At 38.7% G+C, this 248,654-nt stretch overlaps 17 protein-coding genes and 1 long non-coding RNA gene across 43 annotated transcripts; 3 read left to right on the top strand and 15 right to left on the bottom strand.

Moving 5' to 3' along the window:
- The first annotated feature begins 58,736 nt into the window (after positions 1 to 58,736).
- LOC147334709 (butyrophilin subfamily 1 member A1-like) lies at positions 58,737 to 62,808 on the top strand. The gene is made up of 7 exons (XM_086273974.1): positions 58,737 to 58,804; positions 59,506 to 59,679; positions 59,801 to 59,900; positions 60,231 to 60,569; positions 60,807 to 61,088; positions 61,203 to 61,316; positions 61,668 to 62,808. The coding sequence occupies exons 3-7, from the start codon at positions 59,810 to 59,812 to the stop codon at positions 61,886 to 61,888; spliced, it is 1,047 nt and encodes a 348-aa protein (XP_086130100.1). The 5' UTR covers positions 58,737 to 58,804; positions 59,506 to 59,679; positions 59,801 to 59,809; the 3' UTR covers positions 61,889 to 62,808.
- Positions 62,809 to 65,650: 2,842 nt separating this feature from the next.
- Positions 65,651 to 92,719, bottom strand: LOC147334706 (programmed cell death 1 ligand 1-like). The gene is made up of 7 exons (XM_086274477.1): positions 92,593 to 92,719; positions 68,594 to 68,724; positions 67,580 to 67,939; positions 66,891 to 66,968; positions 66,703 to 66,806; positions 66,357 to 66,626; positions 65,651 to 66,253 (listed from the first exon to the last, which is right to left on the bottom strand). The coding sequence occupies exons 2-6, from the start codon at positions 68,658 to 68,660 to the stop codon at positions 66,579 to 66,581; spliced, it is 657 nt and encodes a 218-aa protein (XP_086130603.1). The 5' UTR covers positions 68,661 to 68,724; positions 92,593 to 92,719; the 3' UTR covers positions 65,651 to 66,253; positions 66,357 to 66,578.
- On the top strand, positions 71,098 to 77,760 carry LOC147334708 (butyrophilin subfamily 1 member A1-like). 2 transcript variants are annotated; one of them, XM_086274246.1, is made up of 5 exons: positions 71,098 to 71,222; positions 73,538 to 73,630; positions 74,917 to 75,198; positions 75,314 to 75,427; positions 76,287 to 77,760. In XM_086274246.1, the coding sequence occupies exons 2-5, from the start codon at positions 73,552 to 73,554 to the stop codon at positions 76,511 to 76,513; spliced, it is 702 nt and encodes a 233-aa protein (XP_086130372.1). In that variant the 5' UTR covers positions 71,098 to 71,222; positions 73,538 to 73,551; the 3' UTR covers positions 76,514 to 77,760. The 2 variants fall into 2 exon arrangements, with proteins under 2 accessions (XP_086130372.1, XP_086130380.1); XM_086274254.1 differs by lacking the exon at positions 71,098 to 71,222 and adding an exon at positions 73,078 to 73,105.
- On the bottom strand, positions 80,087 to 84,320 carry LOC147334707 (myelin-oligodendrocyte glycoprotein-like). 4 transcript variants are annotated; one of them, XR_015126351.1, is made up of 6 exons: positions 84,138 to 84,318; positions 82,385 to 82,762; positions 82,211 to 82,303; positions 82,029 to 82,121; positions 81,709 to 81,946; positions 80,087 to 81,210 (listed from the first exon to the last, which is right to left on the bottom strand). XR_015126351.1 is itself a non-coding variant. In XM_086274274.1 (5 exons), coding segments are annotated over exons 1-5 (663 nt in total). In that variant the 5' UTR covers positions 84,238 to 84,320; the 3' UTR covers positions 80,087 to 81,944. The 4 variants fall into 4 exon arrangements, 3 of the variants coding, with proteins under 3 accessions (XP_086130400.1, XP_086130391.1, XP_086130405.1); XM_086274274.1 differs by having other exon boundaries at positions 80,087 to 81,946; positions 82,029 to 82,118; positions 84,138 to 84,320; XM_086274265.1 differs by having other exon boundaries at positions 80,087 to 81,946.
- On the bottom strand, positions 85,474 to 92,722 carry LOC147334705 (myelin-oligodendrocyte glycoprotein-like). Of its 2 annotated transcripts, none has more exons than XM_086274224.1 (5): positions 92,593 to 92,722; positions 88,413 to 88,790; positions 88,195 to 88,278; positions 87,993 to 88,102; positions 85,474 to 87,914 (listed from the first exon to the last, which is right to left on the bottom strand). In XM_086274224.1, exons 1-5 carry the CDS (start codon positions 92,681 to 92,683, stop codon positions 87,876 to 87,878), a joined length of 702 nt encoding a protein of 233 aa, XP_086130350.1. In that variant the 5' UTR covers positions 92,684 to 92,722; the 3' UTR covers positions 85,474 to 87,875. The 2 variants fall into 2 exon arrangements, with proteins under 2 accessions (XP_086130350.1, XP_086130360.1); XM_086274234.1 differs by having other exon boundaries at positions 87,993 to 88,099.
- Positions 92,723 to 92,956: 234 nt separating this feature from the next.
- On the bottom strand, positions 92,957 to 98,410 carry LOC147334704 (myelin-oligodendrocyte glycoprotein-like). 4 transcript variants are annotated; one of them, XM_086274031.1, is made up of 5 exons: positions 96,369 to 98,410; positions 94,537 to 94,914; positions 94,352 to 94,444; positions 94,151 to 94,251; positions 92,957 to 94,076 (listed from the first exon to the last, which is right to left on the bottom strand). In XM_086274031.1, the coding sequence occupies exons 1-5, from the start codon at positions 96,448 to 96,450 to the stop codon at positions 94,038 to 94,040; spliced, it is 693 nt and encodes a 230-aa protein (XP_086130157.1). In that variant the 5' UTR covers positions 96,451 to 98,410; the 3' UTR covers positions 92,957 to 94,037. The 4 variants fall into 4 exon arrangements, with proteins under 4 accessions (XP_086130157.1, XP_086130161.1, XP_086130140.1 ...); XM_086274035.1 differs by having other exon boundaries at positions 94,151 to 94,248; XM_086274014.1 differs by having other exon boundaries at positions 92,957 to 94,251.
- Positions 98,411 to 100,294: 1,884 nt separating this feature from the next.
- LOC147334703 (uncharacterized) lies at positions 100,295 to 104,014 on the bottom strand. Of its 2 annotated transcripts, none has more exons than XM_086274104.1 (6): positions 103,858 to 104,014; positions 102,444 to 102,512; positions 101,213 to 101,590; positions 101,030 to 101,122; positions 100,839 to 100,940; positions 100,295 to 100,760 (listed from the first exon to the last, which is right to left on the bottom strand). In XM_086274104.1, the coding sequence occupies exons 1-6, from the start codon at positions 103,982 to 103,984 to the stop codon at positions 100,726 to 100,728; spliced, it is 804 nt and encodes a 267-aa protein (XP_086130230.1). In that variant the 5' UTR covers positions 103,985 to 104,014; the 3' UTR covers positions 100,295 to 100,725. The 2 variants fall into 2 exon arrangements, with proteins under 2 accessions (XP_086130230.1, XP_086130239.1); XM_086274113.1 differs by having other exon boundaries at positions 100,839 to 100,937.
- LOC147334702 (myelin-oligodendrocyte glycoprotein-like) lies at positions 103,975 to 108,371 on the bottom strand. 2 transcript variants are annotated; one of them, XM_086274362.1, is made up of 5 exons: positions 108,159 to 108,371; positions 105,801 to 106,178; positions 105,612 to 105,689; positions 105,424 to 105,521; positions 103,975 to 104,076 (listed from the first exon to the last, which is right to left on the bottom strand). In XM_086274362.1, the coding sequence occupies exons 1-4, from the start codon at positions 108,229 to 108,231 to the stop codon at positions 105,433 to 105,435; spliced, it is 618 nt and encodes a 205-aa protein (XP_086130488.1). In that variant the 5' UTR covers positions 108,232 to 108,371; the 3' UTR covers positions 103,975 to 104,076; positions 105,424 to 105,432. The 2 variants fall into 2 exon arrangements, with proteins under 2 accessions (XP_086130488.1, XP_086130478.1); XM_086274352.1 differs by lacking the exon at positions 103,975 to 104,076 and having other exon boundaries at positions 105,417 to 105,521; positions 108,159 to 108,314.
- Positions 108,372 to 110,099: 1,728 nt separating this feature from the next.
- Positions 110,100 to 114,203, bottom strand: LOC147334701 (myelin-oligodendrocyte glycoprotein-like). 3 transcript variants are annotated; one of them, XM_086274134.1, is made up of 5 exons: positions 113,262 to 114,199; positions 111,885 to 112,262; positions 111,696 to 111,773; positions 111,496 to 111,608; positions 110,100 to 111,417 (listed from the first exon to the last, which is right to left on the bottom strand). In XM_086274134.1, the coding sequence occupies exons 1-5, from the start codon at positions 113,356 to 113,358 to the stop codon at positions 111,370 to 111,372; spliced, it is 714 nt and encodes a 237-aa protein (XP_086130260.1). In that variant the 5' UTR covers positions 113,359 to 114,199; the 3' UTR covers positions 110,100 to 111,369. The 3 variants fall into 3 exon arrangements, with proteins under 3 accessions (XP_086130260.1, XP_086130268.1, XP_086130251.1); XM_086274142.1 differs by having other exon boundaries at positions 111,496 to 111,605; XM_086274125.1 differs by having other exon boundaries at positions 111,496 to 111,773; positions 113,262 to 114,203.
- A 9,322-nt stretch (positions 114,204 to 123,525) lies between these two features.
- LOC147334699 (uncharacterized) lies at positions 123,526 to 166,139 on the bottom strand. Of its 3 annotated transcripts, XM_086274305.1 has the most exons (7): positions 140,746 to 140,988; positions 139,368 to 139,495; positions 138,307 to 138,660; positions 125,283 to 125,660; positions 125,091 to 125,168; positions 124,900 to 125,003; positions 123,526 to 124,809 (listed from the first exon to the last, which is right to left on the bottom strand). In XM_086274305.1, exons 2-7 carry the CDS (start codon positions 139,432 to 139,434, stop codon positions 124,762 to 124,764), a joined length of 1,029 nt encoding a protein of 342 aa, XP_086130431.1. In that variant the 5' UTR covers positions 139,435 to 139,495; positions 140,746 to 140,988; the 3' UTR covers positions 123,526 to 124,761. The 3 variants fall into 3 exon arrangements, with proteins under 3 accessions (XP_086130431.1, XP_086130422.1, XP_086130412.1); XM_086274296.1 differs by lacking the exons at positions 123,526 to 124,809; positions 124,900 to 125,003; positions 125,091 to 125,168; positions 125,283 to 125,660; positions 140,746 to 140,988 and adding exons at positions 137,268 to 137,608; positions 137,688 to 137,785; positions 137,877 to 137,969; positions 166,021 to 166,139; XM_086274286.1 differs by lacking the exons at positions 123,526 to 124,809; positions 124,900 to 125,003; positions 125,091 to 125,168; positions 125,283 to 125,660 and adding exons at positions 137,268 to 137,608; positions 137,688 to 137,785; positions 137,877 to 137,969 and having other exon boundaries at positions 140,746 to 140,969.
- LOC147334700 (myelin-oligodendrocyte glycoprotein-like) lies at positions 148,169 to 159,603 on the bottom strand. Of its 4 annotated transcripts, none has more exons than XM_086274190.1 (5): positions 159,486 to 159,585; positions 150,077 to 150,454; positions 149,885 to 149,962; positions 149,694 to 149,794; positions 148,169 to 149,603 (listed from the first exon to the last, which is right to left on the bottom strand). In XM_086274190.1, exons 1-5 carry the CDS (start codon positions 159,583 to 159,585, stop codon positions 149,556 to 149,558), a joined length of 705 nt encoding a protein of 234 aa, XP_086130316.1. In that variant the 3' UTR covers positions 148,169 to 149,555. The 4 variants fall into 4 exon arrangements, with proteins under 4 accessions (XP_086130316.1, XP_086130325.1, XP_086130296.1 ...); XM_086274199.1 differs by lacking the exon at positions 159,486 to 159,585 and adding an exon at positions 152,879 to 153,593 and having other exon boundaries at positions 148,172 to 149,603; XM_086274170.1 differs by having other exon boundaries at positions 148,174 to 149,603; positions 149,694 to 149,797; positions 159,486 to 159,603.
- On the bottom strand, positions 163,049 to 166,146 carry LOC147334698 (myelin-oligodendrocyte glycoprotein-like). Of its 6 annotated transcripts, none has more exons than XM_086274064.1 (5): positions 166,021 to 166,146; positions 164,885 to 165,262; positions 164,639 to 164,728; positions 164,445 to 164,551; positions 163,049 to 164,365 (listed from the first exon to the last, which is right to left on the bottom strand). In XM_086274064.1, the coding sequence occupies exons 1-5, from the start codon at positions 166,103 to 166,105 to the stop codon at positions 164,315 to 164,317; spliced, it is 711 nt and encodes a 236-aa protein (XP_086130190.1). In that variant the 5' UTR covers positions 166,106 to 166,146; the 3' UTR covers positions 163,049 to 164,314. The 6 variants fall into 6 exon arrangements, with proteins under 6 accessions (XP_086130190.1, XP_086130199.1, XP_086130208.1 ...); XM_086274073.1 differs by having other exon boundaries at positions 163,049 to 164,362; XM_086274082.1 differs by having other exon boundaries at positions 164,445 to 164,548.
- Positions 166,147 to 170,009: 3,863 nt separating this feature from the next.
- LOC147334697 (butyrophilin-like protein 9) lies at positions 170,010 to 174,737 on the bottom strand. The gene is made up of 6 exons (XM_086273875.1): positions 174,535 to 174,737; positions 172,782 to 173,159; positions 172,581 to 172,673; positions 172,403 to 172,500; positions 172,122 to 172,320; positions 170,010 to 171,530 (listed from the first exon to the last, which is right to left on the bottom strand). The coding sequence occupies exons 1-5, from the start codon at positions 174,626 to 174,628 to the stop codon at positions 172,288 to 172,290; spliced, it is 696 nt and encodes a 231-aa protein (XP_086130001.1). The 5' UTR covers positions 174,629 to 174,737; the 3' UTR covers positions 170,010 to 171,530; positions 172,122 to 172,287.
- Positions 174,738 to 180,708: 5,971 nt separating this feature from the next.
- Positions 180,709 to 192,681, top strand: LOC147334696 (uncharacterized). Its single transcript, XM_086285980.1, has 6 exons — positions 180,709 to 180,778; positions 183,014 to 183,277; positions 184,047 to 184,301; positions 184,926 to 185,036; positions 188,422 to 188,493; positions 191,819 to 192,681. The coding sequence occupies exons 1-6, from the start codon at positions 180,709 to 180,711 to the stop codon at positions 191,905 to 191,907; spliced, it is 861 nt and encodes a 286-aa protein (XP_086142106.1). The 3' UTR covers positions 191,908 to 192,681.
- A 15,873-nt stretch (positions 192,682 to 208,554) lies between these two features.
- LOC147334695 (type-2 ice-structuring protein-like) lies at positions 208,555 to 227,648 on the bottom strand. 3 transcript variants are annotated; one of them, XM_086273844.1, is made up of 6 exons: positions 227,531 to 227,648; positions 212,416 to 212,492; positions 209,812 to 209,921; positions 209,594 to 209,722; positions 209,027 to 209,135; positions 208,555 to 208,877 (listed from the first exon to the last, which is right to left on the bottom strand). In XM_086273844.1, the coding sequence occupies exons 2-6, from the start codon at positions 212,474 to 212,476 to the stop codon at positions 208,810 to 208,812; spliced, it is 477 nt and encodes a 158-aa protein (XP_086129970.1). In that variant the 5' UTR covers positions 212,477 to 212,492; positions 227,531 to 227,648; the 3' UTR covers positions 208,555 to 208,809. The 3 variants fall into 3 exon arrangements, with proteins under 3 accessions (XP_086129970.1, XP_086129955.1, XP_086129964.1); XM_086273829.1 differs by lacking the exon at positions 227,531 to 227,648 and adding an exon at positions 212,572 to 212,783; XM_086273838.1 differs by lacking the exon at positions 227,531 to 227,648 and adding an exon at positions 212,624 to 212,735.
- Positions 227,649 to 230,391: 2,743 nt separating this feature from the next.
- Positions 230,392 to 237,518, bottom strand: LOC147334694 (type-2 ice-structuring protein-like). Of its 2 annotated transcripts, none has more exons than XM_086273856.1 (8): positions 237,410 to 237,518; positions 237,172 to 237,303; positions 232,670 to 232,745; positions 232,475 to 232,510; positions 231,933 to 232,051; positions 231,707 to 231,826; positions 230,906 to 231,014; positions 230,392 to 230,768 (listed from the first exon to the last, which is right to left on the bottom strand). In XM_086273856.1, exons 2-8 carry the CDS (start codon positions 237,178 to 237,180, stop codon positions 230,686 to 230,688), a joined length of 552 nt encoding a protein of 183 aa, XP_086129982.1. In that variant the 5' UTR covers positions 237,181 to 237,303; positions 237,410 to 237,518; the 3' UTR covers positions 230,392 to 230,685. The 2 variants fall into 2 exon arrangements, with proteins under 2 accessions (XP_086129982.1, XP_086129991.1); XM_086273865.1 differs by having other exon boundaries at positions 237,382 to 237,496.
- Positions 237,519 to 240,888: 3,370 nt separating this feature from the next.
- LOC147334693 (uncharacterized) lies at positions 240,889 to 241,944 on the bottom strand. The gene is made up of 6 exons (XM_086287399.1): positions 241,884 to 241,944; positions 241,741 to 241,791; positions 241,608 to 241,652; positions 241,459 to 241,523; positions 241,274 to 241,382; positions 240,889 to 241,158 (listed from the first exon to the last, which is right to left on the bottom strand). The coding sequence occupies exons 2-6, from the start codon at positions 241,747 to 241,749 to the stop codon at positions 240,889 to 240,891; spliced, it is 498 nt and encodes a 165-aa protein (XP_086143525.1). The 5' UTR covers positions 241,750 to 241,791; positions 241,884 to 241,944.
- Positions 241,945 to 242,730: 786 nt separating this feature from the next.
- On the bottom strand, positions 242,731 to 244,116 carry LOC147334692 (uncharacterized). Its single transcript, XR_015128596.1, has 6 exons — positions 244,063 to 244,116; positions 243,679 to 243,844; positions 243,342 to 243,584; positions 243,171 to 243,254; positions 242,997 to 243,062; positions 242,731 to 242,840 (listed from the first exon to the last, which is right to left on the bottom strand). It is a non-coding gene; the product is annotated as an uncharacterized LOC147334692 (long non-coding RNA).
- Positions 244,117 to 248,654: the final 4,538 nt, after the last annotated feature.

Raw genomic sequence — 248,654 nt, 5'->3', positions numbered from 1 at the left:
GACTCAAAGAATGTGTCCATCACTGTGTGAGCTGCTTAAAATGTGATGAGAATTTAAAAAGCAGAAGCATATTTGTCTAACTTTATCAGAAAGTAAACGCAGGAAACAAACAAACACATGTTGTTGCTTTCTTCCTGTTAGATGTGAGTCATTATTATATATCTGTATATACAGTGGTTATACAGATATATGTGTATACTACTATAATAGGGATATTAAAATGTACTACAGGGTTATTAAACTGTGTCTTTAAATACAATAAGTGAGCTGATGTTACGGTCGTTCCTTTTCGCCCAAAGGTTATGTACTAGACAGTAAAATCAGAAAATAGTCACCATGATGGTCCATATGTTGATTTAGTGGTTAGCTTCGTGCCTCACAGCAAAAAATTTGCTGGTTAAAATCTCAGCTGGAATCTTTCTGTGTGGAGTTTGGTTCAGTTTTTAATAAAATCAGGAGCATCAGGAGATAAAAAATAAAACAAAATCTAGAAATATTCATACTGTATCAAACACTTGCCTGATTGTTGACTTCTGTATTCCCTACAAAGGTGAGCTGTCCTGCTTCTTTCTACTTCACTGGAGCTGCTGTCTGCAATATCCTGCAGCTATGAAGGCATCTCTGAAGTCTCTTTGTTGGCTTTACAGCTGATCGAGAGGAGCAGACACACTCCTGTGTAAAAACTCAACCCTAACCTGACCATCATTCTCTGCATCGTTCACAAGTTAGAACCTGTTGTCTAAGATGCTGCAGATGCTCTACAGAGCCCAGTTATTCTTTTCAACATATTCACTATTTCTCAGCCTCGAACAGTCTGCTGCTGATCTCAGTAAATGAACAGTTCCCTCTGTCCCTGAGCTCAGATTTGCAGGTGTGATTAAAGAGGGATGAAGTTATAAGGCTTTTTGTCAAACTTCCACCAATATGTCATTAAGTTGACCTAATGGTTTCAGATTTGTTGGGTTGTTGACATTACTCCACTCTACACCCATATAAATCATATTCTTCTCTATCAGCAGATCTTAAAATGAAGCTGCACTGTGAGTGCCGAGGATCTTGTGGAAATGGTGTCACTTGCATTCTCAGATTGATTCTTCCAGTTTCAACCACAACAACGTTTACTGCTTCCTCTTTTAAATCACCTCTCTTGGTTTAATATGTTCCTGTTAGAAAAAGCCACTGAACTGAGGAGAGTCAGTGCACATGCCCTTATTTGAGATGCAAACCAGCCTAATTTTGGCATATTATGAAGTGAAACCAAATGCTGAAGTGCGGACTGTAAACAGCAGCAGAAACAGGATGTTGTCATGAACCGGCTGTGTGGAGGCAGATGAGGACCCAAACGCAAAACTCACGGAGGCAGGAACTGAACTCAAAATCACTGCTTTATTGCAGGTTTCACAAAGGAACAGAACTAAACTGGGAATACTAACAGAAGACCGTGGGAACACAGAAAGACACACAGGTTCGGGGAGAAGACATTGACGACGCAACACTGGACTGAGGGAGACATGCACATAAATACACAGAGGGTTAACGAGGGAAGTGGGAACACACGGGGAACACAGCTGACACAGGTAACCATAACGAGACACGGCAGGAGTGAACATAACATGACGTATACAGGCGCGAGAGTCACAAAGTAAAACAGGAAGTACACGGGGGTTCAGACAGGAGGAGAGAGAGAGAGAGCACAGGGAGAACATAGACATAACGGGCTGGGGAAAACATGGAATAAACACAAGGAGAGACAAGGGCTCATAAATACACAGAGGGGCACACAGGGGGTAAGAGTCACAAAGGGAAAACACTTAGGGAATAACATAACAGGGCAACCCAGGAAACATGGCCTAAAGAAGGAACAAAATACAAAAATACAAGAAACTAAGAATACTGGGCCAACATGGCCCAGGATCATGACAGATGTTTGTATTATTTGAGCTTCTGTTGAGCAAATTGATGTTGTCATTGGGAATTCATTCATTTAATTAATGGCACAGACACTCAGAGGTACGAGTCCTGATTTTCTTTTTGATATCTTAAAAATAAGAGTGCACTTTTTACTAATGCCACACTATTAAACATAAATAAGGTTTTAAAATGTGTTAATTCATCATTTATGTAACATTACTCCTCTTTAGTGTGTCATTTATAAATACAAATAGTTATTATTAGCAGTGATGTAAAAACAGTGATAGATGTACATTGTACATACAAATACAAATATCTGCATTTAGTAATGGCCTACAGTACTGTACAGTAATGGCGTACAATGGAGTACAGTGCTACCAAAATAATTGTAATCATCAGAGCGTCCATTGTTCCCTGAAGACTATACTGAAATGTACAAGCCTTTATACTGGGAGGTAGAGGAGATGACTGGTTAAATATCTCACTTTGATTCATATTTTAGGATCTGAATGAGTTCCACTGGTGTCTGTTAACCAGTGAATCCATCATTACAACATTTTAAACAGCACTGAATCTTTCCTGCTGCTTTGTTGCAGACACATTAGAGTCAGAATTAGATGACTTTATTTATCCCAGAGGGGCAATTAACAAACAACCGAGCAGCATAACATTGAAGATGAGGACAATAAGAACAGGCAATAGGAGTGAGATAATAAATACACAGAATATACAGTGTATACAGTTTTAAAATTACACAGTTTTAAAAATTAAAGTGACTGAAAGTCGAATAAATAACTGAAAGTGATTAAAAGTGAATAAAGTGTCGGCAGCGTAAAAAGAGTGTAGAGTAGTTTATGTTTATGGGTGGAGTTAAAAAGCAGATTGTCTTTGGGGACAAAGGTGGCTCTCTTCCTCTCAGTCCTGCAGGAAATGCAGCGGAGGCGTCGCCCAGAGGGGAGCCATTGAAATGCAGGGTGAAGAATGTGAGAGGGGTCGTTGATGATTTTGGCTGCCTGTCTAAGGGCCTGTTAGCTGAAAACCTGTGAGTTCTGACAGGCAGTCCAATGATTTTAGAGCACATTGCAGTGTGCTGCAGTCTGTTCCTGTTAACATGTTTGAGTCTTCAGTACTGAATGGAAAATCCGTTTCTTCCTTTTTTTGTGGTTTTGTTTTTTCAAGTATGAAACGTCCATGACGTCAAAGGGGTGAATAGTACCGCCCCCTCGATGGAGCCCCCCAACCATTGAGCGATAGTCTCCAAGCGCTCAGTTTTTGGCCAATAGAAAAAAGGAATCCAATCGGTTCAAGATCTTGATAAAGGGTCGGGACTAGAAAGAAGGGGAGCTAAAAAAAACAACATTTTGACATTTGTTTGGGTTACATCGAGGTGGCGGTACTATACATGTGGGTGCGGGAACTAAGCCGTTGTGGTTTCCAGTCACAGTTTGCACAGATTTTCATGGTCTGGACGCTTCAAGGTAAACAGGTTTATGTTGAGATACCTTCATGTTGTAGATGATGAAAGCTGTCAGTGACTTTGACACTGAAAAACTTAAACGTGGTGTTTCTCAGAAAAGTTTGGCACTCATTAGAAGCGACTGTTCTTTGTCAACAATTATTGGCTTTATTGAGGTTCATTTGTAATACCTATGAAGTAAAACGGAACTAAAAGTTCAGTCTGATTTAAAAATATGACTCTAATGTCTGAGTGTTGAGATTTAACAGAGTTATTAACTGTTTTCCACCTTCTGCAGCACACCCTCTTGTCCAGTTTGTCTCCTGCTTTACGTCTGCAGACTGACACAGATCCACATTTATACCTGTGTACTGTGGCTGTGGACATTTGCGTGGCGTGTTTTTATTATTTCTTTCTTCTTTAGAGTACCAGAGTGCCTGAATGCCTCCCTGTCAAAGCTGGGTGCTGCTGACACTCCATGGAGGGGGTTTCACTTTGGATTTTAATTCTGTGCTTCAGATTCATTAAAGGTAAATAAAGCTGTTTCTATCAGACTGTACTTTGACTTAATTTTGTATTTAACTGGTAAGTAATGCTGAGAGATATTTTTCCAATATTAATTTTTAATGTTCACATGGCATTTATTAACCATCCACTTTTCAAAACAACCAAGTTGACACTTTCAGGTTAACAGCTAAGATAAGGCGCAGTGAGGCTGCAGCATAACACACAAGAGAAAACGTCACTTTCCAGTTGCACTTCCCAATCGTTTAACAAGAAAAAAGTCCCCCCGCGCGTGCGCACACACACACACGCACGCACAAACACATCCTCCAACCCCACACACCCATATTTTCCTCCATTGTGGTTTTTACGCTACGTTCACACCTACACGGGTATTTTTGAAAACGCAGCTGTTTCGTCCACACGTAAACGGCATTTCGAATCAGCGAAAACTGAGATTTTTTAAAACTCCTTTTTTGCGTTTACGTGTGGACAAGGAATACAGAGTTCATCACGAAACGTCAAAGGTATGTGCCTTTTTTCACGTCACGCTGTGCGTCACGTTATTACTTACATGAGATGAATTGCAGAATGGCAGATAGAGACAAAATACCGTTAATCTGACTATCTGCAGGTTTTACATGCTTACATATAAACACGCAGTTACTGTCCCTCTATTTACAAAGGCAGAGGCGTCACGGTGTAATTATTTTACGTGTTGTTGTTTTTTTCCTGTGTAATAATATTCAACATTGCTATCAAATCATTTTTCAAAAATGACTCTCTGTGCAAAATGGGTTTAAAAACATAAACAACTGTGGGATACTGTTTGTCCGGGATTTGAACAGCCCAGTGGTGTTCCCAAAGAAGGAAAAACCAATTCTGCAGGGGAGACCTACCTCAGCACTTGTGCAGGTGAAACCAAAGAGAAGATATGCTTCACCATATTTTCTTTGGCTTACAATAAAGTTGGTTTGGAAACATATTCAGCTATGCTTCATCTCCTGCTTTGCGTTTGTGTGGGCGCCCCGTGCTAGCAGTGTCCAAGCATTGTTTTTTTGTTTTTTTCCCCTTTTCAACCCGCGCCCCCCCTGCAATGGCTCTGTGCCCCCCCTAGGGGGCGGGCCCCACATTTTGGGAAGGTCTGCACTAAAGAGTTCACAATAAGACCATTAGATGTCAACAAACACCTCATGACTATGTTAAACACAGCAGTAGTTTTTGTTTCTCCTGCAGCACAATCCTGAAACTGTTTCAGAGTCTGTGTTTCCAAACTGAGCTGATAAGTGTTTAAAGTAACATCTGTGTTGTTATTATAACATGGTTTGTTATAATATCATTGGTTATAACATGGCTGGTTATAAAATGGTTATAACATGGTTGGTTATATCATGGTTATAACATGGTTTGTTATAACACGGTTATTAACATGGTTGTTATAACATGGTTGGTTAAAACATGGTTGATTATAACATGGTTATAACATGGTTGGTTATAACATAGTTATAACATGGATAGTTATAACATGGTTATAACATGGTTGGTTATAACATGCTTATAACATGGTTGGTTATAACATGGATGGATAAAACATGGTTGGTTATAACATGGTTGGTTATAACATGGTTATAACATGGTTGGTTTTAACATGGTTATAACATGGTTGGTTATAACATGCTTATAACATGGTTGGTTATAACATGGTACGTTATAACATGGTTGTAACATGGTTGGTTATAACATGGTTATAACATGGTACGTTATAACATGGTTGTAACATGGTTGGTTATAACATGGTACGTTATAATATGGTTGTAACATGGTTAGTTATAACATGGTTATAACATGGTTGGTTATAACATGGTACGTTATAATATGGTTGTAACATGGTTGGTTATAACATGGTTATAACATGGTACGTTATAACATGGTTGTAACATGGTTGATGTAACATGGATGGTTATAACATGGTTGGTTATAACATGGTTGGTTATAACATGGATGGTTATAACATGGTTGGTTATAACATGGTTATAACATGGTACGTTATAACATGGTTGTAACATGGTTGGTTATTACATGGTTGTAACATGGTTGGTTGTAACATGGATGGTTAGAACATGGTTGGTTATAACATGGTTGTAACATGGTTGGTTATAACATGTATGGTTATAACATGGTTTGTTATAGCATGGTTGGTTATAACATTGTTTGTCATAACATAGTTGGTTATAACATGGTTAGTTATAACATGCATGGTTACACCATGGTTATAACATTGTCGGTAATAACATGGTTGGTTATAACATGGTCGGTTATAACATTGTTATAACCTGGTTGGTTATAACATTGTTATAACATGGTCGGTTATATCATGGTTGGTTATAACATGGTAATAACATGGTTGGTTATAACATGGTAATAACATGGTTGGTTATAACATGGTAATAACATGGTTGGTTATAACATGGTAATAACATGGTTGGTTATAACATGGTTATGACATGGTTGGTTATGAGATGGTTGGTTATAACATGGTTGGTTATAACATGGTTGTAACATGGTTGGTTATAAGATGGATGGTTATAACATGGTTGGTTATAACATGGTTATAACATGGTTGGTTATAACATGGTTGGTTATTAACATGGTTGGTTATAACATGGTTGGTTATAACATGGTTTGTTATAACATGGTTGTAACATGGTTGGTTATAACATGGTTGGTTATAACATGGTTTGTTATAACATGGTTGTAACATGGTACGTTATAACATGGTTGTAACATGGTACGTTATAACATGGTTGTAACATGGTTGGTTATAACATGGTTGTAACATGTTTGGTTATAACATGGATGGTTATAACATGGTTGGTTATAACATGGTTGTAACATTGTTGGTTATAAGATGGATGGTTATAACATGGTTGGTTATAACATGGTTGGTTATAACATTGTTTGTCATAACATAGTTGGTTATAACATGGTTGGTTATAACATGGTTGGTTATAACATGGTTTGTTATAATATGGTTATTAACATGGTTTGTTATAACATGCTTGGTTACACCATGGTTATAACATTGTCGGTAATAACACGGTTGGTTATAACATGGTCGGTTATATAATGATTATAACATGGTTGGTTATAACATTGTTATAACCTGGTTAATTATAACATTGTTATAACATTGTCGGTTATATCATGGTTGGTTATAACATGGTAATAACATGGTTGGTTATAACATGGTAATAACATGGTTGGTTATAACATTGTTATTACATGGTTGGTTATAACATGGTTATAACATGGTTATAACATGGTTGGTTATACCATGGTTATAACATGGTTAGTTATATAATGGTTATAACATGGTTGGTTATAACACGGCAATAACATGGTTGGTTATATCATGGCTATAACATGGTTGGTTATAACACGGCAATAACATGGTTGGTTATATCATGGTTATAAAATGGTTATAACACGGTTGGTTATAACATAGTTATAACATGGTTATAACATGGTTGGTTATAACATTGTTTTAACCTGGTTAATTATAACATTGTTATAACATTGTCGGTTATATCATGGTTGGTTATAACATGGTAATAACATGGTTGGTTATAACATGGTAATAACATGGTTGGTTATAACATTGTTATTACATGGTTGGTTATAACATGGTTATAACATGGTTATAACATGGTTGGTTATACCATGGTTATAACATGGTTAGTTATATAATGGTTATAACATGGTTGGTTATAACACGGCAATAACATGGTTGGTTATATCATGGCTATAACATGGTTGGTTATAACATGGCTATAACATGGTTGGTTATAACATGGTTGGTTATAACATGGTTGGTTATAACATGGTTGGTTATAACATTGTTATAACATGGTTGGTTATAACATTGTTATAACATGGTCGGTTATATCATGGTTACAACATTGTTATAACATGGTCGGTTATATCATGCTAATAACATGGTTGGTTATAACATGGTTATAACATGGTTGCTTATAACATGATTATAACATGGTTGGTTATAACATGATTATAACATGGTTGGTTATAACATGGTTGGTTATATCATGGTTGGTTATAACATGGTAATAACATGGTTGGTTATAACATGGTAATAACATGGTTGGTTATAACATTGTTATAACATGGTTGGTTATAACATGGTTATAACATGGTTATAACATGGTTGGTTATACCATGGTTATAACATGGTTGGTTATATAATGGTTATAACATGGTTGGTTATAACACGGCAATAACATGGTTGGTTATATCATGGTTATAAAATGGTTATAACACGGTTGGTTATAACATAGTTATAACATGGTTATAACATGGTTGGTTATAACATTGTTTTAACCTGGTTAATTATAACATTGTTATAACATTGTCGGTTATATCATGGTTGGTTATAACATGGTAATAACATGGTTGGTTATAACATGGTAATAACATGGTTGGTTATACCATTGTTATTACATGGTTGGTTATAACATGGTTATAACATGGTTATAACATGGTTGGTTATACCATGGTTATAACATGGTTAGTTATATAATGGTTATAACATGGTTGGTTATAACACGGCAATAACATGGTTGGTTATATCATGGCTATAACATGGTTGGTTATAACATGGCTATAACATGGTTGGTTATAACATGGTTGGTTATAACATGGTTGGTTATAACATGGCTGGTTATAACATTGTTATAACATGGTTGGTTATAACATTGTTATAACATGGTCGGTTATATCATGGTTATAACATTGTTATAACATGGTCGGTTATATCATGCTAATAACATGGTTGGTTATAACATGGTTATAACATGGTTGCTTATAACATGATTATAACATGGTTGGTTATAACATGATTATAACATGGTTGGTTATAACATGGTTGGTTATACCATGGTTATAACATGGTTGGTTATAACATGGTTATAACTTGGTTGGTTATAACATTGTTATAACATGGTTGGTTATAACATGGTTATAACATGGTAGGTTATATAATGGTTATAACATGGTTGGTTATAACATGGTACGTTATAACATGGTTGTAACATGGATGGTTATAACATGGTTGGTTATAACATGGTTGTAACATGGTTGGTTATAACATGGATGGTTATAACATGGTTGGTTATAACATGGTTATAACATGGTACGTTATAACATGGTTGTAACATGGTTTGTTATAACATGGTTGTAACATGGTTGGTTGTAACATGGATGGTTATAACATGGTTTGTTATAACATGGTTGTAACATGGTTGGTTGTAACATGGATGGTTATAACATGGTTTGTTATAACATGGTTGGTTATAACATTGTTTGTCATAACATAGTTGGTTATAACATGGTTAGTTATAACATGGTTGGTTATAACATGGTTTGTTATAACATGCTTGGTTACACCATGGTTATAACATTGTCGGTAATAACATGGTTGGTTATAACATGGTCGGTTATATAATGGTTATAACATGGTTGGTTATAACATTGTTATAACCTGGTTGGTTATAACATTGTTATAACATGTTCGGTTATATCATGGTTGGTTATAACATGGTTATAACATGGTACGTTATAACATGGTTGTAACATGGTTTGTTATAACATGGTTGTAACATGGTTGGTTGTAACATGGATGGTTATAACATGGTTGGTTATAACATGGTTGTAACATGGTTGGTTATTACATGTATGATTATAACATGGTTTGTTATAACATGGTTGGTTATAACATTGTTTGTCATAACATAGTTGGTTATAACATGGTTAGTTATAACATGGTTGGTTATAACATGGTTTGTTATAACATGCTTGGTTACACCATGGTTATAACATTGTCGGTAATAACATGGTTGGTTATAACATGGTCGGTTATATAATGGTTATAACATGGTTGGTTATAACATTGTTATAACCTGGTTGGTTATAACATTGTTATAACATGTTCGGTTATATCATGGTTGGTTATAACATGGTAATAACATGGTTGGTTATAACATGGTTATAACATGGTTGGTTATAACATGGTTGGTTATAAGATGGTTGGTTATAAGATGGTTGGTTATAACATGGTTGTAACATGGTACGTTATAACATGGTTGTAACATGGTTGGTTATAACATGGTTGGTTATAACATGGTTGGTTATAACATTGTTATAACATGGTTGGTTATAACATTGTTATAACATGGTCGGTTATAACATGGTTATAACATTGTTATAACATGGTTGGTTATATCATGCTAAGAACATGGTTGGTTATAACATGGTTATAACATGGTTGCTTATAACATGATTATAACATGGTTGGTTATAACATGATTATAACATGGTTGGTTATAACATGATTATAACATGGTTGGTTATAACATGGTTATAACATGGTTAGTTATAACATGGTTATAACATGGTTGGTTATAACATTGTTATAACATGGTTGGTTATACCATGGTTATAACATGGTTGGTTATATAATGGTTATAACATGGTTGGTTATAACATGGTACGTTATAATATGGTTGTAACATGGTTAGTTATAACATGGTTATAACATGGTTGGTTATAACATGGTACGTTATAATATGGTTGTAACATGGTTGGTTATAACATGGTTATAACATGGTACGTTATAACATGGATGTAAAATGGTTGGTTGTAACATGGATGGTTATAACATGGTTGGTTATAACATGGTTGGTTATAACATGGATGGTTATAACATGGTTGGTTATAACATGGTTATAACATGGTACGTTATAACATGGTTGTAACATGGTTGGTTATTACATGGTTGGTTGTAACATGGATGGTTATAACATGGTTGGTTATAACATTGTTATAACATGGTTGGTTATAACATGGTTGGTTATATCATGGTTGGTTATAACATGGTAATAACATGGTTGGTTATAACATGGTTATAACATGGTTGGTTATAACATGGTTGGTTATAAGATGGTTGGTTATAAGATGGTTGGTTATAACATGGTTGTAACATGGTACGTTATAACATGGTTGTAACATGGTTGGTTATAACATGGTTGGTTATAACATTGTTATAACATGGTCGGTTATAACATGGTTATAACATTGTTATAACATGGTTGGTTATATCATGCTAAGAACATGGTTGGTTATAACATGGTTATAACATGGTTGCTTATAACATGATTATAACATGGTTGGTTATAACATGATTATAACATGGTTGGTTATAACATGATTATAACATGGTTGGTTATAACATGGTTATAACATGGTTAGTTATAACATGGTTATAACATGGTTGGTTATAACATTGTTATAACATGGTTGGTTATACCATGGTTATAACATGGTTGGTTATATAATGGTTATAACATGGTTGGTTATAACATGGTACGTTATAATATGGTTGTAACATGGTTAGTTATAACATGGTTATAACATGGTTGGTTATAACATGGTACGTTATAATATGGTTGTAACATGGTTGGTTATAACATGGTTATAACATGGTACGTTATAACATGGTTGTAACATGGTTGGTTGTAACATGGATGGTTATAACATGGTTGGTTATAACATGGTTGGTTATAACATGGATGGTTATAACATGGTTGGTTATAACATGGTTATAACATGGTACGTTATAACATGGTTGTAACATGGTTGGTTATTACATGGTTGGTTGTAACATGGATGGTTATAACATGGTTGGTTATAACATTGTTATAACATGGTTGGTTATAACATGGTTGGTTATATCATGGTTGGTTATAACATGGTAATAACATGGTTGGTTATAACATGGTTATAACATGGTTGGTTATAACATGGTTGGTTATAAGATGGTTGGTTATAAGATGGTTGGTTATAACATGGTTGTAACATGGTACGTTATAACATGGTTGTAACATGGTTGGTTATAACATGGTTGGTTATAACATGGTTGGTTATAACATTGTTATAACATGGTTGGTTATAACATTGTTATAACATGGTCGGTTATAACATGGTTATAACATTGTTATAACATGGTTGGTTATATCATGCTAAGAACATGGTTGGTTATAACATGGTTATAACATGGTTGCTTATAACATGATTATAACATGGTTGGTTATAACATGATTATAACATGGTTGGTTATAACATGATTATAACATGGTTGGTTATAACATGGTTATAACATGGTTAGTTATAACATGGTTATAACATGGTTGGTTATAACATTGTTATAACATGGTTGGTTATACCATGGTTATAACATGGTTGGTTAAATAATGGTTATAACATGGTTGGTTATAACATGGTACGTTATAATATGGTTGTAACATGGTTAGTTATAACATGGTTATAACATGGTTGGTTATAACATGGTACGTTATAATATGGTTGTAACATGGTTGGTTATAACATGGTTATAACATGGTACGTTATAACATGGTTGTAAAATGGTTGGTTGTAACATGGTTGGTTATAACATGGATGGTTATAACATGGTTGGTTATAACATGGTTATAACATGGTACGTTATAACATGGTTGTAACATGGTTGGTTATTACATGGTTGGTTGTAACATGGATGGTTATAACATGGTTGGTTATAACATTGTTATAACATGGTTGGTTATAACATTGTTGGTTATAACATGGTTGATTATAACATTGTTATAACATGGTTGGTTATAACATTGTTATAACATGGTCGGTTATATCATGGTTATAACATTGTTATAACATGGTCGGTTATATCATGCTAATAACATGGTTGGTTATAACATGGTTAAAACATGGTACGTTATAACATGGTTGTAACATGGTTGGTTGTAACATGGATGGTTATAACATGGTTGGTTATATCATGGTTGTAACATGGTTGGTTATAACATGGATGGTTATAACATGGTTGGTTATAACATGGTTATAACATGGTACGTTATAACATGGTTGTAACATGGTTTGTTATATAATGGTTATAACATGGTTGGTTATAACATTGTTATAACCTGGTTAATTATAACATTGTTATAACATTGTCGGTTATATCATGGTTGGTTTTAACATGGTTATAACATGGTTGGTTATACCATGGTTATAACATGGTTGGTTATATAATGGTTATAACATGGTTTGTTATAACACGGCAATAACATGGTTGGTTATATCATGGCTATAACATGGTTGGTTATAACATGGCTATAACATGGTTGGTTATAACATGGGTATAACATGGTTGGTTATAACATGGTTGGTTATAACATGGTAATAACATGGTTGGTTATAACATGGTTGGTTATAACATGGTTTGTTATAACATGGTTGGTTATAACATTGTTATAACATGGTTGGTTATAACATTGTTATAACATGGTCGGTTATATCATGGTTATAACATTGTTATAACATGGTCGGTTATATCATGCTATTAACATGGTTGGTTATAACATGGTTATAACATGGTTGCTTATAACATGATTATAACATGGTTGGTTATAACATGATTATAACCTGGTTGGTTATAACATGGTTGTAACATGGTTGGTTATAACATGGATGGTTATAACATGGTTGGTTATAACATGGTTATAACATGGTACGTTATAACATGGTTGTAACATGGTTTGCTATATAATGGTTATAACATGGTTGGTTATAACATTGTTATAACCTGGTTAATTATAACATTGTTATAACATTGTCGGTTATATCATGGTTGGTTATAACATGGTAATAACATGGTTGGTTATAACATGGTAATAACATGGTTGGTTATAACATTGTTGTAACATGGTTGGTTATAACATGGTTATAACATGGTTGGTTATACCATGGTTATAACATGGTTGGTTATAACATGGTTGGTTATAACATGGTTGGTTATAACATTGTTATAACATGGTTGGTTATAACATTGTTATAACATGGTCGGTTATATCATGGTTATAACATTGTTATAACATGGTCGGTTATATCATGCTAATAACATGGTTGGTTATAACATGGTTGGTTATAACATGGTTGGTTATAACATTGTTATAACATGGTTGGTTATAACATTGTTATAACATGGTCGGTTATATCATGGTTATAACATTGTTATAACATGGTCGGTTATATCATGCTAATAACATGGTTGGTTATAACATGGTTATAACATGGTTGCTTATAACATGATTATAACATGGTTGGTTATAACATGATTATAACATGGTTGGTTATAACATGGTTGGTTATATCATGGTTGGTTATAACATGGTAATAACATGGTTGGTTATAACATGGTAATAACATGGTTGGTTATAACATTGTTATAACATGGTTGGTTATAACATGGTTATAACATGGTTATAACATGGTTGGTTATACCATGGTTATAACATGGTTGGTTATATAATGGTTATAACATGGTTGGTTATAACACGGCAATAACATGGTTGGTTATATCATGGTTATAAAATGGTTATAACACGGTTGGTTATAACATAGTTATAACATGGTTATAACATGGTTGGTTATAACATTGTTTTAACCTGGTTAATTATAACATTGTTATAACATTGTCGGTTATATCATGGTTGGTTATAACATGGTAATAACATGGTTGGTTATAACATGGTAATAACATGGTTGGTTATAACATTGTTATTACATGGTTGGTTATAACATGGTTATAACATGGTTATAACATGGTTGGTTATACCATGGTTATAACATGGTTAGTTATATAATGGTTATAACATGGTTGGTTATAACACGGCAATAACATGGTTGGTTATATCATGGCTATAACATGGTTGGTTATAACATGGCTATAACATGGTTGGTTATAACATGGTTGGTTATAACATGGTTGGTTATAACATGGTTGGTTATAACATTGTTATAACATGGTTGGTTATAACATTGTTATAACATGGTCGGTTATATCATGGTTATAACATTGTTATAACATGGTCGGTTATATCATGCTAATAACATGGTTTGTTATAACATGGTTATAACATGGTTGCTTATAACATGATTATAACATGGTTGGTTATAACATGATTATAACATGGTTGGTTATAACATGGTTGGTTATACCATGGTTATAACATGGTTGGTTATAACATGGTTATAACTTGGTTGGTTATAACATTGTTATAACATGGTTGGTTATAACATGGTTATAACATGGTAGGTTATATAATGGTTATAACATGGTTGGTTATAACATGGTACGTTATAACATGGTTGTAACATGGATGGTTATAACATGGTTGGTTATAACATGGTTGTAACATGGTTGGTTATAACATGGATGGTTATAACATGGTTGGTTATAACATGGTTATAACATGGTACGTTATAACATGGTTGTAACATGGTTTGTTATAACATGGTTGTAACATGGTTGGTTATTACATGTATGATTATAACATGGTTTGTTATAACATGGTTGGTTATAACATTGTTTGTCATAACATAGTTGGTTATAACATGGTTAGTTATAACATGGTTGGTTATAACATGGTTTGTTATAACATGCTTGGTTACACCATGGTTATAACATTGTCGGTAATAACATGGTTGGTTATAACATGGTCGGTTATATAATGGTTATAACATGGTTGGTTATAACATTGTTATAACCTGGTTGGTTATAACATTGTTATAACATGTTCGGTTATATCATGGTTGGTTATAACATGGTTATAACATGGTACGTTATAACATGGTTGTAACATGGTTTGTTATAACATGGTTGTAACATGGTTGGTTGTAACATGGATGGTTATAACATGGTTGGTTATAACATGGTTGTAACATGGTTGGTTATTACATGTATGATTATAACATGGTTTGTTATAACATGGTTGGTTATAACATTGTTTGTCATAACATAGTTGGTTATAACATGGTTAGTTATAACATGGTTGGTTATAACATGGTTTGTTATAACATGCTTGGTTACACCATGGTTATAACATTGTCGGTAATAACATGGTTGGTTATAACATGGTCGGTTATATAATGGTTATAACATGGTTGGTTATAACATTGTTATAACCTGGTTGGTTATAACATGGTTGGTTATAACATGGTTGGTTATAAGATGGTTGGTTATAACATGGTTGTAACATGGTACGTTATAACATGGTTGTAACATGGTTGGTTATAACATGGTTGGTTATAACATGGTTGGTTATAACATTGTTATAACATGGTTGGTTATAACATTGTTATAACATGGTCGGTTATAACATGGTTATAACATTGTTATAACATGGTTGGTTATATCATGCTAAGAACATGGTTGGTTATAACATGGTTATAACATGGTTGCTTATAACATGATTATAACATGGTTGGTTATAACATGATTATAACATGGTTGGTTATAACATGGTTATAACATGGTTAGTTATAACATGGTTATAACATGGTTGGTTATAACATTGTTATAACATGGTTGGTTATACCATGGTTATAACATGGTTGGTTATATAATGGTTATAACATGGTTGGTTATAACATGGTACGTTATAATATGGTTGTAACATGGTTGGTTATAACATGGTTATAACATGGTTGGTTATAACATGGTACGTTATAATATGGTTGTAACATGGTTGGTTATAACATGGTTATAACATGGTACGTTATAACATGGTTGTAAAATGGTTGGTTGTAACATGGTTGGTTATAACATGGATGGTTATAACATGGTTGGTTATAACATTGTTATAACATGGTTGGTTATAACATTGTTGGTTATAACATGGTTGATTATAACATTGTTATAACATGGTTGGTTATAACATTGTTATAACATGGTCGGTTATATCATGGTTATAACATTGTTATAACATGGTCGGTTATATCATGCTAATAACATGGTTGGTTGTAACATGGATGGTTATAACATGGTTGGTTATATCATGGTTGTAACATGGTTGGTTATAACATGGATGGTTATAACATGGTTGGTTATAACATGGTTATAACATGGTACGTTATAACATGGTTGTAACATGGTTTGTTATATAATGGTTATAACATGGTTGGTTATAACATTGTTATAACCTGGTTAATTATAACATTGTTATAACATTGTCGGTTATATCATGGTTGGTTTTAACATGGTAATAACATGGTTGGTTATAACATGGTTATAACATGGTTGGTTATACCATGGTTATAACATGGTTGGTTATATAATGGTTATAACATGGTTTGTTATAACACGGCAATAACATGGTTGGTTATATCATGGCTATAACATGGTTGGTTATAACATGGCTATAACATGGTTGGTTATAACATGGGTATAACATGGTTGGTTATAACATGGTTGGTTATAACATGGTAATAACATGGTTGGTTATAACATGGTTGGTTATAACATGGTTTGTTATAACATGGTTGGTTATAACATTGTTATAACATGGTTGGTTATAACATTGTTATAACATGGTCGGTTATATCATGGTTATAACATTGTTATAACATGGTCGGTTATATCATGCTATTAACATGGTTGGTTATAACATGGTTATAACATGGTTGCTTATAACATGATTATAACATGGTTGGTTATAACATGATTATAACATGGTTGGTTATAACATGGTACGTTATAATATGGTTGTAACATGGTTGGTTATAACATGGTTATAACATGGTACGTTATTCCATGGTTGTAACATGGATGGTTATAACATGGTTGGTTATAACATGGTTGTAACATGGTTGGTTATAACATGGATGGTTATAACATGGTTGGTTATAACATGGTTATAACATGGTACGTTATAACATGGTTGTAACATGGTTTGTTATAACATGGTTATAACATGGTACGTTATAACATGGTTGTAACATGGTTTGTTATAACATGCTAATAACATGGTTGGTTATAACATGGTTATAACATGGTTGCTTATAACATGATTATAACATGGTTGGTTATAACATGGTTGTAACATGGTTGGTTGTAACATGGATGGTTATAACATGGTTGGTTATAACATGGTTATAACATGGTACGTTATAACATGGTTGTAACATGGTTTGTTATATAATGGTTCTAACATGGTTGGTTATAACATTGTTATAACCTGGTTAATTATAACATTGTTATAACATTGTCGGTTATATCATGGTTGGTTATAACATGGTAATAACATGGTTGGTTATAAAATTGTTATAACATGGTTGGTTATAACATGGTTATAACATGGTTGGTTATACCATGGTTATAACATGGTTGGTTATAACATGGTTTGTTATAACATGGTAATAACATGGTTGGTTATAACATGGTTGGTTATAACATGGTTATAACATGGTTGGTTATAACATGGTTGGTTATATAATGGTTATAACATGGTTGGTTATAACACGGCAATAACATGGTTGGTTATAACATGGCTATAACATGGTTGGTTATAACATGGTTATGACATGGTTGGTTATAACATGGTTGGTTATAACATGGTAATAACATGGTTGGTTATAACATGGTTGGTTATAACATGGTTGGTTATAACATGGTTGGTTATAACATTGTTATAACATGGTCGGTTAGATCATGGTTATAACATTGTTATAACATGGTCGGTTATATCATGCTAATAACATGGTTGGTTATAACATGGTTATAACATGGTTGCTTATAACATGATTATAACATGGTTGGTTATAACATGGTTGGTTATACCATGGTTATAACATGGTTGGTTATAACATGGTTATAACTTGGTTGGTTATAACATTGTTATAACATGGTTGGTTATAACATGGTTATAACATGGTAGGTTATATAATGGTTATAACATGGTTGGTTATAACAGGGTACGTTATAATATGGTTGTAACATGGATGGTTATAAAATGGTTGGTTATAACATGGTTGTAACATGGTTGGTTATAACATGGATGGTTATAACATAGTTGGTTATAACATGGTTATAACATGGTACGTTATAACATGGTTGTAACATGGTTTGTTATAACATGGTTGTAACATGGTTGGTTGTAACATGGATGGTTATAACATGGTTGGTTATAACATGGTTGTAACATGGTTGGTTATTACATGCATGATTATAACATGGTTTGTTATAACATGGTTGGTTATAATATTGTTTGTCATAACATAATTGGTTATAACATGGTTAGTTATAACATGGTGGGTTATAACATGGTTTGTTATAACATGCTTGGTTACACCATGGTTATAACATTGTCGGTAATAACATGGTTGGTTATAACATGGTCGGTTATATAATGGTTATAACATGGTTGGTTATAACATTGTTATAACCTGGTTGGTTATAACATTGTTATAACATGTTCGGTTTTATCATGGTTGGTTATAACATGGTATTAACATGGTTGGTTATAACATGGTAATAACATGGTTGGTTATAACATGGTTATAACATGGTTGGTTATAACATGGTTGGTTATAAGATGGTTGGTTATAAGATGGTTGGTTATAACATGGTTGTAACATGGTACGTTATAACATGGTTGTAACATGGTTTGTTATATAATGGTTATAACATGGTTGGTTATAACATTGTTATAACCTGGTTAATTATAACATTGTTATAACATTGTCGGTTATATCATGGTTGGTTTTAACATGGTAATAACATGGTTGGTTATAACATGGTTATAACATGGTTGGTTATACCATGGTTATAACATGGTTGGTTATATAATGGTTATAACATGGTTGGTTATAACACGGCAATAACATGGTTGGTTATATCATGGCTATAACATGGTTGGTTATAACATGGCTATAACATGGTTGGTTATAACATGGTTATAACATGGTTGGTTATAACATGGTTGGTTATAACATGATAATAACATGGTTGGTTATAACATGGTTGGTTATAACATGGTTTGTTATAACATGGTTGGTTATAACATTGTTATAACATGGTTGGTTATAACATTGTTATAACATGGTCGGTTATATCATGGTTATAACATTGGTATAACATGGTCGGTTATATCATGCTATTAACATGGTTGGTTATAACATGGTTATAACATGGTTGCTTATAACATGATTATAACATGGTTGGTTATAACATGATTATAACATGGTTGGTTATAACATGGTTATAACATGGTACGTTATAACATGGTTGTAACATGGTTGGTTGTAACATGGTACGTTATAACATGGTTGTAACATGGATGGTTATAACATGGTTGGTTATAACATGGTTGTAACATGGTTGGTTATAACATGTATGGTTATAACATGGTTTGTTATAGCATGGTTGGTTATAACATTGTTTGTCATAACATAGTTGGTTATAACATGGTTAGTTATAACATGCATGGTTACACCATGGTTATAACATTGTCGGTAATAACATGGTTGGTTATAACATGGTCGGTTATAACATTGTTATAACCTGGTTGGTTATAACATTGTTATAACATGGTCGGTTATATTATGGTTGGTTATAACATGGTAATAACATGGTTGGTTATAACATGGTAATAACATGGTTGGTTATAACATGGTTATGACATGGTTGGTTATAAGATGGTTGGTTATAACATGGTTGGTTATAACATGGTTGTAACATGGTTGGTTATAAGATGGATGGTTATAACATGGTTGGTTATAACATGGTTATAACATGGTTGGTTATAACATGGTTGGTTATAACATGGTTGGTTATAACATGGTTGGTTATAACATGGTTGTAACATGGTTGGTTATAACATGGTTGGTTATAACATGGTTTGTTATAACATGGTTGTAACATGGTACGTTATAACATGGTTGTAACATGGTTGGTTATAACATGGTTGTAACATGTTTGGTTATAACATGGATGGTTATAACATGGTTGGTTATAACATGGTTGTAACATTGTTGGTTATAAGATGGTTGTAACATGTTTGGTTATAACATGGTTGGTTATAACATGGTTGGTTATAACATTGTTTGTCATAACATAGTTGGTTATAACATGGTTGGTTATAACATGGTTGGTTATAACATGGTTTGTTATAATATGGTTATTAACATGGTTTGTTATAACATGCTTGGTTACACCATGGTTATAACATTGTCGGTAATAACACGGTTGGTTATAACATGGTCGGTTATATAATGGTTATAACATGGTTGGTTATAACATTGTTATAACCTGGTTAATTATAACATTGTTATAACATTGTCGGTTATATCATGGTTGGTTATAACATGGTAATAACATGGTTGGTTATAACATGGTAATAACATGGTTGGTTATAACATGGTAATAACATGGTTGGTTATAACATTGTTATTACATGGTTTGTTATAACATGGTTGGTTATAACATGGTTGGTTATAACATGGTTGGTTATAACATGGTTGTAACATGGTTGGTTATAACATGGTTGGTTATAACATGGTTTGTTATAACATGGTTGGTTATAACATGGTTGTAACATGGTTGGTTATAACATGGTTGGTTATAACATGGTTTGTTATAACATGGTTGTAACATGGTACGTTATAACATGGTTGTAACATGGTTGGTTATAACATGGTTGTAACATGTTTGGTTATAACATGGATGGTTATAACATGGTTGGTTATAACATGGTTGTAACATTGTTGGTTATAAGATGGTTGTAACATGTTTGGTTATAACATGGTTGGTTATAACATGGTTGGTTATAACATTGTTTGTCATAACATAGTTGGTTATAACATGGTTGGTTATAACATGGTTGGTTATAACATGGTTTGTTATAATATGGTTATTAACATGGTTTGTTATAACATGCTTGGTTACACCATGGTTATAACATTGTCGGTAATAACACGGTTGGTTATAACATGGTCGGTTATATAATGGTTATAACATGGTTGGTTATAACATTGTTATAACCTGGTTAATTATAACATTGTTATAACATTGTCGGTTATATCATGGTTGGTTATAACATGGTAATAACATGGTTGGTTATAACATGGTAATAACATGGTTGGTTATAACATGGTAATAACATGGTTGGTTATAACATTGTTATTACATGGTTGGTTATAACATGGTTATAACATGGTTATAACATGGTTGGTTATACCATGGTTATAACATGGTTAGTTATATAATGGTTATAACATGGTTGGTTATAACACGGCAATAACATGGTTGGTTATATCATGGCTATAACATGGTTGGTTATAACATGGCTATAACATGGTTGGTTATAACATGGTTATAACATGGTTGGTTATAACATGGTTGGTTATAACATGGTAATAACATGGTTGGTTATAACATGGTTGGTTATAACATGGTTGGTTATAACATGGTTGGTTATAACATTGTTATAACATGGTTGGTTATAACATGGTTATAACATGGTTGGTTATACCATGGTTATAACATTGTTATAACATGGTCGGTTATAACATGGTTATAACATGGTTGCTTATAACATGATTATAACATGGTTGGTTATAACATGATTATAACATGGTTGGTTATAACATGGTTGGTTATATCATGGTTGGTTATAACATGGTAATAACATGGTTGGTTATAACATGGTAATAACATGATTGGTTATAACATTGTTATAACATGGTTGGTTATAACATGATTATAACATGGTTGGTTATAACATGATTATAACATGGTTGGTTATAACATGGTTGGTTATATCATGGTTGGTTATAACATGGTAATAACATGGTTGGTTATAACACGGCAATAACATGGTTGGTTATATCATGGTTATAAAATGGTTATAACACGGTTGGTTATAACATAGTTATTACATGGTTATAACATGGTTGGTTATAACATGATTATAACATGGTTGGTTATAACATGGTTGGTTATACCATGGTTATAACATGGTTGGTTATAACATGGTTGGTTATAACATTGTTATAACATGGTTGGTTATAACATGGTTATAACATGGTAGGTTATATAATGGTTATAACATGGTTGGTTATAACATGGTACGTTATAACATGGTTGTAACATGGATGGTTATAACATGGTTGGTTATAACATGGTTGTAACATGGTTGGTTATAACATGGTTGGTTATAACACGGCAATAACATGGTTGGTTATATCATGGTTGTAACATGGTTTGTTATAACATGGTTGTAACATGGTTGGTTGTAACATGGATGGTTATAACATGGTTGGTTATAACATGGTTGTAACATGGTTGGTTATTACATGTATGATTATAACATGGTTTGTTATAACATGGTTGGTTATAACATTGTTTGTCATAACATAGTTGGTTATAACATGGTTATAACATGGTTGGTTATACCATGGTTATAACATGGTTGGTTATAACATGGTTTGTTATAACATGGTAATAACATGGTTGGTTATAACATGGTTGGTTATAACATGGTTATAACATGGTTGGTTATAACATGGTTGGTTATATAATGGTTATAACATGGTTGGTTATAACATGGCTATAACATGGTTGGTTATAACATGGTTATGACATGGTTGGTTATAACATGGTTGGTTATAACATGGTAATAACATGGTTGGTTATAACATGGTTGGTTATAACATGGTTGGTTATAACATGGTTGGTTATAACATTGTTATAACATGGTCGGTTAGATCATGGTTATAACATGGTTGGTTATAACATGGTTATAACATGGTTGGTTATAACATGGTTTGTTATAAAATGCTTGGTTACACCATGGTTATAACATTGTCGGTAATAACATGGTTGGTTATAACATGGTCGGTTATATAATGGTTATAACATGGTTGGTTATAACATGGTTATAACATGGTACGTTATAACATGGTTGGTTATAAGATGGTTGGTTATAAGATGGTTGGTTATAACATGGTTGTAACATGGTACGTTATAACATGGTTGTAACATGGTTGGTTATAACATGGTTGGTTATAACATGGTTGGTTATAACATGGTTGGTTATAACATTGTTATAACATGGTTGGTTATAACATTGTTATAACATGGTCGGTTATAACATGGTTATAACATGGTTATAACATGGTTGGTTATAACATGGTTGGTTATAACATGGTTGGTTATAACATTGTTATAACATGGTTGGTTATAACATTGTTATAACATGGTCGGTTATAACATGGTTATAACATGATTATAACATGGTTGGTTATAACATGGTTGGTTATATCATGGTTGGTTATAACATGGTAATAACATGGTTGGTTATAACATGGTAATAACATGATTGGTTATAACATTGTTATAACATGGTTGGTTATAACATGATTATAACATGGTTGGTTATAACATGATTATAACATGGTTGGTTATAACATGGTTGGTTATATCATGGTTGGTTATAACATGGTAATAACATGGTTGGTTATAACACGGCAATAACATGGTTGGTTATATCATGGTTATAAAATGGTTATAACACGGTTGGTTATAACATAGTTATTACATGGTTATAACATGGTTGGTTATAACATGATTATAACATGGTTGGTTATAACATGGTTGGTTATACCATGGTTATAACATGGTTGGTTATAACATGGTTGGTTATAACATTGTTATAACATGGTTGGTTATAACATGGTTATAACATGGTAGGTTATATAATGGTTATAACATGGTTGGTTATAACATGGTACGTTATAACATGGTTGTAACATGGATGGTTATAACATGGTTGGTTATAACATGGTTGTAACATGGTTGGTTATAACATGGTTGGTTATAACACGGCAATAACATGGTTGGTTATATCATGGTTGTAACATGGTTTGTTATAACATGGTTGTAACATGGTTGGTTGTAACATGGATGGTTATAACATGGTTGGTTATAACATGGTTGTAACATGGTTGGTTATTACATGTATGATTATAACATGGTTTGTTATAACATGGTTGGTTATAACATTGTTTGTCATAACATAGTTGGTTATAACATGGTTATAACATGGTTGGTTATACCATGGTTATAACATGGTTGGTTATAACATGGTTTGTTATAACATGGTAATAACATGGTTGGTTATAACATGGTTGGTTATAACATGGTTATAACATGGTTGGTTATAACATGGTTGGTTATATAATGGTTATAACATGGTTGGTTATAACATGGCTATAACATGGTTGGTTATAACATGGTTATGACATGGTTGGTTATAACATGGTTGGTTATAACATGGTAATAACATGGTTGGTTATAACATGGTTGGTTATAACATGGTTGGTTATAACATGGTTGGTTATAACATTGTTATAACATGGTCGGTTAGATCATGGTTATAACATGGTTGGTTATAACATGGTTATAACATGGTTGGTTATAACATGGTTTGTTATAAAATGCTTGGTTACACCATGGTTATAACATTGTCGGTAATAACATGGTTGGTTATAACATGGTCGGTTATATAATGGTTATAACATGGTTGGTTATAACATGGTTATAACATGGTACGTTATAACATGGTTGGTTATAAGATGGTTGGTTATAAGATGGTTGGTTATAACATGGTTGTAACATGGTACGTTATAACATGGTTGTAACATGGTTGGTTATAACATGGTTGGTTATAACATGGTTGGTTATAACATGGTTGGTTATAACATTGTTATAACATGGTTGGTTATAACATTGTTATAACATGGTCGGTTATAACATGGTTATAACATGGTTATAACATGGTTGCTTATAACATGATTATAACATGGTTGGTTATAACATGATTATAACATGGTTGGTTATAACATGGTTGGTTATATCATGGTTGGTTATAACATGGTAATAACATGGTTGGTTATAACATGGTTATAACATGGTTGGTTATAACATGGTTGGTTATAAGATGGTTGGTTATAAGATGGTTGGTTATAACATGGTTGTAACATGGTACGTTATAACATGGTTGTAACATGGTTGGTTATAACATGGTTGGTTATAACATGGTTGGTTATAACATTGTTATAACATGGTTGGTTATAACATTGTTATAACATGGTTGGTTATAACATTGTTATAACATGGTCGGTTATATCATGGTTATAACATTGTTATAACATGGTTGGTTATATCATGCTAACCACATGGTTGGTTATAACATGGTTATAACATGGTTGCTTATAACATGATTATAACATGGTTGGTTATAACATGGTTATAACATGGTTGGTTATAACATTGTTATAACATGGTTGGTTATACCATGGTTATAACATGGTTGGTTATATAATGGTTATAACATGGTTGGTTATAACATGGTACGTTATAATATGGTTGTAACATGGTTGGTTATAACATGGTTATAACATGGTACGTTATTCCATGGTTGTAACATGGATGGTTATAACATGGTTGGTTATAACATGGTTGTAACATGGTTGGTTATAACATGGATGGTTATAACATGGTTGGTTATAACATGGTTATAACATGGTACGTTATAACATGGTTGTAACATGGTTTGTTATAACATGGTTGTAACATGGTTGGTTGTAACATGGATGGTTATAAGATGGTTGGTTATAACATGGTTGTAACATGGTTGGTTATTACATGCTAATAACATGGTTGGTTATAACATGGTTATAACATGGTTGCTTATAACATGATTATAACATGGTTGTTATAACATGATTATAACATGGTTGGTTATAACATGGTTGTAACATGGTTGGTTGTAACATGGATGGTTATAACATGGTTGGTTATAACATGGTTATAACATGGTACGTTATAACATGGTTGTAACATGGTTTGTTATATAATGGTTCTAACATGGTTGGTTATAACATTGTTATAACCTGGTTAATTATAACATTGTTATAACATTGTCGGTTATATCATGGTTGGTTATAACATGGTAATAACATGGTTGGTTATAAAATTGTTATAACATGGTTGGTTATAACATGGTTATAACATGGTTGGTTATACCATGGTTATAACATGGTTGGTTATAACATGGTTTGTTATAACATGGTAATAACATGGTTGGTTATAACATGGTTGGTTATAACATGGTTATAACATGGTTGGTTATAACATGGTTGGTTATATAATGGTTATAACATGGTTGGTTATAACATGGCTATAACATGGTTGGTTATAACATGGTTATGACATGGTTGGTTATAACATGGTTGGTTATAACATGGTAATAACATGGTTGGTTATAACATGGTTGGTTATAACATGGTTGGTTATAACATGGTTGGTTATAACATTGTTATAACATGGTCGGTTAGATCATGGTTATAACATGGTTGGTTATAACATGGTTAGTTATAACATGGTTGGTTATAACATGGTTTGTTATAAAATGCTTGGTTACACCATGGTTATAACATTGTCGGTAATAACATGGTTGGTTATAACATGGTCGGTTATATAATGGTTATAACATGGTTGGTTATAACATGGTTATAACATGGTACGTTATAACATGGTTGGTTATAAGATGGTTGGTTATAAGATGGTTGGTTATAACATGGTTGTAACATGGTACGTTATAACATGGTTGTAACATGGTTGGTTATAACATGGTTGGTTATAACATGGTTGGTTATAACATGGTTGGTTATAACATTGTTATAACATGGTTGGTTATAACATTGTTATAACATGGTCGGTTATAACATGGTTATAACATGGTTATAACATGGTTGCTTATAACATGATTATAACATGGTTGGTTATAACATGATTATAACATGGTTGGTTATAACATGATTATAACATGGTTGGTTATAACATGGTTATAACATGGTTAGTTATAACATGGTTATAACATGGTTGGTTATAACATTGTTATAACATGGTTGGTTATACCATGGTTATAACATGGTTGGTTATATAATGGTTATAACATGGTACGTTATAATATGGTTGTAACATGGTTAGTTATAACATGGTTATAACATGGTTGGTTATAACATGGTACGTTATAATATGGTTGTAACATGGTTGGTTATAACATGGTTATAACATGGTACGTTATAACATGGTTGTAAAATGGTTGGTTGTAACATGGTTGGTTATAACATGGTTGGTTATAACATGGATGGTTATAACATGGTTGGTTATAACATGGTTATAACATGGTACGTTATAACATGGTTGTAACATGGTTGGTTATTACATGGCTGGTTGTAACATGGATGGTTATAACATGGTTGGTTATAATATTTTTATAACATGGTTGGTTATAACATGGTTGGTTATATCATGGTTGGTTATAACATGGTAATAACATGGTTGGTTATAACATGGTTATAACATGGTTGGTTATAACATGGTTGGTTATAAGATGGTTGGTTATAAGATGGTTGGTTATAACATGGTTGTAACATGGTACGTTATAACATGGTTGTAACATGGTTGGTTATAACATGGTTGGTTATAACATGGTTGGTTATAACATTGTTATAACATGGTTGGTTATAACATTGTTATAACATGGTTGGTTATAACATTGTTATAACATGGTCGGTTATATCATGGTTATAACATTGTTATAACATGGTTGGTTATAACATGGTTATAACATGGTTGGTTATAACATTGTTATAACATGGTTGGTTATACCATGGTTATAACATGGTTGGTTATATAATGGTTATAACATGGTTGGTTATAACATGGTACGTTATAATATGGTTGTAACATGGTTGGTTATAACATGGTTATAACATGGTACGTTATTCCATGGTTGTAACATGGATGGTTATAACATGGTTGGTTATAACATGGTTGTAACATGGTTGGTTATAACATGGATGGTTATAACATGGTTGGTTATAACATGGTTATAACATGGTACGTTATAACATGGTTGTAACATGGTTTGTTATAACATGGTTGTAACATGGTTGGTTGTAACATGGATGGTTATAAGATGGTTGGTTATAACATGGTTGTAACATGGTTGGTTATTACATGCTAATAACATGGTTGGTTATAACATGGTTGGTTATATAATGGTTATAACATGGTTGGTTATAACATGGCTATAACATGGTTGGTTATAACATGGTTATGACATGGTTGGTTATAACATGGTTGGTTATAACATGGTAATAACATGGTTGGTTATAACATGGTTGGTTATAACATGGTTGGTTATAACATGGTTGGTTATAACATTGTTATAACATGGTCGGTTAGATCATGGTTATAACATGGTTGGTTATAACATGGTTATAACATGGTTGGTTATAACATGGTTTGTTATAAAATGCTTGGTTACACCATGGTTATAACATTGTCGGTAATAACATGGTTGGTTATAACATGGTCGGTTATATAATGGTTATAACATGGTTGGTTATAACATGGTTATAACATGGTACGTTATAACATGGTTGGTTATAAGATGGTTGGTTATAAGATGGTTGGTTATAACATGGTTGTAACATGGTACGTTATAACATGGTTGTAACATGGTTGGTTATAACATGGTTGGTTATAACATGGTTGGTTATAACATGGTTGGTTATAACATTGTTATAACATGGTTGGTTATAACATTGTTATAACATGGTCGGTTATAACATGGTTATAACATGGTTATAACATGGTTGCTTATAACATGATTATAACATGGTTGGTTATAACATGATTATAACATGGTTGGTTATAACATGGTTGGTTATATCATGGTTGGTTATAACATGGTAATAACATGGTTGGTTATAACATGGTTATAACATGGTTGGTTATAACATGGTTGGTTATAAGATGGTTGGTTATAAGATGGTTGGTTATAACATGGTTGTAACATGGTACGTTATAACATGGTTGTAACATGGTTGGTTATAACATGGTTGGTTATAACATGGTTGGTTATAACATTGTTATAACATGGTTGGTTATAACATTGTTATAACATGGTTGGTTATAACATTGTTATAACATGGTCGGTTATATCATGGTTATAACATTGTTATAACATGGTTGGTTATATCATGCTAACCACATGGTTGGTTATAACATGGTTATAACATGGTTGCTTATAACATGATTATAACATGGTTGGTTATAACATGGTTATAACATGGTTGGTTATAACATTGTTATAACATGGTTGGTTATACCATGGTTATAACATGGTTGGTTATATAATGGTTATAACATGGTTGGTTATAACATGGTACGTTATAATATGGTTGTAACATGGTTGGTTATAACATGGTTATAACATGGTACGTTATTCCATGGTTGTAACATGGATGGTTATAACATGGTTGGTTATAACATGGTTGTAACATGGTTGGTTATAACATGGATGGTTATAACATGGTTGGTTATAACATGGTTATAACATGGTACGTTATAACATGGTTGTAACATGGTTTGTTATAACATGGTTGTAACATGGTTGGTTGTAACATGGATGGTTATAAGATGGTTGGTTATAACATGGTTGTAACATGGTTGGTTATTACATGCTAATAACATGGTTGGTTATAACATGGTTATAACATGGTTGCTTATAACATGATTATAACATGGTTGTTATAACATGATTATAACATGGTTGGTTATAACATGGTTGTAACATGGTTGGTTGTAACATGGATGGTTATAACATGGTTGGTTATAACATGGTTATAACATGGTACGTTATAACATGGTTGTAACATGGTTTGTTATATAATGGTTCTAACATGGTTGGTTATAACATTGTTATAACCTGGTTAATTATAACATTGTTATAACATTGTCGGTTATATCATGGTTGGTTATAACATGGTAATAACATGGTTGGTTATAAAATTGTTATAACATGGTTGGTTATAACATGGTTATAACATGGTTGGTTATACCATGGTTATAACATGGTTGGTTATAACATGGTTTGTTATAACATGGTAATAACATGGTTGGTTATAACATGGTTGGTTATAACATGGTTATAACATGGTTGGTTATAACATGGTTGGTTATATAATGGTTATAACATGGTTGGTTATAACATGGCTATAACATGGTTGGTTATAACATGGTTATGACATGGTTGGTTATAACATGGTTGGTTATAACATGGTAATAACATGGTTGGTTATAACATGGTTGGTTATAACATGGTTGGTTATAACATGGTTGGTTATAACATTGTTATAACATGGTCGGTTAGATCATGGTTATAACATGGTTGGTTATAACATGGTTAGTTATAACATGGTTGGTTATAACATGGTTTGTTATAAAATGCTTGGTTACACCATGGTTATAACATTGTCGGTAATAACATGGTTGGTTATAACATGGTCGGTTATATAATGGTTATAACATGGTTGGTTATAACATGGTTATAACATGGTACGTTATAACATGGTTGGTTATAAGATGGTTGGTTATAAGATGGTTGGTTATAACATGGTTGTAACATGGTACGTTATAACATGGTTGTAACATGGTTGGTTATAACATGGTTGGTTATAACATGGTTGGTTATAACATGGTTGGTTATAACATTGTTATAACATGGTTGGTTATAACATTGTTATAACATGGTCGGTTATAACATGGTTATAACATGGTTATAACATGGTTGCTTATAACATGATTATAACATGGTTGGTTATAACATGATTATAACATGGTTGGTTATAACATGATTATAACATGGTTGGTTATAACATGGTTATAACATGGTTAGTTATAACATGGTTATAACATGGTTGGTTATAACATTGTTATAACATGGTTGGTTATACCATGGTTATAACATGGTTGGTTATATAATGGTTATAACATGGTACGTTATAATATGGTTGTAACATGGTTAGTTATAACATGGTTATAACATGGTTGGTTATAACATGGTACGTTATAATATGGTTGTAACATGGTTGGTTATAACATGGTTATAACATGGTACGTTATAACATGGTTGTAAAATGGTTGGTTGTAACATGGTTGGTTATAACATGGTTGGTTATAACATGGATGGTTATAACATGGTTGGTTATAACATGGTTATAACATGGTACGTTATAACATGGTTGTAACATGGTTGGTTATTACATGGCTGGTTGTAACATGGATGGTTATAACATGGTTGGTTATAATATTTTTATAACATGGTTGGTTATAACATGGTTGGTTATATCATGGTTGGTTATAACATGGTAATAACATGGTTGGTTATAACATGGTTATAACATGGTTGGTTATAACATGGTTGGTTATAAGATGGTTGGTTATAAGATGGTTGGTTATAACATGGTTGTAACATGGTACGTTATAACATGGTTGTAACATGGTTGGTTATAACATGGTTGGTTATAACATGGTTGGTTATAACATTGTTATAACATGGTTGGTTATAACATTGTTATAACATGGTTGGTTATAACATTGTTATAACATGGTCGGTTATATCATGGTTATAACATTGTTATAACATGGTTGGTTATAACATGGTTATAACATGGTTGGTTATAACATTGTTATAACATGGTTGGTTATACCATGGTTATAACATGGTTGGTTATATAATGGTTATAACATGGTTGGTTATAACATGGTACGTTATAATATGGTTGTAACATGGTTGGTTATAACATGGTTATAACATGGTACGTTATTCCATGGTTGTAACATGGATGGTTATAACATGGTTGGTTATAACATGGTTGTAACATGGTTGGTTATAACATGGATGGTTATAACATGGTTGGTTATAACATGGTTATAACATGGTACGTTATAACATGGTTGTAACATGGTTTGTTATAACATGGTTGTAACATGGTTGGTTGTAACATGGATGGTTATAAGATGGTTGGTTATAACATGGTTGTAACATGGTTGGTTATTACATGCTAATAACATGGTTGGTTATAACATGGTTATAACATGGTTGCTTATAACATGATTATAACATGGTTGTTATAACATGATTATAACATGGTTGGTTATAACATGGTTGTAACATGGTTGGTTGTAACATGGATGGTTATAACATGGTTGGTTATAACATGGTTATAACATGGTACGTTATAACATGGTTGTAACATGGTTTGTTATATAATGGTTCTAACATGGTTGGTTATAACATTGTTATAACCTGGTTAATTATAACATTGTTATAACATTGTCGGTTATATCATGGTTGGTTATAACATGGTAATAACATGGTTGGTTATAAAATTGTTATAACATGGTTGGTTATAACATGGTTATAACATGGTTGGTTATACCATGGTTATAACATGGTTGGTTATAACATGGTTTGTTATAACATGGTAATAACATGGTTGGTTATAACATGGTTGGTTATAACATGGTTATAACATGGTTGGTTATAACATGGTTGGTTATATAATGGTTATAACATGGTTGGTTATAACATGGCTATAACATGGTTGGTTATAACATGGTTATGACATGGTTGGTTATAACATGGTTGGTTATAACATGGTAATAACATGGTTGGTTATAACATGGTTGGTTATAACATGGTTGGTTATAACATGGTTGGTTATAACATTGTTATAACATGGTCGGTTAGATCATGGTTATAACATTGTTATAACATGGTCGGTTATATCATGCTAATAACATGGTTGGTTATAACATGGTTATAACATGGTTGCTTATAACATGATTATAACATGGTTGGTTATAACATGGTTGGTTATACCATGGTTATAACATGGTTGGTTATAACATGGTTATAACTTGGTTGGTTATAACATTGTTATAACATGGTTGGTTATAACATGGTTATAACATGGTAGGTTATATAATGGTTATAACATGGTTGGTTATAACAGGGTACGTTATAATATGGTTGTAACATGGATGGTTATAAAATGGTTGGTTATAACATGGTTGTAACATGGTTGGTTATAACATGGATGGTTATAACATAGTTGGTTATAACATGGTTATAACATGGTACGTTATAACATGGTTGTAACATGGTTTGTTATAACATGGTTGTAACATGGTTGGTTGTAACATGGATGGTTATAACATGGTTGGTTATAACATGGTTGTAACATGGTTGGTTATTACATGCATGATTATAACATGGTTTGTTATAACATGGTTGGTTATAATATTGTTTGTCATAACATAATTGGTTATAACATGGTTAATTATAACATGGTTGGTTATAACATGGTTTGTTATAACATGCTTGGTTACACCATGGTTATAACATTGTCGGTAATAACATGGTTGGTTATAACATGGTCGGTTATATAATGGTTATAACATGGTTGGTTATAACATTGTTATAACCTGGTTGGTTATAACATTGTTATAACATGTTCGGTTTTATCATGGTTGGTTATAACATGGTATTAACATGGTTGGTTATAACATGGTAATAACATGGTTGGTTATAACATGGTTATAACATGGTTGGTTATAACATGGTTGGTTATAAGATGGTTGGTTATAAGATGGTTGGTTATAACATGGTTGTAACATGGTACGTTATAACATGGTTGGTTGTAACATGGTTGGTTATAACATGGTTGGTTATAACATGGTTGGTTATAACATGGTTGGTTATTACATTGTTATAACATGGTTGGTTATAACATTGTTATAACATGGTCGGTTATATCATGGTTATAACATTGTTATAACATGGTTGGTTATATCATGCTAAGAACATGGTTGGTTATAACATGGTTATAACATGGTTGCTTATAACATGATTATAACATGGTTGGTTATAACATGATTATAACATGGTTGGTTATAACATGATTATAACATGGTTGGTTATAACATGGTTATAACATGGTTAGTTATAACATGGTTATAACATGGTTGGTTATAACATTGTTATAACATGGTTGGTTATATAATGGTTATAACATGGTTGGTTATAACATGGTACGTTATAATATGGTTGTAACATGGTTAGTTATAACATGGTTATAACATGGTTGGTTATAACATGGTACGTTATAATATGGTTGTAACATGGTTGGTTATAACATGGTTATAACATGGTACGTTATAACATGGTTGTAAAATGGTTGGTTGTAACATGGATGGTTATAACATGGTTGGTTATAACATGGTTGGTTATAACATGGATGGTTGTAACATGGTTGGTTATTACATGGTTGGTTGTAACATGGATGGTTATAACATGGTTGGTTATAACATTGTTATAACATGGTTGGTTATAACATGGTTGGTTATAACATGGTTGATTATAACATTGTTATAACATGGTTGGTTATAACATTGTTATGACATGGTCGGTTATATCATGGTTATAACATTGTTATAACATGGTCGGTTATATCATGCTAATAACATGGTTGGTTATAACATGGTTAAAACATGGTACGTTATAACATGGTTGTGACATGGTTGGTTGTAACATGGATGGTTATAACATGGTTGGTTATAACATGGTTGTAACATGGTTGGTTATAACATGGATGGTTATAACATGGTTGGTTATAACATGGTTATAACATGGTACGTTATAACATGGTTGTAACATGGTTTGTTATATAATGGTTATAACATGGTTGGTTATAACATTGTTATAACCTGGTTAATTATAACATTGTTATAACATTGTCGGTTATATCATGGTTGGTTATAACATGGTAATAAAATGGTTTGTTTTAACATGGTAATAACATGGTTGGTTATAACATTGTTATAACATGGTTGGTTATAACATGGTTATAACATGGTTGGTTATACCATGGTTATAACATGGTTGGTTATATAATGGTTATAACATGGTTGGTTATAACACGGCAATAACATGGTTGGTTATATCATGGCTATAACATGGTTGGTTATAACATGGCTATAACATGGTTGGTTATAACATGGTTATAACATGGTTGGTTATAACATGGTAATAACATGGTTGGTTATAACATGGTTGGTTATAACATGGTTGGTTATAACATGGTTGGTTATAACATTGTTATAACATGGTCGGTTATAACATTGTTATAACATTGTTATAACATGGTTGGTTATAACATGGTTATAACATGGTTGCTTATAACATGATTATAACATGGTTGGTTATAACATGATTATAACATGGTTGGTTATAACATGGTACGTTATAATATGGTTGTAACATGGTTGGTTATAACATGGTTATAACATGGTACGTTATTACATGGTTGTAACATGGATGGTTATAACATGGATGGTTATGACATGGTTGGTTATAACATGGTTATAACATGGTACGTTATAACATGGTTGTAACATGGTTTGTTATGACATGGTTGTAAAATGGTTGGTTGTAACATGGATGGTTATAACATGGTTGGTTATAACATTGTTATAACATGGTTGGTTATAACATGGTTGGTTATAACATGGTTGATTATAACATTGTTATAACATGGTTGGTTATAACATTGTTATAACATGGTCGGTTATATCATGGTTATAACATTGTTATAACATGGTCGGTTATATCATGCTAATAACATGGTTGGTTATAACATGGTTAAAACATGGTACGTTATAACATGGTTGTAACATGGTTGGTTGTAACATGGATGGTTATAACATGGTTGGTTATAACATGGTTGTAACATGGTTGGTTATAACATGGATGGTTATAACATGGTTGGTTATAACATGGTTATAACATGGTACGTTATAACATGGTTGTAACATGGTTTGTTATATAATGGTTATAACATGGTTGGTTATAACATTGTTATAACCTGGTTAATTATAACATTGTTATAACATTGTCGGTTATATCATGGTTGGTTTTAACATGGTAATAACATGGTTGGTTATAACATGGTTATAACATGGTTGGTTATACCATGGTTATAACATGGTTGGTTATATAATGGTTATAACATGGTTGGTTATAACACGGCAATAACATGGTTGGTTATATCATGGCTATAACATGGTTGGTTATAACATGGCTATAACATGGTTGGTTATAACATGGTTATAACATGGTTGGTTATAACATGGTTGGTTATAACATGGTAATAACATGGTTGGTTATAACATGGTTGGTTATAACATGGTTTGTTATAACATGGTTGGTTATAACATTGTTATAACATGGTTGGTTATAACATTGTTATAACATGGTCGGTTATATCATGGTTATAACATTGTTATAACATTGTTATAACATGGTCGGTTATATCATGCTATTAACATGGTTGGTTATAACATGGTTATAACATGGTTGCTTATAACATGATTATAACATGGTTGGTTATAACATGATTATAACATGGTTGGTTATAACATGGTTATAACATGGTACGTTATAACATGGTTGTAACATGGTTGGTTGTAACATGGATGGTTATAACATGGTTGGTTATAACATGGTTGTAACATGGTTGGTTATAACATGGATGGTTATAACATGGTTGGTTATAACATGGTTATAACATGGTACGTTATAACATGGTTGTAACATGGTTTGCTATATAATGGTTATAACATGGTTGGTTATAACATTGTTATAACCTGGTTAATTATAACATTGTTATAATAGTGTCGGTTAGATCATGGTTGGTTATAACATGGTAATAACATGGTTGGTTATAACATGGTAATAACATGGTTGGTTATAACATTGTTGTAACATGGTTGGTTATAACATGGTTATAACATGGTTGGTTATACCATGGTTATAACATGGTTGGTTATAACATGGTTGGTTATAACATTGTTATAACATGGTTGGTTATAACATTGTTATAACATGGTCGGTTATATCATGGTTATAACATTGTTATAACATGGTCGGTTATATCATGCTAATAACATGGTTGGTTATAACATGGTTATAACATGGTTGCTTATAACATGATTATAACATGGTTGGTTATAACATGATTATAACATGGTTGGTTATAACATGGTACGTTATAATATGGTTGTAACATGGTTGGTTATAACATGGTTATAACATGGTACGTTATTACATGGTTGTAACATGGATGGTTATAACATGGATGGTTATGACATGGTTGGTTATAACATGGTTATAACATGGTACGTTATAACATGGTTGTAACATGGTTTGTTATAACATGGTTGTAACATGGTTGGTTGTAACATGGATGGTTATAACATGGTTGGTTATAACATGGTTGTAACATGGTTGGTTATTACATGCTAATAACATGGTTGGTTATAACATGGTTATAACATGGTTGCTTATAACATGATTATAACATGGTTGTTATAACATGGTTGTAACATGGTTGGTTGTAACATGGATGGTTATAACATGGTTGGTTATAACATGGTTATAACATGGTACGTTATAACATGGTTGTAACATGGTTTGTTATATAATGGTTATAACATGGTTGGTTATAACATTGTTATAACCTGGTTAATTATAACATTGTTATAACATTGTCGGTTATATCATGGTTGGTTATAACATGGTAATAACATGGTTGGTTATAACATGGTAATAACATGGTTGGTTATAATATTGTTATAACATGGTTGGTTATAACATGGTTATAACATGGTTGGTTATACCATGGTTATAACATGGTTGGTTATAACATGGTTGGTTATAACATGGTAATAACATGGTTGGTTATAACATGGTTGGTTATAACATGGTTACAACATGGTTGGTTATAACATGGTTGGTTATAACATGGTTGGTTATATAATGGTTATAACATGGTACGTTATAACATGGTTGTAACATGGTTTGTTATAACATGGATGGTTATAACATGGTTGGTTATAACATGGTTGTAACATGGTTGGTTATTACATGTATGATTATAACATGGTTTGTTATAACATGGTTGGTTATAATATTGTTTGTCATAACATAATTGGTTATAACATGGTTAGTTATAACATGGTTGGTTATAACATGGTTTGTTATAACATGCTTGGTTACACCATGGTTATAACATTGTCGGTAATAACATGGTTGGTTATAACATGGTCTGTTATATAATGGTTATAACATGGTTGGTTATAACATTGTTATAACCTGGTTGGTTATAACATTGTTATAACATGTTCGGTTTTATCATGGTTGGTTATAACATGGTAATAACATGGTTGGTTATAACATGGTAATAACATGGTTGGTTATAACATGGTTATAACATGGTTGGTTATAACATGGTTGGTTATAAGATGGTTGGTTATAAGATGGTTGGTTATAACATGGTTGTAACATGGTACATTATAACATGGTTGTAACATGGTACGTTATAACATGGTTGTAACATGGTTGGTTGTAACATGGTTGGTTATAACATGGTTGGTTATAACATCCCAGATAGCAAGGAAACATTGAAACAATGTTGAGTCAATATCAGGCTGTGTCATTGAATCAACGTTGAAGTGTGACGTTGACCTAACGTCACTCTTGCACCCTTTTTTAACGTTGAAACAACGTCAGGTTTTGATGTTGAATCAATGTTGAAACCTGACGTTGATTCAACGTTATATTTTCTAATACTGCTGACATTGAAACAATGTCAGATTCTGATATTGAAACACTGTTGAGCTATGGTGTTGATTTTCCACCTCTTTCGCATATTTGCTTTTTATTAAAACAACAGTTAAATCATGACTGGAAATCTACCTTTCTTTATAGGTATTTTAACCAATACTAAACTACTGCATGTTTCCATCAGTACTTCAACCACCTAAACACATAATTGTACTTATTCCTTAAATTGGACACCCTTTATAAAAAAAACCCCAAATGTCTCACAATGTATCATGTCAATATTAATATCCTAAAATAAGAAAGCATTGCATGTGATGTAAGAGAGAAAAAAAATAAACAAAAAAAGGTCAATAGGCATGTTTCGCTTGCTAAATACTTTATTAAAAGACAGTTTCCTATTTACGTTTATATGATTCACAGAAGTTTGTAATTTTTTGCATGATGTGCGTCCTGCACCACCCAAATGATCTGGGGCGTATCGGAGCCATTTCTGCACTGCTTGTGCAAAGACAAACTCGGACATAGAGTTTGCCCCTAACTGCTGCGTCAGGCTCCAATCAAGGCAAAGCGTCTCACCTATAGACACATTTTAAGAGATGGAATTAGCGTGTCTCATGTCTTAAATGTGTATGCAAGTGCTTGTGTGTTTAATCAACAGGCCGTTGTTATGTATTTAAATCACATCTGACAGCTATTACACTTTATAGTTACAAAGTGTACATAACCTTTATATACTTACCATTGCCTTATTTGCCTCTTGTGATTGAAGAGCTGGCTCTGCATTGTTTAGCTCCTCAATGTTGTGCAAGGGCAAATCCAGAGGCAGTACCCCAGCATCTACCGATTCATTGCAGCCGGTATTGCGGATGGCTCTGACCTCCTCACGGAGTTCGTTAACAGCTCTCGTCAGGTCTGACAGAAAAAGATGCTTTTTTTTTAAGTATTTAAGAATACAGACAACTTGTCAAACGTTTCCTTGTGTCACACACAGACATGTACAAAGACACTAGACAGTATTTTATTACCTGGTATTTTCACTCGAGGGGCCTGGGGAAACCATTTCTTTGTGGGCTGCTCATCCTCTGAGTCACTATATGTGTACAGGGGATTTGGTCTAAAGAAAAAAAGTTGAAAACGGTCATAAGTAATTACAAATGTGCTTTTGGAATATTTTTTCCTAAAGTTACAGTTTGATTTATAACAACACACACAGGAAACGGAGATGTGCAAGAAGGTACAGTATACAAGGAATTTTTGAAGTGCACAAGTGTACACGGCTTTGCATTTATAAAAAGTTTACAAGCTTCCACTTTTTGTACTATATTATGTGGTGATATAGCAGTATGCAAGCACCACAGATATGTATAAAAGACAAGATCATAAATTCTTAGCAATCAAAGATATGTTTGTGAAATAAAAAAAGTTTTACTTGTGCTTTCTTTTATGACTGGTCTGAGTTTCAGCTTCGGACTGAAGGTCAGACATATCACAGTGTTCACTTAGATATTTCTGAAGACTGCGTTCTGCTTCGTGAAATGTGTCTGGAAGTACAAACACAATGTATGGCCAGACATAAATTAGGACACGAAAAACTTGTTATTGTTACATTTATACAACACCAATCCAGATGATACCCACCATGGCTTATTAGAAGTCGGACTGGTGCATAGGTGAGCCATGTTGCACCAGGATGAACTCTCCTCTTTACTGCGTCGTGGATCCTGAATGTGTCTCACGGAGGATATGGAGGCCATGACAATTTCTCCCCATTTATCCATGATCTAGGGACTATTTCTGTACCACCAGTGCTAAACTGCACAATGCACCAGTCTTTCATTTTTATCTTTTTTTTAATTTGGAGTCCTTTTTTGCCCTGTCTAGGATAAACAGGAAACAGATAATTACAATATATTTCATAGTCACTACAAAACTTGATCTATTGATTGAACTAAATAATAAATAATAGCTTAAAATGTATATAGGCAACAATTACAAGCAAACCCGTATATGTAAGCATTTAAACACTGAAGATAATAAAATTAACAGTATTTTGTCTAAGTCTGCCATTGTAGGAATTCATGGCACCGAGACAAAAACTTGGCGCACAGTGTGGCGTCAAAATAGGCGCACACCTTTGACGCTGCGTTTTCTCCGTCTTCCTCGTCCACACGTAAATGCTAAACGCAGTTTACGTGTGGACAAAAGGTGCAAACGCAAGTTAGGTGAGCGTGCAGCGTAAAGTTAGGTGAGCGTGCGAAGTAAAGTTTGAATTGAGTGTGAATCGAAGCGGGTGCTCTCCAATCATTAAAAGTAACAAAGTCATTGAACACATTTATACAGTTACCTTTACGTTTATCAATCATATATCACAGATTTACAATTTTTTGTAGTACTATGCTAAAAAGCAACTACAGAGCGAAAGTCTGGGTCAAGCGCCGAGGTGACGGCAAGAACAAAGGAACCCTCGAAGCGTTAAAGCTAGCTTTGTAAGGGAATATAACGGAAAAGTATGAAACGAAAATGTTTTCTTTGTTGATAGACTTTGTTTGCAGTGCAATTTATTTGTTGCCGGATTGTAAGATGAAAGTAGACACAATTTCGGGCTCCCACATTTTATCCGAAACTTTACATTAACAAGTTTTTTTTTTTTTTTTTTTTACTGTTATCCAAATGCAACCGTGGAAATAACGAATAGAACAAAAGTCATTCATTCCTACCTTATACTAATCGTGGTGCAGGCCAGTGCAGTGCATGAACTGATGCCTTCTCCGGTCAATTCCACTGAGAGTAAATCTAATGTCCCGCTCTACTGTACAAGACAATGGTTACCTGGAGGGATGTACCAATGTGATAGGGGTGCTGCGGAATAGTCCAAGTGGTAGCAGCTTTAATTTCCCGCTCAACCATAAATCGATGGTTTTTCAACGTGATTGTTGTCACCTTGTCAACTATAAATAGATCAACAATCAACGATGACAGAACAACAGTGAATCAATGTTATTTCAATGTCAGTGTAAGGTTTCATCAGTATTTCAATGTTGTTTCAACATTGGTTTTGTGTTGACATTTCAATCCTGACGATTCTGATGGTTCAGATGGAAAATCAACATCTGTTCAATGTCTCCTTGCTATCTGGGATGGTTGGTTATAACATTGTTATAACATGGTTGGTTATAACATTGTTATAACATGGTCGGTTATATCATGGTTATAACATTGTTATAACATGGTTGGTTATATCATGCTAAGAACATGGTTGGTTATAACATGGTTATAACATGGTTGCTTATAACATGATTATAACATGGTTGGTTATAACATGATTATAACATGGTTGGTTATAACATGATTATAACATGGTTGGTTATAACATGGTTATAACATGGTTGGTTATAACATTGTTATAACATGGTCGGTTATACCATGGTTATAACATGGTTGGTTATATAATGGTTATAACATGGTTGGTTATAACATGGTACGTTATAATATGGTTGTAACATGGTTAGTTACAACATGGTTATAACATGGTTGGTTATAACATGGTACGTTATAATATGGTTGTAAAATGGTTGGTTGTAACATGGATGGTTATAACATGGTTGGTTATAACATGGTTGGTTATAACATGGACGGATGTAACATGGTTGGTTATTACATGGTTGGTTGTAACATGGATAGTTATAACATGGTTGGTTATAACATTGTTATAACATGGTTGGTTATAACATGGTTGGTTATAACATGGTTGGTTATAACATTGTTATAACATGGTTGGTTATAACATTGTTATAACATGGTCGGTTATATCATGGTTATAACATTGTTATAACATGGTCGGTTATATCATGCTAATAACATGGTTGGTTATAACATGGTTATAACATGGTTGCTTATAACATGGTTATAACATGGTTGGTTATAACATGATTATAACATGGTTGGTTATAACATGGTTAAAACATGGTACGTTATAACATGGTTGTAACATGGTTGGTTGTAACATGGATGGTTATAACATGGTTGGTTATAACATGGTTGTAACACGGTTGGTTATAACATGGATGGTTATAACATGGTTGGTTATAACATGGTTATAACATGGTACGTTATAACATGGTTGTAACATGGTTTGTTATATAATGGTTATAACATGGATGGTTATAACATTGTTATAACCTGCTTAATTATAACATTGTTATAACATTGTCAGTTATATCATGGTTGGTTATAACATGGTAATAACATGGTTGGTTATAACATTGTTATAACATGGTTGGTTATAACATGGTTATAACATGGTTGGTTATACCATGGTTATAACATGGTTGGTTATATAATGGTTATAACATGGTTGGTTATAACACGGCAATAACATGGTTGGTTATATCATGGCTATAACATGGTTGGTTATAATATGGCTATAACATGGTTGGTTATAACATGGTTATAACATGGTTATAACATGGTTGGTTATAACATGGTTGGTTATAACATGGTAATAACATGGTTGGTTATAACATGGTTGGTTATAACATGGTTGGTTATAACATGGTTTGTTATAACATGGTTGGTTATAACATTGTTATAACATGGTTGGTTATAACATTGTTATAACATGGTTGGTTATAACATTGTTATAACATGGTCGGTTATACCATGGTTATAACATGGTTGGTTATATAATGGTTATAACATGGTTGGTTATAACATGGTACGTTATAATATGGTTGTAACATGGTTTGTTATAACATGGTTGGTTATAACATGGTACGTTATAATATGGTTGTAACATGGTTGGTTATAACATGGTTATAACATGGTTGGTTATAACATGGTACGTTATAATATGGTTGTTACATGGTTGGTTGTAACATGGATGGTTATAACATGGTTGGTTATAACATGGTTATAACATGGTTGGTTATAACATGGTACGTTATAATATGGTTGGTTATAACATGGTTTGTTATAACATGGTTGGTTATAACATTGTTATAACATGGTTGGTTATAACATTGTTATAACATGGTTGGTTATAACATTGTTATAACATGGTCGGTTATACCATGGTTATAACATGGTTGGTTATATAATGGTTATAACATGGTTGGTTATAACATGGTACGTTATAATATGGTTGTAACATGGTTTGTTATAACATGGTTGGTTATAACATGGTACGTTATAATATGGTTGTAACATGGTTGGTTATAACATGGTTATAACATGGTTGGTTATAACATGGTACGTTATAATATGGTTGTTACATGGTTGGTTGTAACATGGATGGTTATAACATGGTTGGTTATAACATGGTTGTTACATGGATGGTTATAACATGGTTATAACTTGGTTGGTTATAACATGGTTATAACATGGTTGGTTATAACATGGTACGTTATAATATGGTTGTAACATGGTTGGTTATAACATGGTTATAACATGGGTGGTTATAACATGGTTATAACATGGTACGTTATAACATGGTTGTAACATGGTTGGTTGTAACATGGATGGTTATAACATGGTTATAACATTGTTATAACATGGTCGGTTATATCATGCTAATAACATGGTTGGTTATAACATGGTTATAACATGGTTGCTTATAACATGATTATAACATGGTTGGTTATAACATGATTATAACATGGTTGGTTATAACATGGTTATAACATGGTACGTTATAACATGGTTGTAACATGGTTGGTTGTAACATGGATGGTTATAACATGGTTGGTTATAACTTGGTTGTAACATGGTTGGTTATAACATGGATGGTTATAACATGGTTGGTTATAACATGGTTATAACATGGTACGTTATAACATGGTTGTAACATGGTTTGCTATATAATGGTTATAACATGGTTGGTTATAACATTGTTATAACCTGGTTAATTATAACATTGTTATAACATTGTCGGTTATATCATGGTTGGTTATAACATGGTAATAACATGGTTGGTTATAACATGGTAATAACATGGTTGGTTATAACATTGTTGTAACATGGTTGGTTATAACATGGTTATAACATGGTTGGTTATACCATGGTTATAACATGGTTGGTTATAACATGGTTGGTTATAACATGGTAATAACATGGTTGGTTATAACATGGTTGGTTATAACATGGTTATAACATGGTTGGTTATAACATGGTTGGTTATAACATGGTTGGTTATAACATTGTTATAACATGGTTGGTTATAACATTGTTATAACATGGTCGGTTATATCATGGTTATAACATTGTTATAACATTGTCGGTTATATCACGCTAATAACATGGTTGGTTATAACATGGTTATAACATGGTTGCTTATAACATGATTATAACATGGTTGGTTATAACATGATTATAACATGGTTGGTTATAACATGGTTGGTTATACCATGGTTATAACATGGTTGGTTATAACATGGTTATAACTTGGTTGGTTATAAAATTGTTATAACATGGTCGGTTATATCATGGTTATAACATTGTTATAACATGGTCGGTTATATCATGCTAATAACATTGTTATAACATGTTCGGTTATATCATGGTTGGTTATAACATGGTAATAACATGGTTGGTTATAACATGGTAATAACATGGTTGGTTATAACATGGTTATAACATGGTTGGTTGTAACATGGTTGGTTATAACATGGTTGTAATATGGTTGGTTATAACATGGTTATAACATGGTTGGTTATAACATGGTTATATAGTTGGTTATAACATGGTTATATGGTTGGTTATAACATGGTACGTTATAACATGGTTATAACATGGTTGCTTATAACATGGTTGCTTATAACATGGTTATAACATAGTTGGTTATAACATGGTTGGTTATAAGATGGTTGGTTATAATATGGTTGGTTATAACATGGTTGGTTATAACATGGTTGTAACATGGTACGTTATAACATGGTTGTAACATGGTACGTTATAACATGGTTGTGACATGGTTGGTTATAACATGGTTGTAACATGTTTGGTTATAACATGGATGGTTATAACATGGTTGGTTATAACATGGTTGTAACATGGTTGGTTATAAGATGGATGGTTATAACATGGTTATATGGTTGGTTATAACATGGTTGGTTATAACACGGCAATAACATGGTTGGTTATATCATGGTTATAAAATGGTTATAACACGGTTGGTTATAACATAGTTATAACATGGTTGTAACATGGTTATATGGTTGGTTATAACATGGTTGGTTATAACACGGCAATAACATGGTTGGTTATATCATGGTTATAAAATGGTTATAACACGGTTGGTTATAACATAGTTATAACATGGTTGTAACATGGTATGTTATAACATGGCAATAACATGGTTGGTTATAACATGGCTATAACATGGTTGGTTATAACATGGTTGGTTATAACATGGTTGGTTATAACATGATTATAACATGGTTGTTTATAACGTTGTTAGTTATAACATGGTTGTAACATGGTTGGTTATAACATGGTTATAACATGGTACGTTATAACATGGTTGTACCATGGTTGGTTGTAACATGGATGGTTATAACATGGTTGGTTATAACATGGTACGTTATAATATGGTTGTAACATGGTTGGTTATAACATGGTTATAACATGGTACGTTATAACATGGTTGTAACATGGTTGGTTGTAACATGGATGGTTGTAACATGGATGGTTATAACATGGTTATAACATGGTTGGTTATACCATGGTTATAACATGGTAGGTTATATAATGGTTATAACATGGTTGGTTATAACATGGTACGTTATAATATGGTTGTAACATGGTTGGTTATAACATGGTTATACCATGGTTGGTTATAACATGGTACGTTATAATATCATTGTAACATGGTTGGTTATAACATGGTTATAACATGGTACGTTATAACATGGTTGTAACATGGTTGGTTGTAACATGGATGGTTATAACATGGTTGGTTATAACATGGTTGTAACATGGTTGGTTATAACATGGTACGTTATAACATGGTTGTAACATGGTTGGTTGTAACATGGATGGTTATAACATGGTTGGTTATAACATGGTTGTAACATGGTTGGTTATAACATGTATGATTATAACATGGTTTGTTATAACATGGTTGGTTATAACATTGTTTTTCATAACATAGTTGGTTATAACATGGTTAGTTATAACATGGTTGGTTATAACATGGTTTGTTATAACATGCTTGGTTACACCATGGTTATAACATTGTCGTTAATAACATTGTTGGTTATAACATTGTCGGTTATATAATGGTTATAACATGGTTGGTTATAACATTTTTATAACCTGGTTGGTTATAACATTGTTATAACATGTTCGGTTATATCATGGTTATAACATGGTTGGTTATATAATGGTTATAACGTTGTTGGTTATAACATTGTACGTTATTATATAGTTGTAACATGGTTGGTTATAACTTGGTTATAACATGGTTGGTTATAACATGGTACGTTATAATATGGTTGTAACATGGTTGGTTATAACATGGTTATAACATGGTACGTTATAACATGGTTGTAACATGGTTGGTTATAACATGGTTATAACATGGTACGTTATAACATGGTTGTACCATGGTTGGTTGTAACATGGATGGTTATAACATGGTTGGTTATAACATGGTTGGTTATAACATTGTTTGTCATAACATAGTTGGTTATAACATGGTTGGTTATAACATGGTTGGTTATAACATGGTTTGTTATAATATGGTTATTAACATGGTTTGTTATAACATGCTTGGTTACACCATGGTTATAACATTGTCGGTAATAACATGGTTGGTTATAACATGGTTATAACCTGGTTGGTTATAACATTGTTATAACTTGGTCGGTTATATCATGGTTGGTTATAACATGGTAATAACATGGTTGGTTATAACATGGTAATAACATGGATGGTTATAACATGGTATGTTATAACATGGTTGTAACATGGTTGGTTGTAACATGGATGGTTATAACATGGTTGGTTATAACATGGTTGTAACATGGTTGGTTATAACATGGTTGGTTATAACATGGTAATAACATGGTTGGTTATAACATTGTTATAACTTGATCGGGTATATCATGGTTGGTTATAACATGGTAATAACATGGTTGGTTATAACATGGTAATAACATGGATGGTTATAACATGGTATGTTATAACATGGTTGTAACATGGTACGTTATAACATGGTTGTAACATGGTACGTTATAACATGGATGGTTATAACATGGTTGGTTATAACATGGTTGTAACATGGTTGGTTATAAGATGGATGGTTATAACATGGTTGGTTATAACATGGTTGTAACATGGTTGGTTATAACATGGTTGTAACATGGTTGGTTATAACATGGTTATATAGTTGGTTATAACATGGTTATATGGTTGGTTATAACATAGTTGGTTATAACACGGCAATAACATGGTTGGTTATATCATGGTTATAAAATGGTTATAACACGGTTGGTTATAACATAGTTATAACATGGTTGTAACATGGTATGTTATAACATGGCAATAACATGGTTGGTTATATCATGGCTATAACATGGTTGGTTATAACATGGCTATAACATGGTTATAACATGGTCGGTTATAACATTGTTGGTTATAACATTGTTATAACATCGTTGGTTATAACATATTTATAAAATGGTTGGTTATAACATGGTCTCAGGAGTGGAAAGCGGTACTCTACCTGCACTGTTAATAGTGCTGGCGGAGCGCTGCTGACGTCGACTGAGAAAATTGCCAGGCGGTGGAAGGAATACTTCGAGGACCTCCTTGATCCTACTGACACGTCTTCCAAGTAGGAAGCAGAGTCTGGGGATGAGCGGAATGACCCGCCAATTTCCGGGGGCGAGGTCACTAAGGCATTTAAACAACTCCTTGGTTGCAGAGCCCCTGGTGTTGATGAGGTCTGCCCCGAGTTCCTGAAGGCTCTGGACGTTGTAGGGCTGTCCTGGTTGACACGCCTCTGCAATGTTGCGTGGAGATCAGGGGCAGTACCTGTGGACTGGCAGACCGGGGTGGTGGTCCCCATCTTTAAGAATGGGGACCACCTGTAGTTGGTGTGTTCCAACTACATGAGCTCCCACCGGCACGGGATCATTAAGCTAAGACTCCAAGTCAGTGTGTAGCATTAGGAAGTGCGGATCGTGTGTGTGCGCGCGGGTCCAGTGTTTAACGGCTGCTTCTGTATTGTCCTGCAGGTGAAACGAGGGACCAGAAGGGCAGCACGCACAGGGTGTGCAGTAACACAACAGCGGGGAGCACGAGCACGAGCACAGACGTCGGAGGGAAGCACGCACACGGGGTTCGAGGGAGCAACGGGGAGTTATTGTGTTTACAGCTTTCCACTGTAAATAAAGAGCACTGTTTGCATCGCAGAGTCTGCGTTTTGGGTCCTCCTTTCCCCACATCCCCACGGTCTGCCAGCGAGCCGTGACAGAATGATCCCGCCAACCACCATGGACCCAGAAAACTCAGGAATTGCCACGGAGGAGAGATCGCTCGCGCAGCTATGGGATTACTGCCGGAGCGTAATCCAGGCTGTAGACCCACACAAGAGACACCTACAGGTAGTGTTCCTTGACAATTACCTCACATCCACTACCCTCACCATGAACATTTTGGACATTAACAAACTTAGGCAATTGGTCACTAGTTTAAGGGAGAGCTCGAGTTTTGAATTATTTGGCTTGGGTGGCCCGAACACGGACAGTTCGGCCGCTCTCCTAGAGACTCTAGCCGCTTGGTTTTTCACGCGTCGGCGGAGGGCTTTCCCGTCGATGCTCGCGGCACAATCGTTTGATCCGCCATTATAGAAGGCATGCCACACTCTCCACCACCATTCCATTACGCCTCAACCCACTCCTGCGGTTTCAGCCCGGTCAGCTAGCAATGGACCGACAGTGCTCATTACCGCAGTGAGTAAACCGGACTATATTGTTTCGATAATAAACCCTGTCATTGACAATCAAAACACAGATGAACAGCGGATTTCAGTTTAAACGCGGCCCCGCCTTCACGGAGGAGAAGGCGTCCTCGCAAGCAGCGTTCAACCACATCCACACTCACTCCTGTGCTGGTCGAAGACTCAGGACCAGCGGCTCTGGATGTCACAGTGAGTAAAATGGACTCTGCCGGTGTTATAAATTCCCTTCCTGTAAACATGAAAATAGAAACTGTTTGCTGTACCTCCAAAGACTCAGAAAATGTTCCCTCTGAGACTGTAAGCTGGGAGCTAGGGAGTTCCGAGCATACAGACCCAAATGACTTTTTGGCTCAGTCTGACCGCATGGAGACGGAGTTTCTCCCCAGGGCTTCCCCAGAGGCCAAACTGGAGGTCTCAGTTGCCTCTGGACCCCTGGAATTTGTTGAGCCAGCTGTAACATTTTCATCCTCTCCACTTTTCATAATAGCCATCGCACCCTCACCTCAGCCTGCTGCCCAGCTGGTAGCTCAGTCTTCAGTCCAGTCAGCCTCTCACCTTCATCCTCAGTTGGAGGTCGATATGCCGGCTGGACCACCTCTGCCATCATTTCACCCATCTGTCCCTGCATCGCTGTCCAGTCTACCAGGAGTAGCTGCCACACCATCGTCGCCTCCGCCCTCTGCAGCCACTTCTTTACCAGAGTTCCGTCCAACTGCAGCGACCACAGTATTCTCGGCTTCGCTGTCCGCATCACCTACTCTACCTTCACCTTCCCCACCTGCGGACACCGCGTCACCATCTTAGCCTCCGGATCATCCATCTGTAGCTGACGCGCAGCCGGAGATGCCCGCACCGCCAGCGGAGTCCGCACCGCCAGCGGAGTCCGCACCGCCAGCTGAGGAGCTCAGCGAGCCGGAGGAGTCCGCACCGCCAGCTGAGGAGCCCAGCGAGCCGGAGGAGGAGCAGCTCAGCGTGCCGGAGGAGCTAGGCGAGCCGGAGGAGCCCGCACCGCCAGCTGCGGAGCCCTGCGAGCCGGAGCAGGAGCAGCTCAGCGTGCCGGAGGAGCTAGGCCAGCCGGAGGAGCCCGCACCGCCAGCTGCGGAGCCCTGCGAGCCGGAGCAGGAGCAGCTCAGCGAGCCGGAGATAGGCGAGCGGGAGGAGCTAGGCGAGCGGGAGGAGCTCGGCGAGCGGGAGGAGCTCAGCGAGCCTGTGGAGCCCGCGCTGCCACCGGAGGAGCTCGGAGGTCCGGAGAGACCCGCTCAGCCTGAACTGGAGGTCAGCGAGTCAGATGGACATCACGTCTAGCGCGCCCTCCACGCCAGCTATGCCCAGCACGTCTGCGTCAGCGACCGGCGCGTCATCGACCGGCATGTCATCGGCCATGTACCACACCTCGCTGTTGTTCACCGGAGCTGCGCCGCCACCACTGGATCCCGGGCAGGCCGCCTGGGGAGCAGCAGCACCGCCACTGGATCCCGGGCAGGCCGCCTGGGGAGCAGCAGCACCGCCACTGGATCCCGGGCAGGCCGCCTGGGGAGCAGCGCCGCCGCTACTGGGCCCGGGGCTCGCCACCGGAGGGGCAGCAGTGCCGCCGCCACTGGAGCAGTGGCAGGCCCCCAGAACTGTTTTGCTGCTGCTGCCGGACCCGTGGCCGTCTGCCGGAGCTGCAACAGCGCCGCCGCTACTGGACCCGGGGCCCGCCACCGGAGGGGCAGCAGTGCCGCCGCCACTGGAGCAGTGGCAGGCCCCCAGAGCTGTTTTGCTGCTGCTGCCGGACCCGTGGCCGTCCGCCGGAGCTGCAACGTTGCCGCCATTGGACTCGAGGTAGGCCCCCTGAACTCTTTTGTTGTAATGATGGGCCGCCTGAGACTGTTTTGTGGCGTTTTTCCTTTTTTTTTTTGCTCCGCTGCAGGGGGTGCGGTCGGACTTTGGAACTGTGATCTTGGGGGGGTTGTTTCTTTTGTGGTTTTTGCTTGTTTTGGTTCTGGTTCTTGGTTTGGGTCCTCCTTTCCCCACATCCCCACGGTCTGCCAGCGAGCTGTGACACCTTTTGAATTCTGCAATACTTACAGTCAGGTGTACAGTAGCTATGCTGGACTTCTACTTATTTTAACAATCACATGAGATACAGTACAAACAACAATTCAACTCACAGCACTGTCCTGTGCGTCATCACCGGTCTAGTTGATGCTAACATCTCCACACCATTCACGGTCAGTGTGGCAAATGTGATGGCATTTCTACTTATCAGTCTGTGTTTTCAGTGCTCACTGTTCACCTCACAGTGTGCATCAATGAATGCGATCTTACCTGAGAGCCTGTTTTTTGGTTCACTGAGAAATGAAGAGAGAAAAATCATTTAGTTTTGATTTTTATTTTTTTAGAAGTCAGGGATGTCTCTTCAGGAGATCATGCTGCTTGTTACACATCGGCTCTCAGCCTTCACTGCTGTTTTGATGCTTTAGCACTTCTCCTCTGCAGAGGTAAATATATACAGTTACAGGTTGGGCACATACGGATCTTCTCAACCAGAATTCAACCAAATCTAAGCCATTATTTTTGTTTATCCCACTGAGCCATGTGCTGCTGATCAGAGGTAAATAAGTCGCAGTGGTGCCCAGCTCTTCCAGCCTCAATTGCCTTTAAGTTGCTTCTGGTGTGGTCATCCTGAGTTTCTAACAAAGGTTATCGATACAACCAGGAGCTGGTGCTTTGACCTGCTGGTGTGCTCATGTATTGATTCATGTGGGTATTCAGCTTGGTAGCTATGATACCTGAAAGGAGCTTCCATATTGTAGAGAGACAGGTAATCATCTGGTAATTTGATGATATCCCACCCTTATGGGGATCAGTCATCAGCAGCATTGCTCTTTTTTGCATTAGTAATTCCTTTTGTGCATAATTTTATATTATCGTTAATAATAAATTAATTAAAGCAACAAAACAACCCGAAGAGCCAGTTCGGAGCCGAAAGAGACGGCTCTTTTTAGTGAGCCGAGCCGAAAGAGCCGGTTCTCTAAAAAGAGCCGGAATTCCGATCACTACTGAAGACTGTTATCCGCTTCGCTGTCACCGGCCGTGAGAAAGTCTTTTTTCCCTTAGAAAGTTCAAGACCTGCAGCTCGCGCAATCTGTCTGTCATGCGCATCCCAATGACTGACCCCCGTCCGCTCCCGGGAGGTTATAGTATGACGTGTCTGACGTCACTCTCTCTCTCCCTGTCATTTATTTGGCTGGAAACACATATTAACAAATTGCTAAGTGAAAACTATGGAATGCCAGGACTGCCATAATGAATTAATTAAATACACCATTAAATAATTAATTAAATGTGGCAATAATTAATTAAAATGTGAAATAAATAAATAATTAGTTAAATGTGTCAATGATTAATTCATTAAATGTGTCAAAAACATTTTTTAATTAATTATTTAGGTAAGGCTGCAGTTTTTGCAGCGATCTCGTATAGAAAACTATTCCGCGCATATATAAAACAGGTCCACGGCTCCGAACCGTAGTAAAGGGACCTCTGGCTAATACATCAGCTAGAGGTCCCTGGTTGATCAGGTTCCGTGCTGGGCCCGTAGCCGAAAACTAGCTTTACTTTGTCACATCTTCTTTTATATATATTAAAAATAATGGTTTAGATTATTTATAATGTATTATAATGCAATTGCAAGTGTTTTTTTCTTTTTGCAGTGTTTTTCATTTTGCAGCATTTTTCTTTTTGCAAGTGTTTTCTGAAGTTGCAGTCCTTTTGGTCTCTCAGGGCCACCGTAGATATCCTTCTAATGTGACATGTTTTTAGTGCTCACATGTAAATTGCGCGGTGTGAATGTCATAACTTTAGAACAAGGTGACGTAGGATTTTCAGAATAATGCTTCAGGTCCGTCTGCTAAAAATCTCTGACAGGTTTGATTTGTGTAATACTGGTTTTACCATTAGAGGGAGCCACACATCAAAATATTGCCATCCAGCAGCAAAGAGCCAGAGGAAATGAAAGACCCTAAAGTGAACACGATGTGTTTCAGTCTGTGGAACAAAGTTAAAAATGATCTAGAAATGTGTCACACACTTCAGAAATGTAGAAGTTTGTATGTGATGAGCCTGTTAACATCCACCAGGACACCAGTGAAATACAGGTACAACTGTGTTTTAGCCACATGTTAAACCAGCAGATGCCTCTGAGCCAGATGTGTGCGTCTGTAATTAAAAGTGTGTATTCTATTTTGTGTGTGTGTGTATATATTTATATGTACAGTATGTTAATACTTTACATTTGCAACAGTAGGCACTGTGTGCTGTATCACAATTTTTTTTTTTAAATGTTGTTTTATTGTAAACACATTTATTGTATTTTTATTCTAATATGCTGGTTTGGTGCTTCCATGGTGTGGTGGATGATGCGATGCTCTGACACTTTAGAGTTTGATGAATTTGGCCGAAACCGAGTTGTCACTTTAAGAATAATCAATTTCATGTAATAAAATTACAAGAAGCGTTATTTCCTTGTTTTACGTTTACGTCCTCGTTTGTTGTTTTAGAATAGCTACATTCATCCGTGCTTTTTTAAAAGGCATATTTTGATTCATAATTAAAAATTGGTCATTCATTCATGTAATCCCACCAATTAATTCCATGTTGTGTTTTTGAGTTATGTAGTTAATGCTGAAGTCCGCTGTCTAAATTTCGCATTGTTATTTGACTCATATTTACTTTAACACCTTCTGCCATGTTTTGAAATGAACGACATCCTTAAAAAGAAATATTCAAACTACTTTGGGTAAGTATGAGTGTGTGAAAACTAGAATGTTGTTAACGTGTAGGGATCACCCCCAAGACCCTTACTGTCTAACCTGCAGATAAAATTGAGGGGCAGGTAGCAGTAATGGGGTGAATGAGGCTACTGCAGCAGCCACACCCACCAGCCTCTGACTCCAGTTCACCTCCAAAGGCCTTCAGGGCCCTGTTTGTGTGGTGATATGTTGTGAACCTAATGACTAGAGTGTAATTAAAAAAAGAGGAAGCGTGTGAGACATGTTGACATCCTCGTCTCGTCAAACAGTCCAAAATGTAAATCTCAGAAGTGAAAATGACACAAAATACGTGGACTGGGCACCATTTAAGAACTTTAAAACATCAGAATCAGAAAGACTTTATTTATCCCCAACAGGCAATTAACATACAACAGAGCAGATAACCTTGAAGATAAGAACAATAATTCAATTCAATTCAATTTTATTTATATAGCGTCAAATCACAACAAAAGTCGCCTCAAGGCGCTTCATAGATACAGAGAAAAACCCAACAATCATATGACCCCCTATGAGCAAGCACTTTGGCGACAGTGGGAAGGAAAAACTCCCTTTTAACAGGAAGAAACCTCAGACAGAACCAGGCTCAGGGAGGGGCGGCCATCTGCTGCGACCAGTTGGGGTGAGAGAAGGAAGACAGGATAAAAGACATGCTGTGGAAGAGAGACAGAGGTTAATAACAAATATGATTCAATGCAGAGAGGTCTATTAATACATAGTGAGTGAGAAAGGTGACTGGAAAGGAAAAACTCAATGCATCATGGGAATCCCCCGGCAGCCTACATCTATTGCAGCATAACTAAGGGAGGATTCAGGGTCACCTGGTCCAGCCCTAACTATATGCTTTAGCAAAAAGGAAAGTTTTAAGCCTAATCTTAAAAGTAGAGATAGTGTCTGTCTCCCGAATCCAAACTGGAAGCTGGTTCCACAGAAGAGGGGCCTGAAAACTGAAGGCTCTCCCTCCCATTCTACTTTTAAATACCCTAGGAACAACAAGTAGGCCTGCAGAGCGAGAGCGAAGTGCTCTAATAGGGTGATATGGTACTACAAGGTCATTAAGATAAGATCGGGCCTGATTATTTAAGACCTTGTATGTGAGGAGCAGGATTTTGAATTCAATTCTGGATTTAACAGGAAGCCAATGAAGGGAAGCCAAAACAGGAGAAATATGCTCTCTCTTTCTAGTCCCTGTCAGCACTCTTGCTGCAGCATTTTGGATCAGCTGAAGGCTTTTCAGCGAGTTTTTAGAACATCCTGATAATAATGAATTGCAGTAGTCCAGCTTGGAAGTAATAAAAGCATGAACTAGTTTTTCAGCATCACTCTGAGACAGGATATTTCTAATTTTAGAGATATTGCGCAAATGGAAGAAAGCAGTCTTACATATTTGTTTAATATGTGCGTTGAAGGACATATCCTGGTCAAAAATGACTCCAAGGTTCCTCACAGCGTTACTGGAGGTAACATAAAGGTAATGCCATCCAGAGTAAGAATCTGCTTAGATACCATATTTCTAAGCTTTTCAGGGCCGAGTACAATAACCTCAGTTTTATCTGAATTAAGAAGCAGAAAGTTAGCGGCCATCCAGGTCTTTATGTTTTTAAGACATTCCTGCAGTTTAACTAATTGGCGTGTGTTATCTGGCTTCATGGACAGATAGAGCTGGGTGTCATCTGCATAGCAGTGAAAATGTCTTCTAATGATACTGCCTAAGGGAAGCATGTATAATGTAAACAGAATTGGTCCTAGCACTGAACCCTGTGGAACTCCATAATTAACCTCAGTGTGTGAAGAGGACTCTCCAGCAATAAGAACAGAATACACAGTTTTAAAATTACAGTTTAAAATTAAAGTGACTGAAAGGTGAATACATAACTGTAAGTAACTAAGAGTGAATAAATTGTCGGTAGTATAAGAAGAGTGTAGAGTAGTTTTTGTTTCTGGTGTGGGAAATGGTCTTATCGGCTGGAGTTAAAAAGCAGAGTGGCCTTGGGGACAAAGGTGGCTCTCCTCCTCTCAGTCCTGCAGGAAATGCAGCAGAAGCGTCACACAGAGGGCAGCCATTGAAACGCGGGGTGAAGAATGTGAGAGGGGTCATAGATGATTTTGGCTGCCTGTCAGCCCGTTGGCTGAAAACCTGTGCCAGAGTTCTGACAGGCAGGCCAATGATATTAGAGCACACTGATGCAGTGTGCTGCAGTCTGTTCCTGTTCTGTAGGCTGAGGGAGTGGAACCAGCAGGTGATGGAGAAGGTCATGATGCTTTCCGGGAAGGCATTGTAAAAAGTCATCATGATGGGTGTGCTGACTCCAAAGGAGTTGAGTTTCCTAAGGAGGTGTAGCCGTTGGTGGCACCTCCTGAGAATCTCCTCTGTGTTGGCAGAGAATTTCAGGAGGTTGTCAAAGATGGTTCCCAGGTATTTGTACTCCTCAACTACCTCCACTGGCTTCCCGTGGATGGTGGTGGTGACTGAATCAGCCAGATCCCTCTGCCTACTGGAGAAGGTCACCACCATCTCTTACCACCATCTCAAACCTGGTGTAGAAAGCGTTGAGGTCGTCAGGGAGGGAGGAGGGGTTCCTGCCCTCCACCTGGATGGTTCTGGGGGTGATGACCACAGTATTCACAGAGGCCATGGTTTTGAGAAACTGCCAGGCTGAGTGGAGGTCCCTTGTGGTGAATTTTTTTTCAACTGTGTTTTTCTAATGTAGTTTAGCAGTTTTTATGGCTCTCTTGAGCTCCTGGTTGACCTCCTTTTTGTCCAGAGCAGAGCCGGTAACATGAGAAAAGCACAAGAAAAAAGCTGAAGTCAGAAAAGGTTAAAAGGTGAAATACTCGACCACTTGTAGTCTTAATCATGTTGAACTGGTCTCTGTAGTGCAATACATAACTATACTACTGCACACTGTGCAACCTAAACTTTACACCTGTTATATTAAAGTTTTCCACACTTCCTAAAATACACTTCTTGAAGTCTTCTGCCCTTTTGCCTAAACTTTAAACACAAATACTCTACAAAAAAACAAACAAACAACAACCACACAAAAACATTCAAAACTGGTTAAACTCAGAATCACACCGTATCACTCTGACTCTGTTACTTCTGACCTTTAATAACCTATTTATGCCACTGTTACAGGGCGTAAACTCACTTGTCAGTAGTGCACAGATCTTATCTGCAGTCTGGAATTCTGGTCTTATCAGAGCAGCAATAAAGAGTTCATAACATTTCTGAAATTTGCAATATGTGTGTGTGTGTGTGTGTGTGTGTGTGTGTGTGTCTGTGTGTGTGTGTACCACGGCTAAATACTCAAAATGCGGTTTTAGTGTCAGGGTTAGAGTTATCGTTATGGTTATAGTAAGCAGCTAGGGAAAGCATTATGTCAATTAGATGTCCACACAAAAATATGAAAACACAACTTTCTCTGTGTGTGGCTATGCGTGTGTGTTAAATACAATGATATAAAAAGAGAACAAATCTGAGTGCATAACTTTGTAATGATTAATGATTCAGGAACCTTTGTACAAATGTATGAGTCAATCCAGGCTTGAGCAGCAAAACCTATAATTGTCAAAGTCCAACAACAATACTTAGAAGAAGCAGGAGACACAGAGGCTGCTATTCCAGTGCTTTGAAAAACATTTGTTCGAGGTAGGATTTCTTATTTTCTGTATCATCACATCCCTGCCACAGACCAACAATATAATCGGCTTTTCCTTCTTGGAAGTTTTATCAGAGAATCAGTTTCAGTGTGACAGAAAGTGGTTTGAGCATTTCGCTCAAGATCACATTCATGAATTTCCACTGTTGTCTAATGCCACTTAGCTTGCGTGAGTAAACACCCACCACTAGAGTTGTATGAAGACTACGGGTGAAGTCAGTGAGTGTTTGGAGAGAGACTCCAGTTTTTACCAGGTTTTGAATTTCGCACCATTTTGTAGAATTGACCTCAATGGATTAGTCTGTACCATTTTGTGTCCACATTGTTAGACTTTGTTGAAGAGTTGTTGACTCTCCTTCTGAGGAGTTACTAGAAAACTGCAGTGAGAGACAGTTGTTGCTCAGTATTGCTCTGTTAGACCCAAACAGACAAAAGAAAATCTGAAAAGCATAAAAACTTACAAAAATCTGAACAATCTCATTTAACCAAATGAGTGTAAATAAGCCAATCCTCAAATCCAATCAGCCATGAAAACCCAGAAGTACACGTAGAGGCGTAGGAGCTGTCACCTGTACTTTCTGATATTTTAAAGGGTTTAGAAAAAGCTACGTTACAAAACACATTGTTGTCTTGGTTTCTTTGACAGAGAAAATAGTAACAGGAAGCTTGCTTTTCTTTGTCATTTTCACAGTAATGAGCAATGCTCTTCAGGAGCTCAGTCTGATCTTCACACAAACCCTCAGCTTTCTCTGCTGCTGTGGGAACAGGAAGCAGGTGAAGAAGAGCACCAGAGAGAAAATCTGTAGAGAAAGTCTTTGAACAAAGAAGAAATTATTTCCAGTGTCTCCAAAAGTGTTTCTTTGAGGTATTTTTTTTTCTAATTTGAGCTTTCATATTTAAGACTCTAATGTTTAATGTTTCAGAGGATTGTGCTGGTGCTTCCTGTAAGACAGAGATAAAGAGCATTTGTTTTTGTTAATTTTCAGAGGTGAATCATGGCTCTTTATCAGATTTCTGGACTTTTTACACTTCGACTCTCATCCTTCATTAATGCTGCCCTGTCTCTAACTCTTCTCTTCTGCAGAGGTAAGTTTAGAGGCATAACACACCATTACAGGCTGAAAACACATGTTCATCTTCAGATTATGAAAGAGTCGAGCCCTGGTCATGTACACAGAGAGACTCTTTACACAATAAAAAACACAGAAAAATGGGACCAAATTACTAACATAATGGTACAAATGTAATTTATTTGCATTGTTGTTGCTCTTTGTGTCATTTACTCTCTGAGTTTAAATAAAGAACAGACTCTTTTAGACTTCATCTGTGCAGAGATCCATCCATGTCTGAGGTGTTCAATCAGCCTTTCATCTGAATCCTACAGGAGTAAATCAAATCTGATGTGTTTCTTTGCAGGTTATTCTCAGGAAGCTCCAACAAAGCAAATAGTGGCTCTGCTGGGTGATGATGTTGTTTTACCCTGTTTCCTGACAACTCCTGTGGATGTATCACAGCTGCAGCTGGAGTGGGCAAGAACTGACCTGACACCAGGATTTATCTACATGTGGGACAAAAATAAAGAAAATGTGGAGTTGAAAGAGCCGTCGTACGCTGGAAGAACCTCACTGTCCTTTAATAAACTGAAGCATGGAGACGTCTCAATGACTCTCTCCAAAGTACAGCTGTCTGATGAAGGACTGTACAGATGTTTCATTCCACAACTGGGTCAAATGTCATATGTTCATCTTATTGTTGGTAAGATTATTTTATTTAACTTTATTATGACTAATTCCTACTGTCAAAGTTTATTAGCACAAAATAATCTTTTAAAAGTTTTCTGGAATATGTGACATTATTTGTCTTTTCCAGTGTAAATAAATAATTCAAAGTTACGATATTGATAATCTCACACACAGTTAGTAGATATCCAAATGTTCTCTTGTAAATTGAGTGCAGCAGATTACTGTGGTTTCTCTCGTCTCCCTTCATCAGGGTCAGCATCTACACCCGTCATGAAGGTGATGTCAAATGTCAGCAGCAGGGTGGTGTTACAGTGTGAGTCTGCAGGCTGGTATCCAGAGCCTGAGCTGCTGTGGTTGGACGGTGAGGGAAACCTCCTCTCTGCTGGACCTACAGAGACCCTCAGAGGTCCTGATGACCTCTATACTGTCAGCAGCAGAGTGACTGTGGAGAAGAGACACAGCAACAACATCACCTGCAGAGTCCAACAGAGGAACACCAACCAGAGCAGAGAGACACACATACATGTTCCAGGTAATAATGACTCACAGTCAGAAACTATGTCATTATTTCACCCTCATCATGTGCAGTTTGAACCAAATCAGAACTAGTTTTACAAAAATAACTTGTATTTCTTTATGTTTTAAGGCTCTGCTGTCAGGAAGGAACCATCGGCCACTTTCATCATCGTGATCGTTTGCCTGCTGTGGATTTGTACCATTGTCACTGTTGTGTGGAATTTCATACCATCAAAAAAACCTGGTGAGTCACACGTTTGTTTCCCCTCTCATTAATAATCAGACAATGTTTTTTGACACTGCGGATTTATGATACTCAGCTGAAATAACTAAGCAGAGCGTCACCTTTGTTCCACTCTATAAAAGTCTTTGATAACAACCAAACACATTCAATTCAATTTTATTTATACAGCACCAAATTACAACAACAGTCACCTCAAGGTGCTTTATATTGTAAAGTAGACCCTACAATAATACATAGAGAAAAACACAACAGTCATATGACCCCTATGAGCAAATGCTTTGGTGACAGTGGGGAGGAAAAACTCCCTTTTAATAGGAAGAATCCTCCTTATTTTGTCATTTCTGTGTGCAGACCCCAAAGAGACTGAAACTGAGAAGAAAACAACAAAACAAAAATGCACCAGAGCTCCTGCTGACAACACCGAGATCATAGCAATAAAAGCAGTGCCGCCATCAGAACAGCTGGAAGACGACACATCTGCTGCTGAGGAGATCAAAGAAGACGAGAAGGAAAAGAAACAGAAGAAACAGAAGTACAGAATAAGTGGTTCAAAGAAAAAAGCTCAAATTTGACGACCGTTTGTCTTAAAAACAGAACTTTAGCTCTCATGCTGCATCCAATGTTTCGAGGAGCTGACGCCATAACGTGCATGACGTCAGACACAGAAGACTCCAAACATGTTTGACACTCTGTTTCTGTGCTCACCGTCACTTCATCATCACATCACGGAAAACATCAAACTTGTGATGTGTTCAGGAGTTTTCATCTATGAGGGAACTGCAGTGACGTCACAGAAAAAACTAAAAACCCTGCAGTTTGTTTCGCAGCACTTCCAGACTCACACACTGCATCGTGTGGTAAAGGCTTTACCCACTGGAGGGAACCACAGATCTGACTGTTGTGATAAAGCAGAGTGCATGTCAGCCTGTGGGTCACTTTTAAAGAGGAAGTTCAGAAATGTAAAATGAGTCATGTGACCTTCCTTATGCGTTTGCTTCTTTGAGTCTGTCAGCTACCTCCGCATTATCTGGAGGATGTTAGGAAGTTAATGATTGTTGCGACTCAACAGACGGACGTGCTTTCAGCTTTTCTAGTGTGTTATTTTCCTCATGTGTGTCATTGCCTTCAGTTTACATCCATGTTTATCGACCATCCAGTTTCATGTTGTGCTTTGTGCTGCACAACTGATGAAGTTCAGAATCACATTTATTTAAGTTTGTGCACAAACCAGTGTCACAGCTTATAACTGAGGTGTGAGGGGTCGGCAGCAAGCTTCCACTTTCCACTGCAGAAAGACTTCAGATTGTTTGGAAGTGACCTTACAACCTTTCTCAGAGTGAAGAGCAACAGCCTGGCTTTGATTAGATTCATGTAGTGTCTTTGAAAAGTGTACAACATAATGAAATGAAGTTTAGCAAATAATCCAAAGTGTAAACTATGTGCGTAGATGTATTTGTATATACAATACACACACACACACACACACACCAATTACAAGATGTACAGTATTTGCATGCAATATTAAAATACGCGGTGTGTGTATGATGTCTATGTGTACAGAGGTTTAGTTTTGCAGTTTTACTTTCAGTTCAGCAGAATGTTCAGCTGGATCTGAAACTCTGGTGTGATTACAGCGAGGGCGATCAGAGTGTGACGCACGCTGGGTCACTCTCACAGGTAACAGTCTCACAGTGTAAGACAGAGACGGCGATCACTGGATTTGATGGTTTTATTATCAGACACAAAACACACTGATCAGTAAGTGTGTCATCTGTGAGATTTGTGACCTGCAGCAGTCTCTGTTAGTAACGCTTCACAGTTTGTGTAATCTGAAGCCAGGCTGTGCAGTTAAGACAAGTAAAAACTTGTTTCCTTCAGAATCTGATGCCAACTTACCAGAGCAACCAGTTTGACCACAGCAGAGCCCAAAGACGATGACGCGCTGCCTTTCTGCTGGTTTTTTATCTCTGCTGAGCTCCAACAAACTCTCATAACGACTTTATAACGACCGATTTACTGTAAAACTCAGGACAACAGGAGTTACAGTCTGCACCACTGCGGTAAGCCTTTTTAAATATATAATAATGTATCTGTGTGTCTGTGTAGGTCAGACCTAGAATCTTTCTTTGGGTGTGTTAAAAGCATCTTCCATACAAATTTCCAGCAACCATAGAGTCTGTTAGCTACTTTAACAATTGCAGGGAGGTTTTTAGTGCAGACCAGTTTCACAGAGTGATATCCAGTAATCGGATGTAATGGATTTTCCAAGTAATGACTCATGACTAACCAGCACAAAATCTGGAAATACTCAGATATTTGGCCTTCCTGGCAGAACAAAGAAACATCATTAAAAATGGTGACATGCCATTAGTGAGATGAAATTATTGGCACGTCTTTTAGCTTTACCAGCAACAATGTTTTGAGGATAAATTCACTGGAAGAGAAAAGCGGAAAATGCGAACATTTGTCTTCTCTTTTCTCAGCACAAATGCTCTGAAGAATAACATCCGGCGCCTTCTTTTGTTTCTGATTGGATGTGATGGACAAAAGCAGTGTTTGTTATTTTCATTCTAATGTGGACTATCAGTGGCCGTCCATCTGTGCCAATAGATCCACCTTTGTGCGTTACAAAGTCAGCAGCACACTAAAGTTAGGCTAGGTTAGAGTGCAGTTGTTTTTCCATAAGCTCTGCTTTTCACAGATCACACAATTGTTCTTGGCTCATGAACCATAACATCACGAATGATCACATGCTCCATCACCTTCTGATGAGGAGACAAAGGATGTAAAAGTAACATCAGAGATTTTGGGAAACAAATCATTCAGGCGACCCGACCAGCAGCAGCAGTTTCAGCAAGACTCAACAAGCCTAAGAATCTTTACACAGAAGCAACTCAGCCTTTTTTTTTTTTTTTAAGTGACTCACTTAAAAAAAAAAAAAAAAAAAAGCAGCAACTCAGCCATAGTGATGAGTGAAAGCTGTGTTTTATGTGGTTGATAAATGTGCTGAATGAATGTGTGTGAATGAGGCTTGTAGTAGACCAGGGGTGTCAAACTCAAATACACAGTGGGCCAAAATTCAAATCTGGAACAAAGTCGCGGGCTAATGTTAATATTTATTGAAAAAAAAAATCTTCCTCCAATTATCAGAATGAATCTTTTCTTATGGACTCAAACAAGTTTTGCTTAAAAAACTGAATATGGAACAAGCAAAGCTTAATACTAAACTATATATAAGCTGTATAATACCAGTAGGTCAGCTCTAATAGTAATTTGGTATGGCTTTGCGGGCCAAATGTAATTAGGCTAAATAAAGTTACTGTTGTTGGCCAAACACTGTCATTAGTTTCATGTTGTTCTTTGTACAGTTGTAAATCACCTGAATGGTTTCAGAGGTGGAACATTTACTCTCTGCAGATTATTTTATTTTGAAAAAAAATGATTCTCTGTGCTTTTCCTGTGGCATACTCATCTTCATCCTGCAACGTCTGTTTCAGAGCTCAGCAGAGAAGATTCAGAATCACACTTTGGCACATTCAAGCAGCGCCTTTAAATATTATCTGAGCCCAAATATAACACAGCAGGTTTATTGCTGGAGAGTCTAGTTCAAAAGTCATGAACAAACTGTGTCACGCAAAAACTATTTGCATTCTTCACTTGGAGACACTATTGTGCCGTAGTTTCTGAAACAATAGGAGTTCTTTATGAGACTAGTTCATTCCTTTTCATGAGCAATCAGAGGGAACGCCTTCCTTATTCAGCAAGGAAAGTAAACGCTGAACAAACAGCGACAGCTCGTTCCTCTGGTCTTAGTAGATCTGTGCTCTCTTCCAGTCTAATCTTTCTGGAGTCAAAAAGGAATAAGACGACCACACTGGGACCACAAATGTGTCACTATACAACTCAAATGTCCCAAAAAAAAAAAAAGAAAAAAAAAAGAAAAAAGAAAAAAAGAATCGCAGGACAAACATGCAGCCTACCTGTGGCGTACATAACATAGCCCTATAATGATTTAAATATATTTGATCAAACGTGAAAAACATTCAGTTATAATTTATTCTATGACCATGTAAAACCATTACAGCTGTTAAACTCTGTCTTCACTGCTGTCTTATAACTATCATTCATAATAATCAGTATTAATTAAGCATTAACAGTTAGAACACAAAACAAAAGTGGCAGCTCAGGTGGATCACATGAGCATTGATTTCAGTCTTACTGCCCACTCAAAGTGTTTCTAACTACAAATCAGATTTTGTCTTCATGCAACACTTTAATCTGAGCACTTTAGTTTCCTCACAATTTAGAATAACTAATGAACTCAAGAAGCACGTTTCTCAACCAGCAACCTTTTCGCTGTGAGGCAACAGTAGCTACTAACCACTAAATCAACACATTGACCATCATGCTGACCATTTACTGATTTTACGGTTTAGTAAAGAACATTTTGGGGAAAGAAAAAACAGTAAGATGAGCTCTCTTATTGTATTAAAATGAATATCCATATTACTTCAGCTGAATACGCCTGTAGTGCATTTAAATATCCCTGAAACACAACACATGTTCAAAAAATTCAAACACAGAACTTTCATTCAGTGCCACAACAAAAAGAGTTTGACTGCAAAAGAAACAGAAAATAAATAAAAACAATAAATGAATAAAATACAACAATAGTAATAAAACACATGTAATGACATCACTGATGACACAACAAAGTTTATACAGACGAGCAAAAGCAAAAAAAGGCAACTTCACACATCAAAGACGAACAAAACAATAAATCAGTCTGAAGTCAGTCTGACAGCACAACATGTCCGTGTTTGTCTGCGTCAGACTTGCTTTTAGTTCCTGATGAAGGCGTTGAGAAAAATATGCAGCAAGAGCAGCGACAACCGAGGTGGAAATTATCAGGAAGAGGTTGACCCTGGACAGACCTGCTGATGTAAAATTAAAATAAAAAAACCAAACAGAAAAACAAGATTACCACAAAAACTCATACAAACATAAACGATGCAGAGACAAGTTGGACTGGTTTCTCACCGATTCTTGTGCTGTTGCAGTTTGGAGGGTTCAGCTGCATCTCAGAGCTGCAAAGTTTTAGTGTAGATTAAATTTTAGAAGAGTCAATATGATGATCTCAGCTGGGCCTGACTGTCTCCCTGTGGTTGCAGGTTTGAACTCCCAACCTGACTGAAGATCCAGCAAAGATAAAAGAAAAAACCCTCAGTTTCATTAACACCAATGTTCCTTTGAGCAAGGCAGCTAGACTGGTAGTGGTTGTTTTTGTGTCTCATCATCCTCTGGATGCTTCTGTTGAAAGAAGGAGAATAATGAGTCAGTCTGACGGCACAAGAAGCAACAACATGTTTGTTTCTTTCTTTCTTACAGTTCGATTCTGATGTTGGCAGGAAAAATGTACAGCAAGACCAGCAACAGCTATAACGATTATAAAAGCGATGACAGTGACGACCACAGGAACCCTGGATCGACCTGCGGAAATAGAAAAAAAACAACAAGGTCACCACAAAAACCCAAACAGGAATGATGCAGAGTAAAGTTGGACTGTTTTCTCACCATTTGCTGGAGTCGTGTCCTGATGATCTGGAGTTTGAAGCGACGTCTCTATCATCGAGGTTTTAGCAAAGTTTGGATCTAGAAAACCACAAAAATCAGTCGAGACATAATCAGTTGATAAAAATATAAGACGTAAGAAACAGAGTGGTGAAATGTCTTTAAATAAACTGAATGTCATTTAAAGTCAATAAAAAGGTTAACAGGACAACATGAATTTATTTTTAAATTATCGTCACATTGTAAGCAGTTCACACAGTGATGGCACAAACTTGCAGTCACACAACAACACGCTGCTCTTTTTCTTACAGATCAAACAGATCTTTGAGTCTTTGTACAGTTTGTTTACTGAAGATCCAAATAAACTCAAACTTGTGCCCAGCTATTGTTTAATCATCAAAGACAAACACTGTAGAGTTGAAAGAAACCATTAAATGCCCCAAATTACCATCGCATTCAAGCACATGAAGATGAGTGGATGTAAACATCTGAACACAATATGTGGGTGCAAAGAAATTTAACCCTCAGTACAGCTGTGGAAACTATCAAAGAGACAAAACTCTTCTTTTTGTTAGATTGTTAACAAAAAGAAGGCAAGTGTTTGACACAATGTTAGATTTATAAATATATTCTTATCTCAGGTTCCAGACTAAGATCACAGTGATCACATGTGTATAAATGAATTGTCTTACCAGAGACGGTGACTCTGCAGCTGTTGTAGCCGCGGCCATAACCTGTGTCCACCTCACACAGGTACAGACCCGAGTCCTCAGTCCTGAGTCTGGACAGCTGGAGTCTGATTCGTCCTTCTCTGAGGGAGTCTTTGTCACTCTGGACTCGTCCTGAAAACTTTTTGTCCTGATCCTCTGAGAACTCGACACCATAATAAAGATGATAAAAAGTCCAGTATTTATGGCCATTATTCAGGATACAGAAGACCTTCAGTGCTGAGAGGGACGTGTCTGCTTTGGTGGTGAACGTCCACTCCAGTGAGATGTTGTGGTTCTCCTCTGCCTGATAGGAGCTCTGTGTCACATCCACTACAAATGATCCTGTTGAGGAGACAGAGAGGAGCAGACACACTCACAACTTTAAACAACATCAGAAATTTCCAACATTTTGTGTCCAACGCACTAAATACATCCTCCTGCTTGGCAGCAACATCTTACAACATCCAGTGATCCACTGTCTCTCCTCTGCACACGTCTAAACCATCTCAGGTTTGCCTCTCTAACTGCATCTTCAAACCTGAGCCGTCCCTCAGACTCATTTCTGATCTTTCCATTCTGATCACATCAAATGAAAATCTGAGCTTCTTCAGCTCTGCCTCCTGTTTCTTGTCAGCAACACCATCTCCAAACCATAAATCATAGGTTTTAACATTGGATTTGCATTTACTTCTTATACAGCACTTTTGTACTCGAACATTCACACTTTGATGGATGCATCGGAGAGCAACTCAAGGTTAATATCGTGTCCAAGAATATCTGGCATATTTTGCAGATTCTACTTCCGATTGATCGAGGACCTGCTCTACCTCCTGAGCAGCCCACCTGGAGAGCACAGAGGAACTTGGAATTTTAATATCCAGCTAAGTTTCATAATTTTCCATTGCTTGTCTCTGCATTTTGTTTGCTGATCGCTGCTCTCCTGAAGGAGTTTCTACCTGTTAAAATGGAGTTTTTCCTTCCGAAAACCATATTTACCTTTAACTGAACCCAAGTGGAGGATGAGAGTCGATAGTGGGACCATGAAGAAAGGCATGACATCCATGATGACGTCTTCTTAACAGTCTGTGAAGATCAAAAGCTGCTTCTTCTTCATTTTCACATTCAGGCTGCAGATGGAAAAAATAAATAAACAAAAACTTACGTTTCAAGACACAGACATGCTTCAAATTACATTACACTTTTATTTAACTGTATATTTGACTATTTTTGGGATAAAAAAAAATAAACAAAATAAAATAAAAACAGGTCCCCGACATGAAGATGGCCTCGTACTTCAGGAGGACGGAGCTGTTCATGGACGACATGAAACACGGGAACATTTCACTGAAGATCCTGAACGTGTCGGAGGAAGACAACGGCAGATACAGATGTTTCATCCCCAAGCTGCAGAGCAGAGTGAAAGCTGCTGTTGTTGAACTTGTAGTCTGCAGAGGTATGAAAATGCGCAGGAAAATCTGACGTGCATGGCAAACTTCACCGACGATATTTGGGGAGGAATAAACACACATCAGCCTTCGGCCATTTTGATGAACGCATACGCCCCCTAGAGCGCGCTAACTTTATTAACAGCCACACAAATGGAAACCACACATCAAACATAAATGAACCATTTGCCTGTCTCCATAATTGAGCATTTTCTCTTCTTATGTCAACATAGTCGGTGAGAAGATTTGTTTTGTTGATGTTTGTGGTTCCAAACTCAAAGTTGTTTTTTTTCTCAATACAAACTTTCAGCCTAATTTTAATAACAGATTTTGACTGTTTTGTCTTTTAGATTCAAACTTTGCTAAAACCTCAACGACAGAGACGCCGCTGCAAACTCCAGATCCTCAGGACACGACTCCAACAAATGGTGAGAAAACAGTCCAACTCTTCTCTGCATCATCCCTGTTTGGAGTTTTTGTTGTGACCTTCTTGTCTTTGAGATCAGATCGACCTAGGGTCGCTGTGATCGTCACTGCCAATGCCTAATTATCAGTTAAAAGCTTGTACGTTTAGTAAAGCAATCACTTTACAAAAACACAACATTCGGTGAGCTGTAGTAACTGTCTTTCTCTCCTCTGACAAACACACGACTTATAACCGCGTCGTAGACCTGCTCGGTGAATCATCGCCATCGTGTCCGTTATAAACAAACCTCACACTGTCAGGCAGGTTCTGACTATCTTCTTGTTTTAAGCTTCTTCCGGTTTTAAAGTAACTCACTGACAGCTGTCACACTGTTAGTGACGGACAACACAGCACAGCTGATAACAGTCATTTCAGCTTATTCACATCCGCCAGTTTTTCATTAAAATTCACTGTAATCTGCACTAACACGCAGCTAGAAGCTGGACACGTCGGCTTACCTTGTACAGGAGACCAGACGGACAAAGCCGAGCACAGGAGAAAAGTCCGGAGTGAGAAAAAGAAAGAGTCCTTAAAGTAGAAGTTGTTCAGAGACATGATCGATGATTAAAAGTTCCGTTTTCTGACTGAAGAGAGTTTTTTGGAAATCTGTAGTCTGATCAGTCCCTGCCTGCTTCGCTCTGAATGAACGAATGAGCCGATCACCCTTTTTATATATACGTAGTAACAGTCTCCGCCTACTGCAATCTGGGTGGGGTTAACTGAGCCCTGGAGCGTTATGAAGTCCCATGACCTGACGACGTTAACGGAAATCTCACTGTGACGTTTGCGTGCGACCGGCATTTTTAATAAACTGAAGCATGGAGACGTCTCACTGACTCTCTCCAAAGTACAGCTGTCTGATGAAGGACTGAGGTGTGAGAGGTCGGCAGCAAGCTTCCACTTTCCACTGCAGAAAGACTTCAGATTGTTTGGAAGTGACAAAATTCTCAGAGTGAAGAGCAACAGCCTGGATTAGATTAGATTCATGTAGTGTCTTTGAAAAGTGTACAACATAATGAAATGAAGTTTAGAAAATAATCCAAAGTGTAAACTATGTGTGTAGATGTATTTGTATATACAATACACACACACACACACACACACACACACACACACACACACACACACACACACACACACACACCAATTACAAGATGTACAGTATTTGCATGCAATATTAAAATACGCGGTGTGTATGATGTCCATGTGTACAGAGGTTTAGTTTTGCAGTTTTTCTTTCAGTTCAGCAGAATGTTCAGCTGGATCTGAAACTCTGGTGTGATTACAGCGAGGGCGATCAGAGTGTGACGCACGCTGGGTCACTCTCACAGGTAACAGACTCACAGTGTAAGACAGAGACGGCAATCACTGGATTTAATAGTTTTATTATCAGACACAAAACACACTGATCAGTAAGTGTGTCATCTGTGAGATTTGTGACCTGCAGCAGTCTCTGTTAGTAACGCTTCACAGTTTGTGTAATCTGAAGCCAGGCTGTGCAGTTAAGACAAGTAAAAACTTGTTTCCTTCAGAATCTGATGCCAACTTACCAGAGCAACCAGTTTGACCACAGCAGAGCCCAAAGACGATGACGCGCTGCCTTTCTGCTGGTTTTTTATCTCTGCTGAGCTCCAACAAACTCTCATAACGACTTTATAACGACCGATTTACTGTAAAACTCAGGACAACAGGAGTTACAGTCTGCACCACTGCGGTAAGCCTTTTTTAATATATAATAATGTGTCTGTGTGTCTCTGTTTCGCTGTAGAGTTCCTGGTGAGTGTCATGGTGCACGTCCAGCTTTAGCAGACCGATGAACAGGTGAACACAGCGGACATGTTTCAGCATTAGCAGCATCATAAACAAACATGTTCTAAAAACGATATTTAAAGATGAGTTATGGTCTTAACAACAAATTTTGTCTTATGAAGTCAGACTTTCTGTCCACATTACTTTGATTTTTACTAGAAGTAATTTGTCAAAAAGACACAAAACACAGAACTGTTTCTTTTTCCAGATATTTTTCTTTTATTAGCGCCCTGAATAACACACAAACCCACCCTATAAAACCACCCTGTTGCTTTACAGAGCGTCCTGGGGTGGAGTCAGATTCCCACGCTTACGTTGTTATTTTTGCTCGTCTTGGTTCAAATTCAGCAACTCAACTGTTTCCACTGATTGAAGGTGGATCAGGTTTGTTTATTTAACCTAAAATCATACAAAGAAATCACATTATACAGAGTACACACTTGCCTGTGTCGAACTGTGACATCATTGTTAACACGAGCCACGATCCTTGATCCGAGCTCATGAGGTCGTCATTAAATTAAAAGCAACTCTAAATATGCACATCTTACATTTACATTTGTTAAAGTTACACTCTATGGTCTCGCTTCATGTTGTGTCAGTGTGATATTGTGGAAACACCTAAGTGGACAATAAATCTTTCCATATGTAGGCTTACTGATACAAGATGCAAACCGGTGTCCCTCTGTGCTCTCGTGCAATATGAGCACAGACTGTTTTACATTTGTTTGTTTTTTATTACCATTATTAATGTGAGATTAATCAGCTCTGTCTGTTTGATAGTCCACCGTTCACAGTTTTCAAAATGCATCGTCTTCAAACTTTGCCACAATAAACTAGGCCTTCAGGGTCATGAGTAGCTAGGCTGGCTAAACATTTAAACCTTGACCTTTATTGTTCTTGCACCCAAAGTCAAAGTTAACCTTGGAAAATTATTTCAAGAAACCATCTTGAGTAATATATCATATGAAAAGGCGTGGAGAGAGCCATACGACACACTTTTTATTTTTTCAATTTGACGCCCTACAACATCCCAGTGACACCATAACAGGCTGATGTCTGCTTTTCACTCTCTGGGTGGAGGTCTGTGATGAAACAGAAGTATTAGGGCAAGTGGTGAAAGACAGATGCTAATGTGTTCTATGGCAATGAACAAAAGCATGAAAGATGTGTGTCTAATTTAATTTGATTTACTTATTAATTAATTTAAGCAGTCACCTCAATGCACTTTATATTGTGAGGTTAAGACTCTACAATAATACAGACAAACCCCGGCGATCCACTATGAGCAAGCACTTGGTGACAGGGAGAAGAAGAAAACCTGTTGTAGAAGCAGACTCAGGGAGGGACGACCAATCATATATGACATATTTTAGTCATATTTCGATGACTAAAGAAAGACATAAAATATGTTCTCATCAGTCCATGTTGAACTTTATTTTGAACTTATATTCATATGAAGATAAGTTCATATTGAATCAAAAATAAAACAGGGTTTGTGCATCATGTAACCTCTGAGACTGTGGGGTTTCAGGCCCAGTGTTGATGTCTAAGCGAGGGTCTGAAACCTTTCCATTGCTGGAAACATGTCACAGTTCTGATTATAATATTTACAGACAGTTTCAGCCTCCGTTCTGCGGCAGATTGCAGTTAAGTGTTGAGAGAGAGGAATGAAAATTAACACCTAAGTGGACAAGTTCAAGTATCTCAACGTTCTATTTATAGCAGTGCAGTGAGAGTGGATCGACAGACTGGTGCAGCGTCTGCAGAGATGTGGCCTGAGAGAAAACTGTAAGCTGTTGGTTTACTGGTCGGTCAACATTCCTAACCTCACCCAGGAGTGACATTTCAGAAACAAACAACTTTAAAATGTGTTTGAGCGCTCACTTAGCGAAAGTTCAGACACGTGTTGTTGTGTTTACTTCAATCATTTTGTTTGAACTGACAAAAAAATTTCCCAAATCTCTGATGAATAATTTTGATCATATCTTTTCATTAAATGCAGTAATGATGATCTTTTGAATGACCTTTATTTTGTTTTGTTTTTTATAAAGACTGAACATCACTCATTACAAAATAGAAAACAAATTTAGAATGGACGTAAAAGGGAAGTTTTTTTTTCTAGAAATAACTATATTACCGAATCAGTTTCCACAATATCAGACCGTTAGCATGCTTCACTGAGAGCTGAAGAGAGTAAAAGCCTTTTGTTTTGACTTTCAGATAAGAAGCGAAGGATGTCTCTTCAGGAGATCTTCTGGAGACCGTCAGCTGTCACTTCTGTTTTGGTGCTTCTAACACTTCTCTTCTGCAGAGGTAAACCTCTGATGTTCCTGTACACTATCTCAGACACTTGGTTGTGCTCATTCCCAGCTTGTACCTTACCTCATGTTGCTATGTGTCAGATAGTCTCTGGGACACCTTGGGGCAGCCTGTAGCTCTGGTCCTGTTGGCTGTGGTAGAGTCTTAGCTCTATGGATCTGATCTTAGGGCCTCTTCTTGTGCTGCCATGATCAGAGCCTCTGTACAGTCCTGTAAGGTGGTCTTTTCCAACCACTGGTAGGATTTCTTGATACCAGCCATTTCCTCAATCTGTCGATGGTACATCCCATGCAGGTGTTTGGTCGTCCATGACAGTTTCTGTCCTGTTCCTCCTCATTGTCCTCTTCAGCTAGCTGATGGAGTCTTGAAGCAGCTGATCTCAGGGGGGCTTTTTCCTGATGTATTCATGGATTGTTCGTGTTTAATCCTGGATTGTGGTTCTGCCACATGAATTCTCACGATTTCTCTGTTGCTCATAGAGCATCAGGATGCTGGACTTTGGGTGGAATCCTGCACGCATAATAATCTGTATCTGTCTTTACATCAGTCACATATATCTTCTCATGTGATGATTTTGTTACTGCATCTGAGTATCTTATGACTGTTATGAAATAGTATGTATAAAACATGTCAGGTCCTGATGCTGTCCAGCTCTTCATTCTGGAGACTCATTGTTAGTTGTCTGCATTTCTGATGTTGACTGACTCTCTGTGGTCTACTCTTAGGTCCACCACCCACTTGCTGTTAGTGTTGTGTGATGTGCCCTTCTCCCAGATGTTCTTGCAGACCTTGTTCTAGTCTTCTCTTGAAGCTGAGAGTACACCTTGGACTAATATTTGGAGAGCAGCCTATTTACTCTCCAGGCCTCTGCTTCTCTGGCATATCTCTTCAGCCTCAAACGAGTGAACAGACCTGTGAGCAGTTGTTTGGCACTTTTTAGAATCTCAGTCATGAACATCTTGCTCTTCATCATATCATCCAGGACCCGTCTTATAAAGCTCTACGGAGTGGAGAAGTTTCAGTGTGTGAGACAAAAACTGGCTTTTTTTTTGCATATGAACCCTAAAAGACCAATTCTGCTGGAGGCGTAACACAGGGTAACAATGGTAATATTTTTATTTTAAAAAATGGATTTTACTAATTATAGAAGCATCTAGAGACATCAAACTCTTTTTTTACTGTGAAGAATGAGGTGAAATTAAAGAAAAAGCTTTGAAAAAGGTCTATCCAATTACCCTGCATGCAATGGCTCAGTGGTTTCTCTCGTCTCCCTTCCTCAGGGTCAGTCTCTACACCCGTCATAAAGGTGATGTCAAATGTCAGCAGCAGGGTGGTGTTACAGTGTGAGTCTGCAGGCCGGTATCCAGAGCCTGAGCTGCTGTGGTTGGACGGTGATGGAAACCTCCTCTCTGCTGGACCTACAGAGACCCTCAGAGGTCCTGATGACCTCTATACTGTCAGCAGCAGAGTGACTGTGGAGAAGAGACACAGCAACAACATCACCTGCAGAGTCCAACAGAGGAACACCAACCAGAGCAGAGAGACACACATACATGTTCCAGGTATGACTCACATTCAGAAACAAACTATTTTATTATTTCACCCTCATCATGTGCAGTTTGAACCAAATCAGAGCTAGTTTTACAGGAATATTCTTCTATTTCTTTATCTTTTAAGGCTCTGCTGTCAGGAAGGAACCATCGGCCACTTTCATCATCGTGATCATTGGCCTGCTGTACGTTGGCGCTGCTATCGCTTTCGTTTGGAATTTCATGCTATCAAAAAAACCTGGTGCGTCACACGTTTGTTTCCCTTCTCTATTTTTTCTGGAGTTTCAAAGGCTGAATTTCTGAGACTAAACTGAGCACAGTGTCAGCTTTGTTTCCCTTTATAGGAGTCTGAATATGTTCGTTCATGGACAGTAATGCTGCTCTGGACTTTGGAAATTAACAAGTGATCATTTCAGCATTATCTTACCTGAATGAATATTTTATTCTCACACTGCTCAGTTTCCAGTTTATGATTGCTCAGTATTTTTACACTGTGGTTCAGGGATGAATGTAACATTACAGGATCTTGCAAAGAAAAGCGTCTGGACTTCTTTAAGGCCCCACCTTGCATGATAAGGTGGGGCCAGGTTTCACAATGAACTCACCCAAAACTCTGGCTGATTGGAGCCCACACCCAGTTTCACACCTTGGCTCAGGTGATTAGAGGATCATCAGGGGGTCCATTTGTCCCTCTGTGGGGGGAAACTCCCACTAGGTTTATATCTGGGACTCTCCACCATTTGACCTTAGAACTGAAGAAGCTTCTCGGATGAGAGATGAAACGTCTTCAAGCAACTTAAAGAAGTCCAGACGCTTTTCTTTGCAAGCTCCTTTGACTACGATGACCTGGATGACTGAGAACCTTCACAGACATTACAGGATCTTAACCAGCAGGAGGGACCAGAGGGAGTGTCAGTGGGGTTAAACAGGAATATAAATCAACAAACGCATGATAATTGCTCTGACTAATGCGTACTTTTATTTTAATGTTCCCACACAGTTACAGGTATTTTATGGTCACATAAAAATTTCAATAGGAAAGCTGTATTCAAACACACAAACACATGTATATGTATGACACTTTTCCTTTCTGTGTTTAGACACCAAGGTGAATGAAACTGAGCTGAAAACAATGAAACAAAAACGCAGCAGAGCTCGTGGTGACGACACCGAGAACAAAGAAATAAAAGAAGAGCCGCCATCAGAACAGCTGGAAGACGACACATCTGCTGTTGACATGAGTGAGGTGATCAAAGAGGGCGAGGAAAACCAGGAAACAGAGACTCAGAGTACGGCACAGTCAGCCTTAACCAGCAGTGAAAACTAAAGAACAAGAAGCTCTCTGAGAGCACAAACCTCAGGCAGCTCGCTGTTTGTGCAGTGCTTACTTTTAAGCAAGAATAGTGTATTTTTATATAACATTACACTGGAGTAGGATAATAAGTATGTGAAAATAAATGGACATTAATGACTTGAACTTATTATGTAATATTGTACTGCATTATATTTATAACTAACTCATTCATTCTCCTGACAATACTTTAAAGATTTAACACATTTTGGGGTCAACGTGAAAGAAAGACAGATGTGAAATGTAAAAGTGAGGTCAGAGGTCAAAACTGACATCCTATTTTAAATGTACTTTCTATATGTTAACGATACACACCACACTTGTAAGAATCATAAAGTTTAACTCTTTTTTGTTAGTTTTCCATCAGTAAACCATCAAACAGTAAAGTAAACCACTCTGAATCCCTGAAAGTTTTATCAGAAGTCATTCAAACTTTTCCAGCTCTGGTGTTTACAGATGCAATGACCCACAGAGACGATCAGATGATAGAAAAGTCCAAACTCATGATGTTTTTAATTGCGTTTCACTTTCAGTTACTTTTTTGTTTTTGATTATCTGCTGACAATTCATTTCACTTTTCTTTATGCAGCATCAAATCACATCAGCAGTTAACTTCCAGGTTAACACATTACATTCGGTTTTCCCACTAGAGGGAGCTACAGAGCAATCTGCTGCTATGACACCAGGATAAAGCAGGTTGTGTTTACAGCACAGCAAAGAGCCAGAGGACATGAAAAGATGTTCAGAAATATAAAATGTGGAACTTCCTGTTGATGTGACCTTCCTCTTGTGCATTTGGTTTTGTGGTTCTTCTTTGGGCGTCGACTGTATCTCTGTCAAAGCTGATGGATGGTTAGAAGGTCGTGATTGTTGATTTGTTGATGCCAACACAATCAGATGATCCCAAAGACACCAGTGTGTATTTTTAAATGAGTCAGTGTGGAGTAAAGTTCCTTTACTGTTTAATGGTACAGTGTGCCACACATGTTTTTATCTGTTTTTTCTAATGTGTGTCATTGCCTCCTGTTTAAAGCCACATTTATGGGCCATCCAGGCACTATGTGTTTGTTTTTGTGTTGTTTCTCTTGGTTTTGTAAATGATTTCTGTTTTTGTAAATAAAGTTTCTAAGTTACTCCCTTATCCTGCCTCCACAGTCGAGCTGTGACAGTATTTATGTCTGACTAAATACACCCACTGAACAGAGAGTACATACGCTGTCCATTCTGAGGGTTACATAACAGGACATACAAAAAATAAAAAAGCTCTTAAATTTTTTTTTTATATAAAACCTCAAATAAACAAAAGCACATATTATGCCTTGTTGTTGTTTATTTAATAGAAAATAAGTCAAACTACAGAAGCAGTCCTGCAAAAAACTGAGCACAGACTCTTATTCAGTACCACACATAGTAGGATTAACTTGATGTAATAGTTTTGGTATGATTTTATGGGTCATCTTTACATCCTGACATGCAAGTATTTGTTCATGCACAGCTCTCTGAAGGTCCCACAACAGTATTTGAGTCAGGCTGAGGTTTGGACTGACCGGCTCATTGCTGCATTTTGGTTCTTTTCACTTTCAGTGGTGTAGATTTGCTGCTGTGCTTGGGATCACTTTCCCTGATGATCCAGTTTCAGCCAAGCTTTAATATAATACTTTGGCGTACAGAGAAGTTGATGTTGAACTCAATAGCTGTGAGGTGCCTGAATCATCACGCCTCCAACACCGGGCTGTCAGCTGTGACGAAGCATGAAGCGAGCTTTGTAAATGTTGTCCTGGTAAGTTTATGGGCTCAGTCTCATTTAAGGTCAAACTAAATGAAACATGGAGTCAGTTTCTAAAGCCCTAAAGAACAGGGTCAGAGATTAAATTTGATCCACTGTGACAGAAAGTTTTGTATTTATAGCAACCCATGAAAACATCACAGGCTGTGTCTCACACTAAACACAGTCTTTACTGAATACACACTGCAGAATCAGGTTGCATGGGAAAAGCACCACTCTCTGGGTAATGATAGTTTATAGCAGATATAAGCTGTAATTCTTAGTAATCATACAAGGTTTTTCCACAGAGGCCTGTGGGAAGAGACATTTGCTGCAAGCAAGGAAGCAGAATCGACTCCACATGGAAGCAGTTGCTACAGTACTGTTCAAAAGTTCTGAGTCACCCTTCATTTTTTTATATTTTGGAGGAAAGTAAGAAATTTGGGCCACTTTTATTTCCTTTAAGTAGTTTCACGAATTGTTCTCCGGGCTTTTTGAAGGATATTTTCCTTGGGGGAGGCCAATCCATGACTAATAGTCAATTGTCAGCACCAGACAGATGATTTCCAGGTGGTCTAACATTGTGGATCCAAATCTGATGGTAATTCTCTGTCTCCAACACCACCGGCTGAAATGCAGTTTCAAACCATGGTAGAGCCTCCACCGTGTTTCACAGATAACTGCAGACACCCCTCCATGCATATTGACAATGATTTAAACCAAACATTTCAAGTTTGGTGTCATCACTCCACAAGATGTATTGAATCTGTTTTTGTCCAGTTCTTGTGTAGTTTGTCATGCTTCAGCCTGTTTCCCTACCTAATGGCTTCTTGACAGCCACCTTTCCACTGAGACCATATCTGATGAGGGCTTCAGGAAACAGTAGCTGGATCAACAGACAGTTGCGTCTCAGGTCCTATTTCAGCTCAGTCTGCTGTAGATATTTTTTAGGCCTGCCACTACTTCTTTCATCCTCCACTTGGCCAGTTTCTTCCAACTGGGTGTGGAGTGTTTCCTTTTTAGGCATAAACTGCACAACCCACCTACACATGCCAAGTTTTAGGCTAATAGTCCCTTTGAGACTCACCCTGTTTGTACAAAAATATTATTTTATGTCTGTCAAACTGACTAATTGAGGTTTTGTAATGAAAGAAAACATTAGTTTAGAACAGAAACAACACAGACATGTTGTCTCTTGACTCTGGGGAGGACCTGGGAGGAGTGGAGGCTGCTGGTCCTTTCAGACTTTCTGACTTGGCTCTTTTTTTTTTTTTCCCTTATTTTCTCTTTCCCTTCCCTTAGCCTTGATCTCCTCCTTGCTTTGTGCGGACCTGTGTGGTACAGTCCTGGGGTCCTGCCTTCGAGTCCACTCCCCTGTCCCTTTGCCTGGCTCTCTGGTGCTCAGGTGGACACCTTGGGGAACTGATTGTCATGTGCCAATGGGGGTGTGCTGTGGCACACAAGTCTGGTGTCCCTCTTGGGTTTCAGGTCTGCTTGTCCCTCAGCTTGTGCAGTTGCTATGGGCCCCTCTCTTTGGGTGCCCGCGGAGTATCGGTGTTTAAGCTCTGCTGATTCAGGTGATATTGATGGGAGTGGAGAGGTCCTCACAGCACAGTTTATCACTCTGAGTGCTCTTGTCTTTGCTGGATAAATGTTTGGTTCCTCAGTCTCATCATGCTGCATTTTTCTAGCCTTTTAGGGTTGTGGGCATTATCAATGTCATGTATGAAAGATACACAACTGAACAGAAATACAAAGAACACAAACAACTTTAATTTGGAACAACAGCAGAAAGAGTCAGCTCTGAGATTAAACAGGAACATTCTTTGAAATAAATTAAACAGCACAAACGTGGCAATAATTAAATAATAATATAATACTTTTTTTTTTGCTTAAGTTTCACAGAAGGCAGCAGAAATAAACAGCACAAACAACAAACAGCATAAATATGGAGCTGCACTGTCTACATGTTGGCGGATCCAGAACATCAAATGAATATCTGCAGTTTCAAGTTTCAGTTCATGGCCGTTCACACCCTAAAGGGTGGGTCTGAGGGTAACCATGAATAAAAGGAGTAGTGAGACCAAGTTTGATTTAGATTCATGATCACTGAGCTATTTTTAATTAAAATTTTAATTCCAATGTATAATCTATTAATAGAGTCTCCATAAATTATGTTTTTGGTACTTCAGAGGTCTTTGGTGTCCTTCCAGTCTTCAATGTCTCCAACATGTTTTTCGACTCAGTTTCTACTTCAGTCCTTCCACATGATGTGTGACTGAACTGTTCCCACTGAAAATGTCTTTCCAAGGCTGTGGGTTGGAAATATCCAGTAAACTGTGACCAATAAACCAGCATGTTCATTTCAGTTCAACACAGTGAAAACCATGAAGGACTTTCCCATTTAACCTCCTAAGACCCGAACTCTTCCACAGCATGCATTTTTAATTTCTCTTTGATATTTGGGCTGATTGGGACCCGATGAATGTAAAAACAAAGACTTACCAGATTTTTTCTTTACCTGATTTTTGTTTCTAAGAAAAATGAGAGCCACACACGAGCATATTTATTTAAAATTTCAATAGAACAGTAGCAGTATAATGTCCTCGTAAGTGAATATCAGGCCCTTGTAAAGCAAAATTGAGTATTTTGTTCAAAATAACCCAAAATGTGATGTTCACATATGTGGACGCCAGGTCCTAGATTAAATTTGTCCACTGGAGGTTATTCAGAAGCTTACTGAAAGATTCAAGGTGACCTTGACCAGCAAGATGTACAATTTAAATAAATGAGAACATTAAACCTGACAGTAATAAATAATGCTCCTTATCCTGCTAAGTGTTGATCTCCAGACTGAACTTCAGGTCTCTAATGAAGTCCAAGCAGTCCTCCAGTGTTTGACAGAGAGCTACAAGTGAAAAAAGAAAGTACAAAGAGGGTGAAAGAGATGGACCAAAGAACAAAACTGCAACGACATGAGCCTTTGAGCTCAAAAGTTAAAAGTTGCAAGAAATATAGTGTACAATTATAGAGGATGAACACATCCATAGAAATTGAAACTGTTTTTGTAGCTGGCTATGAAGACGTGGATTTCTGCTGGCTTTTAACATGACAGTCTGTGAGGGCTGACTTGAGTAGATGAACTGCAGTTTGGGGCATTTTCACCCCTGCTTGGCATTAGCTCAGTGTACATGTTGGTTTTTAAACAATCATTAGGGTTAGATCGAAATAATGTTGCTGACAAGGAATGGAAAAGAATTTAACCATTGGTTTTAGACTGGCTACTTCACTGCATCTGAATCCAATTTAAAGAATAACCTACATGTGGCTTGTTTCATATATTTACTGTTTAGATATCCAGATTTCCCATGCTGTGTTTTTTCTGATACAACACTTGAGTCTTCACCTGAGGTCGAAGTTTAAATCAGACTCCGTTTATAGAAGTGACCTTATGAAGGGTCTCAGTGCTGCTGGGCCAAGTGTCTTCCTGTGGCTGCTGGTTTGAACCTCCAACCTGACTATCAGGATCCAGCAGAGCCAGAAAAGGTAAATCTCCAATGCTCTCAGGTCCATTAACACCAACCCTCCTTTGAACTCCTGGAATTGTTATGGTTGGTTTGGGTCACTTTGTCGCCTTGATGCTTCTGTTGAAAGAAGTTGAATAATAAGTCAGTCTGATGGCAGAAGAAACAACAACATGTTTGTGTTTGTTTGTTTCTGATATACATTTTATTTGACGGCGAGAGAAATACGCAGTCACAGCCACAACCGACACAAAGGCAGTAACTACGACAACCAGAAAGACCCTGGACCGACCTGCTGATAAATAAAAAAGAAAAAAAGGTCACCACACAAAAAATCTCACCCAAACAAAAACAATGCAGAGAAAATGTGGGTTGTTATCTCACTATTTCTTGGAGACATCTCACGAGGATCTGGAGTTCTGAAGTTTCTAGGATACACGGGACTCTCTGTTGTAGAGGTCTTAGCGTACTTTAGATCTATAATATAGTCATGATCTGTTCACATTAAGGTTTGGAAATGAGTTGAAAACAAAAACGTACCAAAACAAATCCTCTCACCGACTACAAGTTCAACAACAGCAGCTTTCACTCTGCTCTGCAGCTTGGGGATGAAACATCTGTATCTGCCGTTGTCTTCCTCCGACACGTTCAGGATCTTCAGTGAAATGTTCCCGTGTTTCATGTCGTCCATGAACAGCTCCGTCCTCCTGAAGTACGAGGCCATCTTCATGTCGGGGACCTCCTGCCTGTCCCTGTACAGGTGAACGTACTCCACTCGGCTCAGCCGGTCCGACGGGTCGGGCTTCAGGTCGGGTTTGGACCACTCCACCGTCAGACCCTGGACATCGAACATGGGCTCCAGGTGACACGGCAGGATGACATCATCACCCGGAGCGGCGATGATTGGAAGATTTGAACCAATCACCAGAACCTCACCTGGAAATATGGAAAATTTAACGTCTTGAACTCCACAGACCCCTGTAGAGTTACACACTGACGATATAAACGCTAACAACAGTTGGCTCTGCCACTTTATACTGTAAAGTGAAAACTCTACAGTGATCCGGAGAAATCAAAAGAACCTCTAAGAAAAAGCACTTGGTAATAAAAAAAAGAACTTTATTTTAACAGGAAGATTTCTCTGACAGAACCAGGCTCAGGGAGGTGCAGCCTCATAAAGAGCATAAAGATTTCTACTGAATTACGTTTAACTGTGTCATGGTCACCTTTTTGTTTTTACCACTGAACAGCTCATGTTAGCATCCTGACATTAGCGAGACTGGACTGGACTGCCTTTGTTAACGTGTGATTTTAACCTCAGCAAATAACCTGTTATTATAGGAGTCTGTGCAGTAAATACAGACACTCTGTGATGTTGCTCATTCATTTAACTCTTTTAAATAACAGCTGTCAACTGTGACTGAAGACACAGTGTTAGCTGTTAAATGACTGTGTAGATTGTTGTGTTATTATTATTATTGTCTTGTCCGTATGTAATACAAAGGAAAAAGTACAAAATAAAGAGTTAAAAAAAAAAAAAAATGACTGTGTAGAAAAGTAGTTTGCGGTTCCAGCCTCGTAAACTTTTATTTTAAACTGATAACAGCTGCTGCCTCTGGGAGAAATATAAACTTCACGCTTAAACTGTTGAGTCATGTGGAGCCTAAATGATGTGACACTGAAATATTGAAGAAAATAAGTCACACACATCTCTGAGACCAGCCAACAAACTGAGCGACTATCTCTGAGCAGCTACAGATTCATCTGAGATGAGACACGTGCACATTCATCTTAGTCAGTATTTTTTTAAGCTTTTAGCTCTGCTTGAATGTGTGAGGGAGTTTTCTTGGTTTCTTCAGATTCAATACTTGGAGTCCTTTATAATACATAAATGCACATGTTCTAAAGCTAAACTTTCTTTCTAAAAAGACAATTACTTACTTTTGTGCTTTTATGACTTTTGTATGTTTTAAATGTTGCTATTAAGTTGGAAAGAAGGTCTCTATCACAGATAGCTGTAAATTCCTTAGATATCAGGACACAAAGACACGACACATTTTCAGATAATCATCGGTTTTTAATCTTTGATTGTTTGAAGTTTATTGACATTAAACCTCCATAAAAGTACCAAACTTGACAGAAAAACTTTGCTCATCATGAATGCAGAAGTTACCTGTCATCACCTTCAGTGACGCACAGTAAGAAGTAGTGGCTCTACTGAATCTGGCAATCTGGCCCAAACAGCTATTATGTTATGACATCTTTCTTAAAGTTATTTGTTGTGCAACGTTTAATTAAGATCATTATTTACCTTGAACAGGAGTCCTGATGATGAAAGCCGAGCACAGGATTAAAGTCCAGAGTGGAAAAGGGAAAAAAGAGTCCTCAAAGTGCGATTTGTAGACACACATGATGAGAGCAAGCTCAGACAGTCTGTGGCTGAGAGAAGCAAATCTTCTTCTTCTTCTTCTTCTGTACAGCTGCAGTCAGGTCTGCCTCCTACTAATAAACGATGCAGCCCCTCCTTACCGCTCATGTGAACATCCAGGCTGTGAATGGGGAGGTTTTAATCACAGTGTTCATGCCGTAAATCTTTTAGCTGTCACAGTCTGACTCTTCCTCATTTTGTAACTGGAGTGGCTTTTAATTAGTCTCGTGTTTCTAAAAACGTGTGTTTAGTTGGGTTTGATTTTTATTTGGGATTAAAAGAATCTTCAGCTTCTTACTGATTGAATAATTAGAAACCTTCAGATATATCAGTATAAAGGAATGTTCAGGGCCAGCTGTAGTCACGATAACTGGCACCTGATATCCGTCATGGCCACCTCGTAGCTCAGGGTCTGCAAAACAAGCTTCGCCCCACAAGATTTAACTGGATAGAAAGATGAACATTCTCATATAAAACTCTGTGAAGTGCCAAGAGGCTTACTCTCTTTTGGGAAGCCGACCACAGCTCCAGGCTAGATCCAAGCTAAATTTGAGGTTGAATTTATGAAAGTAAATTCTTACTGTTCCATTTGAACTAATATATGAGTCACATTATGACTGAGGGAGATGAGTGTAAAACACTGAGTTCATTATTTTCTCAGTTCAGTTCAGTTCAATGTTTTTTATATAGCACCAAATCACAACAACAGTTGCCTGAAGGTGCTAAACATTATCAGCGAAAGATCTTAAAATAATGAGTCATGTGGAATAAAAACCCACGTGAAACAAGAAACTATTCTTCCCAGACTGTCTCGCCCAAGCATTAATCCTCCCTCGCACATTTTCTCATCCATTATTCTGTAATGTTGCCTAAAGTTTAGTAAAATTATAATGCATGGGAAAAACAGGAGTTGTGTCACTCTTGTGAGCAATGATATTTTACTGTAAGTCTTATTAGTAATATGAGTGTTTTCCCCATAGAGGCTGTGAGGGAAGCAGGGAGGGTCACAGATTGTCTTTAAACTGCATGCAAAGCGAGGAAAACTAGCTCGCCACAGAGCGAGAAACTGTACAGGACATGTAAATACCAAAAAACAAGGCTTCAGATGATGGTTCTGCTTCAAATGGTGTAAAAAAGCACGTGTGAGACCAATGATTTTAAAATAGATATTCACTGAGAGTAGAGAATTGAATATGAGTACACACACACAGTCACTGTATTCATATAAAAAATAACTTTATTTAAATCCATCTGAGAATGAACTTTATATAAAATCTTCAAAACTGTGAACAGTCCCAGTATCCATCTGTACACAACAGAACAGATGCACAAAGACACACAAAGACACACAAGTTTAATTCAGTGCAGCAGCAGTGGCTCTTTCAGTCTGTGAAACACATAAGACAACAGTGGTAATGAAATATGACCAGTTTGATGAGGCGTGCAACACTTTTAATTAGAACTGGAACATTTGTACAAAGTTTCTACACAAAAGCAAAAGAAAATGAAAGTCAAGCCTTAACGACAAATGAGCTGAAATAAATGTAAGGTGCAGTTAATAAAGTGCTAAAGCAGGGAACGAAAAACACAAATTAAAATAAGCAAAAATAATAAAAGGCAGATAAAGGCCTTTTTTTGTAAATATTCACCTACCCAGCAAACATTTTGATGTTGAATAACTTGTTTTTTGTTTGTTTGTTTTTTATCCTGGTTAAAAAAAATGTTCCAAACTTAAATTTGAACTAAGTTGTAGACATTACAGACATCATTTTGATCTACTCTTTAACATCGCCTAGATCAAGGGAGTGAAACATAAGGCCCAGGGTCCAGAATCGGCCCACCAAAGACTCCATTCTGACCTGTTCCAGTCTGTTCCTTAAGATCAGTTGGCTGTATATGGCCCTCGATCTAAAATGCACATCCGTGGCCTGGATGTTGTTGCTTTCTATGATAAGAAATTTTGTGTCCTAAAATTGTGTTCTACTCTTCCTTAATCAATTATAACAAAACAAAATATACAAAAAGAAAAAATTGGTCCAATGAAGCCTAAAACATGAATTGAACACACAAACTTCTGAGCCTGTTTCTGATGCTACTCGGTTGACTGACTGATTGACAATACTTGTGACAGGCTGACATGTTTAAAAAAAAAAAAAACAGAATTCGTTGACTGAAACAATCGTACTATGGTCAGTTTTGACCTGAGAGAGGCTCTCAGGATGTTTGCTGGGTATGTTTGAGCTTATAATGCAGAGCGCAGGTACATGGAGCTACATTGTGACTCTTAATACAAAATAACCGCTATAAACTATAAAAGCAGCAATAAACAACAACCAGCACAAACAACATCTTGGTGCCCTGCCTGCAGGCGTTTGGTGTTCAGGGAGTGGTTATAAGATTAGTCAGTGAAGGATCTGTCTGAGGTCATCAGTTAAAGAGGAATGAAATAACAGCTAGGCATTAGTCTCTCAGTCATCGTTAATTTTGAAAGTAAATTTTGATGTAGTTTTAGTCATTTCCAGTAAGCAGCTAAATCTTTGAGTCTAAAGTTGACTGTCTAACATATAAAGTGCTGCTTGTGTGAGAGTTGCCCCACACGGTTCACAAAGCGTCTGCTTTTCCTTGGCATCAACGTGTCCACATGTCTGCTCTACTCTTCTATAAGCGCTGATATTTTGTTGCATTTCCATGAGAAACAAGGAGAATGGGAGCTAGCCGTGTCGTTTACCAGAGGTAGTTCAAATGTACATGATGGAAATTATTGGTTAATGAAATCATCACTGATAACGACAACAAAAATTTTGTGTCAGCTTAGGAAATGCATTGACTCTGTCGTAGAGATCTGCCCACCAGCTAATTTCAAGCTAAATTTGATAAATTAGTTTAAAAACATAAAGTCTCATGTGAAAATCAGTTACATGATGTCATCCAGGACAGCCTTTGTAAGTAAACACTTTCTCTACATCAGTGTCACGATAACCAACCTGTTTTGATTCAGACTTGCATTAAACTGATTTGGTAAACATGAAGAAACAAAAAGTCCTGAATGTGGTTTCCAAACTTTATGGTTACATCAAATCCTGTTGATGTTTTTACAATCTTCTGCATCTCCAAGATCCACACTGATAGAAAAATCTTTTTCCAACACACTGAGCTGGAAATGTCCAATAAAACTTTCTAAATAAAGCAGCAAATCGATTTCAGGGAGGACTTCCTCTTTTAATTTGTCCATCACTAGTAGCTTTTAGGAAGAATTACTTTGTCCTTAACCAGTAAGGTGTAAAACTTTAATAAGTTAGAATTTTAAGTCTTCAAGTTAATATAAATCCATAAAAATAAATATGATCTTCATCCTTCTACATCTTGAGCAGAGGAGGTTTTCTTCAGTCTTGCATTAAAGGGACTAGGAAGTCCTTAAATCCTTAAATGTTCTTTTTCTTTGAAAATGAGCTCGATAAATAAAATCCACTGCCTTTATGATGACCTCAGTGCTGCTTGGCCCGAGTGTCTCCCAGTGGCTGCTGGTTTAAATTTTCCACTTGACTGTGAAGATCCAGAAAAGATAAATCTCAAATGGTCTCAGCTCCATTAACACCAACATTAGCAAGGCACCTGGAATAGTTATACTTGGCTTTGGGTCGTTTTGCCTTCTGAAAGCTTCTGTTGAAAGAAATTGAATAATGAGTCAGTCTAACAGGAAGCAACAACATGTTTGTGTTTTATTTGTTTCTTACTTACATTTAATTTCTGATGAAGGCAGCGAGAGAAACATGCAGAAAAAGCGACGACAACCAGAACCGACATGAAGGTGATGACAACGGCGACCACAGAGACCCTGGATCGACCTGCTGACGTAGACGAGAAATAAACAAGGTTACCACAAATGGACAAAAAAATGTCACCCAAACACAAGTGACACAGAGAAAATTTGACTTCTCACCGTTTGCTGGAGTCACGTCCTGAGGATCTGGAGTTTGGAAGTGCAATGGCGTCTCCGTCGTGGAGGTTTTAGCAAAATTTGGATCTAAAAAGACCATAAACACTAGAGTTATAATAAGCTGATAAAATGAGACTGAAAGTTTGGAAATGAGTTAAAATAATACACAAAGCATGATTCCAAGTCTGAAAGTTCAGTTTGGATTGAACAAATCTTCTCACCGACTACAAGTTCAACAACAGCAGCTTTCACTCTGCTCTGCAGCTTGGGGATGAAACATCTGTATCTGCCGTTGTCTTCCTCCGACACGTTCAGGATCTTCAGTGAAATGTTCCCGTGTTTCATGTCGTCCATGAACAGCTCCGTCCTCCTGAAGTACGAGGCCATCTTCATGTCGGGAACCTCCTGCCTGTCCCTGTACAGGTGAACGTACTCCACTCGGCTCAGCCGGTCCGACGGGTTGGGCTTCAGGTCGGGTTTGGACCACTCCACCGTCATACCCTGGACATCGAACATGGGCTCCAGGTGACACGGCAGGATGACATCATCACCCGGAGCAGCGATGATTGGAAGATTTGACCCAATCACCAGAACCTCACCTGGAAATATTGAAAATTAAACCTCCCGAATTCCCACAGACCCCTGTAGAGTTACACCGTGAAGACCTGAAGATCATTAACAGCCCCATGAGTCTTTGTGCTGTTACCGCAGAAGTGTTTCTGGGACCAAATTAAACGAAACAACTACTCCTCAGTATATTTGGTAAAAAGAACTGTTTAATCCTTCAGTTTAAATGAAGTAGTGACATATCTGTGAAGGTTTTCAGCCATCCAGATTATCGTAGTCTCAAGCCCTTGCGTTAAAGGCTGCCAGAATTATTTTTCCCGTTTTATGTTCATGCAGATGCTTTAACTCTTATTTGAAACACCTGGAACATCCTGGTCACACTGTGGCACTTTGGCTCTTAATAAACCATGTTGGTAGGGTGGCTCAGCGACTCACAGGACCACCTCGAAGCTGAAATACCTGCGACTTCCTGTCAGTATTTAGACCTGGAGAAGACCTCTTCGAAGAACCAAAACCATTCCTACTGTCTTCAACTCAAGCGTTTATGTAAGGAACGTTTGGATTCGGGGAATAAACAAAGTCATGTTCTTTTTGTTATGTAACATGCACTTTGTTTTTTTTTTTAAATATGTGATTTTTTTTTATAAAGAGAGAATGCTGATTTCTGTTGGACTGAAATATCTCATCGTCTTGGTTGGATTACCATCTAATATTTATGTCCCACCCCCAAGGATGAACTGTTGCCTGTAACTTTGTAATGAGATTAAATGTGTCAGGCTCAGCTTTGTGTCTTTAATAAAGAGAAACGCTTTGCTGCCTTATAAACAGTAAATATTTTAATTTCATTAATGTATCACTGGATTATACTTGGATTGAGCTTTATTTAAATGTTCATTATATCTGTGTAAGTTGTCAGTCATCCATGTTCACACATTGGACATAGAAGACAGATGGTTTGAAAGAGGAGTGAAAGACGCCATCTATGTCCACTGTGAGCGACCATCTTTGAACAGAGGCGGGGGTTTACGACACCAACTCTCTGCCATCTATAATCCAGTTTTGAGATCCCTCCCCAGACACCTTAACGCCCACTCACATCTTGCGTCAGTCGATTTCAATGGATCACGTGATAGGATGAGGCAAGGTCTCACAGCGGTTTCACCTGAAACATGTGGTGATAATGACCCACACTCTTTTTCACATCTTGGCTCATGTGATGAGGCACATGATAAATAGTGTGTCAACAACCCTCTTAAGGGAAAACTCCCACTATGGCTTAAAAAACCTGGGACTCCTGAGACAGCTTCATGAAACTTAAAGAAATCCAGTCTCTTTTCTTTCTAAGCGTAAGCTTTTTACTTTTTTTTTTTTTTACATTTCTTTGTTGTTTTCTGGGTTTATTTTTCATTTATTTATTCCCCTTTTGAGCTCTTTTGGTATAAAATATAAGGTAAGATTTACATTTTGTATCTTAGCAATAAATGCTCAAAAACGTAAAAGATTTGAAGACATTTGAGATTAGAATGAATTTTTATCCTTAGTAAAACTATTTTGTTTTTATAAATATATGAAATCCCTCCGTTTAATTCTACAGGGAGGAATAAACAACATATTCATTATACATTGCTTAGTTTTAAATCTGCTTTTTGCCTTTAGAGAAGGCTCTTCACGAGAATTCAAATTCTGATCAATAAAACAATATTTTCCTTTTTTAAGGTTACCTGCTTACATTAAGCAATCTCTAATTACTTAGTGTAAGTTCCCTTTTCACGGTGAGTATAAAAACTGTACAGATATACACTTCTGTAATAGCGGGCACAAACATTCATGGGACTGTGTCTAGATTTATAATTATGTATGATGCAGTTTCTGGTGTTTGTGTGGCAAAAACAATGCAACTATTAAGCTAAAGTGAAGCTATTAAGTGCTGAGGTTTAACCACTCGGTCCTGAAACTGTGCAGTGTATGAAACACAGGACCAAACGTTGTCTCTTCACTGATAATATAAATACTGTCTTATTTTAAGTTGGATTCATTATAAAAATTGCTAAAGTAAGGGTGTATTGTCCATATATAAAACATTCAACATAAACAGTGTGGTTTAGCTCGCCCTCCTTTCTTGATAGCATTTTTTGCAGGCACTGATCGTTACTTTTTAAATTCAGTGTAACAAATTTCAAAGTGTGGACATGTTACCGCGATGGCTGCTGAAGGTGACTCCTACACTTCTAGAAGACACTGTGTTCTATCAAGGGACATCAGATTAACTGGAAAAAGAAATCCACAACTTACTAAACTGTCCAATCAAACTGGAAAAGGTTTGAACAGAGTTTATAATGCAACCATAGACAAAAACATGAATCGTGAAAAGAAAAATATGAAAAAAAATTTGAATATTAATATTGTTTTTAAAAAATTAAGAATAATAGTTCAAACTCATTGAATTAGTTTTTTCAGGTAATATTTAATTTATCATATCAGGTTGTGAGTGCTGTTATCATGTAGAGTGACCAATATTACCTACAACAGTGATTCATTAGTTGTAACTCTGATAAAGTCAAAGTAATAATAGACAAGACAAAGTCATCAACCCCTTGTTTAGGAACTTAGAGCAAGGACACTTGAATGCTAAATTTCCATTGGGAATATCAAAATCATAATTGCCAAAAAATTAAATATGATTACAACATATACAACTTAATATCAATAAAATATGAAAAAAGAAACCACAATACAAATCAAACATTCCTTCTCTGCCAAGATGAACTACCTGATTATGTAAAACAAAGGAGGGCTCCATAAGAGGCTACAGGTTAATCGTTTTAAAACAACTAACTATTAATGTGAATCTTCTGCAACCCAGCCAAGCATTTGATCATCATACTGGATAATTATTCATTCATTCATTATTTTTTAATTTATTCATTTTAATCCTGTCATTATTTACTTGTTTAGCTTCATTCTCCACCTGATATCCACTGTGATGAGATTAAGCTGAGCTCAGTGCTATACAAGAATAATAAGTATCTAGACTTTGCTTCATTCGTTCGGTTTAAAGTGTAAATATTTATTGGTTGTTGTTTGGGATTACACGTTTTTTAAATTTGAAACATATATTATTAATGTATGTATTCCAGTCCACTTAAATTTTTAATTAATAATTTTTGTAAATTGATTCGATTTCATTTAACGTTAAAAATAGAAATATATATTTACACACATACACTAGGTCACAGCACATTAGAGCCGCCCTGATTGGACGAAAATCACGTGATTCAGGTTTGAGCCTGAAACAAGATGGCGGCTCATTCCAAACTGTAAATTTCACAGCAAGGACTGCGCGAAACGAGTCTCTGAAAACATTTCATGCGACAAACCGGATGTTTAGTTAATGTATACGTCATTATTTCAGATAACCAGATGTTGGTTTTCCCCGAATCGCCACAGTTATCGCGTCACCGGAAGTGTTGCTAAGCACGTGTGTAAACAGAACAAACATGGTTACTGTTTACATTGTGATAAACTCAGGGTTCTGCTTCGTGTGGCTTCAGTATCGGCCTTAAACCTTCACACACAGACATGACACTCACAGTTATAGACTGTTCGGTGGATCAAAATAAAATCACGAAAATAAACCGCTCGTTAGAGGAGAAGTTACCCGAGAATCATCACATTTAATATATTATTATGTAATGTCAAAGTAATTCGCTGAAAGCTGTCATCGCTTATAATACCACACGGCAAAGGAAAATTGATAATAGTTAATTTGGCTGATTTGATTCATAAAATGTTATTAAACTGCAGCTCAGAGTAACGTTTAAAATATCCGCTTACCCTGAACCAGAGTCCACACGCTGAAAGCCGAGCACAGGATAGAAGTCCACAGGAACGAAGAGTCCTCAAAGAACGAGTTGTACACAGACATGGTGGATAAAGTACACAGTCTGAATGAATGAATGAATGAATGAATGAAGGCTCCTCTCGACTGTGTTTCTGCCTCCTGCTCCCGAATATTCTCTCTGACACATTTTCTCTCCGCCGGTTGCTCAAATACTCTCAGTGTGTTTTGGAAATATGGGCGGATCTAAACTCCACCCCTCTCTGTGTTGATTGGCTTAAAATGACATAGCCAATACGCTTTTCCGGGTTAACTGGTATGCTTGGTGTTTCCTTGGCAATATTTGTTTACAGTTCTAGATTTTTCTTTTCTTTTTTTAAATTGCCATTTGTCATGTGATTTTTGTTTTCAGAAAAACATCTTTGTCATGACAGATTGAATTGTTGTTAAATGTCACCTGACAACGAATGATTTTGTATATATTAAAACAGTAAAAAAAATAAATAAAGTACATGTATATATAAGTATATATCAAAAGGAGGGATGTCACAACAATGAATCACTGGTTTACAAAGAGATAACAAATGTCTTGTTGCATTTCTTGTTTGGTTTGCGTAACTATTACTATGTGGAGGTAGAAAACGCAAAGTGTTTCTACAGACAAAAGCAAAACAGTGAATTCAAACAAAATAAGAAATTGGGGAAAATTAACAAACAATTAAAACAACACATATTTTGTAGTAAATACCAAGTAAAGGCTTGAAAAAACGTTTTATCACACCATCCCTTTTTTGAGGGAAAGAAAACAAACAAACAAAAGAATCTGCTGGCTGTAAATTGCTAATGCTACCCAGTCATATAAGTGTTAAGGCCAATATGTGACCCGCCTCCCACTGTGACACAAACTTCAATACAAGAGCAGTGAATTTAGGCCAAATGTGTATTTTTATTAAAAAACTAACCACAGCCTGTCCAGCTTAATTCAGTTTTTATACAAATAAATACGTTTACATAAATATGTAACTGTTTTATGCACCGTACAAACAGTATAAATAGTTCCTGTTATTACTGTGCCCAACCGGCAGTATGTTCCCCAACCACCAGGGGGAGCTGGTGGAGCAGAGCTGAAAATGAACACTGTGGTCTTTGCATGTGAACTTCCCTCATGTGCAGCAGGTGCTGTCGGCTCTGTTCTCTGTGCAAGAGTCGTACTGCCCTTATTTTCACTGATGAGATGAGCCTGCAGCAGGTCTTGAGCTGATTTATCTTTGACCTGTAAACAGGTCAAAGATAAATCAGCTCACAGGAGCTACAGTATCCAGAGTCGTACGCAGTGAGGAGGTGAAATTATTAACAAGTCTGCTGTGAAGATCCTGTAAAGATAAATTTTAATGCTTCATGAAATATTATCATCAGCCTCTTAAGAAATACAGCAAGACTGTCATAGCTGGCTTTGGGTCCCTTCATCCTCTCGATGTTTCTGTTAAAAGAAGTTAAATAATGAGTCAGTCTGAGGGCACAAGAAGCAACAACATGTTTGTGTTTGGTTCTCACTTTTTGTTTCTGAACCAGGCGATGGGAAAAATATGCTGCAAAAGCAGCAACTGATATTAAGGCCATGAAAGCGACGTCCACAAAGACCCTGGAACGACCTACTGATGTAGAAATGAACAAGGTCAAAACAAACATACAGTTTAGAAAAAAAACTTCACAAAAATAGAAACAATGCAGAGAACAGTTGGAGTGTTTTCTCACCATTTCTCTGAGTCACATCTTGAGGATCAGGAGTTTGGAGGTTTCTAGGAAGCAGCAGCATGTCCATCGTCGTGGTTTCAGAGACATTTGGATCTAAAAGAGACACATAGTCAGCGTCTGTTTGTAAAATGAGGCTGAAACTTTGAAAATGGCTAAAAAAAAAAAAACCAAACAAATCTTCTCACCGACTACAAGTTCAACAACAGCAGCTTTCATTCTGCTCTGCAGCTTGGGGATGAAACATCTGTATCTGCCGTTGTCTTCCTCCGACACGTTCAGGATCTTCAGTGAAATGTTCCCGTGTTTCATGTCGTCCATGAACAGCTCCGTCCTCCTGAAGTACGAGGCCATCTTCATGTCGGGGACCTCCTGCCTGTCCCTGTACAGGTGAACGTACTCCACTCGGCTCAGCCGGTCCGACGGGTCGGGCTTCAGGTCGGGTTTGGACCACTCCACCGTCAGACCCTGGACATCGAACATGGGCTCCAGGTGACACGGCAGGATGACATCATCACCTGGCGCGGCGATGATTGGAAGATTTGAACCAATCACCAGAACCTCACCTGGAAACAGATGGAAAATTAAAAAGTTAAACCCTTTGAACTCCCACAGACCCTCATGACTAGAAAAACATTTCTAGTCACACTGAACATTTTAGGTACAAGTCAGATTTTTGAGGCGCACACACACACACACACACACACACACACACAAACCTGATAATCTGTTTAAAGGAAATGCAGACGAGGCTCAGTTTACTAATGTTCACAACTCAGAGACGTTCAGCTGATTATCAGATGAGACAAAGAAAAACAAAAGGCACTGAAAGCAACGACATGGAGTATTTTGTGCTAATTAATCAGATTCAGATTTCTGATTGAGTCATCATGACTTCTTTTCATTGCTTCGTGTCACAGTGACAGTCTTTGAACTACCCAGAGTTTAAGAAGATCATGAGATGAAGCTGCAGCATGTTGATAACTGGATCAGCAGGACGTGGTCTTACAGCAAACCAACAAAACAGCAGAAGATCTGCCTTCTGTCAGTTTTTCACAATGACTCATAATGTGGAGGATGTGTTTCTGTAACTATATAACGAACCCTACATACACGTGCTGCTCAGCAATAATTGCCTGTGATCTGCAGACACATGAAGTCTAGAAACTAGACTCAGCTGCTTATTTCCAAGATGGATCCACATATTTGGTCTGACTCAGATTTTGACACCGGACGCCTTTCCTGCAGACACATCAGTTAAAACTGTATGTATGGATCAGATTAGAGAGCAGAAGTTCCTGTGAGTCACTCACACATGGCATTGCTAGCTGCTGAATCATGACCAGAGTATCTGATTAGTTTGGTTAGTCTTATAAGATGAGTTATTAAAGTCAAAGCTCCTCGTTTGATTTATTATCAAATCAGCTTGTTCAGCTTGAACCAGACTGTAGAGCATGTTTCACTTACAGTCAGAGCTCTCTTACTTTAGTACACTAAAGCTGTGTTGTTCTACTTCATGCTAGGCTCAGTGACTCTGCCTCAGATAACCTGTAACAGAGCAGTGATTAAAAAAAAAAACAATAACTGAGTGTTAATAAAACCTTCAGTGCTCCACCCAAACCTTTAAACCCAACTCTAATCATCTGTTTTTACTCCACCCTTCACATCCTCCTCATACACCCTCTAAATGAAGTCGTTTCCACTCAGTGATGATAGAACACCAGCTCAGTACAATACAGACTTCATCCTGTGTGTTAGTCAGAAACAAAAACGCTCTATTATATTTTTTAAACATATTTATTTTTTTTTAATTCTGCTGCATTAACAGAAGCAGCAGTCTGACAAGTTCACACTCACACAGTCCACCTGCTATATTAACGGGGGGAAGCCGCAAATCACAGGGGCGAACCTGAATCATCTCGTTTAAACTTCTTTCCGTGTCAGTAAGTCACTGATAACTGTCTTTGCTCACAGCGACACAGAGAAGAAACCACAGCTGTGAGCTGACAGTAACGTTTACCTCGAACCGGAGTCCACACGCTGAAAGCCGAGCACAGGATAAAAGTCCACAGCGAGGCAGAGAGCGGGCTGCACACAGACATCGCAGAGAGAGCACGGACTGAGTCAGTCAGGTCTGTGTTTCTGCCTCCTGCTCAGTCAAAGCGAGACTGGCTTTAAATTCCCGCATCACTCGTCTGTGATTGGTTGAATACAGCAACAGCTGACTTGCTCCGCTGCTGAACATATTTCTGTCCTTCACAGTGTTTGCGCGATTTAACAGGTGGTCAGGCTAACTGGTGATATTCGTTTATATATGAATGAATAAATAAATAAATCTTACAATTCATCGTGTCTATCAGTAAACTCACTGCGCTCATGATCGCAGATAAACATGTTTTTGACTCTAGCAATTTAATGCCAGAATTTTTAAATCAGGAACTCCAAACGTGAAACATCCAGAAACATCTGGAAACACCTGGAGCCTTGACCCGTTAACGTTCGTTATCAAACAACATGATCACCAGATCAGTTGTTCTTTGTTGTTAACAATAATTACTCATTGCTATAGAAAAGCTCGGACCACGGAAATATTAGAAAAAAACATGATCTATAACAAACAATAATATTTAACTGTAACTCGATGAAGGGGACAAAATAAAGTTTCCAAAGTCTTCAAAAACTCCCATAAATCCCCGCGGTTAACCCCGTGATTATTTTTAGATTCAGCTGGCAGATAAAACAGGTGTTTGTCACAAGCTTCATGACTTTGATGACTCAGAACATTGATGCTAACTCATGCTGCAGGAGAAGACAAAGCGAACAAAATAAAACCATAAAACTAAAATACTGCTGTGCCTCTTATGATACTGAAAGACAAAATACTGCTGTATTTGCTTTGGTCATCTGTTTGTCTGCCATGATTGTTCTCTCAGCGCTCTGACCCCTCTGAAAATACTGTTGATTATATTTTATTTATTTATTTTTACTATGATTTAATCTTTAATCTCACTGTCTTTGGATTCATTTTGAATCAGCTGAAAGTCCCTCTGAACGTCTCCGCTGATGTGTTGATCCTTCTTCTGTGAAATGATTTAAATCATCTGAATATGCGATGTGTTTCACTGCTCTATGGTTAGCTAAAAAAAACTTTAACAGATCCTGATATGAAGTCAGAACTCAGCATTTCTTTTTATCGGTGTAACGTTGTGAGTGTGCAGACAGGCTCTGGATTTACCCACACCTACGTGTCTAGACACAAGCAAATTTGAAGGGATGTTATTTGTAAGTCACTGATTCTTAAAGTAAAAGTTACTTTTTTACTTCTATTTTTTTATTATTTTTTTTTACTTTAAGACTGTTTTGGTGGAGGAATTAACAACAACTCCCATGATGCATTGCATCAACGTATCCATCTGAGACCCTGTGTGGGTCTACTATGTGAACACTTAACACGGGTTCACGAACAAATCAGCTAAGTTCAAGATGTCACTGCGGATCGTCTGTAGCCTGAATAACGATCATTAACTCTCAACTCTTCATGGTCTTCATGATGGTGACGATGAAGAGTTCTGAGCAACGCTGTGTGATCCTCGAACTTTTGGTATCGACTCAATACTGATTAACTACAGTATTGCCAACACCAGTACCAATACTTTCAAATTATAAAGTCAGCTTCCTCAAAGTTGAAAAACGGACTCAAGGCATTCTTGACTTTTACTGCATTTAATGGACACAAGTGGCACCAACCATACCATTTGAACTGTACAAACAACATAGAGTGATCAGTTTTCACAATAAGTTGCTATCATAGAGAATAAACAATAAAGCATATTATTCAACAACGTAAAAAACATTCTCAATTTGACCTTTACAATGACCAACATAAACTTGACAGTTCTGTCACAAACAAACATCTAATTTTTCTACTAACATATAAAACACAAATTGCAAACCTCATTGGCCGCATGAACTTGAAGGGGTTAATGAAAACGCATCTCGCAGTGCACACTCTTTCCCCATAGCCGGGAAACTTCTTTGCATGCGTCTACATAGCTCTACCACCAACTGAGAAAGGAAAGCATGCTGCTCTCTACCGAGTGTGACGTGTAAATGAAAATATTGTCAACCCCAAACAACAGACTGAACATTGGTTCCACCCTGGAAACATTCTGTAAAACCTTTAAATGTGTGTTGTTAAACCAAAAATGTATACATTAAATATGATTTATTAAAAAGAAAGTACTTTAATGTATTTATTGTAACTTACACCCATGAAATTACCATAAACTGCATAACTGCTGCTGACGGCAGTCACAAGGGGAGAGCAGTGTGTCATCATCTATGTGCCAACAACACCGACACGAGGATATCATATCGTGCGTCTGAGATGAACCATCAGCAGTTCTGAACACATTTTAATGATCACTAAATCACTGTGACTTGTACTTTCTGTATAAATATGCTTTTTTTTCTGAGTGTAGTCTTTTGGTTGTTTTCTTCAACCGTCTCCCTGTGTGTGTATTTGTGTCCATGCTCCCAGATGTTTTGGGTTGCCAGATCGTGATCCTGCAAGTGTTCCTGCGCTGGAGGAAGCCACACCTGCCACTCGTTATCAGCGCCTTATTTAAGAGTGTGGCTGAGCTCCAGTCGGTGCCGATTCTTCCTTCTGACTTGTCAGTACAGCCGTGGTCTGCTATTTTAGAAATCCCTCGCTAAAGTAAGGATCGTCTAGTCATCAATGTGTTTTGTCTTCACTAGGTATTGGTAGGAGTTTGCTGTTTTCACTATGCACTTTTTATAGACACTTGCACTGTGTGGATCAGGGAGGAAGCGCCACGCCACCCCAGTGCCTGGAACTTGTAAATAGTGATTCATTGTGCACTTTATAAATAAATTCACTGTTCACCACAAGAGTCGTGCATTTGGGTGCTACTTCTCGCCTGCAACTCCATGGTCTGCCACCACAGTCTCTGACAAATTCAGTGACATACAGGACTGAGGACTCGAGTCTGCACCTGTGTTAAGTGGAACAAAACAAAAACAGTCCTGGAGATGGCTATAAGAGTTATTATAGTTTTGCATTTTCTGACAATTTTTAGATTTTATTTTAGTTAACTAAAATGTCACTCTTTGTTTTTTTTATATGTAGTTTTAGTTTTTATTTTAGAGGGTTAAGACTGTTTTTGTATGAGGCCCTGAAAGCTAGTTTGTGATAAGGAGCAAGACGAGGACTACCAGACCTGGCAAATTAAATCCAGGTAGCTCCTCACGTGCATGTTTCCCATCAAACTGTCAGAAACATGAGACTAATGAAAACTTCATCATACATGACATTAATTGAGACATAAAGGAGTAAGAGTGTGTATATGTGTGTAAAGCAGTAAGAGATGACTGCATCAGACTGAGCTAAGAATAATAAAACTCTGTAGAGCATTTTAATATCTGTGAAACACAAAATAATTCACAAAAATACAAACTTTCATCTAATCAAACAGTTTGAAAACTTCATAAAATGCAAACAGGAAACAACACACAGAAATGATAAATAAATAAATATATATGAGGCACGGAATAATTTATTTATAACACACTTTAAAAACAAAGTTTACAAAGAGCAGGAAGAAGGTGATTTTAAACATTAAAGACAAATAAAAGAAACACACTAAAGTTCATAAAAAATAAGTAGAACAAATGTCAAGACAAACATTTAAAAATCAAAGACACCATCTCTCTATCTATGGTCAAGTGCATGCTTCACATCAGCGAGGTTAACTGTGAATTTCTATACCAAATAAAAGCTTTTTTAAGTTGACCCCAGAGAAAGATGGTAAGCTGCCCAGTTAGTCAGAAATATACTATAGTGTAAAATTAAATAATCAGCTCAAGTTTTATATAGTCAGTTATTTACAAATAAATACCTGTTATTCATCCATGACTCCTACATAATGTTTGTGCAATCAAAGTAAACATCTGTCAGATTATTATCACATATTTACTGCTTTGCAAACTTCATAAAGTACAAACAAACAAAGAAAACAAAACGAATACGTACAAAATAGAAAACTTTTTTTTTAAGTAAATACTTTCCTCAGCAGAGCTTCGTGCTCTCAGACTTCTTGCTATTTATGATGATAATAACTTACATGTAACGTCTTTCATTTATTTACTGTGTAGCATTCACTCTGTGTTTTATCTGATAGTTGTTAAAGACTTTTGTAAAAGTGACCTTATGATGATCTCAGTGCTGCTGGACTGAAGTGTCTCCCTGTGGCTGCTTGTTTGAATCCCCAACCAAATTGTCAGGATCCAGAAAAGATAAACCAACGCTCTCCACTCCATTAACACCAACAATCCTTTGTGCAAAGCACTAGTAATTGTTATGACTTTGGATCCCCTGGTCCCCCGAATGCTTCTATTAAAAGAAGTTTAATAATGAGTCAGTCTGACGGCACAAGAAGCAAAAACATGTTTGTGTTTGTTTCTGATGTACCTTTTGTGTGATGGCGAGAGAAATAAGCAGCAAGTGCAGCGACTACAAGTAAAGAAACAGTGATGATGATGGAGATCAGCACAGCGACCCTGGACCGACCTGCTGAGGTGAAAAAAGGTCACCACAAATGGACCAAAAACGTCACCAAAACAGAAATGATGCAGAGATAAATCTGGATTTTTTTTCCTCACTGTTTCTCTGAGTCGTGTCCTCAGGATCTGGAGTTTGGACGTTTCTGGGATGCAGTGGTGTCTCTGTCAATGAGATTTTCCCGTAGTTTGGGTCTAAAAGACACAAAAAAACATAAGAGTCATAAATTGTTAATAAAAATTTGAGTTTGGAACCACAAACATCGCCAAAACAAATCTTCTCACCGACTACAAGTTCAACAACAGCAGCTTTCACTCTGCTCTGCAGCTTGGGGATGAAACATCTGTATCTGCCGTTGTCTTCCTCCGACACGTTCAGGATCTTCAGTGAAATGTTCCCGTGTTTCATGTCGTCCATGAACAGCTCCGTCCTCCTGAAGTACGAGGCCATCTTCATGTCGGGGACCTCCTGCCTGTCCCTGTACAGGTGAACGTACTCCACTCGGCTCAGACGGTCCGACGGGTCGGGCTTCAGGTCGGGTTTGGACCACTCCACCGTCAGACCCTGGACATCGAACATGGGCGCCAGGTGACACGGCAGGATGACATCATCACCCGGAGCAGCGATGATTGGAAGATTTGAACCAATCACCAGAACCTCACCTGGAAACAGATGGAAAATTAATTCTCCTGAACTCCTGCAGAACTTCCACAGATCTTCAGTGTATAACTCTGTAAAGTGACACACACACAAACACTTGAAGATCTTGAACAGCCAAATGAGTGTTTCCGCTGTTATTCCAGAAATGTTTCTTACTGAGATCAAATTATTTAAAGAAAGAAGTCCTCCTCAGTCTACTGGTAAACAGGACAGGGATCTCAATATCAGGATGTGAATTTACAGCAGAATAAATTAAGCTGAATGCATCCGGTTTAAATGGAGGCATATCTGTGCTGGTTCAGACACACGCAGTGTCAGGGATTCAAAGTTTTGATCATGGGAAACAGTCTGGTCCGTAACTGCTTTAATCTAAACCTGAACAGCTTCCTCTGTGAGTAATCTCTGTAAATAAGTGACATCATCATGAGATCATCAGACAGACAGTAAAATGCTGGGTTCCTGTGGGTACCTGCTGATCCAGAACAATGAAATTACAGTAACCAGACACAGGAAGACAAAAAAAAACCTTAATCCACAGAGACTTTTAACCAAATTCTTCTGAATTAGGTTGTTAAAGCCAAAACTAGCTCATCTGTGGAAAGCCATGATGGACGCATATGTCGGCTAAAAATATTGGAACATAGTGTTAATTCATCCCCTTACCACAATGTATGATGTGGTTTCTGGTGTTTGTGTGGAAACAACAACGCAAATATTCAGTATATTAGGTTTGTGTGATGTTGGTTTAATTCAGTCCTCGTTTGCTGACATTATTCCCCCCCCGTAAGGCCATGATTTCTTAAATAAATTCAATGTAATTTAAGAGAATTAAGTTCTACAGTGTGGAGACGTTACCGAGTTGACTGCTGAAGACTTCTGGACTTCTAGAAAGACTTCCTGTACCATCACGGGACGTCGGAATAACTGGAAAAAGAAATTCACAACTTCAGAAGAGATCATGAGAAGATAGAGAAGATTTTATTATACAAGCAGCTGACATCATACACAAAAACATGAAGCCTGAACATGAATATATTTAAAAACAAACAAACAAAAACATATAAACATATGGAAATTAATTAATATAATCTTTTTTTGCCTTATATTCGGTAATGTTTTATTAAATTGTGATGTTTAATGCTTTCTATATAGATTAGTTAGAAATATTCACAAAATAATTCCTTGACCCTGATAACAGGTCAGATAAAATAATAATAATAATAATAATAAAGAAACCATACACAAAAGTCCCTATATAATTGAATTTCTTTTATGTCTAGTCACCAGTGATTAACTAACTGGATGTGTGGTGGGGTTTTTCCCAGAAATGACTCAATGATGGAATTAAATCAAGACTGAAAAGAGCAGAGTCATGATTACCAAACAATAAATGAGCTTATGACATGTGTAAATTTACAACTCAGTAGAATATTCTTAGAAAGATCAAATGTGTGTACCACACAAATTAAGCACCCCTTCCCTTCCAAGGTGAACATATCTGTTCAGAACAAAGCAGGAGATCCATAAAAAGCTACAAGTTAATCTAGATTTTCTTCTATGTTCTTATTTTGTACGGTAAGTTCAGGGAGTTTACCTCATAAAACAGTGGAGTAGGACAGTAACTTAAAATCTAACGCAGAATGGAAACTTTAAACTGAAAGCCTGACTAAAAATATTTACAAGAATAAGTGAAACATAATATGTTTCACTTATTCGTGAAAGTCTTGATTTTACATATTATGTAAAATCAAGACTTTCACGTGACTGAATTTAATTGGACAAATCAGTCACGTGATCAGGCCTTACAACTGCGCCGAAATGGCGGCTCATTTCAAACTGTGTCATTACGTGATATCAGAGATTATATTTAATGTTTTCTAGCGAGTTTCCACACCGGACATGTTTCCTTATTTCGTTCTTGTTGCTAGGCAGCAATGTGGCGCACGCGTTTTGTTTACGCTGTGAGAAACAGGTGTGGCGCGTCTGACGTAAATAGGCGTGTCGAACCTTTACACATCTTTAGAATGCTCAGTGGATCATCGCCTTTATCCGACCTACATAACACTCTTATCAACGCTCAAATGGGAAGAAACCGCTTCATACGGGGCAGAACCTGCCTGATAATCACCACAATTTAACATTATTTTACGTCTCAAAAGTAATTAACTGATGTCATTACTCACAGTGACACAACAAAGTTGAACTGCTAAAAGGGAACTCGGCTTGTTTATTTCTTGAAAATGTGAATGAAATGTAGCTGTGAGTTTACCTTGAACGGGAGTCCAGACGAGCAAAGCTGAGCACAGGATGAAAGTCCACAGTGAGGATGAGTCTCCACCCAGCGAGCTGTACACAGACATGGCTCGTATATTCTTTGAATGAATAACCCGAATCATCGTGGACCGTTCAAGTAGGCTACTTCTTTAGCCCCGCCCATCTCTCTCTCTCTCTTTTCCTTAGTCATTTGACTAGAAACATCTGGAAACACCTGGAGAAAACACGACCAGCCAACACAGTCATGAGCTGGAACACCCTTTCACCCAGTTATGTAGGTCTTACTAAATAAAAGTCCATCACTGAGCTATAAACAAGTGTTGTTCTCCATCACTTTGAACTGCAGACATATTTACACAATAAATATACCCCCTGCCTATGGAAGGAGGCCATACCTAGAGAGAAACCTTTAAATTTCCTTTAACGCTTTGATCTGTATCGGATGCTGTAAAAAAAACTGAACATATTTAAACACAAAACAGTCTTGGTGTTTGGGGATGATTTGTTTCAGTCTAGTTAGCAATGATCAGGGGGGATTTTAACCCTTTAATTTGTCCATCGGAGACGCTTTAAGGTCTCACTGAAGATTTAAGTTCTCTTTAAATACTCAGGTATAACATTTAAATAAGTTCACACAGTGAGACTAAATAAATGTTAAAAGTCCGCTTGTTCACTGTAGCTGTTTTATACTATGTTACCCATGATGCACCTCGGTATCTGTACTTCCGGTTGGGAACGTGTTCAGCGCAGTTCAGGACAGATGAGAGGTGTGTCGGAGGAGTAACGTATTTACTTGCATTCCTGTGTGAGTTAATATTGTGTGCGTGCTTACCATATGACCACACACACACCCATATACACACTCACACCCCCTTTACCTGCATGTGAATACTGTAATGCCTCCCTACCAACGCTGTACATCCTGTTGGTGTCATCTGCCACCTCCTTAGTAAAGTTATTTGAACTACATCACTGTGGAGTACCATTCCTTCTGACCGAGGACGACTCAGTTGAAGCGTGATCGGCAATCAGTGCAAACATACATTACAATAAATATTCATTAAACATGCTGAGGAGTGTTTCTTCTCCAGGCTGAACTTCACAGTTTTGTATTGAAGGAGGAAATCCATCAGTTTCACTGCTTGATGTTTCCAAGCAGATCCTCTAGAGTCTGACAGCAGCAACTCTGACTGAAGACGTCTGTAAGAAATATTTCCTGTTTACATCCTCTGATCTTCCACTCTCTGTTTTCTTGTTCTACACTTTCTTTATGTGAAAATGAGCTCGATAAACTGGACATGGTCTTGAGCTGGGGTCAAAGTTCAAATTAGGCTCACTTCCTGTTATAGAAGATGATCTTGGTGCTGTTGGGCCCGAGTGTCTCCCGGTGGCTGTTGGTTTGAATCCAACCTGACTGAAGATCCAGTAAAAATAAAAAGTGTTTTTCTCATTTGCCTCTGGCTGTTTCTGATTTTAAAAAAACAGTTGAAAAGATTTTTTTTTTAATCCAATTAAGTCTGATGGCAAGAATCAACATTATTTGTGTTTGTTTGTTTCTTACTTTTAATTTCTAAAAAAATGCACTAATAGAATTATGCAAAGAAAGCAGCGACAGCAGCAACGGACATGAAGGCGATGACAATGATGACCACAGAGACCCTGGTGATGTCAACAAAGGAAAAAAGGTAAATGCACAAAAATGTCACCCAAACAGAAATAATGAGGAGAAGAACTGGATTGTTATCTCACCGTTTCTTAGAGTTTTGTCCTGATGATCTTGCGTTTGGAGCGACGTCTCTGTCGTTGAGGTTTTAACGTGGTTTGGCTCTAAAAGTCACGAAAAAAATAAATAAAATAAAACTGAAGGTTTGTAATGGTACAGAAAAAACACACAAAACTGTTGGGAACCACAAACATGACCGAAACAAATCTTCTGACCGACTACAAGTTCAACAACAGCAGCTTTCACTCTGCTCTGCAGCTTGGGGATGAAACATCTGTATCTGCCGTTGTCTTCCTCCGACACGTTCAGGATCTTCAGTGAAATGTTCCCGTGTTTCATGTCGTCCATGAACAGCTCCGTCCTCCTGAAGTACGAGGCCATCTTCATGTCGGGGACCTCCTTCCTGTCCCTGTACAGGTGAACGTACTCCACTCGGCTCAGCCGGTCCGACGGGTCGGGCTTCAGGTCGGGTTTGGACCACTCCACCGTCAGACCCTGGACATCGAACGTGGGCTCCAGGTGACACGGCAGGATGACATCATCACCCGGAGCAGCAACGATTGGAAGATTTGAACCAATCACTAGAACCTCACCTGGAAACAGGCAGAAAATTAATTCTCCTGAACTCCTACAGAATTTCCACAGATCCTCAGATCGTCAGTGTATAACTCTATAAAGTTACACACAGAAGACCTGAACATCATGAACAGGCCCATGAGTCTTTGTGGTGTTACTGCAGAGGTGTTTCTGGGACTAAATTATTGAATGAAACAAGTCCTCCTCAATATGTTTCCAAAACCAACAGAGAACTCATGGGAGATTTGTTTCACCCTAAAGCCTTGTTTAGTTCTAATAAGTGATGCCGAGTCAGTGGAATTAAGGAGCCTGGGACCTGGTAAGAGTTCACATGGGCTGAGGTTGTGTATAAACCTCAGCTCATGTGTCCATAAGGACCCATATGATCACAGGGTGACAGTGACATTACACATCATCATAGGTCACAACACCACTGAAGGTTCAATATGTGGGACTCTGTCAGCTTTTATACGTGAAGAAACTGGAATACAAGCTCAATAAAGTCAGGTTCTGCCATTTCTATCTTTGAAAGACTTCAAGAAAATAAATTTCTCTGGCCCATAACACTCACTATACGTTTGAGAGATTTCAGACATAACCAATGAGTATTTCTTAGTTTTAGTGATTCCTCTTTAGAGAGACGGCCCTTTAGGGATTAACCATGCAAATAAACAGGTCGAGTTTCTGAGTTCTGTCAATTTCGTTGAACTTCTATTCTTTATCACCTCTTCAAAAACAAAAGCATCCATCAAGTTTTTGAAGGAAGCCACAAGTAACAAAACTGGTTTAACACATGAAAAAGTTGGATTACCTTCTTCAAAACTGTTCAACACTGCGGCTTTAATTTCATTAATTTGTTAATCAAATGCTCATGATAACCCTCCCAGGCCAGAGACATGTCAACCGTTAGACATGACAAGGAAAGGCAAAGGTTTTTTGTTTGTTTCAGCTCCAGTTTAAACAGAATCACCTTTGTCTTCTTCCATTTCTTCAGTCTTTGGGGTACTAAGAGTTACAAGACGAGATGAAGAAACAGCAAGAAGCAGAGAGCGTTTAAAAGTACAAAACAGAGCTGTTTTCACATTTAACTCATAACCTGTCTTTGTGGAGGATGTGTAGCACAGCAGGGTAGAAGCCTAACCGATTAACACAAATGGATGTCTGCGTATATCAGGCAATAACTGATTATTGGTGGTTATTCAAACATGATCTACATGGCAGATAAACAACAAAGTCACCAAAATCACCAGAGCTGCTTATATTTGGAAAGTCCAAATGTCATCTAAGCATTTAAAACAAATGAGTTGTTATTAAATGTCACAACGTCCTTTTGTTCAGTCACATCAATTCTGAGCTGATTAACTGATGAAATACTTTACAACAATTCTCCGTGACTCACTGACTGACTCATGGGACGGATACGTATTGAAGCCCGTTTGCAATAAAAAAAAATCAAACAAACAAACAAAAACAACCCAAAAATCAAGTATCTAAAATCGAAATTTCGAGTTACTTTTCTCAACATTTCGAGAAAATAACTCGAGTTATAGATCCTTTTTTTCCTTAGTGGTGGTAACGGGCTTCCATAGATATGGGATGGGTGGATGGATACGGCCAGATGCGGCTTCTAAGTCTCTCTTTTTTTTCAGCGGACGGTTTTAACGTTTACCGGGAGATCTCCACACCTGTCAGATGTTGGTGCCAAACAGCAAAGTATAGCACGTGTCTTCTATTACACTTTAATCACGCGCGGCCCTGCAGTATTAACAGAGACACCACGTTCACACTCACACTTTCAGCCTGTTCAGTGTTGTCCGTTATAATTAATCCTCTGTGAGCGCTTAAACGGGGTAAAGCCGCTCATCGCAAAGGAGAGCCTGCTTAAATCATCTCGTTGAAACTTCTTTCCGTGTCAAAGTAACTCACTGATAACTGTCATCACTCACAGCGACACGGAGAAGAAGAACACACAGCTGTGAGCTGACAGTAACGTTTACCTCCAGCCAGAGTCCACACGCTGAAAGCCGAGCACAGAATAGAAGTCCACAGTCCACAATAGAAGACAGACATGGTGCACAGAACACGGAGTCCGTGGATTAATTAATCAAACCTGAGGTTGTCTGTGCTCCTGCCTCGATCTCACTGGATGTATGTATGAATGACCTGTTAGTCTTCAAATATCCAGATACGGTAACGAGCAATGTTCCCTCTAAGCTGCGCGCGTGCGCAATTGCTCACTGCTGCTGGCACGGTCTCTGCGCACAGAAAATCTGCGTTGCGCAAAAAAAAAAATCTAACCTGAATTGAAATTAATATTAAAACTTTAACAATTCTGTTTTGCAGTGCTAGTCAGTAAGTGACTGGCTGCTTAGAACGATGCCACCTTATCCTAGTCCAGCCAATAATGCGATGGTTGAGATGTGAGAGATTTGCGACGTTTAGCGCAAATCTTGTGTAGTTAGTGTGTAGTGTAGTCAATAGTTTAGTTGTGTGTGTCAGAACAAGGAGGCGACTGCTGAATACTGCTTTTCCTTTTTCAATCTATACCGGTACACATACCAGCCAAACAATTTGCGTTATGGAACAGAATGATTTCTGGATTTATATGGAAGGGCCGTAAACCCAGAGTTAGATAAATAACATTGCAACTACCTAAGGAACGGGGTGGACTTTCCCTCCCAAACTTAGAAAGCTATTTTAAAGCAGCACAATTAAGATACTTAATTTATTGGTGTGATCCTTTGTATGAAGCAAAATGGAAATATTTAGATGTGACACAATTAAAATGACCACTACAGACAATATTAGGAGATAAAAAATTATATTTGGAACAGAAAAATAATTTAAACGAATGGACTAAAACTCCTTTAAAGATATGGTTTGATGAATGCAAAAGCCTTAAATCAGGAGCTGGAATTAAACTCAGATGGGTCACACAGGCACTGCCTGAGATTTTAAATGACTATAAAGGAAGTACAACAACACCTGTGGTCTCTTTAGATAGTATTGACCATCAACTCTGCAAGTGAATTTATTTTACAACTGTCATTTGAACACTGAGATTGGGGAGCTTACTCGAGTCCCTGACACAGAACACTGGACATGTTTCACTGGTGAGTCTATGTGGCAATTAGAGGAAGCGACGTTTGTGCTTCTTTAGTTCAGTCTCATGTTTCAGATCACTTGGTAAAACCATAAAGTCAGCTGACTACAGAGGCGAGGGTGTGGATTTTTTTAAAATGATACATGTGGAACTAAATGTAAATCTGAAGTAACTGAAGTGCAGCTTTAATGCAAAACACATATCACATAAGTGTTGGGAGTTAGAGATTTTCATGCTGAGTCATTCTGTCTTCCTTGCTGTCACTTGGGATTTTTATTTATCTGGTAGAGCAGGAAATCTTCTTTCTTCATCTTTTTGATTCTGGGTGGAGCAGGTGGATGTTTTCTCCTCTCTGTGTAGAAACCAGAGAGAGAGAGTCAGGAGCAGAGAAGCTGCAGATCAGACTGTAAAGATGAATGTTGAGGAGGAAGAAGCTGATGTGTTGTGATGATGTGACGGCATGTTGTCCGAGGTGCTCACAGTATAAATGTGGGAGTAGAAGGACGAGAGCAGCCTGATGTGAGCAGAGAGGAAGCTGCGGGTCAGCACTGCTGTTTTACTACATGTTACTGATCTGAGGGAAGAACTTCAGCATTTTCACGAAAACCACAGTGTTCAGTATAAAAACCTGTGTCACAGTTAATGTAGTGTCATTAAATGTGTCGATTCTGTGTTTGGACGACTTCACAAGAAGTCTGACTAAGTAGAAATGGAAAGTTTCCTTCTTGAAGGAGATGAACTTTGAGCTCTACTGGTCAGATTTACACCAGCATAGCAGGAAAAAAGACTCTGACTGGAGGCTTGATAACATCAGGTGTGTCATCAAACCTGTGACACAAACAGCTTTTCTGCAGGTCAGCCAGCAGATGGCAGCGTTCTCTTAAAGAAAAGCTGCATTTGAACTGCATACACTATGTTGATGATTGACGTCAGGTTTATAAGGTGCAAACAATAAACAAAGTAAAGGCTCCATTAATATAAATATAGGTTCTCATTGTCAAATGTAACCATGTTACGAGGTAAACGGTGACTTAACATCAAATAGAGGCAAAAAAGAAAACAGTGTCTAAACGTGCTTGAACTTTTTACTTTCACACTCATATTTACAGACGATTTCACACATTCACATATATCACTGTAACTTTACACTCAGTGCAGTAACAAATACATCCATCCAAAATTCTTAAATATAAATATTCTTATAAATAAATATCTGAGGTAATAAAAAAATAAAATATAAAAATAACAAAATAAAGATCCTGAGCTGGCTAACAGCTGCAAACACATCTGTTTAACTGTGAACCAAAGGAGCTCTGTCATGTTACAGAGCAGGAATAAAGAAGAGTTGGACACAAACATCCTCTGATTTTAGCTCCGTAACTGCAGCAGAAACTACAGTCAGGAGGATTTCTGTCAGTCTGCACAAAGTTTGTAGCTTTAAATGACAAAAAGAGGAAGTTAAGCTTGAGTTCTGCATCAGGATCAAACTGCTTCTTTAAATAAATAACTAGAAACAGTCTGAACATCAAGTCCTGACCAGCAGGAAGTTTCAATTACATTTAATAAATTAACTGTGGCTTTAAAAATGAAGACCAATAAATATCTGAAGTTTCAATCACCTTGTATAAGGTGCTCACAGTGCTGTCATATAAAACTAGCTTTCATAAATAAACACTTTCAGCATCACAATAAGTGACTCTGTTTAAATTACAGCTGCATTAAACATCATTCACAGCAGGTCATTAACACAGTGCAGTAAAGTAATCAGCTTATAACCTGTTTTTGTAACTTCTGTGTCTCCCACACAGTTTTCAGATGATGGTTTATTTCCATCTTTCCACCTGAGCTGTGTCACAAACGTTCATGGAAATTTCCTTTAATGCTGTGAAATCCTTCCAGTCCTGCTGTTTGGGAATAATTCACTTCAGTCCAGAACAGTGATGATGATCATTTCTTTTACAACATTTTCTTTGTTGAGCTCGATAAATAAACTGGACGAGGCTCGAGTCTTCAGCTGGGGTCAAAGTTCAAAGTGTGTTCTTTGCTAAACCAGCGTAGAAAAGCAGCATAGAAGAACCAGTCCATTTATTCCTTTGAGCAAGCAGCTAGACTGGTAGTGGTTGTTTTTCTGTCTCATCATCCTCTGGATGCTTCTGTTGAAAAAGGTAGAATAATGAGTCAGTCTGACGACACAAGAAGCAACAACATGTTTGTGTTTGTTTGTTTCTTACTTTTAGTGTCTGGTGAAAAATGTGTCTGGAGAAATATGCAGCAAAACCAGCGAGAGCCAAAACTAATAATAAGGTGACCACAGCGACGACCACAGCGACCCTGGATCGAGCTGCTGATGTAGAAAAGACAAGAAGGTCACCACAAATACACAAAACCCCAAACAGGGATGATGCAGAGAAGAGTTGGACTGTTTTCTCACCATTTGTTGGAGTCGTGTCCTGAGGATCTGGAGTTTGCAGCGGCGTCTCTGTCGTTGAGGTTTTAGCAAAGTTTGAATCTAAAAGACAAAACAGTCAAAATCTGTTATTAAAATTAGGCTGAAAGTTTGTATTGGGGACAAAAACAACTTTGAGTTTGGAACCACAAACATCAACAAAAATCTCCTCACCGACTACAAGTTCAACAACAGCAGCTTTCACTCTGCTCCGCAGCTTGGGGATGAAACATCTGTATCTGCCGTTGTCTTCCTCCGACACGTTCAGGATCTTCAGTGAAATGTTCCCGTGTTTCATGTCGTCCATGAACAGCTCCGTCCTCCTGAAGTACGAGGCCATCTTCATGTCGGGGACCTCCTTCCTGTCCCTGTACAGGTGAACGTACTCCACTCGGCTCAGCCGGTCCGACGGGTCGGGCTTCAGGTCGGGTTTGGACCATTCCACCGTCAGACCCTGGACATCGAACGTGGGCGCCAGGTGACACGGCAGGATGACATCATCACCCGGAGCAGCGATGATTGGAAGATTTGAACCAATCACCAGAACCTCACCTGGAAACAGATGGAAAATTTAATCTCCTGAACTGCCACCACTATAGACTGAAGACCTGAAAATCAGTAACAGCCCCATCAGTCTCTGTGCTGTTACTTTAGTGTCTCTTAATATACACTACAAAATTTCAGCCATAACCAGTGTGCAGTTGTTGTCAGTGATGGCTGTTTGTTGTTCTGTTACAGACTGACTGAGCCTCGTATGTTCTGTCTGTGGTACTGAAATTCTAACATTTTTAAGTTTTACATAAACAACTTGATTTAATTTGACATCTTTTATTTCATTACTATCATACAGAGCGACTGCTTTGTGTTTACACTGATTCATGCTGATCTTTTGATAATTTGAAACTGATTATTTAACTGCTCCAAATAAAGAAAAATAAGATAAGTTCAGATTTAATAACCAACTAATTTCATTTATTAAAAATTTTAAACTACAAATCCAGAGGAAACTACAAAACACGCACAGACACCTGATTGGACAAACGAGCCACGTGGGCAGTCAGATGTAATTCCTGATGGGGTCATGATGGCGGGTTGTCAAGCTAATGTGTTTTTATAGAAAACACATTAGCTTGTGGAAACACGTGTAGTCAGCAGCAGCATGTGCGGACTGAATCTGCATCACTCCGGATCAATAAACAGGGTTTTAGTTTCGGCTCACCGGACGTTGTGTTTTGTAACTCTGCTCTTTCTCTCCTCTGACAAACACACGGCTCTCATAAACCTGACATGCTCGCAGACTGCTCGGTGAATCATCGCCATCGTGTCCGTTATAAACAAACCTCACACAGTCAGAACCTGCCTGACAATCTTCTCGTTTTAAGCTTCTTCCGGTTTTAAAGTAACTCACTGACAGCTGTCACACTGTTAGTGACGGACAACACAGCACAGCTGATAACAGTCATTTCAGCTTATTCACATCCGCCAGTTTTTCATTAAAATTCACTGTAATCTGCACTAACACGCAGCTAGAAGCTGGACACGTCGGCTTACCTTGTACAGGAGTCCAGACGGACAAAGCCGAGCACAGGAGAAAAGTCCGGAGTGAGAAAAAGTTAGAGTCCTTAAAGTAGAAGTTGTTCAGAGACATGATCGATGATTAAAAGTTCCGTTTTCTGACTGAAGCGCGTTTTTTGGAAAGCTGCAGTCCGATCAGTCCCTGCCTGCTTCGAGCGAATTGAATGAATGAGTTGCGAGGCTCACTCGCTGTTTAAAAATAACTCTAAGTCTCCGCCTACGGAGCGGTGTAACTGAGCCCTAGATGGTTATGAAGTCCCGTGATGTGATTACGCAGGGGAAACCCCACAGTGAAACCTGTCTGTCGCGCTTTAACGCATCACCGAAATTACTGTACTTGGATCATTTCTATAGAAACTCCGAGTCTCAGTTTGTAACTAGTCTGCTCGGTCTCACTTTCTGTTCAGTTTGAAGCCTCAGACATTATAATGTGTCTCACTGAGCAAAAATAAAAACAAGCCGACCTGTCAGGTGAAGTAAGCGAGTCTGAACTTTCATAATAGAAAAACATGAAACGTGTTGTGTCATTAATGACTCAGCAGTATGTAGCACAGCATCCACAGACTAACTTGGATATATGACTGTTTTAATCAATCTAATAATCTGTTAGATACAGAAGGTGAGTTTGATCATTTCTCTGTGAGATCAAAGCTGCAGCAAAGATTCAACACTGTTTACAATGTTGTGATGATGTAACATCCTCCACCTGCCAGTATAAATGCTCAGACATGTCAGTGCAGAGAACAATGGAAGCTCTGCTGGTTAAACTGGTGCTGGCAGCACTGCACTGCTCCTTATATGCTATTAGTCAATACAGATATTGTACAGCTTTCACATCACTGCTAATAATAACCATAATTATAGTTATAATAATATATCTGTATTTACAAATTACAGACTAAAGAGGAGTAATAATATATAAATGATGAATTAAGCACATTTTAATCTATGCTTAATAGTGTGGCATTAATATATAAAGTGCTCCCATTATGTTTAATATATCTAAAATAAAATCAGGACTCGTACTTCTGAGTTTCTCTGACATTAATTAAATGGATGAATTCTCAATAACAACATTGATTAGCTCCACAGAAGCTCCAACAATACGAACATCCTGACTTCCTTGACTGGAAGCAGATGACGTGTGCTAGCAACAGCAAAGCTCAATAGGAATGAAGTCTCACTCTCACTTCCTCTTCCAGCACATGCGTTTAGCACAGAATGGGCGTAGCTCTGCTGAGAACTAATCTCACTGCAGGCGGCCTGGACAATCCTGGCTTATTATAGAGAAATCAACTTCAGTGGGTTTTTACTGTAACACATGCACTGGTTTACCTGTCTGTGACATTTGCCTTCTATACAACAATAAGTGACAATAATCAAAAGAAATAAAACTAGCAGTGAAACCAATGAAAATTAAATGTTTTTAAACAATAAAAACAAAGTTGAAATAAGAAAATTTGCTCTGGAAATAAAAACTCTGAAATACAGGAAACTAATTCAGAAAAAAAATCTCCAAAAGTTGATTCTGTTCATCTGGACGTACACAGCAAATCCAGCATGTCCAAATTAACACTGTCGGATTTGATTTCAACACTATTAAAGTGTCTATATGGGTCCACACCAGAGAGTGTTAATTTAACTCTTTTTGGAGAGTTGGTACATTAACTCTGATTTAGTGTTAAACACCAAATCTGTCTGGAGTTGATAATTTAACACTTGGTGTTAAGAGTTTATATATTAACTCTCAAAGAGTATTTTAGTTTAACTACGTAAGAGTTATCTTCTAATTCATTCTAAAAAGCAGGAATTTTACTGTTCTGAACTTCTAGAAATTTCTTTTGGAAATAAACATTTACTAAAAAGATGCAATGGTTTTTGAAAAACATTTATTCTGAACTGTGCACCACAATTTCAAAACATTTTCTGAAAGATGTAACAGTATACATGTTCTCACTTTCATTAGAATTTTGTTTATCAAAAGGTCTGACATGGTAAATGCAAATAACAGCATTCTCATCACTTATTTCTTCAATACAATATGCATGTCCTTCATTCATCCCTTTGTGGAACTTCAACGGACTTCTGCTCTCCCCCATATTCCATCTTCACAAGCATATCCTGTGCGGAGATTGAATAAAAATTAGTTGACACTAATTAATGGCACAAATAATCCAGTAAACAATTGCAGCACAGTAAAAAAAAAAAAAAAGGAATCCTCTTTGAGTCATTACTTGTGTAAAGTATTTTCCCAAAAGACAAGGACACAGGCAACAGGTAATACTGAACTAAATGTAAAACCTCAACCTTTTTCATTTTTACCTAAACCGTGTGCACAAAACTCTGGAGGGATCTAAATGCTAACGTAGAACCCAGTCAGGACGTCAGCTACTGCTGTTTGCTCGTTTTTTTTTTATGGGCGATCGTTTTCAGGCTTCAAGTAGCACCATTATACCAACGTTTCACATTCTACACATTGTTTTAGGTGTATTTGACCAAAAGTTTGACTGAAAATTCACATGCAAGCTTTTTTTCAAGGCTGTGGTATTTGCCTGCAAACAATACCTTTCAGCTAGCTAAAACAGAATATTATGCTATCACCGAGCAACATGGCTAATGCCTTTCACACAGCTTTGTCTCAACTCCAAAGAGCCACAGAAGTAAAAGCTAATAGAAATAATTGAAACAATCTTTGAAAAAATGACTTACCAAGCATGGCAAACAACTCAAATATGTAGAGCAAAATGTTCTGAAACGGCTTCACTTCAGCTTCGATTGGAGCCGTGCTGGGGGCGGAGTCTGTGAATTTACTCTGTTGGTGTCATAGCCCCTCTAGGAGTTCAGAGTTAAGAGGTCAAGAGTTAATGTTTCCATTGTAACACCTCCAGATTTGACAGAGAAACACTCATTTTTAACACTCGATTTTAACTACTATCATTTTACACCTCAGAGTTACATTAAAAGAATGTGACTCTACTTAGAGTAAAATTAACTCTACTTTTGCAAGAAGACTATTAACACCAAAACATTTAACACTTTTGAATTTGCTGTGTAGCGCTACGTTTTACCTTCTTGGATGATTGAGGATGCATCAAGACCAGAAAAAAATAGTTTTATTATAACTTATAACTTTGTGCTGAAGCGGAGCGACAGCACTGCATCTGCTAGACTGTAAATCCTGCTTAAGACAACACGTTTGTATAAAATGTAAGTAAACGTGCTTCATCTCTCATCAGTTCAGCAGCTTTTTCTAACAGGAACTTCTCTGATTTAAAACCAACAGACGTGATTTAAAAGAGGCAGTCAGCTTACATCTGAAACCACTGAGTCAAAGTTTGGTTTATTGGTGGAAGTTTGACAAAAAGTCTCATAACTTATGATGAAACTATGATTCCTATAAGTGTGGCGCGTATTATCATCATACAGAACGCTCTGTAAAATTATTAAAAAATGTATGTCTCATTTGACCTCTGACCTCTCCTTCAAGCTCAATAGACTGATCTGAAGGTCTCTTCAGTATTTAATATTGAATAATGTTACATTTTCTGGTTTTACTGTCCAGTAAAGAAACATTGGGGAAAAGAAACAACGATAAAATCAGCTGTGTTTTATATATATATTTTTAATTTAAATTAATAATACATGTTATTTGACTTTCAGTTGATGTTTTCACTGAGCTGAATACACCTGTAGTGCATTTAAATATCCCTGAAACACAAAGAATTTAGAAAAACTACAAACACAGAACTTTCATTCAGTGAAACAACAAACAGGCATTAACTAATGAACAACATACAGCAATGACAATGAAACACAAGTGATGTAATGAATCACTGACGGCACAACAAAGTTTATACAGACGAGCAAAAGAAAGTGAACGATGAGTCAGTCTGATTGCACAAGCAGCAACAACATACTCTTACTTTTAGAGTGAAAGAAATGATGCAGAGAAAAGTTGGACTGTTAGACTGTTTTCTGTGCACTGCTGTGGATGCTGTTTGCTGTAACAATGACATGATGTTTGAGTCTTTAGTTTTGGTTATAGTGAACCTGCCTCCTGTTTATGAGATATTTGTAGCAGAAGTCAGAGGGAATAAAAAAGGGGGGGAAAAAATTGAGTGTTTAGCAGTGTAAATATAATCTTTATGCCGGATCAGTGTGTGAGTACTGGGCTAAAGTGAGGATGACGTCACGTGTTCATCAGGCCATCAGACTGCTGAACACGTCATAGACACCTCAGCTTCACTACTGGAACTTCAACATTATGCACTCCACACTGTATATAAATGCCACTTGTTTTGCACATATTCAACTCTGTATATTTTATATATTTTATTATTATTATTATTATTATTATTATTATTTATTTTTTTTTTTTTTTTTTTTTTTTTTTACTATTTAATTTGTAAAAATGTGTACACACACACACACACACACACACACACACACACGTAGGAAAATATTTAGTATACACATCCAGAAATGCATACACTATTATATATTGTACATATATTTATTAGTTTCAGGTTGGCCATTCTTGTATTTTGCTCGTTTGTGTTGTTGTGTTTGCACATCTCTGTTGCTTGTGGGGCTCGCACACAAGAATTTCACTCGCATGTGCTGTGCCAGTGTGCCTGCACATGTGATGTGACAATAAAAGTGATTTGATTTGATTTGATTTGATTTGACTTCTTGCGAAACGTCTGTTTTGAGCTTTCTATCCCTGATATTCTAGCTTCACCTGATTTGAACCAAAATTTTTACATTTGGATTCAGGTTAAAAAATGGTCACGAAACACATTTCAACATCTGATCAGTTTGAGAAGAATCAGCCTTAATGTTCAGCATGTTTCCAGCAATGGATCTGTTTCATCAGTGGACTGATTCTTATTTAACAGACTCCTGGAGACTCAGAGCACTTTAAACAACATTCATCCAGCCACACATAAACTTCTTCTATACTCGAGTGCTTTTATCTTTCTAACATTCTCACTCTGATGGATGCATCAGGGTTAGTGTCTTGCAGGATATTTAGGACATTTATTTTAGCAGTATAAATGATTCTTTATGGCAGCTCAGTATGTGAGTAATGGGCTAAAGTGAGGATGACGTCACTTTTTGCAGCAAATAAAGTTTTCTGCTGAAAGTGGAACAAACGAGCAGACAGAGCTGGAAACTGCTCTGGTTTCAGTTTCTCCTTGTTGGCACAGAGGAGGCTTTTATTGAGGTATTTTAAAGAGTTTACAGCACAGTGTGCAGCTCGCTCTCTCTCTGCTGATAAGAGTGAATGGAGCTCACCCACCTGTCTCTGTCTTTCTTACTTTCTCACATCTCTCTGCCAATCAAAACAGGTATTTATATTTTATTTATATATTTGCATAATATCCGATTGATTATTTGATTTCACTTTTGATACCAGTGTTAAAGGGATTGTCTAATCCACATTGTTCTTTACAATCCACAGCACCAATAATAATGGCCTCTTTCTATCCTTCTATCTAACATTCTCCCTCTGATGGCTGCATCAGGGTTAGTGTTTTGCTCAAAGATAGTTGGCATGCAGATTTAAGGAGCCAAGGATCAAATCACCACCCTTTCATTTTGGTAGAGGACCTGCTCTACAGCCACCTCATATGGAGAACACAGAGGAACTTGGAATTTGAATATCCAGGAAAGGTCATAGTTTTGCATTGCTCATTTTCACATTTTGTTTGCTGACCTCGGCTCTCTGTTCTTAAACTGGAGTGTTTTAAAGTAAAGTGAACATCTTCACTGACAACAAACCTGCTGTAATTAGAAATGGCATCTCCATTTTTAAATCATCAAAAATGAAAAACACTGGCACATAAAAACATGACAACAACACCTGGATCAATACTGTGAGATTATTACACTGTCGTACGTTACATCATACCTCTAATCAAAGAATTGTTGAATCATTATACGGCTGATTAAAGATTGTGAAATCATTATGTAGTTTAAGTTGCATTATACTCCTGATTTAGAAGAAGGTGAAGATTGTTAGATTTATTCACCTGATTTGTACATTATTATTATTATTATTACATGATTACATCATACTGCTGATTTATAAAGAGAATACTGTTTGCAGGGAATCATGGCCTTGCTTTTCTGATTGTAGAAGCGTCTCCCTCACATTAGCCAGGAGCAGAAAAACAGGGAGCCGAGGTTGTAACTTAGACTCACTGAGAGATAGAAAGAATGTGGATGTTTAGGTTTTATGACTAGGTGGGGACCATTACCATGACGGGACATTACCGCCACACAGGAAGTGAAACCTCGCACTTTGCTGTAAAGCAACGACCCAGAAAAACAGTTCAGTCTGGAACTGGTCATGAACTCATGATCTCAGGTCAGGCGATAGCTCTCAGTGGATCTGTCACTGGGAGTGTCAGTTGTTTCTTCTGCTGGGAGAACCATGTAAACAAACACAGATAACACTTTTATGATGGGTGTTGGTTTTCGAGATCTGTGACCCAGATTCATTGTTTGCTTTACTTCCAGCAGCACTTTCATGATTCCTTCTGACTTATTACTGAAACACACTTATGTGAATTTACACAGATAGGTCCAGCTGTTGTGTAACACGTGAACTGTTCTGTATTGCAGATAAAGTGAACCCTGCTGTCTCGTACACTGACATTACCGTCACACAGGAAGTGAAACCTCGTACTTTCAGAGGTAAGAACATAAAAACTCACTCAGATACTCACAGTTCTCTCTTTGATCGCAGACTTTCCTTATTTCCTTGATGACATCATCATTGTTTATAAATAGGAGTGACCTGGTTATGTAACGGGAGTTTCAGGGCAGCGTTTGCATGCTTTCATACTTTCACTCTCACTATCACAGGAAGACAGTCTCAGTCCCATCAATGACTTTATTTGGATTGTTATTGGCACAGACACTGACTCGCTAACCCTGCTGTTATCTCAGAGGGCTGTGCTACCCTGGATCACCACCAAGTCATTGGTTCAGGTATGTGGACGACACCTGGGTGACAATCAAATCTCAGGACGTACCACAATTCACAGCAACTAGCTGGACGAACACATCAGATACACCAGGGAGGATATGAATGCAGGTTGCCCTTCTTAGACTGTGAGATTTCCACCAATAATGGGGGACATTTAAAAGCTGATGTGCCAGGTTTCCCCAACATTATAAAGCGTTTACAAGAAACCTGCAGTCAGCTGGGAACGAAGAAATCACGTGGATGAGTGACGAAATGTTTCTCACACTGAAAACGTTCAGATGAACAAAATCAACGTTTAGGGATCGACTCACTTTTCTATTCAACGTTCAAGACTCAAACAGACACGTTTTGTTGTAACGTTTGACTTGAATAACAAAAGAGAGAAAGAAAGTTTCGTCATATCCTGATTCTGTTTCAGGCTCGGACCGATCAGAGCTGTGTTTCAGGAACAGCAGCTGATAAACATCACGATTCACTCAGAAATATAACATGATTAATCTTTCAAATAGAAAAGCAACTCTGACTAAAATCTGCAGGGTCATGGTTTCACCCACTCACCTCCTCCACCCGCAGCGTGTCACATGTCAGTATTGTGTGCAGAGAAAAAAGAAAGCTCTGCTCATTAAAATGATTTTTATACATTTACAATAAAAACCAGGGCTCGTTCCTCTGTGTTTCTGTGCCGTGAATCAAACACACGATGTCCCCACTACAACAACACAGAGTAACGACCGAACTTCTGCGACCGTCAGAACAAGCTGCAAACACGCGCTCGAGTAATCGCAGATGACCATAACATTACTGCAGACACATTAAGGTCACGTGTAACAAAACTATTTGCAATCCGTGTATTTTAACGTAATTTACTGACCTTTTCTTTGGACGCTTTGACGCGGAGATCCATTTTCTCAAAGAGCAACCAGGAAGTAAACAGCTCTGGTGACACATACGTCACTCTCATGTGACACATAAATCTCCCCGTATTATAATATTAAAGTATTTACTGAAAAATGCTTTAAAAATCACTCAGGAACATTTTAAAATTTCATACATAAAACTATTGTTTACTGTTACTTGTGTGGGTTTAAATGAGTTAAACACAAAGTGTAAAGACATAAATATTGATGACTACTGTCGTATAGCCGAGAGACAGAGTGAGAGAGAGAGCGCCCCTGGTTTCAAGAGGGAAAGTAAAAGAGGCAGAAATGTTCGGCTTTGACTCCGGTCTGCTCTCTTTTTCTACTTTAAACCGAAAATGTCGTTTAAAACCACAACAACACACTGAGGATCTCTCTGCGCGGGTTAGGTCGGGCCCTCATTGGCTATTTCTAAAACACCTGTTAAAACTCTTTTTTTTCTTTAGCTTTATTTATTTGTTTGTTATTAATATTGTTGTTGTTGTTATCGAATGACTGTGCGGTTTTTGAGGGATTTGTGTACCACTTGTGTTTTTATTGATAGTGTAGTATAATAAGTTGTGTTGTTTGGAGTTTGCAGAGCTTCACTGTGTCACAGAACAGCATTATCAAGATGGCCTGGCCTGTATTTTATATAGCGCCTTACTAGTCTCTAAGGACCCCAAAGCGCTTTACATATCCAGTCATCCACCCATTCACACACACATTCACATACTGGTGATGGCAAGCTACATTGTAGCCACAGCCACCCTGGGGCGCACTGACAGAGGCGAGGCTGCCGGACACTGGCGCCACCGGGCCCTCTGACCACCACCAGTAGGCAACGGGTGAAGTGTCTTGCCCAAGGACACAACGACCGAGACTGTCCAAGCTGGGGCTCGAACCGGCAACCTTCCGATTACAAGGCCCAAATTTGTCAATAGTGCCACTGCGAGACGGTTTTGAGCCTCACGTTGCCCATCATTAATAAGAGAAGGGGAACAGAAAAGTTCACCAGGAGCAAAGAACCAAGAACAGAAATGCCAAATACTTTTTTTAAAAAGCCCAACATGAAAACCACAGACACACAACTAACACTTTTCTGTGTTTTCTATCACCTGGTTTTACTTCTGCTCCTGCTAAAAATCAAAAGTGGGGAATGTGGGGGTCTTCCCACCTGGGTTGAAACCAAATGAGTGGAGAAAGGGGCATGTAGACCAGAGGGGAGGGAATCCCCCTCATTCCCAAAATGTGATGCTATCACATGACTGAATGTGACTGTCCCAGATCACTCAGGCTGACCTAATGTGCCCCCACGTGGGCGATCGTGACTCAAGAGTTGGCAGGTCATCTTGTAATCGGAAGGTTGCCGGTTCGAGCCTCGCCTCTCAGTCTCGGTCTTTGTGTCCTTGGGCAAGACACTTCACCCATTGCCTACTCCAGAGGGCCCGGTGGCGCCAGTGTCCGGCAGCCTCGCCTCTGTCAGTGCGCCCGAGGGTGGCTGTGGCTACAATGTTGCCATCATCAGTGTGTGAATGTGTGGATGACTGAATGTGTAAAGTGCTTTGGGGTCCTTAGGGACCAAGTAAAGCGCTATATAAACACAGGTCTCTGCTTTTGTGAGCACATGATATGACAGTGAATGTGCCATAATAAGACCTGCAGGTCTGAAGCTAATAATTAACTTAATTATCATAGAAATAAAATGTACTCGCTGAAACATACATGTAGGTCATGTGTTGTTTGTGATCTTTCATGAATATTCACACGTTTGTTTTATTCAAAGTGTTTACAATCTCTGTGAACTTCCACAAACAGGATTAAAGCAAAGTTTGAAGATTAAGATCACTTCATCCCACACGTTACATTTCTCACCCAGTTATCAGCTCTACTTCAGTAAAACGTGACTCTCATCAGCTCAGTCACAAATGAACACACTTTAACACGACACACTGCTTCTCTTTATGATTACAACATACAGCACATTGTCTATCAGTCTTGCAAAGTGGGATCACTGTTAATGGCCTTGTGAACGTCGCTGTTGACAGATCATTTCTTCTGCCTCTAAGTTTTTTATACTTTTCAGATATGTGCCAACATCTGAAGAAGAGCTTTGAATGGCCTTCATGAATAATTATAACTTGATTTATAGAGAACCCAGAGTTACAAAGTGCTTCATAGTTCAAATTAAAGCCTCACATTGAAGATTAATGTGTTAAGAACATAGACAGTCACATGATCAGTCACATGATCAGTCACCAACAGACACCAAATGAGTTTTCAGCAGTGCTGTTAAACAAATCAGTGAAATGAGAGTGAGTGTGATGAAGAGCTGAAGAAGAAACAGACAGCAGACAGTGATGACGAACTGTTGCTCATTTATTTGATTTCGTCATCATGTTCACAGAATACTGATGTTATTCAAGAACATGGAACAACAACAGTAAACTCAGTGAATCATTTTAATTTCTATGACACAAAACACTCAAGTTTTAAACAGTTCATTTGGTTCAACTGTTTGAAAACATCATCAAATGCAAACAGGAAACGACACATGACAACAATAAATAAATAACTTATATAAAACAATTAAATTAATTAATAGGACGAGGTATTAGTCATAAAAACAAGAAAACACACAAATTGTAACAAAATGTCAAGAAGAGGCTTGAAAATCAAAGAATCCAAGAAACTCTTTCAGGTCAGTATTTAAATGTTTTTATTCTCGTGATGAAGTTTAAGCTTGTTTCATCACACAAACACTGACTTTGACTTAAAGGCAGCAAAAGCAGCAATAAACACATTTGTGTTTAAACATTTCACACCTGTAAACTGAGGACGGTCACAAATCAGACTATAAGGTTACAGTCTGAACATCGAATCCCAACCAGCAGGAAGTTTCACAGTAAATGTAATAAATTAGTTGTAGCTTTAAAAATCTAGAGTATAAATCAGCTTTTTTTCTGTTTATAAAGTGCAGCAGTTACTTAAAGTGTTCAGCTTATAGTTCCGTTTCTCTGAGACATTAAAGTTAACAGACAACTAACAAACAAGGTTTGCATAAAACACGAGTGCTTAATGTGAGCTCCATGAATCCTGTTCCTGGTACTTCAAACTCTACTGGTGATTTTCCAAAACAGTTTTAATTTTAATTTTAATTTGTCCATCAGAGACACTTTGAGGTCTCACTAAAAGATTTAAGTGCACCTTAACCAGTGAGGTAAAGACTAAATAACTTAGATTAAACACGCTGACAGTGAGGCAGAGGAGTGTTTCTTCTCCAGGCTGAACTTCACAGTTTTGTACTGAAGGAGGAAATCCATCAGTTTCACTGCTTGATGTTTCCAAGCAGATCCTCCAGAGTCTGACAGCAGCAACTCTGACTGAAGACGTCTGTAAGAAATATTTCCTGTTTAGATCCTCTGATCTTCCACTCTGGGTTTTCTTGTTCTACACTTTCTTTATGTGAAAATGAGCTCGATAAATAAACCGGACGAGGCCCCAATCTGACTGAAGATCCAGCACAGATAAATCTCTGCTGCTCTCAGCTCCATTAACACCGACACTCCTTTGAGCAAGGCAGCTAGACTGGTAGTGGTTCTGTTTCTGTCTCATCATCCTCTGGATGCTTCTGTTGAAAGAAGGAGAATAATGAGTCAGTCTGACGGTACAAGAAGCAACAACATGTTTGTGTTTGTTTCTTTGTTTCTTTCTTACTTACAGTTCGATTCTGATGATGGCAGCAAAAATATACAATAAGACCAGCAACAGCTACAGCCGATATAAAAGCGATGAGAAGAACCACAGCGACGCTGGATCGAGCTGCTGATGTAGAAAAGACAAGAAGGTCACCACAAATACACAAAACCCCAAACAGGGATGATGCAGAGAAGAGTTGGACTGTGTTCTCACCATTTGTTGGAGTCGTGTCCTGAGGATCTGGAGTTTGCAGCGGCGTCTCTGTCGTTGAGGTTTTAGCAAAGTTTGAATCTAAAAGACAAAACAGTCAAAATCTGTTATTAAAATTAGGCTGAAAGTTTGTATTGAGAAAAAAAACAACTTTGAGTTTGGAACCACAAACATCGCCACAACAAATCTTCTCACCGACTACAAGTTCAACAACAGCAGCTTTCACTCTGCTCTGCAGCTTGGGGATGAAACATCTGTATCTGCCGTTGTCTTCCTCCGACACGTTCAGGATCTTCAGTGAAATGTTCCCGTGTTTCATGTCGTCCATGAACAGCTCCGTCCTCCTGAAGTACGAGGCCATCTTCATGTCGGGGACCTCCTTCCTGTCCCTGTACAGGTGAACGTACTCCACTCGGCTCAGCCGGTCCGACGGGTCGGGCTTCAGGTCGGGTTTGGACCACTCCACCGTCAGACCCTGGACATCGAACATGGGCTCCAGGTGACACGGCAGGATGACATCATCACCCGGAGAAGCAATGATTGGAAGATTTGAGCCAATCACCACAACCTCACCTGGAAACAGACAGAAAATTAAACCTCCTGAACTCCTACAGAACATCCACAGACCCCTGTCGAGTTACACACCAAAGACCTGGAGATCATGAACAGCCCCACTGGCCTCTGTGCTGTTACTTAAGTCTTTCTTAATATACGCAACAAAATTTCAGACATGTGCTGTTTGTTGTTCTGTTACAGGCTAACTGACCCTTGTGTGTACAGTCTGTGGTCCTGAATTTCTAACATTTTATTTCAAAAACAATATTACAAATGGGGATTAAGAATAACCCAATCATTTATAATACAATAAGGGTCTGGGGGGAAATGCGTAAAAGGTTGGGTAGAGAAGATTGCACTTCATTCTTGACTCCTTTACTGAGAAGCAAAGATTTTGTTCCAGGAATGTCTCGCAGTATGTTCGATAAGTGGCAGAAAAAGGGATTAAGGGTAATTGGTGATTTGTATCAAAACATCACACTGATGAACTTTGAGCAATTGCAGTCAAATTTTAATATTCCTAGAGACCAGTTTTTTGGCTTTCTCCAGGTTCGTAACTTCGTTCATTCTAGAATTCCACAGTCTTCAGAAATAGTTAAATATGATGTTATTGAGACATTTCTTATTAAGCGAAAAGACAGAACTCATTTTATCTCAGCCTTTTACTCTCTCCTATATACTCTCAGTAGCAACAGATTGAGCGCTATTCATAAATGGGAGAGAGATCTTAATAATCAATATACCGAAGAGGAGTGGAAAGGAGCCATTAACATGAGTAGTTCCACTTTTACTTGCAACCGCTTGCGAGAAACCCAATACAAAAAAAAAAAATAATCATACATCGCCTTTATATAGCTCCTAATGTCTTGCATAAGATTGCACCTCATATTTCCCATCTTTGTAGTAAATGTCAAAAAGAAACTGGCACTTTTTTTCATTACTTTTGGGAATGTAAATTAATCAAAAGATTTTGGAGCTTCATATCTCAAGAACTAAGTAATATTTTTAACAATCTGATTCAAAGAGACCCCGGGTACTTTCTTCTTGGCCTATCCTCAAAAGAAGTAACATTGAATTACTTGCAGCGCAAATTATGTGACAAACTATTGCTGGTAGCTAGGAAATGTATTCTCATTAATTGGGTTAAGGATAAACCTCCCTCTGTGACTTTGTGGTACAGAGAATTATTTAAAGTTATTCCTCACGAAAGAACTGCTGCTATTTTAGGAGGAAATGAGGGTCTGTTTTTCAATGTTTGGTCCCCTTTGCTTTCTTATTTGCCAAATGATTTGTCCCAACTGTTGAGGGGGGTTGGTTGCGATTAAGATGTTCTCAGTTAAATAGGAAGTAAGCGTAAAAAAGGACAACAATTCACTCTTGGAGTTTATCTTTTTCTCTTTCTAAATCTCTGGCTAATTGAGTGAAAATGTTGTTTTTTCTCTCTCTCCTCTTTACCCCATATGTGAATTTGTACAGGTATGTAATGACTTTAATATATTCCCTTTGGGGTTTTTTTCTTTTCTTTCTGCTTTGTTATGTTTTATGCTTTTCTTGATAATGAATAAAACTGTTTAAAGTGAACATTTTATTTCACTATAATAAAACTTTATCAAGCAATAACGTGTTTATTAAAGTTTAACAACACAAACTGATTGATCAGCCTGATGCTCATCCAAGTTCTAAGAAACAACACAAGTATTTATTCATAATAATAGTTCATGTGACTCATCCTCAGTAAGTTTTACTGTATCAAGCTGATTTAAGTCAACCATCGCACAGTCTGCTGTTTTCACTGATTCATGTTTCCCTTCTAATTATTTACTTGTTAAGACTGACTGTTTAACCTCGCTGCGAGTTCAGATTTAATAACCAACTAATTTCATTTATTAAAAAAATTTTAAACTACAAATCCAGAGTAAACTACAAAACACGCACAGACACCTGATTGGACGAACGAGCCACGTCGGCAGTCAGATGTAATTCCTGATGGGGTCATGATTGTCAAGCTAATGTGTTTTTATAGAAAACACATTAGCTTGTGGAAACACGTGTAGTCAGCAGCAGCATGTGCGGACTGAATCTGCATCACTCCGGATCAATAAACAGGGTTTTAGTTTCGGCTCACCGGACGTTGTGTTTTGTAACTCTGCTCTTTCTCTCCTCTGACAAACACACGGCTCTCATAAACCTGACCTGCTCACAGACTGCTCGGTGAATCACCGCCATCGTGTCCGTTATAAACAAACCTCACACTGTCAGGCAGGTTCTGACTATCTTCTCGTTTTAAGCTTCTTCCGGTTTTAAAGTAACTCACTGACAGCTGTCACACTGTTAGTGACGGACAACACAGCACAGCTGATAACAGTCATTTCAGCTTATTCACATCCGCCAGTTTTTCATTAAAATTCACTGTAATCTGCACTAACACGCAGCTAGAAGCTGGACACGTCGGCTTACCGTGTACAGGAGTCCAGACGGACAAAGCCGAGCACAGGAGAAAAGTCCGGAGTGAGAAAAAGAAAGAGTCCTTAAAGTAGAAGTTGTTCAGAGACATGATCGATGATTAAAAGTTCCGTTTTCTGACTGAAGCGAGTTTTTTTTTTTTTTTGGAAATCTGTAGTCTGATCAGTCCCTGCCTGCTTCGCTCTGAATGAATGAATGAGCCGTGAGGATCTCCCTTTTTATATACGTAACAGTCTCCGCCTACTGCAATCTGGGTGGGGTTAACTGAGCCCTGGAGTGTCATGAAGTCCCATGACTTGACGACGTTAACGGAAATCTCACTGTGACGTTTGCGTGCCGGTCGCGCTTTAACGCATCACAAAAATTACTCTGTATTTGGATCATTTCTATAGAAACTCCGAGTCTCAGTTTGTAACTAGTCTGCTCGGTCTCACTTTCTGTTCAGTTTGAAGCCTCAGACATTATAATGTGTCTCACTGATAACAAATAAAAACAAGCCGACCTGTCAGGTGAAGTAAGCGAGTCTGAACTTTCATAATAGAAAAACATGAAAGTCATGTTGACACAACGTGTCGTGTCATTAATGACTCAGCAGTATGTAGCACAGCATCCAGAGACTAACTTGGATATATGACTGTTTAATCAATCCAATAATCTGTTAGATACAGAAGGTGAGTTTGATCATTTCTCTGTGAGATCAAAGCTGCAGCAAAGATTCAACGCTGTTTACAATGTTGTGATGATGTAACATCCTCCACCTGCCAGTATAAATGCTCAGACATGTCAGTGCAGAGAACAATGGAAGCTCTGCTGGTTAAACTGGTGCTGGCAGCACTGCACTGCTCCTTATAGTCAATACAGATATTTTATTTGTATACACCATGTATTACATCACTGCTAATAACAACCATAATCAGAGTCATAATAATATATTTATTAATAACATACCAAAGACGAGTAATAATATATAAATGACGAATTAACCACGTTTTAAATACCTTATTTATGCTTAATAGTGTGGCATTAATATAAAGTGCTCCCATTATGTTTAATATATCTAAAAGAAAATCAGGACTCGTACTTCTGAGTTTCTGTGACATTAATTAAATGGATGAATTCTCAATAACAACATTGATTAGCTCCACAGAAGCTCCAACAACACAAACATCCTGTTTCTGCAGCTGTTTGTGCTTCACTGGAAGCAGATGATGTATTAATGGCAGCAAAGTTTGAGTTTTACTCTCACTTCTTCTTACAGCACACGTGTTTCCCACAGACTGCATGTAGGAACCACTACTTTTGGCCACTGCCTCTACTGGGAACTAATCTCACCGCAGTCGGCCTGGACAATCCAAGACTATTAGAGTGAAATAAACCTCAGTGGGTTTTTACTGTAACACATGCACTGGTTTACCTAAATCTTGTCTCTGACATTTGCGCTCTATGCAACACTAAATGAAAATAATTAAAAGAAATACAACTAGACTGAAACCAAGAAAAATTAAACGTTTTTAAGCAATAAAAACTAAGTTGAAATAAGAAAATTTGCTCTGGAAATAAAAAACTTATTCAGAGAAAACTTTGTTTTATTAACTTTTCCCTGGAGCAGAGCTGACAGCGCTGCGTCAGCTGGACTGTAAATCCCGCTTAAGACAACACGTGACATCAGTTTGTATAAAATAGGTAAACGTGCTTCATCTCTCATCAGTTCAGCAGCTTTTTCTAACAGGAACTTCTCTGATTTAAAACCAACAGACGTGATTTACAGGAGGAAGCGGTGGATGTTGTTGGTTTATTGGTGGAAGTTTGACAAAAAGCCTCATAACTTCTGATGAAACCGTGACTCTTACAAGTGTGACATGTATCATCATACAGAACGCTCTGTAAAATGATTTAAAATATTATGTCTCATTTGACCTCTGACCTCTTCTTCAAGGTCAGACTGATCTGAAGGTCCCATGCAGATTTGAGGAGCCAAGGATCAAACCACCAACTTTGTGTGTGTGTGTGTGTGTGTGTGTGTGTGTGTGTGTGTGTGTGTGTGTGTGTGTGTGTGTGTGTGTATATTTTACAACAACAGTTGTCAGGCACTTTATTGTAAAGCATCGACCCAGAAAAACAGTTCAGTCTGAAACTGGTCATGAACTCATGATCTCAGGTCAGGCGATAACTCTCAGTGGATCTGTCACTGGGAGTGTCAGTCATTCCACACGACCTCTCACACGCTTTTATAAACATCTTTTACATAACATCTGATGTCATCAGAGGGATTCCCTCCTGCTTCACTACGCAGGGAGAACCATGTAAACAAACACAGGAAACACTTTTATGATGGGTGTTGGTTGTTGGGTGCAACATCCACCAACCAACACCTGGTCGAGATCTGTGACCCAGATTCATTATTTGCTTTGTTTCCAGCAGCAGTTTTATGATTCTTTATGACTTTTTACTGAAACACACTTATGTGGATTTACACAGATGAGAACATTAAGAAGATAAAAACTCACTCAGATACTCACAGTTTGTCTTTTAAAGCTCAGCAGAGAAGATTCAGATTCACACATTTTGTGCCATTTAAGTGGAGCCTTTAAATGTTATCTGAGTCTAAATATAACACAGCAGGTTTATTACTGGAGAGTTCAGGAGTCATGAAAAACTGTGTTGCGCTGGGAGACACTCTATTGTGACGTAGTTTCTGAAACATTATGAGTTATTTATAACTCTGTTATTTGTGGTTCATTCCTTTTCGTCACCAAAAGGAATGAAGAGGGAACTCCTTCCTTGTTTACCAAACAAAGTAAACGCTGAATGAACAACGACAGAGCTCGTTCCTCTGGTCTTAGATCTGTGCTCTCTTCCGGTCGATTTTTTCCTCGCTACCTTCATATTTTTTCTTTTTAAACCTTAAGTGTCAAAAGAATCCTGTTCACTTATTTTCAGCAGTGTGTTTACTTTATTACTGGAACAGTTTTCTGGATTTACATCTTTGAATCCAGCTGTTGTGTGAACACATGAAAATTTGCAGATAAAGTGAACACAGCTGGAAACTGTGAGGAAACAGAACAATAATACAACTAACTATAACTACACTGTAACACATATTTTAATCATGAATGGCTCCTAAACATGTTAGCAATGAATAAGTTGATCATAAAATTATTTAGGTCAGGTGATAACTGTGAAATTGTCACTGGGAGTGGGACTGATACAGCCTCAGTGTGTTAATGATAAAGGTGAGAGGTCATCTTGTTTCGTCAGGTTGAAGGACGCCTCTCCTGCTGCAGCCAAGCAGTGAGAGGTTTAGGTGCAAACACTGATGGATTAGTTATTACTGACCCACAGTTGTTTTAGATTTAGCAGCTTAAATCAAGCTGATGTTGAACAAATGAAATGTTCCAAGCTGAAGTGAAAGTATTAGAAAATACTAAAGAAAAATAAAAACTGCAGAGAGAGAGAGAGAGAAGCAGTTCAGTCTGAAACTGGTCATACACTCATGACCTATCGCCTGACCTGTCCCTGGCTGTGTCAGTCATTCCACATGACCTCTCACACGCTTTCATAAACATCTCTCATGTCTGATGTCATCAGAGGGATTCCCTCAGAGGGAGAGTCATGTAAACAAACACTGGTAACACTTTTATGATGAGTGTTGCTGGTCGACACAAACACGAGCTTAAAGTCAAAAAGTCAAACACCACTTGTGTGAAGAGTGATCTATACTGGTTACAGTGGTTAAAATACTGATCGTGGCCCCTCACATAAAGAGGAATCCTCTACAGCTCCCGGAGTAAATCAGCTGGGTCGGTACAGAGGTAACAAAGAACCAGCACCACACACGGGCAGGGGATCACTCTGGCCCGGTCGCGTGGGCACAAATATAAACAACAGTCCACAAATAAACTAAATAAAACAAGGCAAAGTGAAAGAAAATGAGACCAATAAAAATAAAACCAACTGGGAGAAGACAGCAGGGTCCAAAACCAGCGGCTGCTACAGAAGTTTCTATAGTTCAATTAGGCTGGAACACAAACTGCTGAGGAGAGGTTTATAGCAGCAGACAGAGCCTGAAAAACGCATTTAGCACTTAACCTCCTCTGGTTAGCAGTCAGGATGCTTACCTCAGGACTGAAGTCGCTATACTGAATCTGCTTAAATACAGCAACTACCTCTCTCCACGACAGCTGGAGTCAAAAAGGAATAAGGCGGCCACGCTGGGGCCACAAATGTGTCACTATACAAATGTCCCAAAGAAGAAAGAATCGCAGGACAAACGTGCAGCCTACCTGTGGCTGTGGCGTAGCCCGACCAAGACCACCCGGTTTATCCTGATGATATATCCGCTCGCAATGCTGCTTGCAGGAGCAAGGGAGGAATGAACGGGAGGAAACCTGCGAGGCAGTGCAGGCGCCACGCTGCAATTAGTGTACACGTGACAAACAGAGAGCGAGAGCAATAGGGCGAGTGAGTAGCCCATCTGGCGACACTGAGCTCTCACAGCATAAACACTGTAAACTCACTCAGTCATTTCCTTATTTCCTTGATGACATCATCATTGTTTATAAATAGGAGTTACCTGGTGATGTGACGGGAGTTTCAGGGCGGTGTTTGCATGCTTTCATACTTTCACTCTCACTATCACAGGAAGACAGTCTCAGTCTCATAAATGACTTTATTTGGATTGTTATCGGCACAGACACTGACTCTCTAACCCTGCTGTTATCTGAGGGCGGTGCTATCCTACCCTGGATCACCACCAAGTCATTGGTTCAGGTATGTGGACGACACCTGGGTGACAATCAAATCTCATATTTAAAACCATCATCCTCTGGAGCATAAACTGGGTGTCTTGAAGACGCTACAACACAGAGCAAACAGCATCCCCACGGATGAGGTGCCCTCAACCTTATAAGGTGTTTACAAGAAACCTGCAGTCAGCTGAGACTGAAGAAGTCACGTGGATCAGTGACGAAATGTTTCTCCCACTGAAAACATTCAGATGAACAAAATAAACTTTTAGGGATCGTCTCGCTTTTCTTCGAGACTCAAACAAACATATTGTTGTAATTTTTCGCACTGATAACAAAAGAGAGACAGAAAGTTTGATCACATCCTGATTCTGCTTCAGGTGAAACGAGGCTGAGCTGCTCGCTCCGTGTCTGAAGGATTTTAGCGTCTCTGACTAAAATCTGCAGGGTCATGGTTTCACCCACTCACCTCCTCCACCCGCAGCGTGTCACATGTCAGTATTGTGTGCAGAGAGCAAAGGAAGCTCTGCTCAATAAAATCATTTAAATACATTAAAAATAAAAATCAGAGCTGTCCCTCTGTGTTTCTGTGCCGTGACTCAAACACACGATGTCCCCACTACAACAGAGAAACGAACGAGCTACTGTGGCCGTTAACACTAAACTCTGCTGCAAACACAACTTCGAGTAATCACATGTGAGTATAACATCACTGCAGACACCATAAAAATCACGTGTAGCAAAAATATTTCCCCTCCGTGTATTTTAACTAGTGATGGGACGTTCTGTATCGAGGCTTCGGAGCGTGTGTCGAGTAATGGAGGGGGCGTTTCCGCGAAGCGCGTATCGAGGCTTGCTTCATTTATGGGAGGAGCTGAAAATGATGACGTCCGAAGCCTCGCTGCCCGGCTGTACCACGTGACTGGTTCATGAAGTGGTTCGAACTTTGCCGCGAGATATGACAGCGATATAAACCCCTCAGACTTCATTCAAAATGTGGGTGTTTGATGGAGAGTTGCGGTTAGAGAGAGTTTGGAGACCGTTTGGAGGTTTATGAGAGTGAGGAGAGAAAGTCAGGAGAGAATGGAGCCAGCTAAGAAGAGGAGGATGTCCTCCCCTGTGTGGGAACATTTTGATCTTATTCCTCCCAACAAGGTATGTAAATTTCTACAGAAGATGTATTTTCATGATACTGATGGTGCAATACAATTTATGTTGAGCTGTCTTGACTTTTGTACAAGGTGAAGTGTTTGCTATGTGCCAGGGAGCTGGGATATAACAGCAACACCTCATCCATGCTTAGGCACTACAGAGCTTTGCATGAGAATAAGGGGGACACCGATTGTGGAGCAAGACCAGGTGAGCCATCAAATGCAATGATAATATAGGATGCAGTAATGTTACTAAATGATATAACAATATTATACAACTGTAATAAGTTACGTGTGTGATATTTATATTTGTGCTTTATCTTTATTGTCTTTCCTCAGGAGAACAATCTCAAATAGATGAAGACCCGGTCAGCATGGTGATTGAGGACTCCCAGCTATTTAGCATTGTGGAGGACAAAGGATTCAAAAGATTTGTTAAATCATTAAATCCTTGCTATGTTCTCCCCACTAAAAAGGTCATAAAAGCAGTGAAAATTTAGTTTTTACAGAATAAAATGTGAACAGGCAGGACTGAGGCTCAAAGCCTCAGTGTGTAGCTGTCCATACCTCAACGTTACAAAAGCACAACTACTGTCCACACCCCAACCACACCTCACCTCACAGTAAATGATCATTTCCATTTCAAGCATTTCCAAATAATCATTTCCCATACTGCCACTATAAATATACACAGTATACTGCCATCACTACAATATACATGTTTTACACACTCCTTTTGTTGTTGACATTTACAGGCTGTGTGCAAAATGCCACACTCTTCAAATTCATGCCAGCTATTATTTTTACGTCCAGTAGGTGTCCTGCTAGAGCAAATGAAGCTTCATGAAGCTTCGCGTTGGGGTGAACCAATTGGATGAAAAGCTTCAGTGCTTCATGGGGCTTCATCTGCCCATCACTAATTTTAACGTCCTTTACTGACCTTTTCTTTGGCAGCTTCGCCGTGGACATCCACTTTCCCGAAGACCAGGAAGTAAACAGCTCTGGTCATGTGACAATACTCCAAGCACGTGCCACTGCATACACTTATTTCTCCACATTATAATATTCAAGTACTGAAGGTAAAATAAAAGAGGCAGAAATGTTCAGCTTTGACTCCGGACTGTTCTCATTTTCTACTTTAATCAGAAACTGTTGTTTAAAACAACAACAACACACTGAGGATCTCATTGGCTGTTTCCAAAACACCTGTTAAACTCTTTTTATTCATTGACTTTTAACTCAGAATCAAAGTGCTGTGTTCTCAGCTTTATTTATTTATTATTAAAAGTGTTGTTGTTGTTACCGAATGACTGTAATGGATTTGTGCATCACTTGTGTTTTTAAAAAGTTTTGCATTTCTGAAACACGATTAAATCCTTCAGGTTGAGGTGTTGCTCAGGTTTAAAAGGCATTGATCCATGAGACATGAAAGATGATACAAAGCTGAACTTGGAAAGAATTTGTCTCTTGGAAAAGACATTTAGGAATTTATGTATTTTAAATACTTATTTTTGAATTATTTGAAAATAAAACCTAACACTAAGCTTTCCTTGGTAGTGTGCAGAACAAACCTGATGACACTAAATCCCAGAAAGCTTAGAAGTCAACCAATCACATCCAAGCATTGAGCTTTGAACCGTGTGTGAAAAGTGGTCAATAAAGAGATGCTGAAAAGCGTGTTCATACAAACATCGTCGGGTCTACCGTGATATGTTTACAATGGGACTTCTGCTCCCGAACCTCTGCGCACAGCGTCTGCAAATCGGGGCTTTCATCTTTACGCAGGACTGTAAGCTGTCATCTGTGAGGCGTGAGCGGTGTTTGTTTTTAACATAGTTCACAGTGGAGAATAGCTGCTGACATAATGTGGATCCGAAGAGCCATAATTGGCCTACCTGGGTTTGAAAGTCTCGATAAATGCGCGGCATTTCGGCGGGTATACCGGCTTCCGCCAGTGTAACGCTTATTTTGAGCGATGAAAAAAATAATAGAATATAATTTGATATTTATATTTCAATAATCTTCCAATTTAGAACTACAAGTTAAAAAAGAACTAACATAAATAAAATACACTTCAGCTAAATACTTCTAATTTATTTTCCCAAACCACGCGGAGCCGCAGTATAAGGACTAAAGAGCCGCAGGTTGCCGACCCCTGGTCTTAGAGGACAGATCTACATGTAAAGTGTGACTCATGGTGTAGCTGGCTCTGACCTTGGACCATGTGTTTTATCCATTTAGTTATGTTTAGTTAGTGTGACACTGGCCTGTTTATCCTTCCATTTTTATCATCATTGTACTAATAAATGATCTTTTGGCACATAAGGTGCTATTGGAAGTTAAATGTATCTATAATACTGCATTTGCTTGGTATCATGTCAGAGTTTGCAGCATTGCTGAGAATAGTTTAACTCCAATGTCTTCCTTAAATATGAAAATTTAATGCACACATCGCAATCATAGTTTCCAATAACATTTGACTACGATCACACGTCATATGTGTGAAGATACGGTCGCTGAACTGAACAGAAAAAGGTCATTATCAGTGTCTGCCTATGGATCGTCACACACTCACTGACGGCTGTCATTTTTTAGTAGGTTAAGGTGAATGGCTTGGCCATGAATAGAGCTACAATTTGGGAAAGGCCTCAAAGAGGATTGGCAGGGCTCCCGGGTCTGGCAGATCCCCATGTACTAAATCAGGAGTGGGGAACACCAGGCCTCGAGGGCCGGTGTCCTGCAGGTTTTAGATTTCACCCTGGGATAACACAACACACCTGAATCAAATGATTAGTTCATTACCAGCCTCTGGAAAACTACAAGACATGTTGAGGAGGTAATTTAGCCATTTAAATCAGCTGTGTTGGATCAAGGACACATCTAAAACCTGCAGGACACCGGCCCTCGAGGCCTGGAGTTGCTCCCCTGTATTAAATAGAGGTGAAGAAGTTAAAGAACTGAAAAGGGGAGGGAGGATGGGGCACATGAATGAGAACGAACAACTTGTAGAACTGGGGGAACCTATACAGATGAGAACCGGAAGGAGTGTGTTTGGAGGCGTGGTCCTGCTCCCAATATTCAGAATCAGAAACATTGATTCAGATACTTTATATCCCCCCAAAAAACTCCCAGAGTCCAGAAAGCCAAAAAAAAAAAAAAAAATCTGAATGAAAAAGGGTTGACAAAATAAACACAGGTGTCGGAAAGAGACAGCACAATTCAGGGCAGTAAGTAAAGCAACAGAAAACACACGAGGCAATATATAGTTCCTGTTGCATTAATGGTCTCCTTTATTCTTATGTAAAAGAGTAACCCCCCGCCAAAAAGATCAATTTTAACGCAAAAACAGAAATGAAGAGAAAGGTTGGATCCATTTTCTGTTTCTTGAAGTTTGGAGGACTCTGGGATTCAGCTCAGTCTCTCCACGAGATTTTAGCGTCCTGAGTGTGTCCCTGCGGTTGCTGGTTTAAATCCCCAACATGACTAAAGATCAAGCAAAGGTATATCTCTAACACGCTCAGCTTCATTCACACTAATGTTCCTTTGAGCAAGGCAGCTAGACTGGCAGTGTTTCTGTTCCTGTCTCATCCTCCTCTGGATGCATCTGCTGAAAGAAGAAGAATAATGACTCATTTTGACGGCACAAGAAGCAACAACAAGTTTGTGTTTGTTTCTTTCTTACTTACAGTTTGATGCTGATGATGGCAGCAAAAATATACAATAAGACCAGCAACAGCCGATATAAAAGCGATGAGAAGAACCACAGCGACCCTGGATCGACCTGCTGAAGTAGAAAAGACAAGAAGTTACACAAAGTAATACACAAAAACCCCCAAACAGGGATGATGCAGAGAAGAGTTGGACTGTTTTCTCACCATTTGTTGGAGTCGTGTCCTGAGGATCTGGAGTTTGGAGGCTTCTGGAAAGCAGTGGTATCTTCATTGTCGAGGATTTAGTGAAGTTTGCATCTAGAAAACCACAAAAATAATTTGAGTCATAATCGATTGATAAAAATGATATAAAGACTAATATAATATAAAGACGAATGCTGTTGAGTTCAAAGAAACAATTAAAAGCTCAAAATTACCATCAATTTCAAGCCTGTGATGATGTGTGTGTAAAACTTCTGAACACAATGATATGTATGTCTGTAGAAAACAAACAAACAAACATCCACGACAGCTGTGGGAACTATCAAAGAGACCAAAAATCTTCTCGTTTGATGTTAGATTTATAAGTACATTCTTATCTCAGGTTCCAGACTAAGATCACAGTGATCACATGTGTATAAATGAATTGTCTTACCAGAGACGGTGACTCTGCAGCTGTTGTAGCCGTGGCCATAACCTGTGTCCACCTCACACAGGTACAGACCCGAGTCCTCAGTCCTGAGTCTGGACAGCTGGAGTCTGATTCGTCCTTCTCTGAGGGCGTCTTTGTCACTCTGGACTCGTCCTGAAAACTCTTCATCCTCTGAGAACTCGACACCATCACGAAGATAATACAGAGTTAAGGGTTTCTGATCAGTTATCAGGCTACAGCGGATCTTCAGTGCTGAGATGGACGTGTCTGGTTTGGTGGTGAACGTCCACTCCAGTGTGATGTTGTGGTTCTCCTCTGCCTGATAGGAGCTCTGTGTCACATCCACTACAAATGATCCTGTTGAGGAGACAGAGAGGAGCAGACACACTCACAACTTTATACAACATCAAACTTTACTTTCCTGACACATGCCTGTCCATATTGTACATTACTGACATACATGTGAAATTTCAAAGACATTGAAAATAATGTTGTTTGCTGATACAAACTTGGTTTGACTATAATAAATCAACATTGACACTCATTACAAACAAAATGTATAATATTTGGGAATCCCACATATTCGACCAAAAGTAAACTGACAATAAATAGCATTGAATTAGATTATCTGAAATAAGCTTCCCTGAGCAAGCATAAACTATTCTGCATTCCCCACATTACTTATATATGAAAGGCAAAATATCAAAGTCTCTCACAATACTCTGTTAAATTAAGGCTCTCATATATCAAACAGTATTATCAAATGTTATATATGTGTTTATATAATGTATTGTCCCATTATACTTCCATATATGATATATTGTGTAAGTGTGGGGAAACACGTATAAACACATTCTGCAAAGAAGAGCAATACAAAGAGTGAATACAAAGTTGTGGAAGTATTGAGCTGCATTTCATTGCTTTCAATTCTTTGTAGGAAAATGTGAAATGGATGCAGTGATTTATTGAAATGTGTGCCAACATTCATGGAAATACAGTAAATAAGGTAAACACAGAGTCTGTGCAATACCAATGAACTAGAATGTAATAGAAACGTTATTTACCTTTAACAAAATCCAAGTGAAGAATTGAAGTCCACAGTGGGACCACAAGGAAAGGAATGAAATCCATGATGTCATCTTCTTAACAGTCTGTGGGGATCCAGATCTTCTTCTTCATCTTCACATTCAGGCTGCAGACAAAAATATAACTGTTACATCTCAACACACAGACATGCTGCTCAGTTTATATTTACACTTTTACTACAAAACAACATGACAAATAAAATTTAGTTCAGCAGCTACGATACTGACCAACTACTAATGTTAGCTGGTGGCTGAGAGCAACAACAACAACAACAACCAACAGAAATCTACTAGATTTAAGAGATTTATTTAGCAACACCTAAATATCTCTAAAAACTTATTCTAGCTAAACCAAAATCAGAAAAATACAACACAGTGAGCAGCATACAGAGATAATTTACAGGAACATGCTTTAGAAATCCCCACAAACCATCATAAATCTGCTTTTATTTATTCTGAACAGGGAAGTGTAGGAGCCATTCTTGGGTTAATACCTTATGTGGTCGCTAGAGGTCACCTTTTGTTTTGATCATGTAAAGGTATTTAAGGTAGACGCACGTAATCGGCGTCAGGTGTGTCATTAACTCATTCACTGCCAGCTATTTTCAAATGGCTGGCAGTGAAACACAACAAGACTTGCACCACATTTTTGTCTCACTGCGCAATCCCATACGTGCGCAAACCCTGCACCTCCTTGCAGGTCTACTTTTACTGCTGGTGGGCTTCAGTTCAACTTACGTTGACTGCCATTGACGTCTATAGACGTCAATGGCAGTGAATGAGTTAATTGTAGGCAAACAGTTTGTGACCACTGCGCTGTTATGTTAAGTTGATACGGAGTAAACCCAACAATTATTACCCAACGAGTTATGTGGGCAGTCTGAGCTCATTCCTGAGTCATCACGTCGTAAAGCGAGGCAGGTTTGTGGGAACGTGTTGTCAGCAGCAGCATGTGGGCGGGCAGTCTGCATCACTCCGGGTCAATAAACAGTCTTTTAGTTTCGGCTCACCGGACGTTGTGTTTTTCTAACTCTGCTCTTTCTCCCCTCTGACAAACACACGACTTATAACCGCGTCATAGACCTGCTCGGTGAATCATCTCTATCGTGTCTGTTATAAACAAACCTCTAAGCTAAGAGCAGTCGCTTCACACAGTCAGAACCTGCCTGACAATCTTCTTGTTTTAAGCTTCTTCCGGTTTTAAAGTAACTCACTGACAGCTGTCACACTGTTAGTGACGGACAACACAGCACAGCTGATAACAGTCATTTCAGCTTATTCACATCCGCCAGTTTTTCATTAAAATTCACTGTAATCTGCACTAACACGCAGCTAGAAGCTGGACACGTCGGCTTACCGTGTACAGGAGTCCAGACGGACAAAGCCGAGCACAGGAGAAAAGTCCGGAGTGAGAAAAAGGAAGAGTCCTTAAAGTAGAAGTTGTTCAGAGACATGATCGATGATTAAAAATTCCGTTTTCTGACTGAAGCGAGTTTTTTTTTTTTTTTTTGGAAATCTGTAGTCTGATCAGTCCCTGCCTGCTTCGCTCTGAATGAGTGAATGAGCCGTGAGGATCTCCCTTTTTATATACGTAACAGTCTCCGCCTACTGCAATCTGGGTGGGGTTAACTGAGCCCTGCTCTTGTCATGAAGTCCCATGACTTGACGACGTTAACGGAAATCTCAATGTGACGTTTGCGTGCCGGTCGCGCTTTAACGCATCACAAAAGTTACTGTATTTGGATCATTTCTATAGAAACTCCGAGTCTCAGTTTGTAACTAGTCTGCTCGGTCTCACTTTCTGTTCAGTTTGAAGCCTCAGACATTATAATGTGTCTCACTGATAACAAATAAAAACAAGCCGACCTGTCAGGTGAAGTAAGCGAGTCTGAACTTTCATAATAGAAAAACATGAAACGTGTTGTGTCATTAATGACTCAGCAGTATGTAGCACAGCATCCACAGACTAACTTGGATATATGACTATTTAATCAATCCAATAATCTGTTAGATACAGAAGGTGAGTTTGATCATTTCTCTGTGAGATCAAAGCTGCAGCAAAGATTCAACACTGTTTACAATGTTGTGATGATGTAACATCCTCCACCTGCCAGTATAAATGCTCAGACATGTCAGTGCAGAGAACAATGGAAGCTCTGCTGGTTAAACTGGTGCTGGCAGCACTGCACTGCTCCTTATATGCTATTAGTAAATACAGATATTGGACAGCTTTCACATCACTGCTAATAATAACCATAATTATAGTTATAATAATATATCTGTATTTACAAATTACAGACTAAAGAGGAGTAATAATATATAAATGATGAATTAAGCACATTTTAATTTATGCTTAATAGTGTGGCATTAATATATAAAGTGCTCCCATTATGTTTAATATATCTAAAATAAAATCAGTTTCTCTGACATTAATTAAATGGATGAATTCTCAATAACAACATTGATTAGCTCCACAGAAGCTCCAACAATACGAACATCCTGACTTCCTTGACTGGAAGCAGATGACGTGTGCTATCAACAGCAAGGCTCAATAGGAATGAAGTCTCACTCTCACTTCCTCTTCCAGCACATGCGTTTAGCACAGAATGGGCGTAGCTCTGCTGAGAACTAATCTCACTGCAGGCGGCCTGGACAATCCTGGATTATTATAGAGAAATCAACTTCAGTGGGTTTTTACTGTAACACATGCACTGGTTTACCTGTCTGTGACATTTGCCTTCTATACAACAATAAGTGACAATAATCAAAAGAAATAAAACTAGCAGTGAAACCAATGAAAATTAAATGTTTTTAAACAATAAAAACAAAGTTGAAATAAGAAAATTTGCTCTGGAAATAAAAAAAACCTCTGAAATACAGGAAACTAATTCAGAAAAAAAATCTCCAAAAGTTGATTCTGTTCATCTGGACGTAGCGCTACGTTTTACCTTCCTGGATGATTGAGGATGCATCAAGACCAGAAAAAAATAGTTTTATTATAACTTATTATAACTTTGTCCTGAAGCGGAGCGACAGCGCTGCATCTGCTAGACTGTAAATCCTGCTTAAGACAACACGTGACATCAGTTTGTATAAAATGTAAGTAAACGTGTCTCTTATCAGTTCAGCAGTTTTTTCTAACAGGAACTTCTCTGATTTAAAACCAACAGACGTGATTTAAAAGAGGCAGTCAGCTTACATCTGAAACCACTGAGTCAAAGTTTGGTTTATTGGTGGAAGTTTGACAAAAAGTCTCATAACTTATGATCAAACTATGATTCCTATAAGTGTGGCGCGTATTATCATCATACAGAACGCTCTGTAAAATTATTAAAAATTTTATGTCTCATTTGACCTCTGACCTCTCCTTCAAGCTCAATAGACTGATCTGAAGGTCTCTTCAGTATTTAATATTGAATAATGTTACATTTTCTGGTTTTACTGTCCAGTAAAGAAACATTGGGGAAAAGAAACAACGATAAAATCAGGTGTGTTTTATATATATATTTTTAATTTAAATTAATAATACATGTTATTTGACTTTCAGTTGATGTTTTCACTGAGCTGAATACGCCTGTAGTGCATTTAAATATCCCTGGAACACAAAGAATTTAGAAAAACTACAAACACAGAACTTTCATTCAGTGAAACAACAAACAGGCATTAACTAATGAACAATACACAACAATGACAATGAAACAGAAGTGATGTAATGAATCACTGACAGCACAACAAAGTTTATACAGACGAGCAAAAGAAAGTGAACGATGAGTCAGTCTGATTGCACAAGCAGCAACAACATACTCTTACTTTTAGAGTGAAAGAAATGATGCAGAGAAAAGTTGGACTGTTTTCTTAATTCCTTCTTTACAAAAAGGTAACATTTGACCTATTTTCATTGGCTAATTCTGACCAATCACACAGGTGGACCAAAAATCCTCTGCTGAGTGACCTCTGAACCTAGAAGAACCTTAACTGTGCACTGCTGTGGATGCTGTTTGCTGTAACACTGACATGTGAGTCTGTAGTTTTGGTTATAGTGAACCTGCCTCCTGTTTATGAGATATTTGTAGCAGAAGTCAGAGGGAATAAAAAAGGGGAAAAAAGCGTATTTGCCATGAGGTTTGAGTGTTTAGCAGTATAAATATAATCTTTATGCCGGATCAGTGTGTGAGTACTGGGCTAAAGTGAGGATGACGTCACTTCTTGCGAAGCATCTGTTTCGAGCTTTCTATCCCTGATATTCTAGCTTCACCTGATTTGAACCAAAAATTTAATTTTAGATTCAGGTTAAAAAATGGTCACGAAAAGCATTTCAACATCTGATCAGTTTGAGAAGAATCAGCTGTAATGTTCAGCATGTTTCCAGCAACGGATCTGTTTCATCAGTGGACTGATTCTTATTTAACAGACTCCTGGAGACTCAGAGCACTTTAAACAACATTCATCCAGCCACACATAAACTTCTTCTATACTCGAGTGCTTTTATCTTTCTAACATTCTCACTCTGATGGATGCATCAGGGTTAGTGTCTTGCAGGATATTTAGGACATTTATTTTAGCAGTATAAATGATTCTTTATGGCAGCTCAGTATGTGAGTAATGGGCTAAAGTGAGGATGACGTCACTTTTTGCAGCAAATAAAGTTTTCTGCTGAAAGTGGAACAAACGAGCAGACAGAGCTGGAAACTGCTCCGGTTTCAGTTTCTCCTCGTAGGCACAGAGGAGGCTTTTATTGAGGTATTTTAAAGAGTTTACAGCACAGTGTGCAGCTCTCTCTCTCTCTCTGCTGATGAGAGTGAATGGAGCTCACCCACCTGTCTCTGTCTTTCTTACTTTCTCACATCTCTCTGCCATTCAAAACAGGTATTTGTATTTTATTTATATATTTGCATAATATCCGATTGATTATTATTTTTCACTTTTGATACCAGTGTTAAAGGGATTGTCTAATCCACATTGTTCTTTACAATCCACAGCACTAATAATAATGGCCTCTGCATTTCTATCCTTCTATCTAACATTCTCCCTCTGATGGCTGCATCAGGGTTAGTGTTTTGCTCAAGGATAGTTGGCATGCAGATTTAAGGAGCCAAGGATCAAATCACCACCCTTTCATTTTGGTAGAGGACCTGCTCTACAGCCACCTCATATGGAGAACACAGAGGAACTTGGAATTTGAATATCCAGGAAAGGTCATAGGTCATGCATTGCTCATTTTCACATTTTGTTTGCTGACCTCGGCTCTCTGTTCTTAAACTGGAGTGTTTTAAAGTAAAGTGAACATCTTCACTGACAACAAACCTGCTGTAATTAGAAATGGCATCTCCATTTTTAAATAATCAAAAATGAAAAACACTGGCACATAAAAACATGACAACAACACCTGGATCAATACTGTGAGATTATTACACTGTCGTACGTTACATCATACCTCTAATCAAAGAGTTGTTGAATCATTATACGGCTGATTAAAGATTGTGAAATCATTATGTAGTTTAAGTTGCATTATACTCCTGATTTAGAAGAAGGTGAAGATTGTTAGATTTATTCACCTGATTTGTACATTATTATTATTATTATTACATTATTACATCATACTGCTGATTTATAAAGAGAAAACTGTTTGCAGGGAATCATGGCCTTGCTTTTCTGATTGTAGAAAGAACAGAGCACACTGCACGGGAGCTTCTCCCTCACATTAGCCAGGAGCAGAAAAACAGGGAGCTGAGGTTGTAACTTAGACTCACTGACAGATAGAAAGAATGTGGATGTTTAGGTTTTATGACTGGGTGGGGACCATTACCGTGACGGGACATTACCGCCACACAGGAAGTGAAACCTCGCACTTTGTTGTAAAGCAACGACCCAGAAAAACAGTTCAGTCTGAAACTGGTCATGAAGTCATGATCTCAGGTCAGGCGATAGCTCTCAGTGGATCTGTCACTGGGAGTGTCAGTTGTTTCTTCTGCAGGGAGAACCATGTAAACAAACACAGATAACACTTTTATGATGGGTGTTGGTTTTCGAGATCTGTGACCCAGATTCATTGTTTGCTTTACTTCCAGCAGCACTTTCATGATTCCTTCTGACTTATTACTGAAACACACACAGCAAATTCAAAAGTGTTAAATGTTTTGGTGTTAATAGTCTCCTTGCAAAAGTAGAGTTAATTTTACTCTAAGTAGAGTCACATTCTTTTAATGTAACTCTGAGGTGTAAAATGATAGTAGTTAAAATCGAGTGTTAAAAATGAGTGTTTCTATGTCAAATCTGGAGGTGTTAAAATGGAAACATTAACTCTTGACCTCTTAACTCTGAACTCCTAGAGGGGCTATGACACCAACAGAGTAAATTCACAGACTCCGCCCCCAGCACGGCTCCAATCGAAGCTGAAGTGAAGCCGTTTCAGAACATTTTGCTCTACATATTTGAGTTGTTTGCCATGCTTGGTAAGTCATTTTTTCAAAGATTGTTTCAATTGTTATTATGAGCTTTTACTTCTGTGGCTCTTTGGAGTTGAGACAAAGCTGTGTGAAAGGCATTAGCCATGTTGCTCGCTGATAGCATAATATTCTGTTTTAGCTATTGATAGTGTAGTATAATAAGTTGTGTTGTTTGGAGTTTGCAGAGCTTCACTGTGTCACAGAACAGCATTATCAAGATGGCCTGGCCTGTATTTTATATAGCGCCTTACTAGTCCCTAAGGACCCCAAAGCGCTTTACATATCCAGTCATCCACCCATTCACGCACACATTCACATACTGGTGATGGCAAGCTACATTGTAGCCACAGCCACCCTGGGGCGCACTGACAGAGGCGAGGCTGCCGGACACTGGCGCCACCGGGCCCTCTGACCACCACCAGTAGGCAACGGGTGAAGTGTCTTGCCCAAGGACACAACGACCAAGACTGTCCAAGCTGGGGCTCGAACCGGCAACCTTCCGATTACAAGGCCCAAATTTGTCAATAGTGCCACTGCGAGACGGTTTTGAGCCTCACGTTGCCCATCATTAATAAGAGAAGGGGAACAGAAAAGTTCACCAGGAGCAAAGAACCAAGAACAGAAATGCCAAATACTTTTTTTAAAAAGCCCAACATGAAAACCACAGACACACAACTAACACTTTTCTGTGTTTTCTATCACCTGGTTTTACTTCTGCTCCCCCCCCCCCCCCCCCCCCACACACACACAGTCTTCATTACAGTGTTATACACACTTTGAACAGCGGCTGTACTGAGAGCAGAGCTCACTGCAGACAGTCCGGACGTCCCCACAACAAGAAAACTTCTAGAAGATTAAACTAAACCTAAAGCCAAACATAACAAAACGTTTTAAACTTTAAAATTAACTGAAACTATTTTGTAAACTTGAAAAACTCAAATAAAATCAGAAGATTTTCAAGATTCATTTAGTTTCCATGGTTTCACCCACAATGCTGGATCTAACACCCAGCTCAGAAGACTCAAACTTTAAATAGTTTGCTTTTTTAATGGGCTTTTTTGTCAAATTTTAGACTAAAAGAATGAAACTTAGAGAATGTTTTCTCCTGTTAAAAGTCTACAAAGGTAAACGTGAATAAAAAGGAGAAATGGAACAAGATCCTGATCATCCCCTGAAGCAGTGCCCTCTGCTGTTACGGGTCGTAAGTGCTGGAAGTGAAAGTCAGGCTGGGATTTTTTTGCAGCTTGAGCTGTGGGCTGTTTTGAGACGCAGAGCTAAAAATCAAAAGTGGGGAATGTGGGGGTCTTCCCACCTGGGTTGAAACCAAATGAGTGGAGAAAGGGGCATGTAGACCAGAGGGGAGGGAATCCCCCTCATTCCCAAAATGTGATGCTATCACATGACTGAATGTGACTGTCCCAGATCACTCAGGCTGACCTAATGTGCCCCCACGTGGGCGATCGTGACTCAAGAGTTGGCAGGTCATCTTGTAATCGGAAGGTTGCCGGTTCGAGCCTCGCCTCTCAGTCTCGGTCTTTGTGTCCTTGGGCAAGACACTTCACCCATTGCCTACTCCAGAGGGCCCGGTGGTGCCAGTGTCCGGCAGCCTCGCCTCTGTCAGTGCGCCCGAGGGTGGCTGTGGCTACAATGTTGCCATCATCAGTGTGTGAATGTGTGGATGACTGAATGTGTAAAGTGCTTTGGGGTCCTTAGGGACCAAGTAAAGCGCTATACAAACACAGGTCTCTGCTTTTGTGAGCACATGATATGACAGTGAATGTGCCATAATAAGACCTGCAGGTCTGAAGCTAATAATTAACTTAATTATCATAGAAATAAAATGTACTCGCTGAAACATACATGTAGGTCATGTGTTGTTTGTGATCTTTCATGAATATTCACACGTTTGTTTTATTCAAAGTGTTTACAATCTCTGTGAACTTCCACAAACAGGATTAAAGCAAAGTTTGAAGATTAAGATCACTTCATCCCACACGTTACATTTCTCACCCAGTTATCAGCTCTACTTCAGTAAAACGTGACTCTCATCAGCTCAGTCACAAATGAACACACTTTAACACGACATCAACACACTGCTTCTCTTTATGATTACAACATACAGCACATTGTCTATCAGTCTTGCAAAGTGGGATCACTGTTAATGGCCTTGTGAACGTCGCTGTTGACAGATCATTTCTTCTGCCTCTAAGTTTTTTATACTTTTCAGATATGTGCCAACATCTGAAGAAGAGCTTTGAATGGCCTTCATGAATAATTATAACTTGATTTATAGAGAACCCAGAGTTACAAAGTGCTTCATAGTTCAAATTAAAGCCTCACATTGAAGATTAATGTGTTAAGAACATAGACAGTCACATGATCAGTCACATGATCAGTCACCAACAGACACCAAATGAGTTTTCAGCAGTGCTGTTAAACAAATCAGTGAAATGAGAGTGAGTGTGATGAAGAGCTGAAGAAGAAACAGACAGCAGACAGTGATGACGAACTGTTGCTCATTTATTTGATTTCGTCATCATGTTCACAGAACACTGACGTTATTCAAGAACATGGAACAACAACAGTAAACTCAGTGAATCATTTTAATTTCTATGACACAAAACACTCAAGTTTTTAAACAGTTCATTTGGTTCAACTGTTTGAAAACATCATCAAATGCAAACAGGAAACGACACATGACGACAATAAATAAATAACTTATATAAAACAATTAAATTAATAGGACGAGGTATTAGTCGTAAAAACAAGAAAACACACAAATTGTAACAAAATGTCAAGAAGAGGCTTGAAAATCCAAGAATCCAAGAAACTCTTTCAGGTCAGTATTTAAATGTTTTTATTCTCGTGATGAAGTTTAAGCTTGTTTCATCACACAAACACTGACTTTGACTTAAAGGCAGCAAAAGCAGCAATAAACACATTTGTGTTTAAACATTTCACACCTGTAAACTGAGGACGGTCACAAATCAGACTATAAGGTTACAGTCTGAACATCGAATCCCAACCAGCAGGAAGTTTCACAGTAAATGTAATAAATTAGTTGTAGCTTTAAAAATCTAGAGTATAAATCAGCTTTTTTTCTGTTTATAAAGTGCAGCAGTTACTTAAAGTGTTCAGCTTATAGTTCCGTTTCTCTGAGACATTAAAGTTAACAGACAACTAACAAACAAGGTTTGCATAAAACACGAGTGCTTAATGTGAGCTCCATGAATCCTGTTCCTGGTACTTCAAACTCTACTGGTGATTTTCCAAAACAGTTTTAATTTTCATTTTAATTTGTCCATCAGAGACACTTTGAGGTCTCACTAAAAGATTTAGGTTCACCTTAACCAGTGAGGTAAAGACTAAATAACTTAGATTAAACACGCTGACAGTGAGGCAGAGGAGTGTTTCTTCTCCAGGCTGAACTTCACAGTTTTGTACTGAAGGAGGAAATCCATCAGTTTCACTGCTTGATGTTTCCAAGCAGATCCTCCAGAGTCTGACAGCAGCAACTCTGACTGAAGACGTCTGTAAGAAATATTTCCTGTTTACATCCTCTGATCTTCCACTCTGGGTTTTCTTGTTCTACACTTTCTTTATGTGAAAATGAGCTCGATAAATAAACCGGACGAGGCCCCAATCTGACTGAAGATCCAGCACAGATAAATCTCTGCTGCTCTCAGCTCCATTAACACCGACACTCCTTTGAGCAAGGCAGCTAGACTGGTAGTGGTTCTGTTTCTGTCTCATCATCCTCTGGATGCTTCTGTTGAAAGAAGGAGAATAATGAGTCAGTCTGACGGTACAAGAAGCAACAACATGTTTGTGTTTGTTTCTTTGTTTCTTTCTTACTTACAGTTCGATTCTGATGATGGCAGCAAAAATATACAATAAGACCAGCAACAGCTACAGCCGATATAAAAGCGATGAGAAGAACCACAGCGACGCTGGATCGACCTGCTGATGTAGAAAAGACAAGAAGGTCACCACAAATACACAAAACCCCAAACAGGGATGATGCAGAGAAGAGTTGGACTGTGTTCTCACCATTTGTTGGAGTCGTGTCCTGAGGATCTGGAGTTTGCAGCGGCGTCTCTGTCGTTGAGGTTTTAGCAAAGTTTGAATCTAAAAGACAAAACAGTCAAAATCTGTTATTAAAATTAGGCTGAAAGTTTGTATTGGGGACAAAAACAACTTTGAGTTTGGAACCACAAACATCGCCAAAACAAATCTTCTCACCGACTACAAGTTCAACGACAGCAGCTTTCACTCTGCTCTGCAGCTTGGGGATGAAACATCTGTATCTGCCGTTGTCTTCCTCCGACACGTTCAGGATCTTCAGTGAAATGTTCCCGTGTTTCATGTCGTCCATGAACAGCTCCGTCCTCCTGAAGTACGAGGCCATCTTCATGTCGGGGACCTCCTTCCTGTCCCTGTACAGGTGAACGTACTCCACTCGGCTCAGCCGGTCCGACGGGTCGGGCTTCAGGTCGGGTTTGGACCACTCCACCGTCAGACCCTGGACATCGAACATGGGCTCCAGGTGACACGGCAGGATGACATCATCACCAGGAGCAGCGATGATTGGAAGATTTGAACCAATCACCACAACCTTACCTGGAAACAGACGGAAAATTAAACCTCCTGAACTCCTACAGAACATCCACAGACCCCTGTCGAGTTACACACCAAAGACCTGGAGATCATGAACAGCCCCACTGGCCTCTGTGCTGTTATGTAAGTCTTTCTTAATATACGCAACAAAATTTCAGACATGTGCTGTTTGTTGTTCTGTTACAGGCTAACTGACCCTCGTGTGTACCGTCTGTGGTCCTGAATTTCTAACATTTTATTTCAAAAACAATATTACAAATGGGGATTAAGAATAACCCAATCATTTATAATACAATAAGGGTCTGGGGGGAAATGTGTAAAAGGTTGGGTAGAGAAGATTGCACTTCATTCTTGACTCCTTTACTGAGAAGCAAAGATTTTGTTCCAGGAATGTCTCGCAGTATGTTCGATAAGTGGCAGAAAAAGGGATTAAGGGTAATTGGTGATTTGTATCAAAACATCACACTGATGAACTTTGAGCAATTGCAGTCAAATTTTAATATTCCTAGAGACCAGTTTTTTGGCTTTCTCCAGGTTCGTAACTTTGTTCATTCTAGAATTCCACAGTCTTCAGAAATAGTTAAATATGATGATATTGAGACATTTCTTATTAAGCGAAAAGACAGAACTCATTTTATCTCAGCCTTTTACTCTCTCCTATCTACTCTCAGTAGCAACAGATTGAGCGCTATTCATAAATGGGAGAGAGATCTTAATAATCAATATACCGAAGAGGAGTGGAAAGGAGCCATTAACATGAGTAGTTCCACTTTTACTTGCAACCGCTTGCAAGAAACCCAATACAAAAATCAAACATCGCCTTTATATAGCTCCTAATGTCTTGCATAAGATTGCACCTCATATTTCCCATTTTTGTAGTAAATGTCAAAAAGAAACTGGCACTTTTTTTCATTACTTTTGGGAATGTAAATTAATCAAAAGATTTTTGAGCTTCATATCTCAAGAACTAAGTAGCATTTTTAACAACCTGATTCAAAGGGACCCCGGGTATTTTCTTCTTGGCCTACCCTCAAAAGAAGTAACATTGAATCACTTGCAGCGCAAATTATGTGACAAACTATTGCTGGTAGCTAGGAAATGTATTCTCATTAATTGGGTTAAGGATAAACCTCCCTCTGTGACTTTGTGGTACAGAGAATTATTTAAAGTTATTCCTCACGAAAGAACTGCTGCTATTTTAGGAGGAAATGAGGGTTTCTTTCTCAATGTTTGGTCCCCTTTGCTTTCTTATTTGCCAAATGATTTGTCCCAACTGTTGAGGGGGGTTGGTTGCGATTAAGATGTTCTCAGTTAAATAGGAAGTAAGCGTAAAGGACAACAATTCACTCTTGGAGTTTATCTTTTTCTCTTTCTAAATCTGTGGCTAATTGAGTGAAAATGTTGTTTTTCTCTCTCTCCTCTTTACCCCATATGTGAATTTGTACAGGTATATAATGACTTTAATATATTCCCTTTGGGGTTTTTTTCTTTTCTTTCTGCTTTGTTATGTTTTATGCTTTTCTTGATAATGAATAAAACTGTTTAAAGTGAACATTTTATTTCACTATAATAAAACTTTATCAAGCAATAACGTGTTTATTAAAGTTTAACAACACAAACTGATTGATCAGCCTGATGCTCATCCAAGTTCTAAGAAACAACACAAGTATTTATTCATAATAATAGTTCGTGTGACTCATCCTCAGTAAGTTTTACTGTATCAAGCTGATTTAAGTCAACCATCGCACAGTCTGCTGTTTTCACTGATTCATGTTTCCCTTCTAATTATTTACTTGTTAAGACTGACTGTTTAACCTCGCTGCGAGTTCAGCTTTAATAACCAACTAATTTCATTTATTAAAAATTTTTAAACTACAAATCCAGAGTAAACTACAAAACACGCACAGACACCTGATTGGACGAACGAGCCACGTCGGCAGTCAGATGTAATTCCTGATGGGGTCATGATTGTCAAGCTAATGTGTTTTTATAGAAAACACATTAGCTTGTGGAAACACGTGTAGTCAGCAGCAGCATGTGCGGACTGAATCTGCATCACTCCGGATCAATAAACAGGGTTTTAGTTTCGGCTCACCGGACGTTGTGTTTTGTAACTCTGCTCTTTCTCTCCTCTGACAAACACACGGCTCTCATAAACCTGACATGCCCACAGACTGCTCGGTGAATCACCGCCATTCTGTCCGTTATAAACAAACCTCACACTGTCAGGCAGGTTCTGACTATCTTCTCGTTTTAAGCTTCTTCCGGTTTTAAAGTAACTCACTGACAGCTGTCACACTGTTAGTGACGGACAACACAGCACAGCTGATAACAGTCATTTCAGCTTATTCACATCCGCCAGTTTTTCATTAAAATTCACTGTAATCTGCACTAACACGCAGCTAGAAGCTGGACACGTCGGCTTACCGTGTACAGGAGTCCAGACGGACAAAGCCGAGCACAGGAGAAAAGTCCGGAGTGAGAAAAAGAAAGAGTCCTTAAAGTAGAAGTTGTTCAGAGACATGATCGATGATTAAAAGTTCCGTTTTCTGACTGAAGCGAGTTTTTTTTTTTTTGGAAATCTGTAGTCTGATCAGTCCCTGCCTGCTTCGCTCTGAATGAATGAATGAGCCGTGAGGATCTCCCTTTTTATATACGTAACAGTCTCCGCCTCCTGCAATCTGGGTGGGGTTAACTGAGCCCTGGAGTGTTAAGAAGTCCCATGACGTGACGACGTTAACGGAAATCTCACTGTGACGTTTGCGTGCCGGTCGCGCTTTAACGCATCACAAAAGTTACTGTATTTGGATCATTTCTATAGAAACTCCGAGTCTCAGTTTGTAACTAGTCTGCTCGGTCTCACTTTCTGTTCAGTTTGAAGCCTCAGACATTATAATGTGTCTCACTGATAACAAATAAAAACAAGCCGACCTGTCAGGTGAAGTAAGCGAGTCTGAACTTTCATAATAGAAAAACATGAAAGTCATGTTGACACAACGTGTCGTGTCATTAATGATTCAGCAGTATGTAGCACAGCATCCAGAGACTAACTTGGAAATATGACTATTTAATCAATCTAATAATCTGTTAGATACAGAAGGTGAGTTTGATCATTTCTCTGTGAGATCAAAGCTGCAGCAAAGATTCAACGCTGTTTACAATGTTGTGATGATGTAACATCCTCCACCTGCCAGTATAAATGCTCAGACATGTCAGTGCAGAGAACAATGGAAGCTCTGCTGGTTAAACTGGTGCTGGCAGCACTGCACTCCTCCTTATAGTCAATACAGATATTTTATTTGTATACACCATGTATTACATCACTGCTAATAACAACCATAATCAGAGTCATAATAATATATTTATTAATAACATACCAAAGACGAGTAATAATATATAAATGACGAATTAACCACGTTTTAAATACCTTATTTATGCTTAATAGTGTGGCATTAATATAAAGTGCTACCATTATGTTTAATATATCTAAAAGAAAATCAGGACTCGTACTTTGAGGTTCTGTGACATTAATTAAATGGATGAATTCTCAATAACAACATTGATTAGCTCCACAGAAGCTCCAACAACACGAACATCCTGTTTCTGCAGCTGTTTGTGCTTCACTGGAAGCAGATGATGTATTAATGGCAGCAAAGTTTGAGTTTTACTCTCACTTCTTCTTACAGCACACGTGTTTCCCACAGACTGCATGTAGCAACCACTACTTTTGGCCACTGCCTCTACTGGGAACTAATCTCACCGCAGTCGGCCTGGACAATCCAAGACTATTAGAGTGAAATAAACCTCAGTGGGTTTTTACTGTAACACATGCACTGGTTTACCTAAATCTTGTCTCTGACATTTGCGCTCTATGCAACACTAAATGAAAATAATTAAAAGAAATACAACTAGACTGAAACCAAGAAAAATTAAACATTTTTAAGCAATAAAAACTAAGTTGAAATAAGAAAATTTGCTCTGGAAATAAAAAACTTATTCAGAGAAAACTTTGTTTTATTAACTTTTCCCTGGAGCAGAGCTGACAGCGCTGCGTCAGCTGGACTGTAGATCCCGCTTAAGACAACACGTGACATCAGTTTGTATAAAATAGGTAAACGTGCTTCATCTCTCATCAGTTCAGCAGCTTTTTCTAACAGGAACTTCTCTGATTTAAAACCAACAGACGTGATTTACAGGAGGAAGCGGTGGATGTTGTTGGTTTATTGGTGGAAGTTTGACAAAAAGCCTCATAACTTCTGATGAAACCGTGACTCTTACAAGTGTGACATGTATCATCATACAGAACGCTCTGTAAAATGAGTCAAAATATTATGTCTCATTTGACCTCTGACCTCTTCTTCAAGGTCAGACTGATCTGAAGGTCCCATGCAGATTTGAGGAGCCAAGGATCAAACCACCAACTTTGTGTGTGTGTGTGTGTGTGTGTGTGTGTGTGTGTGTGTGTGTGTGTGTGTGTGTGTGTGTATATTTTACAACAACAGTTGTCAGGCACTTTATTGTAAAGCATCGACCCAGAAAAACAGTTCAGTCTGAAACTGGTCATGAACTCATGATCTCAGGTCAGGCGATAACTCTCAGTGGATCTGTCACTGGGAGTGTCAGTCATTCCACACGACCTCTCACACGCTTTTATAAACATCTTTTACATAACATCTGATGTCATCAGAGGGATTCCCTCCTGCTTCACTACGCAGGGAGAACCATGTAAACAAACACAGGAAACACTTTTATGATGGGTGTTGGTTGTTGGGTGCAACATCCACCAACCAACACCTGGTCGAGATCTGTGACCCAGATTCATTATTTGCTTTGTTTCCAGCAGCAGTTTTATGATTCTTTATGACTTTTTACTGAAACACACTTATGTGGATTTACACAGATGAGAACATTAAGAAGATAAAAACTCACTCAGATACTCACAGTTTGTCTTTTAAAGCTCAGCAGAGAAGATTCAGATTCACACATTTTGTGCCATTTAAGTGGAGCCTTTAAATGTTATCTGAGTCTAAATATAACACAGCAGGTTTATTACTGGAGAGTTCAGGAGTCATGAAAAACTGTGTTGCGCTGGGAGACACTCTATTGTGACGTAGTTTCTGAAACATTATGAGTTATTTATAACTCTGTTATTTGTGGTTCATTCCTTTTCGTCACCAAAAGGAATGAAGAGGGAACTCCTTCCTTGTTTACCAAACAAAGTAAACGCTGAATGAACAACGACAGAGCTCGTTCCTCTGGTCTTAGATCTGTGCTCTCTTCCGGTCGATTTTTTCCTCGCTACCTTCATATTTTTTCTTTTTAAACCTTAAGTGTCAAAAGAATCCTGTTCACTTATTTTCAGCAGTGTGTTTACTTTATTACTGGAACAGTTTTCTGGATTTACATCTTTGAATCCAGCTGTTGTGTGAACACATGAAAATTTGCAGATAAAGTGAACACAGCTGGAAACTGTGAGGAAACAGAACAATAATACAACTAACTATAACTACACTGTAACACATATTTTAATCATGAATGGCTCCTAAACATGTTAGCAATGAATAAGTTGATCATAAAATTATTTAGGTCAGGTGATAACTGTGAAATTGTCACTGGGAGTGGGACTGATACAGCCTCAGTGTGTTAATGATAAAGGTGAGAGGTCATCTTGTTTCGTCAGGTTGAAGGACGCCTCTCCTGCTGCAGCCAAGCAGTGAGAGGTTTAGGTGCAAACACTGATGGATTAGTTATTACTGACCCACAGTTGTTTTAGATTTAGCAGCTTAAATCAAGCTGATGTTGAACAAATGAAATGTTCCAAGCTGAAGTGAAAGTATTAGAAAATACTAAAGAAAAATAAAAACTGCAGAGAGAGAGAGAGAGAAGCAGTTCAGTCTGAAACTGGTCATACACTCATGACCTATCGCCTGACCTGTCCCTGGCTGTGTCAGTCATTCCACATGACCTCTCACACGCTTTCATAAACATCTCTCATGTCTGATGTCATCAGAGGGATTCCCTCAGAGGGAGAGTCATGTAAACAAACACTGGTAACACTTTTATGATGAGTGTTGCTGGTCGACACAAACACGAGCTTAAAGTCAAAAAGTCAAACACCACTTGTGTGAAGAGTGATCTATACTGGTTACAGTGGTTAAAATACTGATCGTGGCCCCTCACATAAAGAGGAATCCTCTACAGCTCCCGGAGTAAATCAGCTGGGTCGGTACAGAGGTAACAAAGAACCAGCACCACACACGGGCAGGGGATCACTCTGGCCCGGCCGCGTGGAAACAAATATAAACAACAGTCCACAAATAAACTAAATAAAACAAGGCAAAGTGAAAGAAAATGAGACCAATAAAAATAAAACCAACTGGGAGAAGACAGCAGGGTCCAAAACCAGCGGCTGCTACAGAAGTTTCTATAGTTCAATTAGGCTGGAACACAAACTGCTGAGGAGAGGTTTATAGCAGCAGACAGAGCCTGAAAAACGCATTTAGCACTTAACCTTCTCTGGTTAGCAGTCAGGATGCTTACCTCAGGACTGAAGTCGCTATACTGAATCTGCTTAAATACAGCAACTACCTCTCTCCACGACAGCTGGAGTCAAAAAGGAATAAGGCGGCCACGCTGGGGCCACAAATGTGTCACTATACAAATGTCCCAAAAAAGAAAGAATCGCAGGACAAACGTGCAGCCTACCTGTGGCTGTGGCGTAGCCCGACCAAGACCACCCGGTTTATCCTGATGATATATCCGCTCGCAATGCTGCTTGCAGGAGCAAGGGAGGAATGAACGGGAGGAAACCTGCGAGGCAGTGCAGGCGCCACGCTGCAATTAGTGTACACGTGACAAACAGAGAGCGAGAGCAATAGGGCGAGTGAGTAGCCCATCTGGCGACACTGAGCTCTCACAGCATAAACACTGTAAACTCACTCAGTCATTTCCTTATTTCCTTGATGACATCATCATTGTTTATAAATAGGAGTTACCTGGTGATGTGACGGGAGTTTCAGGGCGGTGTTTGCATGCTTTCATACTTTCACTCTCACTATCACAGGAAGACAGTCTCAGTCTCATAAATGACTTTATTTGGATTGTTATTGGCACAGACACTGACTCTCTAACCCTGCTGTTATCTCAGAGGGCGGTGCTATCCTACCCTGGATCACCACCAAGTCATTGGTTCAGGTATGTGGACGACACCTGGGTGACAATCAAATCTCATATTTAAAACCATCATCCTCTGGAGCATAAACTGGGTGTCTTGAAGACGCTACAACACAGAGCAAACACCATCCCCACGGATGAGGTGCCCTCAACCTTATAAGGTGTTTACAAGAAACCTGCAGTCAGCTGAGACTGAAGAAGTCACGTGGATCAGTGACGAAATGTTTCTCCCACTGAAAACATTCAGATGAACAAAATAAACTTTTAGGGATCGTCTCGCTTTTCTTCGAGACTCAAACAAACATATTGTTGTAATTTTTCGCACTGATAACAAAAGAGAGACAGAAAGTTTGATCACATCCTGATTCTGCTTCAGGTGAAACGAGGCTGAGCTGCTCGCTCCGTGTCTGAAGGATTTTAGCGTCTCTGACTAAAATCTGCAGGGTCATGGTTTCACCCACTCACCTCCTCCACCCGCAGCGTGTCACATGTCAGTATTGTGTGCAGAGAAAAAAGAAAGCTCTGCTCATTAAAATGATTTTTATACATTTACAATAAAAACCAGGGCTCGTTCCTCTGTGTTTCTGTGCCGTGAATCAAACACACGATGTCCCCACTACAACAACACAGAGTAACGACCGAACTTCTGCGACCGTCAGAACATGCTGCAAACACGCGCTCGAGTAATCGCAGATGACCATAACATTACTGCAGACACATTAAGGTCACGTGTAACAAAACTATTTGCAATCCGTGTATTTTAACGTAATTTACTGACCTTTTCTTTGGACGCTTTGACGCGGAGATCCATTTTCTCAAAGAGCAACCAGGAAGTAAACAGCTCTGGTGACACATACGTCACTCTCATGTGACACATAAATCTCCCCGTATTATAATATTAAAGTATTTACTGAAAAATGCTTTAAAAATCACTCAGGAACATTTTAAAATTTCATACATAAAACTATTGTTTACTGTTACTTGTGTGGGTTTAAATGAGTTAAACACAAAGTGTAAAGACATAAATATTGATGACTACTGTCGTATAGCCGAGAGACAGAGTGAGAGAGAGAGCGCCCCTGGTTTCAAGAGGGAAAGTAAAAGAGGCAGAAATGTTCGGCTTTGACTCCGGTCTGCTCTCTTTTTCTACTTTAAACCGAAAATGTCGTTTAAAACCACAACAACACACTGAGGATCTCTCTGCGCGGGTTAGGTCGGGCCCTCATTGGCTATTTCTAAAACACCTGTTAAAACTCTTTTTTTTCTTTAGCTTTATTTATTTGTTTGTTATTAATATTGTTGTTGTTGTTATCGAATGACTGTGCGGTTTTTGAGGGATTTGTGTACCACTTGTGTTTTTATTGATAGTGTAGTATAATAAGTTGTGTTGTTTGGAGTTTGCAGAGCTTCACTGTGTCACAGAACAGCATTATCAAGATGGCCTGGCCTGTATTTATATAGCGCCTTACTAGTCCCTAAGGACCCCAAAGCACTTTACATATCCAGTTATCCACCCATTCACGCACACATTCACACACTGGTGATGGCAAGCTACATTGTAGCCACAGCCACCCTGGGGCGCACTGACAGAGGCGAGGCTGCCGGACACTGGCGCCACCGGGCCTCTACAATAAAAATCAGCGCTCGTTCCTCTGTGTTTCTGTGCCGTGACTCAAACACACGATGTCCCCACTACAACAATACAGAGAAACGAACGAGCTACTGTGGCCGTTAACACTAAACTCCGCTGCAAACACAACTTCGAGTAATCACATGTGAGTATAACATCACTGCAGACACCATAAAAATCACGTGTAGCAAAAATATTTCCCCTCCGTGTATTTTAACGTCCTTCACTGACCTTTTCTTTGGCAGCTTCGCCGTGGACATCCACTTTCTCGAAGACCAGGAAGTAAACAGCTCTGGTCATGTGACAATACTCCAAGCACGTGCCACTGCATACACTTATTTCTCCACATTATAATATTAAAGTATTTACTGAAGGGAAAATAAAAGAGGCAGAAATGTTCAGCTTTGACTCCGGACTGTTCTCATTTTCTACTTTAATCAGAAACTGTTGTTTAAAACAACAACAACACACTGAGGATCTCATTGGCTGTTTCCAAAACACCTGTTAAACTCTTTTTATTCATTGACTTTTAACTCAGAATCAAAGTGCTGTGTTCTCAGCTTTATTTATTTATTATTAAAAGTGTTGTTGTTGTTACCCAATGACTGTACGGTGTTTTGGGGATTTGTGCATCACTTGTGTTTTTAAAAAGTTTTGCATTTCTGAAACACGATTAAATCCTTCAGGTTGAGGTGTTGCTCAGGTTTAAAAGGCATTGATCCATGAGACATGAAAGATGATACAAAGCTGAACTTGGAAAGAATTTGTCTCTTGGAAAAGACATTTAGGAATTTATGTATTTTAAATACTTATTTTTGAATTATTTGAAAATAAAACCTAACACTAAGCTTTCCTTGGTAGTGTGCAGAACAAACCTGATGACACTAAATCCCAGACAGCTTAAAAGTCAACCAATCACATCCAAGCATTGAGCCCCCCCCCCCCCCCCCCCCCCCCAAGGCTGTGAGCAGGGTGGCAGAAGAAAACAAAGCTGGCTGAATCCAAACAAAGGGAAGAACACACACACAGTAACCACAGCAGTGTTTGCTCAGTATACTTTATTTATGGGCTGTTTCCACTGCACCTTGTGCTGAGTTACTAAGCAACTGAAACAGCCTCATAAATGTTGCCAGAGGGAGAACACAGTGCCTACAGTCACAGCCTCCATATTTGTAGTTCCTTGTTTGTAGGACGATTTCTCCAAAACATGTGTTGATCATACTTATTGATAGTCTATAATAAGTAGTGTTGTTGGGAGTTGTGCTGAGCTTTTCTCTGTCACTTTGTCACAGAATAGCGTCATCAAGATGTGATGCCCACATTGGCCAGGAGGTGTCGCTGTGAGACGGCTTTGAGCCTCTCTTTGTCCATCATTGATGACGTTTACAGGCATCTTCTTCAGATCACCTTTGCTGAGAAGTTCACCAGGTGCAAAGAAACGAGAACAGAAAAGCCAAATATTTTTTTAAAAGGTCCAACATGAAAACCACAACTGACACTTTTCTGTGTTTTCTATCACCTGGTTTTACTTCTGCTTCCCCCCCACAGCTTTCACTGCAGTGTAACACACACTTTGTACACAGAGTTGGTTTGCTGAGGCCGGGGTGCCTCTACTTACAGGGTGATGGGTCTTAGAGGACAGATCGACATGTAAAGTGTGACTCATGCTGTAGCTGGCTCTGACCTTGGACTGTGTGTTTTATCCATTTTGTTAGTGTAACACTGGCCTGTTTATCCTTCCATTTTTATCATTATTGTGCTAATAAATGATCTTTTAGAGTTTTGTTAGTTTTCCTCTTTTTCCCACAGCTGAGACAGATGGTGAGACCTCCAATCTTTGTGTGTGTCTTACATTTATTTTTAGTGTTTGCCCGATGAGACATCGATAATCAGGTTTGTTGAGACTCTGTGAACACATAATTTTACATACTTTTTTCATAATGTTTTTTAAACTTATGAACTGCTTTCAGGAAGTTGCTGTTATTGTAACACCTGCACTAGTTTTCCTGAAGCTTGTCTCTGACAGTAATTAAACATAATAACTAAAAGCACTTAAACAAACACTGAACTAAAAATTTGCTGCCATGATGGATGGATCTAACATCCATCTACATAGATCCAGGTCAGAAAAGTACAAACATCTGAAGCACCAACAGTATAAATGTTTTAAATTGTTTATTTTTTATATGTTTTTGTCTAATTATAAGCTAAGAGAATGAAATTTAGGGGATTTCTGCTCCTGTTAAAAGTCCACACAGGTTAAAAAGTGAATAAAAAGGAGAAATAGAATGAGATCCTGATCATGCACTGAAGCGGCTCCCCCTCTGCTGAAAGTGAAAGTGTGATTTTATTGCTGCTTGAGCTGAGGACTGTTTTGAAAAGCAGAGCTAAAAATCAGAAGTGGGGAATGTGGGGGTCTTTCCACCTGGGTTCATAAGCAGAAGAAGGGGCAGGTAGACCAGAGGGGGGGAATCCCCCTCACTCCCAGACTGTGATTAAGTCTCACTGTGGCGTCCCCACTATGATCAAACATGACACCATCACATGACTGAACGTGACTGTATCCCAGATCACTCAGGATGAGCTAATGTGTTATTTATGGCATGAGTCGAAGCAAAGGTTAAACATTAAGATCACGTCATTACGCCGGTTACATTTCTCACCCAGCTATCAGCTCTACTGCACTTCAGCGTGACTCTGTCTCTCATCAGCTCAGTCACATGTGGATACACTTTAACATGACATCAATACACTGCTTCTCTTTATGATTACAACACACAACAATGTTTCTTGTTACTTCTTTTTAACTCAATCACATATGACTGACATGTGATAGCTCTGTGGTTCTGTGTTTGTCAATCACAGCATAATTAATATCAGGTTTATTTCATCATACATGTCAGACAATTTCTGAAGGTTTGCTTTGGTCCTTCTGACCAATTACCAAAGTCCACAGACAACATCTGGACTGTGCCGCACACACACACACACGCACACGCACACACACACACACACACACACACACACCTAACTGATATAGTGTTAACCATCAAAAATGAATGCTTAACCCGAATCCCCGACACTAAGACCACATTTTTAATCTCAAAAATGCCTTAAAACTCGCGGGGACCAGTCCTCACAAAGATATCTAAACATCGTACACACGTGCGTCAAATCCCAGTAAAAGGTCAGGTCGTCAGGTTTCAGGTATTGGAAACATGGAAACATTTCACAGTAATAATGATATTCTGATTAAACCTCACTGATTTGATTTTGACTCATTTTTTTTATTATATTCTGATTAAATTCAAGGATAATTAATTATTACCAGAATCAAATAGAGCTGAGCTTGGTTGTGTCACTCTAAACATAATAAGGCTGTTAAGTCCTTTCACACTGTCTCAGATGCAGTGAGACGTAAGCCCAGAGTCTTCTATCTACAAGCCTATGAAACTGTTGTGCGTCCTTTGGAGGAGCAGCTGTGATCACCGTGTTCCTGTTGTGTTCCTCTGACATCTCGTTCCCTTTAATCATTGAAAACATGTGACTGTAAAACATTAACAATTATAAACCTGTATCTGCCCACATCTAAAGAAGAGCTCTGAATGTCCTTCATAAATAGTAATAATAACTTGATTTATAGAGAACCTTTCAAAACTCACATGATCAGTCACATGATCAGTCACCAACAGACACCAAATGAGTTTTCAGCAGTGCTGTTAAACAAATCAGTGAAATGAGAGTGAGTGTGATGAAGAGCTGAAGAAGAAACAGACAGCAGACAGTGATGACGAACTGTTGCTCATTTATTTGATTTCGTCATCATGTTCACAGAATACTGATGTTATTCAAGAACATGGAACAACAACAGTAAACTCTGTGGGTCATTTTAATTTCTATGAAACAAAACACTCAAGTTTTAAACAGTTCATTTGGTTCAACTGTTTGAAAACATCATCAAATGCAAACAGGAAACGACACATGACGACAATAAATAAATAACTTATATAAAACAATTAAATTAATAGGACGAGGTATTAGTCGTAAAAACAAGAAAACACACAAATTGTAACAAAATGTCAAGAAGAGGCTTGAAAATCAAAGAATCCAAGAAACTCTTTCAGTTCAGTATTTAAATGTTTTTATTCTCGTGATGAAGTTTAAGCTTGTTTCATCACACAAACACTGACTTTGACTTAAAGGCAGTGAAAGCACAAAGTCACAAATCAGACTATAAGGTTACAGTCTAAACATCGAGTCCCAACCAGCAGGAAGTTTCACAGTAAATGTAATAAATTAGTTGTAGCTTTAAAAATCTAGAGTATAAATCAGCTTTTTTTTCTGTTTATAAAGTGCAGCAGTTACTTAAAGTGTTCAGCTTCAGTTTCTCTGAGACATTAAAGATGGTAGACAAAGTCTACAAACATGTGAAGTAAGAAAAACAGTCAGAACTCAAACTGTACTAACAAAGTTTGCATTCATACAGTGACGTCAGTTTCCATCACAGCGTTCAGGTGATGTTTTATTTTCATCTTTCCACATTATCTGTGTCACAAACGTCCATATTCATGGAAATTTCCTTTAATGCTATGAAAAATCTTCCAGCCCTGCTGAGGTTTGAGAATGATTCATGTCATTCCAGCACAGTGATGATCAGGGAGGATTTAAACCCTTTAATTTGTCCATCAGAGACACTTTGAGGTCTCACTAAAAGATTTAAGTGCACCTTAACCAGTGAGGTAAAGACTAAATAAATTAGATTAAACACGCTGACAGTGAGGCAGAGGAGTGTTTCTTCTCCAGGCTGAACTTCAGTTTTGTACTGAAGGAGGAAATCCATCAGTTTCACTGCTTGATGTTTCCAAGCAGATCCTCCAGAGTCTGACAGCAGCAACTCTGACTGAAGACGTCTGTAAGAAATATTTCCTGTTTACATCCATTCAAATCAGGCTCACATCCTTTTGTAGGTGTGACCTTATGATGATCTCAGTGCTGCTGGGCCCGAGTGTCTCCCTGTGGATGCTGGTTTGAATCCCCAATCTGACTGAAGATCTACACTTCTAGACTTGCAGTGGTTGTTTTTGTGTCTCATCGTCCTTTTGATGCTTCTGCTGAAAGAAGTTGAATAATGAGTCAGTCTAACGGCACAAGAAGGAAAAACATGTTTGTGTTTGTTTGTTTGTTTCTTACTTTTAGTTTCTGAAAAATGCGAGAGAAATATGCAGCAAAACCAGCGAGAGTCAAAACTAATAATAAGGTGACCACAGCGACGACCACAGGGACCCTGGATCGACCTGCTGATGTAGAAAAGACAAGAAGGTCACCACAAATGCACAAAACCCCAAACAGGGATGATGCAGAGAAGAGTTGGACTGTGTTCTCACCATTTGTTGGAGTCGTGTCCTGAGGATCTGGAGTTGGGAAGTTTCTGGGATGTAGTGGTGCCATTGTTGAGGTTTTTGCAACATTTGGATCTAAAAGATGCAAAAAAAGAAAGAATAGAGTTATAATCTGCTAGTAAAATTGAGACAAAAATTTTCTAACGGTACAGAAAAAACACACAAAACAAGTATCAGAGTGTTTGAATTTTAGTTTGGAACCACAAACATCAACAAAACAAATCTTCTCACCGACTACAAGTTCAACAACAGCAGCTTTCACTCTGCTCCGCAGCTTGGGGATGAAACATCTGTATCTGCCGTTGTCTTCCTCCGACACGTTCAGGATCTTCAGTGAAATGTTCCCGTGTTTCATGTCGTCCATGAACAGCTCCGTCCTCCTGAAGTACGAGGCCATCTTCATGTCGGGGACCTCCTTCCTGTCCCTGTACAGGTGAACGTACTCCACTCGGCTCAGCCGGTCCGACGGGTCGGGCTTCAGGTCGGGTTTGGACCACTCCACCGTCAGACCCTGGACATCGAACGTGGGCTCCAGGTGACACGGCAGGATGACATCATCACCCGGAGAAGCAATGATTGGAAGATTTGACCCAATCACCACAACCTTACCTGGAAACAGATGAAAAATTAAACGTTGTGAACTCTCACAGACCGAAGACTTGAAGATCATTAACAGCCCCGTGAGCCTCTGTGCAGTTATTGTCATAGTTTTCTGCACTTTGAAAAAATCATCTAAATTTTCAAATGAAAAAACTGTACAGCTATTCTCAACATTAAAGTTAATAAGTTAATAATAGGTAAAAAGTAGAGATAAAAGACCTTAAAGTGGAATAACTCAAGTCAAATCCATCAGTAGTTTCTTAGCCATCCAGTCTTTAAACTACCAGGAGCTCAGATTTTGCAGCATAGCTGAGAATATTTACACTCTGGACCAACTAACTATGAATACTTCACATTATAAATCATGACATAGTCCCCTCCCATTAAGTACATAAGGTGCTATTGGAAGTTAAATGTATCTATAATACTGCATTTGCTTGGTATCGTGTCAGAGTTTGCAGCTTTGCTGAGAATAGTTTAACTGCAAAGTCTTCCTTAAATATGAAAATGCACACATCGCAACCATCGCTTCCGATAACATTTGACTACGATCACACGTCATATGTGTGAAGATACGGTCGCTGAACTGAACAGAAAAGGTCATTATCAGTGTCTGCCTATGGATCGTCACACACTCACTGACGGCTGCCATCAGCGCCGCATATAAAAGACAAAGTTCTAACAGTGAATTCAGTTTGATCCAAATTTCAAAAAGTTACATTTTAGCTTTAAGCTGAAAGCAGAGTTTAAGTAAAACATCGGTTTACCTTGAACAGGTGCGATTAAGAAAGCCGAGCACAAGATTAAAGTCCAGAGTGGAAAAGTGTAAGAAGACGAGCTGAGCCGGGACATAACAACAAGTGCAGAGACTGACGGGGCGACTCGGACTTCCTCCGCTCCTAAACGCGACTGCTGAGTGGCTGTCAGGGAGACGCTCTTATTAAGACGTCATGCGTAATTTTTTCCATGAAGGGCGTGTCATTGGTCGTCATGACAACAAAACAAGTCCTACAGCTCCGGTTTGCTCTGTGACTAGACGAGTGACTGACTGACGCTGTGTTGTAATCACCAGTAACGACGTAGCAGTGTCTAGAAATTAACTGTGATGTCATTCTAAATGTTGATATTTTGAAAATTCTCATATTTTATTAGAAAGAAAAAGGTAAAAGAAACAGAAAAACACGAGATTATAAGATACCAAAGCAATGTAAGTAAGTAAGGAATTAAAGTTTATTTATTAAGCGCTTTTCACAGAAAGGCGGTCACAAAGCGCTGTACACAAATATTAAAACATAATTGTAGAGGTAAACTATTCCACAGACTTGGTGCAACAGACTGAAAGGCTCTGTCCCCTTTCGTCTTCAGTCGTGTAACAACCAGCATACCCTGGCTGTGTCCCAATTAAGAGACCGCACGCTTGAAGTACCCGCACTACGCGTACTACGTACGGTGCGTACTATAAGTACGAGAAGTGCGGAAGTGAGAGGTTTGTGAAATGGGATGGTATACGCTTCGTCGCGCTGTTCAGGTTGCCTAGCAACCATGATACTAACTTACATACAGCTTTGTGTGACATAAATGAAGGAGAAAAATGTTTTGTTGGTCATTCATTTTTGTCATGACATCATTTTGATTAGTTGAGTATCTGAGGCAGAGACCACAGGACTCTAAAACATGATTGTTGGGCTTCATTTCTGTGCTGAACAGTCATTTAAGATTAGTTAGTAAATAACAATTAATTAATGTTGCTCATGAGACTAAAGTCATCTCACTGTGGTAATGTAAATATAATATGGCCAATATTATAGTATTGTCAGATTATTATGAGATATATACACACACACACACACACACACACACACACACACACACACACACACACACACACACACACACATATACATATATCACTGACTTTCAGCTTGTTGTGTTTGTTGATATATGACTGACTTTAATTATTAAACATTCGCACATAAATAAGTGACGTCATATTCAGTACTTTTGACAGTTCACTCTTCGGCCGCTCCATCTTATTAGGGAAATTCCATATACATAAATGTAAATTTCAAAACTCAACCCCATCATTTAATTTGTTTTTGATTGAAATTGAATATTACTTAAACTCTCCTAAATTAACTTCCAATATAAAAGGTTTATCATTGATTGAAATTCATTCAGAAATGTTCAACGAATGAGCTGTCACAACTTTCAAGTACAAAGTTGTTATGAAGTCTGTCACATTCCCCCCCCTTTTTTTTTATTCTTTATTTATTTATCCTTCTTATTTCATTGTACTGTATATTGTTACTCTTATTTGCCTTGTATGTCTACTGTACAAACTGAACTGGAATGACTGACTGTTCGCTTTATAAGTTCGATAAAGTTTGGGGGAAAAAAACCCCTCTTCAGCCGTTCCCTTCTGCCGTATTTTGCGGCAAAATTATCCACACCCACCACCGCGCTATGAATTGTGGGATATATGGGACCACGAAGCTGCACCGGACCACGCTTGATATTTGGGGAAATTGACGGCGCATTTGGAGTATGCATTTGAAGTACACTTCGAATTGGGACAGCCGTCGTCGCGTGGCGGTGACGTAACCGCACTTAAAATGCGTACTTCAAGCGTGTAGACCCTGAATTGGGACACAGCCACCGAGTCTGTGAGCGGAGATGACGAGCAGCAGGAGCAGTGTATTTTATAAGAAGCTTGGATAAATGTGCCCTGTATGTTAAAACAAGAATTTTAAAGCAAATCCGAAACTCTATTGGGAGCCAATGTAAATAATATAAGAATGGAGTAATGTGAGCATGCTTGCTAGAACGAGTCTGGCTGCTTTTGCATTGCCTGGAGGCGAGAGAGAGATGATTTATCCAAACTAGTAAACAGGGAATTACAGTAATCTAAGCGTGATGACACAAATGCATGAATGAGTTTTTCCAGTTCAGCTGAGGAAACCATATGTCGCAGTTTAGAGATGTTTCTTAGTGTCATCTCTGCTACATACAGTACAGAATATAGAGAGACGAGTTACAGCAGTGCAAGTAAACAAACAATAAATATAAGAAGAGTAAGAAAATGAATATACACTTTAGGACTCGGGTTAAAGGATCAATAACAATTTAAAATTTATATTTTACAGTTTGAGGATTTAAAGTCTCACACACAACCCGTCGAAAGGGGAGGGGGGCGGCTGCTATAATCCCACAAGATAGAGCACATTTCATTCATAATGTTGTAAGTACAAGCCCATTATGTATTCATGATTTGAATCCTGAGTTGTGTGAAATCCCAGAAATAAAGTAAGTAAAAGTAAGTAAAATTTTATTTATATAGCACATTTCTAGATAGACATCACAAAGTGCTTTACAGATATAACAGATTAAAAGACAAAAAAACAAACAAAGTTAACAAAAAGCAATTTTAAAAAGATAAGTTTTTAGCTGTTTTTTAAAAGTAATCAATGAATCAACGGATCGTAGGTCCTGAGGAAGGGAGTTCCAAAGTCGAGCGGCAACAGTAGCAAAAGCTCTATCACCCCTAGTTTTCAGTCTCGTATACTGAATGACAAGTAGGCCCTGACTACTCGACCTCAGAGACCTACTAGGGGCATAGGGCTGCAAAAGTTCAATAATATATGGTGGTGCTTGTTGTCGAAGAGCCTTAAAAGTTAAAACCAAAATCTTAAAATGGACTCTAAATTCGACAGGAAGCCAGTGTAACTGCTTAAGCAACGGTGTTATATGTGAATATTTAGAAACTTTCGTCAAAAGTCTTGCTGCAGCATTCTGAACGATCTGCAGACGCTCCAAGGAACCTTTGTTTAAACAAGTAAACAGGGAATTGCAATAGTCCAATCGTGATGAAATAAAAGCATGAATAAAAATCTCCAGTTCGGTATAGGATATTATAGAGCTCAATTTAGAGATATTTCTTAAATGATAAAAGCAGGACCGAACAAGAGATTTAACATGACTATCTAACGTAAGAGCAGGATCAAGGATAATCCCTAAGTTCCTGACAGATGGTTTTACAAACGCTGAAAGAGGACCAAGAGCATTTATTATACTGGGTCTATGTCTATCTGGGGCACATAAGAGGACTTCGGTTTTGTTATCATTTAGTTGGAGGAAGTTTGTCTGAGATGGACAAGAAAAGTTCAAAGCCATCAGGTGCTCAGTTTAGAAAAAAGAGAAAAGAAGAGGAGGAGAAACGAGCAAACTGCCACTGCAAACATGCTCACTGTGAAACTGATGTAACCACACATGTAGAGTGTACAGTGTAAAAAACCTTTTGTCAGGAATCAAATAAAGAAAACAGGATGTTCCTGCAGGTGGGGGATGTCGATCTAGTGTAACAGCTGTGCTTGTTGTGTTTCCGTGCGAATAGCCTGTCAAACTTTCCATCTTTCCATAAATACATGATGATAAGCTATTCTGTTTTTTTCTTGTTTTTATTTTAAATGGATCTTTTTGTCGCTGGATTCATTGTTTATCAGCTGGTCGACCTTGTAAATGTCCCTGCTGATATCTTGTTGGGCTCCTGTCTTGAAATGTTTAAAACCCTTTAAATATGTCACTGGTTTGAGCGCACAGATGTGGTTGAAAAGCTTCAGCAGGGCTGGATCTACTTTGCCAAACCTGGGTGGGTAACTTGGGTGGGACATGATCAGCTGAGTTATAAACTGCAGGTTGCTGGTTTGAGTCTGTATTGAGATGCTGATGTCTCTCACATAATAATAAGAAAAACAAACACTTTTACTAAACTGTAAAAGTGTTTAAAACATCTTCACATAGCACACATCTGAGGGATGGTGCTGTTACATTGTTCACACAAAAAAATGCAAGATGCCAACAGGTAATAAGAAGGAAAACACACTGACGAATGTTAAAAAACTCAAATGACCTGAAAGAAGATCAGCAGCATGATACAATTCAGAGAGCAGATACACAACCAGGTAACCAGGTTAAAGCTCCCTCAGACTGTTGTAACAGTCTTTTGGTGGTGAGCACCTAAAATCAAACAAGTTAAGAGTTGTATGTCGCTTCATATTCATTCAGCTATCTACCGTCAGCCCGAGCCATGACTCAGTTATTCACATTGACACATTTTTTAATCTCTCAGTCTACAAAAATACTTATATATTGTTTACCCAATACTGAATATAACGCTGTATTGTCAAATTTGTGTTGTCTTTTTACATATGCATATTAGTGTGGATTTTGGCGTATCATAAGAGGGACATGGGGGAGGCTTGTGTCAGGAAGGACACTTGGCATTATTTCAGCACGTAGTTGAAAGTTGTCAGAGTGTTTGTCCCACAGGTTGGATGTCAGTTAGAAGAGGAAACGAAGGGAGATCCAAGGAGTTTATGGTGGAAGCTGAGGAAAGAAGAATATTTCATAGAGTTCAGATAAGAGCTGAGAAAGGCTCTGGGTGGTAGGGAAGTGTTATCAGATGACAGGGAAAAGTAGAGCCATAGTGCTGAGCGAAACTCTGGACAGAGGAAAGAAGACACTGAAAGTTTGCTGTGGTATGAGGAAGTACGGGAAAATATTCAAAGAAAGGTTAGATAAGAAAAAGTGGGAAAGCCAGGCAGATGAAAAAAGCAGAGTGTAGTACTGATAGGCAAGGCACACAGCAAAGAGAGAGGGGGTAAAGGAAAAGGCTGACAGTGGGCTGTATAAGAAAATGATAGATTATATTACAGATATTTGGCATCCAGACTGGAGCAGACAGGGATCGAACCACCAACCTTTCAAGTAGCAGGTTCAAAAATAAATGTAATAAATTAGCCATTCCTTTTAACCTTAAACCCAGTCACTACAGAATATCTTTTAAATACAAGTGTGGTTAAATGAAGGAACCACTGTATCAGTGCACATACATTTGACAAAGTGCTGGAGTTAATTAACACAGTGCAGGAGGTCTTTCTGTACTCCAAGTACTCAACTCACAGTTCAGTTTCACTGAGACATTAAAGATGGTAGAAAAAACAAAAGAAAACATGTGAAGTAAGAAAAACAATCAGATCTGATCAAATGAACTATCAAAGACTCCGTTTCCACAATACAGTCAATAAAACAAAAGACGTCTCTACATGAACTCCATAAATCCAGTTTTTGTCACTTGAAAGTTGCTGATGCTTTTGAAATCTTCAGAATATTCACACGCTGTGATCTGCAGTGGACGCTGGGATCATCTTGGACAACCTTCCAAACCAAACTGCCTTTCAGCAGGTGATGCACATCAGCCAGCACTTGATCACAACTAAAGCTGGAAAATAAGTAATTAGATAAATAAATAAATATAATAAATCAAATGCTATTAGCTACTGGAGCTACATAATGAGACCACAAGTTAAAGATATCTTGAAACCAGCTGATCGTTCTGCATTTAACAATTTCCAGTAACTCTAAAAATAATTCCAAGAAAACTAAGTATAATGGTGTAACTGTAACCTGACATTTCAAACTGGTGAGGGAGGGGTTTTTCCACAGACCAGAGCTCTTTATGATCACCAGGAAGCACATTTGGAATTTATTTTAACCTTGAATAAACCCTTCAGTGTTTTCCACAGTGAGATAGTTTAACCAACGTGAGTCGATGTGGGAAACAATCACACTTTGGAAACAAAATTACCTCACAGGTCACATTTAAATCCAAGAACCATTGCTTCATTGCATCCCAACCCACTTACATTCAAAACTTCTCTGTTATTCATTTGATCTTAATATAAAATTAGTTTAGTGTTAAGGTTTCCTAAGAGTACAACGCTTTATTTTAGATTTGTTTTTAGGCTCTATAAGTGTACTTCACACAGCTGTTCAGGTGAGGCGTCAAGATTCAAACCCCAGTCAGACTCACATCCTTTTGTAGGCTGACCTTATGATGATCTCAGTGCTGCTGGACCCGAGTGTCTCTCTGTGGCTGCTGGTTTGAATTCCCAACCTGATTGAAGATCCAGGGAAGATAAAGCTCTAACGCTCTCAGCTCCATTAACACCAGCGTTCCTAACAATGCCAGGTTACTGTTATCTTTGCGTCTCATCATCCTCTGGTTGCTTCTGTTGAAAGAAGGTGAAAAATTAGCCAATCTGATGACACAAGAATCAACAACAAATTTGTGTCTATTTGTTTGTTTCTTACATTTACACTGTCAGAGAAACATGGAGTGAAAGCAGCGACAGCCACAACTGATATAAAGGCAAAGATAACGACGACCATAGAGACCCTGGACCGACCTGCTGATGTATGAAAACGTTTTACTAAAAATATCTCTCAAATGGAAATGATGCAGACGAAAGTTGGACTGTTGGACTCTCACTATTTCTTGGAGTCGTGTCCTGAGGATTTGGAGTTTGGAGGATTTGGGGATGCAGTGGGCTGTCTGTCGTCAGGTTTTTAGTATTGTTTGGATCTAAAAAACAAAACAAAAAACACCTCAAAAACCAGTAGAGTCGAAATCTGTTTGTGAAACTTGCCTGAAAAGTTGGAAATGAGTTAAAAACAAAACAAATCTTCTCACCGACTACAAGTTCAACAACAGCAGACTTGACTCTGCTCCGCAGCTTGGGGATGAAACATCTGTATCTGCCGTTGTCTTCCTCCGACACGTTCAGGATCTTCAGTGAAATGTTCCCGTGTTTCATGTCGTCCATGAACAGCTCCGTCCTCCTGAAGTACGAGGCCATCTTCATGTCGGGGACCTCCTGCCTGTCCCTGTACAGGTGAACGTACTCCACTCGGCTCAGCCGGTCCAACGGGTCGGGCTTCAGGTCGGGTTTGGACCACTCCACCGTCAGACCCTGGACATCGAACGTGGGCTCCAGGTGACACGGCAGGATGACATCATCACCTGGAGCGGCGATGATTGGAAGATTTGAGCCAATCACCAGAACCTCACCTGGAAATACGAAAAATCAATTCTCCCGAACTCCCACAGACCCCTGTGGAGTTACACACTGACGACCTGAACAGTTTGAGTTTTTGTGCTTGGGATACAAAAACTTTTTTTTCATTTAAAAAAAGCCTTATTTTCCCAAAAACTTAGTGAAGAGATTCAGTTCAATTCCGTTTTATATATTGTGCTAAAATTACAAAAATTGTCTGTTCAAAGTGCTCTATACTGTAAGATAAAGATCCTACAGTATTTCTGGAAAAACACTAACAATCCGATTCTTCTAATGGGCAATCAGTTGGCAGTGGAATGAAAAAACTCCTTTTAACGAGATGAAACCTCCTCCAGAACCAGCCTCAGGGAGATGCAGCCATCTGCTGTGAGTGGTTAGTATTTGTTTCACTTTTTAACCTGTTATATCGCAGGTCTGTGCAGTAAGAGCGGATACAGGGCTTTGACGGATCTCTCTGTGGTGCTAATCATTTGTTGAAATGGAAAATAGCAGCTGTTGCCTGTGGATGAGACACATGCAGTGTCAGCAGATTTAATAAAGCAGTCAGCTTGTTGTCCTTCTAGCTCACTATTAATTTTTAATGTCAAGAGGAAATACAGAGAACAGCTGCTTCTGGGAGAAACTTCAACATACTGAAATCATCAGAGCATAAATGATGACTTAAGTCACTGAAACATCAGGAGGTGCTGAATAATTAACCTCACAACCAGGAAGAGATGAAGAAAGGTCACAAACCTCTCTAACCAGCTACAGGCTGATCTTTTACAAATCAGATCAGACAGATTATTATCAGATTATCTGAACCTTTGAGCTCCACTTCAGTGTCTGGGGGTTTTCTTGGGGTTTTTTCAGATTTAATCTTGGAGTCCTTTATAATAAATAAATATACATTTTCTAAATCTAAACCTATTTTTTTGATCTTAAAAACAAAATAAAAGAGTTCTGAGTCAAATATATCTCCCAGAAAAGCTAAAAAGCTATTAAGACTTTGTAATTCTGCTCCTATGTGAATATTTTCCTAATAATAAACCAGCTTTCTTCGTTCGTATAATCCGACGTGTCCTTTTGTCCTGTTCTTTATGTTTAAGCATCTATCGGTTGCTAGACAACCATAACGTAAACCCCAGCTTTAAATAAACGCCGTGTGAACTCGTTAGATCTCAACACAAAGACAGGACGCTCATATTTTCAGATACGATTTGATTTTTAATGTTCGATTATTTAACGTTTCTTCACATTAAGTCTACATAAACGCGCAAACGTGAGAGGAAAGTCGCTCATTGCAGTGCAGAACACAAATGTAACAGTTACGGCGCCGATCCAAACACACACGGATGCTGAGGTGGTTTAATAAATGGATCCGTTTACCTTGAGCAGGACTCCTGACAATGAAGCACAGCATAAAAGCCCAGAGAGTAACAATGAAAGAGGGTTTCTTTGAGTCTGAGCAGCAGGTACACATAATAGATGATAACAAATATAGAGCCGCTGTCTGAGTGAAATGACGATTCTTCTTCTTCTTCTTTTATTTCTTTTCGTTTGTCTTTTTCTGTAAAGCTAGAGTCGGCTTTTCTTCTGCCTCCTACTCGCTCAATGACTACTTGTCACAGTCAAGCAGTTTGACATTATGGTGGTGGGGGTGGGGAGATTCATGCGCATTGCGATTTGATTGGTTAAACTCTTTACTAAAATAACTAAAGCTTTACTACTTCACTTCACAGGTCTTTGTCTCCGCGTTTTCGAGTTTTATAGCATAATTCAATAGAGATTCACAGAAATTCATTTCTTGACTACATTTTTCAGGTACAGTTGCCGTACAAACTCCGGTTCCGCGTCATTTCGGTAATTTGGCTCTTTCTCTACTTGGTGTAGGGAAAGCAAATGTCTCCATCAGGCAGAAAGTACCGCCAGGTGCCCTGATGTAAATTACACCGGTGACTTGTAATACTAAGTTTTCATGGATTACATTCATGTTGCACAAACCGAAAACATGCTCCATCCTTACTGATGCAATCTTACTTATTGCAGAGTAAATGTAGAAATTGACCTCTTTGTCATGTTATCTGTTGCCACGGATCTGACAGTGTTTGCACCATCCTCTAATTCAGCGAGCTCTTTAGAAAGACTCATTCTTTCACAAGACACAAAGAAAAGGCAGACTGCCTGGTGGTTTTTTTTACGAAGGTCACAGAGTCAGCTGCAACATCTCCCTCTGCATATCTGTACATCTCTGAACTACTGGGAAACGCTGGCAGATGTGACACGATTTTCAGTGCGTGTCACAGTGTGAAAAGGGGTCAGCGGTGAGCATACAGTAAAAGCAGCCTGACAGGGGCGGCATCACGGGCATCGGCAAAAAAAAAAAAACAAGCAAAAAAAAATGCTCGTAGCCTTCTCATGCTGCCCGAGCCCGTTCTGCCGACATGAGTAAATTTGCTTGTACTCATGCTGCCCCGACATCAGCCAGCGCGTATTGGGAGTGGCATAGGCACCGATCGGTTTTCTATCGCCAATTTGCTGGGAGTAAGGGCGCCCTCCGTTAACGAGGTGCGCCTGCTCGCTGCTGAAGTCAAAGTAAAACTTTATTGTCATCTCCGCTACATACAGTCCAGTTATAGAGAGACGACACGACGAGGCTCCAGTTACAGCAGTGCAAGTAAACAAACAATAAATATAAGAAGAGTAAGAAAATAAATATACACTTTAGGACTCGGGGTAAAGGATCAATAACAATTTCAACTTTATAATTTAAAGTTTGATGATTTAAAGTCTCACACAACCCTCGAAGGGGGAGGGGGCCCTGCTGCTTCCAAATAGAGCACATTTCATTCATAATGATGTAAATCCAAGCCCATTATGTATTCATGATTTGAATCCTGGGTTGTGTGAAATCCCAGAAATACACTTTAGACAAAGTGAATCTGTGAACTAAGATGTAGGTCTGTTAGGTTATGTTGTGGCGATCCTCGAGTTGGGGGATTTGTGTTCATACTGGAGTGCAAAATTAAAACCAATGGAAGATGGACAAGAAAAGTTCAAAGTCATCAGGAGCCATCTGATAGCCCGTGGGCCTCCGCGGTGGTGATGGTGCCTAAGAAAAAAAGTCCTAGGATGCATTTCTGTGTGGACTACAGACCACTCAACAAAGTGACGAAGAAGGACTCTTACCCCCTTCCCAGGATTGATGAGTCTCTCGACTTAGTAGCCGGGTCCTCCTGGTTCTCCACCCTGGACCTGCGGAGTGGCTACTGGCAGGTGCCACTGTCCCCGGAATCCAGACCGAAGACAGCCTTCTGCACTAACAGGGGACTATGGCAGTTCAAAGTCCTGAGCTTTGGTCTTTGCAACGCTCCTGCGACCTTCGAGAGGCTTATGGACAGTGTGCTGGCTGGCGTCCCACGGCAACGGTGTCTGGTTTACCTGGATGATCTCCTAGTGCACGGGGGCTCCTTTGATGCTGCCCTGGATGCCCTGAGACAAGTGTTGGAGAGGGTGGCGGCTGCAGGCCTGAAGCTGCATCCCGACAAGTGCCACTTCATGAGGAGGGAGGTGGAGTTTCTGGGCCACAAGCTGGGTCGTGAGGGCATCAGCACTTTGGAGGAAAAAATTGACACCATTACCGGGTAGCCCACACCAGCGGACCAGAAACAGCTCAAAAGCTTCCTAGGACTGGCGTCTTATTACAGGAGGTTTGTGAAGGGCTTTTCCTCCATAGCCGCACCACTCTTCCACCTGCTGCAGAAGGACCGTGACTTCATCTGGACACAGGACTGTCAGCAGGCGTTCGACACCCTCCGCAGATCGCTGACAGAGTCCCCAGTCCTTGCCCCCCCTGACCCCACCCTGCCTTTTGTCCTGGACACTGACGCAAGTAATGTGGGGCTGGGAGCGGTGTTGTCGCAGGTTGGGCCGGAAGGGGAGAAGGTGGTGGCGTACTTCAGCCGGGTCCTGAAAAGGAGTGAGCGGCGCTACTGTGTCACACGACGAGAGCTGTTGGCTGTGGTGGCGGGGGTGAGACACTTTAAGTACTACCTGTGCGGCAAAGCATTTGTTATCAGAACTGATCATGCTGCCCTTCAGTGGCTGATGTCTTTCAGGGAGCCAGAGGGACAGGTGGCTCGCTGGCTGGAGGAGCTCCAAGCCTTCAATTTCACTGTGGAGCACAGAGCAGGGACGCACCATTCTAACGCAGACGCCCTCTCTCGCCGCCCATGTGCTGCAGCTGGCTGCCGTTACTGTAAGAAGCGAGAGGAAATAGAGCGGGAACTCACGTCAATAGACGGAGCAGCACAGCTCGCCTGCAGGGCTCTTCTGGTGGTGGATGCAGCGGGGTTGAGGGCACGGCAGGAACAAGACAATGACCTGCTGCCGGTCCTACAGTGGCTGGAGAAGGGGGAGCGACCACTTTGGGATGAGGTCACTGGGTTTTCCATCTGTACCAGGGGGCTATGGGCCAAGTTTGCAGCTCTCAGGCTGAAGGAGGGGGTGTTGGAGCGTGCCTGGAAGGATCCTGCCACGGGGGAGGAGAGGTGGCAGGTTGTGGTGCCAAGGTCGCTGAGGTCAGCTGTGCTGGAAGCCTGCCATGGGAGCACTGGCTCCGGCCACTTTGGGGTCTCCAAGACTCTCCGCCGCCTCCGCCAGGGCTATTACTGGGGTCAACAGCGGAGGGATGTGGAGGACTTTTGCCGCAGCTGTGATGCATGTTCCTCACACAAAGGGCCACAGGACCAGTCCCGGGCTCAGCTTCAGCAGCAACCAGCAGGAGCCCCAATGGAGCGAGTAGCTGTGGACGTCATGGGCCCATTTCCTCGCACAGACAGAGGAAACCGCTATGTTCTTGTGGCCATGGACTATTTTACCAAGTGGCCGGAAGCATACGCCATCCCAGATCAGGAGGCTGAGACTGTCGCTGATGTATTAGTGGAGGGGATGTTCAGCCGCTTTGGAACAGCAGAGACCCTCCACAGTGACCAGGGGCGTAACTTTGAGTCCAAGGTATTTACTGCCATGTGTGAACGCCTTGGGATTAAGAAGACCCGCACCACCCCACTTCACCCCCAAAGCGATGGACTGGTGGAAAGGTTTAACAGGACGCTGGCCCAGCAGCTAGCCATCCTTACCTCAGAACACCAACGGGACTGGGACTACCATCTTCCCCTTATCCTCATGGCCTACAGGTCGGCAGTGCAAGACTCCACCCAATGTACGCCTGCCCTGCTCATGTTAGGGAGAGAGCTGAGAACTCCTGCAGAGTTGGCTTTTGGGAAGCCCCCGGACGTGCCAGAGGCACCACCAGGCCGGGACTACGCAAGGAAGCTGCAGGACCGGCTGGATTCTGCACATTCCTACGCCCGAGAGCAGCTGGCGAAGATTGATTCATAAATGGGACACTGGACTGTTTTATCTTTTATCTCTTGATTTTTTTGTCAATAAATTATCTTTTAGAATTTTATTGACTGTGATCTTTTTGCCCACGACTGAGACGGTTGGTCAGACCTAGAATCTTTCTTTGGGTGTGTTAAAAGCATCTTCCATACAAATTTCCAGCAACCATAGAGTCTGCTAGCTACTTTAACAATTGCAGGGAGGTTTTTAGTGCAGACCAGTTTCACAGAGTGATATCCAGCAATGGATTTTCCAAGTAATGACTCATGACTAACCAGCACAAAATCTGGAAATACTCGGATAATTGGCCTTCCTGGCAGAACAAAGAAACATCATTAAAAATGGTGACATGCCATTAGTGAGATGAAATTATTGGCACAGCTTTTAGCTTTACCAGCAACAATGTTTTGAGGATAAATTCACTGGAAGAGAAAAGCGGAAAATGCAAACATTTGTCTTCTCATTTCTCAGCACAAATGCTCTGAAGAATAACATCCGGCGCCTTCTTTTGTTTCTGATTGGATGTGATGGACAAAAGCAGTGTTTGTTATTTTCATTCTAATGTGGATTATCAGTGGCCGTCCATCTGTGCCAATAGCTCTGCTTTTCACAGATCACACAATTGTTCTTGGCTCATGAACCATAACATCACGAAGAATCACATGCTCCATCACCTTCTGATGGGGAGACAGAGGATGGAAAAGTAACATCAGAGATTTTGGGAAAACTCCCAAATCATTCAGGCGACCCGACCACCAGCAGCAGTTTCAGCAAGACTCAACAAGCCTAAGAATCTTTACACAGAAGCAACTCAGGCATAGTGATGAGTGAAAGCTGTGTTTTATGTGGTTGATAAATGTGCGGAATGAATGTGTGTGTGAATGAGTGAATGAGGCATGTAGTAGACGGTCTTTTGAGGGCTGAATTAGGTACAAACACAGAGAAGATTCATGGATGTAATGAAGGAGGACATGTACATGGTTGGTGTGACAGAGGAAGATGCTAAGGACCCGGTGAGATTACTAATCTTACTTTGTTATGCTTTGCTAGGAAAGGGTAATTTTTTGCTAGGAAGTCAGCTGTTAAACAGACGATTATTCACATCTCTGCGCCAAATTTAAACATCCTCTGTCTGTGATTCATTGTGTTTCCCCTTGGTTAAAAAAGGCTGCAGATTCCAAGATGTATTCTTCAGCACATTTTTTTACCATATAAAGTAATCCAATGGACCTTTTGGTAGGCCAGCTCTGGGCTCTGTGCCTCATCACCCCTGACACTGAATTATTGTTTCTACACAAAAAGCACACATTAAATCTGAAAAGGACTTTCACTCTCAGATATTCTGTGAGAATAGAGGAGACACCAGGTCCAGAGCTGGCTCGATCCATGCAGGACATTTGCATTAACAAGCACCAACAAGCCGAGACACACAGCTGGTTAATAAAACTGCAAAGAGCCTGAAATCAATGTATTTTACAGGAGTATGAAACATCAGACATGTCTATGAAGGTGAGCTGCCAGGTGAGGTGAGCTGTTCTACTGAAAGTGCTTTCAGCAGAATACCAGCACCTTTGGTGAACTGCAGCCATGCTGGCAACTGTGACATCCTGATAGTTTTGATGTGCAAGCAGCTCTGAAGCAGTGCTGAGTTAGCAAATAATGGCACAGCTCCTGTGATGAAGTGATAAAAATGTGCAGCTGCACTCTTGAAAGAGACAACATCAGTCTGAACCTGACACAGTGCATCGATCACTGATTACAGCCCGCAGTCTACGATCAGGAGACAAAGACTCATTTTCACATATTTGCATCGTCGTTTGAGGGTTTTTGTGTTGCATTTGAGTTTCAGGCTTTTCCGATTCTCTGTCGCAAATTTGTGTAACATTGAACTTTAGTTTCAGGTTTATTATTTTAATTCTTGTTCCTGATTAGTTTTAAATGGAGTTTGGGTGCAGAGGAGTGATAGTGGATAGAGAAGATTTATGGATGCTGTGAAGAAGGACACACAGTGTGACAGAGGACGATGGCAGGGATAACCAAAAAGAAGAAAGAGAAGAAGAGCCAGCATCTTCACTTCCTGACTCTGAGTCAGCCTCCTTTTAGCCCATCTCCCCAGTTCATAACATAGGCCGTCATCTCTCCTTGCCCATTGCCGGCATGCCACAACCTCTCCACCATCTTAGCCTGGCCCTGAACGTGTGGAGGCCTGCTGTTCCCAAGCCCGTTGGTGCCGACTCAGCATCTGTTGCTGTGCAGCCTTAGCACGAGATAAGCACAGGGCCTGCTTCTCTGCTCCGCCCCAACATCCCGCTGCTCTGAGAAGCATCAGCAGTCAGGGCCTCTGAACTTTTACATGTTTAAACTTTTGAATTCCGGTTTGTTTGTTTTTTTATCCTGTTTGAATTCACTGTTACTTCTAGTGTTTTTAGTTCCCTCTGTGACTAAGTACTTTGACCATGAGGTCTTCTCCAGTGTTAGATGTTTATTTCCTGTTCCACTTAAGAGGTTAGTCTTCTTTCATGTCTTACATTAGTTTTTCCTCGTTCCTTATGATCTTCTGCTCCTGATTTTGATCTGTGTGTAATTATTCTAACTTGTGTCTCATTCACCTCCAGTCATTCCCTAATTAGTCCTTGGTGTTTATATATGTCCCACTCTTCACTTTCTATGATCTGTTGCTGCGTGTGTTTAATCCTTGCACATCTGTGTGGGTTTCCATCTGAAATGGCTCTTGACACTAAATTCAATCAAAAATTAACAATTATCCAACAAAAAACAAACAAAAATAAAAAAACATTTATGGTCCAGTTGATTTTTATCCATTAAAGAAAATTTCAAAAATCACTTCCCTTCAGTTTTCTTCACAGATCACATTTGGATGAGCTCTTGGTTATCACGTGACCAGATGCGTTTGGCACATATTTATTCAAACCATGTTCAAAGAGTAAAGGCAGGACAGAACAAACACACAACAAAGCAAAACAGGACCACGTTCACTTATTTACACACACTTTGACATTTGAGGTGTCAGAAAAAGACACATCCTGCACAAACAAGTTTTTAACACATTTAGAACAGGAGATGATTACGGCAGGAAGCTGTGGTCACTGTGACGCTAACAAAAAGTAGAAAGCATGCGGCACCCCCCAGGTTTATCAGCCTGTCTGTCAGTGCACCAGCAGCATGGAGATAGCAACACTGTGTGCTGTTATTGGTGAGTAAAGTGTGTTGGAGCGCTCTCATTTAGTGCAAAAGCACTAACTGTCTTCTTCTTTATGAGCAGAATCTATATGTATGTGTTATATATGTTTTATGTTATGTATATTACATGTTATATTATACATTATATTTTTCAATGGCTCATAAATGTTACTCTATATATCATAGATTTTCAGTTATCTTATTGTTGCAACCAGAATTTATCAATTAAAGATGCACTCATTGTTGTCTTGAAGCTGCCATGTAATTACAAGGTTGCTATAAGTAACAGCAAATGATTGTTGTATTGTTTAGTAACAGCTCAGTAACTTACTGCATGTAACTACTAAGTAATTGCCAGAGTTACAAAGTGTATTTTAATTTGTGCGTTTAGGTTTTTCTTGACTGCTCATTTTAGTTTCGGAGCTGATTGCTTGTCTCAGGTTAGATTTGATCACATTAAGTATTATTATTTCAAAGGTTGTGTGGGTAAGTATTTGTCAGGGTCAAAAATTTTAAAGTTCAGAAAAACAATTATAATACAAAACTGTGATTTTTGAATGCAGGCGAGTCACAGTCATGCACGCGAATAATCTCAGTAAACCTGCACGTCAAAGCCTGTTTAGGCTGGTTGCCATGGCAAATTTGTCCAAAAAAGCTTAAGTTTAAAAACATTTCATGTGTATTTTTCTAAATTTTAAAATTATTTTTTAAGCGCACAATATCATTCTGTTGGTTTCTTTGTTTTGGTCAAGTTTAATTTCCTCTTTTCAAAATTTCTGTTATCTATTTTTTTCCCCCATATTTAATTTCATTTGTTGTTGTTGTTTCTTTTGGGACAAAATGTAAAAAACTCACAACTAATAAAAATCAAAAGTCAGAATTTCATTGTTAAAGGTTAAGGGCAGTCTGTCTTTGCTATTGTGTGTTCCCACTAACGGCATTTAGTGTGATGTGTTGCTCCTCTATCTGAGATCGTGGGTGGCACATGAAGCTTCGATTGCATCCAGTCTACGTTTGCTACTGTAGCTCACTGCAGCCGCTAACCGCATCACATTGTAAACAGGTAGCCATTCTGCCTTAGGCCGGGGTTTCATTACAGCCACATGCTAAACAGACACATTTTAATCCAAATAACATCCGTAGTGAAACAGCATCTAAAGCAGGCGTCTATGCATCGCCCAGCTTTCACGGTCGCTCCTTTCTTCAAGCGCATTAACAACATAAACTTACGTTTGCCATCATTTCTCTTTTTGTTTTGCAGCTTCACTCAGAATCATTCCTAACAGATCCCAGTTCTTCAACTATGAGTCCGTCTCCATAAGCTGTGGGGGGCAGGAAAACTCTTCAGAGTGGAGAGTTAAGAGGAACACGTCCTTATACATAAACACAACATGTCCCTCATCCTCAAATGGAATAGATGAATCTCACTGCAACATCAGTGATCTTTATCCAACAGACACTGGAGTTTACTGGTGTGAGTCTGCAACGGGAGAGTGTTTTGATGCCATCAACATCACTGTCACAGGTGAGCTTTGATCAACAAATCATGAGTTGTAGCCATTAGTGACTCAAAGTACCTGAAAAGCTTCTACACGTTTACAGATAACATCATTGTGAAGAAGCAGCTCTTTTTGTGCCACGTAAGCAGGATGTTTTAATTCACCACAAAAACCACAACATTCACCATCTGAAGTTTGATCGTGTCCCACTGTAATCATATAAATTTTATTTAACTCATGAACTATTCTACACAGGCCTCAACTGACTCCAGTTATTTGCTGCATATGCTCCATATGGTGCTTCTAATATGTGAAGCATTTGGTTAAAAGGTTTGGTTCACATTCACGTGTTTTTATACATTTTTATTTGAATTTGGATTTTCCAAACCTTTAACAGAAAAAAGTAGGGGTAAGGACAGGTGATAACAGATATCTGTTTTAAGAGCACAGGTCACTGTTTACAAATGCAGATAAATGGAAAAAAAAGTACTAAAAGCTTAGTTGTCAACACAGCTAATGGTTTCTGGTTGCATCTCTGTCAAATACTTATTTCATCTCCACATGGATTGGTTATCTGCAAAATACCCAAACAAGTCTTGCTTACAGAAAGAAAGAAAGAAAGAAAGAAAGAAAGAAAGAAAGAAAGAAAGAAAGAAAGAAAGAAAGAAAGAAAGAAAAATAGAATAAAGAAAACAAACAAAAAAAAGACAACAACTGGTAGATAGAACAAGGATTGCTTCAGAAACATAACCCAATGCTGCAAGGGGAGTCTGAACTAAACGTTTTATGTTTCAGCTGGTTCTGTGATCCTGGAAGGTCCTGCCCATCCTGTGACGGAGGGAGACACTGTAACTCTGCACTGTAAACACAATGCAGGCTCATCCTCCAATTTCACTTCTACTTTCTATAAAAATGATGATCTTATTGGGAGCAGCTCTACAGGAAACCTGAACATCCACAGAGTTTCCAAATCACATGAAGGCCTCTACAAGTGTAACATCACTGGAGTTGGACAATCACCAGACAGCTCACTGGTGGTTGTTTCTGCAGGTGAGCAGAAAACATAAAGAGTAATAACATCTTACTGTGAGCATGATGGATTCATACTAGAATCCAGATATGGTTGTTTTACATGACAAAGTTCTACTTTTGTGCTTCTATGCTATTATGCATTTTTGTGCAACCACCAAAATATGGTTATTTTTCCAATTTTACCCAGTAAGTATTGATCAAATCTGAACATAAGTACATCCAGACACCTTACCCACACAACATTAGTTTAGTTTGGTTAAAAAGTGTAAAGGAAGGACTTTTCCTTCTTCAACTGTTCATTCAGTTCCAAAATATGCACAAGTTTTAAAGACCCAAATCCCCCTTTTTATGTTTGTCTTTATAAAAAATTGTTAGTCAGCAATCTTTAAGAAAACTGCTGACTGAGTTCAAATGATGGATTTGTATCAACCACCAACCACTTGAGTGTTTTTTCTAAAGAAACTATTTACTTTAAAGGACTGTTACAGCGTCATGAGAAATGCACTTGTTTGATGTCCTACCTGAAGGGTAGATCCTGTGTGCTGTCAGCCAAGTTTAGCACAAAAAACCCTGCTGGACGTTTATACAAAGGCCTGTGGGTCTGCATTTAGGCCAATGTGTGGTATTTTTGTTTTGAAGCAGGGAGTCCTGACTCGTCGTCTGATTCTTCCCCCCGAGTGATTCTTCCTGTGGTGGGTGTCTGCCTCATGCTGATTTTGCTGATGCTGCTCTGCCTCTGGAGGAGCCACAAAGGTCAGCATGTTTTGATGTAAATAAAAAAAAGAAATGACATTTTACATCCTGTTGCTACAATGTCACTTTCACCGTGTGTAGAATTCCTTTCTCTTGGTCTCGGTTAAAAAAAACATCCCCCAAGAATAAAACTAAAATCTGCTGCACTCACACGAGAGTCCGGTCCTACCTCCTCCTACTCTGTTCATTTCATAAAGGCAATACTACAGATACATCCAGGTCATTTCAATCAAACCTTCTTAATCCTGCAACCCTGACACTTTTAGAGTAGTCAGCCTTTGATTTCTCCAAACATTCCTGTGACTGTTTGGATTGTTTGACTGTAGAGAGACATTTAATGATTCGTCATCTGCATAAGTGTGGTGGCTAATACTAAACAATCTGCTCGAGATAGCATTTCTGTAGAAAACAGCAGGACAAAGATAGAGACCTGACAAATACTGTGAACAAAATCTGGAACAGAGGACGCAGGGGTGAGCAATTCATTTTCCAAATGGACACAAACTGGTGGTGATAAGAGTTGGGATCGCAGCACATGGTCACTCCTCCTTCAGCCTTGTTCTGTTGGCGTTTTCTTCCTGTTGAAAGGGAGTTTTTTTTTCTTGCCACAGTTGCAAGTGTTTACTGATAGTGGGACTCATTTAACTGTTGAATAGTGTAGACTCGTCTTTACCTTACGACATGAAGTGCCTTTATGTGCCTGTTGTTGTTTTTGATGCTGTAAAAATAAACCTTAATTTAACTGAAAATGAATCAATGCTGGAATAGTGATTTGCACTATTGCCTCACAGCAAGAAGGTCCTGAGTTCGAGTCCACCAGCTGGCCAGGGCCTTTCTGGGTACGCCAGCTTCCTCAAGCAGTCCAAAGACATGCAGTTAGGTTAAATGGCAATTCTCAATTGCCAGTTAATTGTGAACTGCCCATGTAAATACCAATCTGGTTGTGTTAGCTCTGCAACCCTAACAGGGATAAGTGGAAGGAAATGGATAGATTGTGGCCACCGTTCTCTAGATGAACTACTGTGACAGATCCTCTAATCTCAGCCCAGATTTCCCCATTGTGCAGGAGATCAGAATAACCAAATGTCTCAAAACTAGCTTTCAAATCATTATCAGGTCACCTTTGTCACCTGATAAAAAGTAGTTAATGAGAAACCACTAATGCTGTGCAATGCATGAAATCAATAAGATATCCATCAGGAAGTCAAGGCTGGGCAGGTTCTCTGTTTAACATCTACTGTTTACATCAGGGTGGACACACACATATGCAGTTTCACTTTACTCAAAAGCTTCTTTAATGAATTTGGTGATGTTACATTGAACGACTTGTTAATAGTGAGTTTCTCTGCATTATGCATTTGAGGTTGAAGTGATGATGCATTCACTGCTCACTTCTCTATTCATTGTAACTCTTAAAGCTTTGTTTCTTTCATCAATGATGTTTGACTGCATTTGTGTGCCTGCAATACTGAACTGTTGAAAAGGTTAACTCATGCATCATAAAACTGCATTTTAAGCATAGTTATGGCCTTTATGAGGAAGTAGCAAACAAAAGTCTGACTCTAGCTACGCATTCATGACCTACAGGCACGCCAAAGCTATTATTATTGTGGTTGTGCATCATTGCGATATTGTGTGCAAGAATTCTAAAATTAACGTAGCCACACAATATTTACACTGCCACTTAGTTTTAACCAGTTAATACAAAACCAACACTAATAAAGTAAACTGAACAAAAAGTGGAATAAACCTACAGAAACATAGAATACTAATAAAAATATCTAACTAATGTCAGGTGATATCTGTAAATAATACTTGTATCTCTTAAATGGTGTAAGTGAAAAGGTTTACATGAAAAAAGAAGAAATTATGTTCGGAAAAACCGAAAAAGGATCTATAAATAAAGTTACTGTTGTTGGCCAAACACTGTCATTAGTTTCATGTTGTTCTTTGTACAGTTGTAAATCACCTGAATGGTTTCAGAGGTGGAACATTTACTCTCTGCAGATTGTTTTATTTTGAAAAAAAATGATTCCCTGTGCGTTTCCTGTGGCCTACTCATCTTCATCCTGCAACGTCTGTTTCAGAGCTCAGCAGAGAAGATTCAGAATCCCACTTTGGCACATTCAAGCAGCGCCTTTAAATATTATCTGAGCCTAAATATAACACAGCAGGTTTATTGCTGGAGAGTCTAGTTCAAAAGTCATGAACAAACTGTGTCACGCAACAACTATCTGCATTCTTCACTGGGAGACACTATTGTGCCGTAGTTTCTGAAACAATAGGAGTTCTTTGTGACTCTGTTATTTATAGTTCATTCCTTTTCATGAGCAATCAGAGGGTTTCCTTTTCGTCACCAAAAGGGATGAACTAGGAATGAAGAGGGAACTCCTTCCTTGTTCACCAAACAAAGTAAACACTGAACAAACAGCGACAGCTCGTTCCACTGGTCTTAGTAGATCTGTGCTCTCTTCCAGTCTAATCTTTCCCTGGCACAGTGATTTTTTTTTTAACCGTAAGTGTCAAAAGAATCCTGTTCACTTATTTTCAGCAGTGTGTTTACTTTATTACGAGTTCAGTTTTCTGGATTTGCATGTTTGAATCCGACTGTTGTGCGAACCCATGAAAACTTGCAGATAAAGTGAACACAGCTGGAAACTGTGAGGAAACAGAACAATAACACAAGTAACTACACTGTAACACGTATTTGAATCATGAATGGCTCCTAAACATGTTAGCAATGAATAAGTTGATCATAAAATCACTTTTGTCAGGTGATAACTGTGGATGTGTCACTGGGAGTACGGCTAATACCGTCTCAGTCTGTTAATGATAAAGGTGAGAGGTCATCCCTTCTTGTTTGTCGTCTTTACCTTACAATATAAAGAACCTTGAGATATAGATCTATCTATCCATCTATATCAAGGTGCTTTATGTTGTAAGGCAAAGCCCATGCAAAACAGTTCTGCAAAAACTGGTCATAAACTCACTGAGGTCAGGTGATCACTCCCAGTGGATCTGTCACTGGGAATGTTAGTCATCCCATGTGACACAGTTTCATAATCATGGTTTACGTAACACGTCTGATGTCAGCAGAGGGATTCCGTCTTGCTTCACTGTGCAGGGTAAACCCTACAAACAAACACAGGTAACACTTTAATGATGGGTGTTGGTTGGTGTTGACGGAGATCTGTTGCTGTTCTCACGTCACTGCTTTGTTTTCTTCGCACGTTCATTCTCCAAAAATGTGACTCAGATTCTCAAATTCATTGTTTGCTTTGTTTCCAACAGCAGTTCTACGTTTTCTTCCACATTATTACTAAAACGCACTTATGTGGATCTGAGTCCAGCTGTTGTGTAACACGTGAACTGTTCTGTATTGCAGATAAAGTGAACCCTGCTGTCTCGTACACTGACATTACCGCCACACAGGAAGTGAAACCTCGTACGTTCAGAGGTAAGAACATAAAAACTCACTCACATACTCACAGTTCTCTCTTTTATTGCAGGCTTCTGTGTCTGACTGAATTTAAAGGCCTCTGTGATATAAAACTGTAAATAATGAGAATAAAAACAATCACCAGCGTTCACATGAGATTTTAAACTAAAGGACAAGCTGCACTAAACTTTAGTTCTCACAGCATAAACACTGTAAACTCACTCTGTCATTTCCTCCACTATGTACTGAAGACTGTGTGAAGTCATGTGCATGTTGTTGTTATCTGCCTAGAAACAGAAGACCTCTGCACTGTCACTGGTTAACTGTCACCATAGTTACAAACATAATGCTTTAGCACGTGCTCCAGACTCCGCCCTCTAGTTTAACTTTCAGTCAGCTCCTGCTGTTTCACTCAGAGATGCCCAGTTGTATTTATTGTGATGAAACTGACATGCTCAGAGTTTCTGCACAGAGCTTTTATACTGAAGGAGTCGGCTGCCTTTTCTTTTACTATGATGTAAACACAGACTGGAGAGGTGCTGTTTTATAGGCAGCTACAAATGTTATGTAACACTTCAGGCTTTTGTTTATGCTGTTGAAGAACTAACATCCTGTGGGTTAAAAAAAAAAAGCATGCAGACTGAGCGTGGGAACCAAAAACACAATAGTTAGACAATATATGGAAAATATGTAAGTATATTTATAAAAAAACAAACAAACAGACAAACATGGTGTTTCCCTTATTGTTCACAATCTCATAAATGAAAATAAATGGCCTACAATCCTTCATATCCGAAGCCTGATGCTGTCTGTTGTGTTTCTCTTCTGTTATTGTCAAGAAAAGACACATTTCATAAAAATAGTTACCGTCAGCAAATCTTAGAGACACTGTCCTGCTGCCAGCAAAGGTTTGCATGAATAAAAAATGTAATTAACAGTCTTTAGTAAAAATATTTTGCCTGTCCTGTTTTATTGCAGGTCAAATATCAAGTTTACTGTGACATTTTCAGGGATTTTCACTTTGTGTCTGAACAGAATAAAATAGCTGCATCTTCACAAACTGAATCCTAATGTTACTGCTCATTCAGTGTGATCATTCTGCATTACTTGAAATGTATAAAACAGTGAGAACACACACTGTCCACGCTCAGTTAACATGTGACAACTTAAAAATACATTATTTTTCCACAATGAGCACACTCCTGTCCGTGCTACCATGGTGACCAGGACAAACCCAGTAACCAACTTAAACCACTGACATGGTGTTGTCATCAAACATGAAGGAAAAAAAAAACAAACTCAAATGAGCTCAGCAACCGATCTGAAACTAAAGGGTGGGACAATGTTACATGACAGGCCCTGCAAAACATACATTAGGCATTTACTGCTCCACATTACCTAACCAGGCACGCCCACTGCAGACAAACACAACTAAGCTCTCTAAGGTAAAATCACGCAAAGCCTAACACAACATCCTCCTCGCCTTTTTCGAGCCATAAACTTTATGTTTTAACATTTTATTTTCAGTAGCACAAGAATTGTTGCTTCGGTGACCAGATGTGTTTGAGCAATAAAAAAATAAAACTGTTAATGATTAAGTTCAAAACATGTGAAGCACAAGATTTCTGGATCATTTTCTACAGGTTCACAGCACCAACAGTTACAGTTACAATCCTATTCTTACGTTCAATACAAAAATCTAAACACCATATTTTGACTTTAAATTGTTATCAGTGGTAAATTGTACCTTTAGAAAAATCTATCACTGCAGATATTTTTAGCTGCAGAAACAGGTAACATCCTGATATTAATGAGAAAAACCTGAGCCCTGGATTTTAATACACATCTGGTCTTTGAGAGCAGCGGTTGAGATGTGTAAGGCACATGTAGCCCTTTTCCTACGCGACTGGACGGGGCTCGAATCTACTCAGTTTCAGTGGTTTTCCATTACAACTAAGTAATCTAACTAAGTAACCTAATCCACAACGGGTCTTTATAGCTGAAAACCCAGTGATGTCATTGTGACACAAACAACACGACAATCGAGGATGTTGTTCTTTTTTTTCATGAGAGAAAATGAATTTGCTCCAATTATAAGTTTTCACAGTTTCTAGTTTCACATGGTGCCATAAACCTCGGTCTCTCTGGCTCCGAGACAAAGGCTGCCACAGCCTGGCAGTAAACCCTTTTTATTGTGGGTCACAGAAACTGAATATTAACAACATCTGATGCCTGATATCAGCTCATGTTTCTTCTTCTGCACCTCTCTCGACATCAGCCTTATATGGTATACTTTCTGCTCCATCTGTGCCTTTTTGTCAGACACGAGGACTACTGTGTTGTCTAAAAGGTCTTTGCTATTCGCTGGTATGCAGTCTGTTGACGCTGACGTTTTCAGATCAACTCACATTGTAAATATTCACATTACTGGGAAACTGCCTTCATCCAGCTGCCGGTAAAAGTTCAACCAGTTAGAGTTATTGGTGCTGGCTGTTACACTCATTGTCACACTGCAATTCAATGAGCTCCAGCTGCAGTTGATACGGAGCATTTTCAGGGTCGATGGAGTAAGGGGAAGAAGAAAAAATCAAAACGTGTCTTTTTCAATAGATGTAATATCCTGAAACTGTTCAATAAACTCCACAATACAAAGTCCCATAGCTGTCACATTCCACGTCACTTGTGCAGTAATGATGTCCTGTGGAAAACTTTCTAGCACCTCACGCAGTGCTGGAAAAGCTGCAGCTTAGTTTCGAAGGCTCTGATGTGCACATAGAGCTGGTTTACCACCACATCCTTCCTTTTGTGCAATGCTTGTCCTATTTCAGCCACAAACTGCCCAATTTTCTTCCTCAGAGGACAAAAAACCCCAAATCCCTGTAGTGCAGATCTCCCACTGATCATTCTTGTGACATATTACATCTCCATACTCAGCTTGATGGTCGAGCAGGGACTGCTGAAACTGGCTGTGGTACAGGACTTTGGAACAAATTGACTGAATGGTCTGAACAGAGAACAGAACTTGCTGGTGAATCATACGGTGAAGTTTAATAAGGTTGCCTCCTTCTTCCTTTTGGTCCATATTGAGATGAAAGCATCACACAGATGCTTTAGACACAAACAAACACTGCATTGTTGTCTAGAAGCAGAGATCATTGCCGCCTCCATGTAAAAGACTTCACACAGAGAAGCAGAAATCCCCCACCACATCCGTGTCATCACTTTTAACACCTTTGAGAGATGAGACTGACGCCAACCTTTCAGTATTAAATTAATTAAAAGGGAAAAAATGCTTTCACTGCTTTCAGTTTGAACATTTTCTGAACCTGTCCTCTCTCCACAGATATGAACTCTGAGGCGTCCTTCTACTCAACACTCAGTCTGGCAAACATGTGCCAGGAAACACCTAAAGACTCCAGATTAAGTGTTTAAGCTTTTTATTTATTTATTCTTTGTATTAACGTGAAGAAATGTTTGTGGAGATTTCAAAGAATTTTCTTCAGCAGCTAAAATTTCTTGACATTTCTTAAAATTTGCACAAATCTGTCATTTTGTCACTTTCGGTCAGTTCATATCTCTTTGCAGTTGGGTTGTATATGAAATGATTGTTGTTAGTCTTTGTTGGAGGTGTGTTTACTTCAGTCATGTTACATTTTCATTTTTTTTATTGTTAAGAGTTTGTCTTTGTAGTGTCTTTGTCTTTCTTCGTCATTTTTTCCAGCGGTTTTGTAGATATCACTCTTATTTCTGTTTGTTACTTTGAAGAAACCACAAAGAGCTTGAGTAACTTTGAAGTTTTTTTTGTAGTCCTAGTGGTTTTTTTGTTGGTTTGTTTTTTTGCTTTTTAAAATTTTCTGTCGAACATGTGATGTAATTTAGCAACATTGTACCAACTTTTTTCGATTTAAAGTTTTCTTTTTCTGATTTTATCTTTCTGTAGTCCGTTTCTCTTTAGAGTAGCTGTTCATTGCTCTGCAGCTTAGGGCGTTTGCATCTCTTCATCGTCTTTTTTGTGTGTTCTTTAATACACTGAACACAACTTCTGGCTCAGAAGTTTTGCTGTAAGAAAACTTTCAGTTACCCAAAAGCAAAAATGTGAATGCCTTGATTTGGAAATCAGTGCTTGTAATAGGCCTTGAACTTTCTGTTGCTACATTCAATGATTTTGTCTTGTTATGATAGTAATGTGATCTTAACGAACAATAAAACCACCAAACCCAAGATATAGCGCAAAACCTTTTTGTTGTTTTCACAGAAGGAAGAACAGTCCATATCTTTGTTATCGATATCTCTCTGGGACTCTCCCTATTAGGCCAGAGTCTGGCTGTATCTTGTCTTTGAGCGGCTTTCTCTGTCTTTTTCTCAAGTAAAAGTCTTACTACATAAATAATGGATAACACCGATTACAGCTTGCACTGCAGAGGAATTAATTAAAGCATAAGCAATTTTGTGTTTTATAATGCTTTATTTATCTGTATTTTCTTATACTGTTTTTGTTGCAGCTCTAGTGTTCTGAAAGGTCATATAACACCAGTAAGGGGGAGACATACATACACGTGGGACAATGAGTGATTCGGTGAAACTAAATTTTAGTATCACAACTAAAGGAAGGAAACCTTTAAGTTATTGTTAGTGTTTATGTCATGGTACCTGGGTCTGTGACCCAGGGTTTTGAGTTTTGTGAATGTTGAGGAATCTTCTAGTTTGTTATCCTTAGATTTCAGTTCCATGTTTTGCATATGTTGTCATTCAGGATTTTGTTAGTATGTGGTTAAATTATGTATGTACTGGCTCACTCCTGGTGGCCGATTGGCGGGGCCGGGCGCCTGTGGCCCGGCTGGGCTCCTTCCAGGGGGTGGGATGCCCTCAGGCCTCTGGGCCTGAAGCTCGGTCCTCTCTGGGACAGCTGGCTGCCGGCAGAGCCTGCGGGCACGCCACCCCCTCTGGCCTCTGCTCCGTAGCTGCGGGGTGACCTCTCCTTTGGGGCTCTACTCAGCTCTTCCCAGGAGGGTGGCACGGTTCCCCCCCTTTGGTGGTCCTCCTCAGGTCCTTGTACTCTTGGGCCTCTGGATATCTGGGGCCTGGATCTCCTCCTTACCTGCTTCATACCCTGGTGGACGGGGCTATGGCCCCCCCACACTCCCTAGCAGATCGTTACATGGAGAAACCTTTGGAATGCAAGCATGCTGATCCACACAGGTATGCACACAGGTGTACACACGGGTGTTCACAGACGCGGACTACAGCTTTCTTGGCTGCTGCCTCAAAGCACATTGTGCGCTGTCTATCTTGTGTGCTGCACAATATCGTTTATTATTTAGTATCTACTGTTATCTACTGCTAGCTAGTTTATTGTGATGGTGCTGTTTTTGTTTTTTTTATTATGTTGCTCTTTGCTGTTTGGTTTCTCTTCTGTTGTTTTTTCTCCATACAGGTGATCCAGGTGTGGTTTTTTTTGTTTTCCTTTCTTCCCCCCCTTCTCTTCTCCCCTTTGGTTTTCTTTCTCTCCCTCTCTTTCTTTCATTCTTTCTCCCTGTCCTATCCCCCAGTCATGTCTGTCCCGTTTGTAGCAACTGAAAATAAAATAAATTCATAATTATAATAAAGGCCAATCAAATGGACCAATATGGCAAGGCCATGATGATCCAGTTGGTAAAATAAATCCGCTTGGCATCTCTCTTGGCCTTAAGACAACAATTCTGATGGCTGAAGATCCAAACGGGACACACACACACACACAAAAAAAAAAGTATTTGGTTAAATTTTCCCCGTCCTTTTGGGTCTAGTTTCTTGTGATTTGTGTGTCCCTGTGAAGTTAGTCTTGTCTCATGTTATTTGTCTCCCTCCTCTGCCATGCCTGTTTATGAATGTCAAGTTCGGTGTCATTGCTGTGTCCATATATCGTGTGGCCAGAGACAGAGCCTTGAGGAACACCACAATCAAAATGTGCAATGGAGGAGCTTGTAGAGGAACTGCCTATGGACACAGAAGGTTTTTCATTTCAGAAATAAGAATGCAACAATTATTATAGAGCATTATGATCTCTACAGGAGATCATAATGATTGACTGAAATGTGACATTCAAATTTGAAAACGCTCAAATAAAATGGTGATCACAAAGCAAAACACTGCAAACAACTTGAAAATAAATCATATGAACATGTCTCCTTATATCTACAGTAGCACAAACATACTAGATCACACTCATTTCCCATTGCATTTTAGATATTTAATGTTTTTCCTTTCATGATAAAGAAAAAGCTGCTGTGAGTAAGAAAGAAATCTGTCAGCGCGACTCTTTGGACTTGCACTGTGAGAAATAAATGCAGTGATGAAATATTTAGAGTTTCACAATAGAAGAAAAGATAACATCTAGACAGGTGAGATCTGAAAGTTTTTTTGTTGTTTTTTTTTTAGATAAGCTGAACCAAATGAATCTTTTCATTATCACTGGGGCATCACAAGGCTTTGTGTGATCAGTCATCTGTACAAGGACTGACCTTTGCCTGCTGTCGTAAATGCTGAATTTCTAACTATTCCGGCATGTTAGAAATGCATTGTTGGTATAATTACAGCCTTAGAAGAAAACAGATAGAGCCCATACGCAGTTGGATACGTATGGGCTCAATCTGTGGTCATAAATATTTTGTACTTGTAAATCAGGATTTGTATGTGTAAAAAGAATTTGTGTGGGCGTAACCCAAAAATACGTGTGAAACTCAACACACAAGTTTCAAGTTTTTTGATCCTTTTTTTCTTCCTTTCAGCTGATTGGTCAATGTCATGCCAATCACAAATTTAACTATCCAGTCAGAGAACAGATGGGTTTGGCTGTCGGAGGGGCGTTTTTTTTTGAACTGCAGGTAATACAGTTTGAAGCTGGAGGATCGCTATATAAATATCCGATAGAAGCTAGGTCCCCTAACTTTCAGCAGCTGTTAAAAGGATAAAGTTGTGGCATATCAGTGGTTAGAAATACCATTATTACTTTAGGATTAGTTTAACACAAAGTCAGGGCTGACCCGGGACTATGGCTGTGAGTCGCAGTGCGCAGCATAAAGGTCCTTTCACATCGGACACAGGATGTGCTGCTAATGCTAACTGCTAACTAAAAGCCAAGGATCCAGAATTTTTAAATGTGGATGAATCCACTGCGGAAAACAGTTATATGCATCATCTGGGAGAACTAGTGTTCAGCTGTTTAAAGAAATTAAAAAGCTACACATAGACGTAAAAGACAATTGTATTCATTACACAAACAAATGCTGCTGAATGATAATTTTAGAAAGGGTGGTGGTGATGTGTGCAGAAATCCCCCATCACAGGCGTGTGATCTACTATAACACCTCTGGCACAATGAGACTAAAGTGGGTGTATCATCTTGATCTTATCTAAGGGGAAAAAACACTCTTGGTATTTATGCCTACTGGTTATTTATAAAAATTATTCCGTATTACTTTCTTGGTTTCATTCTGGTTTATTTATCCCTGTTTTTTTTCCTGCTTCCCTTGTGTTTCTGTGTCTGGTTCTGTGTTTATTTACCTTTCTGCGTTTGTGTCAAGCTCATCCTATGGTCCATGTTTCAGAAGCATGGTGGAATAATTCAGTTAGAAATTAGTCAAAATAATTTATGGTTGATTCCATCCTATCAGGGTGGAATTTTGGGGGGAACCTATTAGGGTGGAAATTCTAAAGACAGAGCAATAATTATTATTGTTATCATTAATTATTAACAAAGAGAGGGAAGATAGTCAGAACTGAGAGGACCGAACTACCAGAAGGCAACATTGCAGAGATAATGGACAGCTACAAGTACCTGGGGATCCCACGGGCAAATGGGAACCATGAAGAGGCCGCTAGGAAAGCTGCAACCACAAAGTACCTGCAGAGGGTCAGGCAAGTCCTGAGGAGTCAGCTGAACGGTAAGATAAAAGTAAGATAAAGGTAAAAACAGGATCCGGGCTATCAACACCTATGCCCTGACCAAAATCAGGTAACGTGCTGGGGTAATAGGCTGGCCAAAGTAGGAGTAGAAGCCACTGACATGAAAAGTTAGAAAGCTCCTTACCATGCATGGAGGGTTTCACCCTGTTCAGCACCCTGAGGCTGTATGCTAAGTAGGAAGGAGGCCGGGGACTGGTGAGGATCGATAAAATAGTAATTACAGGTAAAACTACCTGTAATTACTATTTTATCGATCCTTGAGCTTGACCATTATGAATTTCATCTATTTAGTATTGTCAGTATTGAAACAAATAATAAAAAAATATAAAACATAATTCCTTTTTTTCCCCCAAATGTTATGAAGCTGAAATGTGGCCGCAAAAAGAGAATCACCCCATGATAAAGTTTGAAATTTTCATTGTTTACAGGCTGTGATCAGCTGATCTGTTCTGCTTGTGCTGCTGTTTTGATGTTTACTGCTTGTCGATTTAATTCAATTCACTTTTATTTATTCAATGCAAGATCACAACAGTTGCCTACAGGTGTCAAACTCCAGGCCTTGAGAGCTGGTGTCCTGCAGGTTTGAGATGTGTGCTTGATCCATCACAGCTGATTTAAATGGCTAAATGACCTCCTCAACATGTATTGAAGTTCTCCAGAAGCCTGGTAATGAACTAATCATTTGACTGAGGTGTGTTGACTCAGGGCGCGATCTAAAACCTGCAGGACACTGGCCCTCGAGGCCTGGAGTTCGACACCCCAGTGGTTTGCAAACTTTTTTTTTGCTAGGTCCCGCTTTGTTTCACAAGAAAATCCTTGCGACAACATTTCCACACTCTTAGGGTTTGGTATGTTCTTGACAGCGTTTGACTTGGTTTTTTTGTGTTTACACGTGGACGGAGAGATTTTTTCGAAACTGCCTGTGTGGACAAGATTTCCTTTTAAACGAAAATGGAAAATCTCTGTTTTCATAAATACCCGTGTACGTGAGGACGTAGCCTTAAGTAACAGGAAAACAAACCATCTCCATGTGTAATTATTTTATGTTTAGTTGTTTTTTTCCTGTGTGATAACATTCAACATTTGGTTTGGACAAACCAGCATGTGCTTCCCATGCAGGGGGAACATATTTGGCGATGCTTTATCTTCTGCTTTGCGTTTCTGTGGGAGCGCCGTCACAAACCTGTCCATTATGCTAGCAGTGTCCTGAACAGAACGAGCTTCAGTGAGGGGTGGCAATCTGCCTTAACCGGTTGGGGTGAGAGGATGGATACAGGACACAGACATGTTGTGGAAATGTGATTCATAATAACGAATGGAGAGCGGTGTGTAAACACATGGAGTAAAAAGGAGACTGAGGAAGAAATGGTACATCATGGGAATCTCCCGGCAGCCTACGTCTATTGCAGCATAACTAAGGGAGGATTCAGGGTCACCTGGTCCAGCCCTAACTATATGCTTAAGCAAAGAGGAAAGTTTTAAGCCTAATCTTAAAAGTAGAGATAGTGTCTGTCTCCCGAATCCAAACTGGAAGCTGGTTCCACAGAAGAGGGGCCTGAAAACTGAAGGCTCTCCCTCCCATTCTACTTTTAAATACTCTAGGAACAACAAGTAGGCCTGCAGAGCGAGAGCGAAGCGCTCTAATAGGGTGATATGGTACTACAAGGTCATTAAGATAAGATGGGGCCTGATTATTTAAGACCTTGTATGTGAGGAGCAGGATTTTGAATTCAATTCTGGATTTAACAGGAAGCCAATGAAGGGAGGCCAAAACAGGAGAAATATGCTCTCTCTTTCTAGGACCCTCTCAGGATTAGCTGAAGGCTTTTCAGTGAGTTTTTTGGACATCCTGATAATAATGAATTACAGATCCAGAGCAAGTATCTGGTTAGACACTGTGTTTCTAAAAGTTTAAGGCCGAGTATGTTAACCTCAGATTTATTTGAATTTGGAAGCAAGTAACATGCTTCTTCACTGTAATTTAATAGTCTTGTTCTTTCTCAGTTTCACAGCTTTTCTTTCTGTATTTATAGACGTACTGTACATTCCCATGACTCAGTTTTATTCTTCCTTTTTTTTTTGCCTCTTATGACAGTAACCTGATCTGAAAGCAAAAGCTTGCAAACAGTTTTTAGTCTATTCAAAGAATAAAGCACAGAAATAGTCTTGTTAGTTGACGTCTCTCTGGCTGATGGCCACACTGGTATCTTGGCTTTGGGGATGGTGAGTAATTTTCGGGTAGTCAGACTTTTAAACTGATCTAAGCCAAAAATAAAGAAAGGCTAAACAAAATCTGAAACCTGAAATGCACTCATGCTCATCACAGCAACACAAAATGGTTTTACAAACTGTCTTGAGGCTTCAGGCTGTTTCGGTGCAGAAATGAGAACGTTTCCATTTTATTACAGCCCCTGAACTTTGATCAGTTTTAGAAAATGAAAATGAATAAAAATACTTTTACTGCCATTTATAATGAGACTATACTGACACGACTGCAAAGGAAAAGAAGCAGGTGACAGGTGATTTTTATGAGGAAACAAGAGAAGCTAAACACACTAGTTCACACCTCAGTGGGTTAACTTGGGTGATTTCTGGGGTCTGTAAGAGGAACACCACACTCAGCAAAGCTTTGCTTTCCAAATCAGATCTGTAGTTTCTGTTGACAGTCTTTTCCAAGCTGCATACTGATTGTGAGGGAATAAAAACCAGATAACCAAAGATAACATTGCAGTGATATGGTGATAAATTAAATTATGAGAAAGTATGATGAAGACTGCCTAAAGGTCAAAAGGTCAATGAATGCTGATTAAAGTCAGGTTTTTACACAGGCGACCCTTTATGCATTTGTATCCACTACATTAATGACATGACCTACTATTCAATTTTGATAACATTCAATTTCCTTGTAACTGGTACAATCTCTGAAGGGGCAGCTATGCTCTTATCAGGTAACATGAGTTTCAATGCAACAAAGTACCTGGTAAATCTTTGAAAGGCATGATTATAGCCTAGCACTGGTTTGTGTAAATAAAAACAAAGAATATCTCTGGGAATTTTCACCACTCTTGGTAGATACATGAGTGCTGCTTGCAACACAGTGAGTCACTCACAGTCTGGTTTTCTTTGATAGCGCTCTAATGCTTTCATCTAGGACAGCTTCACATTCACTCTGATTACTTATTTTACACTGTTCACTGGTGCAAACCCAGCGTCCAGAAACTCCCTAAACTACTAAAAGGAGCCCTGACAGTTCACCGTTAGTGTTTAAATGGCTTCTGGTTATTATGTGTTCAGTAAAGCATTTGAGGCAGACACTCATTAAACAACTCGAGCTTGTTTAAAGTAAACATTGTCTGCTTATTACATGTTTTTATTACTAAACTTTATTTTGGGGGATGCTGCAGATATACTTTAATCATTTTTCACCTTCTGTACAGAAAAAATATATTTCAGCTCTTCTGGTTTCGCTTTTTTGAAAATAATGATTGTGTGATGGTTAATGTTTCTCAGCTTTTCTCCATCAACACAAAACTGTACATTTACTATTTTTTTCATTTGTATATAACAATAATCCAATCTAAACCAAAAATAATATTTATGTATCAAACCAAACCCTACACAGTGAAAATTAAACAATCTTGTGCTCACCACAGCTGCTGAAACTGATCCTAAAATACAAATTTCTCGACACTTCCTGCTGTTTCTGGATACTAAAATTAAATGCTTTCAGTTCCTCCCTACCTCTGAACTCTAGCGGGAAATGGGTTTCACTGCCACGTATTACCAAGACACTACAGCAATGACAAGTGATTTTATCTGGAAATAAAAGCAAAATATAATATTTCACACCAAATTCCCCCTGCAGTCATCTACTGTGTCATTGTAAGGGGAAGAGTCAGTTGGTTGCTGGGGGCGGCCTTTGTCTAGCTGCGTGCTGGTTGTGAAAGGGGAATGGATACGATGCATCCATTCATCCACATATCCAATTCAGGGTTGCGGGAAGCCTGGAGCCTATTCCAACTGTCGTAGGGTAAGATGCAGTGTACGACCTGCACAGGTCGCCTGTCTGTCACAGGACTACGTCACAGAAACACAACCATTCACACCCATGGTCAACTCAGAATCACCTGTTAACCTAACCCCATGTAAATATTTGTGTTATGGAAGGAAGCCAGAATACCCGGTGAGAACACAGAAACTTGAATTGAACCAGGATCTTCCTGCTGTGGGGTGACAGTGCTAACCATCGTACCACCATGCAAACCTGAAATAGATACCAAACGAAAATGAGTCAACACTCTGCTGTTAGTACACAACACACAAACCCAACAGACTGTACAGGTGAAGTGACAGATGCCACGTGGAAACAAAATGTGACATTACACAACTGCAGTCGCTAATTTACGAACTCAAACAATCAGCAGCTGTGATACATTCGTACTCCATCAAAATCCCACAAATTTTCACTTTTCTTTGGCTAAACTGGTCTGTGAGGTGCTGCAGGTACGCTTTCAACAGTGGGGGAAAAAAGTGTGTGCAGTCCAAACAAACCAAATGCCTATGCAACAGTCTGCTGATGTAAAGGGAAACAAGCCAGAAAGATTTGTTACAACATTCCAGAAGTCTCATCTGTTGCATTGTTAAGAGCTCAAACAAGCAAGATGTCATTCCTTTTCATTTGTTTTTTTTCCACTTACACTTCAAATACACAGCAACACCCAGACAGTGAGTACATATTTAAATTCTATAAGGCCATTATATCCAGAATAGATTAATGACTGTACTTAATAAATAACATACCCCGAGTTTATGTCAGATCTCATATAAATGAAGACCCAAACGCAGACACTAGAGTGAGGTCCAACAGTGATTTAAACTCATAAAAACTTCCAGAGTTGAGAAAGCCAAAACAATGGGACTCTGAATTAAAAGGGTGGTGAGTAAATCAACAGAAAACACATGAGGAGAGTTAAACACCAAAATAAAACAGGAAGTAAAAAGTACATCGGGGGTGATGGGGTCAGATGTGGGCATCTTATAACATAAAACCAGAACAAATACCTCAAAATCATAAATTTTGTTACAGTATAAACGTTGTATACATGAATCTTTTTCATGCCTGGAAATCACCGGATTTCCTCAGAACTGATAGATCATCTCTGAGGGCGCAGCCGTGACCTTGATTTCACATTGTGAGAGTATTAAAAAATGTTTTCCTGCTTCCTTATCTTCAGTGGAAGAAAAAATACTCTTGTATCCTGGAAAATGAAGGGTTGGTTGTAGGCCGACAGTGAGATAATCATATTATAAGGGGAAAAAAATGTCTCTAAGGGACTTTCATTAGGTCACTGTCTTGCTGTTGGCGAGGTTAGCATGTTAGCTTTGGGAATGTTAACGTCATCGTGTTAGTTAGTGATACCACTGATTTCCTTTCCGGTCCGATACCAAGTAATATTCAGGGTGGTATCGACGATACTGATCCGATACCGATACTTTGTACAAAAACATATTTTATTTATTGTATCTCAAATTATAGCGTCATAATGATTACAGGACATCAGATTACTTGTTCTCATCACTTAATAATGCAGAATTCATCATATAGAAATAAAAAACCTGAAGTTGTGCGCTATTTGAACACCTTGCCTTCCTGCAGCACTAAAGGACTCCGTGAGAGACGTCTGTCTCGCCCTAGCAGCATCTGTCCCTGTCCACTCCTCTTCAGCTCGTCATATTCTGTGATATGATTTACTCTGGGGTGTTTGACAAATTTGTGGTGTTGCCACAGCACCTCACTTTCTTGCCACATGTATCGCAAACCACGTCTCGGCTGTTTGTGGATGTAAAACACGTCCGCACATAACTCCAATTATGCGCACGCCAAGCGGCTGCCACATTTATACAGCCAAATTTCGCACATGACTATGAAAGGCGGAAGAGGAGTTCCTTCCAATTGTAGACAATCCGAATGATATAGGTTATTTCCACAGTGTTCCTGTTAATGATAAACTACAAATTTACTCTAAATGACTAAAATATCGATTATTTAATGTGAGAATCGATTCTAGAACATAAATGAATGGTATCGCAGGAATCGATATTTCAGTATCGATCCACACATCACTAGTGTTAGTAAAAAAACAAAATCTCACTAACTTTTGGATATCGCTCCAGAATACAGCTGGAGCACACCAAGTAATTCATTCACATTTATAGTCTGTTTTTTCATAGTGCTCGAATAAAACGCCATATTTCCATATTTTATTCTAGGACTCGACTAGCTTCACATTCAGAATGACTGTTATTTTTGGACACTGGTACAGGCCCAGGGTCCAAAATTTCCCCATAACATCAGTGAGAGTACAGTTAGTAAGTACAGCTGTGACACTGAGTGAAATGAAACATGTGTCCTAATAGCACAACTGAAAGGGAAAGCCCTGCTGGCTTACTGTTAGTGTTAAAAAATGCTCTGGTTATGAGCACACGTACAGTATAATGTTTTACATGGAACAGGATCGCTCAGTTTAACCTCTGCTTTCCAAGCTCCTTACTACGATGACCGGGATGACAGAGAACCTTCACAGACACTCTGCTTGTAACAAGCTGCTCTGGCTCCTCCCCCTTTAAGCCAACCTTGCTCTGATTTGTCTTTTTAAACACAACGTTTTTGTAGCAACAGCTTCCTCCATGATATTCCATTCAGAAAGCCTTTGATGGATGCTGACTTTATTAAAGCAAGCGTTGCTCTGAGATCAGTCAGTTATGAGATGGTGACGAGAACAGGATGAGACGACAAAAAAAAAGAGTGACCAGGTAAATAAGGTGAAACCGCACCGGCTGTAACAATTACAGTCTTGGAAATTGATATCACCTTGGTGACAAATAACACCAAACACAATAATGAAAGCAATAAAGCCGGGGTAATCAAACATGCACATTTAATCCGTGCAGTTTGTAAAGCCGGTGGTTGTGGCTGCGGTGCCTGAGATGGTGTGGCTCAATGTGGTGTTAAATGAGGATTTAGAGCAGGGGTGTCAAACTCAAATACACAGTGGGCCAAAATTCAAAACTGGAACAAAGTCGCGGGCTAATGTTAATATTTATTGAAATATATTTATTCCTCCAGATATAAGAATGAATCTTTTCTTATGGACTCAAACACGTTTTGCTGAAAAACTGAATATGGAATAAGCAAAGCTTAATACTAAACAATATATATATTAGCTGTATAATACCAGTAGGCCAGCTCTGATAGTAATTTGGTATGGCTTCGCCAAATTTGGCCCGCAGCCTAATTACATTTGGCCCGCGGGCCAGAGTTTGACACCTATGATTTAGAGGAATGTGGAGCCTGAACATGGAGGGTCACAGTGGATATGATCCCCAGTGTGTTTTTTCCTCTGTGTGGGCAGTTTGTGAACTTCCTGTGAGTCATGTCCTGCTGGCTGGACCAGATCCTGGTTCACAGCTTCAGCAGCATCAACACGGTCAGGTTCAGCTCAGTTATTGTTGTTGTGTCTATCCTTCTGGTCTCTGTGTGTGTCACCCAGTATCCTGTTGGTGGACCATATATTCATGTGGTTGTTCCACATGATTATATATAATATAATATATGGTTCCACACACTTCTTAACATTCTTAGCTTAAAATATATATAACCTAACAAATGTTTAGACTACTACACATGGGAGAGAAGAGATGCTGAAAAGAACGTGGGCATGCTCAGACCAGTATGTAACCAGTGGTGTAAATAGCTGTGACATTTAGTGTCCAGATTCTGGTACTGTTTTTCTCAAGCAGTCAGTTTAGTCCTTTAAACGGTCAAAAATATCAAGAAAATTAAAGGATAAAAGAACAAATGATTTTATATGTGGAAAGATTAAAATACAAGTTTTGCATAAAATGTGCTTATGCATTAATTAGTTGTTTGTTACTAGAGACACTAAGATAATGTATTTTGGTGTTTTTATGACATGACATCGCGATAAATACACCACATATGCTCACGGAGTTTTAAGGAGCTGCTGGGAAGAAGGATTACTCAAATTGGACAACTGCTGAATGTTGCTATAGTTACCCTCATAATTTAAAGATTAGTTAGTAAAAAAAAATGTTAATGATTTGTAAGAAATGTGCAGCGAAATCCAGTCTGAAATATCACACGAGGTAAAATCACCGGATGTGCTTTGAATGATGAGAACAGTCAGTGTTTACTGACATCTACTGTTCATTTAATGGAATTTCATTGGAAGACGTGCAAATAAAGTTTAGGTGCAGCTGCCTTGTGTTTTATCATGGCAAGCCCCCCAAAAACAAAATTGAAGAATGATAGTGAAGGAAATTGTAGTCCTATAGAACTAAACAGGGTTCATGCATATTTACTGGACATGCACAAACAGCTGGCTATGAAATGAAAGTGCTATCTGAAGACTGCCTGTTTTTCCATCATTTAATCTGCTGTCATTTAAATGTCATAGACCACCTTTACGTCTTCATGAGCCAAACAGTAAAGAAAATGACCACACTTACACTGTTTATCCTGTACAAACTGCAGTTCAATACAATTCTTGCTTCAGTTTAAATTTTCTTATGTCCTTTTCCATGACATTTTATTTTAAAATATCATATAAGTCTTTAAATTCCATCAGACACAGAGGCCTACTATAAATGAGGGAACTTTAAATGTAAATAAGGTTCATTTCTTAAGCCTTTCAGAGATGTTCACAAAGTACACCTAAATAAGTAAAATAAACCAGAAAAGTAAGTCCTATAATAGCCAAGAAAGACGTCAAAAGACACAATAAGTCACAACCAAATAAAAAGAAAAAAAAATATAAACATATAGTTAAATAAATAAAAGATTCAGTGAAGTTAAATGGTAAATGGTAAATGGCCTGTATTTATATAGCGCTTTACTAGTCCCTAAGGACCCCAAAGCACTTTACACATCCAGTCATCCACCCATTCACACACACACGCACACAGAAGTTGTCAAGTTGTCAACAGAAAGCCTGTTTAAACAATTTCAGGGAGATTATCCATGTTCTTACCTGTAAAACTGAGGTTTCACTTCCCGTGTGACGTATCTGTAAAACAGAACATTTCATCTGTTACACAACTGTGTAAATCCAGAAACGCGGGTCAGAATTAAGCCAAAGAGACAATCAAACTGCTGACAAACACTGACAAAACAAGAAGGGATGACCTCTCACCTTTATCATTATCACACTGAGACTATATCAGTTCCACTCCCAGTGACACATCCACACAGTCATCACCTGACCTAAATATCTTTATGATTGGTTTCTTTATTCTAACATGATTTCAGAGCCATTTATTATTAAAATATGTAACATGTTACACTAGAACTGTTTTTGCTGTGTTTAGTTTATCTGCAAAAGTTTCAACAGCTGATGAAAAATGTAAATCATGTAAATCCAGAAAACTGGGAGGGTAAAAAGTGAAAACAGCTGCTGAAAATAAAGTAAAAGAAATCGTTTGCGACACTTGTGATGAAATGTTAAAGAATAAAAATCTGTTCTTATTTAGCTTGTTTGGTTAGTATGAGGCGATGAAATGTTAGCAGTTCGAGTTAAACAACTCTTAAATGTTGACTGTAGTGAGATCAATGTGCCAACTGATAACTAGCTTCAGGAAGGAACCGGGTGTGTTGCATTTCTGCTCATAAAGCCGTTAAAAACACTGTGTGCAATGCCACAATGTGTCAGAGCATGTGCTTCCTCATTTTGTTTACATGTTTGTTGTGTTTACAAGGTTCTATAATACAGGAAAATTATTACATGCTGTTAACCTGTCAGACCAGGGGTGCCGCTAATGAGGCTGGATAAGAGAGAGGGGAGAAGAAGAAAGTAAAGGTAACAAGATGGAGTGCCACTGTAAAGCCTGTTGTTGAACCCAGACGTCGCCTCCGCTACCCGATTACAAACTCAACAATGTTGTGCTATGAACAAGCAGCAGCATTAGCATTTAAGCAGCTAAATGATTTACAAACGGTCAAATGGAGTGAAAATTAAACATGTATTTGCCTTTAGAGAAATTCAAGCAGATGATCACATCCCACAGAGAGAAAAGCAGGTCCACAGTCTCAAAGAGAAAGATTCAGAGACTCCAGTCTTCTTTGTGTGCTTCTTTCTGCACTCAAACTTCCCAGTTATTCAATTGACATATCGGTCACACATCAAAGCAGAACCACCGACTGTGTGAACAGCTGAGTGAAGCGTGTCCTCTTCTTCTATGAAGCCACTTTCAGGTGTGTTTGTGCCTCTTACTCCATGAGTGAATGCAGTCTGTCCAGTCTGCTTTCAGAAATGATCAGCAATGACATCGGTTTCGCTTCCTCGATCTGTGATCTGATTGGTTAAAACGTCAGATATGCACGGGATTATGATTTTATGAAAGTTAAGGAGTGCCTTTCATGCTTTAAATTTATGCGGACATAAATTGGACATAAGCTGAATGGAAATTCCCACAGAAATGATTTTGTCCTTACAGGGCATGTCTGAACAATGTTATATCATGAAGAAAATTTTAAAAAATCTATACACATTCACACAAATACACATACAGTGACATTTTATACCTTCTCGTTTATACCTTACTGTATATACTATAGTCAAAGTCAGGCATCCCCCCCTCTGCCCCCTTCTGGCTGCCTGTGCCTCAATTTTATCCCACAGAGGCAGAGGGAGGTTTGGAGTCTTCTCACATGAGTGCTGAGTATTTGCATATGAGAGCATGAGGGTGGGAATGGATGTTTGCATCTGTGTGTGCCTGTATGTCTGTGTCTATATGTCAGGTCGGGTATCAGACGCCACCTCTCTAGGGTCATCTCAGGTCCTCCAAGGTATGGAGGTTATATTCATATGGTATGGTTATATTCACATTATCATGATGATGTTGTTTATTATATTGCTCTCTTTTTTTTTTTGCTTGTTTTCTCTTTTTTCTTTCTCAACAGGCGATCCAGGTGATTGATATATGTATTTTTTGTCTGCTTATTTTGTTGGTTTTTGCCCTTTATCACCATCCCTCTTCTCCGCTGTTTTTTCCCCCTCTTTCTTTTCCCCAGTCAAGTCTGTCCCGTATTTAGGAAGTGAAAATAAAATAAAATAAACAATAAAAGGTGAATCAAATAGACCATTATGGCAAGGCTGGGATGGTCCATTTGGTAAAGTAAATCCATTGGGCATCTTTCTTTGCCTTTAGACAATAATTCTGATGGCAAAAGAGCCAAACTGGACAAACAAAAGAAAAAAAAAAAAAAAAAAAAAGATTGGCCTGAATTCAGTCAGTCACTCCTTGCCTGGGTTAAACATGAGAACTGTTTGGAATTAATCTACACACGTACATTCATTTTACTTAGATCGCTTTGGAAAACACTATCTAACGTCATTAAAGCACTGGTTAGCGTTAGGGATAAGTTTAGGGTTCGGGCTGGAATACATGGCTGGAACGTCTATTACAGCAGAGTGTCATTCTGCTGGATTTCATCCATAACCCAGCGTGTAGCATAAGAACGCAGAAGGTCATCTTTCACGTTCCTCAGGACTTGATAAATTGTCACTATATTACGCCTCGGGAGTGAGAACAGGCTGAGTATGGGGTCAGCAATTTAGTAGAGTGGACCCAGGAGTTTTTTTCCTGCTTTTTAATATACTCTAGGTCTCCATTGTTGTTGTCTTGCTTAGGCTTGTTAAATTGTATTTTAGCCTGATTAAATGTTTTAACACAGAAGTGTTTTGTGTATTTAACTGAGTTGCCCTCTCTGGGCACTCCTCCCTGTAACTTGCCTCCCAACAGTGCCTGCCTGTGGTGGTATAGGTGTTGGTCTATTTTCTTCCAGTTTTCTGGTGTTGACTCCACTAGCAACGTCCAGATGAACAGAATCAACTTATGGAGACACATATATAAATCTATGGGCTTGCAGGATAAATGGGTAATGCAAACTTGTATAACAAATCTTAGCACTTTTTTCCCCAGGTTTGCTGAATGTGTGATGAGTTTTTAAAAAGTTGGTAATTGAACTAACACATGTATAAAAGAGTAGACAAATATTAATATATGTATCTGGTAAATATGTATATACACCTCAAAACAAAAGACATAACACAGAGATATGCTTGCTTGACGCTTTAATGTTAAAGAAAGAACAGAACAGTTTTCTTTGCAGAAGAAAAATGTAAAATCAATCCTTTCGTAACAAGTCTGCTCCCACTAAAGTCACAAGGCCTTAATGACAGCCCAACTTGAGTTGATTGTTGATTTTCTTTGGGTGCTGTAGAGAGGAAAAATATAATGCTGCAAAATAAAATAAAGTAAGAGCTAGCAAAACACAAACACCATCATACATCAGTGTCAGTCCAAGAAACATTAGACTTTCTTGGCGCAGACAGATGGCAAATGAGCATCACACCACAGATCATCCCAGCACTTGGAACCTGAAAGGTTCACAAGTAGAAGTCAGTAAAATGTTAAAAAAGTCAAAAACCTAAACTCTAGTTAATTAGCCTTTATGGCTTCTATCTTAGATCACATAAACCTTTCAAACACATTGAGCAATCATGTTAATTATTGTTTTCTAAATTACCTCCATAATTCATCTCAATACAGTGCTGATTGCGATCATTATTGGGCTCTCCTGGGCACCAGAGTGAATAGTGAAAACTGGTGCCATCACTCCACAACCAAATACCCTCCTAGAAGACAGAAATTGAACACATTAGTTCAGGGCGGCGAAAATGTTAAGCATAGCCACAGTTCTAGCAGATCATCTGACTTTGAGCACGCAACCTTCTATGTAAAAACTGGAAATTCTCACACTGGGCATGCTCTTTAAGCTCCTTTAGCCTAATGGTAGTTTCACTATTGTCTACAACCCATATTTAAATCCAATTAAACCCCAGGTCTGCCGTTCATATAATTTTGACATAGTGTATAGGTTATCATTTATGCCTGTTGTGTTTTGTCTTCTAGCTCCTTCCCCTGACTTAGGCTTCCAACATGTGCACAGAAAAGACCAGGTACCTTCATAGCCATGCCATACCATTGGATATAAATCACTGCAGGTGGAAATTTAAAAATAATTTTGACTACAGTGGTTCTGACTGAATTTATTAGACACCTAACAAATACTGTCTAATAATAAACAAAATACCTGGGGTGCATCAGTTCCTCCAATCCAAGTTTGGGGGTAGCCATGATGGGCAGTCAGTCCCTGAATTATCTGGTACTCACTGCTGCTGCGCACTGATGCAAGGTTTGCCCCCATGGACAAGCAGTTTCTCTTCAGTGGAGAGTGACAGAGAGCAGAAATTTTTAATGTAATTAGTAACAGTTAAAAGTGGTTTAATCAGAAAAGAAAAAGAAACTCACCTCAGCTCTTGCCCAACTCATGGTTGTTGGAACGTAGTAGAAGCAGCGATCACTGTGGCGAGTCCAACCATAAGGACAACCATTGGACCTCTTGACCAGGTGACTGTTGGCTGGGAGCAAATGAATAGTTGTACATGTATCTCTGGTTGACAGATTTTGTATTTTTTAATCATGATATAAACAATCACTGACAAGTCATGCAAGTAGACAGTGAAATATTTGTTAAGTGATTCACATACACACGTTCCATGTATGCCTTGCCTGCTAGCATCTTGCTATATATATATATATATATATATATATATATATATATATATATATATATATATATAAAAATGGTAAATGACCCGTATTTGTATAACGCTTTACTAGTCCCTAAGGACCCCAAAGCGCTTTACACAACCAGTCATCCACACATTCACACACACATTGGTGATGGCAAGCTACATTGTAGCCACAGCCACCCTGGGGCGCACTGACAGAGGCGATATATATGCATATATACATAAATATATACACATATACATATTCATGTGTGTGTGTGTGTTACCCTAAAAAAGTTTACAAAGTGCTTTAACAAACAACCAAAAGCAGAAAGGAATGTGAAATAAAACAGGAAGTCAAACAGTGGTTAAACAAAGGTGGGTAGCAAGAAAGGAAAAAAAATTCAAAACACAAACTGTCAATAATAACTGTAAAATCAGTCAGAAACAAGTCATAGATAGATAGATAGATAGATAGATAGATAGATAGATAGATAGATAGATAGATAGATAGATAGATAGATAGATAGATAGATAGATAGATAGATAGATAGATAGATAGATAGATAGATAGATAGATAGATAGATAGATAGATAGATAGATAGATAGATAGATAGATAGATAGATAGATAGATAGATAGATAGATAGATAGATAGATAGATAGATAGATAGATAGATAGATAGATAGATAGATAGATAGATAGATAGATAGATAGATAGATAGATAGATAGATAGATAGATAGATAGATAGATAGATAGATAGATAGATAGATAGATAGATAGATAGATAGATAGATAGATAGATAGATAGATAGATAGATAGATAGATAGATAGATAGATAGATAGATAGATAGATAGATAGATAGATAGATAGATAGATAGATAGATAGATAGATAGATAGATAGATAGATAGATAGATAGATAGATAGATAGATAGATAGATAGATAGATAGATAGATAGATAGATAGATAGATAGATAGATAGATAGATAGATAGATAGATAGATAGATAGATAGATAGATAGATAGATAGATAGATAGATAGATAGATAGATAGATAGATAGATAGATAGATAGATAGATAGATAGATAGATAGATAGATAGATAGATAGATAGATAGATAGATAGATAGATAGATAGATAGATAGATAGATAGATAGATAGATAGATAGATAGATAGATAGATAGATAGATAGATAGATAGATAGATAGATAGATAGATAGATAGATAGATAGATAGATAGATAGATAGATAGATAGATAGATAGATAGATAGATAGATAGATAGATAGATAGATAGATAGATAGATAGATAGATAGATAGATAGATAGATAGATAGATAGATAGATAGATAGATAGATAGATAGATAGATAGATAGATAGATAGATAGATAGATAGATAGATAGATAGATAGATAGATAGATAGATAGATAGATAGATAGATAGATAGATAGATAGATAGATAGATAGATAGATAGATAGATAGATAGATAGATAGATAGATAGATAGATAGATAGATAGATAGATAGATAGATAGATAGATAGATAGATAGATAGATAGATAGATAGATAGATAGATAGATAGATAGATAGATAGATAGATAGATAGATAGATAGATAGATAGATAGATAGATAGATAGATAGATAGATAGATAGATAGATAGATAGATAGATAGATAGATAGATAGATAGATAGATAGATAGATAGATAGATAGATAGATAGATAGATAGATAGATAGATAGATAGATAGATAGATAGATAGATAGATAGATAGATAGATAGATAGATAGATAGATAGATAGATAGATAGATAGATAGATAGATAGATAGATAGATAGATAGATAGATAGATAGATAGATAGATAGATAGATAGATAGATAGATAGATAGATAGATAGATAGATAGATAGATAGATAGATAGATAGATAGATAGATAGATAGATAGATAGATAGATAGATAGATAGATAGATAGATAGATAGATAGATAGATAGATAGATAGATAGATAGATAGATAGATAGATAGATAGATAGATAGATAGATAGATAGATAGATAGATAGATAGATAGATAGATAGATAGATAGATAGATAGATAGATAGATAGATAGATAGATAGATAGATAGATAGATAGATAGATAGATAGATAGATAGATAGATAGATAGATAGATAGATAGATAGATAGATAGATAGATAGATAGATAGATAGATAGATAGATAGATAGATAGATAGATAGATAGATAGATAGATAGATAGATAGATAGATAGATAGATAGATAGATAGATAGATAGATAGATAGATAGATAGATAATGCTGCAATACTCACCAACAGCCATGGTTAGAGCCATCATTGCACAAAGAAGTGCAGCCACAGTCAGCAGCTTCATGGTAATGTTAGTATCTCTGTTGAAAAAGAAAATCTAAAATGTCTAGCAGTTCATTAAAGAAAGGACACAAGATAATCTGGGAGTCTGTCACAAACCTTTTGAAGAATATTGTGAAGAGAAAATTATTTAGAAGATAAAGAAACTCACAACTCAGATATCTATTTTTTACATGTGCATGGGCAGTCAACAGTCCGATCTGCTTTGCACTGACGTGCACAACAGATGAGACACAGAAAAACCGCCCAGGGCATCCAGAACGTCCTTTATTTATACTTAAAGCAAGTCTCCACAAAAATAGGAGTGGCATGTATGGAACTGATAATTTTCCTTAAAAGGAGAAAGAGACCGTTAGCTTGCCTGTTGACAAAGGAGGTAGTATGTATAGAAATGCAGACATTCCATAAAAGGAGAGAAAGAGAGAGAGAACACCAGCTTGTCTGTAAGAATAAGAGGAAGTGTCGTATGTCACCGCATTCCTCTACACATATGGCTTCAATCTCTCTTCCTGTGTTGGCTCCAATTCACAACCTCTTCTTCCTTTAAATGAAGCTACAACTAAGCATTAATCACAACATTTATAATCTTTCATCAAATATCTTCTCCTATTTCTTTTCAGTATCAGCTGGTAGCTTCAACTGTCCAGTGTGGAGGTGCTGAACTTCTCTAAGACCAGCGTTTTAATACCGTTTATATTTACATATTTGCATAACCAGGAACTAACACTGAAAAAACTGACACGTACATAATTTGCTAAACATTCATCACACTTCTTTCTTTCCCAACCAAAACCAAAATAATAACTACTGACTTAAAATCACATATTCACTGAAGCTCAACAAAGATATAAAACTACAGGACAATTGACAAAGCTTGTGTGTTAAGTGAGAAACTGTGCTCAGGAAGATTAATATACATTGAAACTAGTGTTACTGTCAGTGTTTAGCATTCTAATATTATATAATAAAATATTACTCGTGGTTAAAAAAAGCCAAGAAAGTGTTGCCACCACTTGACACCACCGTTACTCTTTATCCCACATAGCAAAAGTGGTATGGCCGGGATCTGGCCGACACAATGTGCTTACACATGGCCCACATACCACAAAGAATGACGGCTCTTTGGTGGCCCAGATCTGGTTTGCTAGAGGTTTCAGCCTAATGTGTACTTTAATCAAGTCATGTAATAACAACATGTCCCGGAACATAATAGTGCAAAAGTAACATGACGAAACTCTGTTCAGACGGTGAATGGACTGATTCTTACATATCACTTTTCTACTCTCCCGGATTACTCAAAGTGCTCTTTACAACATGGCACATTCACCCAATCACAGACTTTCTTTAAGCTGACTGCTTCCTAACTACATTCATATGCATTCACACTCCTGACATGCAGACTGGAGGAGCCAAGGATTGAACCACTAACCTTTTGATCAGTAGGTGACCTGCTCTACCTCCTGAGCTACAGTCACTCGGTGGGAAACATGAGTAAACCCTCACTAGGGTTTGGATAAAGTGTACACTCACAAACCTGTCAAGCCTGCATTTGAAACATTGGCTACTATAGTATACTATAGTATTGCAACATGGCATTTTGGTCTTCTAACTAAAATAGGAAAATGGGAACATAAATAGTGTCATCATTGCCAGACCTGGCCCACACCTGGTTGACATACACCCTGCCATGACACCAGTCAATCAGAAGTGCCAGCTTGACACCAGATCCGGGCCAGACCTGTCTGCTATGTGGGTATGCCTCTGATTGTCATGAAAGAAAGAAATGAAACTACTACATTCACTGCAATATGGGAGTTTTTACAGAAGCCTTTTCTCGAAAAACCAAGGAAGACAGAGGTCATGGCCAGAAAGATGTCTGTTGCTCCTTATGTGTAAATGAACTTTCACAATATCATGGATCCTGCTGTTGTATATTACTGCTAGTAGTTAATAAATATAGGATTGTATGTATCATTTGCTTTATTGTGTGAAATAGCTACAACAGTTTAATGTATGCAGTTCAAAGTATACAAAAAGCATCACAGTAAGACAAGATTTGGATAAGATTTGAGTATTTATAAGTAAATAGTAATCTTATAGATTTCATTTTGCTTTACTAGATCTAAAGAATTAGTCAAAGCAAGGGATGACTGAAATATTAGCAGTAGTGTTGGTAGAAACCTACAAAATAGTAAAACAAGCTGGCCTCACAGGTTCATCCAATATTCAAGCTTCTGGGACAACTACAATACATAAATACAGCAACCACTTATACAACAAACGCCTCTCTCATAGAACTATCACACTCAAGATATAGAGGTCACAAAAACAGATGTATCAAGTATGTTACATTATGAGGGGTTAATATGTCAAATGTTTGAAACGGGGTAATACATTCATTTAAGAGATGCATTAGCACATTTTGAATTTGATTCCAACAACATGTCTCATAAACGTTTAGACAGTGCCACGTTTACCACTCTAGCCTTCTTTTAACAACAGTCCATAAACCTCTGAAAGCTTGGAGAGTGTGAGAGGGAGAGACAGAAAGAGAATTTCTGATAATGATCAAGCATTTACCAAAGCAGTTGTGGTTAAAAATGCTCAGTCATAGATGAAGCCATAACGCTTGTGAAACTATGTCTGAACTTCATTTATGAAAGATGTTTTGAAATCGGCTTCTTCTTCAAGTTATAATCAAAACTGTTGGCTAATTGATGATAGCATCATATCTACCTTTATCCACCACTTACATGGCTGACAATGTATCCAACTATACAACAAGTTCATTTTGCAGGGATAAGGAAAACATGAAATCAAGCTTTGTCACAAATCCATCTAACTGGCAGACATGGAGAGTCTGTTAAAATGGGCCAGGAGATTGGGCATGGACAGGAGTACTGGCAGAGGCTAGAGCTATGCATGCATGCATACATGCATACATGCATGCATACATGCATACATGCATGCATACATGCATACATGCATACATGCATACATGCATACATGCATACATGCATACATGCATACATGCATACATGCATACATGCATACATGCATACATGCATGCATGCATACATACATACATGCATGCATACATACATGCATGCATACATACATGCATGCATGCATACATACATGCATGCATGCATACATACATGCATGCATACATACATACATGCATACATATAGAAACCATCTAATGGATCACATTATTCTCGATACAGCCTCTGCCATCACATTTGATCAATCCCTTTGGGCTCCTTTGATCGGCTTCATCACCTAGTGGGGGTGGGGGGGTCATGGTTTGGTCCTGCCTTCGCTATTGTGGTTGATATGGGGGTAGGGACGGCCTTAGGGCGTCTGGGGAGTCCCTAGGGACGTTTCCCTAGCGGGACTAACCTGGGGGATGTGGCCATGACCTGGTTAGGAGCTCTGGGGCTCTTGGATGGTTTTTTCCTTGTGGCTGCGTACAGCGGAGATGGGGGAGGGTCTGTGCTGGCGGACGTTGGTTACTGGCCTGGTAGCCTGGCTGCCCCTGGGAGGGTAGGGGACGGGCGTGGAGGCTTGGGTCCCGAAACAAAAACAACAAGGAGCACAAGAGACCAGAATAAACCAAAAACAGGCCAACACAAAACAAGACCATTCACGAGTCCACAGTAAAGTCCGGGGGCCGACAACACAAGAGCCGAAACAGTTCAGGGGGCCGACCCTGCACACAGCAACGGCGGCGACAGGCAAACAGTTCAGGAGGCCGACCGTGCACACGGCAACGGCGGCGACGGGCAAACAGTTCAGGAGGCCAACCGTGCACACGGCAACGGCGGCGACGGGCAAACAGTTCAGGAGGCCGACTGTGCACACGGCAACGGTGGCGACGGGCAAACAGTTCCGGAGGCCGACCGTGCGTGCAGCAACGGCGGCGAGGAAGCAGGTCCGGGGGCCGACCGTGCGGACAGCAACGGCGGCGCGAATGCAGTTCTGGAGGCCGACCGTGCACACGGCAACGGCGGGCAAACAGTTCCGGAGGCCGACCACGTGGAAGGCAGTGGCGGCCACCGAGCAGGTCCGGAGGACGGCCGCGATGCCAGCGGCGGCGACGAACACCTTCCGGAGGCAGTCCCCGAAGGCCATGACGCCATCTTAGAGGCCCGGAAAACGGCCGGCAGAGGCGAGGCGGAACGGGTCGAGCTGGCACCGACGGCGGCGTGGCAACCACAGGACCAGACGAGGCAGGACCAGACGAGGACGAAGCAGTGGCTGGACCAGACGAGGACGAAGCAGTGGCTGGACCAGACGAAGATGATGAAGACACGGAGACTGGACCAGGCGAAGATGATGAAGACACGGAGACTGGACCAGGCGAAGATGATGAAGACACGGAGGCTGGACCAGGCGAAGATGATGAAGACACGGAGGCTGGACCAGGCGAAGATGATGAAGACACGGAGGCTGGACCAGGCGAAGATGATGAAGACGGCAGCGGGACGGCTGCGGAACCTGACGGCGGTGATGCTGCAGGAGGTGATGTGGAGATGTGCTGGCTGGGTCCTCCAGGACCACCAGCAGATGTGAGGATGTGCTGGGTGGGCTCCACGGGCCCTCCAGCAGACGTGGCTTGAGGCTGGACGGGCTCCTCGGGCCCTCCAGCAGACGTGGCTTGAGGCTGGACGGGCTCCTCGGGCCCTCCAGTGAAAGCAGTCTCTGAAGCAGCAGGTACGGAGACCTCTGCCAGTGTGGACACTGGCTGGGACTGAGCAGCACCGTGGCTAGACTCAGGCAGCAACAGTGGGATACAGTCCTCAGAGGGCTGGAAGTGTTCCCCAATACACTCAGCAGAGGACTGAGGCGGACGGGTGAACTCACTTGAGCTCTCAGGGGGTGCTGAGAGCCGAGACTGTTCAGGTGAGTTCTCCGGTGAGGCTGCTGGTGCTGGTGTCTTGACCTCTAGGGGTCCAGAGTTGGCTGGTGACTGACACCCAGCCTCTGGGGAGGCCCTAGAGGGAGCAACTGTCTCTGAGATGGCCAGCTTAAATGAACCAGCAAAAGTTTGTGTGGAGTGTGTTCCCTGCTTGTAATGAGGCTGTGAGGATAAAGGCTGGGTAAATGAGTGGGCAGGCTGCTGAACTGGTGGTAACTGAGCTACAGGTAGCGAAGTAGTAACAGGTGGTGGAGTGGCTGGCTGAACTGATAGCGGCGTTACAGGCCTGGCATTTGACTGGGATGGAATTGAGGAAGGGACAATGGAACGGACACGGTCATAAACATGGAACGCGGGTTCAGAACAGGCAGTCTTAGATGCTATGGGCATGGATGAAAAATCATTGTTATCCTCAGTTGAAACACGAAAAAATGCCCCAGAAACAACAGTCACAGAAGCAACAGAGTCAACAAAAGTGTCCCTTTCACTCACCACAGCCGGCCGATTTGACATCCTGAAGTCCGGCTGCGGGGCGCCGCGCCGGTGACGCGAACGTCGCTTCCTCCCTGCCGACTGCTCCGGCGGGCCGGGCAAAACCTCCGGCGGGCCGGGCAAAACCTTCACCGGCGGGCTGGGTTGGGAAGCGGTAGCGGCAGCGCCTGGAGGGTGGAGGTGAAGTTCGTGGAGAATGAAGTTTTGTACCAGAGGATGCAGTGAGTCCAATAGCCAGGGATAATCCGTGATAAGCTGTTGCAGCCTGACTTCCAGAACGTAGAGAAACGCTTCTCCCTCATGCTTGAGCCACAGGTTGATTAGTTTTGACACAGAGTCCGTTATGAGCTTTCGAAGCTCTGTGGGTGGGGTGAATGCCGCTGGATCCATATCAGGCTGGTCCGTACTGTCACGGCGAGTGAGATGAGCCGTGTGGAAAATAAAGGAGGATCCAAACGCAGGCACTTGTATGGGTGTGAGGGTGGTTTATTAAACACAAAAAGGAAATGGACAAACGGCGAACGGAGCAATGACTAAACTAAACTGGGAACAAACTAACTATAGAACACGAACCTGGACATGAATGAGAGCGGGCGGAAACAGATGATGGTAGACTGCAGGGAAACACACAGATGAAGCAGGGTGGAAACACAGACGGACCAGCAACTACAATGACAGCAGACATGACTTAAATACACAGAGAATCACAGGGGAATTACACACAGGTGGTGGACACAGCTGGGAATAATCAACAAGACGAGACAAAGGTAAAACTGAACACACTCACATGAGACGCAGACCATCACAATAAAACAGGAACAAGCAACCATCACACTAAGACACAAACTCGACATAGAGAGACAGACAGAAAATGGCACATGGAGCTAGACAAATACTAAGCAGACACAACTGAAGAACAAATCCTAAACACCACAGAAACATGAAACTCAAATAATAAACATCATCATAATCAACACTACAAGAGAACAAGAAAACAATCCCTGATGCAAACTAAAACCAAAACATAATAAAACTCAAACTACTGGGTCCGACGGACCCAGAACCGTGACACTCACTACAGGAGCTCACTCTGCAGGTGGGGGGAGAGATATAGGAGAGGTGGAGAATGAAGTCAACCTGGGTGTCTATTGTCTTGTGTAGTTTGGGAGATGATTGGATGATGGGGTGGGTGCAGTTTTCTCTGGGGCGGAGTCGGGTGGGCTGCCCCGGACTCTGTGGGGCTGGGTGGTGCTGCTGCTTCAGGCCTCTGGCCTCTGGGCCTGAAGCTCGGTCCTCTCTGGCACAGCTGGCTGCCGGCAGAGCCCGCGGGCACGCCACTGCAACCCCCTCCGGCCTCTGCTCCGTAGCTGCGGGGTGTCCTCGCCTTTGGGGCTCTACTCAGCTCTTCCCAGGAGGGTGGCACGGTTCCACCCCTTTGGTGGTCCTCCTCGGGTCCTTGTACTCTGGGGCCTCTGGATATCTGGGGCCTGGATCTCCTCCATACCTGCTTCATACCCTGGTGGACGGGGCTATGGCCCCCCCACACTCCCTAGCAGATCGTTACATGGAGAAACCTTTGGAATGCAAGCATGCTGATCCACACAGGTATGCACACAGGTGTACACACGGGTGTTCACAGACGCGGACTACAGCTTTCTTGGCTGCTGCCTCAAAGCACATTGTGCGCTGTCTATCTTGCGTGCTGCACAATATCGTTTATTATTTAGTATCTACTGTTATCTACTGCTAGCTAGTTTATTGTGATGGTGCTGTTTTTTTTATTTATTATGTTGCTCTTTGTTGTTTGCTTTCTCTTCTGTTGTTTTTTCTCCATACAGGTGATCCAGGTGTTTTGTTTTTCCTTTCTTCCCCCCCCCCCCTTTCTCTTCTCCCCTTTGGTTTTCTTTCTCTCCCTCTCTTTCTTTCATTCTTTCTCCCTGTCCTATCCCCCAGTCATGTCTGTCTGTTTGTAGCAACTGAAAATAAAATAAATTTATAATTATAATAAAGGTCAATCAAATGGACCAATATGGCAAGGCCATGATGATCCACTTGGTAAAATAAATCCGCTTGGCATCTTTCTTGGCCTTAAGACAACAATTCTGATGGCTAAAGATCCAAACGGGACACACAAAAAACAAAAAAACAACAAAAAAACAACAACAATCACCTCAAGGTACTTTACATTATACAGTAAAGACCCTCCAGTGCAATACAATTTCATAACAGTAGTTCAACATTTTAAAAGTTGCTTCAACATATACATCATACTATTTTTGTTACTTGTTGGGGTTTTTTTGTGGAAAAAATCTGATAATAATGACTAGTCATTTGCTGACACATTTACGATTACAAATGCTGAGTTTGAGATCAAACCATAATTCTTGAGAAATAATGTCTGAACCTCAGTTTTAAAATATGCTTTGAATGCTGCTGCTTCTTCAAACTGTAACCAAGAGTCTTGGCTAATTGATGATAAAAATAAAAATAAAAAATAAAATAAAAACAGACCTACTAAGCAGCAGACATTCATTTTTGAAATGGTCAAACAACCTGAAGTCCATTATTCTACAGTGAGAAGGATTGCTCATAATTGGAACACACTTAACATGCCAATCTTCCTAGGCGTGCAAATCCCAGAAAATCTCTCCCCAAGGTCAAAATGTGCATTGCTCAGAGAAACTAAACAAAAAACAAAAAAAGAAAAAGCCACACACAAAGGAAAAAGCTGCATCCAAGCCTTGCATCCCCAAATGCAAAACAAAGAGTCAGATGCATTGATGTAAAGCACACCGCCACCGGACTCTAGAGCAGTGGAGATGTGTTCTCTAGAATGACAAATCATGCTTCTCAGTCTGGCAATTGGATAGACGAATCCGGGTTTGGAAGTTGCCAGGAGAACAGTACTGTTAGCAGTAGAAAATGAGCAGAGAAAAAAAGAAGGAAAATTTAAAAAAAAAAAAAAAAGCTCTATTTTCCAATATTGTCGAGGGTGACTGTGGCAGGGGTGTGGTCTCTGGCCTGCTGCAGTGGAGGGGGAGGAACTAGAGTGACAAAGAGACAGTTGTGGAGGGGAGCGTGTAGTGCAGGAAGCCATGGAGAGAGCTGACTTCTGGCTACAAAGATTGTGCGAAACCAGAAAAGATTGCTTGCAATCAAATAAAGTGTCAACCACATCTCACCCTGTGTGGGTCCATTCATTTCACAGGTACTTTGCTTCTAAACAGAAAAAAGAGTACCTTCAGAGGTTCAAGTAGAAATCAGCAGTCCTAAAATTGTTCGTGGTGGCTCAGCTTGGGAAAAAGAATCACAATTTCTATAAGGAGCTGCAGTATATTTTCTTTTGTGTGTACAGGCTATGATCAGCTGATCTGGATACTGCGGCTATGAGATTTATTGCTCTATGTGGATTTACACAACTGAATTCAACAAGATGTAAACAGATGTTTCATGGGTTATCCTGTTCAATCCTCTACCCTGACATGATACTATTTATGTTGTCTTCATAATAAACACTATGAAAGTGGAATTCAGTGAATGAATCTAAGCGTCATCAGCTTAACTTTGAATTCTTTTCATCTACATTTGATGTAACCTAACTCTGTTTACACATTTCTAACCAGATACAAATTTATGTACTTAGGCTTAGATTAAGTGTCATGATATTATTCTTGGACATCACTAGAGCATATTGTATGTATTGCATGGTGGCACTGAGATATGCAATGACACACATAATTAGATTTCAGATTAACTTTATAATTCCCAAAAAGGGGCATGTTGTTTGCAGCAACCCACACAACCAACTCCGACAGTCAAACTTCCACAATCTGTCATGGTCCTGGGTCCTTTTGACCCAGCGATTTGTGTTTTCTATTAGTGTGATTGTTGGTTCTGTTCTTCCTCTGTTTAGTGTTTACTCTGTTCTGCCCGTGTGTTCCTGTATCTAGTCTGCATTTCTTAGTCTGTGTCCTTGCATGTGTAAGTTCCTGTTTTATTGTGAAGGTCTGCATCTTATGTGAGTGTTTTCAGTTCGCCTCCCTAGTCTCGTCACGTCAATCACTCCCAGCTGTGTCCCCCACCTGTGTGTAATCTCCCTGTGTTCTCTGAGTGTTTTTAAGTCGTGTCTTCTGTCTTAGTCGTTGCTGGTTCATCTGTGTTGCTCCCTTCCATGTTCTCGTGTAGTCTCCCTGCATCCCCGTTTCTCGACTCAAGGTTTCAGGTTTGTTTTTGCGTAGCTTTTCCCAGTTTAGTTTATTCTTAGGTTTTGGTTTTCTTCCTCCTCGTCCCTGTTTGTAACCCTTTTGTTAATAAAGCTCGCTCACAACTTAAGCAGTCTGAATCTTGGGTCCGTTTATATTCTCACACGGCCTGCCTCGGCACCCCGTGACACAACCACTAATCACAAACACTTTTACATGTCAAGGCAGAGATCTACAAACAATGAGTTAAAAAAAAATAAGGAAATAAATAAATACATTAAAAGTAAAATAAAAATTAGAATAACAGGAGAATTGTCTAAAAATGAACAACCTCTGAAAGATTCATCTATGTGACCTGTGTCAACGTTAAGTGATCTAATAGCTGAGAGAATGAAGAATTTCACGTATCTGTTTGTTCTACAATGTTCTGAGGTTAAGTTAAAGGCAACATGAGAGCAGGATGGATAATAATGTTTTTTTGTCTTCTTTATCACCTGGCTTTCCCAGGATGAACACAAATCTTTCTGCTTGACCCCTGTGATTTTGGAGCAGGTGTTAACAATACTGCTAAGGGAGTTTCTATCCTTAATAGATAAAACACTAAAAGAGCAGATAAATGAAAATGTTAAAAGACTTTCAATGAATGAATAATAAAAATTACATAACATTTTCTTATTAACATTAACCTCGCAGGACCTGCCGTCCACATATGTGGACATCACATTTTCGGTTGTCTAGATCACGATACTAAATTTTACACACATTTCCCCCACGGAGGAAAAAGAGTTTGAGGTAGCATTTTTGGAATGAAATGTTTCATGTTTCATGTGCTGTTCATAAATCTTTTACTTTGTTACAGACTTAGTCTTCCTGTAACTGTTAGCAGCACTTCAGATAAGCCATATTTCTCAAAGGGGCACAATTGTTGTTTCTCATTTTGTTTTAGTACTCAGGAAAAAGGCTGCTGTGTTCAGACCCCAAATAAAGAGTTTTGCACATTATTGCTGAATTGTGAACAGTACAGTGTTCTATTGAAATTTTAAGCGAATGTCCTCATATGTGGAAATCATTTTTCTCAGAAACTGCATCAGATAAAAAGATCATTCTTTGTTTTTAAATTCATCAGGTCCCAATCAGCCCAAATAGCAAAGAGAAATTAAAAATGCCATGAAAGAGTTTGGGTCTTCGGACGTTAAAAGACTTGACTCCTTAACAACTATATTCTCTGTTGATCCCATTTTATGCTTGGCCACCATGTCGACTTAGAGAGAGAGATCAGGCATTCACTAAAGCAGTAATTTAACATGTAACATGTTGTAGTGTAACAAAAGGCCACAAAACATTTCTAGAAATTAAAGAACCAATAAGCATCTTATAAATGTTTCTCTCCGCATCTGAGCCACAGATAAGTTCTCCTTTTTTTCTTTCTAGAAAACACAGGATATAATTGCAATACTATGTATATAATAATATATTATTACATTTTCTAGATTCAGTAATATTGATAATCATGCATATGAGAGTTCTGATTTCTGATCAGCATTTTTTTTACATACTGCAATGAAAGCTCCATTTCTTTTATTTTAAGATGAAAACCATTTAGCTACAAGCATGTACAGCCACTGCACCATGTAAAATCATTCACTGTTAAAGTTGCCAGTCTCTGCCCAAGATTTGAGCATCTGCATTTATAAAAACAACAGAAAGTTTTTCAAACCCAAATTTTTAAAAAGTGACCAGGAATGATTTCATTAATGTCAACAGAAAGAAGAGAGAAGGCACTAAAAAATAAAATACAGATTCCAGCAATGACACTAGGAAAATATCTCCAGGAAACTCCCTCTTCCAGTCAGCAGCATTATCATGTGTGTTAGTTTAGTTTCTCAAGTTCCACCAGGCTGAAAAGAGAGGCTTGTTTTGAAACATCTCTGGCTTGATTAATATTAAGGGTACCCAGCTTAACATTGCTCATATTTGAAGAACAGCTAATAAGAAGAAGAGATAAAAGTAACAGTAATAGAAATAAGGAGACGACCCAAAAAGCAGACTTACAGAGGCAAACAAACTCAGGAAGCAGCTTTACTGCCAAATAACAGATGTGCTGAAACTAACTAAAATGAGAATACACAATAAACTAAATGGTTCGGTAGGCAGGTAATTAGGCAGAACACACAATGAGAGATGAGGGAGGACACAAACAATAAATAAAATGGAAGGAGGACCAGGAGAGAAACACAGCTCGCACTCGACAGACGAGAAAGGGGAGAAGCAAAACATAACATGACGCACACCAACAGGAGACTAAAAAGTAAAACAGGAAGAAATGGCAACATACACACTGAGACGCAGAAAGATACACAGAGGCATGACTGCATACTTATGTTAGGGTACCTGGGTCGCTGACTCAGTGTTTTGTGTCTTTTGTTTTTCATTATGTTCTCTGTGTATTTTGTATTTCCTTGGTTAGTTCACTTATGCTCATGAGTTCATTCAGTATTTCTAGTTGTGATCTTAGTTTGGAGAAGAGACATAGGGGCAAACAAACAGGACACATACAAGACCAAAACTAGAACTGGTTCAAATCCATTCATCACTAATTTGATTCTTCACTTTCACGATGAGGCTTTAACCCTCTGATGCATGAATTATGAAAGCCTTGGTCAAGATTTTTTTCTTAAGTGCTTTTATTCTTCTCAGGACATGAAAAAAAATGTTCAACTCTTTTTTCCCCAAAAATATGTTTTTTTATAAAGTTATAAACTTGTCCACTCCAGTGGACTACATGCGCCTGAGCACTTAGCATGAAATACTGTGAATTTACTATAAAAATTAATTACCTTGTGTTCTATTGTAAATATACAAACACTTGTTTGCTTGTATCCTTTGAAAAACATCTCAGCAATTTTTTTGGAACTTTCAACTCATAAGGCCCCAATGTTTAGACGTAAATAACAAAACCAATCAACAGTCCTAGCTGTGAATCCTACACCTGAATATGGCCAACAAGAGAAACATTTTTGAGTCTACACAGTTCTATAACGATGCAGGACAGTATTACCAAGCCCTTAGTAGCATGCTGGAAGAAAACACAAACTGACATCTTAGTCTCTGCATCTCCAAACACTTCTGTGTTCATCACACCTAGGCTGTCCGTAGTTCCTATGTCTCTGTTCTGCTCTGGCAGCCACTCTCATCATCACTGGACTTATCACTGAACTCATCATCACTGCACTCATCAATGAAATCATCATCACTGGAGCTGGATGGAATTTCCTGGACTATTCTGTACGCTGCCTTATTCTTTGCTGCATTTGAAGTCTACAAAATATGATAAAATAATTATTATAGTAACTCAAACTACAGCTGATCTGCACAGAAATATACATTTTAAATGAGTAGCTTATAAATGTAACAATTATATGCTTACTTATAACCAAAACAGTCCCAAAAAACAGTGAGACAATTTATGACTTATGTTAAAAAAATATAGTGGGTAATGCATGATGTCCACTACAGTGGACACATGGTTAATCGTAGTTTTCTACATATTAGACATAACAATTTCTTATTCCAAACAGATAATATCCTTCCCTAGATGTTACTGCATATCATCATATTTTTTTTACCTGTTGGGCTCTTTTAGCATAGAAGGATTGACAGGATATGCCAGCAGTGGTCGGCAGGGGTGACAGTTTGTCTGCCATCTTTGATTCAGAGGAAATTTACTTGCAGTTGCACTAACTGAACACTGAATTGACCTCAATGGAGCATGGCAGCAGAGAGCACTCTAGAGGCTAATATGCAGTTCCACCATAGAAACCAATGCATTAAAGAGATATGTACGTTTTAGTAGCTGTCCACTCCAGTGACCACTATGCATCAGAGGGTTAACGTCTGAAAAGCTCCTGATCAGTAAAGTGTTCCAGTCCAAACTCTGCAGTGTTTTTAATATTATCTCTGACAGAATCTAAAATTAACTTTAAGTCAGGAAATAACTTTCACCATTCTGGATCCTGTTGTGTCTTGCAAAAACGTTCATGTTATTCCCACTATCGATTTTACTGTCTACCTCTGATTCATCACGTCTCTGTGACTGAGACCCTTTTCACTTTACTTTTTTGCTGTTTATTCTCAGTGTTCTACCTTTTTACAGAATATAGCAATAATTTAGAAAGTCTTCATACATCAGAGCACCCTCCCACCTCACTTGACAATCTGTAAACCCCTAAAGAACACAGAAAAGGCCCCACAAATACAAAAAAAGAGAAAAGTTTCAGACAATTTACCCATGATGCAGCTGAGTCTAAATACATCCTCACACATCTGCTAACAGACATGTACCTGGACATGCTCAGACTGGAATGTAACCAGTATCAGTGATTTAAACAACAGTCACATCTAGTGTTCAGATTCTGGTATTGCTTCGCAAAGCATGAGATACAATGAACCTGTCAGTTTCACCTCTCACATTTGGCTCTTTAAAGGGTCTATAACATTAATATAAAGAATAAAAAGCTGTTGCCCCACATGCATGAGGAATAGTTGACATTTGCAGATTAGGATAAAAGCACCCAAATAGCCTTTGTACAAAATGTGTTTAGAAATTAGTTACTAGATTCTAAAAAGACAAATTTCAAGCACTGGGAAGTGATAGGGTAGTTAATGATAATGTAACCTGGTGTTATTTATGACAGATAGCAAACTGAATCTGCTCACACTGAGTGTGGAGCTTTAATGGGCTGCTGGGGTCATTATCAGTGTTGGGAAGGTTACTTTTAAAATGTATTCCATTACAGAATACAGAATACATGCCCCAAAATGTATTCTGTAACGTATTCCGTTTCGTTACTCAATGACAGTAACGTATTCTGAATACTTTGGATTACTTAATATATTGTGGCGAGTTCAGACAAGGAGGAGACGGAGGTATCGTTTGGTCTTGCTTCCCGTGAGCTAGCCAGGGAGCACAGCCGTTTATTACATTTGCAGAAGAACACACTGCCGCTAGCTAACTGCTCAGCGCGGCAACCACAACACACATAGGGCGCCCTCTGACCCCGGAAGGACACACCGTCGCAGCGAGAGGGCGTCACCCGTCACCATGGTAACATACACAAAACATAACTGTACAAACAGAACCCCGAACAGCCCTGACCCGCTACAATATTATCATGCTTTTTACAACAACGTGAATGTACTATTGCTGTGTGATTTATTACTATTACTGAAGGTCCGCGACTCCGAACTGTAGTAAAGGGACCTCTGACTAATACGGCGGGGTCCCTGTCGGCTGGTAGCCGAAAAATAGCTCTACTTTGTTGTGTGGGTCAACTTTTCTTGCGAGAGACAGAGAGAGACGTTGAAAGACTGCTCCAACGGAACTTATTGTTTTCGGAGGAAAACACGAACACGGTGTACAGTCGAGTCTTAATAGCTTACTTACAACTGGGCTCGTCAGGCTCTCTTCTTGGCTGCAGTGGTTATTATTATATTTACATGCTTCCAGCTCCCGTTTTTCCTCGACGACAACTCGTACCTTTCCACTCCCCTTTTTCTCCCTCCTCGCGCTCACAGACACATAACGTGTATGGCAGTCCATTCTCCCTGCAACACGGACTACACTGCACATGAGGCTACATTCTTTAGAGCTATGCTTGTAGCATTCTGGCTGTTAGCTTAGCACAACAACAACAACAACGAAAAGGCACTCTCTCACCCAGGAAACACACAGTCGCAGAGAGAGAGAGCGTCGCCCTGTAACCATGGCAACCGTAACGCTGCCGCCTGGAACAAAAGAACGTAGCTGTCAAACAAAACCCAAACAGTCCTGACCCGCGACAATATGAAACAGGAAAGTACCGCAGTGTAATCCATTTATTTCAACAAAGTAACTGTATTCTGAATACCACCTTTTTAAACGGTAACTGTAACGGAATACAGTTACTCATATTTTGTATTTTAAATACGTAACGGCGGTACATGTATTCCGTTACTCCCCAACACTGGTCATTATGGATGGCTCAAATAGAAGAGCTGATAAAAAAACCTTCAAGATTTAAAGATTGATTACTTTTCACTGAGTATTTACAGTTTCAAGTACGACATTGGGTTGTCAAAGAACCTCCAATCAAGCACTGGGTAGCCACAATAAAAACATTCAATGCATGGAACAGCTAACCCGCAGTTTAAGATTACAACAAACTAAATGTGATACTTTAGTCTTTTGTGAAAAATACACAAGTTCTTTTTGTTCTGTTTTTTTTTATATATAAATATTGAGTGCTATATGGTTTTTAAGTTTGGAGTACAGCTGTTTTATTTAGCCTTGATGTAATAAAATAAAATGAAATAATAATCAAAATAAATTTATAAAAACTTAAAAATATTAAAAACACTGCATGTCCTCTTTAAACATAAAATGTCGAATACAGAAGTAAATAAGTATCAGGATGTTACAGCAAGCACAGGTGGAGTGAAACCTAAATAATTTGCTTTTTCAATGTAATTAATTTTTATTTAATTAAATTTTAGATCCTAGTGAATCTACTAAAAGAAAAAAATGAAACTATTTTTGATGTTCCAGAAAGTTTTACGTGTGGTTAGATTGCTTCACATTTTCTGTGTGGATTAGTTACACACAAATGATTGTACACATTTCTAAAGCTTAGTTTATACTTGCAGATCACAATGTATGGATTTTCAGCCTTTGTAAAACATATTTCTCTTCATATGTTCCTCCTGGTCACAGGAGCGAACAGAGCCAACCGATTTTGAATGTGTGAGTAAAGACAGGGAGCCGCAGCGTCTTTAACGAGAAGTTGAGATAAGTATTCTGGAGCTGGACCATTTAGTGCTCTAGAAAATCTTAAAATAAGTTCTAAAATCTACTGGGAGCTAATGTAAAGGGAATAAAATAAGGGGCAAGTTGAGTTAGTGTGGCCGCAGCATTTTGTATTGCTTGGAGACGTGAAACAGGTGATTTGTCTAAGCAAGTAAAAAGGGCATTACAATAATCTAAAGACGATGACTGAAATGAATGAAAAATTGTCTCTACTTCAGAGGAGAAGACTATAGCTCTCAATGTGGTATAGTTTTTTTAAATGAAAGAAAGATTATTCAGATCAATTTTATATGTGAGTTGAAGTTCAGCGAGAAATCAAATATTACACCAGCACTGGTCTTTGAAGATGAGAAAAAGGAAGCAATCACTTGACTGACTCTTGAATGTGCACAACAATTAGCTATAATCATGGCCTCAGTCTTGTTGGAGTTTAAAACAAAGCCACTATTGGAGAACCAGTCACTAATCTGTAAAAAGAAGCAACCAGTCTAGGGTGGACCGCCAATGCAGCTGGTGAATTTTAAAAGACATGTACAGAAGGACATTTAAAGCTGAATGTTATTGGCATGGAAATATTAATAAATGCCAGAAATAGAATGGCCTGTATGGTAAATGCAAGGCGAACTCCCAACTCCAAAGAGAATGAGTGATGCCAGGTAAAGGACCGAAGCCGGATGTAAAAAAAAATAGCATTATAGGCGCCATAAAAAGACAGAGAAACAACAAAGAAAGTTATTTCAGATAAATAGGAAGAAAACCAGGCTAGTCAGAGATAGAAGAGACGTAGGCTGCCGGGGGATTCCCATGATTCACTGAATGTTTCTTCTTCAGTCACCTTTCTCACTCACTATGTGTTAATAAACCTCTCTGCACTGAATCACACTTGTTATTAATCTTGAGCTCTCTTCCACAGCATGTCCTTGTCCTGTCTTCATCACCTAATCCAACCAACCCCTCCCTGAGCCTGGTTCTGCCGGAGGTTTCTTCCTCTTAAACTCAATTAGGTATAAACTTACTGTCATCCAAACTGTGTGTGATTCTAAGTACACGTCCCTTTATCAATTATATATAATTACTAAATTATGAAAAGAGTTGAACAAGCTCACAAATTCCGCTTCATTTAGTAATTGCTGTGCTCTCAGAGAAGGCCCCACAGTAAGCTATAGAAAGGTTTATTTGTATTGTAATTATTTCTATTGAATTTGTATTGAAATCTATGAAAAAACATCTTCTTTCATCCCTATTCTAATGAGGACAAACGTGATCTTTCTCTTAGTATTTACCTTGGCTGTATGTTTGGGGTTTTTATCCTGCTACAGAAGGCATTTGGGGCCAATAAACAATCATTTATATGTCTGAAAGCATTCTTTGTTTACAGCATTTTTTCACACCTGCTAAAAACTTTGGCACAGCACTTTATATGCACCTCAAAACAAACAAACAAACAAAAAATAATGCAGAGACATGCTTGCTTGAAGCTTTATTGTTGCAAAAAATAAACAAGAGGAAATAAGAAGTTTTCTCTGCAGAGAAAAAAAAAATCATAATCAGTCCTTTGGTAACAAGTCTGCTCTTATTAAAGACAAGACTGCTTTAAAGATCGCCTCAGAGACAGCCCAGTTTGTGTTGGCTGGTCATTTTGTTATGACAGAGAGAGGAAAACTATAATGCTCCAAAATGAAATGAAGTAAGAGCGAGCAAAACACAAACACCATCATACGTCAGTGTGTGTTTTATGGGATTTTCATGCTCCAGTGTCAGCCCAAGAATGATGAGATGTTCTTGGCGCAGACAGATGGCAGATGAGCATCACACCACATATCATCCCAGCACTTGAAAACTGAAAGGTTCAAAAGTAGAAATCACACAAATCAAAGCCCAAACACTTGTTAACAAGCTGTTATTAGTTGTATCTTTGATCACAGAAACTATTCACACACATTAATAATTCATATTAATAATTGTGTTCTAATTTACCTCCACGATTTATCTGAAGGCAGTCCTGATTGCGATCATTATTGGGCTCTCTAAAGCACCACTTTTTATAGGTAAAACAGGTCCCATCACTCCACAACCACTCACCCTCCTAGAAGGAAGAAATTGGACTTATTGGTTCAGACAGGCCAAAATGTTGAGCCTACTCAGAGTCCTAGCAGATCATCTGACTTTAAGCACACAGCTTGAAGTCTTGAAGCTGCTGTACCTGCATTAGTTGCCCTACAAACCCATACGGAAAAGAAATAGTAAAAACATATATGATTTATATATGATTTACTCATGAAAGTGGCCACTTTCTCATTACTTTCATATATTTTTTTAGTAAGTATCCAAAACATACAAGTTTCATTATATAATTTTTCAAGGGATCTTATATCTGTTTTCACTCTTGTATGCTTTTCATACAAGTTTCATACAAGACAGATACAAACTTTATAAGATTTATATATATCCTTTCCATATGGGAATGCATATGAAAGAGCAGTGATGTTCAGAGTGATACCATTAGATATAAATCAACACACATTGTTTTTTTTTAATTAATCACTGATCCCAACAAAGAGAGGAAATACCTTCAACAGGCGTAAACATTTGACCACACAGCATTCAATTCATTTTCAAAAATGTACTGTCACTGATATGCTGCTAAGCTATGGTGGTGAGTTTCAAAGCAGAGCCAGGGAGAACCCAATAAGAATCAATAAGAGAATGGATGATCAAATCAGAGTTAAATTCTTATCAATTCTCATGCCTACACCTGACAAATGATAAACAAAATACCTCTGATGCATCAGTTCCTCCAATCCAACTTTCTTTTTTGCCAGTCAGCCTCTGAATCTCACGGTACTCATTGATGTTGCGAACTGATGCAAGATGTGCCCTCATGGACTTGCAGGATTTCTTCAATGGAGAAAGAAAGCGAGCAGAGGTTTTCAAAAATAATGAGTACGTAACAGTTAAAAGGATGTGGTTTAATCGGGTATTGAAGACAATACAAATAAGTTACCTCAGCATCAGCCCAACTCGCGACTGTTGAATTAAAGAAAAAGCAGCGATGACCGTATTTAGTCCAACCACCAGGACAACGAGGGGAACGAGGGGACCTCTTGACCACGTGACTCTTGGCTGGGAGTAAATGAATAGCTGTTCATGTGTCTCTGGCTGATATCTTATTTTGTATTATGTTTAATAATTATACAAATAATAACTGAAAAGTTGCACAAGTAAGATTTGACACTGAAACATAAGTTAAGTGATTGACAGAGTACAGGTGTGATGAAGGCTCTATACTACAATGGCGGCTACACTTGATGATAATCACAGAGTGTGTGTCGGTCAGAATGTGCTTCCTATGCTTATGCAACCAAATGGTTGAGCACATAAGGCTTTTTCCATTGCTTTTTTTCTTGGTGTGGTACTTAAAGGGTTAAGTATGGCCTTTATAACAGCCAGACACTTGAAAACATCCTTTGTGTTACAAACATTGAGGTGATTTTTTGTCTGCTAACGATGACAATAATTATTGAAAATCTGGAAAATATTGTTCACCTGGGGGCATCAATCCCTCTACTTCATCTCTGGCCTCTGCACAGTGAAGACACAGACAAATTACCACCAAAAGTATTGATTTTGACCATCAATTTTCTGCATATGATAATTATAAGAAAGGTGTATATTGTATTATTCATTTATATGTTTCATTAAAATTATATACATGATAAAAAATTATACAATGATACTCACCAGCAGCCGTGGTTAGAGCCACCATTGCACAGAGAAGTGCAGACACAGTTAGCAGCTTCATGGTGATTTTTAGTATCTTTGAACAAAACAGATACAAAATGAATAACAATTCATTAAAAACAGGACAGAAGAAAACCAATTGAATACCTTTTGTAGAATATTTTCTATTTCTTTTCATTATTAGCCAGAAACTACAACCACCAATTGTGAATGCTGAGCTGCTCTAGCACCAGCATTTATATAATGTTACATATATGTTTAACTGGAATGTAACACTGAAAATACTAACACATATATTTGTCAGTCATGCCTGTCAAACCTTCATCACATTTCTTTCTTTTCCAACCAAAACCAGAATAATTGCCTCACACCTAATTTGATTTCCTACTTACTTAATTTCACATACTGACTGAACCTCAACAGAGGTTTTATGAACACAACTACAGAACAATTAGTCTTATTAACCATGTTTTGAGTTCTAATATTGCATAATAAAATATCCCTCCTGTTTAAAACAGCCAATGATGTGTTGCCGGCTCTTGAGCAGCCCATTGTGACTTTTTGGACCCATAATTGTCGTAAAAAAAATGAAGCCACAACATTTACTGTAATATGGGAGTGTTTTCAAAACCGTCTTCTACAATAACCTGAGTGAAACGTCTCTTTGTCATTGACAGACTTTCCTCATCATGTTGACACTTAGCAAAACACTATCTCACAATTATAATGATATCTGTGTCAATTTACTCAAATCTACTGCCACGATCATTTGATCCAATATTTTGAGTCTTTTACGTTTTTTCTGATTGAACTTTATTTGTAATGTTTAAGTTTTTGTCTTTTAGTTTAGTCACTGGTTTTCCTGTTAAGTTGGTTATACTCCCGGTCAATGTTTTCTTATCACTGTGTCACTCCCCGTTTTCTGTCTGAATCTGTCATGTCTTCTGTATCTCGTCGTTCTTGTGTTGTTCTTTCATGTATGTTCTCTCGTGTCCCCTCTCACTCGTGTGCCCTTGACCCCTGTGTCATGCTCGTGTTGTCATAGTCTGTCTCACTGTTTCCTGTTTTATTTTGACAGTCTAGTTTAGTTTTTCCCAGTATAGGTTTTAGTTTAATCTTTGTTGTTAATCTTTGCCCTTCTTTGCATTTAAGTCCTCAGTCTCTCCGTGTTCCTGTTCTGAAGTTTTTCCCCACATTCCTTGTGCTTTGATCTTAGTTTAGTTTTTCCCAGTATAGGTTTTAGTTTAGTTTAATCTTTGTTCTCTTCTGCCCTTGTTTTTCATGTTTTTCTCAACCTCAATAAGCGGCTTGTTTTTTGTTAAACCCTTTTACCTGCCTCGGTCCACTCATGACCGATCCATTTTGGTTCACCTAATAAATACAGGTCTGCTGCTGTTACACCCCTGAAAACAGGGGGAAAAGAATCACGAGAGTGATTATGACTTGCGTCTCTCATGCAGTCGTTTATTGCAGTGAAAATGAGCAGAAACTTTTCACATTCTGTACTGCTAAATGTCACATGGTGTAAGAAAAACACGAAATAATAAACTGAAATACTAAAGTGCTTACTATACATATACTTGAGCAGGTTTCCTAATAAAATGGTTGACAATAGCGGCGTTTTTAGCTCCTGCCTTTATCTTAATGGCCATTATACAGTACAAAACTGAGGCTCAAAACCGCCACGTACATGTGCACAAATCTCTAATATAATGCTTCTAAAGCTTACAAAACAATGAAGGGTTACCTCTTAGATATCTTAACAGTGTACACATTGAAAATATATCAACCTTTAAACACTTTTACCTGAAAAAAGGGGGAAAAGAATCATGAGAGTTATTATGACTTGCGTCTCTCATGCAGTCGTTTATTGCAGTGAGGAGAATGCTACAAAAGCCCCTAGTGGAGAACAGAGACACTACTAATCGATCCCAGAAAAGGCTTACTAGCTGATCAGTGATGTATAGATTGCAGTTCTCTTAAATAACATGAAAGCCATTAATATAACATGAAAAATAATAAACGCTTAACCATTTTCTTACCATATTTACATTATTTTTGTCTTTACATTAACTAATATGAATTTGTATTAACTGAACAGTTTTATATGCAGTAGTCCTTCAACCTGTCACACTGCCACAGCCCTTTTACACCTGCAGAGAGTAGTGGTGTGGTAGTTCCTGTTCCTAAATTCAGTTATGGTCAGATGGTCAGACATAAAGGAACGTGTGTATGCTCTTGAGCCTTACAGGCCACACAGAGAAGAAGATTCCATAGTAACTTTGCTCAGCTTGGTTTTTTATCTTTTAAAACAATTCAAATTCATATTTTTAGCAAGAGACTCTGAGAAGAGTTGACCTCTCACGTCACTCCTCATGTAGTGTTGCAACAAAAGTAGAGAAACAAAGATGTGATGTGACAAAAAAGGTCCTTCAGCTGGTATATGAGATTACTTGTTACTGACAGTGTTGGGAAGGTTACTTTTAAAATGTATTCCACTACAGATTACAGAATACATGCCCCAAAATGTATTTTATAACGTATTCTGTTATGTTACTCAATGAGAGTAACTATTCTGAATACTTTGGAATACTTAATACATTATAATGCTGTTTACAACTACATGAATGTACTATTGCTGTGTGATTTATTACTATTACTGAAGGTCTGCGGCTCCGAACCGTAGTAAAGGGACCTCTGACTAATACGGCGGGTTCCGTGTCGGGCTTCTAGCCGAAAAATAGATTTACTTTGTTGTGTGGGTCAACTTTGCTAGTGAGAGACAGAGAGAGGAGTTGAAAGACTGCTCCAACTGAACTTATTCTTTCGGAGGAAAACACGAACACGGTGTACAGTCGAGTCTTAATAGCTTACTTACAACTGGGCTCATCAGGCTCTCTTCTTGGCTGCAGTGGTTATTATTATATTTACATGCTTCCAGCTCCCGTTTTTGCTCGATGACTGCTCGTACCTTTCCACTCCCCTTTTTCTCCCTCCTCGCGCTCACAGACACATAACGGGTATGGCAGTCCATTCTCCCTGCAGCACGGACTACACTGCCTATGAGGCTACATTCTTTAGAGCTATGCCTGTAGCATTCTGCCTGTTAGCTTAGCACAACAACAACAACAACAAAAAGGCGCAGAGAGAGAGCGTCACCCTGTAACCATGGCAACCGTAACGCAGCTGCCTGGAACAACAGAACATAGCTGTCAAACAAAACCCAAACAGTCCTGGCCCGCCACAATATGAAACAGGAAACTACCGCCGTACATCCATTTATTTCAACAAAGTAACTGTATTCTAAATACCACCTTTTTAAACGGTAACTGTAGCGGAATACAGTTACTCATATTTTTTATTTTAAATACGTAATATACGTAACGTACGTAACCTACGTACGTAACCTTTACTTGTGAACAAGACCCCAAGATACTTAAACATCTCCACTTGGAGCAACAACACATCGGTGACCCAGAGCCAACACTCTGGGATTTTCTGGTTGAGGACACTGGCCTCAGATTTGGAGGTCCTGATTTTCATTTCTCATACTTCATACTTGGCTGCAAATCACTTCACTGTGAGCTTTAGGCCAACAGCTGACAAACCAAACACAACCACATCATCTGCAAAAAGCAGAGATAAGATTCTGAGGCTACCAAAGTGGAAGCCTCCGGCCACTAGGCTGCACCTAGAAATTCTGTTCATAAAAACTAAGAAGAGAGTTGGAGACAAATGGCAACCCTGGCAGAATCCAACACCCACAGGGATCTAGTCTGACTTATTGCTGACAATTCAGACCAAGCTCTCACAATAGTTGTACAAGGAGAGAGTCAATCATAGCACCAGGTGAGAGATCCCATACTCCCAAAGCACCCCCCATAGGATACGTGGTCAAAGGACGTGGTTAAATGCCTTATGTCTTGCTCTCTGTCCATTCATCTCCCCCTTCTTTCATATTTTTTCTTGTCTTCTTATGGGCCAGATTTTTCTTTTTGAATGTTGTCTTTTTTCTCATAGATCTCCTTGTCTTGGTTTTTAGATCATTGCTTAACTTTTACTCACTGACATTATGGATTATATGTTTGTTTTTCTAAAAACAATTAATCACAAAAAAAAAGAGAGAGAAAAGTTTCAGACAGTTCACTCATGGTGCATCACACTCACAAAATCACTCATCCACCATGTCAACAGAGAGAGAGAGAGATCAGGCATCACTGAAACAGTTATGAAACAGCACTAACTCAAAGACAAGTTCTTTTTTTTTTTTTTTTTACAAAACACATGATAAGATTTTAATAAAAATATTCTTACATTTTTCCAGATTATTCACCATACAGTAATATTGATAATCAATGTTTATGAGAGTTCTGATCATCCTGATCAACATTATTTTAACATCACAATGCAATTAATGCTCTATTTTCTATTTTCTGTTGATATAATTTTGATAAAAATTTTTAATTTCAATAGTTAAAATTTGACTCTGGTTTGAGACTGACCTGTGACATGAGACCCAGAATGACCGTCTGTAGATAAAAACACTGTCCAAATAAATGGAGCAGCCTCTGCAATGATCCACACACAGACTAGAATGAGCTTCAGTCCAGGAAACAGTGGAACAGAGCTTCTCTCTGAGAGGACAGAACATGCAGTTCTCATCAACACTTGGATCAAAACAGAAATAAAAGCATCTACAGCCACTGCACCACCTAAAATCCTCCACTGTAGCTCTCCAACCTTTTTTGTGAATGGGGTTTTATAAAATGCTCTCCATGCAGGTTTTACATGTGATCCCAGACCTATAGACAGTTAAAGTAGCCAGTCTCTTTGTGTCTAAGATTTGAGCAGCCGCATTTATACAACTGAAAGTTTTTCAAATCCAGCCCTGATTTTGAAATGTGATCTGGAATTATTTAATGGGTGTCAACAGAAAGAAGAGAGAAAGCACTGGAAAATAAAATACAGATTCCAGCGATGACGCTAGGAAAATTTCTCCAGGAAACTCCCTCTTCCAGTCAGCAGCATTATCCTGTGTGTCTTTTCTACATAATTTAGTTTCTCAAGATCCACCAGGCTAAAACGAAAGGCTCATTTTGAGGCAGCATTGGCCTGATTCATATTACGGGTTCACAGCATAAATTTGCTCATATTTTTTTGTCTACCTCTGATTGACCATGTCTCTGTGATTGAGACTTTTTTCCCTTTACATTTTTGTTGTTTAGTCTCAGTGTTCTTCCACTTTACAGATGACTATAGCTTCAAGAAAAGTAACACCAACCACTAAACATCAAAACAACAGAAAAAATGGCAGTACACAATAGTGATGGTAAATTAGATTCATTTTACTGAATCGAGTTTTAATGAGTCACTCACCAAAGTGAATTGGGTTTCTTGAGTCATTTGAGTCACTGAGTCAGTTGACCAGAGAGTGCAAAAACGTATATTTTCACTCAAACTTAATTTGTTTCTCTTTTCATGTAAATCCTACTGCTAAGATGAATGATTGTAAAAGAAAACAACTATTTTATAGAGCAAAAAAGAGCAAAAAAAAATCTAAAGGGAACATTTATATATTTTTATTTTATTTTATTAGTATTTTTCTTAAATGTGTCAAATATATATTTTCTCATCTAAATGTCCACTGAGCTGTGAGCCAGGGGGCGGTAATGCGCCTTAACATTGGTTGTCAACCAAGAAGAAGAAGAAGCTGTGAGTCAGGAGGGAGGGGCAAGAGCACCTGGCTGCAGCCACTGTGGAGCTCCACAGTAACCGGATACACGTGACCTCCACACTAACCGGAAACACGTGACCTCCACAGTAACCGGAAACACGTAACTTCAGTTAAATCGACTTTGACAGCGAAAACTAAATTGCGTTTTTGTTAGTATTGATGCTGCTGAGAAATAAAAATGGTTTTAAGTGGGGGTTTTTAACACTCTGGGTTTGTTCAAAAAAATTCACCATCCCCTAAATTGTTCGTGGCCAAAAGTGTACAGTGGTCCCTCGCTATAACGCGGCGCACCTTCCGCGACACTTGCTGTTTCGCTGATTTATTTATTTATTTTTTTTACAGTACATCGTGTTGTGCGTTCTGATTGCTGTAGACCATTGTCAATCAATCTAGTCCAGTGTCTCCTGTACAGGAGCGGTCCCTAATAGGCCCACGGACTGGTCCCGGTCCGTGAGTCCTTTGGTACCGTTCCGCGACAGTTGATCCTCCGGTGTGAAATGTATGGTTGTAGTTGTGTGTCTTATTTTGAAAGAACTATTTACGCGTTACCATAGCGACCAGAGAGCATTAAGAAGCAGAGAGGAGGATGTCACTGTCATTGTTGTTGGCGCACAGCTCAAGTCACATTTATTATTATATTTACAAAATACCACAGTTTCTTTTTTTTATTCTTTTGTTGTATTTATCCGCGACACCTTAAAGGTCGTTCCCTGAAAATATTGTCTGACATTAAAGTGGTCTGTGGTGCAAAAAAGGTTGGGGACTCCTGCTGTACAGTACAGAATGCGTTTAGCTTGTCGAATTTACATAAATCTTCGATCGCTAGCAGTGTAACTCTGAAGTGCTGTACTGTATGTTTGTAAGTTTTCTCCCAAACAAACACAACAATGCCGACGAAATGTTTTGCACCCTCAAATGCACCTTTTGGTTTCATTCCATAATACTGGACTTATGTTTCTACGAAGATTTGAACTCTAAGAGTGTTTAAACAAAAGAGAAAAGTGTGAAAATGTTCATGCCTGTCTGAGATAAGTGTATAAAGCATGTAGTGAGGGGTTTTACAGTCTTAACACCTATAATAATTGTAAAAAATAAAGTTGGCTACTTCATGGATTTCACCTACCGCGGGTTATTTTTAGAACGTAACACCAGCGATAAACGAGGGACTGCTGTATTATTAATAGCAGTGTCTGGGACATCTAATTGATTAACATCAACATTGATTATTATGCACTATTATTTTTGTTCAAGGAGAGCAAAAAATATAAAACTCTCTCTCAGCTTGTTTGTTGCCAAAAATGGCCACTTTTTGTGTATGTTCACAAAATGCTATAAAATGTATATTTCTTAAAACATTTTTCTACTTTTACCGATGTGACTCTTTAAAATAGCACCAGTCCTTTTCATCAAAATCAAAATTGTATCTAAATTTTTTACTCTTTATAGCCAGTTAGGTTATATATTACCATTAACTTTTCAGATAAAACGGTGATAAAGTCCTAATGTTTTCATGAAACTTCCTTTTTTTCCCCATCTGAGCATCGGGGAAAAGGCTGTCTTGCAATTGTTGAGGTCACTAGTGTTTGCCCCATTTCTTCCAGGATCACTCTCTTTATAGGTTTTAGTGGACTCCTAGTACTGCGAAGTGGTTTCATGGTACAAAGGCCTTGTATTCCAAGATCTGGGAGACTGTAGAAATGAGCAGTGATGCCCTTCCTACCATCTTTCCAGAAAAATAAGTGATCTGGAAGCTGTTAGGCTGACTTACAGCAGCAGCACTTTCTGCACCTGCATAAACTCCAGGACACATTTACTAACGGTGTTTGTTGCTGTATGTGCTGCAGCTTTGAATTTTTTAATAATATATATTTTGTTAATATTTTGGCTATGGTGTCTTGTTATGAAATGTACAAAAGTAAAAGTGTTTTTAGCAGGTGCTTCAAAGCTAAGTTTGACTGGGAAACTCAAAGCTCAATAGTCTGTATCAACAGAAATTCACTGCAGCCTATGTAATATTTCATGCGTCATAATTTATTCTACTCTATCTTGCAAATACATATATGTGTGGTAATGTCATGCACAACACACACAACTATTAGATCCTTAAGATCAAACCCGTGTCATTCTTTTGGTCCACTGCAGTGCAGTAGTCAAAAAAAGAGAATAAGTGAAGTGTCCACAAATGGCCAGGATAGAGCCCAGAGTGTTAATGTTTAAAATGTATAAAAATATTATTGATTACAATTCTTTACTGTTAATATCAACAATAAGCTTTTTATTTTGAAATTACAAGTTTAAAAAAAATGCTGTTACATTTACATTTAATGCTGTTACACTGTAATCCTTTATTATAAGTATGGACATAGAATCAAGTGAACAACATTTTGAAATAAGTTTAATTGGAATTTTGTACTATGCAAAAACAAAACAAAAAACAACAACAACGACATATTAAACAAACACAGCCAGTGCCTTCATTTGTCCATCACATGTCAAACATAGCACTGACCCTTAGCCCCTGCTCATCAGCACATGCTTTCAAAAAGAGCTCCATGTCCTCTGCAAACTGAAAAACAAAGAGGAACAAGTCCCTTGCTCCAGTGTCTTCTTCCTCTGACATGTCTCTTAAGACCCTCTGCTGGTCCCCTTGATTTAAGGACAGATATTTTGGCATTGTTACGTGTCCACGGAAAAGTGCCTTATTTTGGACAACCCACTGCACAGCAGGACGCAGATCTTCAACAACTGCTGGCTCCTGTGTCAGGCAAATGGGGACAAAAACATAGTTATTTCTCTGCTGCAGAACAGTTTTTTAACAGTTATTCAAATGTCACTAAACATGTAATTACACTACTGGTTAAAGTGAATACTGACCTGACTTCCTGGAACTTGCGCTTTTTCAGTCTGAAAATGGGCACGTGTTGTCCTTCAAGCACAGCTTTGGCTTCCTCTCTCCAGTGTGCAAATAGCTTGCCAGAGCTTAACAGAAAATGTTGATATTGTTAAGGTGTGTAAACTTTGACACAACATAGAACAGAAGTCAAAATATAAATACCTCCTGAGATCAAAGTTCTCCATCAACAGCAAGCACCACCATTTACGCAAGTAGGGCATGTCTGACTGTAAAATATTAATATGAAACATATTTAACAACTTTCAAAAGATTCAAGACTCCATTGCTGTGAAAGTAAATAGAATACTTACTATAGTATAGTCAAATGAAGCATCCAGTGCCACGTACAGAGCAGACTATTTGGAAGAAAAAATAAAAATGTCATTTTTTTAGAAGCTTAAATTAGCTTCTGTATGAATCTCAAGAAGAGAAGAGAAAAATTACCATCAGCATGAAGATCCCACAGTCAACTCCATAGTCTTGGCTTGGAAAACCCTGTATTACATTGAAAATAAAGGCTCGTTAATAAAATCCCTTAAAAGAAGACTAATTCATATCATTCACCATACACTTAAACTAGCACATACCTTCAAGTCAAAGCTCTTTTTTTCTGACCACTGCCCGGGAATGATCTTCACTGCAAGATACCTTTTTTTTAAAAAGACAGTTACATTCACAAGTTAACAGATGTCATGCTGATCGGTGTGAAATGTTTATTGCTAATAGCACCAACTGTAACTACAGGCCTTAGGAACACGACCTCAACAAAACAGCATAACAAAATGAAAAAGTACAGTTACATGCTCACAGTTGGTCAAAATAAAGCATTTACAGCTTTAAGTTAAGGTTGGCATATTTTATAAACTAATTTTTAATGGTGTTTTATGTTAAACTAGAACATTGGAAGACCCTATTTATGTCTGAAAGTCATCTAAAGACAGCATCACTGACTTGATCATAATGTGAAGATGAGAAATAGAATAAAATGCTGAAGCATCATGCTGATATATCCATCCATCCATCCATTCGCTTCCGCTTATCCTTTTCAGGGTCGCGGAGGGCACTGGAGCCTATCCCAGCTGTCATAGGGCGACAGACTGGACAGGTCGCCAGTCTGTCGCAGGGCCAACACACAGAGACAGACAACCATTCACACTCACATTCATTCACACAGTTACACCTAGTGGCAATTTGGATTATCCAATTAACGTATCCCCACAAGCTGCATGTCTTTGGACGGTGGGAGGAAGCCGGAGTACCCGGAGGGAACCCACGCAAACACGGGGAGAACAGGCAAACTCCACACAGAAACTTGTTGATATAGTTTATAAAAAAAGCATGTGAGTGTACTGTATGTGTGAACACTCAAGATCAGCAGAACATGATCTGGGATGCACTTAACAGGTTCCTGAAAACTCCGGGACAAACCAAAAATGCTTATAAAAATGTGACCTCAAAAGTGAAACATATTGTTGGCCACCAAATCCTGCCTTGGTGTATAATGGGTCAAGAAAGAGGATTTCTCTTTTAGGTGGCTTCAGTACCTAAAAGACAGTTAGCCATGACTTCAAACCTGAAAACAATGTCATTGCAAGCGATCACAATCAAAGACTTTTGAAACTGCGTCATAAAAGCTTGAATACATCTCAGACACATAGCAAAATTCTAACAGTTTGTATGTGTCAAAAAACAAGACTTACACACAACTGGAAATGACCAGGTGTCCAGAGAGGGAGAACTATGATGTGCATCCTCTGAGCATCAGTCTGAAACAGAATTGTATTTTTAAGTATCCTGTATATAAACTTGCACCAAAGTTATAAAAAAAATCATTTTGATTACTTGCTTGTTTCTTTAAAGGACGGTACACTTACAGGAAAGGACTGCAATGGATCACAGCCATAGGGTGCAAGCCAAGTCCGGGTGACATACAGATTTTCGATGTAAATGCTTATCCCCTAGAATGTAAAAAAAAAACAAAAAACATTTAAAACAACAACTCTTTAAATTAAAGCTTGACAATCATCATATACAACATACAGTACCTTTGACTGAACAATTTTAGTGATAAGCTCAAAACAGCCATTTCCAATCTGAAACAGAAAAAATCATGAAAAAAATGAATGTACACTTTATTATTTCATATTCATAGAAAAAATAATACTTACAGTCGATTCCATTTGTTTGTTTAAACCCAGTGTCCAAAAATCTGCCCGCGTGAGGCATCCAGAAGACGTTTCAACAATCAGCTCATCTTTGGGTCTGCTGATGTCCAGAACATAGTTGAGCTAAAAAAAACAGAGAGGTGTCATAGACTGTGGATGACAAAATCAGATAAGCACTAAAAGTTGCACTTTGCGACATCTGAAAACTTTAACATACAAGCTGTTGTTGGCCAGGGTGCGGTACAAAACACCACAATGAACGGCTGGCCAAAATGTTCTCAGGCTTTGTCAGAGCTTCGCACGGTGGTCCACACAGGTCAGGAAAAGTTGCATCTGTTGAGACCTTCTATTGGCTTTCTTGTTGTCAACTCTTTCCTGAGGTTCTATAGGGATTTTAACAGGTTTCAGACAAAACACTACATAGAATGCATACTAAATGCATACAAATGCAAGAAAAATAAGCACTATCTATAGAAGGAAATTCATTTGAAACAGCATGTAACAAATTCGTTTATGAGCCATCAACTACAACAAGATAATGAATGCAAGATTATTATTTCACCTATATATGACAATCACTATTCAAAATAAGAACTTTTACCAGTGTCACCAGACATTGAAGGTGCTGGGTTCAACACCGTTTCAGTGATTTCTCTGGGTTTATTGCACACCTGTGGGGCTAGGTACACAAAGAAAAGAATATACACACAGAGATAGGAACAAATCTAACATGTAAACAATGGTAGCGTTCTGGTCATGAGACAATACATGTACTTACCTACGACAGCTTGACAATGCCGACAATGAGATATTGATCTGTGTGTTTCTCTGCCATGGAGCACGATGAAAAAACATTAAAATAAGAAGGAATGTTGTTGTAACGCAAAAAAAGTGGCAACATGATCATTGTAAGAAAACTAGATGATTCCTAGAATTATGAACTCACTAACGGCAAATTTATTTAAGAAAGACTCTGTCCCAACCTTTGCGATCAACTTGCAAGACTTCCACGGTATCCATGCGTGTTTACGGCTACTGTGGAGGTCACGTGTTTCCGGTTACTGTGGAGGTCACGCGTTTCCGGTTAGTGTGGAGGTCACGTGTATCCGGTTACTGTGGAGCTCCACAGTGGCTGCAGCCAGACCCTTCTCGGGAGGGGGTGAGTGTGTGATTCGTCTATGCTACGATTTAGCACAGGAAGGGAGGGGGTGAGTGAGTCAGTGATTCATTCAACTCGTTTGAGCTGTGAGCCAGGAGGGAGGGGGTGAGTGAGTCCTGAGTGATTCGCTTACGCTACGATTCAGCACAGCAAGGGAGGGAGTGAGTAACTCAAATGTGCTGTTAGCATGTTAGCAGAGCGATGCTACTGTGAACCGAGGAGCTATTGTCTTGATGTGAGCTTCTACTCAGGGTTTTTTCTTCCAGTTCAGAGCAGAAATGTTTTTGTTAAGAAACTGGCTGTTGTTTTTTCCCCACAATTTTAATTATAAGCTAGATATATTTCTACTAATGGAATTAGTTTGATAACAGCAACAGGGATGAGTCAGTGAGTCAGTGAGTCAGTTGCGCTTGTGAACCATGATTCACGAGTCAGTAAAGTGATTCTCGAGTATTGAATGATTCGTTCACAAATCGAACATCACTAGTACACACACAAAAAAGAGAAAAGTTTCAGGAAATTTGCCCATGGAGCAACATGCTCCAAGACTCACTTATCCACCACATCTACTCAGAGAGAGAGAGAGAGAGAGAGAGAGAGAGCTCAGGCCTTGACTGAAGCAGTTATGGTTAAAAATGCTGAGTTAGAGATGAAACCTTAACTCTTATAAAACTATGTCTAAACTTAAGTTTTTTTGTTTTGTTTTGCTTTGCTTTGTTTTGGGGGTTTTTTAAAAATATTTTTATTAGAATTTTTTTCCATAGTAACAGACAATGACAAAAGAAAAAGTACACAAGAACCAGAACAGAACTTAGCTCAGGCAATACAAGGTTCTGAGGCACATACAAGGCAGTTGAGGTAAACCACAACCCCACCAGGAATCAAAACAAATCAAGAAGACCAATATTCAGGCAAATTAATTCAGTTTGGAAAGCCCCGCAACAAGGAGGATGAAAGTACAGGTCCAACGTATTTCAGATATGGGTCCCAGGTTCTGTGGAAAGAGTCCAAGGTGGAGTTGAGCATACAAGTTATATATTCATTGGGAATACAGTCCATAACAATGATATGCCAGGATTTCTTCGTTGGGATTGCTGGCCTGCCTCAGAGGCGCACGATATTCTTCCTGGCCGCAAAAGATAACAGCTGGAACAGTCTCTTGTGTTTGCCTTTGATAACCAGATTTTCCATTACTCCCAGTATAAGACAGAGAGGGTCCAGAGGAACAACAGAGTTGAAAATAACTGAAAGCACCTTTCCAACATCAGACCAGACATATGGAATTTTCACACATGACCAAAAACAATGCATAAAATCACCCTCCTCCACATTACACTTCCAGCATAAAGGGGAGGAGTTTACATCTATTTTACTTTTTAAAGAGGGTGTGATGTATTCCCGATGAACAATTTTTAACTGAATTGATTTAGCCCGATTACAGACAGATATCTTAGAAGCACAGGCCCAAATCTCCTGCCAGTCTGGAACATTTATTGAGCAGCCTATAGGTTTCTTTCCCAGGCCTGTTTAGCAGCCAGGAAGCGAGGGGCTGAGCTAGAGTTAAGAACCTTATAAAAGGAACTGATGGATTTTCCAGACTGCAGGGAGGACAAAGCATCCTCCACTGCGGACCTAGTAGGGTCCAACAATAGGGTGGTGTCATTAATTATAAAGTGCCTCAGTTGCAGGTATCTAAAAAATTCCAAATTTGAAGGCCAAAACATTGTTGAAGCTGCTGAAAGGAAAGAAGGGTCCGGCCTCTAAACAGATCACCCAAGTTAACCAGCCCCAAATTAGACCAGACCACAAAACCCCGGTCCAGACATCCAGGCAAGAAATAAGGGCCATTCATAACAGGAGCCAGGGAGGATGTCAAATGGGCCCGACCCTCCAAAGCACGGACAGACCTCCTGGCCTTGACAGAGCATAGGATAATAAGATTGTTGGAGAGTTTTTTGACTTGACTGATCTCTTTAACAAATTAAACAGGGGACATTTGGACTGAGAGGATTCAATATCAAGCCAGATCGGGGTAGAGTCGCATCTGAGCCAGTCTGCGATCACTGTAAGATGAATAGCAAGTTGGTAAAGTCGCAGATTGGGTAAATCAACACCTCCAACTCGACTGGACATCTGGAGTGTGGCCATTTTAAGTCTGGGCCTTGGTAATCTCCTCTTTAACACGAATACCAGAAATTAAAACATCCTGTCTTACAGCCTGGGCTAGTGGTTCTTAAGTTTTGAAACATGTTTTGAAAACTATTACTTCTTCCCAAGGCTGCTCGCTAATTTATGATAAATGAGCCATGGTAAATGATTCTCACTTGGTGGCGCTTTGTATGGCTCATGTGTGTAGCCTGTTCTAAATAAAAACCTTTACATAACAACTTCTTTTATAGTGTGATCTTCACATAGTTTAAAGCAAAATTCACAGTATTAACTAATTCTGTCTTTGAGGATTCTAGCTTAGCCTAGCTATTAGCTTAGCTCTTAGTCACTTACAGCATGGCTTCTTCACCTGGCACCCCCACAATTTACATATATATAGTGATTAATTTTGGGGTAGCATGTTTTTAGGGTTTGAAAGGCACAGATATTGTTTTAAGAAAATATGTCTGATCTGTTGTGAAACTCTGGACACATATGGGATCACTTAAGGTTTTCCCTTAGGCAGCAGTTGTCCTTTATCTCTCTGAAACATTCTTTGGGTACTTTCCCAGCTGGGAATTTACTCAGGGCCTTCGTGATATGATGTTCTGCTTCCCTGGCCTCTGGCTGCTAAAAGGTTAGAGATGAAAACATAACTTTTCTGAAACAATATCAGAACTTCAGTTTTTAAAACATGTTTTGAAAGCTGATACTTCTTCAGACTAATCAAGACTGTCTTGTAACTGGCCTTGTGCTGGCCCATGTGTGAACCACCACTGGCAAACCTGATCTGGGCCGCCAAAGAGCCGTCATTTTTAGTGGTATGTGGGCCATGTGTAAGCACATTGTGTGGGCCAGGTCGGGGCCATACCAATTTTGCTATGTGGGAATGTATGTAATGTATATGCCAGATATGCCAGATATACATTATATCTGGATTTCACCATTATGGCTACGTTTAGGACCCTTTTGGCTAACTGTAGACACTCTTCTCAGTGCGAGAGAAACAGTCCTGCAGTTGATGTTGACGTTGGGCCTTGTTGTGTATATGCATAAGAGAGGAGCAGAGGAAGTGGTCAGACTGGCCTAAATGTGGGGGTTACCTGAATCTTTATGTTTGTATAAACATGATCCAAAGTTTTTTTCCTTTCTGGTCGCACGTGTTACATATTGTACATATTGGTAGTGTTAGTTTAATTAGTGTTAGCCTCCATAATTAGCAAGACTGTTAGCTCCCTCCATAGAAAAAAAGGTTGTGGTGTAACAGGAAAGTACTCTAGGTCCAGTCAGCAGTGTGTGTGTGTCATCATTCTTTTTCCAGACCAGCATATAAATGCACAACCCCCCCCCCCCATCGTCTCCTTGCTCCACAGGTGTGTTGGATCTTATTGAAATACAGCTCTCTCAGACATAGAAATTTGCATGAATGAGTAGTTCAAACTTGTTCTTTTTTTTGATCAGGGATTGTGTATTGCTGAGAAACACTCCTAGACTGTGTCTGGCTGGTACTTTTGAGCAGCATCCCTGCTTCTGCTTCCTCTATCCTCCATCTTTCCCATCTGTGAGTAACAATAACAATCCACGTATCACCCACTGGTCGCGTTAGTTCCTTTGGTATGTTAAAGGAGCAGCAAGACTCTTCAAATCTTGTCAGTTTCATGTTGTAGCCGATGTGCAGTAACTCCTGGCCCCTTTATGTGAGATTAGCAACAATTTTAAGCAAACTTTTATTCACTTAGTTATTAGGGGGTAATGTGCTTAGAATTTTGAAGTGAAAAAATAAATTTTGGAGGAAGCTATAACATATTATGATGTGGAAAAAGTGAAACGAGAACAAGTGAATACTTTTCAGATGCATCCAAAAAAAAAACGGAGTCACGGGATTG

The sequence above is a fragment of the Aulonocara sp. 'chitande type north' Nkhata Bay genome, linkage group LG3, assembly GCF_057382095.1.
Source record: "Aulonocara sp. 'chitande type north' Nkhata Bay isolate Kocher_YH1m ecotype deep benthic linkage group LG3, A_spYH_male_GT1.1, whole genome shotgun sequence".
NCBI classification, from domain to species: Eukaryota; Metazoa; Chordata; class Actinopteri; order Cichliformes; family Cichlidae; genus Aulonocara; species Aulonocara sp. 'chitande type north' Nkhata Bay.
The sequence above is the reverse complement of the archived record's forward strand: the minus strand, read 5'-3'. Positions and strand labels throughout refer to the sequence as shown.

Excerpts from the sequence above, each read along its gene's own strand:
- LOC147334709 (XM_086273974.1), top strand. The coding sequence starts at position 59,810 with ATGGCTCTTTATCAGATTTCTGGACTTTTTACACTTCGACTCTCATCC. Across the intron at positions 59,901-60,230 it reads AACTCTTCTCTTCTGCAGAG|GTTATTCTCAGGAAGCTCCA; the intron begins GTAAGTTTAGAG and ends GTTTCTTTGCAG. Across the intron at positions 61,317-61,667 it reads CATACCATCAAAAAAACCTG|ACCCCAAAGAGACTGAAACT; the intron begins GTGAGTCACACG and ends TTCTGTGTGCAG.
- LOC147334706 (XM_086274477.1), bottom strand. The coding sequence starts at position 68,660 with ATGGATGTCATGCCTTTCTTCATGGTCCCACTATCGACTCTCATCCTC. Across the intron at positions 66,969-67,579 it reads CTGCAGAGTCACCGTCTCTG|ATCCAAACTTTGCTAAAACC; the intron begins GTAAGACAATTC and ends GTGGTTTTCTAG. Across the intron at positions 66,807-66,890 it reads GGACACGACTCCAGCAAATG|GTCGATCCAGGGTTCCTGTG; the intron begins GTGAGAAAACAG and ends CTATTTCCGCAG.
- LOC147334708 (XM_086274246.1), top strand. The coding sequence starts at position 73,552 with ATGTCTCTTCAGGAGATCTTCTGGAGACCGTCAGCTGTCACTTCTGTT. Across the intron at positions 73,631-74,916 it reads AACACTTCTCTTCTGCAGAG|GGTCAGTCTCTACACCCGTC; the intron begins GTAAACCTCTGA and ends TCCCTTCCTCAG. Across the intron at positions 75,199-75,313 it reads GACACACATACATGTTCCAG|GCTCTGCTGTCAGGAAGGAA; the intron begins GTATGACTCACA and ends TTATCTTTTAAG.
- LOC147334707 (XM_086274265.1), bottom strand. The coding sequence starts at position 84,237 with ATGTGTGTCTACAAATCGCACTTTGAGGACTCTTTTTTCCCTTTTCCA. Across the intron at positions 82,763-84,137 it reads CATCAGGACTCCTGTTCAAG|GTGAGGTTCTGGTGATTGGT; the intron begins GTAAATAATGAT and ends CCATATTTCCAG. Across the intron at positions 82,122-82,210 it reads TGAGATGTCTCCAAGAAATA|CAGGTCGGTCCAGGGTCTTT; the intron begins GTGAGATAACAA and ends TTTATTTATCAG.
- LOC147334705 (XM_086274224.1), bottom strand. The coding sequence starts at position 92,683 with ATGTCTGTGTACAACTCGTTCTTTGAGGACTCTTCGTTCCTGTGGACT. Across the intron at positions 88,791-92,592 it reads CGTGTGGACTCTGGTTCAGG|GTGAGGTTCTGGTGATTGGG; the intron begins GTAAGCGGATAT and ends CAATATTTCCAG. Across the intron at positions 87,915-87,992 it reads GCCTTCATCAGAAATTAAAT|AAGCTTTCAGAAGGCAAAAC; the intron begins GTAAGTAAGAAA and ends TTCTTTCAACAG.
- LOC147334704 (XM_086274014.1), bottom strand. The coding sequence starts at position 96,450 with ATGTCTGTGTGCAGCCCGCTCTCTGCCTCGCTGTGGACTTTTATCCTG. Across the intron at positions 94,915-96,368 it reads CGTGTGGACTCCGGTTCGAG|GTGAGGTTCTGGTGATTGGT; the intron begins GTAAACGTTACT and ends ATCTGTTTCCAG. Across the intron at positions 94,252-94,351 it reads AGATGTGACTCAGAGAAATG|TAGGTCGTTCCAGGGTCTTT; the intron begins GTGAGAAAACAC and ends TTTCTACATCAG.
- LOC147334703 (XM_086274104.1), bottom strand. The coding sequence starts at position 103,984 with ATGATTCGGGTTATTCATTCAAAGAATATACGAGCCATGTCTGTGTAC. Across the intron at positions 101,591-102,443 it reads AGTCTTCAGCAGTCAACTCG|GTGAGGTTCTGGTGATTGGT; the intron begins GTAACGTCTCCA and ends ATCTGTTTCCAG. Across the intron at positions 100,941-101,029 it reads GGACACGACTCAGAGAAACA|CAGGTCGGTCCAGGGTCGCT; the intron begins GTGAGGAAAAAA and ends TTTTCACCTCAG.
- LOC147334702 (XM_086274362.1), bottom strand. The coding sequence starts at position 108,231 with ATGTCTGTCTTCTATTGTGGACTGTGGACTTCTATTCTGTGCTCGGCT. Across the intron at positions 106,179-108,158 it reads CGTGTGGACTCTGGCTGGAG|GTGAGGTTCTAGTGATTGGT; the intron begins GTAAACGTTACT and ends GCCTGTTTCCAG. Across the intron at positions 105,690-105,800 it reads TGTTGTTGAACTTGTAGTCG|AGCCAAACCACGTTAAAACC; the intron begins GTCAGAAGATTT and ends CGTGACTTTTAG.
- LOC147334701 (XM_086274125.1), bottom strand. The coding sequence starts at position 113,358 with ATGTCTCTGAACAACTTCTACTTTAAGGACTCTAACTTTTTCTCACTC. Across the intron at positions 112,263-113,261 it reads CGTCTGGACTCCTGTACAAG|GTGAGGTTCTGGTGATTGGT; the intron begins GTAAGCCGACGT and ends ATCTGTTTCCAG. Across the intron at positions 111,418-111,495 it reads TTTTTCACCAGACACTAAAA|AAGCATCCAGAGGATGATGA; the intron begins GTAAGAAACAAA and ends CTTTTTCAACAG.
- LOC147334699 (XM_086274305.1), bottom strand. The coding sequence starts at position 139,434 with ATGGATTTCATTCCTTTCCTTGTGGTCCCACTGTGGACTTCAATTCTT. Across the intron at positions 138,661-139,367 it reads TCACTTGGATTTTGTTAAAG|GATCATTTGTAGTGGATGTG; the intron begins GTAAATAACGTT and ends TCTCCTCAACAG. Across the intron at positions 124,810-124,899 it reads GCCATCATCAGAATCGAACT|AAGCATCCAGAGGATGATGA; the intron begins GTAAGTAAGAAA and ends TTCTTTCAACAG.
- LOC147334700 (XM_086274170.1), bottom strand. The coding sequence starts at position 159,603 with ATGTGGAGAAATAAGTGTATGCAGTGGCACGTGCTTGGAGTATTGTCA. Across the intron at positions 150,455-159,485 it reads GCGAAGCTGCCAAAGAAAAG|GTAAGGTTGTGGTGATTGGT; the intron begins GTCAGTGAAGGA and ends GTCTGTTTCCAG. Across the intron at positions 149,604-149,693 it reads GCCATCATCAGAATCGAACT|AAGCATCCAGAGGATGATGA; the intron begins GTAAGTAAGAAA and ends TTCTTTCAACAG.
- LOC147334698 (XM_086274046.1), bottom strand. The coding sequence starts at position 165,359 with ATGACAATAACTGCACAGAGGCTCACGGGGCTGTTAATGATCTTCAAG. Across the intron at positions 164,729-164,884 it reads TGTTGTTGAACTTGTAGTCG|ATCCAAATGTTGCAAAAACC; the intron begins GTGAGAAGATTT and ends TGCATCTTTTAG. Across the intron at positions 164,366-164,444 it reads GCATTTTTCAGAAACTAAAA|CAGAAGCATCAAAAGGACGA; the intron begins GTAAGAAACAAA and ends AACTTCTTTCAG.
- LOC147334697 (XM_086273875.1), bottom strand. The coding sequence starts at position 174,628 with ATGTGTACCTGCTGCTCAGACTCAAAGAAACCCTCTTTCATTGTTACT. Across the intron at positions 173,160-174,534 it reads TGTCAGGAGTCCTGCTCAAG|GTGAGGTTCTGGTGATTGGC; the intron begins GTAAACGGATCC and ends TCGTATTTCCAG. Across the intron at positions 172,501-172,580 it reads GGACACGACTCCAAGAAATA|CAGGTCGGTCCAGGGTCTCT; the intron begins GTGAGAGTCCAA and ends TTCATACATCAG.
- LOC147334696 (XM_086285980.1), top strand. The coding sequence starts at position 180,709 with ATGCCACAACCTCTCCACCATCTTAGCCTGGCCCTGAACGTGTGGAGG. Across the intron at positions 180,779-183,013 it reads TGCTGTTCCCAAGCCCGTTG|CTTCACTCAGAATCATTCCT; the intron begins GTGCCGACTCAG and ends TTTGTTTTGCAG. Across the intron at positions 184,302-184,925 it reads ACTGGTGGTTGTTTCTGCAG|GGAGTCCTGACTCGTCGTCT; the intron begins GTGAGCAGAAAA and ends GTTTTGAAGCAG.
- LOC147334695 (XM_086273829.1), bottom strand. The coding sequence starts at position 212,783 with ATGCCACTCCTATTTTTGTGGAGACTTGCTTTAAGTATAAATAAAGGA. Across the intron at positions 209,922-212,415 it reads GGCTCTAACCATGGCTGTTG|CCAACAGTCACCTGGTCAAG; the intron begins GTGAGTATTGCA and ends ATTTGCTCCCAG. Across the intron at positions 209,136-209,593 it reads GAGGAACTGATGCACCCCAG|GAGGGTATTTGGTTGTGGAG; the intron begins GTATTTTGTTTA and ends TCTGTCTTCTAG.
- LOC147334694 (XM_086273856.1), bottom strand. Across the intron at positions 232,052-232,474 it reads AGAGGGATTGATGCCCCCAG|CCAAGAGTCACGTGGTCAAG; the intron begins GTGAACAATATT and ends ATTTACTCCCAG. Across the intron at positions 231,015-231,706 it reads GAGGAACTGATGCATCAGAG|GAGGGTGAGTGGTTGTGGAG; the intron begins GTATTTTGTTTA and ends TCTTCCTTCTAG.
- LOC147334693 (XM_086287399.1), bottom strand. Across the intron at positions 241,524-241,607 it reads CTTCATTTGACTATACTATA|TCAGACATGCCCTACTTGCG; the intron begins GTAAGTATTCTA and ends AATATTTTACAG. Across the intron at positions 241,383-241,458 it reads GAGAACTTTGATCTCAGGAG|CTCTGGCAAGCTATTTGCAC; the intron begins GTATTTATATTT and ends TTTTCTGTTAAG.